General features: G+C 45.5%; 8 protein-coding genes and 1 non-coding gene across 14 annotated transcripts; 4 read left to right on the forward strand and 5 right to left on the reverse strand.

Annotated features, from left to right (window-relative positions):
- Positions 1-634: 634 nt before the first annotated feature.
- Positions 635-44,915, reverse strand: CNIH2 (cornichon family AMPA receptor auxiliary protein 2). Its single transcript, XM_033174573.1, has 6 exons — positions 44,467-44,915; positions 13,533-13,601; positions 7,489-7,536; positions 4,653-4,765; positions 2,758-2,901; positions 635-1,254 (listed from the first exon to the last, which is right to left on the reverse strand). The coding sequence occupies exons 1-6, from the start codon at positions 44,545-44,547 to the stop codon at positions 1,227-1,229; spliced, it is 483 nt and encodes a 160-aa protein (XP_033030464.1). The 5' UTR covers positions 44,548-44,915; the 3' UTR covers positions 635-1,226.
- An 11,270-nt stretch (positions 44,916-56,185) lies between these two features.
- Positions 56,186-70,703, reverse strand: RAB1B (RAB1B, member RAS oncogene family). The gene is made up of 6 exons (XM_033174230.1): positions 70,549-70,703; positions 62,742-62,814; positions 60,101-60,196; positions 59,785-59,880; positions 58,842-58,973; positions 56,186-58,103 (listed from the first exon to the last, which is right to left on the reverse strand). Exons 1-6 carry the CDS (start codon positions 70,560-70,562, stop codon positions 57,909-57,911), a joined length of 606 nt encoding a protein of 201 aa, XP_033030121.1. The 5' UTR covers positions 70,563-70,703; the 3' UTR covers positions 56,186-57,908.
- An 11,542-nt stretch (positions 70,704-82,245) lies between these two features.
- KLC2 (kinesin light chain 2) lies at positions 82,246-100,507 on the reverse strand. 3 transcript variants are annotated; one of them, XM_033174393.1, is made up of 16 exons: positions 100,412-100,507; positions 94,180-94,436; positions 93,207-93,437; positions 91,916-91,988; positions 90,519-90,741; positions 89,607-89,694; positions 88,306-88,407; positions 87,272-87,445; positions 86,492-86,591; positions 85,838-85,887; positions 85,664-85,737; positions 84,800-84,908; positions 84,141-84,290; positions 83,809-83,933; positions 83,335-83,395; positions 82,246-82,411 (listed from the first exon to the last, which is right to left on the reverse strand). In XM_033174393.1, the coding sequence occupies exons 2-16, from the start codon at positions 94,426-94,428 to the stop codon at positions 82,331-82,333; spliced, it is 1,890 nt and encodes a 629-aa protein (XP_033030284.1). In that variant the 5' UTR covers positions 94,429-94,436; positions 100,412-100,507; the 3' UTR covers positions 82,246-82,330. The 3 variants fall into 3 exon arrangements, with proteins under 3 accessions (XP_033030284.1, XP_033030285.1, XP_033030286.1); XM_033174394.1 differs by having other exon boundaries at positions 100,372-100,456; XM_033174395.1 differs by lacking the exon at positions 100,412-100,507 and adding an exon at positions 100,326-100,349.
- A 6,635-nt stretch (positions 100,508-107,142) lies between these two features.
- On the reverse strand, positions 107,143-178,353 carry PACS1 (phosphofurin acidic cluster sorting protein 1). Its single transcript, XM_033174140.1, has 24 exons — positions 177,910-178,353; positions 144,093-144,180; positions 143,419-143,508; positions 140,562-140,687; positions 139,602-139,746; positions 135,407-135,498; positions 133,994-134,074; positions 132,867-132,926; positions 131,904-132,064; positions 128,803-128,896; positions 127,848-127,928; positions 127,621-127,736; positions 125,150-125,288; positions 124,084-124,188; positions 122,656-122,762; positions 119,061-119,215; positions 117,963-118,073; positions 117,163-117,265; positions 116,140-116,182; positions 111,278-111,320; positions 110,297-110,432; positions 109,581-109,807; positions 109,079-109,198; positions 107,143-108,684 (listed from the first exon to the last, which is right to left on the reverse strand). The coding sequence occupies exons 1-24, from the start codon at positions 178,281-178,283 to the stop codon at positions 108,572-108,574; spliced, it is 2,910 nt and encodes a 969-aa protein (XP_033030031.1). The 5' UTR covers positions 178,284-178,353; the 3' UTR covers positions 107,143-108,571.
- A 3,307-nt stretch (positions 178,354-181,660) lies between these two features.
- On the reverse strand, positions 181,661-186,940 carry LOC117061555 (cytochrome b-c1 complex subunit 8-like). The gene is made up of 3 exons (XM_033174429.1): positions 186,784-186,940; positions 185,587-185,754; positions 181,661-181,870 (listed from the first exon to the last, which is right to left on the reverse strand). Exons 2-3 carry the CDS (start codon positions 185,738-185,740, stop codon positions 181,776-181,778), a joined length of 249 nt encoding a protein of 82 aa, XP_033030320.1. The 5' UTR covers positions 185,741-185,754; positions 186,784-186,940; the 3' UTR covers positions 181,661-181,775.
- A 180-nt stretch (positions 186,941-187,120) lies between these two features.
- Positions 187,121-202,524, forward strand: NDUFS2 (NADH:ubiquinone oxidoreductase core subunit S2). The gene is made up of 14 exons (XM_033174428.1): positions 187,121-187,301; positions 190,054-190,157; positions 191,127-191,317; positions 191,531-191,651; positions 192,684-192,796; positions 194,586-194,660; positions 194,884-194,961; positions 195,950-196,035; positions 196,179-196,298; positions 197,690-197,819; positions 197,936-198,031; positions 198,892-198,975; positions 200,900-200,957; positions 202,279-202,524. The coding sequence occupies exons 1-14, from the start codon at positions 187,216-187,218 to the stop codon at positions 202,314-202,316; spliced, it is 1,380 nt and encodes a 459-aa protein (XP_033030319.1). The 5' UTR covers positions 187,121-187,215; the 3' UTR covers positions 202,317-202,524.
- A 6,169-nt stretch (positions 202,525-208,693) lies between these two features.
- On the forward strand, positions 208,694-233,992 carry FCER1G (Fc fragment of IgE receptor Ig). Its single transcript, XM_033136331.1, has 5 exons — positions 208,694-208,775; positions 229,335-229,426; positions 231,241-231,288; positions 232,036-232,056; positions 233,212-233,992. Exons 1-5 carry the CDS (start codon positions 208,721-208,723, stop codon positions 233,311-233,313), a joined length of 318 nt encoding a protein of 105 aa, XP_032992222.1. The 5' UTR covers positions 208,694-208,720; the 3' UTR covers positions 233,314-233,992.
- A 4,170-nt stretch (positions 233,993-238,162) lies between these two features.
- KHDC4 (KH domain containing 4, pre-mRNA splicing factor) lies at positions 238,163-255,960 on the forward strand. 4 transcript variants are annotated; one of them, XR_004428096.1, is made up of 14 exons: positions 238,163-238,299; positions 238,778-239,018; positions 240,816-240,944; positions 241,785-241,864; positions 242,377-242,429; positions 243,358-243,524; positions 244,597-244,808; positions 245,310-245,370; positions 245,945-246,002; positions 246,878-247,128; positions 249,097-249,255; positions 251,581-251,665; positions 253,431-253,516; positions 255,571-255,632. XR_004428096.1 is itself a non-coding variant. In XM_033174401.1 (14 exons), the coding sequence occupies exons 1-14, from the start codon at positions 238,253-238,255 to the stop codon at positions 255,768-255,770; spliced, it is 1,848 nt and encodes a 615-aa protein (XP_033030292.1). In that variant the 5' UTR covers positions 238,163-238,252; the 3' UTR covers positions 255,771-255,960. The 4 variants fall into 4 exon arrangements, 2 of the variants coding, with proteins under 2 accessions (XP_033030292.1, XP_033030291.1); XR_004428097.1 differs by having other exon boundaries at positions 255,580-255,598; XM_033174401.1 differs by having other exon boundaries at positions 251,553-251,665; positions 255,580-255,960.
- LOC117039353 lies at positions 244,046-244,174 on the forward strand. Its single transcript, XR_004425769.1, has one exon.
- Positions 255,961-259,389: the final 3,429 nt, after the last annotated feature.

Raw genomic sequence — 259,389 nt, forward strand, 5'->3', positions numbered from 1 at the left:
TAGCTCAGTATTGTCTACACTGGCTTGCAGAAGCTCAAGAGTTTCAGGCAGGGAGTGATTTCTGGCCATACCAAAAAATAATATAAAACCGTCTCCCATGAAAGGGGACGCCACACTGAGGCCTCTCACTCCCCTCCCAGAAAAGCCAGGAGTTGTACCAAAAAGGAAAAGCGCCAGCGGGAAAGATAGGCCCGCGAGTTGCCATGACAACAGAGTGCCTCCACGACTTCCAGTCACAGCATCCCTTCCCCATCTGACAACATTCAGCAATTCAATTCAGAAGAAAATAAAGGAGAAGAAAAGGGAAACTGCGCTTGCTGAATACCCGCTTCCCATAGCAGACTGATTGCTCTTGTTGGAGAAAGAGGAGGGGGAACAAAAGCAGAAGAATTGGAGAGGGGGGGCTTCCCCTTCCGAACCCCCTCCCCGAAACTCCTCCGCTAGCAAGGGTGACAAAATGGCCGCCCAACTTTGCCACCGTGGTTTTGCTGAGGCTTTCCCTCCCCTCTCCAGCCCTCCTCTTCCTTCCACTGCGGAGAAGTTGTTACCGTCACCAAACCTACCAAAAAAAAATAAGGTGGGGGGGACGCGACATTCAACTGTATCTCGAGGAACACCTCCCCAGGAGCTGGGGCCATGGAAAGAAGTTGGGGAGTGGGGTGCACCACACACACACCTTCTCCCCAGATTTATTTTTTTAAAATATAAATATCCCAAAGCAGTAGAAGAACACACACATACATACACACAAAAGGTTCCCTGTCCAGCAAGAGCTGGAGATAAATGGAGCTGGAGAGACCCCCTAGTTCTGCTTTACACATAGTGCCCTGCACCCCAATACTGTCTGGACCCCTCAACCGAAAACTCCATTCCAGCTGTGGCCCTTCTTGCAACGGGGTTGTCCATCGGCGGAGAGGCCGGCTCCGGCTTCCTTTTCCAAAATATAGAGCCGGCGGTCGTTATTTCTGGGGCTGGGGGGGGTTTGTTGTTGGTGGTGGTACGGCAGGCCCCCCGCCATCCGATATGAGGCAGCAGAGTATCATTGTCCAAGGCAGCCAGGAAAAGGACAGTCTTGCAGCGTTAATTGGCTTTGGACATGGGAGTGGGGTGGGGGGGGCCCTCGGGCCTGTCATGGGTCCGTCCCACCCTGCCACACAGTCTTGGCACGTTAACTTCGTAGTCCAGGTGAGGTGGGCGTCCCCCCCCCACCCTGCAAAGGGTGTCTGTTAGAAACTCACCAGCGTATAAACCATACTGGACAGCAGGAACGTGGAGCGAGAAAGGAAGGAGAGAAAGAGGCCATCACCAAAGTCAGGACTAAGACAGCAAAGATCACAGGTTCCCCACCCCCACCCCCACCCCGTCCTCATAGTAATAGTAGCTAAGAAACAAACTACGCATTAGGATTAATAAGGAGCATGGAGCTACCTCAACCCTTTCACATTTATTAATTAAAGCAGGCCCGGGGAATACTTTTTCATTCCCTCTGTATCTTTCACCCATCCATCCAAGCAAGCAAGAGGCATCATCCAAGCTCAATGGCATATTCCAGCCAGGCAGAAACACCAAAGGAGATTGGAAAGCAGGGAGGGTAGGAGAATGTGGCAGGGCGGCGGCAGGGGGGAGTCCCGAGATGCTTGGAGGGCCACATCTGGCACTCAAGTCAGAGGTTCCCCAACCCACAAATTACAGGACGGAAGTATTATCTCTTCCCTCCCTGGAGCTATCGCAACTAAAATGACTTCTCCACACTTAGAAAAAGAAATTCCATTTCAGTGCAAACTCGCAAACAAAATTTAAAATGCTAATTACCTGTGGAAAGTTTTTTTTTTAAAAAAAGATAGTTTATTTTCCCTGCTCCCGTCCCTGGGCACGACATCAGTTTCTACCAAGGATTAATACCAACCCATGTGGGTGAGCAGGTTAATAACTAGTAACATTTGTTACTTCACCCCCCCCCCCCCCCGGTTGTCTAAGAGGACAGGTGTCAGGGCTGAGATAAGGAGACTGTAGACTACAACTCCCATCATTCCCAACCACTGGTCACTCTGGCTGGGGCTGATGGGAGTTGGCGTCCCACAACATTTGGAGGGTCACGGGTTCCAGACCTCCTTGTGCATGATTTTATTGATTCATCTGTAAACTGCTTTGAGAACCATTTATGGTGAAAAGTGGTCTATAAATACTAGAAATGAATTTTTTAAAAACTGTATTTCTTCTACACTGGGCTATTTTCTTATACACAGCTGAACCAGTAACAACAACAATGCTTACAGTAGCGTAAAAATAATTATAGATTTCTGCCTAAAAATTATTTTTAGTAGATGTGTTGTCCTCTTCAGGTAGTTGCGGACCTTGGAAGCAGCTTATTTCATCCCCAGTGGGGAAATTAAGCTTTTCTGAACTATAAGTTAAAAGCTGGAGTGGAGCTTGTGGAAAAGGCTTTTGAAGCGTCGATTATCTGATGTATCCCTTCAAATGGACAGAGCAGCGACATCCATTTCTAAAATAGCAGCATTGTATAAGAACTCCTTTGGTGCTACCTTCTCATTTTAAGGATTTGCACGGAAACGGAGAGATAGGATCGCCTTTACTAAAGCCCAGTTAAATCTGCAGCCCCGTGGATCTCAAAGATTTTGCCCTAAAGATCCTCTACAGAGCAGATTGTTATTGTGCATAGTGAGTCTGCAGCAGGTTCCCCACAACTTCCCAAAGACAACGCCTCTCTAAAATCAGATCTGACCACGCGAAGCTCACCTGTACAGGTAATAGAAGAATGACACCAGGTAAAAGGCCAGTTTGCACCACGACTCTTTCTGACAGTAGTTTAAGATATCGGCATTCATGATGGAGACAGCGTCGTACATCACTTCTGAGCCATCTGCTGGGCGGTGGAAGTACCTGGAGGCCGGGGGCGGGGAGGAAAAGAGGTGAGTGAAAATGTCCAATCTCTCTCCTAAATTTCCATGTCATGGAGGTGGTAATTGTCTTAAAGCGGATCTACTACGTTTGAGCCAATTAATTGCTTAGATTCATTTACTGAAAACCTCTTGATAAGACATACGCCAAAATAAAAGGTGTCCTTTGATCAGTTAAAAAGGTAAAGGACCCCTGACAGTTAAGTCCAGTCACAGACAACTCTGGGGTTGCGGAGCTCATCTCGCTTTACAGGCCAAGGGAGCTGGCATTTGCCCGCTCCGCAGACAGTTTTTCCGGGTCATGTGGCCAGCATGACATGACTAAGCCGCTTCTGGCGCAATGGAACACCGAAACCAGAGCAGCACACGGAAACGCCATTTACCTTCCCGCCGCAGCGGTACCTATTTGTCTACTTGTACTATGACATGCTTTCGAACTGCTAGGTTGGCAGGAGCCGGGACAGAGCAATGGGAGCTCACCCCGTCACGGGGATTCGAACCGCCAGCCTTCTGATCGGCAAGCCCAAGAGGCTCAGTGGTTTAGACCACAGCGCCACCCGCATCCCAGCCTGATCAGTTAGGCAAGGCATTATTTATTATTACAATTAACCCTGCCTTTCCTCCAAGGCTAGGGGTGAGGAATCTGTCACCTTGCAGGATGTTGTGGAACTACAACTCCCATCATTCTCAACTGTTGGCCATGCTGGCTGGAGCTGCTGGAAGTTGGAATCCAACAACTTGGAGGGCTCCAAAGTACATAATTCTGAGCTAGAGGGATTAATAGTCTGGGTATACAGCAGCTTCCTGTTTTATCAGACCCACAAACATGGCGCAGGTATGGTCTAATGATACAATTTACATATTTCATTTCTGCTGGCAAAGGGTAATCTTCCTTTCTCTCCTGCTTCCTGCATCCCCCCCTGCACAAGTTTCTATAAGCATCAATTTCCTGGGCTGCGACTTCAAACCTACAGAGATGTACAGAAATAGACTATAATCTAACTATCCTTTCAGTTTTGTCCCAGTGCAGGGAATGAGATGATCCCCTAAAGCTATTTATTTATGTTTTGCAAACAGGTCAAGTTTCACAGCTAACACAATTTAAAAACCTGTGTCAGGTTTTATGTGTGTGTGGGGGGGGGGGTGTTTTTGTTTTTAAATTCATCCAAACTTCAGTTCAGCACCCAGCACAATAAGTCCTGGAATCCAGGTGCTATATTTCAAAAAACGAATAAGCCAACTTTCCTTTCTTTTAACGTAAGTTACTTATCGGCTACGTTTTCCTTTTGTAATTAATTCCAATTCATCTTGTGTTGTCTGAAACTGCCAAAACTGTAGCTGTGGTTTGCTTGAAATAAGCCAGCTTCAAATTATGATCTCTGAAGCTGGCTTGTTTCAAACAAATCTAAGTTAAAAACAACCACAGTTTACGGTTTGGATGTAACACTAAACTGTGGTTAATTGAAAGCAGAAGTGAAAGATTTCAGTGTCTTCCTGGCGGCTGTACAAATTGATTCTGGTGTTAAACTACTTCCCAGTGCTTTAAACCAGGGACGACGAACCTCCAGATATTGTTGGCCTCCAATTCCCGTCTCCCCCAGCCAGGATGTCGAACGGTGAGGGCTGGAGGGAGTTGCAGTTCGACAACATGTGGAAGGCTACAAATCTCCCTGTCGTGAACTGCAGCATGGAAGCACTGGGGTGTGTTTGGGCCGTGTTGGTGTTCAGCCTCACCTCCACAAGTGGTAGAAAAGCAGCGGGATATTAAGTCCCAAAGTCACCCATTCAGCTGCACAGAGAAACATCAGGCAGAAAAGGCCATGGATGGAATATTCGGGAACGACGAGCTGCAAGAGAAACCCTCTGGTCAAAAAGTGAGGCTATTTTGGGCACATATTGCACACAGCAGATTATTTTTTTTTAACCTATTAAAAACAACCTCCCCCAAAACCTGGTGTCCCACAAATGTTGTTGGGACTACAACTCCCATCTTCCCAAGCCTGTGGGCCAATTCCCCCCATCCTGCCCGCCAGATTTAGTCCCTAAAGACCTTCAAGCAGAGAAGTCCTTAGAACATAGATCTGGAAAGTAGGGCACTCGGTCACCCTTCTTTTGCTACAGCTCTTCTGTAGTTGTGTAGGAATTGTGTGGAGTGGCTGGATACCTACCACACACTGAAAGGGCATATTCCCCTCAAAGAATCTGGGAGACTCTCGTTTGCTAAGGGTGCTGACCCTTCCTGTTTCTCTCGCAATTCCCAGAGTCCCCTGGAAAGATGGGTGGGTTGTTAAACTACTATGGGAATTGTAGCTCTAAGAAGGGTGTCCTAACAACTCTCAGCAGCCTTAACAAGCAACAGTTCCCAGGGTTCTTTGTGGGGAGGGCATTACTCTTAAAGGAACGTCTCCACCCCATCGTTCTGCCCCGACACTGAGGTCCAGCTCCGAGGTCCTTCTGGCAGTTCCCTCACCGCGAGAAGCCAAGTTACAGGGAACCAGGAAGAGGGCCTTCTCAGTAGTAGCACCCACTCTGTGGAACGCCCTCCCATCAGATGTCAAATAAATAAACAACTATCTGACTTTTAGAAGACATCTGAAGGCAGCCCTGTTTAGGGAAGCTTTTAATACAGTGGTACCTCGGGTTGCGCACTCAATTCGTTCCGGGGTGCCGTTTGCACCCCGAACAGTGTGCAACCCGGGCGGCGCTTTTGCGCATGCACGAACTGCGCAGAACACTTCTGCGCATGCGTGGACTGCGCAGAAGCGTCCGCGCTCCACGTTGCACTTCCAGGTTAGCGGAGTACGCAACCCGAATGTATGCGCAACCCGGGGTATGACTGTATTTGATGAGTATTTTTATATTTTGCTGGAAGCTGCCCAGAGCAGCTGGGGACACCCAGCCAGATGGGCGGGGTATAAATATTATTATTATTATTATTATTATTATTATTATTATTATTATTATTATTATTATTATTATTATTATTATTATGTGGTATCACAGTGCTTTAAATGGCTGTAGGTGTGCCCTTGGTCTTGACAAGTGGGAACTGCATCTAAATGTTGCAGTACAAAGCCCTCCCTGTTCTAGATTCCCTAATCACTACATTCTATTCTCCTTCCATGTTTTCTCTTTTCCACTTCCCCCCATCAGTCAGCATTCTGTACCCACTGAATATACTCAGTCCTCACTGGAAAGTTTTTTGGGGGGCTCACCACCCCTTTACAGTATTCTTCCTAACTTTTTTTTTTTTTTTTTTGGTGGTGGTAATCCTGCAAATCTCCAGGTTCTTCCCCTGTCTGCTGATAACCCCCTTGTGGCATGGGCTGGGGTAGTTTTCACAGAGTCACAGAATTATAGAGTTGGGACCACGGGGGTCATTTACTCCAGCCCCCTGCAATGCAGGAATCTTCTGCCCAGCGTTGGGCTCAAACCCATGACCCTTCGATTAAGAGTCCCGCGCTCTACTGAATGAGCTATCCTGGTTTTGGATACATAAACAACAGCACACATACCCAGAACATCAGAAAGAGGGAGAAGAATGGTAAAGTGGGAGCAATTAGATATTCATCTGATATGGCTCATCAACTGACACCCTTGGGTGCCAGAGTTAAAGGTGCTGCAGAGGATCATCCCAGAGTGTGGCGGGGGGGGGGTAGGGGTAGAAATTTGACTCAGTTTGCATTCAGAGTTGAATTACACTAATTCATACTTCCCAATATTTTGTGGCCCAAAACACCGACTTAGAAATTTGCACCTCTCCAAAGTTTGCCATGAAGTTCTCTTAAACAATGTGTAGAAAAATGCTAACCGTGGGTCCCAAATTGGGCAGTGGTGCCCTCTGGCAGGCGGTGGGATTACTTGGGGGAGGGTGCTCAGAGGCAAGGGGGCAGCAGAGGCACACTGGAGGAGTGAGTGACTACCAGACTTTGAAAAGCTGGTATCACTGAATCCAGCCCATCAGTTTTCTTGAATTAATTAAACTAAAGAGTTTTAATCACATTTTGAATAGCTGTGCAATTAATTGTTATTGTTTTGGATTTTATTGTGTTATTATCTTCCTTAGTGGGTCGTGCAAACTGCTAGTCTGAATAATGCTTTTTATAGGGTAAGGTAAGGGATGCCGAGGGTGTGTGTGTGCGCATGAAAATAACATGCAAAATGCATTATATTTGGGAAAATACAAACATTATGGAAAACATGCTTTGCAAAAACATGTATAGTAGGCAAAAGTGCAAAAAAAATGTGCGTGTAAATGCATATATTGATGAAACTAAAGTAGAAAAATGGGCTGTTTTAGGGAGAACTGCTTGCAAAAGCATAGATATATTGAGCAAAATGGCACAGAAAAATGTGTGTATTAGAAGAAATTTGCACTAAACTGCTGGTGAATTTTCCTGGAATTTGGGGGAGGGGGTGGGAATCACAAACTGATGTGGAAATGTGGAGGACTGACCTCAAGTTCAGAAAGATGAGAAACCGGAATTGACAGATTTGCCCATCAGGGAGATGGGAGAAGGTTAAATGAGGGTGAAAGATACCAGCAAACAAAGAGGCAATAAGCACTCACCTTTCTCAAGAGGCAACAGATGCGTTCGATGTTTTTCAACCTCTCTCTCTACACAGAAGTATAGAAAAAATAATTTAAAAAAATGAAATAAACACTAGTCAAACTGCTAGGGGGAGCAAGTGGGTAAGATGGAGGGAGGGGGGGAAGATATAGGGAGAGTGGATGGAGCCTCAGGAATGTAACCAGAAAACATTAAATATCTCTGTAAGGATTTGTATAGGGGGAGGTTGGGGGGAGGGATTTGAACAGCAACAGAATGTTGCAGCGAAAAGTCCTCCTATTGTGGATGCCAGCTAACCAGGCAGATTGGTCTGTTTCCTGGATACTCCATTCCGTTCCTCTTCCCCTGGACCAGTTTTCCATTCCTACCCCCCAACAGTCAGCATTCCACACCCAGTGAGCCTGCTGATGAGTCCTTATTGGGCCATGGGTCGTTTCCTGTTCCCCATTCCTTTGGTCTTCCCACCACCCTAAATGTTTTTGTGCTTCTGCTAAGATTGCCCTGCAAAAGCCTTCTGATGTGGGGAGTGGCCGCAGTTCAGCAGCAGAGCATCTGCTTTGCATGCAGAAGGCCCCGGGGTTCAATCCATGGCCTCTCCAAGTTGGCGGCTGCCAATCAGTGTCAACAAAACTGAGACCAGTGGTCTGACTCAGTATAACGCAGCTTCCTGGGCGCCTTTTTAAATCAGCCCATCTAGAACCATGAGAAGGGGAATCTTCCTTTATTTTTAGGGGGTGGGCGATAACTCAGCGCCACAGCTTCTGCCTCGCATGCAGAAGGTCGCAGGTTCAGTCCCTGGCATCTCCAGGAGTACTTTCAATATAAGCATTTTGGGTTGGTTTTAATCCTTCCTTTTTATCTATTCTTAATCTTTGTTTTCCACAAGTTGCTTAGAGTTCATTTTTGGGGGAGTAAAAAGCGACTACTGTACAGTGGTACCTCGGTTTACGAACTTAATCCATTCCGGAAGTCCGTTCTTAAACCAAAAACGTTCTTAAAGTGGGAATCTGAACCCTGGTCTCCCAGGTCTTAGTCCGACAGTCTGACCAGAGGGATTATATTTTTCTGCTGCCTTTACTCCCAACTATCCTTTTCCATTTTCTAAATACAAGAAGCCCTTAAAGCAACTAGAGATTGGGGGGCGGGGCGGGGCTGACCAACATGCACACACAAAAAATTTTCAAACCAAAGCAGGCATTTTTAAAATAAAAAAAAAGAAGAAGAGGAGAGTAGGATCCAGCTCTTTATTCCTCGCCACTGCCGGAGCAAAAGATGCAAAGTTCTCCATGCTACATAGGAATCTGACAAGGCTGCTGACCCTCGGAGGCGAATCCTGGCACCAGCACCGCAATCTGAACCGGAAGCGTGAACATAAGCAAGGCAAGCCCATCGGGTTGCTTTTCTCAAAACGCAACACGGCGTGTAATCCTCTGGGTGCGTGGGGAATACATCTGTCAGCGAACGGGGATAATGAACCGTTCAAAAATCGCATTTATCCAGTGCTCTGTCCTTATCTGGTTTGCAGCCCCTTAATCCCAAAATTGTATTTTTTTAACTAATTGGTGGTAATTATTTTGTAAGCCCTGGCAGCAGCCCCTTCAAATCCTGACCCACATCGTTTGGGAGGTCAAGAGCAGCAGCTCCACACAGAGACACCCTTCCGCGCTGACCTGTGAACCCTGCCATTCTCCTTGCGGCCTGAACCCCCTTTTTCCGATCTTGCCAATCAGTTCTGTTCCTGCTGTCTTGCACCTTGAAAGGGGCTCTGCCAAGACTGATAGTTGGGCCTTGCACAGCCCTTTTCAAGAAGCTCTCTTGCGCAAGGTTTTGCAGATGCCACCAACCAGCTCATCGCCAGTACCAGCAAATCCTTAGAAGACTGAGCCATTTTTTTACCTGCCCCACAGCCAACTGCGGGGTGCCTTGCTGAGCCAACTCTCAAACAGTGTCCCTCCCAAACGTCAGGTAATTCACATGTGAGAGTTGTGGGCCCCGTCCCAAAATGGTAGCTGGGCGTCCTCTTGCATGTGGTTCTGCCGAGCCCCGACAATCAGTTGGAGGCACAAAAACTGAACCTGGTGTCATTGTGACGTCAGGAATGATTGGCAGTTGGCCGTCCCCACCCACCTGTCCAAATTAGCCCATGAGGCCATTTTGCCCGCTTGCCAAAATCCCAATATCCCTCCCCTTAGGCCACATGGTGAATCCCAGGAGAGATACGGGATGGGGGACAGGAGATTAGCCTTGGCCTGCGCCCTGAGTTCCTCTTCTGGCGCCTGTGACACGTGGAGAGAAATTGAGGTCAAACAGAACTATTTATACTTGCAGGAGGGGAGGGGGGGCAACCCAGAAGACGTGCCACCTTCCTGGCACTGTGCCAGCGCTCTCTCTCTCGTTTGAGAGTCATCAGGAGCCCAGGAGCTAACCTTATATTTCCTCCCCTTGCTTGAAAACTTCCACTTTTGTTACCAAGCTGTCCTTGATCTTGCACCTCCTTTTCATAGAATTGTACAGTTGGAAGGGACCACGAGGATAATCCAGTCCAACCCCCTGCGATGCAGGAATCTTTTGCCCAATGTGGGACTCGAACCCACAACCCTAAGATGAAGAGTCTCATGCTCTACAGACTATGAAGTGGATAGCTCAGAGGATAGTGGACTTTACTCATATAATGCCGTCTCCTGGCCTGCTAGGAACCACTGTCAGTGCCAACTAAACGAGGGCCAAAAATGGCCTGCAGAACCTTTGCACCAGGGATGGGGAGGGGAGGGGCGGGGGCTGTGGCTGTGGCCTTCCAGGTGCTGTTGGACTACAGCTCCCATCATTCCAGGCCACTGGACAAAGCTGGCTGGGGCCATGGGCATAGCCAGGAATTTTGTGGGGGGGGGCAGAACCGACGTGATTGGTCAGTTAGTTAAGTATTTCTATTGTTTTACTTGATGGGGGGGCAGCTGCCCCCCTGCCCTCCCTTGGCTATGCCCATGGCTGGGGCTGATGGGAGTTGAAGTCTGACAATAGAGAACTCTATTGTCCTCTTTTGTAGGACAATCCCTGCATCGTACTATCCTGTCGCTGCAGAGAGACGCACAGCAGTTTGAAGTGTGCAAAGCTCCCATTCTGAAAATGTTAAGTCAGTCTTGGGGAATGGTTTTCAGCCCCTTCTGGGGGCCACATGCCAATTGTGGGCGGGGCCAGAGGCAAAAAGCAGTTAGGTGAAGCAATGGATATAATTTTTACTTTTGTACAGTAGGCAAGTTTCCCAGAGTTCCCATGGAAGAAGGATTCATTCATTTATTTTCTAAAGGGCTCCCCACCACTGTACCTCCATCGGCACTATACACTTAGAAAAGCATCGCAACACTTTGAACAATCATGGCTTCCCCCCAAAGAATTATGGGAGCTGAAGCATGCTGAGAGTTGTTGGGAGGGCCTAATTCACCCCACAGAGCTACAACTCCCAGAGTTCCCTGGGAAGAGGGCTTCATTTTCACACCAATGTGGAATGTGTAGCTCTGTGAGGGGAACAGGGGACTCCTAACCACACTCTTCGCGAACTACAGTTCCCAGCATCCTCTGGGGGAAAACATGACTTGTAAAGCTGCTGAGAGTAGTTAGGAGATCCCTGTTCCCCTCACACAGAACTATATATTCCACAGTGGTTGGAAAATGAAGCCCTCTTCCCAGGGAACTCTGGGAATAGTAGCTCTGCAAGGGGAGGAAGCGCCTGCTCCTAACAACTCTCAGCACCCTTGACAAACGACACTTCCCAGGATCCTCTGGGGCTGTTTAAAGTGGCGTGACGCTGCTTTAGCTGGAGAGCGCAGAAGGAGCCAGATCTGTTGCTGCCGTGCCAATGTCCCGCTTGTCCGACTCCCATCTGCATCTGGTTTGGGGGACGTGAGATCCTAGACTGGACGGGCCTTTGGTCTGAGAACCTCCTGATATCTTCCCTCTTCTGATATTTATCTCTGAACAAGCAGTGCCGGCACATCCACCAGCCTGTCTGCGGCAGCGAGAGTGGGGGAGGCAGCGCAGCGCTGGGGAGGGGGCAGCGGCTTCCCCCTGCTTCTGCAGGGAGGCTGCTGAGCGACACTTTCAGGGCGGGATTTCAAAGGGTTTCCTATGGCTGAATGTTCCCGACTCCTGCCATTCCTTTGTGCTCTTTCAGCGGCGGATGAAAACCACGCTTTTATCCTCCCAATTGCAGTACAACAGCCCTGCCAGCTTTCAAAAGCAGCTCTTTCCTCACCACCCACCCACCCCATCTTCCCCCTCCGCTACCTCCTTCTCCGGAGGGTCCAATGTCTCTGCTCTGAGAGTTCACCCTACAGAACCAGATTGGAGGGTGGGGGTTATCGAACAAATATAGGTGATTTGCTGGTGCTTTAAACTGCACAGCTGCTATTCTTTGCTTCACGGTGGCCTTTCCTATATTTATTTGAGAGTTCCAGACAGGAGGTCGTAGAATCATAGAATTGTAGGGTTGGGAGGGACCCTAGAGGGCAATCTAGTCCAACCCCCTTCAAGGCAGAAATCTAAACTAAAGCATCCATGGCAGATGGCCGGCCTCCCCTAGCCCTCCTAGGAGATGCCAGGGGCTGAATCCGGGGCCTTTTCCAGGCAATTCAGCTTTTCTGTCCATCCACCAAGACACAGAATCATAGAACTACAAGGTCTGAAAGGACCCAAGGATCAGTTGTCCATTCCTCTGCAATAAATCCCTGGCAGGTGGCCGTCCAACCTCTGCTCAGAAACCTCCAGTCAAGGAGAGTTCACCGTCTCCTGGGGGAGCCCGTTCCACTGCCTTAGAACTCGTACCATCAGAAAGTTCTTGCTAAAGTTTAGTCAGAATCTCCTTTCCTGCAATTTGAATCGTCCCCTCTGGGGCTGCAGAAAAGCACCCTGTGAGGTGGGTTAGGCCCAAGTTTCATGAATGAGAGGGGATTCGAACCACTGTCTCTCCCAATGCTCTAATCCAGGGGTAGGCAACCTAAGGCCCGTGGGCCAGATGAGGCCCAATTGCCTTCTAAATCCAGCCCGCGGACATTCTGGGAATCAGCGTGTTTTTACATGAGTAGAATGTGTCCTTTTATTTAAAATGCATCTCTGGGTTTTTTTGTGGGGCATAGGAATTTGTTCACCCCCCCAAAATATATATATATATATATAGTATGGCCCCTCACATGGTCTGAGGGACGGTGGACTGGCCCACGGCTGAAAAAGGTTGCTGACCCCTGCTCTAATCATTACACAACACTTTCCCCTGTCACTTTCCTAACCACAAAAAGTCTTGGATCCTCTTGGGGACAACCAGACTAGGTGCCACATGGCAATGGCAGGCATAGCCAGAGAGGAAAGTGGGCAGGAAAACACATGTGACTCTCTGTACTCTGCGTGCGCTTATTTCCCTCAGAGGATATTCCAGGCTCCTCCCTCAATCTTCATCTGTCGCTTCAAATGAAAAAAAAAAAAATCCTTCCAGTAGCACATTAGAGACCAACTAAGTTTGTTCTTGGTATGAGCTTTCGTGTGCATGCCCACTTCTTCAGACAGACAGTCTTGTCCTAACCCCACAGTTTAAAACCCCAAATTGCAACCTTTTTCTTCAGTTCCTTAGAACCTGGGTTCGAATCCTCCATTCAGCCACAAAGCTCAAAAGGTGGCTGGGAGGATAACACGGAGAGGGTGAGTTCGCCATCCTGAGGTCCGTGGAGGGAAGGCGGGATATAAAAAGTGAAAATAAATCACAATAAATTTGAAGTAGAGATGCCAACGAGTAAGCCTGGGACCTTCTGAAAGCCGAGCTTTACCACTGAGATGTGGGAAAGGACACTCCTAGAGAGGCACCGCCCCCCCTGCTTCCCCTGCAGATGCTTCCTGCCTGTCACAATGCCTTGCATTTCGCTGGTTTCTGAATGTTAAACTGTGCCTGGGTCTGCACGACAAGGGAAAGAGGGAGACTGCTGAAGGATGGGACTGGAGGCAGGGAAAGACGAACAAATGGGACACAGAGACACCTCTGACACGACATGTATAGACTTACTGCCCTGGCTGGGTTGCCCTGGTCGATGGGGTTCTTGAAGTCCATGTGCAATTCGTCAAAGGCAATTATCTAAATGGAGAGAGAGAGAGAGAGAGATTATTGAGAGGACCTGTCAAGCCATGAGATGCAAACATCAAACTGTAGCATCAGCAAGCGCCAACGCAGGTGTTTATGTAAATCAAGGATATGTTCCTGTCGTTTATTGAATGGCTTTGCTTATATCCAGGGCTCTGCTTTTCTTCTGCTGTTTCCTTGCGCAAGGGAGTTTTTCAATGCGAGGGGAAAGAGGAGATGGAGCGAAGGAGGAAGGACGCAGCTCCTAGCAGTTATACATCTGGAGGCTGGGAACCTGCTCAGTCCTTCTCTTTGGAAAATAAAACAAATGTGGCTTTTTTTTTTTTTACAGCCTTGAAGTTGCACCTGCCAGTGGCTTTATTCTCCAGATGCATTCATCTGCCACAGATTCCACTCTCTTTATTTGTTTTTATTCTTCATCTCTGGCATTTTTGCAGAACCAGCACTGTTCCAGGTGCTTCATAATACTTGTTCTGCATTGATAAGAATTCAACCTTTTATAGCGTGGCAGCACCCAAAACTTCGGAACTCCCTGCCTATTGACAACAGGCAGGCACCTTTGCTGTACTCTATATTCAGTGCTTGCTTAAAACGTTTTTGTTTAGGCACCCCTCTCCAGACTTGTAGAATGCTGACGTTCTTTAAATCTGGATTTTAGCTTATCGTTAACTTTAATTGTTATTTGAATGTCAGACAAATGTTTTTTACTGATGATTTTATTGTTTTATTCTTCTTGTAAACTGCTTTGAGGGTTTTACTGCAACCAAGCGGTAGATAAATCACGTGAAATAAATAATAAATAAATAAATTTTATGAGCTTGTGAACCGCCCATTGCCTCCTGAGCAATACAGAAAGATAGATAATAGAGAGGTGCATTTTGGACGTTGCATTTTAAAAACAACCACAACGGCCACCTGGACATTCAGCTGCAAAAAATGTGCATGAACCTCAACTGCCCATAACATTATATCATTGTTTTAAAAATCAATTTGTTTTTAACATTATTTTTTTATTAACAATTTTAATACGTATGTTACATTCTTTGCTAACTGCTTAGACATTTTGTTTACAGATAAAGCGGGCTGCAATTTTTGTTAAATAAACATATAATTAATAAGGTAACATCAACATCTGTGTCATAGAACAGGGGTGGGGAACCTTGGGCCCAGGGGCCTAAATGTGGCCCTCAAGACCTTTCTTATCAGGCCCTTGGGACTCTCCCCAGGCCACAACCCCTGTCCGGTCTTGCTTTTCACCCTCGGGTGTTTTTTGCCTGGCTGGAATGTGTCCTTGAACTCTGATCATGCCCCTCGCTTGCCTGAATGGAGGACAGAAGGGGATGTGTGTGCATGTGTGCAGAAACTAGCCTCTACAAGAGGTCCTTCCGGAAGGTGGCAAAATGAGAACGGGACCTTTTCTGCAGTGGCTCCCTGCTTGCGGAATGCTCTCCTCAGGGAGGCTCACCTGGTGCCTTCGTTACATATCCTCTTCTCCCAGACCTTTGGCTACTTAAACATTCTATGGGCTTTTATACTGGGGGGGGGGGTGCGGTGTTACTGTTTTTGTTTGTGACTATGTTGTGCATAGAAATGTTATTGTTGTTGATGATACAAAATTAAAAAAAAACCTTCCAGTAGAACCTTAGAGACCAACTAAGTTGGTTATTGGTATGAGCTTTCGTGTGCATGCACACTTCTTCAGATGTTGTTGTTGTTGTCAGCCAAAGGGGAAATTTGCTTCCATTGCTCCACCTGCTTTTTCCTCTGGCTCTTTCCACCACCAGCTTTTGGCCCCAGGAAAGTGGCCCAGAAGGGGGAACCAGTCCCCAGACTGAAGAAGATCAAAGGGAGATTTAGGGGAGCACAACCTGTTCGCCCGCTTGGGGTGCTGAGCCGAGAGGATGCTGCTGCAGCAGTGATGTAGAACGGAAGGCAAGAGGTGTGGGAGCACCAAATTTTGGTATCACGCAGGACGCTACTGAAATTTGAAATCCAAAAGTCCACCAATGCAATTTCCCACCTTCATCAAAGACAGATTAGTTTCTACTCAGTCATTTGCACACATGAATCAGCTCGGGCCAGATCAAAGGGTGGAGGCTTCCGATGTGACTGTGGTAATTTCGCCTCTAAAAAGCACTCTCTTAAAATTTGCGTCCATAATCACACACCGCACACTGTAGTTGTTTTGGAAATTTCTATTTATTACTTCCGTTTTCTGCACAATTGTTCACAACTCTTACTTATAGGGGGTGGGTGGGTGGGGATTCAATAAAAAATAAAAATGTTTAAGAATAGCTCATAGAAATATCAACACTTGAACACGCAACCCACAGGTAGATTGTCACACATTAACCGCACATTCATAATTTTCAAGTTCAGCATGTACCTATAGGGAAAACGTCAAGAGTCAATATGATGGATATGTGATTTGCACATTGTTTTCTACACAGAGAAAATGCAGTAGCTGTGGTCTGTTTTTATCAGCACCATTCTTTTAATTAAAAAATAAATAACATTAAATTGCTTCTCTCAAATTTCCAGTCACCGGTTCCTATCCTGCCCTCTGGGGCGACAGAGAACAATGAGCCCAATCTTCCACACAACAGTTCTTGCTGATATTTGGAGGAAGCTATTGGGTCTCCCCTGAATCTTAACATTGGAATTTATAACTACAAAGTCCATCAAGCTTAGCCTTGTCTACACCAGGTGTGAGGAACCTTTGGCCCTCCAGATGTTGCTGAACCACAACTGCCACCATCCCAGGCCACTAGTTTGATGGGAGCCTGTAGCTCAGCAACATCTGGAAGAATTTGACATTTGATATTTAAAACAAAAACATGCAAGGAGAAAACCAGAACTTGGTTAGACTTCCTTACACTCTGCACTCTTCCCCATTTCCTTGCTTTTTTTTAAAAAAAATTACTTATTCCCACCTAAACTAGGACAGAGATTTTCAACCTTTTTGAGTCCACGGCTCCCTTGACCAACTGCATTCTTTCTGTGGCACCCCTGTGGGGCTCAGGAGCCCAGTTATGTCACCCCTTGCCTGCAGAGCTGGCAGCCTCTCGCCCTTTTTTGAACACCCTCCCCTTGTGGAGAGTTTCCTCAGCCTCCTCTCCTCAGACGTCCTCTGGGCAGCTGCTGCTGCCACCCATGGTCTCTGAGCTGCCGCCCCTGCCCCAAAGAGAGCTGCCTCCTCACACTGCCCCACAGGGGCCTGGGAAGAGGATGCCCCCAGCCATAGTGGTCCAAAGGAGACTGGCTAAAGCAGGCATCCCCAAACTTCGGCCCTCCAGGTGTTTTGGACTACAATTCCCATCATCCCTGACCACTGGTCCCTTCCAACTCTACAGGTCTATGATTCTAATGATATATCTCTACCTAGCTATCAATATTCAATATATGAACAACCCTCAGAGGAGAACAATGTGCCAGGACACACTTGATTCACTGTCCCTCCTTCGTATGAAGCAGACAGGCTTCTTTGAGTCAGCTTATTTGGAATTTTGCAGTCAGAAAATTGAGAAAGGAGTTACAGTGGTACCTCGGGTTACAAACACCTTGGGTTACAGACACTTTGGGTTACAGACTCTGCTAACCCGGAAGTAGCACCTCGGGTTAAGAACTTTACCTCAGGATGAGAACAGAAATCGCGCACTGGCAGCAGCTAATGGAGGCCCCATTAGCTAAAGTGGTACCTCAGGTTAAGAACGGTTTCAGGTTAAGAACGGACCTCCAGAAGGAATTAAGTTTGTAACCAGAGATACCACTGTATTTCAAATTGGGCATGCCTGTAAGTTTCGTGTCGCTTCAGCACAATAAAATGTTGTTTTATGATTTAGCATTGGTTTTATTTTGAATTATATCTGGATGGGGGGGCACCATAGTCTCCTCAGTGCTTAGGACCTCTAAAGGTCTTAATCAAACTCTGAGAAAGGCGGCAGTTTTTCCTTTCTATCCGAAGGCCTCATTCCGATCTGTGCTGCCATAACTCAGGATTCTCTGGTTTCTCGGTTCACCCCTCGCTTCCCACTACGCGTAACTCCCCCCGCCCTTCAAAATCACAAGATCCTTTGCTCCGATGTTTCTTTTCCAGCATCTCGGAGGAAATTTCCAGACGTCATGCCTCTTTCACGGAGCTCAGGGGGTGGATTTAATTACCCAGAAGGTTCCCTTAACGTGCCGACCCCTGGTGTCTCCATTCCTCTCTTCAGCGCCATATGGTCTCCTACCCAAAGCAGCTTCTCAGGAACAAGGAGGCCTACAGGAAGCAGCCAAACCGGGTGAGTCATCCCAGATCTTCAGAGCGACAAAGTCTCTAGAGCGGGGATGGGGAAGTGGAGGGAGGATGTTGGCTCAGAGCCCCCCAGGGCTCGGTTGGCATGTGCCGAAGCCGCCCACGGGGCTAGGTGTCTCCCCCCCCCCCATCATCACTAGCTGAGTGGCAGAGCCTTTTGACTGAGGGTTTCTGCCAACCACAAAAAAGCACCCTGAGAGCTGATGTTCTTATGCAATTGCAACATCTCCTGGGACTCATTGCCACAAGAGGTGAGCTGCTGGTGGCTGCTAGCTTAAGACAGGGTTGCCGTATTTCAAAAAGTAAAAACCAGGACACTCCAAAAGTTGCTGAGCTAAAAAAATGCGGGTTTTAGGGCAAAATGCAGCCTTTCAAACCCGCCCCCCCCCCCGATGTCAATTCCACCTTTGAAATCCCAGTAATGTCCAGGGAAATCTAGATGTATGGCAGCCCTAGCTTTAGAGGGCTTTTAGAAGGGGGGGGGCACAGGTGGCACTGTGGGTTAAACCACAGAGCCTAGGACTTGCCGGTCAGAAGGTCGGCGGTTCAAATCCCCGCGATGGGGTGAGCTCCCGTTGCTCGGTCCCTGCTCCTGCCAACCTAGCAGTTCGAAAGCATGTCAAAGTGCAAGTAGATAAATAGGTACCACTCCGGCGGGAAGGTAAACGGTGTTTCCATGCGCTGCTCCGGTTTCACCAAAAGCGGCTTAGTCATGCTGGCCACATGATCCAGAAGCTGTACGCCGGCTCCCTCGGCCAATAAAGCGAGATGAGCGCCACAACCCCAGAGTCATCCACAACTGGACCTAATGGTCAGAGGTCCCTTTACCTTTACGAGGGAGGGTATACAAAGTCAAGACAGCTATTAACTCATGAGAATCTGAATTTTAAAAAACGCTAGGTAACCTTAAAGAGAGACCTCACCCTGCTTTATCAGTGCTTCCAGAAGGCTTGCTGAACAATGAGTTCCAGTAGTTGGGAAACAGGAACAGGGTCCCAACACCACACATTGCATTAATCCGTCATTTACCACTCTTAAAAATTCATTATTGTTCTTTGAAACATTTGGCACGGCCAACTGCTTAGTCTTCCACTTGAAACTCCGCCAGAGTCCACATAAATAGAAATGCACGTTCTTCCCCTGGTCGCCATCGCCTCTGTTGTCATCAGATTTTTGATTGTAAGCTCCTTGGGAGCAGAGACTTGCCTTCTGATCCTTTGTAAAGGCATTGTGCCCTTTGGAGAGTGGCCCATTAGGGGCCTCAGCCAGCCTCTACCTGCCTGCCTTCTTACTTACTCTAGTGAGTTGGCCCTGCTGGTCAGCTTCCTCCTCCTTAATCTCAGTGTTGAACTGAGAAGTGTGCATGCACACGAAAGCTCATACCAGGAACAAACTCAGTTGGTCTCTAAGGTGCTACTAGAAAGAATTTTCGATTTTGTTTTCAGTGTTGAACTGTTAATTATGACAGTCCCCTTGAGAGTTCTCCTGGCAGTCCGGGCAAAGGAGCCCAAAAAAAGATTTTAGGTTATTTTTAATAACCTAAAGAGGAGGAGGATGGGGACAAAACTAGAGTTAGCTGGCTCTGCCTGTCATTGGCTCTGGCGCCACCTGCTGTTGGGCTCCCTGCATTCTGCCCTACCGGTTCCAATGGTCACCAGCCAACACTGGCGATGGAATCAAACATTTATACATGGAATGAAGGCTACAGGAAAACCTGGGGAGGGGGCTGCCTGTGTGAGCTCTGTCTTCTTGAAGGAGCTGTAGCTCAGCGGGAGAGCACCTCCCCAGTATCTCCAGGTAGGCCCAAGAAAGTAGTACCCTGGAAAAAGTACCCTGGAGAATGCTAAACCATGGTTTATTAAACTGTGATTTATGAAACCATGGCTTATTGTTCTGTGTGAACCCAGGCCACCATCTTAACTAAGGTTTATTAATTATGGTTAAAAACAGCTTGTTAACCGAGGTTTTGCAGTTGGCTTATCAACCATACTTAAGGTTAACCATGGCTTAGCAATACGTGGGAACACAGACCTTGACCTCTTTAACTATGGCTAGGGAGCCATCAATGCCCAAAATCTACAGAGCTGTGAGAAAAGGGAGGCAAAAGTTCAGGCCTCTCTCGAGGCTTGGTTGCTGTTGCTTTTAAACTATTCTGTGACACAAAGAACCAAAGTTTAGGTACCTTTAACCATGGTTTACGTTAACCGTGGTTTAGCATTAGGTGCAAACTGGACAATATTAAGCTACAGTATGGATCGTCCAGCTTGGTATAAAGTCACATCCTATGCTCTTTCCTATAACTAGCAGGGGAATATGGGTTGTATCCAATGTTAGTCCTACCCAGAGTAGACCTATTGAAAGTAATGGAGATGACTAATGTACAGTGCCATATTAAACCCTGTGGAGGCCCCTAGACAGTCGAAATCTCGGGGGGCCCTTTGCAAATTATCTCCTAATACATTTCTGATTTTCTTTCAAGATCAAATCAGTATTATTTTGATCCATTATGGCGGGGCCTCTAAAAGGCGTGAGACCCATAGGCCGGTGCCTACTCTGTCTGTTTGGTAATCTGGCACTGCTAACGTAGGTCCATTAACTTTAATAGGTCTACTCTGGGTAAAACTTTGATGAATACCCCCCACATACACACACAAATTGTACCACATGCAAACAAATGTGGCAGTATAGAGGATGATGATACAGATTTTCCTGCTCACAAACACAAAGGTGCACAAACCAAACCTCTTCCTTATCTGCAGCTGAATCGACATGCTTGCCTCGTGCAGCTCACAACTAAGCGGGGCAGCAGCTGTGGGGCAGAGGGGCATGGGCCCCTCCCGAGAACAAGCCTGGCCTGCCATCTTTCTCTGGAGTGGAGAGGGTTGGGTTTGGGCCAAGAGTGGCTCTCCTGAGCTCCTTTCAAGGCCTCCTTCGCCTCACTGTGAAACTTGTCCTTGCGGCTGTTAAATGGATTCCTCCTGCTGGGTCAGCTAATGCAATTTGCAAGTAAGTGGGGCAGCTGTGGAGTGGTGCTGGTGCCAGGACCCTCCAGAGACCAGGCCCAGTACAAGTGCCTCACCTATACCCTCCTTGATGGCAGCCCTGAGCATCCACAACAGCGCTCAGCCTCCTTTCCCGCCAGCTTTATGCCAGGAAGCTTTAACTAACTCTCATACATAGATACCAATTGCTGCCTCAATTTGCCTTATCCAAACATATAAACCCCTATACACTTTATACGCCCACTCTGAAGAACTAGCCCTGTTACAGGTGCTGCATAATACCCGTTCTGCATTTATAAGAAGCCCATCTTTTATCGTGTGGCGGCACCCAACACTTTGGAACTCCCTGCCTATTGACATTTAGAAAGGCACCTTCATTGTACTGCTTTCGGGCCCTGCCAAAGGCATTTTTTTTTTAGGGAAGCCTACCTAGGCATATAGAAGTGTGCATGCACACGAAAGCTCATACCAAGAACAAACTCAGTTGGTTTCTAAGGTGCTACTGGAAAGAATTTTCTATTTTGTTTAGGCATATAGAATGTTGCATGTGTTTTACCGGTAATCTGGTTCTTAGCTTATTGCTGATTTCCATTATCTTTGGAATGTGCAAATGGCTGTTTTTAACTTTTTAAACAGATGATTTCATTGGTATTATTATCATTCGTTTATTGAATTTATATGTATTTGTTCTGTATCCTTTTTGTAAACTGCTTTGAAGTTTCTTCTCCTCCTTACATTCAAATGCAATATGCAATTTTTGGGATGAAACACACAAATAACTATCTGAGCGCTGGTCCTTTAGGCAGTCAAAATGTTCTGGGAGTGCTGCTGCTGTTGTTTTATCCTGCTTTCCGTTGCACTGCAGCGCAAGAGAGCTCCCTCCAGATGGTAATCATAGAACTGCAGAGTTGGAAGGGACCCCGAGGGTCATCTAGCCCAACCCCCGGCAACGCGGTTAATATTGCGGGAATTACCGCAGAACAACTCCAATGGCAGCATAGTGGATAGAGTGTCAGTCTAGGAGAGACCAAGGTTCAAATCCACAACGATCACCGGGGTGGCCTTGGGCCAGTCACTGCCTCTCAGCCTAACCTACCTCACAGGGTCATTGTGTGGATCAAACAAGGAGGGGGAGAATCACTCACGCCACCTTGAGCTCCTTGGGGAAGGGGAAGTAGTGATATAAACACCATCAATAAAATGGAGCAATATGCAAAAATCCTCCCCTATTGCACTATGAGTGTGCCAATCGCATTGTTGCAAAACACACACACATGCACAAAACCCACCACCAGTCTGAAGGGACCTTCTGAATAGGCCATTCCCCTCTGCAGTGGTTTTCCACAGTCCTGCTGATGTTCTAAGCTCTGGCCAGCAGTGTTCCCTGCACACCTACGGGCCGAGGAGAGAGAACGCCTCCCTGCTTCACGAAGGTCTCCCTCTTCCCTTTTTTCCTTCCTCTGACAGCCACGACTGAACCGGCACTCGTCACCTGTCAAAGGCACACCGTGCGCTACAGGCGCCTGTAGTGGGTTGCCTAGCGACACTTGCACGCTGCGTTCTCCTCTGTTCGGAGCAGGAGAACATTCCACGGCCCTGGGTTCCTTCGCTTCCTACCCCAACCTCCTCTCCCAGCTCCCCAACCACCTCTGCTTCCTCCCTTTCTCCATCACTGGCCTCCAAGTGCCCAAAAACATGGCCGGGGGGGCGGGGCGGGGCAGGGCAGGGAGGGGAGGGTGAGATTCCTGAGGTCGTCAGCCAAGACCTTGAAAGGAAATGATATATAAAAGCAGTATTAAGGAGACCAAATAAGTCAAATGCAGGATCTTGGCCCCCCCCCCATCTTAGGTTCTCCACATTTCCACATCAGTTTGCACTGGGGGGGGGAGGGAGGGGAAAGAGTCCTAATGAAAATTCACCAGCATTTTAGTGTGAATTTTCTCTCAATGTGCACATTTCTGCAACGCTACTTAATGTACACATTTGCACAAGCAATTGTATCTGAAGCATTTATTTATTTATGCTGTGCCTTTCAACATACGGTCTTGTTTTCTATTATGTCACTTTCATCAATGTATGGATTTATACGTGCACGTTAGCCTCAATATGTGTGCTTTCATACGCATTGCATGCCTGGAGGACATACAACTGCAGAATTTGGAGATGTACAAATCCCAAAGGATGGCTGTTCTCCGGTTCATTTATTGTTTCAGAAATTAGGAAGGATCGCCTGCTAAATGCAAGCTGAATCAGATTCCCCCTCACCCCACAATCCCTAAATAAGGGTAAGCAAGAGATTGGGGTGGGTTTATTTTTAAAAAATAATAATAGTGGAAGTTTTTTGCTGTGTAGTTTGGGGGGTGGGATTTAAGAGGATGAGGTGGCCAAAGTCCTGTGGACAGGGCTGCAGTTAAAAAGATGTATTTGGATGGCAAGAAGGCAGAAGAAGGGTTGTAGCTCAGTGGCTGAGCATCTGCCCTGCATGTAGAAGTTCTGGGTTCAATCCCCAGCATCTCTGGGGAGGGTTCGGAGAGTCCCCTGCCTGAAGTCCTGAAGAGCTGCTGCCAGTCAGTGTAGACAACACTGAGATAGGTGGGCCAATGCCCTGAGGCTCTGTATAATAAGGCTATAGCCGTGTCTGAGTAAACATGTTTGTCTAAAAGGCAACAGCAAGAGGAGCGTGTATGCAATGCACACCCCTTGCACTGAGTGCGGAGGAATGTGAGAACCGGGAGGGTAGATTAAATCAGGGAACCTGTGGCCCTCCCAGAGTGTGTGGGACCCCAACTCCCATCATCCACAACCACTGGGTGTGCTGGCTGGGGCTGATGGAAGTCCAACAGCTTCTGAAGGTTCCCCCAAACTTCCCCATCCCTGGACTAAAGAATCCACAAGCCAGAACGGACGTCAATCAGCATAATATTAGATTGCGTGTCAATATGTTCTATGGCGGGAACAACCAATTGTGTTTCTAATCGAACCTTGAATTGCCACGAAACCCAAATAAGTTTATCTAAAGGGTTTAATCCTTGGTGATGCTTTGGAAATGGTTATCCTTCTTATCATTGCTGCTGGGAACAGTAGAGTGACCAGCTTTAGGAGTGGGGGAAATAGTACCAAATTATTTGGGGGTTTTTTTTGGGGGGGGGGTTAATGCAGACTACAGCTACCTAAATTGACATACTATGAAACCAGGTCTGAAGATCAACAGCCAAACAAGTTTAGAGAGCAATGGAGTATTTTTCTGATGTTGTAGAATGATAAATCCCAAGACAATATTCAACCCTATAGTTCTTTTTCCTTATTGTCATTGAAGGAAAAAGAACTTTCGTGTTGTATTCTTGTATTTTTCCTATCCTGGTCCCTTAACGTCTGATGCTTCTTATGTTATTCGTAAGTTATTTTTTTAAAATATCTACCTATCTGTTTATTTATCCGATCTCCCAAAAAGAGCCCAGGGTGGTAAACACACCTAATGATAGGGCAGTGATAAAGAAGAGAATAATATAATAAAATAAAATAAAATTTAAAATAAAATAATTGAAATGTTAAAAACAACAAAACATTTGAAACAAATTGAAAAACAGATGTAACCAAATCACATGTTTGGATAGGCTCCGCTGAAATAGAAACATTTCCCACAGAGGTCTAAATGGGGTTGGGGATGGTGTCAATCAGCAGTGAGTTCCAAAGAACAGGCCACACTTAAGAAAAAGGTCCGTACAAACATGGAATGATCATTGCATGACTCCTGAAGAAGGGCAAAGTCTGCAGATTGAATTGATCACATCAATACATACGGGATGGAATCGTAGAATTGCAGAGCTGGAAGGGGGACCCAAGGGCCATCTAGTCCAACCCCCTGCAATGCAGGGATCAAGTAAAGATGTTTTATGGTTGCTCAAAAGTTCCATAAAAATAAAAAACCTCCGAACGCTAAAAATAAATAAAAGTATAGTTCTAGCCACAGGAGAACAGTGCCAAAAATATATGGTTTATTCCGATTGTTAATAAGATTTCCACTATCATTCATTTTGATATGGGGAATTTAAGAACAATCACATTGCATCTGTAATATTAGAGGCAGTTGGGTTTGTGGGTTTTTTTAAAGGATTTATTCCTAAAAGAAGAATATTTTCCCCAAGACCTTATCAGCTGAAGAATTTCCTTTGGCGCTATTGCCATGCGTTCTTGATCCTATTTTATTTCTTTTTTAAAATATATATATATATATATAGTATACTATTCTTAATGAGATACATTTTCTTAAGCTGCAGAGTTTTGAAGGAGAAATCAATTGGGAGCGACGAGATGCTTAAAGAGGGTGCCTTCACTTCATCGACACCTTCTAATAAGACGACATTTTCGGTGTTGAATTTAATGGAATATTTTTAACAAACAATTTTCAAGGGAGACAGAGAGAGCCCCCTCCCCACAAGCATGCAGGTGTCAAAAAGGAGCAGTTGTGGTGCAGGCAGAGCCTTTAAGCGACTCTCTGCACTCAGGCGAGAAGGAGCAGCGTGGAGCAATGGTCAGAGCGTCGGATTCAGAGTTTCCCGGCACACTCGCCATTTCTGTGATTCACTCTCACCATTTTCTCTCAGACGGCTTCCTCCTCGCCAGCCACAACACTGTCTCCTCACGCTCTTACACAGAATTGTGGAGCTGGAAGGGACCAAGCGGTCTGTTTAGCCCAACCCTACAGCAAGGCAGGAATCTTTTGCCCAAGGTGGGGCTCGAACCCGCGAGTCTCATGCTCTGCCGAATGAGCTACTCCAACTGTTTTTGCGCAAGTGGGCCTGGGAACACCAAAATGGAGGTGCCCTGGCCTCCCATTCTCCTCCTTTTCCTTCACATTTGCACCCCATATAATTTTTATACGCATACACAGCTCTTTCCCTCTTACTCACCCCAACCTGTGTCTGTTCACACACACTGACTTTCCCTGCACTTATCTGAAGAAGTGACAGTAGTGTGTCTCTGAGTGAAAAAAATAACTGTATGCATACATACACACACCGTATTTTTCTGTGTATAACACGCCCCTGTGTATAAGACGCTCCCTCTTTTTGGGACTCCAAATTGAAAAAAATGGGGGGGGGTTGCCCAGACTTGTTGAGCTTTTTTTTTTGGAGGAGGGGTTGCGGAAGATCATTCACCAGCAGGATCGCCACAGCCAATTGCACGACTGATTGCAGCACCAGCCAGTGGACCTTGATGTACCCACCAATGGCCTGCAAAAATGGGCCTGGCAATCTCCTGCTCGCAGCAGCCACCAATTGCCCATCCCAACTCACCACTATCCGTGTATGAGATGACCCCGAATTTTTAGCATATTTTTTTTAAAAATATAACCTTGTCTTATACAGAGAAAAATACGGTGTGTGTATGTATATATATACAGTATGTATGTGTGTGTGTGTGTGAGAGAGAGAGAGAGAGAGAGAGAGAGAGAGAGAGACACGCGTTGCGAGGAAACTTGAATAGGAGGGTGTTGACTGCAAATATGTGAGAGATATAAGAAAACACAGTTATGGATTTGGGTGGGAAAAAGAAGCGTTAGGTGTGAGGAGAGACCAGGCGCATCATAACACACAAACACATTCCTCTCTCACACACACATTTCCCTTTCATTCCTTCTGCCTAAATCCACACTCAGACCTTTGCTTGTGCAACAGAAACCTCCCTTCCTCTCCCCTGCACATTCCCTACCCTCAAGATCTGCTCCAGAGGGGCTGGAGGACCCTTGGTGTGGATCTTTACAGTGTGTGGGGAGAGGAACTCCTGTTGCAGGACGGGGAACCTGGCGCACACTGGATTGGATGCAATCGCTCAGTTCAAATAGGCAGTCACTAAGCTGGTGGCCTTGGGCCAGTTACTATTGCTCAGCCTGGCCTACCTCACAGGGTTGTTGTGGGATAAAAGCAGGGACCACTGCTGTAGAGCAGGGGTCAGCAACCTTTTTTCAGCTGTGGGGCAGTTCACCATCCCTCAGACCATGTGGTGGGCCGGACTATATTTTGGAACGAATTCCTGTGCCCCACAAATAACCCAGAGATGCATTTTAAATAAAAGCACACATTCTACTCATGTAAAAACACCAGGCAGGCCCCACAAATAACCCAGAGATGCATTTTAAATAAAAGGACACATTCTACTCATGTAAAAACACGCTGATTCCCGGACCGTCCGCAGGCCGGATTGAGAAGGCGATTGGGCCGCATCCGGCCCCCGGGCCTTAGGTTGCCTACCACTGGGGTAGAGGAAAAGCAGGATATAATTCTTTATTTCTTGTACCCTGTTAAGGTGTTTACACGGTGAGCCACTCTGAGTCCACCTGGTGCAAAAAGGCAGGAGGTACGCTTTGGAAGAAAAACCAATCAATCCAATTAAAAAAAAAATCTTGCAGGAAAAAAAGAAAGCTACATATTCTAACAGGTTCTCCAGGATCAGACAGTGAGCACAGTTTAGTAGTTTTGAATGCTGGGTTTGGGCACAGAGGGCCGTATCCATTCTAAATCATACTCAAAGTAGACCTACTGAAATTAATAAACAGGGCTCAGTTACGTCCATTAATTTCTATGGGTCTACTCGCAAGTAAGAACTCAGTTGGAGACAACCCAGAGGATGGAACTGTAAATCCCTGCTCAGGAACAAAAGCTCACCAGGGCTTTGGCTGAATTGCTTTCTCTACACTGAAGCCTAACCTCACAGGTTGTTGCCAGGATATTTTGATATGAGCCCCCTTCGCCATCACACACAGAGTCGCCGACATTATTGGAGGAGGGAGAAGACAGAAATGCAGCAAACCAAGAAACTCAGACAGACAAATGATGGTCTGAGACAAGCAGACAGCGGAAGTCAGCAAAGAAATGCTGATCCCACCAAAAGGAATAGCTCTGTTGCATCCAGAAATCACAACAGGAAGCCAAAAGGAAGCTCTCCCCCCCCCCCGCCCAAAGGACCCTGGGGAAAGCAGGGCATCAGTCAACCCCGCACACAAATCATTATGTAGTCATTGGCCCATTTTAACACTGACTACGTGCTAAATAGTTCAAGTTGGTAGAGCACGAGACTCTGAATCTCAGGTTCATGGGTTCGAGCCCCACGCTGGGCAAAAAGATTCCTGCGTTTCAGGGGGTTGGACTAGATGATTGCCCTGAGACCCCGAGGTAAAGGGCGGTATATATATTCAATAAGTAAAAAATAAATAAATAAATAAATAAATAATCCCTCCCGATTCTACAATTCTATGTTGCTATGCTTAGATTAAATGGGTTGCCGATCGGAAGGTCGGCAGTTCGAATCCCCGCGACTGGGTGAGCTCCCGTTGCTCGGTCCCAACTTAGCAGTGAGCTCCTGCCAACTTAGCAGTTCGAAAGCACATCAAAGTGCAAGTAGATAAACAGGTACCACTCCGGCAGGAAGGTAAACAGCGTTTCCATGCACTGCTCTGGTTCGCCAGAAGCGGCTCAGTCATGCTCACCACATGACCCGGAAAAACTGTCTGCGGACAAAAACCAGTTCCCTCGGCCTATAGAGCAAGATAAGCGCGCAACCCCAGAGTCATCCGCGACTGGACCTAACGGTCAGGTGTACCTTTACCTTTATGCAATACAAAATAATAATAATAATAAATTCCTTCCAGTAGCACCTTAGAGACCAACTAAGTTTGTGCTACTGGAAGGAATTTTATTATTATTTATTTATTTTTGACTATGGTAGACCAACATGGCTACCTACCTGTAACCTTTATCCAATGTTAGTCCTACTCAGAGTAGACCCACTGAAATTAATCAAGATGACTGACTTAGGTGCATTACTTCCAAGGGGTCTACTCTAAGTAGAATTTAGCTGTATACCACCCACTGATTTTATGTCGTCTTCTACCTCCATCTGAGGATGAACTAAGAGCAGGAAATCACTTGAGCTCCTGCCGTATCTGTAGATTCAGGACTATGGACAGCTCCCCCATCTGTTACCGAAATGGGAGAATGATCAGAAGCTGCCTTAGGAGATCAGACTACGGCTTCACCTAGCTCAGAATTGTTATCAATAATAAATTTATTGCCTGCCCTTCTCCAGCAGGTCGCAAGGCAGGTTAACAAACAATTTAAGATTCACTATTAAAAACAGCCAAAACAAATGACAGAGGAGGCAACCAAAAGGTCATCATATAAACATTTAATTGGTGACTTATTAGTGGTCGCAAGAATAATATCGACAGCAAGGAACTGGAAAGAGGCAAAGGGTTTAAATGTACAAAAAATGGTATAATGTAATTTGGGCCATAGCACCTCCTGAAAAACTGACGCAAAAACTTTGTGTAGCTAGAGGGCAAAAACCCCTAAGAGACTGTCCATTTATTTAGCACCCACAGAGATGCTACAGGACAAATTGTACCTGCCTCATTCCGTAATATATGGTTATGCTAACATTTTCCTTTGTATCAATATTAACAACTTTTGGACCCTTTGCGTGCCAGTTCCTTCGTAAACTATTGGTATTCCTGTTTAGAACTGAGCAATGTCTTCAGGCTGGCGTGGGTAGTAGGAAAGAGTGGGCTGTTTATGTATTTCGTAAAATTTATACACCCTTTGATTTTGAGGGAGAAACCTCCTCAGCTTGTCATTTCCCCCCTGTTCAATATGCAACAATTATTATTTAATAAAGGTTATTTCAAAAACAAGAACAGTTGGCAGTCGCTGGGTCCTGAGAAAACACATCTCAGGTGTCAAAGGCCAGGGGACAGAGGTCCGTCTTCAGCATTCGCGCAAATTTGTACTGTGAGGGTGCCAGGCGAGGGAACCCCACAGCTTAAGAGGGCTGTTCTCTGTGTCAGCCCCTCCCGGGCCACCCCACCCACCCCAAACCTCAGAGAGCCCTCTCTCTGTCATGTACTATCAGTTCTGACAGAGGGCCCCTCCACACTGGGGTTTTATTGCGGGTATAATTCTGCAACATGTCCTTGACACAACAACAACAACAACAACAACACACTAGTGGTTGATTTATTCCATCTCCTGTTCTGTGGCAGTTCCTCAACACTACCACAACACTGTTGTCTAGAGAGGCTACTACAGCACAACAAAAGTGGGGCAAAGAAACGCAACCTGCAGAACATTTGCGGTGCAGAAAGTTACAGGATAAGACGCTGATTTAAACCAAAGCCTCACGGACACCCAAAACTTCCACAGGGAGAAACATTGTTTTGTGATAGTCTTTATTGACACGGCCTCGGCAATAAAGACAGATAAACCGTCTGGCTCAAAAGAACCTCCTATTCCCCATCCATTCCCTGTGCAGATATGTATCATTCGCACAGAGGTGATTTATTTAACAAATCGCGCGTAAAAATTGAGATCAGTCATTAGGCAATGTCACGTTCATTGTCTCAGTAGATTATTCCGGAGATTTCCGTGAGTTGACGGAGGTGCCCTTGTCCAAGACACAAATACTGTGGAAATGTGGCTTATAACTGCCCTGATACCATCAGAAGCAAAACCATCATGAATGAAAAATAAGAATGGATGCCTGGAAGGGGCCTGGCAGCGCAGAGAAAGGTGGCTGCCATCACCTGCTACCTTATGGGGAAGGGCCCTAGCTCACGGGCAGAGCATCTTTGCATGCAGAAGGTCCCTGGTTCGATCCCTGGCATCTCCAGGAACAGCTGAAAAAGACCCCCTGCCTGAAACCCTGGAAAGCCACTGCCAGTGTGGGAAGATGGAACTAGATGGACCCATGGTCTCACTCTGCAAGGAAACTTCCTATGTTCTACAAATAGCTCGGGGTGCGAAACCTGCTTCCCAGGAGCCAGATATGGTTCGTGGCTTCCCTCCCTGTGCAACAATTAGGCTTATTTCCCCCCCCAAAAAAAAGACCAGAAGGTTCCTTGATGCCCATGAAACTTTTTCACAAGCCTAATAGGCATTCCAGGAGTGGGGTGTGAAAATTTGTTCAAAATTCACCAGGCACATTTTGTAACTTGCTATCAGCCAAGTGAAGATGCCCGGGTGCCAGGATGGCACCTTACTTCTCCACTGTCTGGAGTCTCCTGCCTGGAGATCCTTGGACCTGGACTGTTTTCACACACTACTGTATAGCAACACATCCTGCAGAATTCTGTCAGTTATATTTTATCTGCACAATCGTAATGAATGTCAGGAACCAAAAAGTCGTATTGGAAAATATGACTTTTGAGCCGCCGGGCCCCAAAATAGCAACTAGGCATTCCGTTTTGGCGACTGCAACCCTGGGTTTAAGGTGCCATTTGGCGCCTAGCTTATATATCCAAATTTCTAACACTGGGTGTCAGTGGGAAATCACGTCTGGGTTAATCAACGCAGGGTTAATCAACGCAGCCGCCTTCCTCTCCTGCTTGCTATCTGGTGGTTGATCCCAACATCTGGTAAATCTGGCAAGCTGGAGGGGCAGGATTATATCTCCATCACGCCTCTGAAGGCGAGGAGGGGCTCCATTCTCCTCTAATCACTGCCAAAAGCAGTTGATTCTGCAAAGTTGTTCAAGTCCTTTTTAAAAGGCCATCTCAGGTCGCCGCACTTCACGGAAAACAAACTCCCTAAGCTCATAAAGCATGATTATTTCACATGCTTCAAGAACTTGCATTAAAGGGGGGGGGACACCAAACCCAGACCTTGAAGAGAACGTTCACGAGCCCTCACTCAAACGAAGCCCTGGGCAGAAATTATCTTATTTTTCCTCCCCTTTCCTCTGCAGCTAAGCTAAGCATATTCGCTCAGTTGTGCAGACTAATCAGGATTCCATAACAAACTCTGAAACAACGTCACCAGCCTCCCCACTGTGCAACACCTCCAATATCAGAAGACCAGTTGCTGCAAAGAGAGCGACTGCTGTGCTCAGGAGTCCTGCCTGCAAGCTTCCCGGCGGAGCATCTGGTCGGACTCTGTGAGAGCAGGATGTTGGACAAGATGGGCCTTTGGCCTGATCCAGCTGCCAGACACTTCTGGCTTTCTTAGCCAGCCACCCTACAAAGATGGCTCGTGCCACGTCAGAAAACTGGCTCATCTAGCTCAGTATTGTCAATGTATGCATTTAAAGCACCACTTTGAACAGCAATGGCTTCCCACCCCCAAAGAATCCTGGGCAGGGGGGGGGGGCGGGCGGGCGTTGGGAGACCTCTGTGGTCATCTAGTCCAACCCCCTCACAGAGCTGCAGTTCACAGAGTAGTTTAACAACTGGGAAGAGAATAGGGGGAAGCTGTCAGCACCCTCCAATTCCCAGGATTCTCTGGGAGAAGCCATGGTTGTTTAAAGTGCCATGGTTCTGCTTTAAATGCATAGTGCAGAAAGGGGCCTCAGAGGTGGGGGACATCTTGTCAGGCCGAGACCTGCATTGCCTCCTGTCTCACCCTCCTGGGGCTGCCCGTCGGTGATGGGCAGAGCAACAGGTGCTACGCTTTCCTTTTTTAATAGCAGGATAAGCTGCAGCCAGAGGGAAACCAGTGGTTTCTAAACACTCTCACCCACTGCTCTTCATCCAGGCATGCAGGGTGTTTTATTACAAGTCCAAGGACACAGTCCTCAAAGAGGGTACAAAGCAGGGCTGGAAAGGTGTTGCAGAGGCAAAGTGTGTGTGGGGGGTGGTGCCCTGTGCACACATTTTTTAGGGGGTGCCTCCGCAACAGGCACAGAGCCCTGGCAGCTGAGGCATGGCAGCAGGAGGGTTGGTCTGGTGAGCAGGTGGATGGAGGCAGTGGGCAAGGAGCCTGTTGGAAGTCGGCACTGTTCACCCTCCCTGGCTGCCCAGTCCACTGCAGGGGCACAACACTTGCCCTGCCCCAGATGCCAGCAACCCATGCTACACCACTGAGGTGTTGTGACCTGGGAAAAGTCCAGAGTCATGGACAGAGAGGCTGGGAGGGCAGAATGTGGCCCTCGGCCTTTACGTTCCCCACCCCTGGTCAACACTGGCTGGCAGCTGCTCTCCAAGACTTCAGGCAGGGGTCTATCCCAGTCCTACCTGGAGATTCTGGGGAATGAATGCAGGGCCTTCTGCTATGGCTGTTCCTGACCTTTCAGCCTCTCTGATAGAAATCTGGGGGGTGGGGGGAAAGAGACAACCATGGACACCACCCAGAGCTCTTTTGTGACAGCAAGTTTGTCCAACTAAACATTAGGGGGGGAAACTCCCTGATGGTAAGAGCTGTTTTGATAGTGGAACGGACTCCCTCAGAAGGTGGTGGACTCTTCTTCCTTGGAGATTTATAAAGGAAGAGGTTGGGCAGCAACCTGCCAGGAATCATTTAGCTGCGATTCCTGCATTGCAGGGGATTGGACTAGATGACCACATGGGTGTCTTCTGACTCTACAGTTCCATGAATAGAATTGACGCAAACCACCAATGAATCCATGGTGACCTCAGACTTTCATAAGCAGCTCTACACACGATTCCCCTTTCGCGTACAACGACCCCAGGAGTTTTATGATGAATCTCTGAGCCAGCCATTCCATCTCCTGCCTCTCCGGGCTGCCAAAGTTGCACAACCCAAAACCCCTTTGGCATTTCTTCCTTGGAAAGATGTCCCCCGTCATCTCTGCCGCTGGTTTTTCAGCATCCATGGGGCACGCAATTTGCCTAGATACGTGGCATTCCCCCCCCCCGAACAAGTCCTTGCTCTTTCCCCACGAAGAAACTTCTGTCGTCCCCCTATCACCTTGTCGCTGAGAAATCTGGAGCCAAAGCGAATGAAACCGGGGGCGACGTGTGCCCCACGTATCATTACTTTCAGACTAAGCTGTTCCTCTCTCTGCCCCCCCCCACAGTGAGAACGGATATCAAAGGCCTGGGAGCTTGGTTGCTGTTCTACTTCCATCCGCCCCCGTAGATGCACAGCTCCCCCCTGTTCCCACTGAGACGAGAACCTGCCCCCAATGGGGAAGGAGGGGGGGGAAGATGATGGAGGAGGGGGAGGGGGGAAATAAATACAGCAGAGTCTTTTTCACCTCAACCACACAGACCTGGGAGGTACGGTTGGTTGCCAGGGCAACAACAGCTGCCAATTGAGGGGACCCAGCGAGTTAAAACCATACCCAGCGGGCAAGATTGCCTTGCCGGAGCTCTCCAAGGGCACGTTCACAAGATCATTCCAACATCGATTTGCTACCCATCGCGCGCACACACACAGAGAGGGGGGGCCTCTATTTTAAAACACCCTTTCAACCAAAGGAGACCCTTCTGCCAAGCGAGATGGGGCAACTGCTTACACAGCCTGGCACGAAGGGTTGGCAAAGCAAGAGGCTGGCATGGGCCTGACCCCAGCGGCTGACCCACTGCCCCCCAACCGCCGCAGGAAATTATCCCACATGGGGAAAGCCCCCCAAGTGAGAGCCGACAGAGGGTCGGTCGTTATGCGTTTAGGACGAGGTTTGCACATTTTTGTTTTTAAAGGCTTGTTGGTTTTTCAAAACAACAAATAAACAAATCCCACCAGATTGTTCCCCCCCCCTTCCGTGGAACAGAGATTAATAATACGTTGGGATTTCCAACAGAGAATGTTACTCCCCCCCCAAAAAAAGGGTACCAAGTTTCAAAGAAATTGTCGGAGTCTTGCTTGCCAGCCAGAGCTCTTGTGTGTTTGAGTATACACACTTTGAACACCGTTTGTGCGTTTAGGTCTTGCGGCTGCTGATTTTCTGAAACCCTGCTTTTCAAACTGCTGCTGGTGGTGATAAATATGCAGTATGTTTTTAGTTGCACCTGAGCACAGATGATAATTTATGTTATTAGATAACTTGCGTTTCGCGGGGGCCACGTTGCGGAGTTTATCACCGGGCTGGCACGATGCATGGCTTGGTGCGGCTGCTTATAGATGAATTGCTTGTGGCGAATTGTATTTGCGCAACAATTTTTGTTTTGTTTTTTTAAATGTTGTTTTACGGACATTTATGCCGTGTACATACGTTACGTTGTTTACTATGCCGTAAATGGAATGGTGGGGCTTTGCGGGGTGGGGGTGGGGGTGGAGGGCGGCCAATAAATTTCTGGAATAAATAGGTAGCCTCGTTTTAAAATATGAACAAGAGCTATTCTGGAGCTTCTAGGTACATGTTGCGGGAGGAACGGGGCAAAATGGGTCCAGGACAGTTAAATGCAGAACACCTTCGTGGAAGATGAGAACGCAGGATAAACAGAGCTTCCTGTGTTCCTGAATCAGACCACGGCTCCATCTAGCTCAGCAGTGTCTCCAAGGCTAGCCGTGGTTCTCCAGGGTTTCGTACAAGAGGCTGTCCCATGCCTACCTGGACACGTTGAGTATTAAACCCGGGGCCTTCTGCATGCAAAGCAGATGCTCCGCCCCTGAGCCACGCATAGCCCTTCCACAACAGAACATAGGAAGCCATCTTATACTGACTCAGGCCGTCGGTCCCACCGCAATGGGCACCCCTAGACCTATCTGGAGATGTGGATTCTCCTTCCTTGGAGGTTTTTAAGCAAAGGTTGGATGGCCACCTGCCAGGGATGCTTTAGCTGAGATTCCTGCATTGCAGGGGGTTGGACTGGATGACCCTTGGGGGTCCCTTCCAACTCTACCATTCTGTGACTATATGTTGAAACCGGATACCATGGAACCATGGCAAGCGACTGCAACAAGCAAGAGCCTTGGCTGACTTGTGTATTGTTTCAGGTGTACACGTCTTGCACAAATCAGGGTTTGCCACCAAGGATCTGCTTGTGTTACGTTTTTATTCACCCCACTTTTGCTCCAAGGGTTGGGCACACACAGTTCGCCCTTCCTCTTTTTAAAAATTCTTCCAACCATCCTATGAGGTTGATGATGAGAGTGTTCTAGCCGCAAGGTTACCCAGCATGGTTCACGGCTGAAGATAGATTTGTACTTGGTCTTCCAAGTCCTAGAGAGACACTCCTCATAGTCCACCACACCACGTTCGACATTGTTCCATTACAAGCATACCTGCATACGATAGATGGGCCTGCAAAACTGTACTTACCACATTCACTAATAAATAATTTTGGTGCCTGCTTAAAGCGGTTTTGTTTAAGCCTATCCAGACAGGCAGCTGTTTACCTGTTTTAATCTCCTTTACTTCCCATTATTGTGCACTGCTTTTCATTGTTTTTAACTGTTTCTACTGATAATTTCAATACCGCTTGCCACCCATTCGGAGGTTTTACTACAATCAAGTAATGTATAACGGTTGTTAAATAAAATAAAAACAAACATTTCACTCTTCCTTTCTTTTTTTCTTCTTATACCCAAGAAGAGAAGGTTTTTAAAGAAATCTGCAGAACTGAGACTTAAGAGGGAGAGATACCAGCACGCTCAAGGGAACCTCGAGGGCTGAAGAAATGAAAAGAAATATTTAAACAAAGGGGGGGAAACCCGTCCTCAAAACACCCCAATGAGGAACGAGCACCCTCATCACTCACAGAATTGCGGGGGTAGAAGGCTGAAAACTTGGGAGGTGGGGGGGGGGCACATGTTGGACTAGGACCCGGGAGTCTGGAGTTCCAGTTTCCACACATCCAAACGGCCTTATGCCAACCGCCATCTCTCAGTCTAACCTACCTCACAAGGTCGCTGTAAGGATACTGTAACTAGGAGGGGTGAGAACCATATTCATCACCTAGAGGTCCTTGAGGGAAACGTGAGATACAAATATTGTAATGACAAAAATGTTTGAGCTTATAGCATCCTGCAGGCAGCGGAGGCTGGTTCCTAAGGGCCGGTCCGTTCAGTCTGCCCTGGACCAGCCCCCACCTGCCTGCCCCCTTAGAATCACAGAATTGGAGAGTTGGAAGGGGGCCCCCCCCCTGCAGTGCAGGAATCTTTTGCCCCATTTACATCCCGTCCGGAGGGTGGCACTGCCTGTCACCTTCCACCCCCCCCCCCCGAGTCTCAGTGTTGCCCCTCGAAGAACTCAACAGGGAGGGGGAGGGGGGAAATAGGAGGGACTGCGCCTGTCACTAGCTCTGGCTCCGCCCCCTTTTGGGCTCCCCTGCCCTCTGCCCCACCAGCCCCAATGGGCCCCAGCAGCATTGTTGCTTGGCAGGAACCCTGAGAAGAGGGGCTCTTTCTAGGACCCTCGTGCTTACAGGACCGCCTCTCCTGTTATGTCCCACAGAGGACCCTATGGTCCATGAATAATAGCATCTTAAGGGTCCCTGGCCCTAAAGAAGCCAGATTATCCTCCACCAGGGCCTTTTCGGTGATGGCTCCAACCTGGTGGAATGCTCTGTCCCACGAGACTAGGGCCCTGCAGGACTTGATCTCCTTCCGCAGGGCCTGTAAGACAGAGCTATTCTGCCTGGCCTTCAATTTAGCCTGATCCTCCATTTCTTTTCCCCTTCCCTTTTTCTATGAAGAAACCCTTCTGGGACCCCACATTTAAACTCTTCCCTGGACTCCTTGCTGGCCCTAGCAGGACTAACTTGGCCAGTTAGCCCTGGCGATGCTACATTTATGTTGTATTTTATGCTGTTTTTAAGCTGTTTTTTAAGTCGTCTTTAATCAATGTTTTATATTTGTTGTTTTTAATCAATGTTTTATATTTGTTGTTAGCCACCCTGAGCCCGGAAAGGTGGGGCATAAATAAAAATTTATTATTATTATTATTATTAGATCTTTATTAAGTTTCAAAAAAAGAAAAACACATACATTGCAAAATTAAAATCATTACATACATACAATAAAATAAAATCTGACTTCACATTGCTCTTACACAGACTATCTTTAAATATACAATATTTCTACGCTTCATTTCTTCTTTCCAAATTTAACTCACATACTCTTTTTTTTGCCTTGAGTAATCCATTAAAGCATCTCACCAATTCTGATAATATTCTTCCATTTTCCAAGTAAGCTTCTAAATACCTCCATTCTTCCTTTAATTTCTGCTTGGGTACATTCCTAACTACCCCTGTCATTTTCGCCAAATTTGTAAATTCTACCAGTTTTATGTGCCAATCATTAATCTGGGGTACTCTTTCTCCTTTCCAATTTTGTGCTATGGTTATTCTCGCAGCCGCACAAGCATATAAGAAGATTTTCCTTCCTTCTGGTATTTCTTTAGGAATTATACTCAGCAAGAAGTACTCTGGTTGTTTCCCCCCCCCCCAAATGTTACTTTCAATATCTTTTTCAGCTTTTCATATACCTCATTCCAAAATTTCTGTACCTTCTTACATCTCCACCAACAATGAAGGTAAGTACCAACTTCTTCTTCACACTTCCAGCATTTATTGTTATCATTCTTATATATTTTAGCTAATTTGTCCGGTGTTATAGGAGAAGAGAACACACCTCAAACCCCATTTCCGCAGGCAATGTAAAAAAAAAAAAGGAAATAAAGAAAACAGGGGTTGATGGGGAAAGATGCAGATTAGTGAGCTACCTGCACACCTGCAACAACCCTTAAATATTCCGGCAAATAAGGAAGGTGTTTAAAGCACATCCTCCGCCCACACGAGAACCATAGTTTGCATCCCTCACAGAGCTCCAGTTCCCAGCACCCCCTTAACAAACTCCAGTTCCCAGGGTCCTTTGGGGGAAGGGGAAAGGGCAGGATGTGCTCTAAATGCATGATGTATATTTGAAACGTAAGGATTTCCCCTACCTCCTCCTGAGGACTAGAAGCTCAGGGCGGCAGCCATTACTGCTTCCGTGGCTTAAAAGTTCAACGTGTGAGTGAAGGAAGCAAGTGTTTTTAAAGTGGCAAAGGTATGTACACACGCCCGATGTGGGGGGTACCAATAGGATTGAGGAGGGGGTGTCGTGTCCATAAGCAGATATCTTCTCCCCCCACCCACCCTTTGTTGCCTTACGTATGTGCCCCGCGAAGCAGCCCTCGCTTTCTGTTTTAGAAGCTGAAATCCGGCTTTTCTCGGAGTGAACCGGAGAATGTGAGTCGACTTGCCTGACCCTGCGGCTTGCGGTGAGCCGACTCGCTTGACTCCCCGGGCTCGCAAATCCCGAGAGGCAGCCCAGGCTGACTTTGCAAGGGTGGAGAAGAAAAGGAGAGCCCCCCCCCCCCCCGCAGCCTCATGGCTGGTAAGCAGGACACTTGTTCTCACCACCAAGCCGGCCGAGCACATGGTTTTTCGCTTCTCCCCCTGCAACATCGGCCAAGCCTCCCCCCTTACCGGTGGGTCTAAGGCAAATGTATTGTAAAGAAGCAGGCGGAGGGCTGCGCTGCCCACCACCACCACCGCTGCCGCCGCTTTATAATTCATTCCCAGAGCATGGCACAGATTGCTGCAACTGGCATGTCACCGCGACCCGATGCTCCTCAAAATGAGAAACGGCGGACTTCAAACCCGGCCTCGCACATCGTGTACTCTGAGATGGATTCCCTCCACAGTAATCACAGATGGGTGGAAAGAGATATACGCACACAGGAGAGGCAGACCAGCAGTTCCACTGATCCCAGCGTCCAGAGGTCCTTTTTTCTATTTTTCTTAACGGAGGCGGCAGGTCGTCAGCCCAAAAGCCTCCGCACGCTCAGCTAGCTGTCACACACGAGGCACCAAGCCCCGTTCCTGCTTCAACCGGGGGGGGGGGAGTGGGATAGTCTGGGTTGGGGAACCTGCGGCCATCCAGATGTAGCTGGAGTGGAACCCGCACCAGCCTCAACCAGCACAGCCAATGGTCAGGGATGAGAGCCGGTGCACTGTTAGTGGGTAGAGTGTCGGGTCAGGACCTGGGAGGCCAGGGTTCGAATCCTCCACACGGCCATGAACGAAACTAAACATTAGGGGGTTCGAATCCTCCACACGGCCATTCCATCTAAACATTAGGAAGAACTTCCTGACAGTAAGAGCTGTTGGGCAGTGGAATTTGCTGCCAAGGAGTGTGGTGGAGTCTCCTTCTTTGGAGGTCTTTAAGCAGAGGCTTGACAGCCATCTGTCAGGAATGCTTTGATGGTGTTTCCTGCTTGGCAGGGGGTTGGACTGGATGGCCCTTGTGGTCTCTTCCAACTCTATGATTCTATGATTCTATGAAACTCACGGGGTGACCTTGGAGTCAAGCACTGGCTATCAGCCTAACCTACCTTGCAGGGCCGTTGTGGGGATTAAAGGAGGAGAACCGTGCAAGCCAGCCCTGTGCTCCATGCAGAACTGGGGGAGGGGGGGGCGGATATTAAATGAATAAATGTCCCAGGAATGAATTGGTCAGAAGACTCGCACACACCCAACACACCTGCTTTTGGTTCTGCGAAAACAATTGTTTTGGCTTACACAAATCACACAAGGCATGAAGTTCGAAAAGCCCTTTTAGTCTTATTGGCAAACACAGGATGGAACACGGAGATGTGTCTTATATACAGTACAAGGTTAGATTCTGTGACCTTTCAGCCCCCTGTTGTCTATTAGGTATGAAGCATTAGTATTGCTTTATTGGAAACGCAGGAAGCTGCCTTAAGGCATCAGGCTATTCAGCAGCCTCTGTTACTTCATCTAGTCCAGTACTGCCAACTCTGGCCGGCAGTGGCTCTCTAAGGCAGAGAGAGAGAGGTCTTCTTCGTCATCATTCCACTGGAGAGACCAGTGACTGAATCTGGGATGTTCTGCATGGAGGGCAGTTCTGCTCCCTTAGCAACAGAGGGAGATGCTTTACAATGAGCCAAAACACCAGTAACATCTAGCTCAGTACTGTCTACGCTGACTGGCAGCAGCTCTCCAGGGTTTCAGGCAGGGGGCTCTCCCAGCCCTAGCTGGAGAGGCCGAGGCTTGAACCTGCGACCTGAAAGCAGATGCTCCACTGCTGCACTACGGGCCTTCCCTCGGTGGAAAAAGCAAATGCATTCTGCACATGCTTAATTACCCTTGGAACATCCTGCACGGAAAATATTCTACGGCGCAGTTCTGAGTTAAGCTCCCTCTCCAAACATCTTCAATGGGGGGTGGGGACCAAAGGTGCTCTGCACATGCTTGATTGTACTTTTGCCTTTCAAATTAAGCCTGGCTATGACTTTAAAGCCATGCCAATCATCTGTGCATATTATACCTGAGCGTAGGAGGCAGAGGCAGAGAGAAGGGCGGGCTGGGATGCCATATTGGGGACGGCACACCTGATGCACATGGTGTAATTTCATCTGAGAGAATCCGGTGCTGTCGGGGAAGGCCTTCTCAAATGCAGCCGGGGGGGGGGGGCTGGCTTACCACATTCTGAAGTGCATTAAATAACCCCCCACTTTTTATCTAAGGAGAACCCCAAGCCTCTTACAAGAACTTTTAGTGCAGAATCAGAAATCGCCTAACCACATCACTGCCCGCCCACCACACAATTCCACACACACAAGGACAGAACAAAATCCTGACCACCTATAAGCAGCCCCTAAAACAATGGAAGAGGGGCATAGCCAAGGGAGGCTACTCTGGTAGGGCGAATGGTGGCACAGCCGCACCCCCTGTACGAACATAGGAAGTTGCCTTATTATTTACCATGCCAACCATTGGTCCATATAGCTCAGGACTGCCTACACTGACTGGCAGCAGCTCTCCTGAGTTTCGGGCAGGGACACTCCCATTCGTACCTGGAGAGGCGGGGAATCGAACCTGGATTCTGCATGCAAGACAGGTGTTTTAATGTTTATTAATGCCCCCCAAAAGCAGCTATGGCCCTTTCCTGAGCCTGCTCTCAGCCTACCTTCTTACTTACAGCCAGTCCGGAGGGTGGCTTTGACTGCCAGCTTCCTCCTCCTCCTTCCCCTCCTTAGTCTCAGCGTTGCCCCTTGTATTATTCAGCAGGGAGGAGGAGGGTGGGGGGCAAAACTAGACTCAGCTGTCTCTGCCTGCCACTGGCTCTGGCGCCACCTGCTGGCGGGCTCCCTGCCTGCTGCCCCATCAGGCCCAATGGCAAGCTGACACCCCTGGGGGCTGCCTCCATCCCCAGGCCACTCTGGTAGGGCATAAGATGACTGATGAAGGCTTGAAGCTCCTGACGGAGGTAACCGGACTGTGCTATGTGGTCTTATGCACCAGAGCTGTGGAAGGGTTTGTTCAGGGCGCTGTGTTCTAAACCGCACATTCCTTGTCACAGTTTGTCATTTGTGAGTCTCATTTCTCAAACTGTTCCCTAACCTTTTCAACATATTGTTAATAATAAACAACCCCGCCCACCACCGCCACCCCCGACTTATCGATGCCAACGAAGGTATGTTTGTGTGTGGGTGTGCATGGGTGGGTGGGGGAAGAACGCAGCCAGCAAGCAGAAGGCGGGAGAGGAAGGCACAGGGCTGCAGCAGCCAAGGGGTTAAAAGACAGTAGCATCCGGATTATTAGTAGGGAGCATCATTTTGTAAACATATGTAGTTTCCATGGCAACCAGAGCCAGGTTCCTTGGTTACGGGTGGAGGGTGGGGAGGGGGAGAGAGAGAAGGGAAAGCAAAATTAGGAGGGGATGGATGGAACAGAGGGAGGAAAGTGTGTGTGTGTGTATGTGTGTGTGTGTGTGTGTGTGTGTGTGTGTGTGTGTGTTTCTCTCCCCCCCCCTTTTCTTTTCTGGGATTCCTGGAAGCGTCACCGAAAAGGAAGGAAGGAACAAAAAAAAGGGGGGGGTAGAGAGAGGACAGAGAGTCAGGTCGTCCCAGAAAAAGGCACATGAGGAATACAAACGGATAGATAACCAACTCTCTCTCCTCAGGCAGAGAAAAATGCAATAATAGGGAGAATGTGTGGGGAGGGGGGTGTGGAGAGGATTCTGAGCCCCACAAGAAAAAAAAGTACATATTCCACCACCACTCCAAAAAAATCTTCTACCCTCCTCGCCACTCACTGTCTTTCTTCTTCCTCTTTAACAAAAATAAAACCAGTTTTTAAATAACAATGGAATGGGCAAAATTGAGAGGAAGAGTGTTAAATATCAAGTCAGAGGTGCAGTCCTGTGCGAGGTGCAGTTCTCCCCAGCCACAAACCCCCCCCCCCCACATACCTATAGGGAGAGCAAAGAAGACGAAGGAAGGGGAAAGAAACAGCAGGTAGTCGCTGGATTGAGCGAAAGTAGGATCTGCTGGCTTCTGAAATCCTCTCCCACTGTCCCCCTAAATGAGATTCTTTGCCCGGTAACAGCACCCTCCCCCCAAAAAAGAGAGTATCAATTTCCTCCAATAGGCCCAGAAATAATGCTGGATTTTGTAGCATAGAAACACTGGTTCCTGGTATACAAGATGCCGACTGCCCGACTTCCCAACCCAAACCCATGAAAATCTCTAGTGCCATGTTTACGAACCCCCAAACGCAGGGGGGTCTCTACCTACCACACCTAGTCCCCACCCATCCAAATACCGGTAAATCCCCCCCCCCACTGTTTGGTTTTCTCATCCACATGCTCCCCTCTTTTCAGAAACCCACCTGCTTTTCAGCAGGGAGCAAGAAACCCCACAAACCGTCCCACAAACCAGATTTACAGATAAGACTCGCAGTGCCCCACATTTGGGCGCCTATTTCTTTGGCATTTAACCACATTGCCCAGGACCCCTTGCCGTTGCCCACTTGAACCACCTACCCCCCCCTTGCTTTGTGACCCCAGCACCTGCTATTTGAGATCAAGCAATGCCGCCACCCCCATCCCAAAACCCTAATGCCCTCTACCACTGGGCAAACAGCCTTATGGACCTTAAGCCCCCCTCCCCCTCTACTTCCTTCCAGACGGCAGAACCCAGCTGGCTCTGGGTTCAAGGGACTGGGTGAAAAGACATGCAGCCAAGCAGGAATTGGGTGAAAACATCACTGCCCCGCCACCAAACCTTTCGGAGATGAGCTCTCCCAACTTCCCCATCACCAAACCTCCCTGTGGGGTTTCCTCCAGCCCCATCTTCACCTTCTCCAATCTCCCCCCACTGCCATCTATCCCACACACACACACACACACTGCCTGCCTGTGCTCCCCCATTCCATTCCCTAGCCCCCCCCCCCGCTTATCCCTTTTAACTGCCCTAGCTTGACCCCTCTCTCACCCCAATTGCCTCCCTACTCCCCCACCCCACTGCCTGCCCCATTGGAAAACTCTGCAGTCTCATATCACACCCCCACCCCAACATACTTTGGCAGCTGCCTCCTCCTGCTTTGAGTCCCATTGAAGAGTCCCCTGCCCCCACCTCCCTAATCCCATTTGCTCCCTCAATGCCCCCCAGTTTCCTGATCTCTCCACCCCTATTTCCCCCATTTTTACAGCATCCCAACGAACCGCTCATTCCGCACTTGCAGCCCCTCTGCCTCTTGCCCTCCCCAGAGACCCTGCTCTCTTTCTCCCCACACCCTGGGTACCCCCAGATGTTCCCCTCCATGAGGGCTCCCCAGCGAACCCCCAGCCCGTTACAGAGCCTCCCCCTGCTTGGATCTGCCTCAACCCCCCAGGTGCATTTAAATGCACCCCTTGCTGCCCCCACTTGTAACCTCCCACCCCAGTCCTGTTGCCTACAAATGCCCACCCACCCACCCCATCCTGCCACGCTTGGAAGGTCCCCCCACCCCACAGCCCTCCCCCCACACCCAGTCCAGCTCTTCACCCCCACCCCACATTCCCCCCCTTCCCGGGTTGGGGGGAAGACGACGACTCACATGCCAGATGACGAAGAAGATGAGCGAAGCGCAGAGGACCAGGGTGAGCATGTAGCAGAAGGCGGCAAAGGTGAAGGCCATGGCGGGGCAGGGGGGGCGGAGGTGGCGCGCCGTCGGTGGTCGTCCTAGTAGCGGCGGTGCTGTCGAGGGAGGGGGCGGCACGCGACCTCCCCCCACTTTGGCAACCTCCTCCCCTCCCTTCCTCCCTCCCCCACCCCCCGCCCCGAAGGCAGCAAAGGCGGGCGCGCAGCTACTCCGCCATGGGGCAGAGCGGCAGGCGAGGAAGGTGCGAGGAGGCGGCTGGAGCAGCTGCTGCGAGGTCCGCGACGACGCCCCCTTCCTCCTGCTCCTTCGCCGCCGTCTGCCGGGAGAGGGAGAGCGAGGCGCCCTCGCCGACGACGAGAAGGAGGAGGAGCTGCAAGCGGCGGCGGGAAGAGAGCGGGGCGGCGCCAGCGAGGAGAGTTTCCTTGGCGGGGCTCCTTCTACCTGGAGGAGCTGCTGCTGCTGCTGTTGGAGGAGGAGGGTGTCTTTACCCCCTCGCCGCCGCCCCAAATAGGGTGCGCGCACCGCTCTCCCCCCCCCCCCCCCGTAAGAGGGAGAGTCCTCCCCTGCTCGGCTCCCAGGGAAGGAGGAGCACGTGGCGGGGCTGCGCTGGTGGGGGAAGGCGCCCGGAGAGGAGGAGGAGCGAGGGAGCCTCGTGGGGCTACAGTCGGAATAAGGCAGTGGTGGTGCAGTGGTTAGAGCATAGGAGCCAACTCCTAGGGGCCGGGGTCTCTTCGCCCCTCCCCAATAAAATAGTTGAGCATTGCCATTCAGGTGGTGCGTGCGTGCGTGTGTCGTGTGATTGATGGTGCGGGAGAGGGCTTACTTGCCCCACCAGATTTTCTTGGCACTAGTCCTGGGGCTAGAGCATTGCGGGAGGACCGCGGAGAGAACAGGGTTGGGGTCCCCGCCCTCAGCCACGAAGCTTCCATCTTGCGCCCTGCCCTCCCCCGCCTCTCTTTCAGTTTAACCTACCTCACAGGGTTGTTGTGGAGATTAAATGAGATGGGGGGGGGCGGAATGGGAGAAGAACCACGTGCCAGGCCAGCCATGAGCACCTTGGAGGAATGGCGTGGGGGTGGGGAAAGGTAGGTAGGATATGAATGCAAGCAAGCAATCATTCAATCAATCAATCAATCAAGATCTGTAATATGGGATCTACAGTGCAATTCTAGCGGTGTCTACTCGGAAGTACGCCCCTGTGGAGCTTACTCCCAGGTATTAACTGCTTACATTTACCTTTCCCATGGTTCTCTGAATTTGTTAGTCCTCCCAACAACCCTGCGAGGTAGGCTAGGCTGAGGGACAAGCGCCTGAGAATTTCATGGCTTAGAGCAGTGGAGCGGGGATTTGAACCCTGGTCTCCGGCGTCCCAGCCCAGCTCCTTAACCACTACACCTTTACACTTTGGGTAAAGGATTTCATACAGTAGCGTGAAGGTATTAAAGGGGTCTCTTTCCCCTGCCCTTCGACACTGCATATAGAGAGATATATGGGGCCCACTTTTCAAAGTTCTTTTAATGTTGTGTTTTATATCGTAACCCGCCCTGGGACCTTGGGTAATAATAATAAACGATGCGTAAAAAGAGATGTGGCTGCGGGCCTGCGTTCAAAGGGGGCGAGCCTGCAGAGTGCGCGCGCGCGCGCGCGCGCGCGAAAAGGGGGCGTGGCTGCCAGCGATCGTTCGTGGGCGTCAAATCTGAGTCGGAGGAGGCGTGGCTGCGGCTGTGAATGTCTGAAAGGGGGCGTGGTTTAGCGTGCGCTGCGTACAGGTGCGTGTGAAATCATCGAAGGGAATGTGGTTGCGCGCCAGTGTGTGGAGGCGAGTGTGAAAGAGGTCGTGGTTGTGCATATGGGGGGTGGGCATGCATGATACCATATACATTGAGCAGTAGCCCATCATGTTACGTCTACTTAAGTGTAGGCACTTTGGAATAAAAGCACACTGCTAGTTTAGGCCCATTCATTTCAGTGGCTCTGCTCGTGAGTAGAACTTAGTTGGAATCCGCAGTTCCCCAATTATTGCTCGGAGCCCCGGAAAGTTTTATGTAATGGCGTGGTGGCTAACAAATCTGGATAATAAATACAAAAATGAGAGCGGGGAGGAAGGAAATTGGGGAGGTGTGACTGTGTGGATGCATGAGGGGCCTGTGCGTGCAGAGAGGAGAGCGAGGCTACACGCCATACGTTTAAAGCACATGGCTCCCCACCACCAAATAAACTGGGAATCGTTCGCTAAGGGTGCTGGGAATTGTAGTTCTGTGAGGAATAAACTGCTGTTCCGCGGATTCTGTCTATGTTTTAAATGTACTGCAGAGCTGTGTGTGAGAGAGAGAGAGACAGACGGGAGAATGGGGCACATATCCTGTCAGGAAAGAGTGAATGGGAAAGGAGTGTGGATTATGAGGGGAAAACATGAAAGGGAAATGTGAGGAAGGAGTGTGTTTGTGCTATGATGTACCAGGCTCTTCCTCACACCTCACTCTTCTCTTTTTCCCGCCCAAATCCATTCCTATGTCTCCTCCTGCCTCTCACCCGTATTTTCAGTCAGCTCCCTCATGTTCGCGGTTTCCTCGCAACGTCTCTCGCTTTTGGTGTTTCTTTCGTCTGGTGTAATGCAGTTCTTTCTTTCACTTGCAAGCTCTCTCTCTCTCTCTCTCTCTCTCTCACACACACACACACACACTCAGTGCCATCACCACACACGTGTGAACAGACAAGGGTCGGACAAGAGAGGGGTGTGTTTGTGTGTGTAAGAATCGCACGGGGGAGGGGGTGGTCTCCGTGTGAAGGAAAAGGAAACAGAATGGGAGGCCAGGGCAGCTCCATTTTGGTGTGCATGGGCACACTTGTGTAAAAACATGAGGGAGACAGTGTTGTGGCTGGCAAGGATGGAGGGAGGGAGGGAAATTGGTGCGACTGATTGACAGAAACGCAGTGTGTGAGAGGAATGTGTGGTGTGTTAAGACCCAAAAGATGTTATGAAAACCCCCTTTTTAAGTCAACAAATATGTACGCGTAAGATAGGTACACGGCGTGTTCCCCCCCCCCCAATAATTCCTACATAGAAGTGTCTTCTGTTAAGGTACAAGGGCAGCCAACATGGTGCTGACTGGATGCTGTTGGACTATAACTCCCACCAGCCCCAGCCAGCACAACCAGTGGGAATGGTAGCTTATTTAGGGGTAAACTACAGTTCCCGGGATTGTCAGGAGGAAATAATGTGTGTTCAGTATATGGAGTGTCCGCAGCCCTGGTCCCTGTGTCTGTCTCTTGGTGTGTCCTTCCCCCCTCAACTCTTAAAAAAGACAGACGGCTCTTAACACACACATTCAGAGCTTCTTTCCTCACACGCTGGTGAAATCTGACAAAATGTTCTATTCTGTCAGAAGCATCGATCAGTTGTCAACGGGAGCTGCCAAAGCAAGCTGTTGGATCCCTTTTTGGGGATTCGGTTTTTTAAAATGGGGTGGTAGTGTCTGAGTGTTTGTGCACCCCCCTCCTTCAACAGAACTTCAATAATACATGTTATTCTGATTAAGATTATTGCTCCAATGAATCAATCGGTAGTTACACACCATAATGAATATTTTATTCATTTAAGTTGTTTTTGGAGTGTGTCTCTCTCTCCCCTCAAGGATATTCCAGGCTCCTTCCTGAACATTCATATTCCATTCTAAACAAAAGTCTTGTCCTACTGCAGAGTCCATTCACTCTACTTCAGCCTAACTTACCTCACATAGGGTTGATGTGAGGATAACATGGGGAAGGGGGAGCCATGTACACCAGCTTGAGCTCCTTGAATGAAAAGTGGGGTTATAAATGTTATAATAACTGAGGGCTCCTTCAAGATGCAATTATTATTTATTTCATTTATACCCCAGCTTTCATCCAAAGAGCTCGAGGTTGTTCTTCTCTCCATCCCCACATCTTTTACCCTTCAATCCTCCCAACAGTCTTGTGAGGTAGGTTAGGCAGAGAGTTGGTGCCTGGCCTGGGATCACCCAATGAGCTTCGTGGCTGAGTGGGGATTTGAACCCAGGTCTCCCTAATCCCAGTTTGACCATTCCAACCACCTGCCTCAGAACCAGGGTGATGCTATCGCCACATTTTAATTAATGGGGATGAAGCTTATTTCAGGGAGGCCATTTTGGTTCTGGTGTGTTACAGTCGAAAAGAATGGGAAAAGGCAATGCAAGAGGACTATCCCCTACAGTAATGTGCAGCAGCTTCTGCAGTTCACTTGTACCTTCTCACACTTCTTCCCAGTACTAGGTTTCTAGAGAAACTTTGGACGAGACCCCATGGCCTCTCTCCTTTAGTGAGTCGCTCCTTTACAGCAAGCCTTGCTCGGACTTCTGCCTTTGCAACTGGAACCTCAGCGTTCCTGACGACTAGAAACCTGCCTTGAAAAACATAATGCCCAGCCATGCCAACCATTGATGCCAGCCTTGCAGCCCTCAATTACGGTATATAAAAAAGCTACCTATACAGCTTGGGACCAGCCAGGATACCTGAAAGATTATATACCCAATCGATCACTGTGTGCAGCAGGAGAGGGCCTCTGGCAGATATCATCTTTTGATATAGGAATTGGGCCTGTGTTGTGTGGTAGATACCCCTTTGGATCTCCCCCCCCCCATTAATTATGGTCTCTCTTGCCATTCCAGCACCTGCTGAAGACCTTTTAACAAGCCTTTAAAGATGAGATCTTTCCCAGTCTGCATCTGTACTGGGATTGTTTCAAAGGTGTTTGTGTGTTTGCTGCCCTGGACTCCTTCAGGAGGAAGGACCAGATGTAAATTTAAATAATAACCACAACAATAGAATCTCCCCCTTTTAAAGGCTTAGAAACGGATTCAGATTTTCTGCATGTGTGGATTCAGATATTGCAAATGTTTCATCACAATAACAACACGTGCATTTAGCTTTATTAACTGATTGATCAGCTGCAAGTGATCCAAATTAAGTCAGTCAAAAAAATGCCCTAATCAGTTGACAGGCCAGGGAGGTGGGGTAGGGCACACGCAAGAAGATGCGGTTTTTGGCACATAACATACTTTACAAAAACATTGACTCTAAACCCCATGCAAATCCATGGAATCTGGGCTTTGTACTCTGGAGGCTTTGTCTACTTGTTGTTGTTGTTGTTCAATTTGCCAGAAACACGTTGTGGCTCCCCCCCACCTTCCTCCAAATCCCTCAGTATTGTTAATTCAATTTTGAGCCGTTCTTTCACGCAGGTTTTAAATGAACTAATCCCATCTCTTGGATTACACGATGCAAGAACCACATCGAGATCCACCCACCAGCCCCTTCCTCCCTGCCCAAGTGAGGTAAGAACCTTAGGGAAACAGCAGTCGCTGTGTGATCCTGGCTTTAAGACCATGTCACTAACCGAATAGTGATGGGGTTGGGGGAGAGGAGGCTCGGTTTAGGTTGCCCAGGCAACTGAAATCCTCGACTTTGCAACCTTTATAATCTCACAGGCTGTGTTCATGCAGCCAGGTTCGTGCGGATGCATCCGATGTAAACAATGGTGGCTGGTGTGCCATGGGGACTTGTGGGGCAGAAGGCAGGGCGCCCCAAAGCAGGTGGAGCCCGAGCCAAGGACAGGCAGAGCCAGCTAGCTCTAGCTTTGCTCACATCCTCTTCGCTGAGCAATGCAAGGGGCAACACTAAGACTGAGGAGGAGGAGGAAGCCAGCAGACAGGTCCCACCATCTTAGGGACTCCAGTTTCTGTAGGCCCAGAGGTTTTCAACCTTTTTGAATCCATGGCTCCCTTGACCAACTACGTTCTTCCTGCGGCACCCCTGTGGGGCTCAGGAGCCCAGTTATGTCACCCCCTGCCTGCAGAGCTGGCAGCCTCTCATACTTTTTTGAACAGCCTTCCCTTGTGGAGTTTCCTCAGTCTCCTCTCCTCTCCCCTCTTATTGGGAGTCCTCCAGGCTGCTGCCCCTGGTCACTGATCTTCCCCCACCCCAAAGAGACTGTTATGTGTTCAGTGGTCTGTGTTTGCCTGAGCTTGAGTCTGGACTAAGGATTCTGAGCTCCTGTGTTCTGATTTGATACATGATGTCCAATCACAGAACATTTCAGGATTTGGGCCTCTTCCATTGGCCCTTGAACTCTGAGTCATGATTTGCAGCTTGGAAGTTTAGACAGCCAATCACATTGTGAGTGGGAGTGACCCAGTCTTTCAGAAATGTATGTAAGCGGTTGTTTTGCCCGTTTCCCAGTTATGTAGTTCAATAAAGGTTCTTGCCGTTATCACCGTGTCTTGCCTTGTGGTAACCCACCCACACTTCACGTACCTCACACTGTCCATTCCCAACAGCAAGGGCTGGAGGACTGGTTGGCTGGGTTCCCTTGCTTGTTTGCTTGCTTACTCCGAGGCTGCCTCACCTTCTGGCAGCCAGAACCCCCTGCCCAGCCCCAAAGGCACTATTCACTTGTGGAGCTTCTAGCCAGGGCCACTGCAACAAACAGCTGTGCAAGCATTGGGGAGGCAGAGATAAGAGAGGGCATCAGAAGAGGGGGGGGAAAGGGACGGAGGCCGGTGTTGCCCATGGCACCCCTGACCATTATTCAAGGCACCCCAGGGTGCCACGGCACACTGGTTGAAAACAACCGCCTTAGCCTTTTCTTCTCCCAAAGATATCTCGCAAGGGAGTGGAGGTTTAGGGTCAGAGTTTTCCTTTTCCTAGATGGGCTACCTTCCCAGCCCCATCTGCCCCCCACTTCCCTCTACCACAGTGGCAGGCAACCTAAGGCCTGTGGGCCAGATGTGGCCCATTCGCCTTCTAAACCCGGCTCGCGGATGGTCTGGGAATCAGCGTGTTTTTACATGAGTAGAATGTGTCCTTTTATTTAAAATGCATCTCTGGGTTATTTGTGGGGCATAGGAATTCCTTCATTATTTTTTTTCAAAATATAGTCTGGCCCACCACATGGTCTGAGGGACGGTGGACCGGCCCACGGCTGAAAAAGGTTGCTGACCCCTGCTCTGCCATATTTGGCACTACATTGGCTACGCTTGCTATAAAGAATATCATGCTTCCCATCTGTATCATCCTCTCAAGTGTTCAAAGCACTTCTCATGCCCAGGAGATGTTGTGCAGCCACACTTGCAGAGCCAAAGGTTCCCCAGCCCTGATAAGCACTGTGTCTGTTTACAACAGCAGTAGTTGTGTTGCTTTCAATCTTTCTAGCTTTGTTGCTGCCATTAACATCCATAGCAGCTTCACTTATTTCATGGGAAATCTGCTGGGACTCTTGTAGCACCTTTACTTTTTCTTTTTTTACAACCAGTGCTCTGGAACACTATGCAGAGCACTCAAGAGAACTGCTTATTAGCATGTATTACAGTATTCATTAGGGAACAACTAAAGTAGCAGTTGCTGGGGCAGATGGGAGTTGTAGTTCACCAACATCTGGAGGCCCAAAGGCTCCCTGCACCTGAACAAAAAGGTCACAGTGAAACAAACAAGCATTAATTTATAAAAAAATAAAATAACACCTTGAACACAAAAGCTAGCTTTCTCCTTTCTGCTATTTTAGCTGGTCTTAATAGAAAGTATTAGCAGTGGTGTAATGAGGAGGCAGAACACAGCTCTGGGACTTCTCCCCACCCTAGAGCAAGAGCAAATGATGTTACCTGCTGGTTGGAGCACTGGCAGTGTTAAATAACTTTCCTTGTTCTGGCAAGTGAGTAAAGTGTTACCGAAGCTTTCAAATTTGTAACAGATTAGAATGAGGGAAACATGAGGCTAGACACTTCTTTCCTTTCCTTTGATGAGGTTCCAGCTTCATGCCAGCAGTTTAGATAATAACGCTATTTGCATTTCTAATTAAAAGCTATAGGTTGCATTTCAGTGAGATGAAGACCTTTAAAAGATCCCTGCTTCATAAGCTGAACCCATTTAGTCAGAACTAACCAGCACTCCTAAGAAGTTATTCATAGGATTGCAGTTGTTCTCATCCTAATGACGACTATATGGGCTACCAAAATAAGCACCTGCAATTCAAAATTTACCACTATTCCCTCCATCACTGCCTGATTGCTCAAGGTAAAGGCAGCAGCTACATAATATTCTTTCTAACAAATGTCCAGCTACTTGTTTAGAATTAGCTGGCATAGTTATATTCTGTAACAGAGGATTTTCATACTATGCTACAGTCAAACTTTCCATACGGTAGTTTTTCTGGTTTGGTATTTTAATTGTTATATTGCAATGTCATTAGACCATCATGAAAGTTGTTCTAAATGTTGTTTTTAATGCTGTAACCTGCTCTGGGACCTTAGGGTGAAGGGCAGGTAACATTTATATACCTGCTAAACGAGGATAACCCTTTTTGCATCTGACAAACTGCTACATAAGCTTTTGCCATCATAAGCATTTGTTATTTTTTAAGCTGCTACAAAACTTTTAATTTGTTTTGCTGTTAATTCTAGAAAGTTTTGTCTTGGGGGGGTATGGTGTGTTTTGAGGGTACAGAAAATATAGTGTGGGCATCACTGGGACATGTAGACTTTCCCCCTGTGCAGAAATGCTTTGCTGAGTCTGCTCCCATTGCCTTGAACTGACCTTAATACTTGCCGGCTGAGGGCTTAAAATAGAGACTTGGGGAGAAACAGGACAATAGCATATAGATCATTCACACTACCAATGGCAGCAGAAACAGCCTGTTCTGCGGCGGCCCAGAGTCCCTCGCCGGCTGTTCTGAGCCACCCTGGCACAGGTCGGGCAGGTTGGAGGTTGCTGGTTGCTGAGCAAAGCAAATTCTTATTCTCTCCCATATTCAGCTTTGTTTCCTACCCGAGAGCAAATTGGGTTCACAATGGGGCAATTAAGATTTGGTTGGAAAACGTTGCTGGTGGGTCAGCACCCTCTAGTGGCTCCTTTGGGGACAGCTTAAGAAAACTAAGGTTGTGTACACACTATACCTTTAAAGCACATTCCCGCCCCCCTCAAAGAATTCTGGGCACTGTAGTTTATTAAGGATTGCTAGGAATTGTAACTCTGGGAGGAGAAAATTACGGTGCCCAGAAATCTATGAGGGAAAGTCTGTTTCAAATGTGCTTTTAACACCAGTGTGTACAGAGCCTATATAGATACAGTACTGTTACAAAGGTTGCACACCACCCCAATCGCTGCCGAGCGGTAGCAAATTCCCAGGGGGTTCCAGGCGCTTACCTAGGGTCCTGTTTCCGTTAGGAATTCAGGCATGTAAGAGACTGTAGCATTTGAAGATATATGGTTTGTTTTACACCTCTATACACCTGGATCTATGTAGAGGAAGAGAGTTCACAGCATCTGGGGGGGGGGGCCTTGTTCCCCACAACAGCACAGCATTGGAGCTCATGGCATCCTGCACACCATTTCCATGCCTTTTTTCCAGCCTGCCAATATGGTTCTGCCCCACCTGGCCTCTGCCTGGATCTCTGGCACCTCCTTCCCAAGAACACTTGCTAAGCAGCAGCCTCTCCGTTTAAAAGGGGCACAAGGGAAGGATAGCTTTTTGCATTGCCAATGGCCCTTAATAACCCAGTACCTGACTCTTGTTTCTCAACGAGACTGCATTTAGCTAGCCCAGCAAGGCTCATTTGCGTAAACTAACCCAGAAACTTCTGTGTGTGGCCCAGTTCAGAACTGTTGCAGCCTGTATTTTCCCTTCAGTATCCCAAATAGTATCTAAATTCTACAATTTACTAATTTCTGATATTCACTAACTCTTAGCAGTTATGAGTGCCCTTGCATCCATAAACTGTTACCCCTAACTCTGTAATACAGTAATGCATTAAGAGCTTTGTGGAATGCTAAAGGCTTTGGTCGCCTCCACACCATATATTTAAAGCCCATGGCTTCCCCCAAAGAATTCTGGGAACTTTACCTCCCACAGAGCTAAGTTCCTAGCACCTGTAACAAACTAGAGTTCCCTCTAACTGAAGGCATGTGCAATAAACTATTTTGGATTTAAGGGTAGTTCCAACAGCACGCCGATGAAGGTTGATATAGTGCAATTGTTGCCTCGTCTAAGGATGTCCAACATCGTCCCTGAAGAAATCTAAGCCCAAGGTGATCCAATTGGTCAGAAACCCTGAAGGCATCGCCATGTCGTCCTCTCAGTTCTAAGCACGGCCAATTTCTTCCATCACCCTGGCTGCTTCCGTGAGATTCTCCTCAGCTACTTGGATGGCACAGAGCATTGTGGCTCCTGGTTTGAGGACACCAAAGTCTGACTCAGCTGCAAGGAGGAGCTGGAGGTTTCCCATGTCACCTATGATGAGCTACATGGAGACCTGGAGGACTGTGTGGCATGACTGAGTGCCTGCCTAGATTCCACCTGGAGGCACTGCAGATTCGTGAAGCAAGAGCCCGTTCATGAGGAAAGGCATTGCTGGAGTCTGGATGAACCACTTCTCCTGCCCACTGCAGGCTGAGCTCTTCAACAAGAAGCACCAGCAGGTAACAGGAGACCACTGCCTAAATTTCATTGACGGCTGCATTATCAAGGAGCTTGACAAGTGGCTGGGGGTTCCCAGTGTGTTCCAATAGCCACATCATGCACAACAAGCTTTGCCAGAAGAGCAAAGGGCTTTGAAAACCCCTTTTTCCCATGCCTGATGACAGGTAAGTCTACTTCATCCTTTCCTAGGCTGGTATGCTCCAGATGTTTTGGACTGTGGATCTCATCAGCCCTAGCCAGCATAACCATTGGTGTCAATAAGAGTTGTGGTCCAGGGCTTCTGGATGGCACCGTGTGGAGGGAGCCTACCATTTTTCTCTCGTTCACACACACAGGTTTGACATAGCTTTGAAGTCTTCCCTGCCCCTAAGTCCATTATACCACATTGGCTACAGCAATTCTAGGGTGCGACCTGGAGAATGGGCAGTGAGAATCTGAGCTCTCTGAATGCAGCTTCATGAAAGGCCAGGAGCAAGCACAGTCAGCCTGAGCCACAGTTAAAATGATAGCAGTGTTTTGTTAGTGAAAGCCACAAATCTACAGATAACCTGGAAGTGTTTGCCTAATCCATCTTGCACAATCAGGCTTCCTGCGTTCTGCTTTTTGGCAGTTCTGTGGAATCATGAAAGAAAGAGTACCCGAGCCCCACCCTGGAGTATCAACTCTGCCTTGCACAATAAGGTCACAGATGGAGGCTGATTTTACCAGCCAGGATGAGGCACAAAAGCAGACATGGCACTGGCTACACCAAGCTAAAAATGAACATTAAAAACTAGTGGCCCTCAGCTGGAAGGTAAATCTTGCCATCGGGAGCCCAACAGGATGCAGAGACACGTTCCCAGCTGCAGTTTACCTCCCTCAAGAAGATGTTGAAAGAACCTGATTTTTCCTGATTGAACCAAGAAAGGGACACAAGACTCTTGTCTGGCACGCTCTTTCAGCTGACACTTATTTCCCTGCAGCCAGAAACGGGATGGCGACATTTTTGCAAATTTAGTTGATGGCTTTTCATCAGGGCAGGGAATGGAAAGAAGAGGAGATGCCTGGGGTTACCAGCATAGCTGTGGGAGTTAAGACCATTAACATCCTCCACTCTCTGGGTGCAACATTTCAGGAGTGCAACACACCACCACCCCAACAATCCACAAGCACAGCTCAACCCTTTTGCATCCCTTGCAGGAAGGAAGATAAGGACTACACAGCCAAGCCTGAAAATCCCTCATTTTGCAGAGGCTGGTTATGTTTTATTGGATTTTTTTCTCTTTTCCTCTCATTTGTGTTTTTTAAATTTCACTTGTGGAAAAAGAAGAAGCTGACGAACAAAACCACCTTCCACCCACTTCCTGGCCCAGCGGGGTCCCTGACGTTCCTTAAATAAAGTGGGGGAAGGGGGAAAGACAATGGGATGAATGTAGTAGTGAAGCAATATGGAAAATGCAGCTTCCTGGTGCTAAAAAAAAAAGACAATACAGCATTCTTGGGAGCCAGAGCCCAAAATTGGGGGTAGTGGGGGTGACAGGGTGGGACGGATGGGCCTTGGTTTGGTCATGATCCAGGGAAGGAAGGTGTGTGGGTGGAAAAGAATAGGGTTTGGCTACATGGACCTGCAAATATCAACAAGGGAATCAATGGGTGGCATGGGAGGAAGATCAGGGCCAAAGCATGCCCAGATGGCCACAGGTGAGCGGGGCCCTGCTCTGACCACACCTGAAGCAGACTCACAGAGTTTGCCCAGCTGTCCAAAAGATACATTCATCAACTGTGGAATGCAGGAGCTGGGAAGCCCCCTGTGACCCACCTTCCTTCCTCCCAGTTCAGGCTTGAGGAAGGATTAAATTAGATCAATAAACCACCCGCCACTTGGGCGAGGGGAAGCAGCAGCAGCAGCAGCGCTAGTGATGGAGGGAGGCCATATTACACATTTCTCCTCCCGCTAGAGGCCAGCAGGTTGTCTGTTCCTAGAGCAGGCTGGGAAAAACAGGGCACAGGAGAGAGGAGACAGCTAGGAAAGAGAGGAGCTGTGGGACAGGGTGCCCTGAGAGGAAAGGTTTTAGGAGTGGCTGGAGTGGAAAGGATGTGGTGGTAGAAAAAATAGCAAGGAAGCAAGGGACACCAAACCCCCGCCCCAGGCAGAAAAAGAAAGCAGTTGCCACATGCAGGGGAATGAGTGCAGTGGGCCACACAGCATCTTGCCCAAATGGGGCCTGGAGACAGGGGGAGACGCACAAACACTTCAGCCCTTTGCCAGCTAAACCCTGTCTGCTGACAAACCAGTCAAATGCCAGTAAGAAGGACAGGACACAGGAACTCAGGCTTGCCCTAGCAAAGTCCAAAGACTCATGGGGGCAGGAAGCAAAGAGAGACTGAAGCAAAAGATAACCAACGCTCTGCCCCAGATTAGAAACACAGTTTTGGAGGTGGGGGAAGAGAAGAGATGGAAGGGAGGGCAGCATAACGAAACCAGCAAAGAGAACCATTGCCCAGGCCTTGCCTACCTTGGGGGATGCAGAGGGGGAAGGAGGGCCCCAAGGCAGACGAGCATGTCATCACCCCCCACTTCCCCATGTTGTGGGGAAGCTTGCAACCTGTACAAAGCCCACCCTCAGCCCAACCCACTGCCTCCCGCAACCCCAGTACCCCTCCCACACAAAATCCCCTACAGAGTTAAGTGACAAAAAAAACAAAACCCCAAAACCAAAATAAACAGGCCGAGGATACTCAACAGCACTTGGAGCAGCTGAGCTGGAAGGGGAGGGAGGTCCCGTCCCCCTCCGGCGAGGTATCATCCGGGAAAGCCACCTTCGGAGAAGAAAAAGAAGCAGGAGGTGGGGCTGGACCAGAAGGGGAGGGGCAGGCCCGCTCTCCCCACAGCCTGCCCCCCAGGCTGCCCCCCGCCCCCCCCCCCACACTATCCTCATGTCCCTCCTCCTCAGCAGCAGCCGCCGCCTCCTTGTTTGACCGGAGTGCTGTCAATTTTCAGGTTGGGTCTGTCACCACCAGCCGTGGCACCCGGGCCCATGCGTTTCTTGATCTCAGCTGCCATAGTCATGAACGACTGCTCCACATTGGTGGCATTCTTGGCGCTGGTCTCCAGGAAGGGGATCCCAAGCGAGTCTGCGAATTCCTGCCCAAAGAAAAGAGAAAGGGAAGGTTAGGAAGGAGCCAAGAGTCCCAGGTTTTATTATATAGGTCAGAGTCTACTTGCAGGACCTCAACTGCAAGGCCAGCAGCTGAACCATCTCCTATAATCAATCCACGTGTACACTGAGATTGTTGCCTGAGGCCTTTCTTCACATTCTCCTTCAATTTTTTGCTTTAATTTGCTGTTCCTCAGGCCTGGAATCAAATGTGCCTCTCCAGGCCATCTACCTGGACCACTGAATTCTCCCTAGGCGACACTCCTCCCACATCTTCCTGGAGTGCTTTTGCCTGGCTGGAATTGTGTCAAACTCTGATCACACTTGTTTGGATTGAGGATAAAGGAGGGAGAGTGTATGAACATGTGCAGAACAGAACTTGCCAAATGAAAAATTACATTTGCTGCTCCACCCACTTTTGCCTCTGGTCCCGCCCACCATCGGTATATGGCCTCCAGAAGGTTGACGGGAAGGGAATGTTGCCCCACTTCCTGCCTTGAGGATGAGAGGGGAAAGGTTGCTGATTTGCAGGGTTTGCTTGTGCCTGCCTGAAGAGCATAAGAAGAGCATGGCTGCTAGATCAGGTCAGTGGTTCATTTAGTCCAGTGTCCTTTTCTAACAGTGACCAACCAGGTGTCTGTGGGAAGCCCTAAAGCACAAGAGCAACTCCTCCAACTTGCTATTCTTCCCAGCCACTGGCATCTGCCTTGCCTTCAGCGGCTCACCTTGGCAGTTGTGTAGTCCACCACTTTCTTCGTGGTCAAGTCGCACTTGTTGCCCACGAGGAGCTTGTTGACATTTTCACTGGCGTAGCGCTCGATTTCCTGCAGCCACTGCTTCACGTTGTTGTAGGATTCCTGAAAGGTGGGAGCCCACAAGAGGGAAGACGATGAGAGGCAGCAGAGCGCAGGATTCCAAGCCTGGCCATCAACCTGGTTATCCCTTGGCATTGGAAAGGGCTGCAGGCAGACTAGACTAGACAGCTTCATCACTGGAAAGAATCTCACAGAATACTTAGTGCAAAACTGAGACCCCCAAGAACTTCAGCCTTAAGGAGAACTTAGGAAATTCTGAGTTCTCCGACATTATGGCCCTAGGGTTGTAGGCAACTTTAGTCCTGTTCAGAGAACACCCACTGAAATTGATGAGCATGACAAACTTAGGTCCATTCATTTCAATGGGTCTACTCCAAGTAGGACATCATTGGATCCAACCCATGCATCAATCCGCAAAATGCATCAAGAAGAGAGGTAAAAATGTGCCGGAATGGAGCTTTGCTCACTCACTCCAGTTAACTGCTCTGCTTTCATCATTTTGGGTGTTTTGACATTACAATTTGAACTGCACCTGTTAATCGGGGATAGAGAGAGAATTGCTTCTCATGGTCTCTAGTTAGACAGAGCTGCCTTTTGATTCAAGATACCGCTACCAACATAACCTCTGGAAATGGGAGCATTTGATCCACCCTTCTGAACAGATGTCAGCCATAGACCATCTTCTGTAGTAATGAGGTGGGTGATTGCCTTTTACACTCATGGTCCCTCTTTCCCACTGTTCCTCCTCATCCCCAGAGCTGGATACCCTAAACAGACACACACAGATTTTTATCATCTTCCCCTGCCATCTCCCACCCCTGCTCTAACCACCACAATGCAGCCATTAGTCTACCTGATCCGTTACATCGTACACCACAATTATTCCATGTGCCCCTCGGTAGTAACTGGAGGTGATGGTTCGAAACCGTTCCTGCCCGGCCGTGTCCCACTGGAGAGGGAAGAGACAATCACAGTTGTGGCTCAGCACCATTAGTTTACAACCCATGGATGAAACTGTGGACCTTGCAAAACCTTTAGACAGAGCTATAGGAATGTGATTCATCTTCTCCACAGAGGAATCAATGAACAACCCAGAATTCTGGGATTAGTTCCCACATCCAAAAACTCCTCTAAAGACACTTTTGAAACCAAGAGATTTACAGACTCACAATTTGCAGCTTGATAGTTTTGCCATCCAACTCGATGGTGCGGATTTTGAAGTCCACCCCAATGGTGCTAATGTAGCTTTCTGTGTAGGTGTCATCCTATGAAAGAGAGTGTTTCTCATCAACAGCAAGAAGCTGCAGACAGAAGTCGTCATTCCTGTTCTCTTTTTTTCGGGTGGGGGAAAGGTGTATCAAAATGCAACCAACAATTCTAACATTCAAGATTCCCAAACACATATGAAACAAAAGCAGTGTACATTTTAGGAAACGGCATTCACATCCAACCAACCTCAGCCAGCACATCCATGCTGGATGGGGTTATTGGGAGTTGTTGTAATCCAAAACATCTGAAGGGCACAGGGTTGGGGAAGGCTGGCATATGCCTAGAATGCCAACTGGCAAGGAAGAACTGTAGTGTGAGACCACTGTATAAACCACGCATTACATAGTAGGAGGGAGGGGGAGGAATCCACCAAAACCTACTTTTCCCTTGTCTTCCTGCGCAATTAAGACCAATGATTCCTCACCCCCAGGACTGTTCTAAGTTCCGAGGTTCTCCAAGATCCCATTAGGGTTTCTCATTGGGAATGTTCAGCAGTAAGAACATCACAGTTAATAAAGGTTTTCTTGTGGCTTTCGACAATCAGTGTCTGAGTCTGAAGGTTGGGGAGGACTGAGGGCAGCTAGTAATGAAACGGCCACCCAACTCCAGTGCAATGGCTATTCATCCTGGCTTTCTCCAGTTTGATTCTCCTCCTCCTCTTGTTTTGTTTCTACCTTTTGACTGTACCTTTTGACTGTTTGACGTTTGCCACCCTATGCTTCTTTGGCAGGAAGGGTGGGATGGAAATTTAATAAATAATACTCAGAATTTTTAGGCTCATTATGACTACTCTGTTTCTTAATCTGTGCTCAGTTCACGCGAGCAATGCATTTAGCAAAACTCTCTACATTGCAAACTAGGGTTCCTTCGCAGACATGTTGGTATGGAAGAGGGATTTCCCAAAGACCAGAAAAGTTTAAAAACTGTATCTCTATAGCTGCTCATCCTGAGGGACAAATAGAGAAAACAAAGCTTCCTCACAATGAATGTTGTATTTTTGTGTGTGTTAAGGAGGGGGTGAGATAAGAGATTCCAAGGGGATTAGTCACAGGTCTTGTGCCTCTTCCGTTGGCTCAAATCCCCTGAAAAGCTTTAAGAAAACTCATCACCAAGAGGCAGCTCCGATCAGTTGCTTTCTCTAAGGCTCACTAATGATAGGCTAGGACAAGGGTTGGGGAAACCCTTTCACCCTGAGGACTGCATTCTATTCTGGGCAAGCTTCTGAGGGCAACATGCCAGTGATGGGTGGGGAGAAAGGCAAAAGTGAGCAGAGTAGCCTCCATCCAGAAAAGAAAGAGGGACGAGCAGAGTCAGGGGTGGCCCATCCCATTTCACCACCTGAGGTGAAACAGGAAAGCGTCCTCAACTCCTACTACTGCTCCTCTGAAGCCTCACTTATCGGGGTACAAACTCAGATATATACGCCAAATGGCTCCTTATATCAGGGTTACAGTCCACAAAAGTGGAATGTCTAGTTGCCATTTTGAGGCCAGATGGCTTGAAAGTCATATTACTCAATACTAATTTTTGGTTCCTGAAATTTGTTCTGCTTGTGTAGATAAAGTATAATGGATAAAATTCTACATGATGCGTGTGAAAACAGGCAAGATCCAAGGATCCCCAGGCGTGCATGTTCAGATGGTGGAGATGTCAGGCGCCATCCTGGTGCCTGGGCATCTTCACTTGGTCGCAAGTGGCTGGTAAAGGTAAAGGGACCACTGACCGATAGGTCCAGTCGTAGACAACTCTGGGGTTGCGGCACTCATCTCGCTTTACTGGCCAAGGGAGCCAGCGTACAGCTTCCAGGTCATGTGGCCAGCATGACTAAGCAACTTCTGGTGAACCAGAGCAGCGCACAGAAACGCCATTTACCTTCCTGCCAGAGCGGTACCTATTTATCTACTTGCACTTCGTGCTTTTGAACTGCTAGGTTGGCAGGAGCAGGGACCGAGCAACGGGAGCTCACCCCGTCGTGGGGTTTCAAACCGAGATCCTGCAGGGCTCTTGCGAGATCTTGTTGGAAGCTATGGTAGTTGGCGCAACTCTTCTCCCATGGTGGGGCACCACCACTGGAGAAACAAGGAGAAGCAGCAGTGGCTTCTGGCAAGATCTTGTGGACCTCGCAAAATGCAGCATTTGAAATTTGCCACACACCAGGTGCATTTTGAGAGGTCCACAAGATCTTGCCAGAACCCATAAGCACTGCCATTTCTCCTTGTTTTTCCAGTGATGGTGCCCTACCATGGGAGAAGAGTTGCGCTGACTACCACAGCTTCCAACAAGATCTCGCAGGAGCCCTTCAAGATCTCACCAGAAGCTGCAGCTTCTCCACCAGCAGTAGGCAAGGCACCCATGTGGCACCCATAGTGCCACTACATGGATTCCGCCACTTGAGGCAACTGCCTCCAGGAGGATGTGGTCTGGAGGAGGTGGTGTGGCCTGAGGAGCATGCCAAAGACCAGACAGGGAGCCCTACAGGGTTGCATTTGCTCCCCAGGCTAGGAAGAAAGGTTGCCACTTAGGGCAAAAGTAAATACTTACAGCAAACCGCAATAAGAGGCATGACTTCCCCACACCGGAGTCACCAATCAGAAGCAGTTTGAACAGGTAGTCACTGGAAAATAGAAAGAGGAGAACAGATAAGTTTTGTATGGATAGAAAAAGTAACACTCATCATCATCATCTGGACTAATTTGTTTCCTCTCCAGACACTGTACCTGACTCGGCAGATTGAGGACATTCTTACACTAAGCTTGAGTATTCTGAATATTAAAGTAATATAGCACAGGATCTGACTGCCCCAGAAATCCAAGTTATCTTGTGAAATTGCTCAAGGGAGGTACAAAAACATATTGATTGTTATATCTACTGAAGAAATCAGAAGCCAGAGCAGGCCAAAGCAGAAACCATTAGGTCCCAAGTGGTGCTGCCTGCCGCCCCCCCCCCCAATTAATCAGCCTCCTCACTGTTCAAGCTCATGTCCCTGCTCACCCAACAGGAAATTGAAATCTATCTTATACCAAGTCACGCCACTGGTCCACATGGCTCAGTAGCATCTACACTGCCTGGAGGCAGGTCTCCAAAGTTTCAGGCAAGGGAATGTTCTCAGCACTACCTAGAGATATCAGGATTAGACCAGGGACTTTCTGCATAAGAAGCAGATGCTCTAGCACTGAGATATGGCTAAACCCCAGATTATCTGTGGCCGGCAGATATTCTGTAAAGGAGCACCTCTACACAAAGCAAAACATGTATTTGACACGCAGCAAATTGCATTAAATACCCCACCACATTTGTTACTTTGACAAGGTTATCATTTAGATGAGTTTGCTGTGTATGCACAAGCCTTGAGCAATGTTTGAATCTTCTGTTTGATTGTTCAGGTCTGACTTCACTATCCAAATAAATCATCTTTGTAGGAACTGTCACAATGCACTACTCATCGAAAGCAGATACTTCCTTGGAAAGTCATAGGGTAGGGCTCTGTGTATACGCCATGATTGTGTACTCTGCTGGGTTTTAGAAATGTTGCTTGGCCTCGGCACTCACCCAAGGTGTGGGCTAAGGTCTCCACTCCAATTTCCAAGTGAGCATTGGAGGACCTGGGAAGGAGGGGGGACTTATAATGTTAGCTTCAGAAGTGCTCAGAACAGGGCAGGGAGCCTGTGTACTCCAACCCCCATCAGCCCCAGCCAGCCTATACAGTGGTCAGGGATGATGGGAGTTGTAGGCCACAACATCTGCTTTGCCAAGGATGGGTTACAATGGAGGCACTAAAAAAGCAGTAAGAAGTTTCACTGCTTTCTGAGAACCTGAACTTCAAGGTGAGCACGTCCTTCCCTTTTCCAAATTCGACAAGAGGGATAGAGCCCCTTGCCCAATTAAAAGATGCAGTTGCCAGTGACAAATGCAGCAGCAGACTTCTGGCACTATGTCTAATAATTCCTATGAATCAGGGACAGTAAGGCCCAGTAGAAACAAAATTCTCTCAATCTCTTACTCATGGTTAAGCAACAGGGAGTGAGTCAGTGATTCATTCACTCTCCTCCCCACACACCCTAGTGAAAATTTATCCCTGCCTTGCTTCACTTTTGTCAGAGCTAACCTACAGCGACATCAACTCTAACCATAGTTAGCTTTAACCAGTGTTTGCAAACTGTTTCAAACACAGGCTCAATTTTAAATCATGGCTACCTTCTGCCACCTGGAGCAGCCTCCTTTAACCTGGTGCCCTCCAGAAATGTTGGACTACAATGTGCTGGCTGGGGCTGATGGGAGTTGTGGTCCAAAATGTCTAGAGGGCACCAGGTTAGAAGAGGCTGGCCTACAGGTTTTACAACACAACTTCCACCACCTTTTCTTTATCCTTTCTAAAAAAATACTGTTAAGCCTCCATAACAATTAAGAATGGGAGCTTAATGGAAGGTGCTCACACTAGTGTTTAAAGCACCTTGGGCCCCAAATATATGAAAGATTGCCTCCTTCCATACAGACCTTCTCAGGTGTGAAGATCAGCAGAAGGGGTATTGGGTATTAAGAGTAGATCCTCTGCCCTCAGAAGCTCAGGATAGGGATGACCTGGGAGAGTGCATTCTCTATGGCAGCTCCTAAGCTGTGGAGAATCGATGCTTTTGAATTATGGTGCTGGAGGAGACTCTTGAGAGTCCCATGGCCTGCAAAAAGATCAAACTTATCCATCCTTAAAGAAATCAGCCCCGAGTGCTCACTGGGAGGGCAGATCCTGAAGTTGAGGCTCCAGTACTTTGGCCACCTCATGAGAAGAGAAGACTCCCTGGAAAAGGCCCTGATGTTGGGAAAGATGGAGGGCAGAAGGAGAAGGGGACGACAGAGGATGAGATGGCTGGACAGTGTTCTCGAAGCGACTGGCATGAGTTTGGCCAAACTCTGGGAGGCAGTGAAAGATAGGCGTGCCTGGCGTGCTCTGGTCCATGGGGTCACGAAGAGCCGGACATGACTGAATGACTGAACAACAACAACAAGCTGTGGAACTCCCTCCACACAGAGACACATCTAGCACCATCACTATATAGCTTTCAGTTGTATGCTGAAGATGCCTGGCCTTTTTGCACTTGAGATATAGATATTTTAGGACTCACACCTGTTGTGCTTGTAAATTGTTTTAAACTGTTTTCAATGTTGTATTTTACATTGTGGTGACCTGCCCACGGGAGTCGTTTAACCGCCCCACGAGCCACCCTCGAACTGAGCCGCCCATTCAGTGAGTCCCCACGCACTGCGCTAAACTGGCGCAGGGATTTGCTTCCGCAGCGCCGAAAATCATGTCTGCGCAGACGCTGAAAATTGCAGGCACACATGCAATCTGGCCAACGGAAGGATCTCCGCTGGAGTGAACCGGCCCAGGCGAGGTAAACCTTGCCGACCCCTGATCTAGTCCAATCCCCTGCAATGCAAGAATCTCAATTAAAGCATCCATGACAGATGGCCATGCAACCTCTACTTAAAAACCTCCAATGAAAGAGAGTCCACAGAGAGAGACGGTTCCACTGTCTTACTCAGGTCCTTGTTCTGAAAAGCCCCAGAATCACTTCCCATTATCCCCCAATTCATCTGAAGCTGCAGCTCAGGGGACTACCACAGAAACCTTCTGGAATCTGTTTCACAACACCACCCCTTTGCCACACCACCAGCACTGCTGCCAAGGATCCCACCACCCCAAAAGCACAACAGGGCACTTGACTATCAGGCTGTTCTCTCCCATGTACCAAACTGCAAGTATAGCCAACAGTCAGAAGGAAGGAAGTTTCTTAATTGGAGTGTTTGACTAGTGTGCAGGAGAGGTGACAGGAAGCAGGCGAGTCACGAGATGGTGTGCTGGCACTTTTCCTGATTAAGCACAGAGGGAAGGGACTATCCCTAATCTTGGGGGGCGGGGGAGGCATTGCCATTCACAAAGCAAATGCATGCCAATAAAATCTAAAGTCCCAAGCCTCAGTCATGGACTCAGGTGACCTTAGGAATGCCACCAATTCCCAGCTGTTCCTCACACGGCAGGTTTGAGAAAGGAAGGGCAAGATATATACAAGCCCTGGGCCCAAAGGGACAAACAACTGCAAAACAGACTCCAAAAGGTTTTAGCCTGAGCTAGAGGTAGCTAGCCCCAATTCTGTTGAACCTAAATTCAGAGTAAAGGCATCTGACCCAGATCACATGCTTCTGATCTATTTGCCAGATTGCACCACAACCTAGAACGCATCTGTTTCTCCCCAGCCAACTCACAGCTACCAGGGTAGAGGAGCCAGCAGCTGCTAAAGGGGCAGTCAACAAACTTGAACTGTGAAGACCAAGGTGTCCTAGAAAGTTGAGGGCAGCAAGAAAGCAAATCCATTCTCCCAGGAAAGGATGGCACATAATCTTCAGGTCATTTCTTTGAACACTTCCCGTGAAAGACGACCCTTGAACAAAAAGAGACCTCAAGATTGTTTTTCATAGTAGTTATGACAATCCAACCATCTTGTTGACACTTTATATACACTTATCTCCCCCTGCAAGACCAAGACCAAAGACAATTTCCCCTTTCTCCTTATTTTAAAACAACACCCCTTTGCTTCAGATCGCTATAGGACGTAACTTACTAGGCTAGAAACCTCTACCTATTTAAGAAACAGGTCTGTACAAAGCCAAAATCACCACTGTAGTTCTTAAGGTGCTATCCATAGTAAATGTTTACAGACCCAAGGGTCAAGCAACCCAAGATTTCTGCTAGTACAGCATCATGTTCCACCTTCACCCCTGAAAACAGGAGGTTCCTGTTGTAATGCTGATTTACTAGCAGAATTGATGCTTTCTGGATTTGTGCAGCCAAGCACTTAATGTGATGATTAGCATGTAGCAAAGTGCTACACGGACATCTTATCAGTAATGTATACATTAGTCCTGTAAGGTAGATCAATATTATGATTCCCCACATTGCAGCTAGAAGGCTGAGAGTGTCTTAGCTTGCCCTTAATGAGTTAACAGAAGAGGCAAGATTTGAATTGGGAACTTCTTGTTTCCACAGCTCAGTTTCTTAGCCATTATGCTATGTTAGCTCTCCACCACAGTAAACTATATAGCCTGGGCTCAGTGCTGAGAAAAGATACTGCTGTCCTTGGCGCCAATGAAACAAAGTCTGGCCACTAAGTCTGCAGTCACTTTGTTGTAACTTTGCTAACACATCACCTCAATGGTAGCGGCATTCATGACCAGCTAAGTAAGAGCTGACAGAGAAGAAACTCCTGTTTTTTAAACCAAGGGTACCTAAGCTGCCCCAACAATCTCCAGTAGCCTCTGCAGAGGCTATGGCAACCACAGTCAACCCTGGATAATGAGGATGAATGTTTCTGGGGATGGCTCAGAGTAGCCCAGGCTTCCTCAACCTCGGTCCTCCAGATGTTTTGAAAATATAATCCCCACCATCCCTGACCACTGGTCCTGCTAGCTAGGGATCATGGTAGTTGTAGGCCAAAAACATCTGGAGGGCCAAGGTTGAGGAAGCCTGGAGTAGCCATTCCCAAAAGGTGCAGCAGACCATCCTGATGGGTGGCTGTTAATCCTTTGCAAACAAAGTCCACAGAAGAAACTGGCCCAAAGAGTGGGGTTCTAGCCTGCTTGCCCACACTGGAAAACCAAGAGCTTAGAATAAAACATATGTGGGGAACCTGTGGCACTCCAGACGTTGCTGAGGTACAATTCTTTTCAACCCTAACCATTGGTTGGGGCTGATAGGCCACAGGCTCCCCAGGAATGAATGTAAAATCAATGATCTCCTGGTTGATTTCATGAAAGCATTACTTATTCTCTACAGAACATCAGGCAAGTAATTTTTTTACAAGCCAGAACTAGCCAGAGATGCAGCAGAAAGAACCAAAGGTCCCAAAACTTATTTTGGCCTCAGGCCCACTATTGCCAGGCCCCAAGATTTCATGAGCCCATTTTGAGATTCATGAGTCTCCCATGCTACATACAATGGCCAGAACTCTGTATCTCCAAGAAAGTGTGCCTTTGAGCACCTGCATAGTGCTTTCCCTTCACACTCAGTGACTAAAAGCCCAACTACTTGACATTTGGGAATTAAACAACAGCATATTCTGCTCAGAGTCTTAAAAGGATGTAGCTCAATGGTTAAGTACATGCTTTGCATGCAAAAGGTCCTAGACTGCCTAGGAAAGACTTTGGTCTGAAGAGCAGCTGCTAGTCAGTGTGGACAAAATTGAGCTGGGTGGATAAATGATCTGAGCTAGCTTTTAAGGCAGCTTCTTATGTTCTATGGACGTTCTTGTGTCCAAGCTACTCAGAGTCAACCCAATGTTGGTCGTATACAGTAATGCCATTGGGTCTACTCTATGTAGGACTAGCTAAAATAGACAGATGGGTTTGAAATGTGATTGTGCTAGCCCATAACAGAATAGCTTTCAAGCCAGTGCCTCTGCACACACAAAGTAGTGTGTTAAGGGGATCTCCCATTCTGAGCAGATGGGAATACAGATGCTGCCAAATACCCATGCTTACTTGGTACACAGTTTGAAATTACTGTTTTTACAAACTACTTCAGTTTGTAACAAAACTTGTTTCAAGTTCTCAACAGTTTGAAAGAAGCAGGAGTTTGAGTTAATGCCCGAATCTCTGCTTGCTTGCTTTATCATGAACTTTACTTATAAAAGCCCCCTACTTTTTTCTACCACAGCTATAGGACTATTTACACAGCAGGAAAAGTTACCAGAAACAACTCTGGGATAACCTCGCAAGGCCTCAATGAATGTGGTCAGATGAACTGGGTCAACTACAGAAGCTCGGCCAGGCCACCTAAATAGCTTCTACAGAAGACAAACTCCAGCAAACACAAAGCATCTTGGAGCACCTTAAAGACCTTAATTGTTCACTGTGGCATGAGACTTCCTAGGTCAGAAACCACATGATGTGGCAAGTGGTCACTTAAGTGGGCAGGTATACAATATAGGAGGATCTAACAGCAGATTTGTAAACAACTACTCACCTGATTGGGTGGGTACCTTCCTGTACAAAGTAAAAAACACACAAAAATATAGTGGGAGCACATGACGGAGTTGGAAGATGTTTATATGAACTAGAAGACTATTCCACTGAACAGAAAGTGAGATAGACACAGGAATTTACATTCTGATTCTATGCATCTTTACTTGGAAGCAAGTGTCACTGAGTAAAACAGTCAACTTTCAAGTGAGGGTGAATAGGATTACAGATTTTTTTTTTCTTTGCAGGGGTGTATAAGAACAGACTCTTCTTAGTTAATGAGGACATACATAGAAGCTTAATTTTATATGGGGTAGGGATCCTACAGCCCTCCAGATGTTGTTAAGACTCCAACTCCCAGCAGCCTGCATGGTCAATGGCCAGGGATGATGGGAGTTGTAGTCCAGCAAAATCTAGAGGGCCAGAGATTCCCCATCCCTGCTTTACACACACACACACACACACGTACACCTGTATAAAACATTTATGTATGCCTCACTTAATCAGTGAATCGACCTTTCATCTTCCTCTTCCACCATCTGTTTGTCTATCATACATCTTATGGAAACACTATCTGCTTTCAAACACCCTGTGAAGACTCAGTCCTTAAAAACAGGCTAAATATCTCTCTTTTCTTAATTGCACACATTGTTTTAGATGTGGTATGCAGAGTGGTATGCAGATGTGTAAAAAATAAATGGAAAGGGGGGGAAATAATGAACACCGCGGGGGGGTGGAATAATAGCACAATAGGCTAGTAGTGCAAGGGGAGGGCGGAGGCAGAGGAGTGGTTGCGGGAAAACACAGCAGAAAGTTAGGGAAAGACAGACAAGGCAAGTGGGTAATTTGGGGGCAGGAGGAAGAATGGCACAAGACCAATGTGGGGTGAAGAAGAGTAGTAGGAGACACATAGTGGGAAGTTGGGGACAGACATAAAAAGCCACCAAGGACAGGAGGCACCATAGCGCAACGGGGCTAAACAGTTCATGGGAGAGGAAGGGGCTGGCACAAGAGTCGAGTTTCAGTCGTTCCCTCCAACCAGTTATATGTATACTACTCCCCACACCTATAAGGAATGGGATAAGGTGTATGTGCATGTGCATGCGCATGTGTGTGTATATATGTGTATATATTATATGTATATATATTCAGCCTCTTCTCCCCCACTCGACACCGACTGTCACCGGCGCCCTTAGGAGAACCGGGGGAGGGAGTCTATCTAGGCCTCATATGGGGGGGGGGGAGAGAAGAGAGCCCGGAACTTCAGCCCCTCCCCTTCCCCAAAGTAGAAGCCAGTCCGCCCCCTCCCTCCAGCCAGGCCCAGCAGAGAAACACTCACTACTCGGGGTTCATGGCGGCTCCTCCGCGGTGGTGGGTCGGCGGCTGACTAGCTGCTTCCCTCCCTCCTTCCTTCCGTCCTGGCTAAGCTGGTCCGGTCTCTCCCTCACGCAAGATGGCGGCCGCTCCCTCCTCCCCTCTTTCCCTCAGGTGCGACTTATCACCGCGCAGGCGCCCGCGCCTAGAGCACGCCGGGAGATGTAGTCTTTTCACCCCCCTCCCGCTCTCGAGAGCAGTTTTCGAGGCGCTTTTGCTCCCGCAGCCCCACCCATCGCCCTCCTGGCCCCGCGAGGCATTGTGGGAAAGGGAGTTCTAGGCCGTTCGCATCCTACGTCAGCCTCCCTCTCGCGCACGCCCCGCCTCGAGTCTGCTTTCACACCGCGTGACCTGGGCTCGCCCCTGCCTGCCCAAAGGTCTCTGGGAGATGTAGTTCGCGTTGCAACGCTCAACTGAGCAAAAGTGCAGCAGACTCTCTTTCTGGGAGCGGCGAGTTGAAATTATTTATTATTAGTACTACAAACGCAGTGCAGTACTAAGAATGTCTACTCATACATTTCTGACTTGAGGCCAGCACAAAACTGGAAAATACAACAAATATAGCCATATAGTTATCAAAATTAAAAAATGGGGGTGTTGGTAGACAAACAATCTCTGCTCTCCAGTTTTGTAAGATAATTCAGACATTGAGTTGCACTGCCCTTTGGATTTTTTGCAACAATTGCTGTTGTCTAGTTACATGCTGTATATTGACTGCTGCATCTGCAGTCTACTTTCCTTGTTATAACAGTTAATTTTTATCCACTAGAACCCTTTAGGTTGGGAGGGATCATCTGTGACTCCTCTAGCTTGTGCATTGGGGTAGAATTAGTTTAATTATCCTTAAATATCACTGATAGATGGGTATCAAGCTCTGCTTTGAATCTCTGCAGAGTTGCTATCCAGAAGTGCCCTTGGCAATTTGTCCCACTGCCTGGCATCAAATATTTTTGTCACGTTCAATTTTTTTTTATATTTGTGATATGAAGGACTCCAGTCTTGTAGGCTTGTTTATAACTTAGCAAATAATATCCTTTCCTTGATTTAGGGCAGCGGATCACTTCCAAATTGCAGAGCCCAACTGATTTCATTTGGGTCTAGCCTATGCATAGGTGTCTACAGAATAATGTTTTAATGATATACAATGAGAACGAGTAATTCAGAAACTGGATTTTCTGTGCCCAACTGGCTAGATGAGATGGGTGCTCTTTTAGTTTTAACATTGTTCCTAAGTAGGTTGTTTGAGAAACATATAGCTACCACCACCACCTCAGCTTTGATGGTATGGACATGTTCTGGAAGCAGCTATGCAATTCCAAATGAAACAAACGAGAATTCTGGAAGAGCATGTAAGCACATACAGAGAGGGGTAGCTAATGCTGCTGAAGACAGAATCAGGATTCAAGATGACCTTATCAGATTGGAGAACTGGGCCCAAGCTATCAAAATGCATTTCAATGGGGACAAATGTAAGGTTCTACACTTAGGCAAGAATAACCAGCTGCACAGATATGCAGTAAGATAGTAGACACCTGGCTTCCATGTGAAAAAGATGTTATATTGTATGTTAAAGCAGTGTTTTTCAACCACTGTTCCGCGGCACACTAGTGTGCCGCGAGATGTTGCCTGGTGTGCCGTGGGAAAAATTGAAAAATTCAATAGAATTACTTTATATATAGTCAATATAGGCACAGAGTTAATTTTTTTAACATTTTCTAATGGTGGTGTGCCTCGTGATTTTTTTCATGAAACAAGTGTGCCTTTGCCCAAAAAAGGTTGAAAAACACTGTGTTAAAGAAATGAATGAACCATTGTGTCTTGTGTGAAAGGTTGCTGGCTCTCAAGTTAAAAGACTAAATAGGAATCTAAATAGGAAGCTGGCCTTATATCATAACAAACCACTATTATCCAGGGGTGTATGAAGGGGGGGCGGTGGGGGCAGTCGGCCCCGGGTGCCATATCCCGGGGTGTGTGTGGAAAAAAACCCGCCGGGCAGATCACGCCACCGCTCCGCGATCAAAACCCCCCCCCCCACGAGGATCGCACCGCTTTGCTGCGATCAGCCCCCCACAGGGAGGATTGTGCCACTGCGCCATGATCAGACCCCCCCCCCCGGAGAATCACACCAATTGCCCCCTGGATGGATCGCCCTGCCCCACTGCTCTGGCTGCTATTATCTACCCCACTATTATCAACACTGGTGTCAGCAGCAGTTCTGCAGGGTTTCAGACAGAGAAGATTCCCATTCCTACCTAGAGATGCTGGGGATTTAACCTGGGACCTCCTGCTTGTAAAGCAGATTTCCTAATGCTGTGTTATCAACATCCCTAAACCTGGAAGGTGTGCGTTTCATATTTTAAATACAATATGGGGTGATTGGGGTGGTTCTCCTAGAAATCAGGATATCTGAAATGGAGATATGAATATGAATAGAGAAGTTTCAACAAGTTGTTTCAGACACACTGTCATGTGCCTCAAAGTTCTGAAGCAGCATAAAGACTGAGGAGCAGTGCCCGCCCAGGTAGGTGGGTGGGTTGTCAAGGTAACAGTGACCTGCCTTCCTTTGTGACATCTCTCTGAATTCTGGCTTAAAAGTCACAAACCAGAGGTGTCAGTGCAGGAGTCAGGAGTGGTAGGAGCAGTGTGAGAGTGTCTCTGTGGTTGTGTGAGGGAGGATAAGTGGATTTATATTTTGTTTTGCAGCGCAGCGGCTCTCCCAACCGCGGCTACCAAGAAAGGGCTCCTTTCTCGCCGCTCGTCCCTCCGCCACTCGCAAGCAAAGCGAGAGCCCGGCTCAGCCCCGGAGAGCCTATCGCTTTTGCCCCCATCCCAGCTCTATCCACCCTAGAAACTGCCCACCCTGAAACTTTCCCAGAATATGCCCCCTTGCCCCTGATGCCCTCCCTAAATATGCCCACCCACCCCTGAAACCTTCCCAGAATCTGCCCCCTTCCCCCCTTAATCCCTCCCTGAATATGCCCCCTCCATCCTGAAACCTTCCCACAATATTCCCCCTTGCCCCCTGACCCCTCCCTGTAAGAGACTCTTTCTTTCCAAGCCTTCTCTCTTAACCCCTGCCCCCATCCCAGCTCTGCCCACCCTACAAACTGCCCACCCTGAAACTTTCCCAGAATATGCCCCTTTGCCCCTGATGCCCTCCCTAAATATGCGCAGTGGGGGGGGGAGGCAGACACCAGTTTGAAGAAGGCACGGAGGAGAAAGCAATGGAGTGTGAAAAGTCACGCAGGAGGCAGACGCTCCCCAGACAGTACTTGAAGGAGCACCCCCTCCAAAAAAGTGACCCCCAACCCTTCCTCATATATTTTTTCTTGTTTTCCACCTCTAAAAACTAGGTGTGTCTTATGGTCAGGTGTGTCTTATGTTGTGAAAAAATACGGTACCTATCCCTTTATTCTAAGAGTGTATTATCCCCAAGTAGGTTTATATAAAAATGAAAGAATAAATGAGCAGCTTAAAAAGGTGGAAGCCAAAACATTTTGCTATAGAATTTAAAAAATATGTTTTGTTAGTCACCATGTAAAATAAGTACCCTGCTATAATCCTAAAATATCCTTATAAAGGATAATGGGTTGCTTGCAAAATCTATTTTAGCAACAACAAAACACCTCCCTTCATAGTCTTATTAAATTTTAATTAAGTTATCATACGTATTGATTTCACTTGTAAGAAACAGGGGTGAAATAACGTCCAAGAGTTAAGACTCCTTGCTTTGAAATTGTGAATAATGAAAATAATATTTAGTATTTGTATTTTTTGTTTACGTGTATAAGACTTTTCACATACCGCTTCAGTAATCATTGCACTGTAACCAGCTGCTTTGGTTGTTGCATGGCATGCCTGAGCAGCAGCGACAGCTCTACAGATATTTTGTTATAACTAGGGGCTGTGCCCCCACTCACTCTACTCATCCCCGCATTCACACACACCCCAACAATCGCATAGCGCTGCCCCTTCCTTACCCCCATGCAACTATTAAGCTCCCTTTTCAGTTCCCCAACCCCATATCAGAAGCCGCTTCTTCAGCTCCACTAGGGCCCATTTTCACCTTCGCCTCCCAAGTCCATACCTCCTGGCTCTCCCTTTCTGTGCAATCCTCCCTTGGCACACACACACCACCCCCGTGGTAACCTCCTGCATCTTCCTCCTCCCATACCTTGCAACCACACAGCACCCTTTTCACCCTCTCTCCAATGATGAAACCATCACCCCCTTATGCAGCCCCCTTTACAGCCCCACTTTCTTATTTACCCCCACTGCTGTGCCCCCTTCTCCTTCTCTGCTCTCTCTTGCACACAGGTCACCCCCCCAAAAAAAACCCAATGCATCTTTCTCTCTCCTGTTCCACAGCCTCCTCTGCACACACAGCCCATAAGGAGATATATCAATGATGTAAACAAAATTTTCTCCTTTTCCCTTATGGGGTATCCAGTAATGCCAAAAGTGGGTTCCCTATCCCAGAGTCCTTAAGTGGGTTCCCTATCGGTAGGAGAAAATAACAGAGGGCAACCAAAGAATATTGAGAAGCAAAGCAGTTAGTAAGCCTGATCTTTATTAAACCGTTGCAACAGAGTCCTCACTCACCACATGCAGGAGGGAGGAGGAACCCAGAACCCAGAACAAAGGTGTGCAAGCCCTTATATAGACTTTTGAAAGTGCCCACCCTGTAGCTCAAGACCACCCCCAAAAACATGCATACATCACAGAATAAGGCGGTCTACAACAGAAATCCTGTCTGCCAGGATACCTGACAATGGCCAGTGATTGCTTACTTGGGCAACCTGGCCGTTCTTTTGTGATGATGGTGTTGTTGTTGTTGTTGTTGTTGTTCAGTCGTTCAGTCGTGTCTGACTCTTCGTGACCCCATGGACCAGAGCACGCCGAGCACGCCTGTCTTTCACTGCCTCCCGCAGTTTGGCCAAAGTCATGCCAGTCGCTTCCAGAACACTGTCCAAACCATCTTGTCCTCTGTCATCCCCTTCTCCTTGTGCCCTCCATCTTTCCCAACATCAGGGTCTTTTCTAGGAAGGATGGATAAGTTTGATCTTTTTGCAGTCCATGGGACTCTCAAGAGTCTCCTCCAGCACCATAATTCAAAAGCATCAATTCTTCGGCGATCAGCCTTCTTGATGGTCCAGCTCTCACTTCCATACATTACTACTGGGAAAACCATAGCTTTAACTATATGGACCTTTGTCGGCAAGGTGATGTGATGTCTCTGCTTTTTAAGATGCTGTCTTGGTTTGTCAATGCTTTGTGCTGGTAAATACTTTAATTCCTGAATCCAGGTGCGACGAACCTCCACTTCAGATTCTCCCCTTGATACTAAGTGAATTTTTAATCAGATGTTCTGGGTCAAATTACCATGCACCCCACCTGTCCCTCTGAGGTCCGTCTGTTATTTCACTTCCCTTTGATTAATAATCTGGGAATTTCTTAGTAACGGGAGTTTTCCTGTCCAGCGGCCGTGGCCGGTTATATCCTCTGCTCTGGGCTTCAGGGGTTAACCTCTCCTTTGCCTACAGTTCGGGGCCTCTCTTTATTAGATCCCCTCACTATATCAGTTAGCTAAGCCCTCTTAGCAACTCTGTGGCAATACCAGGGTTTCCGCCTGCTAGCCCCTCCTGAGGGAACTCCAAGACACAAACTATCACCCTCAGTTTAGTTTTGTCCTTTCCCTGAGTTCCCCTCCTCAAGAGCCTATATAACTCGCTGGACCAAATGAACGACGATATTTTCTTAGCTCAATAATAAGAGGTCTTTATTTCTTACATAGCATAACGGTTTCAGTGATGGTTCATAAGCTTAGTTTCATAACAGTGTAAACTCTTTCTTTCAGCAACATATACACATCTTCAACGATCCTAACCTAACCTAACCTAAACCTAACCTGGCCCCACACCCTCCTTCTTCCAGTCACCACTCTCCACACTAATGGCTCTTCCCTCCTTTTTAAAGAGTGGAATGTCCCGCCTCCCAAGGGGTATCTGCCACTCAAACTGGGGTGCCCATTAACTCCTAAAACACCGTGGGTTTCTGAATATCCCTTAACTTAGATCTGATTCATTACACCAGGTCACAGGCTCACCCTATTCATACAGAAAGATGATCTAAAGACAGGTAAGCAAAAGACAATGGCGAGGCTTTCCCATTTCCTTCCTCCTTGCAGAGAAACATTTGAAGTCAATTTGGGAGAGTCAAAATGGTTTCAGGATTGTTCTCCTGTAATATTTCAGACACGTGGTTTACATACTTATGTGTGTGTTTGCCTTGTAAATTTATGAACATTTAATTTATATGTTTGAGACCTTAAATTCTTATAACGTCAGTGTATCTTTAAGATGAATGGAATATTAAGAGGAAGCCTGTCAGTTAATCTTCTCTAACTGAACAGGCTAAGTGCAGCTGGTGGATGCAAACATATACGGGTGTTTACTTGTTAAGATATCCGTTTAAAATTACTACTTTGAATCTGGGACTTCATGTTGAAAGTAACACGTGGTAAAAGGTAAAGGTAAAGGGACCCCTGACAATTAAGTCCAGTTGTGGCGCTCATCTTGCTTTAAGATTGTTGGCTTAGTAAAGGCATACTGTGTACATAGGAGAATACTTATTTTTACATTGGGGTGTTAGAGGTGCTTGACAACAGTTTCTATAGACTCCACTGTTGCCTCTAAGTGGCATTTACCTCAGGCCAAATCCCCTAAACCTCCACCCAGCCAGTAACTCTCACAGACCGTTACCAGCCAAGCATTAACAATACACTGAGCACTAATTTATTAATTTTCAATTATTAATACATCCCCACCCCCCTGAGCTGTTCTCTGGTCATATTCGCTCACATTTCCCTCCTCAACCACTTTATTCCCACCGACTCATCAACTGTCAAAATCCCAACGGTCTCTCTCAGTTAAAGCCCAACTGACTGGAGGCTTCAGCCTATCAAAGAGTCCGTTGACACCCAGACCGAATTTACCTGATTCAGACCCTGCCTAATAAATTATTTGAAGTCCCTTTGGGTTATTCTTTGAGAAAAGCGACTAAAAACTTAATTACAGGTAGGTGAACGAATGAATGAATAGTCTTTATTACGGTCAGAGACCAGAAAATCAATAAAACAATTCATTTCATAAATAGCATCTATATACTAAAATCACATTTAAATTTTATAATCAGCACATTTAGACTTTAAAAATTGGTGAGATATCTCACCAATCTGTCACTTTAAAATCATTCCTAAAGGGATTAAGTGGACTCTTTATCTCTGATATTTGCTGAAGTCACCGCATGTCTCAATCTTGACGCGATGTAACAGAATTTAGCTACACTCCTAGTGATCTCTGGATTAGAGTCCGCTAGTAAGTATCTGAGGTAGCCGTGTTGGTCTGCTGTAGTTGAAACAAAATAAAAAATAAAAAAATCCTTCCAGTAGCACCTTAGAGCAGTGTTTTTCAACCACTGTTCCGCGGCACACTAGTGTGCCGCGAGATGTTGCCTGGTGTGCCGTGGGGAAAATTGAAAAATTCAAGAGAATTACTTTATATATAGTCAATATAGGCACAGAGTTAATTTTTTTAACATTTTCTAATGGTGGTGTGCCTCGTGATTTTTTTTCATGAAACAAGTGTGCCTTTGCCCAAAAAAGGTTGAAAAACACTGCCTTAGAGACCAACTAAGTTTGTTATTAGTATGAGCTTTTGTGTGCATGCACACTTCTTCAGACACGAAAGCTCATACCAATAACAAACTTAGTTGGTCTCTAAGGTGCTACTGGAAGGATTTTTTTTATTTTTTTATTTTGTTTTAAAAACTTAATAATAGTGCAATAGTCTCTCTCTCTCCCGTCAGAATTAGTCACCAAGAACTACTGCCACATAGGCTTGCAATGTTGTAAGAGTACAAGGCCTCAAACTCGGTCATGGAACATTTCCCCCCTTATGAGCACAAGAATAAGAAGAGATTGTGTGTGTGTGTGTGTGTACATATACGTACATACAGGTGACTCTCAATTTATGCAGGATAGCGCATACAGCCAAAATTGCATATAGTCAAAACATATTGGGTGCAACAGCAGGTGGGATTACCAGTCCCGCACCCGCCCAATCCCGGATGCCACCTTTTATTTTTTAATTGCCAAGCACGTAAAGCTGGATGTGCACAAGTTAAATGTGCGTAAGTTGAGAGTTCCCTGTGTACACACACCCACACACCCAAAGGGTGCAATTATATAAATAATTCCATATAGTTCACCTGGGATTAAGCCTCAGTAATTGTAATAGGACTTAAAAATGGTTCCTTCTACAAAAGCTTTGGAGACACCAGATAAGACCCATACGTCATCCCACTTTTCTACAGGACTTTTAACACCCAATTTAACACCCAAAGTAAAATAAGTTGTATAGTCCTTGCCAATCAATATAATCCATGGCTTGCTTTTCTCTAGAATCATTCAGTTTATCTCTCCCCCCCACTCCTTTGTCAGCTTCTTTGCTGTAAGCTGCTCAGAGGCACACAATTGCCTCCAACTAAGTCTTCCTCAGGGCAGCTGATCCTTGTTGGCAGTTGTTCCTTGTTGGCATCCACCTGTCATGGGAAGCAATGGAAGAGAGTGCCTTCAAGTGTGAAACCAAACTGTCGTGAGTTACAGTGCCTGCTGTGGCTTTAGAGATCAAATACATGACATGTTTTGTTGCAGGTTAGGAAGATGAAGGCATCCAGTTGTTCTTCTTATGCGGGTGCAATATGGCGTTTCTCTCTCTGCACTCCTCCCAGTGGTCATTCCTCCTCTGGTCACTGCTATGGATGCACAACCTGTCTGTCTCCAGGCACTGCGGTCAACTGCAAGGGATTCCCACACGGCAGGGCAAACGTTGCCAGCCTTCATGTCACGTTTGCAGACATCTTTGGAAGCAGTTGGGTCTGCCAACGGGCCTGGTGGCTGAAGCCAGCTCCCCACAGAGCATGTCCCTGGGGATCCTGCCACCTTCCATTTTGTGGACATGACCGAGTCAGCATAGACTGAGACAGGAGTGCGAACATGCTGGGAATGTGAAACAGTGATGGCTTTTACAATTGCAATAAAGGTCACACCCACGCATAATTTATAGCACTCATATCATGGCTTCCCCCCAAAGATTCCTGGGAGCAGTCATTTGTAAAGGTTTTTGACCTTAAAGAGCTACTGTACTCAGCACCCTTAAACTACAGTTCCAAGGATTCTCCATGACACTTAAAAGTGGAATAATATTGCTTTAACTGTATGGTGTGGATGTGACCTTAAAGAATGGGGGCAAAGTTGACTACCAGAGAAGCAGGAAAGAGAAAACCAGGTACGGTAAGGAGCTTTCATTTTTTTATTATTATGTTTTCTACAGCAACATCATTAAATACAGAGCAAAATTTGCCCCATCCCATTTATTCCCTTCATCTCAGCCCATCCCACCCCAGAGCAGCTATCAGGTTATCCACCCCCACCCCTCACTCAATGTCAAGTCGCTCTGGGCCCTGCCCATTTGTATGTACTTTCCTGAAAGAGAGGGATACAGTCAGGTGAGAGGGCCTGGTTGTATTATTGTCTTTTTTTGTTGGTTTAAATAACATTTTCTTGCTAAAATACTGAGCTAAGAGAACAACTAATGAAGAGGCGAAGGAAAGTCGCCAGCTTCAAGCTGCAAGGATCCCCCACCCATGCTTTTTAATAGCTGTGCAGGAAGGAGCAGTGCCAGCTGAGTTTGCCTCCCAACCAAGGCAGAATGGAGAATTTGCAACCATTGAAATGCTCTCCTCTTAAAACAGCTACTAAAAGGCACACAGATCCTGGCCTAGAAACTCTAGGATAGCAGCAGACTCACAAGGAGAAAGCTCTCCTGGAGGGGTGGGTCAATTTAGAACAGAAGTGGCGCTCTCTCTCCAAGTACTGCTGGACTCCCATTTCCCCATCAGCAAGTCCAATGGTTGGGGACGGTTGGGGTTGAAGTCCAACGTCACATGGAGGGGGCCAGCTTGGCTGCCACTGAGAGAATGGCTCAAATTCCTTACTCTTCCGCCACGCATGCCAGGTTGCAGCTGCAGCTTAAAACCTTCACCAGGAAATAAGGCAGCTCCATTTATAGTGCTTACAGGTCTAACGTGATTTTTAATAAGGTCACATGATAGAGTGAGGGGGTTGGGCTAAGATTTTCCAGCACTGATTTATGGGGATTATTACAAGGAAGAACTTTAATTTCCATCCATCACCCATACCTTCATGCTCCCAACGCCATACTCCTCCCAGCAGACGGAAAATGCCTGGAATCCAAAGTCCCCTACACTGCACTCCTGTGCATCGGTCTGATAGAAACAGAGACAAACATTCCAGGGAAATTTGTTGTCCAGTGTAGAATGACCCAGAAAGTGCAACGTCCAGCGCTGAAGGCCAGCCATTCCTGCTTCACAATGCCTTGCTCAGTCCAGAAGGAAGGGGAAACGGCAAATGCCATGTAGTCAAGTTTTGTTGATAGAAGTGAATGGGTGGTAGTTTTGCTTGCATGACAGCACCAGCATCCATGACACAGGAAACTGTGGAGATACGACTCCACAGTTCCCTTCTTCACCTGGCCCTAAACTATTTTAGGGGGGTTGGAGAGGGAAAGGGCAAAACTGGCAACAGCTGTTCTGTACACACACAGCCCCAGACCTGGCAAAACAACTATGGAAGGTCAAAGAATTCTTAAGAGGCTGCTGTACATAGGCAGAGTGGAGACTGGGGAGGTTGGGTGGGAAAGAAGAGAAGAGAAGAGAAGAGAAGAGAAGGGAAACAAATAGGGGAGAAGAAGTGCATAAGTGGGGGTTGGGACTTTGAGAAGGAACAGCGATTCCCTGAGGCCAAAACAAGAATGCAAAGCAAAGAGACGGGGAGAAGACCACAGCGGGAAAAGAAAAAGAGACATTTCACATGGCAAAGGGTAACTGTAGGTGCCCTGGGAAGTGCAGTTCAGGAGCCCTGGGAACTGCAATTCTTCCTCTTCTGGGGACAAACAAATCAAACTGAATTGTTGGGTAATTCAGCCCAGGAACAGTTCTCTCAGAGGTTTGCAATGCAATAGTAGGGTTTAGCATTGCTTATTTAGGAGCACTGTAAGAAGCCTCTCTCTGCCCATTCCTTTTTTTTGGGGGGAGGGGGGTTCTGAAAGACAGATTACTCCTCCCCGCCAAAAGAGATACATTCTTAGCATTCACAGGAAGGGGGCAGTTGAAAAACATATAGTGCATACAGTATATGCATGAGGAGTGCAGCCTAGGGGTTCCTTGGAGCAGGTGGGATCACCTTATCCTTTACAAGAAGCGAAACTGCTGGCAGAGGAGATGGACAGATGGCAGAGTTAAGAGCCACACTCGCCCTAGCAAACTACAGTTTCTTTTCCAGGAGCAAAGTACAATGACAAGGGTGACAGCAGCATGCTGCAGTGGAGAGGAAGACATAGGCTGTGTGTGTGTGTGTGTGTGTGTGTGTGTGTGTGTGTATGCACACATGTGAGAAAGTGTGTGAGAAAGTGCACACTGCTCCACACAGGGCAAATTGTGACGGGACATCCCTATAACAAGGGGGTGGGCGATTCTTCTTCTGCTGGACACGGGGGCAAGTGGTCACAGGCAGAGCAGCACAGAGAGAGAGAGAGAGAGAGAAGGCAGAAGGTCGGACATGGCCCAGGTCTTCAACAATGCAACGCAGGTGCAGGCCAAGCTGATCCTCACGCCAGCAGAGAGTTCCGCCGAGAGAGGTCTACGTTGCTGGCGCTAAGGCCACGGCTGTCAGATAGACTACTGGATGCCTGGAAAAGGGAAAGGGAGACAATGGTCAACATGTCAGAGCAGGGGTGGAGGACCTTTTTCAGCCAGAGGGCTGCACTGCCTTGTGGGCAACCATTCATGGGGACAACACATGCCAGTGGTGGGGAGGGCCAGGGCCAAAAGTGGGTGGAGCTATGGGTGCAAGGCATACTTTTGTAGAATAGGCCAGCCACTCAAAATCCAGGGCTTTATAAACATCATCCCTGACCCTTGGCTATGTTGACTGAGGCTGATGGGAGTTGCATTCCCACATCTGGAGAACACCACATTGGCTACCTCTGCCTTGAAGGCTCCTAAAGATTTAGGGGTCAGCAAACCTTTTCAGCAGGGGGCCAGTCCATTGTACCTCAGACCATGTAGGGGACCGGACTATATTTTGAAGGGGGGGGATGAGCAAATTCCTATGCCCCACAAATAACCCAGAGATGCATTTTAAATAAAAGCACACATTCTACTCATGTAAAATCATACTGATTCCTGGACCATCTGCAGGGTGGATTTAGAAGGTAATCTGCCGGATCTGGCCCCTGGGCCTTAGTTTGCCTACCCATGATCTAAAGCACCCAGTCTTGGGTGGATGAGTCTGCTTGCTGTGCCTCTGCATGATCTTTGGATCTGAATGTGCCTTCTCCCAATCAGCCTCTGCTGGGGGGTGGACAATTCTGTGGCGCATCAGCACTGGGTTTCACAGAGATGCAACATAAATTACTATCCCTTGTATATGAGGTTGCCTGGTGTGCTTCTGGATGGGTCCCTGCTCTGCCCTTTCAACCAGGGCTTTGGAAGTGGTTGGGAAAGAACATCCTGTGATTTCTCAGCAACCACACTTCCTTCCCCTACCCAACAGAGAAACAACTCAGAAGGGAGAGAGAGGCAGGCTGGGTTTTGCAGTCTGTGTGTATACCTGGCTTGCCTCCTCTTCCACGCTCTTGTTGAGGAAGTTGAGAGAACTGGCCCGCTTCATCCTGCAGGGAGACAAAAAATAAGTGCCAAAGGAGTTAGGCCTTTTGGTCACCGATCTACGGCCTTCTCTAGGGTTTCTGGCATGTGATATTCCCAGGGCTGCCCGAAGATGCCAGGGACTGAATCTGGGGATCTTCTGCATGCAAGGCAGATGAGACACAGCCCCTTTTGATATTCACTAAGGGTGTTGCCTTCACACCCTGGTTGTGGGCTTCCCCAGAGACATGCAGCTAGCTATATACTACTGAAATTAATAATAATAATAATAATAATAATAATAATAATAATAATAATAATAATAATAAATGGGTTGGCTAGACCTTGGGTCTGGTCTTCTCTTAAAAGCATAAGCCAGTCTGCAGCAGATCCTGCCCACCCCAGGTCCCAAAGCAGAGCCACCAGACGGAAGACTTACCCTGGGTTCCGGGGCTCCTGCGGGCTGCTCCCCTGCAGCTTCTTCACCAGCATCTCGCTGCTTCGTCGGAAGGCGTCACGCAGCTTCCCAAAGGAGCCACTGCGTCGCAAGGCTCCAGAGCCCACCTGGGAAGGTGGGGAGAAAAGCAGAAAATGGATCAGCACCAAATGTCTAAATCAGCATCCTGTTCCCACAGAGGCCAACCACATTCCTTGAAGGGAAGCCTAAACACAGGGCCCATGGGCCAAAGACATCCCACACCTTGTTGGATAGGATTACACTGAAGTGTCCTCCATTTTAGGATTAATTTGTAAAGTTTTGCTGCTTCTTACCCCGGACCACTCAACTGCTCTGTCTTCTGGGTCAATCCCGTTTTCACACTTGTTGGATCTGAGGACCCCCTCGCAGTTTGATCGGTGCTCGGAGCGGTTCCCATCCTTCAGTAGTTCTACAACCTTGCTCTGGTTAATAGCGTCCATGCCCTAGTCGGAAGACAGAGATTATCTACAGAGGCATCCAAGGGCCAGACTGCCTATTTAAGCCAGCAGTGGGGAGCAGAATTTTTTTTATACCCCCCAGCACACATACCACACATTTCCGTCCCACTGCTGGAACAACACTGCCTGTCCTAAGGGGCAGTGGGTGTGAAACGATAAGTGCTGTTTTGCCTTGCTTCTGCTGCCACCGCCTAATGTCACCACTGTATACCCTGCCACATCAAAGTAGCACCACCATCAGCGCTGATTTTGGGTGAGATCTCGCCCAAAATCACTCGAGATCTTGCGGAGCGCACAACATCTCGAATAAGTTTGGGTGAGATCTCATTCCAAATGGCTGCGATCTTGCCCCAAATCAGTACTGATGGCGGCAGGGCACCCATGAGCGTTCCACCTGGGGGTTTTCTTCTGTCTGAAGCAGCGGCCTCACCCTGCCTAACTGCTGGGCGGGCTGCCTATCCTTCTACCGCCAACCACCATGATGCAGCACTTGCCTGCTTGCGGGTTTTCTGGGCACACTCCTCCAGCGTCTCTGCAGCCTCCAATTTTCCCTGGCGCCGGTAGAGAGCACCCAAGCTTTTCAGAGTCGTGTTGACTGTGGGGCTGTGGGTGGAAAGGAGAATGCAAAGACAGATAGGTCAAGAGCGTTCTTTGTACCCCTTGCACTTTTGCTGTCCTCTTAAGGAACTTTTCACAAAATAAAGTTTCCATTAAATGGTCAAATTCGTGTCTCTTTAAAAAAAAAAATCAATCGTCATTTATGCATCTTATGACTATTCTAATATAATTACAGTTAAAGCTGCTGTGTTAAGACAGACACACTGGGCTAAAATAATGGTCTCCATTTAAACCACTGGATTGCTTTGCCCAGCAATAGGTCACCTATGCTGTTCCTACACTTTGCTCCAGCATTTTCTCTGCATTACTGTTGCCAGTACTGTTGTACTTGCGTTGGTTCTTTTACGCAGAAACTATCTTAAATGGTAAGTTGTAAGAGTCACCTGTTAGATCACACAGTTAAGTACCAGTTGCTGGAAAGCACGAACAGCAAGGGCTCTTATGCTCGGATCCTGCTTACGGGTTTTCCCATGGGTATTTCATTGCCCACTGTGAGAACAGAATACTAGACTAGATGGGCCACTGACCTAATCCATCACTCATCTTATGAAGACCGTCAATGAATCCTAACCATTGTGAAATAAGGAAACTGTCTGCCTTAACTTGCAGCAGCAGCAATTTCACTCTTCTCCTTCTTAAGCATCTGGCTTCTCTTTCATTTCAAGCTCCTAGCCCCAACTCAAAGCCAGGAGCAACCCTTTTAAAACCTTTAAAAAAGGAAAAGAGGGGCTACCCCTTACCTGTCCACCTTGCAGGCTTTGTACCAGCTGCCATACTCCCCATAGGGGGCGCTGTCTTTCTCCTTGCGCTTCTCCTAAGGGGGAGGCAAGGTTAAAGGTTAAAGGGCAGGGTGTGTGTCAGACAGCTTGGATCCTCCCACAAGGCTTCCCTTCTCCCTCCCATTGCAGAGGTACCTTGCTTTCCTCTCGCTCTTCTGCATGCATCCAGATCGGCTTATTCTCTCCTACAAAGAATGGTGGTTGGGGGAGAACAGAAAAGAACTTACAGGAGTGAAGAACCTCCCTGGAAACAGGGCAGACCATCAGTCCACCTTGTGGGACTCCTCAGGACATGAAAAATATTTCTTGTACATTTGCATAATTGTAAATAAAAGTGTGACATAAATTTGTTATAAATAAAACACGATCAGGGGGGTTGGGTGAAATATCCACATTTCAACGCGCCAACCAATTTGCCAGTCACGCTCTCTCAGCCTAACCCACCTCACAGGGTCGCTGTGAGGAAAAAAGGGGAGAAAGGGGAGAACTGTGTATGCCATCTTGAGCTCCTTAGAGGAAAGGTGGGATAGAAATGTAATAACAAAAAAAAATCATTAAAACCATGTGGGCAAAGGCACAGTGCTTTGCCAGCCCTGCCAATCAGCTGATGGTCAGTGCTGGCAAAGGGTATGCTTTTAGAGGTGCCCCCGATCAGCTGATTGACAGCAGCCACAACCCCAGTTTTGTCCCAGCTGTGTCTTTTCCTGCCCCACACCTGATATGCATAAAATAAAAGGAAGCAGCCCTCCTCTGTACACATGAGGCCCCACCACCTGTTCCTGCACTCACCATTGACTGAGCCGAACTCTCTCTCGTGTGCTCGGGTCAGGATCTCCTTGTAGAGGGCCTCAGCGTCCTTGTATTTGCCCTGTTTGAGGTAGCAGGAGGCCTGTGGGGGCAATATTCTGAGGTCAGAGGAACAGGCTGTGGCAACAGGGATCAGGAAGCACTGATGCCTAGTAAAGGCTGGATGCTACATACATCGGAATTCTCTACTAGCAGCATAACTTCATAAAGTGCTGTCCTTTCTCTTGCAGAGAGAAGAGGCAGACTGCACAGACCAGTATTCAACCCAGCTGGTCAGTCAGGGGATTAACCTGCTTTCCAGCGGCCTGGCCAATGATGAAACTGATGAGCACTATGCAAATCAGGGGCTATAGAAGCTGCCGTTGTCTAGGAGACATTGAACTAAAACTCCCATCACCCCCTGCTGGCTGGGATTGATAGGAGTTGTAGTCCAACAACATCTGAGTGCTGCAGTGCCCCGGGCCCCACAGTAAACACCACACTGTGAAATGTCACAAAGTTAATACGAACTTTAAAGCATTTAATACAAACTTTGAAGCATGCTATCAGTGTTCTTCAGCCTTGGGTCCCCTGTTGTTGGGACTAAAGCTCCCATCATCCCTAAACATTGGCCAAGGTGTCTAGGGATGATGGGAGTTGTAGTCCAACCAAAATCTGGCACGGAAGAAAGCTGCTTAGCATAGATTCCACCCCCACCCCCCTTAAACCATCCCCACACCCCCAAAGGTTTCTCTTGAGACTTTTCCAATCAGCCCCTCTCACCAGGTTGTTTTTAGTTTTGGCGACATTGGGGTCGTCTGGCCCGAGGCGAGACTCGTAGATCTCCAGGGCGCGGCGGTAGTAGTACTGAACCTCCTCGTACTTGCCCTGGTTCTGGCAAAGGAGAGCCAAGTTGTTGAGCTGCTTGGCCACATCTGGGTGGTACTTCCCCAGCACCTGGGAGGTTGGGAAGAGGAGACACTGATCACTTAAAAAAAGAAAGCAAAGTTTGTCCATGTTATTGCCAAATCCCAGTTCCCAGTGCTGATCGCCCAAACCATCAATTTCACATAGCAAATTACTTTAAACCAGATCAGGCTATTCATCCCATCTGACTGGCAGCAGGGGTTATTCCTTGAAAATGCCACCGAGGATTGAACCTGGGATCTTCTGCATGCAAAGCAGATGCTCTGCCACTGAGATACGGCCACTCTCCCAAATAAGATTCTAGTCCTCAATGTTCTGAATAAAGGAGGATAGCAGACAATGAAGAGCGGGGTGGGGGGAAACAGACAGCCTGGAAGAGACGGGGTTGTTGAATAGAAGCAGTGCATATATTGCAATTTTTGTCAAGGTAATGTGACTTTGTGCAAAAGGGATGAAGATCCCTGACAACAGGACAGCAACCAAGGTGTGTGGAGTGGGGAGGGTGACTCCATAGCCCACAGGCAATGGCTCTCCAGGCCACTGACTTATCAGATCTTCCAGCATTTTGTTTTGTTTAATAGTTTTGTTTTGTTTCATATTTTGTTTATATCCTGGACATTTTTCCCATGCAGATCAGGGTAACTTGCATCAGAAAATTTTCAGTTTGCAATTAGAAAGTGATCCAATTTACCATGTTCTTTTTACTTTAATTTAGTACAAGCTAAAAACTTGATAACTGAGAAGCTTGCCTCATATTGTGTTCATAGTTAGCATCCATGCATTGTTACTGATGAACTTTGGAAACTGCAAATTTTCTGTAGAAAAAGAAAGCCTGCCGGGGGGGGGGTATGCCCCAAGTATTGCTTCCTGTATTGCCCTTCTTTAAGTACCTTCTCTCGGATCTCCAGAGCCCTCTTGCACAGCGGTTCTGCCTCCTTATACTTGCCCCGCTTACCGTACAGCACGGCCAGATTGTTGAGGGTAGCAGCCACCTAAGGATGAAAAACTACATTGTGAAGCTCAAAACTCTAGGATATGATTGCTGTGTGAACCTCAGAAGTCTACTTCCAAACAGGATTATCACAGCAGGCTAGCAGATTCAGAATCAAACGTGATCCATTAAAGGAAAAGGAGGTGAAGAGAAGATCTAAGGTGCTAGTCCTCATGGTTATCGAGGGGGAAGGGGGAACCTCAAGCATCCAGATGCTTTCTGCTAGAGGCTATGAAATGATTTATTTATCTAATAAATTTTATACACCACTTGATTGTTTTAAAAAAAAGACCTCAAAGTGGTTTGCAAAAAAATCAGGGCTCCTCTGCACTTCCGCTTATCCCGTGCATAGAAAGCATGGGTCCAAGCAGTTTTCCGTTTGCCCAGTCACTTTCCCCGAGGAAACCTGCTCTCTACTGCTGAATCAGAGCAAACGTCAATCCATGGAAAACCCAACTGACATTTGCTCAAATTCAGCGGCAACGAGAATATTTCTCCAGGGGAGGGGAGGAGCCCTTGGAAAGGAAATCTGGGCGCGTTCACTCAAGTGAACGGAACTCCCACTCAGCAAATTTGCCTGCAACCCCACCTCCCCACTCATGATCTCCTTCTGTATGGCCCTCCGCCAAAACGTTAAACCACTTAATAAGGCCCTGCTTCAAGTTCAGTCTTCCATAGGAGCTAGCTTGGCTTTCATAAGAAGCAGGGCCTTCTCAGTGGTTGCCCCAGAATCCCTTTCCACGGGAGCTCTCTTATGGGACTCCTGAAACAGGTTTGGAATATCTTACTCTGCTGTGTTTTGGGAGAATTAACCCTTAGCAGCAGTATTTTATTGTTGCATTGTTGCCTGAGTTATGGATTTGGTTACTTCAGTTCTTAGGTTATTTTAATAACCTAAAATGCTTTTATATACACTGCTCCGAGTGTGTCTAATAAAGCAGTGTACAAGTTTAAAACAACAACAACAGGGAACACGTTTAGGACTCAGTCCACTGCATGTGTGGCCCTTGCCCTGACATTGCTAGCGCCCAAAATATTCCAACACTCTTGAGAGGGAGAGAGCATCTGTGGAACTGCAAACATAATGAACAGATGAGATATAAACTTATCCCATTTGCTTCCGGGGCATCATTTCTTCCACCTGCAGAACCTGAAAATGCTTCTGAGTGCAGAGAACCAAGATTCAATGTGGGTGCTTACAGCAGGGTGGTCCTTTCCCAAGGTCTTCTCCCGGATGGCCAAGGCATCATTGAGAAGATGAGCAGCCTCCTTGTATTTATTTTGGTCCCTAGCAGGAAGAAAAATAAGTTATCATTTTGACCAGAGAATTCCAAAGCAAGGAGTGCCTATTACCAGTTTAGGCTGGTGCACCAACTATGCCCTTTCCTGGACAGAGGTAGCTTAGCCACTGTGATTCAATGAGCCGGGAACCTCATGACTGGACTACTATAATGAGCTCTATGTGGGGCTTCCCATGCGATTGGTCCGGAAGCTGCAGTTGGTGCAGAATGCTGTGGCCAGGGAGCTGAGTGGCTTTCCCTGACCCGTAAGACTGGGCCCTGTTTTATGTAACTGAATGCTCTGATTTTTTGTTTCATTTGTTTTTAATACAGTATGCTTCTACAAATCTTTAAGCTGCTGTTTTATCGGTTTCAGGTTGTACTTTTGTTCTGATTATATTTTTCATTTTTATACTGTATAGATTAAAAAAATATATATGAAGCTGTTTATAAATTGTATTAAGAACATAAAATAAATGATAAAAGCCCACATCTGAATGTACAGTACAGAAAAGGCATGGGGTACAGTCCTTTCTGTACTCCACAATGTCAGGCTAGGGGGTGGCTTCTGATTGTGTCTGAATACTGTTCTCCAAGGAACTTGGAAAGGTAGTCATCTTCCTGACATGCTAACTTCCCAAATGCAGGGAGCTTTTCTGAGTTTCTTTTCTTTCAGCATAAGAGAGCCTGCAAATAAGCAATTCAGTAACGGCAGCCTAAAGTGATACCGTCTCAGCAGGGCAGCTCCACACGCTTTCTCTGAATGTCCAAGTTAGATCTAAGGTCAAGAAGCAGTCCCCTGCCCTCAGCCCAAGTCAGCCAAGCCTCACACCTGTAAACCAGCGCAAGAATATTCAGCATGGTAGCCACATCGGGGTGGTCATGTCCTGAGGTCTTCTCAAGATCCTCCAGTGCTTGCTTGCAGAGAGGTACAGCCACTTCGTAGCGCCCCTGGGAAGCATATTGGATCACCAGGTTGTGGAGTGTCCGCAGCCGTGCCGGAATCTCATAACCACCATGTTGCGCTGCTGCATCACCACTACCATGTGTCTGCCCTGCAGAAATACATTGGCATCATCAAAGGGGGTGATATCTGCTGCCCACACCCACCACAAAGCAGTTCTTCAGTATGCTATACATACACACTCAAAGCAGGTGTATATACACCTGCAAACACACCATCCTGAAACACAAACACCTACACACTTAAAATGAATAGGCAGCAGGCTCAGGACAGAGAGCTAGCGGAATTCTCCACATAATGCACCATTATCCTATGGAATTTATATGATCACAGTGTTTCATGGCTGGAATTAAGAGCTATGTGAGGGAAGAGAAGTCAGCCTAGGAAGTTGGTAAATGCATGGGACAAGGGGCCTGAGTTTGTGTATTGTCCCCTCCCCTCCCCCTTTTCATTTTGTGTTGGGTCTTTTAACGTTGTACACATGAGGAGCAGGGATTGTCTTGTTTGCTACTGATATGTAAACTGCTCTAGCAGCCTTTTCAGATGAAGAGCAGGGCAAAACGGCTTTCAAATAAATTTTTAACCAACTTATTTGTGGTTGAGATATTGGAAAGTATTTATGTTTGCTAGACATGTGGCAATGCCCAACTAAGTTTTACTCAGAGTAGACCCACTGGAATTAACAGGCCTGTTAGTCATGTCTATTAACTTCAATGGGTCTACCCCAAGCAAGACTAGCACTGCCTACAACCATGAACATTTTTAGTTTCCTCAGATTTTGGTGGAATTCCAACAACTTTAGGGTTTGCCCATGTCTTTTACTTTTTATTCCAGTACCTGTGATCATCTAACTTGAGGGTGGGGGAACTCCTGACCTTCTAGATGTTCCCTCCCTCCCATCACCATGCTGGAAAGGGCTGATGGAAGCCAGGAGTGCAGCAACATCTAGAAGGCCACAGGTTCCCCATCACTAATCTATTTTCCTGGTGATCTCCTTAGCTGGCAAATCCAGTCATTATTATACAAGTATTTATTTTTGGTCTACTGACGTTAACAAAGATGATGACTCTGATACAGAACACTCCTAAACAGAACACTCCTTGCCATTCTAGCTTTAAAGAGCAAGCTTCTAGTCCTCATGTAGTTATTGGCAGCCTGGACAGAAATGCTGCAATCTGAAGGCCACTACCTCTAGTATTCTGGGTCCTTGTCATAAGAACTGACTTGCTGGATCAGAATGGTCTACTTAACCCAAGGTAACTCACCTTGTCCCTGGTCATCATCATTCGGGAACAGATCATCTAAGGAGTCTTTGCCTGTCTCCCCATTCTTCTCATCCTGGGCAGAAAGAAAAAAGACAATCAGGACTTGAAACTCCCCTACCATTTCAAAGGCAAAAGTAAACGGTAAGAATGCCCAGCACCATCCTAATCACCGAAGCTCAAGCCTCTGATTCAGTCCTTGGGGACTGCCAAACCTGCTGTGTTCCACTCCCAATTTGTATACTCCCAATTCATGTATAGCAAGGATGGGGGAACCTTTGGTCCTCCAGATATTACCGGACTACAACTCCCATAATCCTTAATCATTGGCAATGCTGGCTGGGGCTGATGGGAGTCTGACAACATCCAGACAACCACAGGTTCCTTGACCCCTGATTTAAGGTAGACGCTACTGTTGAGAGGGCTGGAGTGGGACTTCTCTTTACCCATTTTCTCCACTCCATGCCTAATTTTATATACCTCTACTATGTCTTCTCCTACTTGCCTTTTCTCTAAACTTAAAAAGCCCCAAACGTTGTAGCCTTTTCTCACAGAGGAGTTGCTCCAACCTGTTGATCATTTCCACTGCCATTTTCTGAACCTTTTCCAGCTCTACAATATTCTTGGTGATGTGAGCAGAACTGTACACAGATACCGGCCTCCCTTGGGTACAAGGACAGTGGACTTTTATTTTATTTTATTAATTACATTTTTATACCACCCTTCACCCAAGGATCACAGGGTGGTTTTCAATATAAAAAACACAACAATACAGAACAAAGTAAACAAAAGCAGTACTCCCCACGCACAGGGAAGGAATGGTTTTGCCTGGTTTAGGCTAGTAGCTAACGATAACCTTATCGTTCACAAATCTGTCTGCCTGTGTTTGTTTCTGCATCCAATTCAAGGTGCTCACATTAATGCTTACAGGCCCCAAATACCTGTAATGCCGCTTCCTTGCCTACAGATCTCTCTCAGCTGCTGAGAATGGGCCACCTTGGCAATTCCTCTGCCCTCAGAGGTTTAGGGGCCTTTGACACTTGAGTTCTGTGCTTTTAAGACATGCCTTATTTGTATAATGTTAAGTTGTTTAAAATTGCTCTTGTGTTCTAATGCTGTAATCTGCCTTGGGACCTTCAGGCAAAGGGCAGGAAACAAGCAATCAATCACCCGCTTTTAAAGCCATCTAGGTTGGTGGACATCATAAGCGCAGTTCATTCTCTAAATATGGAGGGTCACGAGTAGGAGAGCGTAGGGTTGAGAAAAATCAGAAGAAGAAAAAGGGAAGGCTCACCGATGGCGAAACATCATCATCAAATTTCTTAATCTGGTTCATGAACTCCAGGTGCTTCTTCTCCTCCTCCAGCTGGGCCACAGACTGCTCGCTCCGCTGCAACTTCTGCTGGGTCCCAGCCAGCTCATCACGCAGCCACTGGTTCTCCTGCACCAGGCGCCGCACCTGAGCCCGCAGCTTCTGCTTCTCCGACTCCACCGCACTGAGGTGACTGGAGAGGGCAATGATCACCTGTAACCGGAGACTTAGTGTGAACACAGGCCTGTGAAATTCCAACTAGGAAAGGGGACACAGGTGTCAAAGCCCCAGGAACCCTGGCCCTCCAGATACTGCTGGGACTCCAACTCCCATCAACCCCAGTCAGCTCAGCAGGCACCGAGTGATCCAGTCAGTAAGTCACTCAGTTGAAAGTTGGCGTTAACTCTTTATTAGTAAAAACATGATCTTCGCAGACTTGGCTGAGTGCCAGGCCTAATGAGCGCAGCCATTCATTCCCTCCAGGCTTTACTCCATGAAAGTAAAGGTCTCTGCCTCCCCACAGCCATCTAGATCTCCTCCTCTTCAGGGCTTTTTCCAAACAATCGGAGACTGCGCCTGCATGCAGCCAACCTCTCCTCCATGCTTTTCATGACCCTTCTTGTTCTGGGAGACAAGGGGGGAAGGGAGCTTGTCACAGCAGGTGGGAGAGAGACCTGTGACTCTTCACCAGCCTGACTTATCTCTGCCTCTTGGCCTCCCTCATCCCATTCTCCTGCTTTAGCTTCTGCCTCTGATTCTGAGCTTCTCTCTGCCACAGACTCTCCCAGCTCACTAAGCCCTGTTACCACTTCAGCTCCTCTTCCCAGTCTTCTCCCTCTGACCACTCATCGTTATGCCGCCACCACTTCCCAGGCTGGTCCCTCCCACCATTTCTCTGCATCCAAACATCCAAAGGGCCCACAGGGTTCCTAATCCCTGAACTAGTGGCTGTTACCTGAGCCTCCCCAAGGCCCAGCTCGATGGCTTCCAGAGATTTGCGCAAGAGGCTGGCTTTCTCCTGGGCAGCGCTTGTTTCATGCTGCTGCTCCAGACGGTTGACGGTGTCGAGCAGGGCGGCCAGCAGCGAGTGGTGCTCAGTGCGCAGTGTCTCCAGGCCTTGCACCACTGCCTTGGTGCCCAACACAATCTCGTCCTGGCTCATCTTCTCCAGCTTCTCCTCGCGGGGGTACAACATGGTTGCCATCACTGAGCCTTCAGAGAGAGAGAGAGAGAAGAATATGGTGGAGAGAGTTGGAATAGGTCCACCAAACCAGGCTTGTTTTAGTAATGATGGCTCTATCACACTCTTCCTCAAAGTAGGTCAAGGTAGCACATAAGGCCCCTCCTGACAACAATCTGTTAGACTGAAAAACGAAGCGCAGAAGCATCGCACAAGTTGGTTTTCTTGTCTTACAGGAAATACATTACTTTTGCGGGTATACCAGTGCATGTGAACAAGCGAATTTTTATGGATTAATTAATTATTACCGGTAATTAAATTTACATCCCACCCTTCCACCCCAAGGAGCCCAGGGTGGCAAACAGACAAGTGATAAAACAATGAGAACCTCTTAAAAACAGGATCTCTATTTAAAAGGCTTGTTGGAAGGTCATCCCTAGCTAGCAGGATGAGTGGTCAGTGGTGATGATGATGGGAGTTGTAGTCCAAAAACAGCCACGTTTGGTAAACCCTGCCCCAAAGCCTAGGCACATGAGAAAGAACATTACTACCTGCTATCCCCACATGGTGGAGCCACCCTTAGGCAGCAATCCTAAAACATACTTACAAGGGAGCAACCCGACCATCAAACAACCACAGTGGGATGTGACTTCTGGAGCGCAGAGGACTGTGCTCTAAGTGACCCAGATGACACCTGAGCTTTGCATACCTGCGGTGAGGATGTGACACAGGGTGGGGTTTAATTTGAGGCCAGGCTGAGCACCAGAACCTGTTAGGTATGCTCGAGTTCAACTTTGGAATGGTTGTAGTTACAACACGGGGGCGATGAGTCACAGCCCCATCAAGAATGAGGAAAAAGGTCTGGCAGAAGGTGCAGCTGGGACCCCCCCCCCCCGCAATTCAGGAATCAAAGAACATCAGAGCCTGTTGGATCAGGACAATGGCCCATCTAGTCCAGCATCCTGTTCTCACAGTGTCTGCCCAGATGCCTATGGGAAACCTGCAAGCAGGACCTGAGAACAAGAGCACTCTCTCCTGCAACTGGTATTCAGAAGAATCACTGCCTTTCAGGGATCAGCAAACTTTTTCAGCAGGGGGCCGGTCCACTGTCCCTCAGACCTTGTGGGGGGGTCGGACTATATTTTGAAGGGGGGAGGAAATGAACGAATTCCTGTGCCCCATAACTCAGAGATGCCTTTTAAATAAAAGCACACATTCTACTCATGTAAAAACACCAGCCAGGCCCCACAACTAACCCAGAGATACATTTGAACTAAAAGGACACATTCTACTCATATAAAAACATGCTGATTCCCGGACATCCGTGGGCTGGATTTAGAAGACGATTGTGCCGGATCCGGCCCCGGGCCTTAATTTGCCTACCCATACTCTAGAGGCAGAACATAGCCTCCATGGCTAGCAGCCACTGATAGCCCTCTCCTCCATTAAGTTATCCAATCTTCTTTCAAAGCGACCCAAGTTGGTTGCCATGACTGCCTCCTGGGGGAGTGAGTACCATAGTTCAACTATGCGCTGCGTGAAGGACTTTCTTTTCCCACAACTGAACATTCAGCTTCATTGGGTGTCCTTGAGTTTTTGTGTTGTGAGAGAGGGAGGAAAACTTTTCTCCGTCCACTTTCTCCACGCCAGGCATGATTTTTCTAAACTTCTATTGTGCCACCTCTTCCTCAGCCTTTTTTCTCCGAGCTCAAAACGTCCCAAATGCTGCATCTTTCCTCATGGGGGAGTCACTTCACCCCCTTGATCTTCTCGGTTGGCCTTTTCCGAACCTTTTGTAAATCTACCATTTTTGAAATGAGGGAAAGGAAAAGCGGGAGGGGCGGGGAGAGAAGAGGGGCAGAGACCCCCCCCCTTTCTTTCCTCCTGTCCGGCTGTCATTGCATTTCCCATCTCCCCCAGTAGGTGGCTGGCTCAGGCCCCAGCAATAGAGACGCAATGCGGCGTGGAGTCCCGTGCCCAGCAAACCAAACTGAAGCTGCAGCGCAATAGAGATCACTTTAACCTCTCGCACGCACGCACGCACACACACACACACAAACAAATAAACACAGGATAGAATCAGACACACTTCTTTTCCCTTTAAGTTACCAGACTGCCATTTCTAATAACTCACTTTGACCCTCTCTACTTGATCTGAGAAAGCGCTGAAACTCAGAAGTCCTTGTATCCAAATGATGAGAACCGCACTGAGCCCTACCCAAATATGAATGAAGTGTGCTCTGTCCCCGTCCCCCTGCCATATTTGTTTATAAAAGGATTTCTCCCTCTTAGCCTACCCTTTTATTTTCAATCTCCTTTCCACTGCCCTTTTAACAGTGTCTTTATCAAGAGGAGAGGGGAAAGGATGAATGATGGACTGGTGCAACATAACACCCCCCTTCCCTTGAAATAAGGAAGGAAATGCTTTTGGTCAGAGGTTTCAGAATCTTTCAAGAAACTTTGGGCAGTATCTCCCATTTTATAGGATCTGCTATTTACCTAGGGCAGAAGGGGGCAGAGGGGGGATGACACAAGAAATATCCACCCATCCACTCCACATTACAAAGGGCAAAGCTCTCTCTCACACACCTGCCCACCCCAGTTGTAAAGTATTCTGCAGAATTGATTTTCTACTCTGGGGGTTTTTTAAGGACAAAAGTAGAAATCTCTGTACTCTTTTCATCTCTGATTTTGTTTAAAGGAAATCCCTCTTTACCATCCAAAAAGCATGTCTGTCATTTCGAGAAACTGGATAGTCAGAATTTCTGATGAAGACCACAACAAAGAAAAAAGGAAGAAACAAGACCTGAACTTCTGAACAGATGGCCCTTCCTTGCTGTACGATCACACAGGCTCAAGGTGTGAATACACACACATACACACACATGCATACACACATTAGGCCCACACAACTGTAGAGAAGCACCTCCAAAATCAAGTGTAAGATGCAAGGGAGATATAGCCAAGCCCTCAAGAGCATCCTATGTGCCTTTTCCAGAATTCTTGGCCTATAAAAACACCTCTTGTTCAGAAACCCTTCCTTTTAGCCTTCGATTATTTCTGAAAATTGGGGGACATGGGACTACTTTGTCGTTCCACTCCCTCAAATTTCCCCCCTTCTACTTGAGTTCTTTCCAGAGCATTGAAATGGTACTGACTCTGAGGCCTTCACAGATTTTTTTTTAAGTGTTGGGGTTCCACTCCCCCTAACCCAGCTTGTTTCTGTCCTCTGATGTTCAAGGGGTGATCCTAATTCATTCAATATTATCTGCTTCACCTTCTCCTCATCTCCAATTGGACTGGGTTGTCTCCCTAGCCTGATCTTCAGGCTGCCAGTCTTCATGAATTATGGGTTGTTACCAATTCACCCCTTTCTCCTATTTTAGGTAAAGGTAAAGGGACCCCTGACCATCAGGTCCAGTCGTGTCCGACTCTGGGGTTGCGGCGCTCATCTCGCTCTATAGGCCGAGGGAGCCGGCGTTTGTCCGCAGACAGCTTCCGGGTCATGTGGCCAGCATGACAAAGCTGCTTCTGGCGAACCAGGGCAGCGCACGGAAACGCCGTTTACCTTCCCGCTGGAGCGGTCCCTATTTATCTACTTGCACTTTGACATGCTTTCGAACTGCTAGGTGGGCAGGAGCTGGGACCGAGCAACAGGAGCTCACCCCGTGGCAGGGATTCGAACTGCCGACCTTCTGATCAGCAAGCCCTAGGCTCAGTGGTTTAACCCACAGCGCCACCTGGGTCCCTTCTCCTATTTTAGCCACCCCCTAAACCTTTAGGAGGATAATCTCATTGGTTGAGTTACCTCATCTATGCCTTTGGGGCATTGCAGAATCCCTCTAATTTATTTGGGGGGGGTGTTTCAATCTTCCTGCTTTTCACTCTTTCTTTTCCCAACTTCTTAACCAACCCACCATGCCTCCTTTTCTCTCTGCAGTCTGTGCCCAACCAGTTAGCACCTTCTTCCTCCTCTGCAGGCCTTGACTGTGCTCCTTCAAGGTACATCAAGTCTCTCCTCTCTTTGATCATACTGAAGGTAGGGTACTACCTTAACCTCTATTTTAACTTTGTGGAGATCTTAATGATGCCTCCCACTCTTTTATGGTAAGGCAGGAAGGAAGGTGATTCCCTTCTCCTTCATCACCTCCCTAGACACCTGTCTCACTTTTTGAAAGGGAACTCCTTGCTCTTTTATTTTTATTTAGGAGTATTTACACCTGCCTACTAACCAAAGTTCCCAAGGTGGTTTATATTATATATTAAAAAAAAGATGGCAATACAAGAGTCACTACAGCAGAGTAATGATGCATACAAGTCTCCATTCCACTTCTCTGGTGGCCCAGCAATCCCTTTCTGCAGGTGGATCTCCTGCTCTTCAAATATCTTCTCACCTTCACACATCACCTATATAACACTCCCCCTATCCTGGGGGCCTCCATCTCTTCTTTCTGGGGTAAAGGTTTATGAATCTCCACCATCTTAAAGGGGATTCTCTACTTCAACTCCCAGAGGCATTTTCATCCATGATTACTTTGTGGCTGGGGGGGGGGGAGGGAGGGAGAGAGTGCCACACTTTACGTCCTTCACCCTTTCCTGGAAGGTGGGTTGTCTCAAATCAACCCACAAGGTACCCTCACTTTTTTCCCCTGGGAAGATACACACAATACATTAGGTCCCATATTTTGGACACAGCCCCACTTGCTACAGTAGTGCCCCTCCACTCTCTTTTTATCGAGAGAACTCTAATAACTTCTATCTCCCTCTACTCTATTCCTGCTAGCTGAAGATTTGCAAAAGCCTCTTCTGACATTTCAGTGTTTATGAGGTACTTAGGGGGGTCCCCTCTTCCACCTACCCAACTACCTTCCTTCTGGGGAATAATTCTCTCCTTTTCTCTAGTACCTCTTGTCTTGAGAGGACTCACCTCTTGACCAACTCCTCATCCAGCTGGTGGAAGAAACCCCTTTTGGTTTAGAGAGGCCCCTCATCCTTTTAAGAGTGTCTAATTAGCTCCCCCCACAACTTCTGAATACCCAACCCTGTCTCTCTTTTTTGCTGTGTGGGGGAATCCCTAACAAGGCTCCCCTCTAACCACATTCCTCATTCTCCGGGCTTGGGAAAACTCACCCCTCCATTTAAGGAGGTTTTGCCCTTGCCCACTCCATCCCACCACCCATCTTTTTGGAAATGCAAAGGAACATCTATCTTAGGTCCCTCTCTTTCATTTGGGATAACTCATCCCCCCCACCCCGCTAACCCCCCCTCACAATGTGTGTTTCTGGAGGCACCTTTATGAAATTGGTGGGGGTCTCCTCTGCCTGCCCCATCGGCTTCTTCTTGAGAAGCCCTTTTAACAAGCTGAAGGAACTGGTCCTCCACCTGACCACCGTTGGAGGAAGCTTTGAGAAGGAGGACAATTTACTTATGGGGGGGGGGCGTTAGCAACACCATACATTCCTCTGCTGAGGGAATTCGCTCACCCCCCTGGCCACCCCCTCACCTCCATCTTCTGCAAGGGGCAGTTTTTGCTCAAGTGACCTTACCCCACCAGCCAACCCGCATTTCAGGGGGGGGGGGACCCGGGGGAGCTGTCTGACAAGCCACCTATCACATTTGCTGGGCAGCCACCCTCCCTCCTTTTTCACCCTAAGCGGGGGGGGGTCCTCTCTGCATGACCCCCCACCCCTTGTTTTCACCCTATCGGCGTGGGGGGGGGGGTTTACATGGCAGAAGGGAGACTCCCTACCCAACCAACCAGCCACTCGGGTAGCTTTTTGCTTGGGGGGGGGCAGGAAGACTCGACGAACTACCACCCACCCCTCCCTCATTTTCATCCTATAGGGGGATTTTACTTGGGGGGAGGACGACTCCTTACCAGACCCCCCCTCCCCTCACTTACTCGCGGCGCGACCACCCACCCCCTCGTTTCCGCCATATATGGGTGGCCCACCGCCCACCACCCACCGGCTCAGCACCACCGCCGACACGACACACAACAACGCACCTGCCCGCGCCTCCCTCGCCGCCGCCGCCGCCGCTTCTGCTCTTTCTCCAGCCACCGGCGGCGGCCTCACATCCTTCCCGGCAGGCACTGCGACACCGGCACCCGCGCGGCCCCGCCCCAAAACAACCGCCTTAAAGGGGAGGGGGAAACCTTGCCGGCTGCTGGCGGGGGGGGGGGGGGACGGAACCCGGGAAAATAGTGCCGGAGGAGAAATAAGCGCCGCCGGTCCTTCGTTTCCGCGTAAAGGGGATGGGAAGGATATTCCTTGGGTTCTCTTTCCGAAGTTGTTAGTGCTTTTCCTTTTGTATCTTTAATAAGTAAGCACTTGCACCTTGTTTTTATATGTCACGGCCGGGTGGGGTAACGGGTCCCTACTAGCTACTACTAGCTGGGGGGGGGGGTTATTATCTCTTTCCACCCCACCCCCCGCACACACCTTGTTAAATGGGCGGGAAACTGGCTGCGTGTTTACGAAGAAAAGTCCCGCTGTGTTTGAAGGGGCGGGGGTCTCTCGTTTTATTTATTCGCTACATTTTATCGTTATCGTCGCCTCATATCAGGAGTTCTCTGGAACATCATCATCATCAACAACAACAACAACAAAATACAAACAGAACACAAATCGCAAATTAATTCTTAAAACGGCGAGCCACCCGGCCGCAGGGCGAGCCTATCCTAGGCAAGTTAGCTCCGAAACGAATCTTCGCGTGCGATGTGGTTTAGCGCCCTGCTAACGGGGCATAGATCGCCTCCTCCTTGGCGTGCGAAAGGTCTCCTACCATGAAGTCCCCTCTTTTAGGGGGAAGGGAGCCTTTTCTTCCCTTCGGCTCCGTTGCGGTGAGTCCTCTTACTTACTCTGGCGTCCGGTTCAACCTCCCGCTTAGGAATTTGTTTCTTAGAAGAAGCGGGGAGGGGAATTGCATGATCCTATAGCAGAGAGACCGATTCCGTAGGTCGGCTGATTTAGGTAATTGATTTTGGTTAAGTTTTCCCTATGAAGATCAAGTGATTGTTAAGCCACTCTGAAAAGTGTCGTTCTGGGAGGGGAATAGGGGTCTCCTAACAACTTTCAGCACCCTTAAACTACAGCTCCCAGAAATGCTTGAGGGAACCCATGGCTGCTTAAAGTGGCATCATAGTGCTTTACATGTATAGTGTGAATGTGGCCACGTATGCCGAGAGAAGTGGCTGGCCCAAGGTCACACAATTAATTTCATGAAGGGTTAGTGGGGATTTAAACCTGGGCACACCCTGGTCCTAGCCCAGTGTTTTAACCACGACACCACACGAGCTTCCATGTACCAGCTTTCCCGTCTTCACTCCCTCAATGTATAGCTGAATGAGTATACAACCATCCAACACATACTTAAACTGGGAGTAAGTTCCACTGAGCAGAGCCGGGTTTATTTAAAAAAAATTTTTTTTAATTAAATATATTCTCGGTTCACAAAAAATGTGCATTGTCTTTTTCTTTTCCCAAATCGTAAAGTCTTTTTTACGTTTGATGTGAGACATTATACAGAATAAGGTGGGGGAAGGAGTAGGGGAGAGAGAAGGGGGAGAGAGGATTGTGGTGGCAATATTTAGTATGTTTGCAGGTGAGCCTGCATAGGTTTGGCCCACACTTAAAGTAGGTAAGAACTTACTGCTCCTCCTTCATTTCTTCTAGCTGCCTACCACCATTTTATTTGCTCGGTGGGAGCCCTCCAGGATGGGATTTCTCCTTTTAGAGATAATAAAGACAATAATCCAAACACACTAAGGAGAGAATCAGTTTCGTTGAACTCTGGGAGGTTTGCTGCTTGCGTAAACGTTTGTGGGATTATACTGCAAGTTCCTCTCCTATGCTTACTATGTGGGAAGTTTAAAGAAATTTTCTCTTCAAAGGAATCTCCTAATACCTGCACAGCAGAACCAGTTTGTTACTCGATTAGAAAACTTTCTTATACAGTAATCTGAAAAGGTATTTTAGTAGACAGGTGTTTTAAGTCTTTGTACTGAAATAATTATTCCAGAAACCCCACAGGGCACCTGTGATTTTAAAAAAGGCAATCCCATTCTTTAGCAGGTGTGAGGAGGAGTGCCAGGATGTTGCTAAAGGAATTATCTAGCACTGTACTCTTTCTTACAGTAGTTTTGTGTGCCTTGTTAGCTAACCCAACGTTGAGTTTTAGAACATGCATTACTGCTGCTTCTAAGTTTATATCCTAACACTTCTTCCAAAGGAGCCCAGAATAGCAAACAAACCAGTGATAAAAATATATATAAAATTCATTTAGATAATGGACCTAGCAACGTGGTTTAATATTGCATATCTTTTATTTATCTATCTAGATTGCTTTATGGCTATGTTTATGGCTTTCTGACCATATTAAAGATAAGGATAGTTTTTTACTGATGTGTCATGAAAAGTAGTTGAGAAGCAGCTGAAGGAACATTTGTGTCCTGTGGAAGCATACAACCATGAGCTCTGCTGATCTGGGCTGCGGTTCTACAACTAAGGGGGACCTTCCCTCCTGTGTGGGTTCCCAATTCTTTCTAGACTGGCACCAGTGCAGGCAATACCTGTTGTATAAAGCAGTGGTTTTCAACCAGAGTGCCCTAGGGTGCCTTGAATGATGCTCAGGGGTGCCATGGGCAACACTGGCCTCTGTCTCTTTTTCCTTCCCTCCCTCCCTCTGATGCCCTCTTGCATCTCTGCCTCCCAAAGGCTTGCACAGCTGTTTGGTGCTGCAGCCCTGGCTACAAGTTCCGCAGGCAAATGGTGCCTCTGGGACTGGCCAGGGGGTGCTTCCCAGACCCTTATGGGACAGTGGGAGGAAGCACCTCTCTTTGGGGTGGGGGGGCAGAGGGTGAGAGACTGCCAACTCTGCAGTTGGCAGAGAGAGACTGCCAACTCTGCAGGCAAGGGTGACTTAATTGGGCTCCTAAGCCCCACAGGGGTGTCACAGAAAAATGTAGTTTGTCAAGGGAGCAGTGGACTCAGAAAGGTTGGAAACCTCTGGTATAAGGTATAGGAGAGCTTCAAATTTCACACTGCTGTTACCCGTGGCCCAAGTGTCAGAATATTTTTGCTTCTGTGATTTATAGGCTTTTGTTTTCCCCCAGAGGACTGTTGTGCCAGTTGCAAAGTATTGTGCATTTGTGCATTTCCTTAAAGCAAAACTTAGCAAGTTGAAATGCAGTTTCTCCATTCCAACTACAAGGCCTCCCGCCCCAGTTCTCTGCTTTTAGATTTTGGAAAAGTGAAGTCTTAGTGGCTAGTTCTCTTGTATTGCCCCTTTGCTTTTCTCATGTGGACTGTATCCAAGGAGCTTTATGGAGGAACTAAAGCATAAAGTGATCAAACTTGAGATTTTAAAGTATTATTTTAAAAAACACAATTTATTTAATGAAAAACTCCAAAAATAGTGAGTGGGAGTGGGGAGACAACAGACCCCACCCGCCAAGGATAGAATGCATCAAATACCAACAAGGCTCCAAAATTTAACCAAGCAGAGATTCTTAATGGGGATCGTTTGGAGCCTGCAGTACAAACCAAGAGAATCAACACACTTACAAAAAGAAAGCAGAATAAAATGAGATTATATACAAAACTCATATTTATGTACAGTGGCTGGGATACATAACAGACACAAAAATCCAGATAATCTGAATTTATAGACAAAAGTTCCAGAATGTGCAAAATCCACACAGCAAAAACAGGAAACACAATGGTCCTCAGATGGACACACTTACTGTAACAGTCGAGACATGAGAAATTAGGCCTGAGGCAAGGCTGTATGGAAGCAATGAACAGAGACCTTGGAGAGCTCCCTGGAGCAGAGTGCCTCCCCACCGTGGCTCTTTCCTGGGAGTGCCATTCCCTGGGGAAGAGTGTACTCTTTGGTAGGCTCTTTCGTGGGGCTGGCTCAGAAGTGGTAGGTGGGTATTTGGGGTAAGGAGGAACCAAGTGAAATGATGCTCAGGGAATGAATATGATGTGTGTGGTTCTTGGAGTTGCTAGCCCTGAGGCAGGGTGATTTTCCTTCCATGCTAGGATTCTGTGACTTTTACCTTTCGCTAGGCACAAAGGACAAAGTGCTTAATGTGGGAGTGACTCCTGCCCATCCATCCTCGGAGGCACATCCATTCAGCTTAGCCTCCTGAACCTGCATTCCTCAGGGAAGAGAAAGGACCACCCACTTAAGAAGCGCAGATGGTAAGCCAAGGGATTGGACAATGTGTCACGATCCTTCCTACAGTGCCAACAGTTTGCAGTGGGAGGATGCTGCATGCGCACCCATTCCAAAGCAAGCAGCTGCAGGACTTGGTTTCCAGAGCTATCTGGACAGCTGCTTTTTGGAATGAACCTCTGTTCCACTCCCTTGTGCATTATGGGTGCAGAAATGTTCAAGACTGGAGACCCTAAAGGGAAAAAGGGGGGGGGGGGAACCAAGCCAGCTGTCTGCCCCTAGTCCTGCAAGTGGTTTCACAAATTCTAACAAGCCCTCTCTGTCCCAGACCACAGCTGTGAGAGCAAGAGTGTGTGTGCGCAAAGCATTAATCTGAACAGCCAGGCCACAAAGAAAAATGCAACATGTGTGAGGCAGGACTGGTTTGACTGACAGATGGGCACATATGGTGTCAACGCTGCACCAATCTGACTTGTGGAGTGGGCAGGGGCACTAGTGTGCACTTCTACAGAAGCCCAGGATGCAGCTACAGACACAGACTTCTGTCACTACTTGCCCTTCTCCCACATCCATTTCCGATTGGCCAAAGGCAACCAAGAGGAGGTCATAAAAATTAAACCATGGTGAAGGCAGAGTTGATTGGCTGCTGAATGGATCCCATCCACTCATAAGTTCCACCCTGTTCTTGAGATGCACAGCTTGTGACCCTGGCCCACCACCACCACTGACCGTAGCCTGCCAGGTGCTCAACAATCTCTCCATTTTTAAAGTTTTGAACAGCAACAGCAAGCATACTGAGCTCCTGGTGGGCTACCATGTGCTGCTGGTGGACCCTACTCAGTTTAGGGAAGGTTGTAAGTTTCACAGGCCGAACCTTTAAAAAGGATCTTAAAATAGAAGCCCATTAGGGTGGATGTTTCCGTGTCAAAGAATCCTGGAGGTTGGCTACTTGGAACCAAACTGCTCCCTTGCTTCTCCCAGCTTGGAAATGGGTTGCCTTTTGCAGGCTTTCTCAGACCCTCGACCTGAAGCAATTGGACTGGAAGTGACATTTGCTTATGGAGGAAGGCAAATGAATATGAAAATGAGACAGGAAGCATTTCTACACAGCAAGCAGGAAGAAAATGTTCAGAGTTGTGCTTATTTAAATACCCCGTGTTCTGGGTGGCACCCCGCTCCCTTTCATGCAGTGGAAGAAGCACCTGCCCCCAAAGCCCATGGGGTAAGTGACATATTGGTATGAACCTCCTTTCCCACATTTGAGCCAAGGAGTTTATTCAGTATTCAATGAGTGGGGAGGACACAAAGAGAGCCAAGATATCTGTGACATCTCCTCCTTGAGGCAGGGGGCTGCAGTGTTCAGGACAGACGCACAAGATCAAGTTCACTTTGTGGCCCTTGGGAGCATTGCTTGGGGCAGAGTAGTACAAAAGCCACATTTGTAACATAGCCACAGCAGAAGGAGCCAAGAGAAGGAAACGGGGGGAAAAGTGTGCAGTTTTTTTAAATCTGCCACCGAGACTCCACAATGAGGGAGATGCAATCCGATCCAGGGGCCCACTGCCAGTTAAGCCTTGGAGGGACACCCTACCCAGGGGCATGAGGTGAACGAAGCTGCTGGTACTTGTAGTCATTCTTCTTGGGATCTCTCTCTCAAGAAACAGCTGCAGTGGCTCAAGGACAAGCCTAAAAGAACTGGCCTTGGGGAGAAACTTCTTGAAGGCAAGGAGCTGCCTGGGTCCTCCTCTTTCAATCTGGGAAGCAGAGCAGATTGCTCAAGAGTTATTTATAAAGCCAGCTCTCTCCCTGCCACCTCCACATTTCCCCTTCCACTGTAATAGCCTAGAAACCAGAATCCCCACTTCCAGCTAGACAAAATTTCACTCTGCTTACACACACAGTTACTTTAAGCTGGATTTCGGGGCCTCTGAAAATATATGTGGATTCAAAAATCTAAAAACCATCTAAAAGACTGAATGTGGATTGTATGCTCTACTGTTTGACAGAGCCACACTGTATGCTACGAGCAGTTAAGTGCTTAAGCATTATGATGGCCCCAAAGCCGTTTCAAACAGCCAATAAAGTGGGCTGATGATTTGCTGCCAACCCCCACAGTAGGGGTGGTTTGATTTATTGCTGGTCAGGAACAGATAAAAAGCAGCACAGCTCCCTGGAAGCACCTCAGAGCTGCTGACAAAGCGCTCTAGGAGAGGAGGCAAGGTGGCTCCCATATATTTGTCGCCTGCAATACCAGTCTCAGGGGCCCCTGTTTGTTTTCATGATTTACTACCTTAGCAAAAAACAAACAAAAACAAAACAGGAGTAGCAATGCTTGGAGAGGGAAGGTCTTTGAGGGACAGAAGTGCATATCAAGCACACAAAAACTGCCCTCTGAAGTGCAGGCTTACTACATAAAAGTAGCCTTTTCTCCAGCCTTCCTTAAGCATCGCTATGTTGCAGTTGGTAAAGCCATTTTGCATCGCTGTCAAGGAACCTCTGGTCTCAGCCATGCAACCCCTGTAGCTATTTAACTTGCTCCCTTCAAGTCTCAAGGCAAAGGCTGATCTCTTGCCTGTCAAGGCGAGTGCTTAGAAGAGGAATGCTTGGCAAGGTCTTCTACTTCTGGTATGGCACATATGAGTTCCCAGAGGCTCTGTAACATGGGGCTACTTCAAATCAAAACCCCAAAACTGAAATGCCAAAAGGGAAGGAATGCTGCTGGGATCCCAACCATGCCTTATAAATGGCTGTGACAAGTAGACTGCACAGATGGCTAAGCAGCCCCCCCCCAAGTATCTCTTTGTGCTGAGATGCACCACACCACAAGGCAGGCTCAGGAGCCAGAAAGAGGGCAGAGGGACAAGGTGTAGCTTCTCCTCTTGACTGTGGCATGTGGCTGGGAGTACACCCCTCTCAGAACTGTTGCCAAACACAGATGAACAGGGTGAGTTTCAGGACAGGCTGTCTAATGAAGTTATCCAACTCTTCAGTATGGTGGACAACCTTCCCCACCCCTCACTGCACTGTGATGCCACACTAGCAAGTGGAGTCTTACAAAGAAATGGAAATGTATCTTAGGTAAACAGTGACCTAAGTTCTTTAAAAAAAAACACTTTGAAGGTGAGATGAGGAGGGGAAGTGTAAGAAAAGAGCAGTACAAACATGAAAGAGGGAAGGGACACAGCCACAGGAGCGCAGTGGGTGTGCCTGTTGAAGAAAAGTGTCTGCTTCTAGCTCCCTACAGCTGACCTTTCTGCTCCTCATCTTTGCAAGGAGTGGCAACCGCGCAAGAATGCGGAGGCTCCTTCCACCAACCTGGCATGTTTGACCTAGCAACGTGACACAGGATGGGTTGGAGGCAGGAGAAAGGGCCTTGCCTGCTAATGGCAAGAACCAGATGGGGTTGAGTTTGGTTGCTAACACAACAGCCAATGTGGGCTTTGCAAGCTTTGTGCTTTTGGAAAGGCTGAGGTTGAAAAGGAGAACTTTGAGAGCGGGTGCTCAGTAAAGCTCTCGGTTGGCTCAGCAAAAGCTAAAATGTAAAAAAGAACAATATTGTTAAAGGCGAAGTTTTGTGGACCACAAGTTCTCAAACACATTCTTCAGGAAGACACAGGCATGCCAGCTCAGAGAAGGAGTGTGCGCCAGGAGTGATGGGAAACCAGTAGAATCCAAATATTTTGGGATTCATTCCCAAAATGCAATGCACTCAGCACAGATGGAGGCTGGACACCCACGACACGATGTGGCAGAAAAATATGAGAAAGCAATTGGCGGGTGGCTCCTTGGCTGGAGACAAAAATGTAGCATCTCTCTTGGCACCAGAGGCTGGTCCCTCCCTGGCGAGACCAGATCAACACACAGTAATGCAACATGGGTGAAGTTACCACAGGACAGCTCTGATTTGGCAGATGGTTTGGACAGAGGTGATGCCGCATTGCAGCAGAGTGATGAGGACACAGGAGGGACCACCGTGTTGTCATCATCAGGCCGGTTTCGAGCCAAAGAGTCCGACAGGGAAGTGCTTCACATGGGTTGGCCACTGGGCAGCTAGCTGGAAAAACTTGATGTCACTCCACTCCACACCATCAATGGAAACTAGAGAGTAGAGAGAAGATTCCTATGAACATAGGAAGAGGTCTTATACCAAGTATTCTTCATTGGTACATTGAACTCAGGATAAACTGTTAGAGGCAGGGACCTTTCCCATCCCCTACTGCTTGGTTCCAGTTATTGAATCTGGGACCTCTTAAATCCACTGAACACTGTTCTGTTCCCCAACAGAACAGCTGTGCTGAGAAATGAAGAGTTGGTCACTTCTGGATCTGGCTCTCTGGTTGGATTCAATTCCCTACCTACCCCACTATAAATTATTATAAAGAAAAAATATAATGAAATCCCTTCTGGTTTATCAGGTCCCTCACCATTTTGAAATCCTTCCCAGTCATCTTCAATACCATCAGGCATCCCTGATTCCAGGGGCAAGCATTACCTTTCAGCATAGTTTGCTGCTGTTTTGCAGAGCAGATCAGCCGGCTGATTCCATCAATCATTTGGCTCTTGGAATCTACTTCTCTCTCTTTGGGTTTCTTGCTCAGAAAAATTGTGGGAACTAGAAAGCACAAGGACCCTCAATTAGTGAAAATGAGTCTCTCTCTTAAAACACAAAGTAGAAGAGTTGGCACGCTTATGGCAAGACTTGCAGGGTCAGTGGCAGAGCTTCATGCTCCGGCACTGGGGGGTGGAGGGCAGGCGGGGGCGGGGCTGGCGCGCCACCTGCATGGGCGTGACGCGTGATGGCACCCCACCAGGATTGCGCTGCTGGGGGCGGTGCGCTCCCCCCGCACTCCTCTTCCTCCGCCAGTGTGCAGGTTAAGTCTTCAGCAGTGCTAGATGGTCCAAGGGGCAGACTATCATGCAAAGGCCTGCTGGCAATTTGCCCTCCAGGAAGGAGCACCCCCAGTAAAGAGGAAGTGCCACTCTCCATAACTCACCTTTCTTATTCTTCTCTTTGGTGACAACAGTCATGGCCATGGTCCCAGACAACTGGGTTTCCCCACTGTTTGGAAGCCGTGACACCTGCACCGAGCGGAAGACACTCTTGAGTGTATTTTTGGAGCTGGCGTCCTTTTTCTCCCCTTCCTTCTTTTTTTCCGTGGCCTGAACTAGCCAATAATCCACCTGCAACCCAATGACATCGCCATAAGGGCTATTGGGGGACCTGTGATCAAGTGACAGGAAAAAGTGGAAAAAAAACATGAGCAAGTTTTGCATTGTTGAAAACGCTATTGCTAACTGACATATTTGCATTGACAACACAGATATTTGAAAAGGGGACTTTAGGAGTTTGGGGGGGGGGAAACATGACAGACTGAATGTCTTTTGTTGGAAGGCTGCTGATGGAGATAATTATGTGGTGACTGATGATAGCCAGGCATAAATCTTGGCTATTGAATTCACTCTGGAGATAAGAGTGAACAGGGGATTAAGCTCTGATGCCCCGATACTTCAGGAGACTGACTAGAATAGTATTTTAATATATGATCACAGTAAAGAGACAGTGGTATGTACACAGTGTATGGCATTTACTTTGCTCTTAGGATCTTTCATAATTTATTTTCCCAGCAAATGTGTCCAGGGTTCCCAACCTGATAAGGAGAAATAGCACAACCACCACCCACACAAAGTGTCTTCATACCCAGAGACTTACCCCATGACAGCCAGTCCACTAGTCATAGAGGGAGATGATGGAGGGGTGGCAGTGACGTCCCTGGAAAGCCCAGAGGAAGAAGGGGGAGAAGTGGAGGGAACTGTGAGGCTGATGATGGGAGAATCATCTCCCTCTCCTGCAAAGGAAGGAAATCGTGAGATGGAGAAGGAAGACACATCTTGCTTACCTGCTAAATAGAAGCAATGTTAATTCTCAGGTTCTCTTGCTGAGCCTTTCATTTTAATTACAAGGCATTTATCCTAAGTTAAATAAAGTTTCTCTAGCACTAATACTTATGCCAGCATTTCCCAAGCGTCTGATAGTTGGGGGCATGGCATTTACTTTTCTTACACTAGAAACACACCACACTTTTGCTTTTACAAAGATATGCAGTATTCTAATCAGCTTCTGGAACAATGGGTAGGGATTCTCCTTACAACTATAGGATAAATCTCTTTGTCTCCTAAACTCTCTTATTTACTCAGTCAATTCAGGTCTCAGGAATGGGATTGGGGGTTTCTGAGCAATAGATATGCACCTGGGATTTATTTCACACTTGTCAGCTGAATAGCAGGCTGCATCCCAGGACATCTTTATCCCCACCCCCTATTAAGATACCCTTGCTTGGTGGCTGGCAGAGAGAGGTGGGATCAATGCTGCATGAGGACTTCCCCACTCTAGGCATAGAGTGGATGGATCCATCCTGGTAGCTTAACTTTTTACAGGCACATTTCAGACCCTTTGTAACACTCCCGCTGGTGAAATCACTGTACAGCTGGCTGATACTGTACAGCTATAGCATACTATAAAAAGCATAGGTTTTTCATGCTTTGTCAAGCTGGGTCAGCTATTTCCTAGTCAATATTACTGAAGCAGATCACCCAATTTCATGCTTGTATTCACTTAACGGAGGAAGTGGAGTAACTAGGATAACCAGTCTTTGCTCTGAGCAGCACAGGGATCTTGGTGGGTGTGTCATACCTGTAGCCGCAGGCGAGTCTTCAATGAGGCCCACTTTAACCACCTGCAGGGGGCAGGGAGTGAGAAGGAGAGAGCAAACAATGAAGGCAAATCACTTCAAAAACAAAGCCTGACAAATAATTTAGCTACAGGTGGAAAAGAAACATATTTGACCTTCCTGAGGAAAGTCACTTTATCTCAAAGTTATAGGAGAGAAGCACAAGACAGTTAACCCTTCCAGAACTATAATGAAAACATGGCATCCATAGTATACGCCTAGGTTTGTTTTTCTTCCCTTATCTGTCCCCAGCTCAGTATTTACTGTCAGCTGTTTGAGGCCTGAAACTGGGACCTAGCTCAGGAAGCTGCTGGAGACTCAAGAATGAAAATCTCTCTCTCCCTCTTTCTTATTCTAAATAGTAGAAGTGTGTCCCTCTGCTCTTGGCCTGATCTATTGTTGGCATCCTCTGCCTCAGGAGACAAATGGAAGTGTGTGCCTTCAGAGATAAAGTCAAACTGTTGGAGAGCTACAGTGCCTACTATGGCTGTAGAGACTGATACAGGAGAGACATGTTTTATTGATGGTGGGGCAGATGAAGATGTCCAGTTTTGCTGATACAGGTGCTCTATGGCATATCTTCTCTCTGTGCTCCTCCTAGTGGTCATTCCTCCTCTGGTCACTGCTGTGGATACAAAACCTGACTGTCTCCAGATACTGCAATTGTCTGCAGTGGAAGGGTTAATGTTGCCAACCTTCATGACATGTTTGCAAACATCTTTGCAATGCATAGTTGGTCTGCCAACAGGCCTACTGCCTGAAGCTGGCTCCCACAGAGCAAGCCCTTGAGGATCCTGTCATCTTCCATTTTGTGTACATGACCAAACCAGCTTAGATGATGCTGAAACAGAAGTGAGAACATGCTAGGAATGTGGGTCTAGGTCAAGCTGAAGGCATAGGAGAGCAACAGGGAGAAGAACAAGCTGAGGAGAGTTGGAGTGGGAACACAGGCCTTTTTCATCCCACTCTTATCAAGAAAGTGTCTGAGGATGAACTGCCATACTGTATGGTGCTGTGCATGTTCTCATGGAAGGACATGCTCATCTTATGGAGCTTAGGTGGGCATCCTATCTTGTTGAGCAGTGTGGACAGTCCTTTTGGGCTGACAAGGTCAAAGGCCTCTGTCAGGTCTATGAAGGCAATATACAAGAGTCGTTTCTGCTCTCAGCATTTCTCCTGCAGCTGGCGCAGTGAGACAATAATATTGATTGTTTGACATGAGCTCTGAAGCATTGTGACTCAGGATAGACCCTGTTAGTGAGTAACACAGTACTAAGCAGGAGGATTCCACAGTAGTTGTTACAATCATGGTGGCACTTTTGCTCTTATAGAAGGTCACAATGCTGGGGTCACACATCTCTTGTGGCACAGATCCTTTTTCCCAACACTGCAAGAGAAGACCATGGAGGTGCATAATGAGGGAGGAACTGAGACCTGCTTTCAGCACTTCTGTTGGGATTCTGCCCTGTCCTGGGGCTTTACCACATGCCTGAGAGTTGACGGCATTCTTCAGCTTGTTGAGGGAGGGAGAGACATCTAGCACTTCCAAGACAGGAAGAGTCTGGATGCTGTCAATTGCTGTGTCGGAGACCATGTTTTTCCATGAGTGCAGTTCTTGATAGTGCTCTGCTCATTGCTTCATCTGGTTGCTGCAGTTTGTGATGATCTCTCCAGACAAGGTATTCAGTAGTGCAGTTTTCCTGATTGTTGCTCCACACTCCAAAGGCTGTCTTCATGCATTTGTACATTTTTAAAGTGTTGCCACTGTCAGCAGTGGTCACTGGCACATCATCTGGCAATCTGCTTGGCACCACTCCTTGTCTTTCTCAGTGCAGCAAGCGTCTTGTCACAGGCCGCATGCTTGCAGTTCACAAGAGCCTCGCTCTCTGCAGCAATAACAGGCTCCATGTCCTTAATGCTGGCCTCAAACCAGTTGGAGATCTGCTGCTCTCTTTTGCCAAAAGAGATCATAGCTCTGTTGTAGGTTGCGTCTTTGGTGTAGGTTCCACCTCGTTTCGACCCTGTCTCTGCTGCAGTTCCTTAGAGCTTTTTCGATGGAATGAGAGAAGTGTTCACAAAGTTCAGGTATGGTTGTTCTGGCAGTGTTGATTCAAGGCCACACTTTCTGCTTTGTGCCATGGGTCCTCTTTGGCTGGAGAAGGATTTTGCTTGCCACCAGGTGCCCTGCAACTAGGAGGTCTGCCTGATATACTTGCCAACATTTCTAAAAAGGCTAAGAGCCTGAAATTTGAAACTCTCAAGCTCCCCACACTGTTCCATCAAATAATGCACACATTTTTATTTTCCTCCTGTAAATAGCATGGGGGCTTGAGAGCATTCTAAAAACTAATGCATCTGAGGTTTCGCCTTAATTGGTTGTCATCACATCAGCAGTTCCAGTACACACTTGTGGGTCACAGTCTGCTGAGTCACTCCCTCCACCCCTGCCTGGTTCAGATTGACTCATATTTCCTCTGTGCTTTAAAAAGGAGAGCAAATAAGCTTTTTGCAGGGGGGAGGGGTTGTGGGGAGCATGGCCTTTCTTGCACACCAGTTCCTTTGCAGGGAAAGAGTTGTCCCCAGTGGCCAGCATCCCTCATGTCTACCTAATGGTCACACTAGCAAACACAATGAGCTTTCTTTAACCTTTACGATCCTCTTCTGTGTCAAAGCAGAATTAGTTTGTCAAACACAGCCCAATATGTTTGGGTGAGGGTGGGAAGATAAAAGGGAGAGCAATTTTGTTAGCAGAGACTTTGAATGCCAGGCAGGAGCTTATGCACAAGAGAGGAAAGATAACTTTTTGCTTTGCAAGTGCCCTCCCTTGGGAGATCTGTGCTTTGAAACAGATTTAATTATTGAGGATGCAGCAGAAGCCTGCAAGTAACAAATCTCCAAAAGATTTATAACACCACAATTGCAAAAACCGAGATAGAGTGCCTTGGCAGGAGAAAAGGTTTCTTCCAAATAATTATTTGTGACCATCTACCCCCCCCCCCCAATCATGAGCAATAAAAGAGTCAAGTTAATCCTAGACCAGCGGTGATGTAGGTGAGGCAACAGTTTCCCCTCTAACCATTAAAATATAGTCCAGTACATCCCTCTTGGCCTTCCTCAGTCACTATCAAATTAAGCTCAAAGATCACAGACAGACAATTGCTGCAAAAGCCCCCACTTTATGCTTCATTAATTGTAAAAGGATGTATTTTCATGCAACATTTCAATTTAAAGTGAGCTGCCTTGTATATTGCAAGGGCACAAAGTGGCCTATGGAAACAAAAGGTGGGGTAATATACAGGGCATTGATGATCTTAAATGTGCAAGCTTATTTATTTTATTTGAAATGTTTACATTCTGACTGACTTTCTGACTGACAACAGGCACTTTATAATAAAAACAGAAATGCAAACACAGTAAATGTTAAGAGCCTTTTTAAAAAGGCAGTGGTGACAAAAATGCTACAAGCACTGCTCATCAAAGGTTGCACAGTGGCCACAAGGGAATAAAGCCATCTTTTCCCAACATGACTTCATCCTTGCTTGGGGCTAGAGCATCTCCTCATAGGCAGCTGCATAGTTTTTGACCTCTGGCATTTTCTTGGCAGCAGTAACCAGTGAAGTGTTGAAGGGATGGTGATGCTAACCAATATCTAGCAGATTGCAAGTGGATTGCAACAGTGCTGCTGTCATCATTTCCTTATTTTGCTTCTGACCGTAAGGGATGAAGTGAAGTCGGGTGTTAAAAAAAAGAAGAAGCTACATTCACTTTACAGCTATCTGCAAACTTAATGCTTTGCCCTCTGGTTTGGTTAATCACAAACCAGGAGTTGAAACCACAGCTGGAATGTACGCAAATCAACTATGGGATTCATTATCCATGGTTAAGCATTAGATTTGCACTAAGGAAACCATGCTTCAGGTATGTTGTTGTTGTTCAGTCGTTCAGTCGTGTCCGACTCTTCGTGACCCCATGGACCAGAGCACGCCAGGCAAGCCTATCCTTCACTGCCTCCTGCAGTTTGGCCAAACTCATGTTAGTAGCTTCGAGAACACTGTCCAACCATCTCATCCTCTGTCGTCCCCTTCTCCTTGTGCCCTCCATCTTTCCCAACATCAGGGTCTTTTCCAGGGAGTCTTCTCTTCTCATGAGGTGGCCAAAGTACTGGAGCCTCAACTTCAGGATCTGTCCTTCTAGTGAGCACTCAGGGCCGATTTCCTTGAGAATGGATAGGTTTGATCTTCTTGCAGTCCATGGGACTCTCAAGTCTCCTCCAGCACCATAATTATGGTGCTTCAGGTATGCAACCTCTCTATTTGCAAGGTGACAAACTGGTCAACCACCCCCAACATTCTGTTAGCTGCCTGAATTTAGGAACAGTGAAACTGGTATTTAAAAACCAAACAAACAAGTCTAATTTTATGAGATCTTCAACATGGGAAGCCTGCTTTCACTTGTTTATGACTTCACCACTCATCAGATGGGATCCAGTCAGGCTTACTGCCAAGTCCTCAACTCAGAAAGATAAATTTAGCCCAAGCTAAATTACACAATGTCATTTGATTAAATACCACCACATCTGAATTTTAACCACAACTTCCGTTCAGCATCAGCAGGTGAAAATGAACACAGTAGGTGAAAATGATAGTTCTGCAAGTGAGGTGGCTGCCAAAGTTAAACTACGGCTACAGAAATGCACACACATCTGTTTTAGAAAAGTAGGCTTTATCTAAGTTACCAGAGCTATAAAAGAGTTCAGGTAAACTGGCCCTGAATAAAATAAGTTCATATTCAGAGATGAAAAATCCAAGAAATGTAAAACTCTTACCCCAATGAAAGGGATGAACTTCTGGTAAGAATCTTCATCTTGGCTGTGGGTAAAAAAACAGCCATTAAAAATCCAAATGACAGGAAAAGAGAGAACAAGCAATGCTGAAAGGAAATGGCTTTCTCCACCTTCTTGTCTATTTTACATATCTGACAAATGAAACTGGAACATAAACTTAGGGCTTCAAGACACAGCATTCTGCAGGCACACGACCAGACAAAAAGAACATGAAGACTGGAAGGTCAGTCCCATCACATTACAGCCTCAGTGTGAAGGATGCTTCCATTTGGCAATGGGTTTCACATTGGGACTCTTGACTCTTGAAAGAAGGATACTACATGGGTCCAATAATTCCATATGTAAGGGATTCCAAAATAATTAATAGCTCTGATTGTTTCACAGCAGCTTCATATGGGGAGGGGCACACAGTTAACTTTCTCCCTAGCTAACCCCCCTCCCCAGCCACACACAATTAGGCTTGAAAGAAGCCTTCTACTGGCTCCAATAGAAGTTTTTTTCCAAGCTTAATTGCTGTGTGTAAGGAAGTGACCTTCCTGGAAACTGCAGCTGGGGAAGGAAGAGTGACTTGTGCCTCCCTAGCAATACTCTCCAGGAAGATAATCTCTTGCTGCATTAGGCTTGAGGGTTGGGAGAGAAAGCCAACACACTTTTTTCAAACCTAATTGCTGTCAGGGAGGAAGTGAGTACGCATGTGTGATTGCAATGTGCCCACAACACTTTCACCAGTACATCGTAATGCACAGACTAGCCTTCCTTGAGAACCACAAGCAAGGCACCTTCCACTTTTTTACAGTGGTTTGTCTCAGTGTTGCTTTGCAGACAAACAAAATGAAGACTGAGAAAGGGCATGCTAAAGGGGATTCTGAATGAACTTTCAATAAATACAGACACTGCAAACATTATAGTTCACATTTAGGTTTCTTCTAGCTATGTGGGTGAGGCAATTTGAGCCCACTCACCCTCCAAAGCCCATGACAGAGGGATGGGTGGGGAAGGACTTACAATTTGTGTTTGCAGGTCAGCATGGCCTCGGCCACAGGCAGCTGGTGGGTCACATTTGCTCCACTGACATACTGCATGATCCGGCCAACCACATCAAAAGGCTCTGAGGAAGAAGATAACACAAGGAGAGTGTCAAGCAGGAAAGGCACACAGAGTATTCAGCAATACCCAAGCCAGCAAGTGGGAGAAACTTCAAGATGCTGGCTTTAAGATACACATGAGTTGGTATCTGCACCGAGGCACAAAGAGTGACAAGCCAGAGAAGTGGCTGATGGGGAGAGGCAGGCAGGCAGAACTCAGATTAACAAAAAAATGCACAAGCATTAAGTATGGACCCCATCCTGGTGTGCTAAACATCAGTGCTAAATGCCATTATCTCGCCCTACCCAGCCCCAACCCTAGCTGCCCAAATTTGCCACCTAGTCCACAATCCTGCTGATCAATGTGTAGTTCACTGTTGTCCTCAAACTTGCATGGGTCCTGGGAAAGGTGACTTTGCATCTTGGCTGGAATTGCTCGTTCTATCAAAAGACATTATGGCCTACCTTTGACTGTCAATGACAACACTGTCTTATTAAACACTAGGTGGACACAGGGAGGGGTCCACATCTACCAAGCACTGGTTTGGTGTAATACCAAAAGGCCCATACGAATCATTTGGATTCTCATCTTAATTTGATTCTAACTTACATAAAAGCAGCACATATACAGAAGAGTCCTCAGTCTGGCAGGACAGACTAAAGACCTTTCTGAAAGATGTTACTTCTATCACACACTGTGAACTGAAAACTTGCTCTTACCTGTCATAGGTGGCTCAGATTTGCTGAAGAGTTCTCGCCAGGTGGCATCCAGAAACATGCCACTGTATCTGCTATCCACAGAGCCCATGTACTTGGCTACTGGGTGAGAACCTGGTGGAGAAATGAGTGGAAGGCCTATTTATTTATTTATTTATTTATTTATTTCTGTATACTGCCCTACACCTGGAGGTCTCAGGGCAGTTCATAACATAAAATCACAATATAAAAACAAAAACAACCCAATACTCCCACCTCTCCCTTTGTGTTGCTATGATTTTCCTTGGCAAGCTACACATATCTAGCACCGACAGATGGCTGCTGAGGCAACAGACCCTTTGGCATCAAAAAGCCAAAAAATAGAAACTGCAACTGTCTTTACCACAACACTCCTTTTGTAGAATGATTCTTATTATTCACAGACAAAAATGGGTAATCTCTTTCTAGCCCAAGAAAACTACCCCCAATGATTGGGAAACTCACTCTCCTTTAAGTAAACCATCACATATTTCACTGCAAAAAATTGAGGCTGTTCAGCAATTATTATTTTTGTGATTGATTACCAGCTTTAGCTTAAACCTAAGCATTTTCTTATTCCCAAATACTCAATAAAACTGGCTTTAGAAAATACTTAGGTATGAGATAACAAAATATGTCACTTATTATTAAAAGGAAACACCCTCCTCAACATTTTGCCTTTCATTCCCTACTTCAGTACCACATCATAATAAAAACACAGCCTCAAAAACTGAGCAAGTATGTTTTTAAAGCTCAGACCCACCAATTAAATTTTGCCCTCAACAACTGAAACTGAGTCCACTGGTTCTGAGGAAGGGTATCATGGGCTGTAAAAAAACAACAACAACCAGACAAAGAATGTTGCATTGAGTGAGCTTTTGGCAAGTATTGGTGGCTTCGTTTTTTTGACTGAGTGGAGGAAGGTAGGCCAGTTCAGCTCATTCATTCTGTTTGTAAGAAGAGAGCTACTACACCTGGTGGCTTTTGGGTCACTGAAATGTAGAACTACAGGTATTGGGTTTCAGATGTGTAACTCAATAGCCACCTACCAGGCGAGCAAGCCACAGGCACAGGCGGTATTACCTAGTGGGATGATGAGAAACTTCATATAGCTCAGCCAGTCTGATGTCTTGTTTGCCAATTGCTTCACAAAAAACCTCAAGATGGAGCTGAGATAACTCTGGCCCCCGATAGACACCACCTTCACAGGACGTGGCATGGAGGAATTACAGTTGCAGCTGTTGGGTGGAAAGAAAGAAGAGGGCAGTTAAGATAGTTGTACACCAGGCTCTGCATTTATAGTAGTATCTACCTGTAGAAGGCAAAAAACAAATGGTGGAACTGGGAATTCTATCTTAGTGTTGAAAAGAAAACCATGCATATGATCTACCTACACCCCACCCAAGTAGGGAGTTGCAAGGAACTGTTTCCTTAAAATAAGAGGTGCCACAGCAATACAACTCTGGCTTCTTCAGACTAAGGACTACATAATCACAGACCTTAATACATGCCAAGGCTTAATGAAAGCACAGCCAGATCTCTCAAAGGGACCTTTATTTCATATCTCCAACTTTTCCTTGTAGATAGCCCTAAAGGACTTGCAAAGTTCTCTCATTCAGGCACTGATCAGGACCACAGTCACTTACTTCCCAACACTCCTATGGCTCCTAGGTCATTAATTTAAATGCACTGTAATTTACTAGCTTGTAAACACTCGCACTCAGTTAGAAGGCTGCTTCATAAAATAGGAGCTCTCATTTAGCCACCACATGTTCCCATGATGTCCACTAATGTGCATAGGCCAGGTATGTGTGATATCAGATATGGTAAAAATATTACACTGCCCAAGAACATGTAAGGAGATATAAATATCTCCACTTCACACATTACAAGCCACACAGTGGTGAAATGGAAGCTGCACTTTTTTTTTACAATGTGCCGACAACCTTCTGCAGACCATATCCCAGCTCTTACATGCTACATACATCTGAAGGAGCAATTTAAATGTATTTTAAAATGTATTTTATGAGGGTGGGAGGGATTCACTTTTTGTGAACTCTAAGCTCCTTCACACTGAACAAGTTAGCACTTCTTCAAAGCTTCAAGTATCCGTCTTAATATGTAAATCAGCAGCATGACCAAGGGCCACTAGAGGGCACTGAAGAGCTGGAGAAAAATGCATTTAAACCCCTCAATGATGCCTACAGCTTTGCTGCTTCCAGACACAACACTGAGAACACGTAACACAGTATTTTTGTTTTAAGCAGGACCAGGAAATCTTGCAAACTCTAAGAACCTGAACATTTACTTTTACCCTCAGTGTAGAGTCTATGAGGAGCAGGAACTTCAGGGAGATATGATGCAAAAGCCAAACCTAATCCTTGACCTCCAATCCCACAAGCACAGAAATCTCTCCTACCTTGAATTCCAGTAAGGTGTAGTCTCATGCAGAGGAAAAGTACATAGGCATCTTTACTTCATAATGCAGAAATTTGAAATTAGCAACAGCCAAATTTCTGCGTGTAGTGCTTAATTTCTGAGAGGTGCTGGGGCTCAATCCTGCATGGCATCTGCTTTTAAAGATCTGTTTCATGTTTGGTGTCTGACAGCGGGTACTCAAGCACATGCTCAAAAGGCACTCATTACTATTTTGTATGTATTGAGGCCTGTGCCCTGGCATTAGACAGCCTCCAGAGCTAAGCGAGGACTCCAGTTAACCTGACAAAACACTATAGTGTGAATCATGTCCTGGGAGACTTGCACTTTGCCCTCTCCAACCACTGTCATCTTGCAGTGACAAAGAATACAGTGAAGAAAGGTCCTTCTAATTATATGGGTATTGACTTCCCATCATGGCTGTGAGAGAGGAAGATGCTGCAATTTGAGGGCAGAGCCTCTTTTGTAGGCAGCCAATCCAGTCTATGCTGGCAAAGCAGGCCTGCATTTCAGCAGCTTCCAGGATGACTCTGGCATGAAAATGGCAAAGAAGCCCAGGGGAGCCAGGAGCACACAACTAAATCTTATTTCTTGGATTATGGTGCTGGATGGAAATAACTATTGAAGGCTTGTCCTTATGTTACTGAAACAACATAGTTGCTGTTCTTCTGGTGACTCAAGCCCATGTAACAATAGAATGTGCTAGAGAAAGGTTACATCTGCATTTAAGCTTAAATGCATCTACCCCTGCATTAAGAACTCCAAGGCCCTTTCCTGAGCACTCTAATTTTCTAAAGTCAGGCAGATGGCAACTATGAAGCAATGGCATAGGAAGGGGGTGGTGGGCCGCACCAGGTTCCATCCCTGAGGGGTTGACATCACCGTGGGTGGCACCCCCATTGGGACGCTCTCGCACGGGCAGCTGCCACCCCCACTGGGACACTCACGTGCGGTTGGCGTACCACGCCCCCCCCCCCCCGCTCTGGGTGCCAAAGCCCTAGCTCCGCCACTGCTGTGAAGGGTGCATTTTTGGGTGTAGAACCCACCCCTGGAGGCTGACCTGACTCTCATCCTCACTGTCATGCTGAGTTAAAGCCTTTTGTTTTCCCAAGCCTTTCAAAGCAACTTTCAAAAGCAACTGTGTATCTGAAGAAGTGTGCATACACACAAAAGCTTATACCCAGTACAAATTTAGTTGGTCTCTAAGGTGCTACTGGACAATTTTTTATTTTATTTTATTTAATTTCAAAAGCAATTTAATTATTCTAGTTAGCCCCACCAATGATGCTGTGTTTGATTCTGTGGTTTTTAATAGATGGTTGCTTTTTGTTAAAATATTTTCCAATAAGTTCCACAGTGGCTGTCCTTGCTTTTACTGAAGGTGCAAGTACTAATGATTAAACAAATAAAATATTTTTAGGAATGAGGGAGAACACTAGGGGGAGGCTGATGTATGTGTCTACTCCAGCTGCAGCAACGCCCTCAAGCTGCTTTGCTTCTCATGATACTAGAGCAATGTGCAGTGGAGCCCCCAGAGATCTGTGACAATGCCAATCCTGTATGGTAGGAACTGCGTTGTCATCAATGAACTGTTGTTTGGCAAGCCATCTTCTTTGATTGACCTGCAATGTGTCCTCTTTGAGTTGTGGTCATAAGAACCGTAACTTCAGAACACATATTCCCAATACTGAGTGTCCTGCAAGAGGCACTGGGAAGAATTTGAGGCTTTTAAAATGTGGAGAAGAGGCACAGATGCTCCTCATCTGCTATGTATAGGTTACTGACGACAAGGCATCAAACCCAGATGGGAGATTTGCGCACTTACACTGAATTCTTCCTCCCTCCCCCTTCTTATTTTGCATACAGGCAGCTTTTACTACAAGATTGTGCTCCCTTCCTATGGCTGAAGTCAAAGCATGCCTTGTACAGAACCCTTATCTTCTCTCTGTGTGCCTGCCTTAGGAAGGAGGCAGGCACCTTTGTAAACACATTTGAGTACTGAAACCTTGTAGATATAAAGATCATCCTTCCCCCATCCTTCCTGCCAAAGAAGGGTCTTTAGTTCTAAGGATTAAGTGATGTTTCAGTTATTCAAGTGCAGACAAGGATGAACAGCCCTAATCAAAGTGGATTGGGGCATCCTTTTCAAGCAATTTGGAATCTGGTTTTCTTTCCCATTTTCTCAGGGCAAATTCCATAGTATAAAAATGGGGACACCACAGATATAGCTTTGTGCACTCACTATCGCTGGATCCTCGTGAGGATTGCAGAGAGGACAGCTTGCACTTCAATTGTGGAGCATGTGCAAACAACTGGCTTCTTCTGGTCCTGAAGGAGATCAGCTACATACTGGAAGTAAAACAAGTAGTAAGCAAGCAAGCAGTGGAGGGATTTGGTGCTCTGTTTACACAACTGCCACACAACACCCCTTCTTCCCTGATTAGCAATCACTGGCCACATGACCTCAGACAAAAGGTTTGGTAACAGAGCACCATTCAGCACCCTGGATACAAGCTTAACATGACACAGTTACGACTCAGGTGATGGAAATCTGAAACTCATCTTATTGCTGCCCTAGTAGGTAAGAGTGGGGGAAAGCAATCAAGGTGCAGTGGGACAACAATGGGTATGAAATATTGTGTGACAGATCCATTTGTTTTAAGATGATTCCCTCCTTTTTGAGGATCTTGTTCCAGTCACTTAATGTCCTGGCTTATATGAAGGGAGGGTTCAACAGGACAAAGCAGAATCCCAAGATAATCAACCCAGACACGGCCTCTCACTAGCACCAATATACCCTCCCCTTTTCCCATTGACAGAAACATTCAGTTACTGCATGACATTCAGTGAAGAATCTGGGTTAGCTGTCAAATTCTGAATATGCTAACTTTCATTTGATATAAGACACCTGGCTTCTAACCAAATGGCCTCAATGATATAGTTAAGATAAATACATTTTCTCTACATATTGACATGAAACAGGGCTTGGGATGAATTTTAATGGCCATTTGAAGGGGCAAAATTTATTTACAGCTCTTCATTCCTAGTCTGTATCCTCCTGCCAATATTGCACAATCCCCTTGGTTAATTTTCCATGTAGCTTAGCTTCAATTACACAGATTAAGCACAACTACTTCTGATTGCCAAGAATGCTAAATTGAGTTTACCTAATAAATCAAACAACATTGAAAAAATGCGCTAAAAGTGAGTAACTTATTCTGCTGGGACTGAATTGGTTCTGTTGGTTGGGGAAATTACCTTTATTAAGCAGACATCCACACCCATTATCTTAGTACTGTTAAACATTTGTATTGGAAGCTTCATGAGCTATGGACCTACCTATTTTCCCCCTGTAAATTGTTACATTTACCAATAGTGCATAAGAGTATTACTATTGTTTTTATTATTATTATTATTATTATTATTATTATTATTATTATTATTATTATTATTAAAAAATAATAATGACTATACTTTGCATTCCTTAATATTTGGGGAGCAAGTCTAGGCTTCTACAGGCAAAGCTACATTCTGCACTCAGAAAATGGAACCAGTTAGGGACAACAGCACACATTCTTTTTTCCAATTTACTTAATTCTGTTGACCAGAGACTGGGGTGGTGCAAAGAACAGGACACACACACACACACACACAGCAACAACCTCCTTACCTGGCCTTGCCAGTCAATAGTATTCACTAGGATGATGTTTTCTGGCAGGGCTGAGTCTGACACTAAGATTTGATTCAGCTGATCATAAACAATCTTGCGAGGAATCTGCTGGGGGAAGTTGCATGGCTTTTTAAGCATGGTTCATTGACATAACTCCTAACTCAAATATAAAGTAAAATAATCTTAACTCCAACATGGAGCAGGAATGCATATGTCATGAGAGGGGATGGGGAGAGAAAGAGAAGAATTTCTCTTATTCTTGATGTCTGACAATACTTCTAGGAGCACCTTTTAATATGATGGGAAATTACATTCTCCCCCACAACTTATTTACTCCTCAGCAGGTCACTATAATTTGAGAAATGCACATTCCTCATGCCTACATTTATTGGGCAGGTGAAGGGGAAAATACTTGTAGCTCTTGTGGCTGTAAAAAAAAAATGGTTCAACATAAGTGGTAGGTATCTGGAGAAAACTCAGAAAATCAAAAGGGGACTTTGGACAAGCTTCCAATTCTGAGGGATAGTGGGGGGAAATGTTTTGTCTCTCTCATAGCAAATTCTCCTTACCCTTTACTAATCATACAGCTCCAATCTCCTTCCCTTCTTGAATTTAAGTTTAGAAGCAAAAATTCCAGGGTGGTGATTAGAATGCTAGATTAGGACCTGGGAGACCAGGGTTCAAATTGCAAATCAGTCATGAAGCTCACTAACGTGACCTTGGACTAGTCACTGTCTCTCAACTTAACCTATCTCACATGGTTTTTGTGAGGATAGCATGCATGGGGGAGAACCATGTATGCCACCTTGAAGCTCCTAGGAGGAAAAATGGGATGTAAATGCAACAAACAAAAAACTTGCCTGCTTGATTCAGGATATCTTTAGAGCGGACTACATACAACTGGAAAGATACTGCAGTACTTCAAATAAGCTTACAGCAACTAGCTACCCCAACAACAGTTGGCTTTGATCAAATCTGTATTTAAGGAAAGCCACCTCCACTCCTCCTCCAAAATTAGGGAAAGAGTGTTTAAGCCCCACAGCTGCAATCTCTGAATGCTGGTTACCTGTGTACTATGACCCAGATCTGGTGACCTTTCACTGTCCGAACTGTTGGTTCTTTCACTGAGGGGTTTTGAAAGCTGACGCTCTTTGAGTGGGGTGCTGCGTTTCTGCCGGGGCGTGTGTGCAGCACTGTCCATTTTGCTGTGACCGGTAGAGGAAAAATGATATTAATGTCTCATCTTCTCCAAACTTACTGAACATGGAAAGAAGAATGCAAACCATGTTCTTACATTTACCGGTAATACTTGCGAGGAAGCAAGCCAGCCAGCCAACAGAGCCTTGGATTTTTTTCTAGTTCCACTAAGTTGAGACAATAAATTATTTGCAAGAGTGTGTTTGTGCCTGCAGGCTTACTACCATAGTGTGACATCCAATACTTAACATCTTACAACCCCCAGAAACAACACACACTGACAAGTTTCTAGCCCTCATTACTGCAAAGAAAAATGAACACCCTTAGGGCTATATCAGCTACGTAAAGTGAATGTTAAGAAACATAAGGAACCTGGTGGCAATGGGGGAGAAAGAAGAATGCACACAACCTTGGGTATCAATTACTGCAAGTTCATGATATGGAGAAAAAGAGCAACTCTCAAGAGGAATCACAATGTAAGCAGGTAGAAAAACAGCTGTAGATTCAGTCTTGAACTGGATGCTACAAGGAAACTCCCCTCTATCCAGTGACATTTCCCAGAATGGTAATGAGCTTGAGGGAGCCCGAAGGCACATCCAACCTTCTGCTGCCATCTGAGGCATTCAGCAAAAGGTGCAAACTGAAGGACAAAACCATGTGCCTCATTCTGAGAATTTGCTGCCCTCTGTAAATAAGTGGATCATAGAGCTGCCGCCACCGCTGAACAAGGAAAAAAGGAAACAAAGAGAGGAGGAGCTGAGCAAACAAACATATAGTGCTGCTGAGCATGTCTGCTGCTAAGCACCTGCTTAGCAATGGGAGAAGCAGGAGGGCCTCCAGGAATGTATCACTTTTGCATTTAAGCAGTAGTCATTTGCTTCCTCCCCAAGCACCACAGAGAAAGGCAGATGTGGCACATTTCAGGTAACAACCAAACAGCAAAGACTTCTAACAGAACAGAGCACTTTGGGGTCAAATTCTTACCCAGGTGCCTGAGTCACAATAATTTAGCTGAAGCTGCAGCATTTGCTATCAGAAGCTGAGTGCTGAACTCTTGTGATTGAAGAGTCACTACTAGTCGCAAGAAAACTGAACAATTCAACTGAGAAAGACACAAGGATCAACGGGTGGTGAAGGCCCAGTTCTATTGCATCTAGCCCATGGTTTCCGTTCCTTGGCTGCACTCCCATGGTGCAACATTTAGGTTTAGCACAAATGAGACCTTCTTTCTAAAGCATAACTGCCATGCTGGGAGGAAGGAGGTGGGAGAAGAGGAATGGAATAGGGACACCCACCCACCACCATTGCTCAGTAGCAAGCATTCACTGGAGAACACAGAATGAATCAATCTTGGGAGAGGCAGTCTGAGTCTTGGGGTGGGAGGTGTTGAACACGTAAGACAGAAATGCATAGATCCAGTAGTTCATTTCCAGAGAGATGCCAGGGGTAAAACCTGTCCAAAAGCCACACCTTCTGACCTGGACCACCCTGCTCAATAATGCCATAAGGCAGGTATGGTTACTCAGTGTTGATGGAAAGCATTCTGAAAATAAACTCTGCCCTTATGCCTTGTTGTACCTCCCCCCACCTACGACCTGCCCTGGGCTGAGAGTTTCCTCCTCATTTATACAACTCACCCCTTTCTTCCTTTTAAGCCTTGACAAGACTACGTAAGCCATGCCTTTTTCCTCTTCTTTCAAACCCCTCCTCAAAATCCACCTTTTCCGGGCAGCCTTTGGCTTACACTGCCCAGGTCCTCAGATCCTATTGAAATGAAACCTAAATATGTGTATCTGCGGTTTGCTCATATTTCATTCAGTGCATCTTCCATTGTCCCTGGCTGTTGTGACTTAAAAGATCATTGAGGTAAGGACACCCCCCCTTTGTGTTACTCAAACTAATGTGGGGCAGTGTATGTATGCAATCTAGGTAAATTACTCATGAACAATTTAGTAAAATCTCCTATTTTCAAGATAGCTAAAGAATTTGATGCTAATCTCCCAAGAAAAGATGGCAGATGCTGTTCAATTGTAGGGAGGAGGAAATTGCCTTTTTTATCCTCATCTTTATCCCTTTGGCGAAAATACAAGCTACTAGTTGCCCTGCCACAGGAATTTCAGAAATACTGTTGCTAAAGGAAGAGGAATCTGTGGCCCTACAGATGTTGTTGGACTACAAACTCCCATTATCCCTGACCACAGCCCATGCTGGCTGGAGTTTATGGGAGTCCAGCAACATCTGGAGAGCCACAGGTTCCCCACCCCTGCTGTAGCTGACAGAGTGTTCTGACCAATTTTCAGAATAGCAATATGTAAACAAGCAAAACCTGATGCATACTACCTAGGTGATGCCATGCTCTGAAGATCTCCTTTGCTGGTCTTCATAGGTGTCTTGACTTTTTCTGGGATGACCAAGGTGGTGGTTGAGTCTCCAAATGTATCCTGACCGTTTCCTTCCTAGAGAAAGCAAGAGGAGGAGCATTCAGAAATAATATTAGTCATAGAAGTAGGTGTTTATACTATTGGTGAGGACATTTGCTAATAGCAGTAAAGGACAAATGTACCTACCAGTGTGTCTCCTTCGTTGAAACTGTCATCTGCATTTTTATTCCGGGCAGGTTTCAGTTTGTCCCCCATGGATGCGTCCATCTGGATAAATAACAGCATTGGAGAGAAATAGGAAAAAATGGAAAAAGCAAGCTGTTATTCAGAAGGATCATATTTACAGTCACTGGGTGATTTGTTGTTTATGCAGTTTATAAAACTAGGACCTTTTTACTTCTTAGCATTGGAAATGACAACAATTGGTCCTTAGCATTGAAGGTAAATCACCCTTCAAATCCCTGAGAAACCCAGTTTCCAAACACAAGTTTCTAGTCTTTCAGGAAGGAAACTTGTGTTGGAGTCAGAAGGAGAGTAAAGGCAAAGAGTTTTGAGGTGTCATGTGGCCCTGCAGTAGTTGTTGAACTACAACACCCATCACCACTGATCACAAGCCATGCTCTAGAGGGGAGTTTTCTATGTGAAGAGCCTTCAGTGCTGGGGCAAGTTTTCCCATTTTCTTTGTTACTAAGCTTTAATTGCAGGACTAAAAGCACCTAAAAGAACTGCTTCCAAATTGGCCTGCTGTCCCATCCCCTTTTAAATATTAAAAACAATAAATATGAATATAAGTCACAGGAACGTTACACCCAGCCAATTTGATCCCTTCTACACACTCTACCCTTCATTGGAATACAGGTACACAGCTAGAGGCAGATTGGGTTTCATCTTAGCTTTGCAAGAAGCATGTAGACAGAAGACAGACCAATCTCATTCATTTGAGACAGGGACACAGAAATCAGTTCACAACAGTGGTTCTGAAAAACATTGTTTCCACATGGACACAACTAGTAGAATATGGTAATACTTATTGTAAAAGGCTGAGACTGGTTTCCTTCTGCATTAATTACAATTCACCATAATCATAAGGTTGGTAGAGTAAACAAAAACAATCAATGGCTCCCCCATCCTTGTTACTTACTGGGCTGGTGGCATCCTTGTTGAGGCTCCCTTTGCTGTTAAGGCTTCCAATTTCAGTCTGGGAGCTTGACTGTGACATTCCCTCAAAGAAAGGCCTAGTATAGAACAAAGCAGTGAAATCAAGAGGGGAGTGGGGAGAGACATTCTTACAGGGGGGCAGGGTAAAAAGGCTGACTGACATTCTTTAAAAAAATGTAGTTAGATCACAGCAGCTATTCTCTTCCATTGAGAACTTCCACCTGCATTAATGGCAGAACAAACCATGGCTTTCTTTTATAGATGATCTACAACAGGGATGGGAAACCCTTTTTATACACACCTCTCTCTGGTCTCCATTCATGAAAGCAAGAAGCATTATCACAGTTCAAGAGCAAATTCCAGCCAGGCAAACATGTATGAAGAGGGTGTGGAGCAGGGACAGTGAGAGATGTGGCACAGACAGAGCCCCAAGTGACAGAGAGGCCTGGAGGGTTGCACTCAACCCTCGGGCTTGAGGTTCCCCACTTCTGATCTACAATATTCTTTACTCCCCCTGAAGGGCTGAAATTTGACTTCTCAATTAGTGCAGTGGGGGAAATACTATTGCAGGAAGCCTCTGCCAAATTTTAACTCTTCACCACATTGTTTTATTTCTTTATGTGAGCCAGTGTGGTGTGTGAGCCAGTGTGGTGTAGTGGTTAAGAGCGGTAGACTCGTAATCTGGTGAACTGGGTTCGCGTCTCTGCTCCTCCACATGCAGCTGCTGGGTGACCTTGGGCTAGTCACACTTCTTTGAGGTCTCTCAGCCCCACTCACCTCACAGAGTGTTTGTTGTTGGGGAGGAAGGGAAAGAAGAATGTTAGCCGCTTTGAGACTCCTTCGGGTAAGTGATAAAGCAGGATATCAAATCCAAACTCTTCTTCTTATAGCTGATGACAACTCCAAACTCTTGGTTCAGAGTTCCGATTCTCTCATGGTGGCAAATAAACATAAAAGGGGGGGGGGCAAACTACAGCTCTGAAGCCTTAATACAGGCATAGGAACCTTCAGGTAAATCAGGTCCACACTGCGCATGGCAACTTTCACCTTGATCCTTCCCTGTTGGGTTGCTTGTTTGTTTTAATCTAACTCAGGAAGACTCATCTACCAGGAACTAAGATTTCTGAAGAACAGGAGGGGGTTTCCTAAGGGAAAAAACCTGGAGATGAAGGGACTTTCACCACACAACCCATGAAAAAGTTGTTTTGGCTATTGCTGCTTTCTACTGTGACCAGGTGCAAGACAAACAACAACAACAACAACAACCCAAACCTGCCCCAATCTACTTTTGAGTCTCAAGCTTCATTTTCCTGTCTCCAATAGAAAGGAACTCGGCCAGCTAAACAAGGAACTGTAACTGTACTTCTGTTGGTGCTGTTCCAGACTTCCTCTATAGTAACTTGCATGCATTTTAACCTCTCCATTGGGAGCTCCTGTTCTACTGTATTGAAATTTGATGGGGTGTTCATGGTAGGGGTTACCAAGGACCTTCTAAAGAGTGGCATGGATGGTTTAGAAATGCCATAACCTTTCAGATTCATTTTTTGCTATCCTATTCCACAAGACATTTGGGACTTTATTAGTTTGTAGGAATCAACTTTCCTGATCAAGTTTTATCTTTCTGCTAGGTGTTTTTTTTTAGTTTACTGTTGTTTAATTAAAAAATTAATTAATCATCTATCTGTATTACATTTTTGTCACATCATTATGTATTTTGCTTTTATTGCGCTTGCTGCCTAGTAAACGAAATCTGCTTTCTAATATAACAAACCATCCTTGGCTGAAAAGGGGCAAGACACAAATAGCTAATACAAGTGTGCAGTAGAGATGGTTGCGTTTCTTTCCACTTTTTGTTTTCTGCCTGGTCCACTAGCTACAATTAAATAGTGGCAATGTGGCCTTTAGACCCAAATGGCATGCCTTCCCAGCTAAATTTTTTATTTTATTTAGTTGACTTCTTAAGCATTCAGCTCAAGTGGATAGGGGGTAGAGACATAGGGAGAAGGTTTTGACTGGCTTCAATTATCAGGGTAGGAGAAACAGGAAATCAGGATGGCTCACCGGCAAGCCACACATGCTGAAGTTGGGATCAATTGCTTTTGACAGAACTGTAACATAATCCAACCACAAAGATTAAGCTTCAGTTAAAAAGATAAACACTAATATGATTCTGTAAAAGGAAAAGAAATGGGAGAAGTACAAATCCCAAAATCAGGGAGGGGTGCAAGGTCCACCCTTCATGATTTCCACACACAGAGAAAGAGAGAGAGAGAGAGAGAGAGAGAGAGAGAGAGAGAGAGAGAGAGAGAGATGGAACAGAATGACTGCACAGGGAGCTGAGTAGGTTGGCAGCTACAGTGGAAGAATCCTGTTGGAAGAGAATGTGTTTCCTTAGAATGGAAGCCAGAGGAAGAACTCTCCCCCTCCCTGCCTCAATTATGCACAAACTTCACTTTTCTTTTTCCTATTGCATGCTTAGAACTACAGGACAAGGTTCTGCACATTCCATGCAGCCATCCAAATAATGCAGGGAATGGAATTTAAGAGAGACTCAGGAGTGCTTGAAAATAATCCACCCCTAAAAGTGGACAAGTCCGAATATATGTCATGCATGTCAACAAGCATATCACACAGCATGCACATATATTTTCCACATAATTCAGCTTTATGAAAATCTTGGGGCTTTGTATTTTAAAGTTGCTGGGTCTCAAGGTGGCAGAGGGAAGCTTTAACAACAGTGGGCATTATCCACAAAAGGTTCCAGAATCAAACCATAGAAGTCAGACAACACTTTCCCAAGGACTGATACCTGGTTAAAGAGCCCTAAAATTTTAACAGCTGACACCAACCCTGTATCATCTTTCTGCATAGTGATGCATTCTGTCGCCTCATTCAGTTAAAAATAGAAATCTTTTTGATGTTAAAAGAAGACAAAACTTAAGCACAGTCACTCAGGCCTCAGAGTTTTGTGGAGGAACAGCGAATCAGCAGTTTTACATCTCGCACAGGAATCTTGGTTCCCAACTCTGACACTGACACTGACACACACACACACAGGTGTCCAACTTATCCAGTTACACTTACTTGAGTTTTGGCTTTGGTGTGCTGAGGATGCTCTCTGTATCTTCCATCTCAGGGCCACTGTCACTGGGGTTGTACATCTCCAAGCTATCATAGAGCTCATCCAGATCCTCTTCTACCTCCCGGATCTGTTCCCTGGAGACATGTTCCAGTCCAAAGCCGACCTGTTAAAACGGGCATAGTTACCAGGGTGCTCAAAGCTCCCAGGTTCCAAATACACTACTTTCTATTCTTTAAGACAGGCCCAGAATTATTTGCTTCTCAGAGGGGCAACTTTCTGTTAAGTTGTATGCTGTATCTTCTTTCTGCATAGTGATGCAAATGTGTGGTATTTGAAACAGGGGCATTTGCCAAGCAGGCATCAGTCAGTCAAACAATTTCACCTGAAAACTATTAGCAAATGTTGTGTCTTCCTTCAGATCACACAAACAAAACTATATTACTTTATATTCTTAAATAGATAAGCGACAGACACATCTTATAATGAAAATACAAGACAAAAACAGCAAGGCAAATCATCTTCTGATTGTACCCACAAATGCAGACACCTGAACCTAACTTCCAGAGGTAAAAGGAGCTCCTGCTACTGTAATGTAAGCAGGGTTTCTCCAGTTTTCTCCAGGCCATACCAATAATCCCAAAACTACCGTCATAAAACTACTTAGGAACTTTGGAAGCTGCCTTATACTTCCAAAGTAATCCATCTAGCCAGTGTTGTCTACACTGACTGGCTTCAGGGGTCTTTTCTCAGCCCTACCAGATGCCAAGGATTGAAACTGGGATCGTTTCCATGCAAAGCATGTGCTCTACCAATGAACTTCAGCCCTTCTCTTTAGACCAAACATTGCCAGCTACATTTCATGTGGAAATTGTCATCATGGGATATCCACTTATTACCATGGTTTTTGTAAAATAACCAGGAACCACACTTACAGGAATCTAGACCATAAATGTTGCCATACCTACCTCATCCGATACCTTGAACCGCTTCAGTAAAGCCACAAACTTCTGCTTAATATTTGGCTGCTGTGAAAAAGAGGTACCATTTACTTATTAGAAAGGCCACCTATCAATTGACTAGGACAGGCACAAGCAGAGTTCTTGAGACACAGTGCATGATGAGTGCTGAGGCTGGGAGGGTGAAACACACACTGAAAATCCTAAGACAATTCTTCCCACAATTTAGTATCCCAGCCACAGAACATGATGGTAGCAGATTTGTCAGAACACTACACCATATATAGCTGAACCCAAGCACCACAGTGTGTTCAACAAGTCCATAAACCTACACCAAATGTGAGGGGTAAACAGTAGCTCTGCAGCACAATGTCAGGGAAAAAAAACATCTCTGCAGAACCTCTGCATTACTCAAACTCTCCTTCCAGTAACTGGTCCAGAGCAACACTGCTTAGCTTGCAAACCTGGTAAGAATGCAGCTCTCAACAGTTCAGCTTTAAAGCATACATATTTCATGAAGGTAGTTCAGAAAGTTAGTTCTCAAAGACTCATCTTCAAAGCTAAGCATTAAGGAGCAATGCATCCAAAGGGGGGGGGGAGGGAAGATCTTATAAGTGCTTAATTTATTAAAAAGCAGGTCAAGACTGCCTGGAAACTCTACTGCTACCCCCAGAGGTGTGGGAATGTGGTGGTCAACTAATGGTTGTTCTCATTAAGCTCTGCTTGGAAAAAGCTCGCAGATTCTTTTTGGTAGAGTATCAAAACTCAACATCAAAGGTCAACTACTCATTCTGTATCTTGGTACCAAAACAAATCTGCTAACAGTCAATTAAGCAGGTATGGCTGAGTACCAGCATGGGAGACTCCTTTTTAATACAGCTTCTAATCACACACAAACTAACAGAAGTTTAATATTTGGCACATTGTGGCCACACAATACAGGAGGTAAACATTTGCTCTTGAGACTGTGAAGCATCTTCACCTCAAGTGTGTTACAGGCACATAATGGGTCCCACCTATGCCTGGTCTCTTGGGATTACCAAGCAGACAGATGCAGGATGGACTGGAAGATGGGGGGAAAGAAGAGGCAGGCCCCAAACTCTTCACCTGACAAGTCTACTTGCAGTGCTACTCACCCGAGTAATTGCAGAAGCTGAGGTCAGTTTCCTCCTAGTCTTTTTCACCTTCCTAAGGTCATCCTCTTCATAAAACAAATCCTGGGGGTGGGGGGAGAAACCACTTCAGAACACAAACAACACCCAGCCACACAGTTATGAACAGGGTCCTCCAAAGCAGGACAAAATCTCTTTCTTTGACCATGAAATGTTAGGGATACCAGACTTGGCATTTTGATCTGGCTTCAAATGACCTGTGTAGTTCTACCTCATGGGTTTCATTCATGAACACAGCCAGATGTGAAGATTCCAAGATGGAAACACTGACCAAAGCTACTTAGGAAGCCTATGTATCTCATTCTCAGCCATTCCTATTCATGATATTAACTGGTAACAGGTTTGCCTCTTTTGTCTTTTAGTTACCGGTAACCTCCTATGATCTATGACACTTTGAGTCGGCCTTCAGTATTAGAAATTCCATGGTCTTGTCCTAAGGCACTTTTGGGTTGATGTAGTAACAGAAAAAGAAAGTGTAACAAGCTGTTTTTTATCAGTGGATCCATTAATCCCTCCTGCTGGGTTATGTTAAAGATTCAACTTTAACAAACAACAAGAGATGGTTCTTCATTTGCTGAATGCTGCTCATATAACATTTGCTTATAATTTGAAGAATTCCTGGCCTCCAATATTGGTTAGTTAAATAAAGCATGGGGCATAGTTTGTATGGTCAACCAAACCATCAAGAGAGAAGGCAGACAGCATTATGATAAATTGGTTGAAAAATTAATCACTTTTGTTATCTATTAAGTGAATAAGGTTCAGGAATATATAATCTGATACTCATTGTTGGGAGTGCATTAAAGCCACATTGAATTTTTTAAAATTGTAAACAACGCCAAAGGAATCAAGTAACATATAGTTTTGTATTCTTTGTATACTGCATAAGTTAAACTATTTTGTTAAAGATTTGTAGTGCATGATACAGCAGTGGTTAACTGCTTGTTGTTGGCATTTTAATGATTTGTGTTATTATGCTAATCTGGTTTATGTGTTCAGACAGTATTTGTATAATTTTGGTTGGAAGACTCTCTTTCATTTTTTTAAGTGCCATACAGCCAACTTCCATGAACTCTTTTCTGCTACACTTTGTTCTTTCTAATCAGCTTACATCAGGATTTGGTGAGCAACTATTTTTAGAGGGCTCACCTGGCTCCTCCTCAGGTTTCCAACTCAGCTTTAATAAACAACTAGAAAAGGTTAAAATGAATCTAATGCAATAAGGGATATTGGAGAGGGAAGTAGTACACAGGAACTATGATGTAATTGTCTATGAACAGGTGTCAGAGTTCCCAAGTTCCTTTAGGAGTCTGCTCAGCGATCCATTCTCAACATGCCCTCACAGAAGGGACTGACTAGGTGAAAGGAGAAGCTTACCTGTCCATGTAGGGGGTCATCACTCCCCTCCTGTTCAGAAGAGAAGCTCTCCTCTTCCTCCTCTGAATAGTTGTCAATGTCAGGAGAGCGATCTGGAGGATAGTTTGAGAGTTATGAAATGCCAACTTGCCAAACTTGCAACTAAACTGAATACATTTTCATACGCAAACTGGAGTCAAGGCTGCCCCAGTGTGAAGGTTCAAGGGACAAAGGTAATGCAAATTCAGCAGAATGTAAAGCAAGAAGGCAGCTGGTTGTTGAGTGGCCAGCATGTTGTGCTCGCCCTACTTTTCATTGGTCGTCTTGTCTTACTGATTATACATGTCATGAAAGTCTCATGGTGGGTCGGTAAAGTGTTTCCTGCATACAGCACAATGAAGTGGTAGAGTCCCGAGCTCTACCACTTCATGGTGCTGGTGAGATACAGTGCATATTCCTTTTTAAAAATTCTTCTCTTATATATAAAAAAATCCAAGTACTTAAAAAGTTTATTTCAATATGTGCATGCTGCTTTTCTGTGCAAAGTCCTCCCAAGGGAGAAAGCATAAAACAAATAGAAAACTAGCAAAACAGGGAGTGAGCTGGATGAATCTCTCTCTGATGCTAGTTTTGTTTTTCCAGTTGCAGAGAGGAGGGCACTGTTTGTTATCAACTCAGACAGCAGATGAGAGACCCCCCCTTTATGCTCTCCAAATTAAGCAAACAATCTACCCTTGTTACTTCAGGATCCTATCACCTCACTTGACTGCTTGTGCAGATTAGATTAGATCTTAATTTTTGAACTGGCAGGAATGCCAACAATTTTAACATTCACAGAGTCCCAGAAACACAACAAACACATTAGGTGAGCCAGTAATAAATAAAATGGCCCCATTAGTACTTGACAGTAAGCCATAGTTAGGAACACCACAAACAAGCAGCTTCAACTCATGGTTTGTTTAGAGAAAATATGAACGATGAGCACTGGGCCACATGTAACACTAAACCAGCTGCTCTATCATTTGTTTTTCAGCTCCAGGCGGGGCAGAGAAAAATGGGGATAACTGAGGAGTTTCCACTAGCATGCTGCTTGTTGGCAGTAAGCCTTAGCTTGTTTCCTACTATGGCTTACTGTGTCCTTCAAATCAGGCCAATATGAGCCTTTTGGATCATAAGTGAAGAACACGATATTTCTGTATCATATCAGGGAAATGAAGCAACCGGAGGGATCTGCATTTAAATATTCATCCAAAGGGTCAATTCAAGTCTGACCAGACAGCATAAATAGCTATGAAAATCATTGCATCTGCATAACCCCCATGGGTGCCCTCAAACTTGATATTTCTGATTCAGACTGACAGCTAATCATTCATTCTTGAGGATGGGGCTTACCAGCAAAACAGCACAATTCAAGCTTCACAACTGCCCTCTGCAATCAGCCAAATGCTCCATCAAGCCTAATACATAGTCACCAACAGCAAACATTTCCCAGATATTTAGGGGAAGTAATTAAAGAGAATATAAACATAGGCTAGAGCCATTATTTAGGCAGACATTTCACAAACGAAACCTGCTTTTATGGTTAGCCTGACAAAAGCAGATCCCCCTCTTTTTTCAGTGTGTCCATGTGCCATACAAGTGACTTCAGCTATCTGAATGAGCTTTACAATTTGAACTTGCTCGTCTCCTACATGCAGTAGGGATTAGGAAATGGAAGTATGTTATGCTGGCCTTAGTGGGATACCATCTAACACAGGGGCTTAAACCAGGACTTTGTATCTGCTTGATTGCTGCCCCTTCAACTCAGACCTAATTCACCAAAGTCTATCCCCAAGTCTGGCAGCAGGTGCTGCTTTTAACTAGGCTTGAATCCTGATTAGTGAACAGTATTTGAATGGCAGGCTTTAAGTCTCACAAATGCAGACTAAAAGGACAATTGTGCCCAAAGCCAACCCCACCAGCCTCATTCTCACTAAAGATAGCCTACATGGAATAGAAAGACTACTGTAGAGATCTGGGTTCAAATCCTTACTCAGCCAAGTAGCCCACTGGGGAAACCTTGGACCAATCACTCACTCATTCTCCACTTAGCCTAACTCACAAACTGGTTGCAAGGGTAAATATCATAATACCATATTGGCCCAAATATAAGCCACACCTTTAAAATTGGAGGTGGGAAAAGAAAAAATACCCAAATATAAGCCGCTCCATTTCTTGCTGCTTCTGACTGCATGCTGGGGGGGGGGCTGCATTACCAGCAGTCTTTCCTCTTCCTCGCTCTCTCCCTTCCCAGCCTTGGGGGAGAGGACTGGGGACTACTGGGGCAGGCACCACTGCTTCACCATGCTGCTGGCTGCATGCCGTAAAGTCGCAAATACAAGCCGCACTTTAACTTCTCACAATCGGAATTTGGGGGGAAAGTGTGGCTTATATTCAGGCCAATACGGTACCTCACCACCACCAAATATACACAGGCATGCCACCCTCAAGAACAATACACTAATGTAATTTTAAAAAAGCTGTCCCCATTTATTATATCTATTTACCGGTAACAGTGGATATTAGTTTACTGTATCTTGCATCTTTCTCCACTATGAAGAGTATAAGATCATTTTTAGATTAAAACTCTGACACTATGCAACTAAGTGAACCCATTTCCATTATTCTTAGATAAACGCACTAATAACACTGGAGCCTAGTGTAATGACTTCATCTCAGTTCCCAGCTTTCCCTCACATCCGGTCACTCACAACATTGCTGGTAATAAACCCAAATATCAGAATAAATCCAGCACAGAGTCTACATCTCCATCAGTTTCCTTAGCAACCAGATTTACTGCCTAGGCAGCCATCCAGGAGGGAGTAGCATAAAGCAGAAAAATCCAAGACAGAAGGCTAAATATAGCAGTGTTTGAAGGAATTAGGTTGGATTGTCAAAACAAGACACAGCAAGAGTGGACATTACAGTACTGTACTAGATCCAAAAAGCATTAGGATTGCTCTCCTGAAAAACTGCACACTTTAAGTCTAACAACTGAGCACACCACAGGCTGCCAAGCACCAGCTGTAAGCCTGCTGCTACAAGCACTCCTTTGCTTTCACTGTGCCTCAAGCATCCATATTATTGGCACTAGGACAATTTCAACCACAGCAGGGAATCCAACACAATCCATCTCCTCTGCTTTGTATGGACTTTGCATGGATACATGTATGCACTGGAGAACATACAAAGTTGACTTATAACCAAGTCAGCCCAGTGCTGCTCACTCTGATTGGCAGCCCACTGACTGGCAGCAAATCACTAAGATCTCAGCCAGAGGCCTTTCCTAGTCCTGCTACCAGATGTCTTTTCAACTGGAGATGCCATAGATTCAATCTAAGATTTTCTGCATGCAAAGCCAGCCCTCAGCCACTGAGCTATGGCTTAGCCAATCAACACATGACAAGAGGGGAAAACCAACAGAGCAGAATGCAGCTTTGACTGGCATAGCAGCTATATAACACTGCACATGGGCAGAATAAGCCAACTGTATTTTGGAAAGTGACAGATTTAGAATTTCATTTGGGCCACATTTATCACTCCCAACCTAAAGTAGTTTAATAGGCATGGTCTCCCTCCCCACCACAAGGAACTGTGGGAACTGCAGCTGTTAGAGAATACTGTGAGTCCTCTCTGTAATAACAGATACTTTATGTGTACCATCCCCTTCTCCCGCTCCACCACAAAAGACACCCTAAACATATGGGTGCTGTAGAAACCAAAGATGCATACTCAGATGCAGCATACAACAAATTTCTTGTGGAAAAATGATGAATCAGATTTCAGTCCAAATACTGCAGATATGTTTTGGTTTGCTTCTGTTGAGAAAAGGTTGTTGAGATGGCCATGGAAAAATGGTTGCTCACTCTTGGTTCAATACAAATATCCAAGGGAAGCAGAGCAACTGCACCAGGAAATCAGAAGCAGAAAGCAAGATACAGGGGTAGAAGTCTACCTGGAGTTTCCCATGGTGTTTTTATATTGTAAACTGCTCCATGATCCTCGGATGAAGGGTGGTATAGAAATTAAATTATAGAGAATGGTAGTATACAAATTAAAAGTGAAAGAAATGAAATGAAAATTTGACAACTGTTTGAGGATTGTGTCCTGCATTAGTACATGTCAACTACTGGGATTGCTCAACATCCAGAAATTAAAGTCTTACAAACATTCTTACCGGATAATTTTGATTTTAGTCCTTCATGGTCTATTGGTTGGCTGGACAGGGAATAGATTTTAATTTCAGCAACAGGGACAGAAACATCTTTCACATTACTGTGGAGTCCCAGCACCAGGGCTCCTTCACTTGGATGCTGCATAACCTGGAGAAGAAAAACAATACAATTTCAGGAATGCAGCAAGAAAGCTTAAATAAGAGAAAACAGCAATACCAAAGTGGCTAGATGATCTGATTACATTTCCTGAAAATTGCAAAACTAAAACGCACAACAGGCAATTATGTAAGTCAATCTACTAAAGAAAAGAGATTGTTACAGCAAGGAACGTGAAGCACACACCAATGTGAGTCTAAGACAAAAAACTCAATCAACTGGGAAAGCTCACTCTTGTTAAAGGGGGTTAAACATACAAAATAGTGAAGATGGAAGGGAGTGCTATGGATGCAAATCCCTCCAAACTACATTTGGCACAGCACTGCCAGCGACTGAACTTAATTTGCTGAAACCTTTTGCATTCCTACCCAAACACCATGAAACAAATTTACCTCTCTTTGCTTCTACAAATATCTGTTTATACTGCCACAACTTTTGTGGAGGGAAATACCTATAAGAATATAGGAAGCTGCCTTACACCAAGTCAGGCTACTTGGTCAGTTTAGCTCAGTACCTACACTAACGAATAGTGACACTTCAGCATTTCAGACAGGAGTCCTTCCCAGCCCTACCTAGAGATACTGAGGATTGAACATGGGACCTTCCTGCATGCAGAACTTCCCTGTCCAAGCTTGCATTTCCCCAAATCAATTCTCAGACTGTAGTGTTGGTGGGGAGATACTCACTTTTTAAGTCCCCTTCAAAAAATGTAATGCTTCACAATGTAGTATGCTTTCCTTAGAAACATTATCCAACTAGGAGGTATAATCAACATCTGTTATTTTTCTCAAGAAAACCTCCCTTACCTCAGCCATGTTAATAAGGCCAACAGCTAGAGTTTTGTAGCCCAAAATGGTCCTGTTTTTGTACCGTTTCCTTCGCTGCAACATGATCTGCAGCTTGTTGGCATCTCGCTTCAGGAAGTGGGGATACTGCAAGAGGAACCCAAAGGAAATGGTATGTAAATATGTTGCAGACTAAACTTGTACAGTAGTACCAGTAAGTCCCAATAGAAGGAGATCAGGCTGAGTGTTATGTTTTCTTGAACCAACTTTAGTACAAGAATTGCATGTCTTCAGGTTATAGATCGCTCAATACTAATCAGTAGCTATTGACAGCATATCAAGATGGTCAACACAGTAAGCTTCAAAGCAGTACTATCAACAGCTGGTCCCACGTATCTCTCCCAAAACTCAATCTTTATTACCTAAATTCTTTCCAGGTGATTAGGAAACAGTTTCAAATGGCCCAATCAATATATTCCATTAAATTCATGCCTTCAAAGGATTTTAAAGTGTGAGGAAATGTCCCATTGTATAGTTGCTTGCCATTTCTTAGAGTCAGGAATGAAGTTCCAAAAATGGTTGCCACTTCAGTGTAAAGGACATGGTCTAAAAATGGATCCAACAACTGTGCAATTCAAAAGCTTACTTCCCCATGCAAGACAGCTGGTTCAGGAAGAGGTAATGTCTGAACTATTCTGGAAGAAAACTCGTTAAAACAAATTGCACATCACCATCCCCCAAACACTCAGATTCATCACCTCCTGGCTTTGTGCTTGCACTGGATTTTATTAGCAAGGAGAAGAGAACAACTTATAAATCCTCTCTGTCCCATCTTAGATAAACATTTCAGATGCTGTAAGAGTATAATTCACCCCCTAACAGCAGTGAAGCTGAACAGTTTAATACAGATTGCATACACTTTACAGTTCTCTACAGGTCCAATGCTTTTTAACTCCATGTGCTGAGAAATGGCTACTTATGTAGCATGAAAGGGAGAAAAAAGTTGAGCATTTTCCCTGAAGAAAAGGAGCAGAGATGAGAAATCCACTGGAAAGCTATCTTTGACACATTACGTAAGTCTCACATTCTCAATCTGAAAAGCTATCATGCTAAGCACACAGCAGGAAAAGTGTGGCATTGCTTCCTAGGATTATGGAAGTGTGGGTGTAACGAGATTTGAAATTTCACAGCAATCTCTCTTCAAATATCCCCAAACCACTTTACAGTTATTAAGCTTCTTGTTTAGAAAATCTGAAGCACACTAACACGATGCTATTTCCAAAGGAGTAGCCATGTTAAGCCTATTACATTAAAAACAACAGAAGTTTTGTGGCACCTTAAAGCCTAAGGATTAGATGCTAAGGTATGTTTAAAAATGTGTTTTTAATAAAGATTTTATTGGTTTACAAAAGTACATGCCTTGTCTCTTTTTTCAGGTTGTACAATCTTTCTTACAATTCTGTTACATTTCTTGTGAAACATTAGTGTTGAGTACAGTATAAGGTTGGGGAAGAAGAGTGAGGGGAGGAGGGGTGGGATGGTGAGGCTTATATTCCTTTATATAGTATACATGTGGCGTTTGGTGTCGGCGTCAACTGGGTAGGTTCTTTCTATTCATTTATTTCATTTCCTTGATAGTGAGAGGGATTGGGGGCAGGGTGTGGTTGGTTTGCTGCAATGTTTGTTTACAACGGGGGGGGGGGGGCTTGTTTGGTCAGGTAAGCCAGATTGCTGTCGGTGGATTCTTGTTGTTGTCTTGCAAGTGATAAAGGGGAGCTATACTGGAGTGAAGGCATCCTCTTCTATTTGTCCCTGTGTCAGTTTATTGGTCAGTTTTTCTAGTAAGGCTGTTTCTCATAATATTTGATACCACTGATCTATGGTTACTCCTGACAGGTCTCTCCCGTGTCTGGCTATGATGCTTCTGGCTGCTGAGAGTAGGTGAGTTATGAGCTCTGTATAATGTGAGTGGTCATTATGATCTTGGAATATGTTCAGTAAGGCCAGTTCTGGGGTGAGTTCTAATACCTGTTTAGTTATTTTGCATATATCTTTTAGGACTGTTGTCCAGAAAGGTTGGATTTGGGGGCATTCCCACCACATGTGGAGGTATGTGCCTATGGAGGTGCAACCTCTCCAACATCTTGGTGAGGTTCCTGGGCGTATCAGTGCCAGTTTCTGTGGTGTTACGGTAAGTACCACCTGTAGATGAGTGTCAGAGTGAGCTCCCTTCTTTCGGCTGAGATGGATTTAAAGGGAGGTTTAGACCACATTCTAGTCCTTTGGGTGGGGTTGATTTCATAGCCTATGTCATGCTCCCATTGTTGTTTGATTGTGTCAAGGGGGGTTGTGGGATTTTGGAGCAATATTTTGTATACTGTGGATACCATCCCTTTGTCATGTCCCTCTGCTGTCAGGAGAAGGTTTTTGAAGGTGGTCTTCAAAAGCAGCCTAATGGCTGCTGATATTACTACTGGATTGTTTAAGGTGGCATGTAGTTGATGGTGTGTTAGCCAAGGTATTTGGGTGTCCCCTAGTTTGTCTTGTACTTCTTGTGTTGGTATTCTTTTTGTATAAGTCTTTTAAGACAGTGTAAGCCTTTGGCTTGCCAGGTTTCTATCTGGAGGTTTTGTGCTGTGGGTTGGAATAGTGGGGGATAGGCCAGGGGGGTTAGTGGGGATGGGGATAGTTTGCCTACTTTTCCCTTCCATGCATGGACTGTGTTGACCTCATCAGTGGGGATTTTCCTTAGTTTGTTTTGGAGAAAGATCCTAAGGTATGTTGATGAAGTTTATGGAGAAAGGGTCTTCTATCCCCTCCTACCCCCAGCACCCCTCCCCTCTATGCACCCCCATTAATTTAGTTAAACTGAATTTACCTGCAAGGAGAAAGTCAACTGAAGCTCTGTTTCCACAAGTCCACTGACAGGTAAGACAATCTCGTTGGACCTCAGAATCCTCTTTGAGCCCTGCAACTCGCACACAACAAGAGGCATGCATCATTGTTTTTAGTCTTCAACATGGGGGTACAGTACTTGAGCCCCAAACAGCATACTGAAGAAACCGGTACAAGAACACTAATATGTACTAAATTTTAAATCAATCCAGGGAACTGGCCCATTTTCAGAGCCATTTTCAGGCATTTCTCAGGGTGGGTGCTACTACCAAGGAGGCCCTCTGCTTGGTTCCCTGTGACTCCACTTCTTGCAGTGAGGGACCCACCAGAAGGCCCTCAGAGCTAGATCTCAGTGTCTGAGCTGAATGATGGGGCTGGAGACGCTCATTCAGGTATACAGGGCTAGGATGCTAGGCTAGGCACAGTAGGTTAAATTTGAACATGAAGTTCCACATAATGAATTAGAGTCCAGTGCTCCAAGCCAGACATTTTGACCCTTTCACAGGAAAATGGAAAAGTTTAACACTACCACCACTCCAACCCCAAGAGCACGAGAAAGGGGACTGGGTCTCTACAGAGCTATACACAGTTGGCAAGCCTTGCAATTGCTATGGCCAATATAGAGCTTGAAAAATTCTTTGCTCTTATTACACGTACCTGCAGTTTCACTGCAATCACCACAGAATTTAGATCTTTGTCCATCTCTTTCAGCATGATTAGCTTTTTCAAGGTCAAGCTGAACAATCTGCCAAGTAAAATGACATAAAAAACATAGATTATAGGTCAGAAACACCTGAAACAAAAACTTTAACATAAATACATTTGCCCATTGTGAAAGGACACAAGGTTTACCCTTTCTTGAACTATAAAGCAGCTGGAACAGTCTCTCCTCTCCACTCCCAGCTCCCCAAACAAGGCTGTTGAAATCAGTATTTTACTGTATATTTCTACCAAGAAAATGATCAAGAACAGCACTCTTCCAGCCTTCCAGAACACAAGACAGCTTAGGAGGCAGGGCAATGCTACCATCTTTGTCCTTTACCTACCATGAATTCTCCATGTGTAGGCAATCTGAATCCATTTGGCTCAGATTGAAACTTGAGTAAGACAGGCTGTTAGCTTCAAGTATGCCAAGAGTAACAGAAAACAGATTTCCTTTTTATTTCATTTTTTAAACACATACCTGTACATGCACATCTCTTTCTATGTGTACTAGAAAGCTTTCCATTTTGTCAAGATTATAAAGTTAATATCATAATGTAAGCAGAAGCTGGAAATGTTATATAAAGGATAAGCTCTTGTTGTGCTATTGACATTTCTACAATAAGAAGCCTTTTATCTGTTTAGAACTTTCTAGCTTGCTTAACCCTAGAGGTTCTGAAATGGTAATAATAGGTTTAAAATATGGTACAACATTTTGTTTTGATGTATTGGGCGTAAAGTATTGATAATTAATCAAGTTATTTGTGTGTGGCTACTTCAGGACCCAGATGATTATAGGGAAAGCGGAGGTCAAATTTCAACGTCTAAAATGCTACCTCACACAACACAGAAGGAGAGTACTCACATGCACAGGAAGGAAACTGGGCGCTGAACTTGAACAGAAATGTCATCACAACATTTCAAAACTTCATGAGATTTAATTGCTCACCAGCAGGAAGCCTGTTTTCACAGGTTTATTTCCTGGATAAATTCATGTTTAAGTCATTTGGATATTGTGCAAAGGAACATTATTTATTTATTCAATTTCTATTCTGCCCTTCCTCCTAAGGGAACCCAGAATCTCTGACCTCAAGACTAGAGGGGAAGTTTCCTATGTCTGGATGCTAAAGTTATGGTTGCTCTTGTTTTCATTATTTTAATGCAGTCATTACTAAATCTGCAGGCATATACTCTCTCTTGGTGTTCTGAATTTGCCCCATTCTGCCTTGTCAAGAAGCAGTCCTTGTCAACAGTACTGACAATGGTGCAGGAGAGTTTTCAGAACATAAAAACAAGTCTGTGGAAAAGATGCTATTAACAGGAATAGCTGTACAAATTTTGGTTGGAAATAGGTCATAATTCCTCCAGCTGCCAACCTAATTCTTCCTGGGTCCTGAACTCTTGATACTGTTTTGGGATTGAATTGTCTTGACAAATCTTGGCTTTGAAAAACCTGGATCCTTGAAATATAGTCTGAGTGGAAGGATATTTTCCTCATAGATGAACCACCACTGGAGCCAACAGATCAACACCTCCACCTTTGCAAAACTACCCTTTGGAACCTCAACACCACAGCACAGGTTTTTGCAGCCCTTTTATTACACTGCCCATTCATTGCTTGGGACAAAGTTCACAGTTCCCAATGGTATTGAATGGTCTTGCTTCAATGTTACATAGCTCAAGTCAATTCTTCCACACTTCTGGGGTGGGCTCATTGTGACCAAGGTTAAAAACTTATAGTCCAACATAAAAGCCCAGACATTTTTGCAATAATTGGAAAGAAAGAATGCAGCTATTTGTCAGAAAATTCAAATATGTCTAGCTCAAATTGGTAAGATCCAGACAAGTGCCAGCAGGATTTGAATACAGGGCGGAAACTCTGTACAGGGTGGCTCCAACTCCACCTAGAAATTACTACTGTACTTTGGTCCCCAAAGCTTTCATCTAAATTAAGAGCAAGGTCAAGTGAAGGTTAGCCAACAACTAGCCTTTCCCCTTGAGAAGATGCAGTTAATTACTGTAAGGCATCTTTTAGGAATGTACACTTTAATCTACTGATTAATCAACCGAAGCATTGATAACCAATTAAAAAATCCAGTGGTAATAAGAGCAAAGCAGAAATTCAGGGCTACAAGATTCATGCAGGCCACACAGATGAGCCATTTTTCTCCTCCCTACACCAAATTTTATGCAAAAGGGAACTAAAGTATGACTTCTTTCCAGTCTGTATCCAAAGTGAGTTCAAAAGTGATGTTCCTATGGCTTCTCTTCTAAAAATAAGACCAGATAGCTAAAATCCATATTCATCTTAAAACCTCAAGTCTCCCATCACATTGAAGGGCCTTTAATTTGCTTATTTGTTAAGTCAATATTAACAGTGTTATTTTCTTTTAGCAGGATATGCAATATATTCTGTTGTTAATCTATAAATAAGTTCTCACACTTAAAGAGGAAACACAGTTTCTTTCAGAATCCCCCAACAGGTATTTTTCATTAAGGTTTTTTGATGCATTTAAAATTAATAAAATTAGTTTAAAAGCCAAAGGGCTACAGAATAGTGTGTGTTACTGAACAGCAAAAGCTAACAAAAACAGAACTGAGTGGGAAGTGCTGCAAGTGACTGAGTTTCAAACTATCCTGTTTTACTTTTAGCATTTTTAATTTCACCATTTTATAAACAATATATTCAAAGTAGTATACAGCGGGACCTTGGTTCTTGAATGCCTTGGTACTCTAACATTTCGGCTCCTGAACACCGAAAACCCAGAATTAAGTGTTCTGGTTTTCAATCACTTTTTGGAAACTGAACATCCGATGTGACTGTTGGCTAATGTTTCCAGGGCGCCTGCACCAATCAGAAACTGCACCTTGGTTTCCGAACATTTCAGAAGTCGAATGGACTTCTGGAATGGATTTTGTATAAGAATAACACAATGTATCAAAAATCAATTTTAAAACCACCACAGAAAACAAATCAGCCTGCAACAGACACTAGCAGTAAAACCTCTGCATTAAAACAGTATAGCAGATAATGCCTCCCAGAAAACATATATTAGTCATTTTTAAAAGGTTAGAGGCAATGAGGCCAGGCAGGACATTCCACTGTCTCTGTGCCACCAAATAATAGGCCATTCTCTCATATTTATCCACCATTCTTCCACTGACTGGGAGAGCTCTTAGCAAAATCTCACTAGATCTCAAGGGTTAGATAGATTCATATGGATGGAGGTGACTTCTGATGGTCCATTAGGACTTGGAAAGCTTAACACTTTATACACTGACCAACACACACTTCCTTTAGGAAAGAGGTTTTTGGATAGATGGCAAGTTGACAATAGCTGGCTTAAGCCTAAGTCTAATGTGTGGACCACAGGAAGGCCTTGAGGAGGAAGGGAATTTTTTGTTGTTGTTAAGGGTTCTGTCATCCATCTTTGTCAGTGAAGAGGAAAAGGGGTGGGTAAGCTGAAAAGGCAAAGTTTACTGACTGCACCATTTATGTACCAAGATCATACCTAAGCCTTCCATGGCCCATCTCTCATCTGCTCATATTGATGAACCTATAACAGCAGCAAATTCTAAAGGGCAGACAGGGAAAGAGACTGATGAACACCAAGAAGCAGGGAGGCATGAAGCTGCATAGTGAGATTGAACTGCAGAACAGATGCTCTGCTAACCTACAGCAAACATAAGTCAGAAGCTGACTGCAGGAGCAGAACACTGCCTTCACTGCCCACTGTAGCTTGTCAAGTTGTGGATCATGTACCACAAGATTCAGGATTATGTTTTCAGGTCAACCACAATTATCTACATATGCATTTCCTACATATACATTTTCTAAGGTATTTGTGCCTCATGTATGATTATTGTTTTATTTCTTTTTTTTAACCACTTAGAGGTTTTCTCACATTCAAGAGGTGCATAAATTTCAGGAAGCAGGCCTTCTCTGGAGTGGCCTGTACCCTAGAGAATTATCTGTCCTTTGTAGTGTAAGAGCCACCAAGCTACTTCCTGGGTTATATTTTGCTGTCAGAAATGTTTGTTTAATTTGTTTTCCACTGAGACAACAAAGTTAATGCAATTTTCTTGTTTTTATTATGTGATTTAGAATGCTATTGTTTTTATTTTTAAAATTTTGATTGTTGTTTAACTATGATACCTGGGTTTTATTTTCAAAGTTGTTATGTTTGATACAAAAGGAACTCATGAAATGTCATATAAGTGAAAGTACCAACACCATCACAGGTTGATATAATAGACAAAGATTGGGATCCACCCAGCACACCCCGCCCAGCACTTTAGAAATTGAGAGGCATCACAAAATAGTTTGCCACATGGCCTTTGGGCTGGAGGTGCGCGCGCACACACACACACACACACACACACAGAGCTTTAATCTGTGACAATTGGACTGGGTGTGTCCCAAGTAGCTTTTTGGATCCTTGCCAAATCACTCAAAGAAACCACAAGCTAGTTCTGTGAAAGTTAAAGGTTTTTATCAGAATCACATAAATACTCAGCCTGTAGTTCACAAAAATACTCAGCCTGACATCTTGAAGCAACTCTATATATGAATCTTTTATTGTAACCCACCCTGATTGTTTCTGTTGAAGAGCAGTATAATTTTTATTAAATAAATAAATAAAAACAGGGTAAGAAACCTACTATTGGAAGGTTGGGGAATACAACCCAGAGTTATTCAAAATCAAGAAAACAGCATTAGAAACACCTGATCTGATTGAACTGCTTAAGGGAAAGATGTCTTAACATCCACCTTTGTTATCCAATCTAATAATATTGGAACAATGCTTTTCTATCACTTTGAGGGCATTTTCAATAAGAGAGCACCACAGACTTACTTAACAGATGGGAAAACAGGACCATTCTGCGACATTGGGCTTACAGCTGTCCCAGCAGTCATAATTCCCTAAGGGCTGATCTTAAATATAGAAAGTGAATGCCTCTCTACTTGGAGCACAGCTTCCTCCGGTGTTCTTCAAACTTGGGGCTTCAGATATTGTTGGACTGCAACTCCCATCAGCCCCATGCAGCTTAGCCAATGGTCATGGATGATAGGAGTTGTAGTCCAACCACATCTGGGGACCCCAGATTGAAAAACATTGCTGGTGGTGCCCTAATTGACTTAGTACATGCTACAGATTCCCTAAATCATGTTGTCTCAGGTCCTGGGTCTAGGACGACACAACACACCAAACCATGACAGCCTTCCAAGCATAAACACAAAGCCATAGTTAAGAGCTGCTTATCTGCTTTCATTTTTTACCAGGTCCACTCTCCTGATTCTGTGGTGCAATTGCATCCATGGGAAGAGCAAAAAGATACTAACTATAGTTTCTCCATTCAAACATCACGCCAAACCATATGTAACCCTCCTTAACCACGTTTTGTTGTGGTATCCAAAATTGAGCCAGCATGAGTCTCATCAGCCAAAAAAAACCACAAAACCCTGTTGTTACTGTAGTTACTATATTTCTTTTTATTGGATTGAAAGAGGGGTTTTATGGAAAAACTCAGAACCCCCGTTCTAGAGCAAGCTGAGCATTGGACCCAGGCTTCATCCATATCGAAATCTAGTAGTCCAATATGTCTGCCTCTCTCAAGAGGACCTTGTCTGTGCCAGTTGCTGGTTGATCAAAAACAGCAAAATCCAGACCTTACCAATCAAACTCTTTGCTCACAAGGCTACGTTTATCCTTTCTTCCATTAAAGATGGAATGTAGAGCTTTCGGGGTGGGGGTGGGGGAATTAACCAATGCTCTCTTCACACTTCATTAAACCTCAGGCTTGAGAGAATGGCCATTCTGGCAATTTTTCATTTTAAAAGGGGAAACTGGCTAAGTGGATTTTGAAGAGCTGGCATTCAGCCATCTATGTTTAAGGGCAAGTGAAAGTTAAATATAAAAGAAAGAAGGACTTGGGAAACAGCAGCACTTAAAAACAACACCATGCTAAATGCTAAAAAGAATAACCCACGGGCAGTGTCTGGGACAAAGATTTCATAGGGCAAATATCCCGACAAAGTGCATCCTCATCACATGCAGCACACAGGCAGATTTGCATTAAGCACTGGCTGAGAGGGACTTTGTACTAGTAGGCTATGTGTGAAGTGGTGGCTGACTGCCCAAGTCTACTATCTTGTATACATAAAGGCTTTAGGGAGATTTAAAAACGTTTCCCCCCTCCCAGTCAGTTCAAAATTAATCACTTATGATAGCTCCCCCACTTCTAGCTCAAACCTCATGTTTTGTGACTTGTGTTTTCCCTGCATAGACCCCAGCCTTAGGAAAATATAGCTGAAGTTGTTAAATCATAGTACAGGCTTGAAAAGGTTGTTCACCTGGTTCCCTGTGGTAAGCAAGAACTGCCTTCATGCAATCAGACAGAGAATCTTTAAAGTGACTTAGGATGTTTTAGGCCACAAAATGGCTAGCACCTTTGTGGGCAGGTAGGCTAGTACACTTTTTATATATATATATATAAAAAAATCCACTGCAACACTCATATGCTAGCAATAAATTTGAACTGCAATGAATTTGTTCAAATGGCCCTGTGCACAAACATTTTCAGAGGCAGGTAGTTAACATTATATTATAATCTGAAGTGAGGACCATCCTCAGCATAACCAGAGCTCTCTAGATCAACATTCTGTCTTGTGACCTGCTTTTAAAAAAATGTGAGAAGATAAACTATGCGCAAATTGTTGCCTGTCCTGGGTGGTCTTCACTGAGCCTCTTTAAACAACGTAATATGGTTGCCTGTTATGGATTATTCTTGTTACTTCATCTTACTCCCAACCTGATTCATTATTCACTTCAATCTGACAACTGTAGCCACAGATGGTAACAAATATCTCTTGTAGGTGGAGAAAATTCATTATCTGTATACATACTTCGCATGTAAGTGGCTTAAGCAGCAGAGAAGGATTAAAGTCAAGTGCTTGTCTTCTGTTTGCTGAACTATTTGCCAGCAAATGTTTAAGTAAATTTGACATTGTCCAAGTTGCATGTTACGACTCCCAAATGTAGCAATTTGTGTCTGTATGTTGGTATATCCATTGGTCATCTACTTCAGATCAAAAGTGGACAGACTTGGCATAGCTTACAGTATACTATATTAGGGTTGCCATATTTCAAAAAGTTGTTGGGCCTTTTCAGTTTTGTATACTTGCAGCTGCAGTATTCTGAATATGTCTGGGAAATTCCGAATGTATGGTGACCCTAACCATATATCTTCTGCTCTGGCTCCAGGATAGTAATCGCATAACAATGTCCCCCAGCTGAGAACCCTCATTTAAATGTACAAGTGCATGTTTTACTCCACTCAAAAAACAGTAGGAGTTTTGTCAATAAGATGCGACAACAATGCATTTGTTGCCATTTTTTTACCGCCCTACTCCACATTTTGCATAGAAATATGAAGCTGTATTGTACAATCAAAACATGAAACCATCTAGCCCATGGATTGGGAACAGCTTGCTGGCAGGTCTAATTAGGTCAGGGTGTGCCCCCCTGGGCTCATGACACATTTTCCCCCAAACCACACTCATCTGTGATATCAGGGGCATGGCAGGTAAGACATGGTTTGAGCAACTGGGTTCTTAAACTGAGTGCCTAAATGTTGATCTGCAAGTGGCACTTGCAGACAGTGCTAACAACAAGCCCCAAAGGAAAACTTCCTAGTGCAACTGAGGAGGCACAGCACCTTGCAACTGCTGACCATCATGGCATAGGGTTTTCCAAGGCCTGACAATCAGCTGATCGCTAAAACTTGCAACTACCACCATGTGCATTTATCCACATCAGCTTTTATTTCAAACCATGCAGGAAAGGAAAACTTTCCCACTTGTAAAAGTTTACCTGTTGCTGGGGGTAGAGTATAGGAAATAAGGATTTGACCAACCACTGGCCAGATCCAGTTCCCCACCCCACTTTAAGATCATGCATTTTTTAGTAACACACTAAAAAATAAACAATGTATATATTCAAATACTTATCAGGAATAACAGGAAAAATAAAAACAGTAATTCTACTACCTTGAGGAAGCACAACCAGATTTTTCCAAATACATCAACTTAATTCTGCCTATACATGGTCCTGTCATTTACCACACATCAACAACTGTTCCATTTTTGCACAACTAGCTTTCAGAAGCTGGTTCTACCCACATTGTAGATTATGATTCCATTAGTTTGAGATGTGATCTAGAATCAGAGCTCATAACATCAGTTTAGAAGCTAGCATTAAGCTTAGGCAAGTCAAATTTGCTAGTTCCACCAAAAAATAATGAAAGAAGTGAAAGCAGAAGAAGGGGTATGTGGTGTAATAGGAAGGCAGCTGTGTATCCTTCCAGGGTCAAAGAAAATTCAAGGAGAATGGAAAAGTGTCATTTAAAAGGAGGAGAAATTCTTTAAAACAAAACCAAAATAGACTGAAGAAAATAAATACCTTCCCTCCTTTGCAACATTCCAGCTGCGATAGACATGCAGAGTTTTTGTCTTGTGCTAAGCATGCATTTGATTATAAGGAGAGCATAACAATTGGGGAAACTGTTGATTGGAATGCCTACAATTTTTTCAGACACTTACAGTCTACCAGTAATTATCCTGTAAACTTCAAAATGCTTTTCATTTGAGTGTAGCAGTAGAAATGGGTTCCTGAAATGGAAGCTATTTTAATAGCTGCATTAACTTTAGAACTGGGGGGAAGGAGGTCTAAAAGCATAATTTCTCTTGAAATCTTATTTATTTATTTATTTGGTGCTTATAGCCTCCCCCTCCCAGGATGGGCTACAAAAATAACCCAATTAAAACTGCATTTACATTAATCAATAAAAATTACAAAAAAGTAACCAAAGACAAAATAAAGTAAACACCCACACAGACCAGTAACACAGAAACATCCACTCAACTGAAGGCCTTGGTGCACCTTGACCAATCATCAAAAAGCCATACAATGATGGTGCAAGGTGCACCTCTAACTCGCCCCTACCCCTTAAAATACAAAAGGTGGTAGTGCTGCTGTCAGGGCCTCACCTACTTATCTTAACACCCAGGCATGTCTATGTGGGAGGAGGCGCCTCTTCAAATGGTTGGGCTCCAAATCATTTAGGGTCTGTGTCAGTATTCATCTTGTTAATGGACTGGAAACCAGTACATAATTTTTCAGACTGGCATAATGTCTGCAGCCATAGATACTCACTAGGTGTTAATTCTGCACTAGCTGCTGCTTCTGAATAGTCTTCATTGGCAGTCCCACATGGAATGCATAGCAATAGTATAGTCTGGAAGTTAGAAGACCATGGATCACAGTAGCCAAGCTATTCTTGTGCAGAACAGCTAAAGCTGGTGAATCAGCTGGAAAAGGCACTCCTAGCCACCAAGGCTTCCTGGGCCTCAAATGACATAGATGGGTCAAATAGTGTCTCTAAGCTATGTGCCTGTTTCTTCCACGGGAATGCAATCCCTTCCAGAACCACCCATATCCCTTCTTCCCAGATTCAAGAACCTGCAACACACAGTACCTTCATGTTACCTGGATTGTTTCAATTTCCTGGTCCACATACAGCCCATTACTGACTGCACATAATGGTCCAGCCCTGAACTGCCTCTCCTGATTCAGGTGGAATAGAAAGCTACAGCTAGATGTCATTGGCATACTGATGGCACCTCACTCCAAAGCCCTTGGCGATATATCCCAATGGCTTCATATAGATGTTAGAGCAAGAGGAACAAGATTGACATGGGAACTCAAGGAACTAAGCAAGAGTCTCCCACTGCTACTTTCTGAAATAGGTGTTGGAGGTAGGAATGAAATCTCTGAAACACAGTGCCCCTAACTCCCAACCTTCAAAGCCCCTAGAGGAGGGTATCATGGTCAATGGTATCAAAAGTTCCTGCGGGATCAAGCAAAACAAACAAGGTTGCACTTCCCCATCCATCTCCTGACAAACATAATGAATCAGGACGACCAAGGCAATTTTGGTGCCCTATCCAGGCCTAAAGCAAGATTGAAATGAGTCCAGAGCTTCCTCCAAACATGTCTGCTGTTGAACCATCACTATCCTCTTGAACACCTTGCAAAAAAGGGGGGTACTGGTTATTAGGTGATAACTGTTCCATCACCTGTGAGTCCAGGAAGATCCTCTTGAAAAGGGGATGCACCACTGCTTCCTTAAGGGCCAATGGTACCTCCCACTACCCATAGCAAGGCATTCACCGCTCCCAGGACTTGCCTAGTCACATTCCTTCAGCTAGTTTTTATTAGTTATGATAAGCAAGGTAGGAGGTTGAAGGGCATGCTGTTGTCCAAATTCATTCAAGTAGCTTGTCCACATGCTCATCAACAGCTGGAACTGATCCAAAATAACCTCATCGCCTTTTTCTATCCAGGTGTTACAAACCCACTGATCACTCAAAAAGACACTGTTGAACAGATACTAGAAGTTGCAATGGTAGCAGAAAATTACATCTTCACTGCTGCCGCTGCCACAAATAATGTGCTGTCATCTGTGTCCAGGCTGATTCACATCAGGATTTATGCCACTTGTACTCCAGTTGTCCTGTTTGTGTATTTTACTCTTCTCTTTTCACCATTCTAAAGAGAAACCAGAGCCTCAACCAAGTGTCAGTCATGTCAACTGGAAAATCTCCCAGAGCATTCAGAAAGCCTTTGTATTCCATTATGTCTAGGCAGACCAAGTCAATGGGTCCCTCAGCTGTTACAGTGTGCCACTGTCAGTCCAAGTCTTATCAGAGAATGATCCATCCATGACAATTAGCTTACTAGAAGCCCCCCTCCCCCAATCCATCAATGGATTCACACCAGCCTGTTCCATGGCAAAATCTAGGTCAAGAGTATGTCCATTTGCATGTGTTGGGGCCATATTACTTCTTCTGAGCTTTCAAACATGAAAGGTCTCTCCCATAATTAAAAACCATAGGGTATTTTGGGGCAATTTTAAACATACACACATTACAAGCATTTAAAAGCCATTACAGTATACTCAAGTTTGTCATCTAGCTGTATGTATACATGCTATTTACACATCTAAGCATTATTGATTTCTACAACTAATATTTGTAGAGTAATGCAACCAATTATGCAATAACTGTAACTACCGGTACTTCCTCCAGACATCTTGCTTGCAGCTATGTTTCTAAGCCACTTTATGATAACCAGAATACTCCTCTATCTTTCACAGAGCATTTCAAACAAAGCTAAAACTTATGGAAGGCTGCCAATAATTTAATGCTGAGTTGAGATTTTTTTCTAATAGTACAAAATTATTAATTTATCTAGTGTCAACACTGTAAAAAGGTCTTTAAGAAAATTTAAGCAAAATACAATTCCCCATCCCAAGGAGTTTACAATTTACATTAATTATAACAGAAGGGGAAAGAAAAAAAGGCTGCAAACTCCTAGTTCTCCTAACATAGCTAAGAGATTGTGAACATGGTGCCTGCAACAGGCCTGTGTAGCTAAATTAAAGCACTTTCAAAGTCCTTTTTATGTAAATCAAAAGCAGAGAGAGTTGTGCATGTGCTTAACTCCACTACTAAAATCAATTTCATAATTTGCATTCCCATACAGAGAAATACCCTGAGTGCCATTAGCAATGCCAGTGCTAAAAGAAGACAACAAAATCACTTTCTTCATAAAAACAAGTATCAAGTTCAATGGGGAGAGTTCTTCCTTGAATAATTACTTGGGAGTAAGTTCAACAGGACATGGCTTGAGGGATAAAAGTGACAAATTTTATGTTAAATAATATAAAATTATTCAAGCCATGCCCATTGCCCCTAACTGTAAACAAAAGACACATCATCAACACACCATCTTGACCTCTAATGTATTCACTTGCCATGCCATGAAAAAGGAGCTGTGCTATGAATATACCGGTACATCCCAGTTAACTACATTGCTCTCTCTCAAACCATAAGGAGAGCAAACTGAATTCCATCTCCTTAAAGTATTGTATTTTGAGTAGCAGTGTACTCAATATCTTTTCTCTAATGAAGCTCTTGAGAATGTTATCCTCAAATTCAAAGAAGTTTGTTTGCAGGACGTACATCAAGCACTGCAATATTAAATTCAGGATCTTTACTTACTTTTTGATTCCTATCCTTTAGCAAAAATTTTGCACCATCTTTCCACTAGGTGTTCCAAATATTGCTCACCCTGACCAAGGATTACTCTATAGAGCAGAACACAGGCATCAGTAAATTAGGACACAATACTGGAAAGCAATGAGATACTAAGCATCAAACATAAGTTCCACTTTTCATCTGTGCTCAGGGATAAGACAAATTTGAAAAACCACCATCACAAAACAAACTCTGAAATGAAAGGCTTCCACCCTGTCCCTAACAACATGAAGAGTTGTAACACACAGCTGGGCATTCATTTGTCCTTTTGAAATAGTTGAATTTAATTCTTACAAGAAGGTGATGCCTAACACAGCAGGCTCAAATAAACAAGTCTGAGGCCACTGGACAGCCTTTCTTCAAAAGCTTTGCTTTGTATGGCCTATACAGTGCATTCACCATGATGCATTCAGCTTCTCTCCCAGCTCCCCTCTGCTCCAATATTAAGATCAAAATCTGGTAAATTTATGTATGGTATTTTCTTTGTGTTGTCTTTGTCTTTGAGGGTCCCATGGACTGCAAGAAGATCAAACCTATCCATTCTCAAAGAAATCAGCCCTGAGTGCTCACTAGAAGGACAGATCCTGAAGTTGAGGCTCCAGTACTTTGGCCACCTCATGAGAAGAGAAGACTCCCTGGAAAAGACCCTGATGTTGGGAAAGATGGAGGGCACAAGGAGAAGGGGACGACAAAGGATGAGATGGTTGGACAGTGTTCTCAAAGCTACTAACATGAGTTTGGCCAAACTGCGAGAGGCAGTGAAGGATAGGCGTGCCTGGCGTGCTCTGGTCCATGGGGTCACGAAGAGTCGGACATGACTGAACGACTGAACAACAACAACAACAATTTTCTATGTGATTTTTGCTACCTCCTTCAAAAAGAGTTACTTTGCTATTTTAAATATTCAACTATCATACAAAATTAGTAAGTAATGTTGCTCTGTTTTCTCCTCCTGGTTCCTCCCCACTCCATTAGTACTACTCTGTCACAATAGCCATGACAATTTAATTCCCAGTTCACACTGAGGCAACAGACGACTTACTTTCTCATGTAACCAACATTTGCAAAGTCAAACACAACTTCCACATTAAACAGCTGCCAACAAGGTCATTTCAAGGACTTCTCTTCCCTTGCATTCCAAGCTATGACAAAGCCAATTAGCCACACTAAGCCAAGCCAAAACATGTCCTGAGTCGGCAACAGGGCAATTCACAGATCAGGATACTGAACAGAAGGTCTGTTCAGACTTGCATGTTCCTGCATCAGAAGAAAATCCTGTGTCTCAATATCTTTTGACTGCTGACAACCATGGAAAATACAGCAGGCAGAGGAGAAGTTCAGAATACAGTACTGTACTCTGCTTTTCTGAAAGTGCAGATTTCCCACCACCACCCCATATACAAATAGTCAGTAGTGGTGACTGGTTTGATAACCTAACCTAACCTAACAAGCTTAATATTTTCAAAAGTCATGCTGTATATAAGAAGGCAAAGAAGTACTGTACAGCTTTTAAAGAAACTCTCACTCTTTGTACTACACATATGAAAGATCCTGAAGTCATCTCCATGGATTCTTAGATCTATTAATGGGGGTGTAGAAAACACCAACAGGAGTTAAACTGCCACAAATTAAAGGTTAATAGTGACTATTATTTAAGTTAATTTAAATATGAGAATTGTAAACTATCTCAGTGCCTCACAAACGTTCCCCCTTGTAGTACCGAAAAAACAATTTTAACATTGTGTACTGGCTTAAGTCACAAGCTGTTAGACTTAAGTTGCCATCAACCTGTCTCTTAATAAAATATTGTTCCAGATCCACATGAAGTATCTATAACAGACCTCAAGATTTAGCTCATCTTTGCCCCAAAGTAGGAAACTTCCAAAACCACACATTAGCCACTCTGCTCCGAAGAATGAACCCTTAAACTGCAATGTACCAAAAGGAGAGAACACAGGTGTCCCAGATATGTCTCTCAACCTCAAGAATTATACTAGATGGGCAGCTGGTTTCTTCATCACATGCTGTGTAGGGGAAGCCACATACAGACTGTGGCTCTGTAGATGAGAGCACAGTTTGCAGAGCTACCGTATTTGTTCATGTATTAGATGAGGTTTTTTGACTCAAAAATCATGTCAGAAAATGGGGTAGTCCAATACACGGGCGGGGGGGGGGGGGAGCTGGTTGACAGCCAGCTGGTTGGCAGGCATACAACTCCCCCCATGCCGCTGCAGGAGGAGAGCGTTTCCCGCAGCGGTGTGGGAGGGAAGCTGTGTGCCCGCCAGCCAGCTGGTTTGCGGTGGCGCAACTCTCCCCAGAAGGCGCACACTCTAGGGAGTGTTTCCCACAGCGGCTTGGGGGGAGCTGCACGCCTGCCTGCCAGCCAGATGGTGCCCACAGTGGCTGGGGGGAGCGGCTGCCCACTCTGCCAACCCCCAGCAATGGCCCTGCTGGGGTGATGGCACACATGCAATTCCCCCTAAAAAACCTCAACAACTTTGGGGCATCTCCCCTCATAGGGAGCGTCATATACATGGAAAAATACGGTATATGCTGCTAGATCAAGTCCTGCTTTGGCTCTCCTAACAGCATGCATAGTGATCAATGCACTAGAAACTAGGTTCAAATTTGTGCTCAACCACTACTGGGTCCTTTACCTTTACCTTTTTACTACTAAGCTCACAGGGTGATCTTGGGCCAGTCACACACATACAGCCTGACCTGCAAAGATAAATTAGGATCGTCACAAAAATATACACACAACTGGAGCCAAGGCAGTCTCTCAGATGTGGCATTACATCGATGCAGGGGAGTTTAAGCAACTGAATTTAAGCTACCACCTGTTTCTTGTTTACATAAACTCTTCATTATTCTCCCTCTGCACAGGATCTGCACAGAGTCAAGTAACCTGCTCTTAATAATTAGAACTGATACAAGTCAGCAGGCTTCCATTAGCATCGAAATAGCATGTGGCCATTTTAGAAAACAAATCACATTTCACTCAGCCAACAACAGTAGCTCTTTTTAAGTGTTGAGGGTAAATGGAAGAAAGCCAGAATCAAATAAACACTAGCACAAAAAATTATGACAATTGAAACCAATGTCTGAACAATGAACACAGAACCCTTTTCATACTAGTTCTTATTTGAAGAAATTCTATTTTCTGAAACATTAAGTGTGGGTATGTATCAAAGGTGGGAAGAGAACTGCATCATTTTAGAAGGGAAGTCAAGAGTCTTGGTCTCAGCAGCTGCATACAGAAGTTAAAACAACCGTGTTGTAACAGCTTGAATGACAGTGACTTAGTAGTCTGGCACGTATACCTCACCAGCTTTGACACCTAAAAGGCAGAGAGCCTGGTCACTCCTTTTTGTACCCAGTATAGAGAACAATACTCTTCACACGCACACCTGCCCTGCTCTAACCTCCATTTCAGGTAAAAATTCATGCTCTTTTCCAGTGTTTTTCAACCACTGTTCCGCGGCACACTAGTGTGCCGCGAGATGTTGCCTGGTGTTCCGTGGGAAAAATTCGAAAGATTTTTTTTTTTAATGTCAAATTTCCGCGGCGAGCGGGTTCCGTCGGGGCGCCATTTAGCCTCTCTGGGGCATCGCCCTCCTCCGGCCAGCAGCACGTCCGTCCGTCCAGAGGGCCGAATGGCTTCTCTCTGCCTTGCCGGCCAGCGCGCCCGCCCGCCGGGGGACTCTTTCTTCTTCACCCCCCTCCCCGCTTCGGACTGCGCAGGGACACAGTGTGAAGACACACAAAAGGGAGGAGGGGGCTGCAGCTGCGGCCAGGGTCCGGCAGGACAGGCGAGGGGGAGGAGGCGGGGGCGCGAGGGGCTCCCCGGTCCTACTTTCGGTGCCTCTTCATTGGCCTTTGGCTGGACCCGGGCGGCGGGGGGAGCCAGCCCTCAGTCCCCTCCCCCGCGCAGGCACCTGAGGTCAGCCTCGCCAAGCGCCCGCCTGAGAGGAGGAGCCGGCGCGGGGTGAGGAGGCTGCCGGCGGGTTCTCCCGGGGGATCCCCTCGCTGCCTCTACACCGGCGCGGCTGTGGGGAGGACGGGGGCCCGGTGGGAACAGGCAGCGCTCCTTGATGCGCGCCCTCCTGAACGGGCTTCTCGCCCCGAGGATTCTGTGCAGCGCTGCCCGGCCCGACAGGGCTGCATAGAAGAGCTTCCAGTGCCAGGAGCAGCTGGGCGGAGGGGCTTCCCGCCGGCCATGACGAAGCGCCTCGCAGCCCGTGCAATAAGGGAACAAGATCCCCCAAGAGCCAGCGGCCTGTTGCAACCTGAGCGCAGGGAGAAGGCCTGTCTCTCCCAGGGCTGCGGACCCCCCGGCCCCCAACATCTCGCTCGCTGCGCTGCTCCTGCCCGAAGTAGACCGTCAAATGCGGGGGGGGGGGTTGCTGAGGGACCCCAAGGAGAGCTTCGTGGGGGCTGCCGGGGTCCCAGAGTAGAAGAAAGGCGGCAGATAAAGGGCAAAACATGCCCCTCCAAGCACTATTAACCCGTTGTTGCCTTCCTATTTGTTGTCTATTAAAATGATGGCTTGGGGCAGAGCAATATGTATTTGAAGAGCCTGCCAAACTCAGCTTTCTTTTCTACTTATCTATTTATGGCTGTCCTCCTAGCTCTGATTTTGATGAATTGCTGCTATAACTGGAGACCTTCTTGAAGCTATGCAAGGTATGACACACAGCACTTAGGGCTGATAAAGATCTCTCAGCATCAGTGCTGTGTGTCTGCCCCCCTCCTGCATCCTTTTCTCACAGTAGCCCAATGGGAATAAGCTTGAAAGCAGGGCATGTGCTCCCAACATGCTGCCTCCTATGTGAGGTAGATTTGTGTTTATTTGATTCCTATTCAAGAGAATTACTTTATATATAGTCAATATAGGCACAGAGTTAATTTTTTTAACATTTTCTAATGGTGGTGTGCCTCGTGATTTTTTTCATGAAACAAGTGTGCCTTTGCCCAAAAAAGGTTGAAAAACACTGCTCTTTTCTATCCCGTTATTTATTTCTGTAGATAGCTGTATAAAAATTACTTTTTACCCAGCGAGAGGCGTGGACACACCAGAACAAAAGCCTTTCTTCATCTCTCACTAGAGGTTTAGAAAGTGACATTCAACCAAGTCCAAACCACACAGAGAAAGTTTACCCATTGTAGAAATGCAGACACTTCATCTGGGACACGGAAGCTCCCATTTCCAGCTGTTCAAGCCATATTCCCAAGGTCCCCATTTGCTTGATTAAGTTTCAGACCTGCCAATCAACCATCCTCTTGTGAAGCTCTTGAGGAAAATGCTGCTTTGACTCTTTTGTACACCACTTCACACACCAATAGCAAAAGGCCAATGATAAAATGCATGATTAAGCATTAGCAGTTTCTGCATGATTACTACACACCTCATATGCTGACTACCAGGAAGCAACTGAATGGCCTATGACTTCAGCAACCTCAAGAATTCATTCCTTCACTATAGCTGCACAAAATATATACTGTAAGCTAACCAAGAATAGTGAAGCACTCTGTACTATGTTCAGTGGGAAGGGCCAGAAGGACATTTAATAAGCAAATCCTTCCACTTCAGGAAAAATGAGCTATCTAATACATGTCACCTGTGTCAAATCTTTATACTGTGGTCACCACAGTGAGAATTAATCTCATGTTAGCGATAGTTTGGGGTGTACTTCCAGGTAAGCCTTAGTGTGGCAGAGAAAGTTTATGCAGAATTATTTTTGTACTAATTTTGTTTCCTGTAGTTAAGCAGCTGTTTTCAGTTACACAACATATCTTAAGGAATCTCTTGAGCACAGTCAATGCCTCACCACTGAATCCTGAACCAACACATTACTGCCTAGGTTCAGCCTAACAATCTCCACTGGTCCCTATGATTTCCCAGACCAGTTTAATATTTTAATCTGAAGGAAACCAATGCATTTCAATCCTGTGTGTTCCTGTCTATACTCCAGTTCTAGCTCTAATCTATGCCACCATCCCTTGCCTAGGGGATCTCCTACTCTAGGCAGGAACTTCAATCATACCATTACTGTATAACAAAAAATACTTGCCCACACATGCTTATGCTTTTTATTTGTGGCATAAAGGAAAGAGCTAACCTTTGAAAAATGTTTGCTTGCGTGGTTAACTGCAGAAGATTCCTATTTGTCATTGGGGGACTAAGGGATTTTTTTTTTTTACAAACCTACCACATTCTCACAGAAAGTAAAATATATGCTTTATTTCAATACCCTCACAGCTTTGAGGCCATGTTCCATAGCACTCCCAAGAACAGATGCTGCATGATCACTTCTTTTTGAAATTCTTATCTCATGACCCTACTGGGGAAACACACACAAAGTAGTAATCATTGCATTGTTGGATAAACTTTTTTGACCATATACGTGCAACTCAAGCAGCAAATGATCAATCACACAACACCATTTCACCCATCAGCCTATTGTGTTTGTGGATTTACAGAATCAACACAGCATATTGTGTTGACTCAGCTTATGATGCACAGAAAGACAGCAAAGCTCTGTAAGTAAACTCAGGTAGTATTGTTCATGCTGTTTCTTGTAAAGTAGACTACCTCAAAAATAGCTAATGGTTCCTTAGAATTTCATCATCCAGGGTAAGTTGAGGCATGTTTTTAGGATCATTGGCAAACAGCAAGGATAAAAAAAAATAACCACCAGGAAAAAATTAATTTAGAGCAGTGCTCACCAAACCACAGATCATTTTTTAAAAGACGAAATAAAACAATTTTGAAAGCTAGGGTTTTTTCACATGCCTAAAATCTCAGGAGCCCATTTCTGCAGAGTCATTCTTGCCATCTAGTAATAAACTTCATAAAATGTTTTAGTAATTGCAGTTTCATAAGTAGTACATTAAGGTTGGCTGGAGAGCTGCTGCATCATTTATTCATTGCCAGATAGTTCTTCAATAGTGCATGGCCTCACCATTATACAAACAAGAAAATTTGCAAGGTGGAATCATGAAATATGACAGCCAAGAAATTGTAACAGGAAATGTTAGGTAGAACAGCACTCAGGAGGTTCTGCTTGGCCAAGAAGTGGATGAGCTGAATACTGTTTTCATGCCTGCCAGGATAGCAAGTTGGAAACTGTTCCTTGTTCTAATTTGGTTGTTTCTCACCACACTTCTAGCCTCACCATTATTGCTACGTGGCTCTTTTGGTTTCCATTGTTTAGGTCAAATATCTGAAGTGGGAAGCCTGCTTCAAGCTCCGCATGATCAAGGTTCCAAACTATTTGGGGAGCTGTACACAAATACAGCTGACTTCCCACTACATATACTTGCCCTGGGAAGTCAGAAGAAGCTGCATGTAAAAATGGATTCAGGGCAAAAGGCATGGCCCTACAGCCCTTTTGTACACACCTAGATCCTTTTCACATGTACTTTTAAAGAGCACTCATCCAATTTAGCCAGTTTAGTACAGAAAATACAGTTTCTCAATTACTCATTTTTATTGTACTTCATTAAAAACTTATCCTGTAGACACCTATGCATGGACTAGAGACCCAAATGAACTTAGTTGGACTCTGCAATTTCGAAGAGGCTTGTGATCCACTGCCCTAAATTTAAAAAGGGCATTATCTGATAGGTTATAAACAAGCTTGCATGACTGGAGTCCTTTATCTGAAATACCACAATAATAAAAACATCTCGAACGTGACAAAAATATTTGATGCCAGGCAGTGGGACAAATTGCCAAGGGCACTTCCAGAAAACAACTCTGCAGAGATCCAAAGCAGAGCGCTCTCTCTCGACACCCATCTATCAGTGATATTTAAGGATAATTAAATCAATTCTGCCCCAATGCACAAAGCTAGATGAGTCACAAATGATCCCTCCCAACCCGAAGGGTTCTAGTGGATGAAAATAAGCTGTTATAACAAGCACAGTGGACTGCAGATGCAGCAGAGTCAATATACCAGCTTGTAACTAAACAGCAGCAATTGTTGCAAAAAATCCAATAGACAGTGCAACCCAGTGTCTAAATTATTGTACATGTACTTGAGCAGAGGTTGTTTGTCTACCAGCACCCTCATTTTAAATTTTAATAACTGCATAGCTGTATTTAAGCGTGGTATTTTCCTGTTTTATCTTGGTCTCATGGCAGAAATGTATGTTTTCAAGCAGCTTCCTTACCTTTAAAAATAAGGAAAGGACTCTACATGCAAAATTATATACGCAAAGCCCTGCAGGAATTCTGTGCTTTCCCAATAAGGAAAGAAGTACAGTGTTTTAAAATTATAACAGTCACTTCTGCTTTAGTGTCTCTTCAAGCAATATGTGAATGCTGTAACAGATTAAATTGTGCTTAATGTCATTAAGCTTTTAATGTTTAATAGATTATTGCATTTTAACATTCTCTTGGAAGCTGCCCATAGTGGCTGGGGAAACCCAGCCAGATGGGCGGGGTATAAATTATTATTATTATTATTATTATTATTCAATCTAGTTCTATAACACTGGTTAACTAAGAGCAAAATCCCAAACTCCACTGGAATGCTTTACAAAAAATCTACAATTCAGTCCCCCTGGTTTGAAAGGTAAGTTTAATCAAAAGGGTATGAAATTATCATCTCCATTGCACTTAGAGCAACTGCACACGTCTTGCCTCCACATCAGGGGTCAGCAACGCAGCACCTGAAGCTGCATTTGTGTTTATAGATGCCTTCAATAGTATCCACAGGATTATCTCTTCTGCCCCTCCCCCCACTGAAATTAGTACATTGAAAGCAGCATTCTGTTGAACCCAACGCAATAGATTGCGATGTGAGGTTGGTTACAGTACATGTGTGGTGTACATCAAAGTTTCTCCAGTTTGCAAATGTGCCCATGGACCAAAAGGGGTAGTAAACCCTGCCATATATGATTAAAACATAGCTAAAAATGGCAAAAATCAAGTGCATCCCACTTACTTATATTAACTCCATGTGATATGTCTGCTTCTGGGAGCAACAAGTGGATACAAATGCACTTTCAATGATGAAAGCCAATACCACACCAAACAGATGCAAACTAACTTGCAGCACTGTCATAACTTTCATGTTGAAACTACCCACAGGAAGGATTAACGGTGAACTCTTGCTCTGTATGAAGGCAAAAAGTTCAGATTCAAAGATATAATTACAAAACAAAATCAACTAAGCCACCAACATCAGAACAACAAAACAGCAACACAGAACAGTAGCCTAGTGCATGGCAATAAACAGCAATATCTGCTACTCTCAATATATTAGCTAAACATTGTACTGTACATACTTACCGGTATTTCAATTAAGATTTTTTGTAATGTCTTGGAATTGGAACCATTTGATGAAGGGTGGACTATAAATACAAATAATAAAATAAATAGCTGTAAAGCTCTTTGTGCTATGGTAATGAATAGAATCAGCTGAAATCTAGCAACAATTTCCCCTAGAAATGCACATACAGTAGCGGGTATACTCCTAAAGAATCTCAATACTATACTGTATATGCAGTATTTGCCTCTTCAAAAATGGAATGGGGGAAGTCTGGCAAGCTAGGGTTACAATTTAAATAACCCTATTACAGCAATCTATTTTCACTCTACATCACATCCAAAGAGGGATTTTGGAAATGCAAACCTTCAAATCAACTGCTGTTAATTATCGTTTTCCTTCCACAACATCCATTTCATTATTATGTTTTTTGCGATGTCACTAGGCTAAGCAGTTCTGACCAGGTATTTCTGCCAGAGAAGCTTAAAGTATTTTGGGAGTATTTTGCCAGCCAAAACAAATCTCTGTCGTTTTTGGCCCTATCGATGCTATGCCAACATGATGTTATTTGAGTCTTCTTTTGTTCACATTAACAGAAAATGTCAGAATAAGCATAATGTGATCCTAATCACAACATTTGCTAATATTCCAGAAACTACACATGGTAACTGAAGTATAGCCAACCAAAAAGTCTAAACTGGTGATGTCCAGAAAGCCAGTTCTTTTGAGAAGATGACTTATCTTAATATACCAGAGTATTCAGACATAACGGGTCTGGTGAACTCATGCTGCCTTATTCTCCAATATCTTTAAATTCTTTCCTTTCACATTTTTGGAGAGCCTTAAACACCTGTAGTTACTTGAGCTTGTTATCTTATTTAACTGTGGAACACTAATATTTGTTTTTAACTTCTGGGTGAAAATAATTATTCTTTGACCTTGAGCCACCTTTACTTTATTCCTACATTGCTATTTCCTAATATAAGCTTTCAGGGAAACAACAAGAAGCACTTGAGTGAACTATAGAAATGTGAACTATTGTTCTAGCTCTAAAAAGCTTGCATTATGTTTTTAAATACACAAACCATTTTTATATTGTAATCTATGCACACCTAAAAAATAATAATAATAATAATAACATGAGAGCCAGTGTGGTGTAGTGGTTAAGAGCTGTAGACTCGTAATCTGGGGAACCAGGTTCGCGTCTCCACTCCTCCACATGCAGCTACTGGGTGACCTTGGGCTAGTCACACTTCTCTGAAGTCTCTCAGCCCCACTCACCTCACAGAGTGTTTGTTGTGGGGGAGGAAGGGAAAGGAGAATGTTAGCCGCTTTGAAACTCCTTCGGGTAATGATAAAGCAGGGTATCAAATCCAAACTCTTCTTCATTTAAGACTGTGCACCTTAATCCTCACTGACAAATCACCTTAGATTCAGAAAGAGCAGTATTTTAAAAAATGTTTAGGCTGTAGTTCTAGTTTAAATAGATATTCAAATTATACTGGATCAAATCTATTCAAATTCATTACCAACTACCATTCATCTTCACACTTTCATTAATCCTGCATTGCATTTTTAAATACCTAGGCTAAACTGTAAGTTCAACTTGCTTTGAGAAATGTATAATTTAGCAAACCCCCCCCCATAAGACCTGTTAACATAGAAAGCATTGATTTTTTCAGTGGTTGCATGCAATGCTAGTCCATGTGTGAGTGGAACAAATTTGCACCCATGCAACGGAAGTTCGCCTTGCTCTCTTCCCTTCAAGTTCTCCATGTGCCCTCAAAAAATGCTCTAGATGGTTGATGAATGCACTGGGGCCAATTTGCAGGGCTTGCAAGGGAGAATATGAAGTCCTGCTTGATTCCTCCCCAGAAATTTAAATCTCAAGGTTTAGAAATTTTAACTCACAATGTCTATCCGTGTTTGACAGACAAGGTATCTTTATCAATATCCAAATTCTTTTATAACAAATACTTAATACTGCTGGAAAAAACTTACCCCCTTCCTTGCCCAAATATTTGTTTTGCTCAACACATATCACATAATTACTTTTTGTGATAAAACAGGAACTATTTCAGTTCATGTATTTTATTTGCACTCAATACTAGCTATGAATGTGAAGCTACAAAGTGAAGAAACCTCTCTAGAAGTCTTTCCAACTTATCAGAAAAAGGATACACAATGGCTCTTATTACCTGTGCATTAATTTTGCCTTCCACAATTTATAATGGAGATGAATAACTGTCTAGTGATCACTCTCCCAAAGACAATTTTTTATTGGCAATGGTACTAAATTAAACAAAGGGATTCCAAAAGTTGTAAGAGAAAGAGAAAGATCAGTAAAGTGACTGTTTCTTCAGTTTTTGTAGGGAAAGACAATGGGCATGAAATAGAGATGGGGAGTCATTTACCTAAAGGGAGGTAAAGCTTTTTGGGAGGTCCTCCATTTTATCCTCACAAGCACTGACCCAAGGTCACCAAGCCTGCAGTGCTAAAAGAAGCAGAAGTGGTGACAAGGGGTGCCATTTTACATCCCACAATGCTGCATTGTAACAGCACAGCAGAGGCGGATTTAGGGTAGTATGACTGGTTCAGTCGCACAGTGTGCGTGGAGCCTCAGGGACAGCACAGGGATTGCCACAACTATGATAAAAAATGGAAGGTGAGGGGCAGGGGTGCTGAATTCTGGTGTCACACAGGGCACTGCTGAAATTTGAGACCTCAAGGTCTGCCTCTGGTAATAGTGTCATTGTATTTTACATTATAGTTCTGTGATATGACTGTGCTACCATTTTGTGAGTGGTTCTGCCTCTGTGCCACCATTTTCTGTGGTGGGGGGTAGATCTTTTGAGAAACCCTGTTATATCCACGTAACTCAGCAATTCTTACTGCTAGATGGCTCCACCTTAGAACTTGATCTTCCATGCGGGATTAAAACATGCACGGCAATAAACACTTCTGGGCCTAAGCAGGCATGTCCAACAGGGTGATCGCGGGGTACTCCTGGTCGATCTCTGGGCCCTTAGTGATATTCACCCCCCAAAAAGCTCAACAGCTCTAGCTTCTTTAAAAAAAGCTCAACAACAACTCTGGTCCATCCTCCAATGACAATAGGTAGATCACTGCCTTTTTTATATACTGTGAGTAGATCGCTATCTCTTGGGAGTTGGACATGCCTGTTCTAGAGCATTTTGATATTTAACATGAAGGTTTTGCTTTGAGTCTACTAATGCTACTGCAATGCAAATGTTCCTGTAAACATAGCCTAGTATTAGTTGGTGGAGAGAGCATCAATTAATGAATTTTCCAACAAAAAGCCATTGCTTTCCCAATATGTCTGTTGTTGTTGTTGTTCAGTCGTGTCTGACTCTTCGTGACCCCATGGACCAGAGCACACCAGGCATGCCTGTCTTTCACTGCCACCCACAGTTTGGTTAGACTCATGTTGGTAGCTTTGAGATGTCTGTACAGTGGTTAGGTTAATTACGCGTAGGCCAAAAACTGCTCAGAGTTTGAGAGTGGCACAAGAGCTCTTTTATTTTCATCTCAAATGAAAACAATTAATAGATCCCATTTACAATGTCAGGCGTATCCATGCCTATGTTTAACTTCAAACACTAATGTTCCCTGAACAGAGGTCAAATAAAAACTGAGTCACCAGAAAGCATTGTTGAGGATTAATTGTTCATTTTGAAGATTAGATACAATATCAGAAAAGCCACTGGCCTCAGTTGAATTAATTGTTACCCAGCAAAGTCTATCCACAGCAAAGAATTCAGAAGAGATCCAAGGCAAATGAGACACAAAACAATAGGATGAAAATAGGATTCAAGGGATATAAAAAAATAGTAACAATAGCTTCTAAAGTCACATAAACACAGAATTTTGACAACAGTTGTATGTATATTTAATGGTATATTTATTGCTGGATCAGGGGTTGATAACCTGCATTACACTCACTTTTAGTTACCACTAGAGTAAGATCTTAATTCACAAATCTTGTGAACTCTGAAGGGCCCAACTCAAAACAATTAATATTCATATATTTCCATTTACCTCAGAGGGACCACGCCAATGTAAATTGCCAGTCATTACCCTAAGCCTGAAGGCCTACATAATAAGATTAACTGAACCCAATAGGCCTTATTTTTATTTTTTAAATAATTTTTATTTATGTGCATTGTCTCTTTTTTCAACTTGTTTTTTCTACAGATCTGTTTCATTTTTGGGGAGACATTAGTGTTTAGGCTTGCCATACATCAGGAAAATTCCTGACATGTTCTGGCTTTGGGGTATAAAAATGGGGGGGGGGTTGCACGAGGAGGAAACTTGGATGTATGCCAATGCGAAGGAAACAGCAGCAGAAAAATTCCAAAAGCTGAAAATTACTGTTTTAAGGGGAGGTTTCCCCCCCAAAAAATGCTCAACAATTTTGGTGGGTTTCTTTGAAATATGGCAACCCTATTAGTGTTCATGCAATATAAGGTTGGGAAGGAAAGCGGGGAGAAGAGGAGAAGGGTGGAGATGGTGCATGGGGTGGGGTGGGTGGCAATGCTTCAATTCTTTTACTTAGTGTATGTGCGGGGTTTCGTGTCAGGATCACTTGTGTGGGTTCTCTTTTTATTTGCTTGCTATATTTCTTTGGTGGCAATAGGCCTTAATCTGAGTAAACATATGCAGGATTGAGGTGCCAAGAATAGGCCTTGTTTTTCCTTGATTCAAAACACTTCCAGAACAGATTAATTGGCTCAACAATAAAGTTCCTATCACTAAGCTAACAACAGACAAGGTCATTCAGGAGAGCAATAAGTTACTACAATAATATTGAAACACACTGTAGAAAAGAGTTACTGTTAGGAACTGAACATGTGAGAAAATTAAACTAATGGAACCAAACTTCTAAGCCAATTTGCTTATTTCTTAATGCAGCTTTGAACTTTCACAACTCCTGCCAGAAAACACTTATGAAATAGGACTGCAAGCTTTAAAAATCAGCAGATCTTATACTTTAACTGATAATCAACAGGGTTAATTTTAATCAGAAAAAGAACAATTTAATTTTATTAATAAAAGTAATTGATGAAACCAAAATATAAGGGCAATTTTGTTTATTTTTTGAAGCTATTTTAAGCCTTGTGTGTTTTTGTTAGGGGAATCAAAATATTCAACGGAGTAGCTTCCATTTACTAAATTCTCATGTACTTAACTATCAAAGAAAAAAAGTAAAGTTTCTCTTAAATTTAAAATTGGTCAAAATGTAGGTGATTAATCAACTAAAAATTAACTAGGCACCCATCTTACTATAAAATATTTCTAATAATCACAAAATCAGCAACTGAAATATCACCTGGCAAAAGATCTGACCTGCCATATTTCTTATCCAACCCACTGATAACTTACAACTTATAGATGAAGTGTGCATGCACACAAAAGCTCATACCAAGAACAAACTTAGTTGGTCTCTAAGGTGCTACTGGAATGAATTTTTTATTTTATTTTGTTTTAACTCATAGATGATTGGTTAGATCATAGACAGCTAACATATGCTCCTCCAGGTGTTATTGGACTCCAGCTCCCATTAGCTCCATCCAGCATGGCCAAAGGTCAGGAATGCTGAGAATTGGAGTCCAACAACATCTAGAGGGCCATAGCTTCCTCATCCTGGGGTAAATGGCCATACGTTATATGGCAAATACATGTAATGCTTAACATGCCATGAAGTGCACTGGCCTTACTAAGAGTTTTCTTCATTCAGTGTGACAAAAATCAAACCAACAAAATGTGTCACCTTCTTAACAAGAAAAATTGTTATGGAAGTAAAGTATTATAGCAATACCTTTGGGGTGTTAGGAAAACCTCACTCTGGTGGAAGTAAAAGCAACATTTAGTATCAGTATTAAATGCTATTTGTTCCACAAAGCACACTAAGGTTCTGAGGGAACAACCCTAAATTCATCTATTACAAAATGTGCCTTTTATATATGCCAAAAGGTCTTGAAGAAAAATAATTAAATTCCAGGTGGTCCCAAGTCATGCCTCACTTTCCACCCCAACAGTAAAGTTGGTTAAGTAATTACAAATCATGATCACTGAGGGAAGCCACCCAGCCACATACATAATGGACCAAATAACCATCAATACTGCACATCATATCTGACATCCATTGTAGACAACATTTAATTAGCACAATGAGAAAACAGTGATTCCCACAGAATGGTGGTCTGCCACATTTTGCTACCATAATTGCAACATGTCAAGAAGGAGAGAAGCTCCCCATATTATATGCAACAAACCAGGCATTTTTTCCAGGGAGAAAAACCAAATTGCAACCTGAAATGTCCTGATGTTAAATCAGTATCAAGCATAACTAAAGACTGCAATGATGTTTGGTTAAAGCAACTAAGCTAAGTATCTACTAAGTATCTAAATTAAAAGGGCCTGATCAAATCTATATTCCTTGCTTTAGAAACCATCAAGCACTTTGTTACAACTTTCTGGAGTAGTGGGGAAAAATGGATTGCTAGGATGTTGTTTGTCAAAGACTTCATAATAATGTAGACTATACTAATACTAGACAGTGAAACCTTTCAAGAATCATAAAAGGTTTCAAATTTTAAAAGGAGATTTAGATAATAGTGTGCTTCAAATGCATGCACACTCTGAAGAAATGTTATCTCCACAGGTGGTTTCTAATATTACTCTAATGCTCTCTCATGTAAAAGAAGAGTCACAAAAACATGTAACTTGGATACATTTATAGACTCTGAGTTGCATTATCTACAGTACTATAAAAAGATGTTGAAGTTCTATTTACAAGTTAGTAAACTCAATGGAAACATTTAAGAAGTTACTTTTTGCTGAAAGGGAGAAATGTAGCAGTGGCAGAACTTGCCTTTCCACCTGCCACAGTTACTTTTCCACTAAGGAAATCAATGGAGCCCTTCAGCTGGGAGGAAAACATGAGCACAGCAAATACGTATTTTATACCAAACAGTGTAATATGGAGAAGAAACAAAAACAAAAAAGGAAGTGTTGTCAAATTCTATTATCCTGGAACTACACAGAGAAGGGATTGATATATTGAGCTCATGTTCCAAATGACTTACACTGCAATTATCTACCCTTACCTGGGTGTACATCTAATGTAACTCAATGAGAGTTATTTCTGAGTAGGCATGCACAAGATTTTACTAGGCCTATTATGCTCAGTAAGACTTACTCCCAGGTGAGCATACAGTATAATAATGACATGAGGTGTCAGACAAGTGGTTGGATTAATAACAACACAAATATATGTATTTGCCCTAGGCAAAGGATTTATTTCAGGCCATCTCAATGGTGTCAGATACTGCATGTCCAAATTCTTTTAACATGATGTTAAAATATCCCTATAAAAATGGCAAAGTGTAAGAGTCAATCACTACTGACACCTCTGGAATGGGAAAGACAGTAACTTCCTCTGTGGCAGGAACTAAATTCCTGTATTAGTAAAGCATGCAACATGCTTTCCGGTGTCATGTAATAGACCTCAAGAGCCATGTGAAATAGGTGGAGCTTATCAACTACTTTTGGCTGTTGTACATCAACCAGAAGCAATACAGAACACAGGAGGACCAATTTCTAGTACAACTGAGACATGGACAGTGATCACCCAAGAAAAAGAAAACAGCTCACACCTCTCCAGTATCCCTCAGTCTCAGAGCTACTGCTTTAAGACAGAGAATTGTGTTTTATTCAAAAAATAAACATGGCAAAATATTGCACTGGAATGACTGTTATGACCCCTTGTGGCTTTAAACCAATTACTTATTCAGAGCAGAAGCCTTTTTTTTTTTTTTTTACAAGAATACCATCTTACAGTAAGTGTACTTTTGATTACTGTAATCACAGGCAGATTCTTGATTCATAACAAACACAGCTTTCTCAGAAACAGGGTGAGGGAACTAAGCTGCATATGCAAAATAAGCCCAAATCATTAGTTAGTCCACCCCTTCATTATAAACAGACACTAGACATGGATCACAAAGCCCATCTGGGGTACATTCAGTACTCTGGACACTAATCAATCATTTTGAATACAACATTATAAATCAGGGTACTGGAAGGTTTAAAATAACCCAAATTTCAGCAAAACAAATGATTCAGTTATATGACTACAACTGGTATGGTTTGTTGTTGTTTTTTAATATGGAGAGAAATAATTGTTAAAATATTGGACCTTTTCTTTTTGCATGCTGGATGAAAGGGGTTTGCTCTTTGCTGTATTTCAGTTCAAGTCCGGCTAGGAGTCTAGGACTATTCCTTTCAGCTTTCAAAAAGCTATTTGAACTGTGTACTGTATTTAAAAGGCCCTCCCCCAAATGGTGGCTGAGCAGAGAAACAAAACCATGAATTCAAACCAAGGGGATTTAAAAAAACAACAACAACAACAACTATAGCAAATGAACATTCAGCTTTTGAAGCAAATTATGCATCTATTGAGACAAATCCTTCAATTAAGCTTTGTCTAAAGATTAGCAATAGACCCATTATTGTTTGATTCTTGTTTAAGAGGTGGGTAGGAAAAATACTGCCCTTGAGACAAATCTCAGCTGTCACAAAATGCCACAACACAGCATCATAGATGTTAGAAACATGCTGATATTATGCTTGTTAGCAGAAAAAATATTGGCCAAGTCTCATGTAGGTTCTGAACAAGGGATTAGCATAATAATTCCTGTAACAAGCATGATGTCTGTTTGAGAGAAGAATAATCAGCCACCTGGGTTCTTCAAGATCAAACAGGTATAGGCAGACTAAAAATAAACAGTAATCAATCAGTTTGAGATAGTGGCTCATCTCCCAGTAGACAAAAACTGCTGTTTCCCACTTATGCCAATTTTTTTGCCACCCAGACAGAACAGAGTGGCCAGCCTGCCTATCTTGGCTTTCCTCAGAACAGCAGCAGCTCAACACAAATAATAAAGATCATTTAATGAAGTGAGAAAGGAGCGGAGTATGTCTTTGCTTTAAGCACAAGGAGGAAAGTTGATCTTATAGCTTAGCCAGTTTCACTTCATGCAACTAAAAGGGGACTTATAGACAAAGTCATTACAAGGACATTAAACTACAGTGCTACCTCGGGTTAAGAACTTAATTCGTTCTGGAGGTCCGTTCTTAACCTGAAACTGTTCTTAACCTGAGATACCACTGTTTAGGGAAATTTTTAATCTGTGATATTTTAATGTATTTTAATATTTGTTGGAAGCCGCCCAGAGTGGCTGGGGAGACCCAGCCAGATGGGCAGGGTACAAATTATTACTATTATTATTATTATTATAATTATAGCTAATGGGGGCCTCCCACCGCCACAGCGCGATTTCTGTTCTCATCCTGAAGCAAAGTTCTTAACCCAAGGTACTATTTCTGGGTTAGCAGAGTCTGTGACCTGAAGCGTCTGTAACCTGAAGCATCTGTAGCCCGAGGTACCACTGTATACAGGTCACTTCGGATAGAAGAAACTCATTTAGTGGAACAATTGCTCATCAACACAGGTGAGGGAGACTTTCAGTAAGAACTTAAAATTTGTAATTCCAGAAGGCATTTCATAGTTTTTTAGTTCATCAGGTTTTATCTTTTAAATTCTGCGCACTACCCATAGTATAACCAGGTGAAGAAAATCGAGCTACAAATGCTTTAATAAAAGGCAGCCATACTCATGCAAAATGTTCCATTTGGGGTTATGTTGAACCTGTAACCTGCAGACAGCAAGCTCTCACTCACGGTATAGCAAGGTCCATAACCAACCTAAGTAAACAATTCACTGCTGAAGTGCTGTGTACAAGGGTTGATAGATACAAATGACAAGAATAAGGGAATGTCCATAATGACAGCTATGTTGGACAGCAAAGTTCTTAAGGTTCCCTTATATTATGGAACTTTATAAAATAATTATAAGGAGTATAAGACAACTCCACATATGGTAAGCTCTTACACAGTTGCACATTAAAAGATCTGTTGTAGGACAGTAGCATTTTTTGGCTATTGAAAGTGGTTTGATTTCTGGATGAAAATACAAGACTGCACAAAGATGTGCCTTGGGGAGGGGGACTGAAAGGTCTTAACACAAAGACAGCATTGGGTCATTTCACCTCTTCTACACTCCATAAATGGAAAGATCCAGGAAAGCCACTTTTACTAATCCGCCTGTCAATGAGGCAGTAAAGTGGCATGTGGAATGGTTTCTAGAGGAGCTACTGTTACATATATATTTCAGTCGAGAGAAGCTCAATGGAGTCAGAAAGGCTTGTTTTAATGTCTTAGATGGTTCTTTTCATATTCACCCAAGAAGCATTTATCAAGCAAAGAGTATATGGAGAGCTACCACTGTATCAATAAAGCATCTTTATCAGTGGTTGTTTTAGGAAACTCACTGGAAAGTAGCTGCCTTTATAAAATTTGACAGATTTCATCTGAGGGTTTCTAAAAGAACAATCATCATAGGGAAAGGGCAAGAGAAGTCCCAATCTTCCCTAAGGGAAAGTTTAAGTGGTAAGCATTCTTACTAACACCTAATGGAAAACCCTCACAGGAAGAACAGAGCTCTGTTTCACTTCAAAAGGCCAAGGTCACTTATTTCGAATAAATGATGGCAAAGATGGGGTGGTGCAGCTTGCTTTCATAATAAGGAAATGATTTTGCTCATGCCTTGAAGCAGGATGTGCATATGCAAATCAGAATATAATATCTACATGAGTGAAGACCTTACTTTCACCTGGGAAATCACGTCAACTTTACCAAGTGAGTGGGCTGTGGATAATTTCCTTTTACAGTATTAGGCAGAACATCTTCCTACTGAGTCAAATTATGTTCTGGAAAAGGGAGAGGTCCCCTTCTTTCCTAACAAAGAGGGGTGGGGTTTTAATTCTCCTTTTGATGGGGGAAAATCTAAACCTTGAAAAGTAAAAGGCAAGTTCTCCATTATGTGAGGAAGGTTGACTTGTCCTCTATTATATGTTGTCAGGGGCACATATGTTTAAAAATGAGCTACTTCTTATGTGTATGGATGACTGTTGAAGGAGAAACAACTCCTCAATCTTGAAATTCCAACACCCACCCTCATAATATATATTTCTCTTAAATATCATTTAAATAACCGCTCCACTTTGAAAAACCTACATCCCCAGCACACAGAGGGGCAAGCCCCTCCCACATAAGCATATTGACTTATAAAGGAGAACATCCCTCATCCTTTACATTTGCTGGGGGAGGGTTCTGGTTAACAGAACCTCGTTCACCTTTACATGGGTGGGGACAGATGTAGGTGTTTCAAGATGAAGGGGCTGGTTCTGTTTTATGTCTACACATGGGGGTTAATTTATTCTGTTTTAGCCTTTTCCAGCTTTTCTACCTAAATATGCACTCAAACCAGGATACAAATGTTAAAAGTAATATCTACAGCCACACACAGGATGACACCCCCTTCTTTATGCACGAGGAATATGGTAGCTAAAATATAACTCATTCTCTTTAAAGGCATGCAGGCATAGATGGAAGGGGGTATTAGTTCTCCGTAAAGGTAGAGGACCCCAACACACATGTAAGAAAACTTTTAGATGCAACTGCCCCCCATTGAGAGGAACAAGTGTCCTCTATGTATAGCCCCCCTCAATTTCCCACTCCTGCTTAAACATCAACCCACAGCCCCACATAAAGGAAAACCACTCTTTAACATTCAAGTGTGTATGATTAAAAGACAATTTGCTATCATCCCCCCCACACAAACCTACACACTTTGTAAATATGGGGAACAGATAAATGATGGCTAAGGGTTAGGTTTCATCCTTTATTCCCCAAGGAGGAGGGATGTAAATACTTAAAATAGGGAGGCGCCTTTTCTCTATGTGTGTTTTTTCCCTTTTCCCTTTTTGGCAGGCGATAGAGCAAGGAGGTCTTGGAGTGGGTGGGGTCGGGCTTGACTTCCACACCTGCGAAGGTAAATGGAGGGAGATAACGGGGTGAGACACGGTGGGGGGGGGACATGGATGAGAAGATACTAGGTCGGAAGGAAAGAAACCCTGCAACCCAACAAAAGCAGATAAACGTGCTAAGTCTCCAGCTTGCCCACAAAGACGAATCCTCTTCCTCCTCTTTTTTTTTTTGTGTGTGTATGTGTGTGTTGCTGCTGCGACACGGCTACTACTTACCCCTCAGGGAATCGGTTTATTAAATGCACGTTTCTATGCCACTGAATACATAATATCTATACGGTGACGGTACCAAAGAATGTTAAAGGAAGGAAAGAGTCTCTCTCTCTCTCCTCCCCCCCCCACCCCCACCCCCACTTCCTCACCTGGGCACGCAGCTGGGCGAGCTCCGGTCCACCTCCCAGGTGGCGTAAAGGTTCATCTGGACCGGGCGCCCCCCTGCCGTCGCCGCCGCCGCCGTGCCTGACCCGGGAGCCCCCGAGCCGCCTCCCCCCGGGGCCAGAGAGCCTCCTCCGGGGCCGAGAGCGGCCGGCTGAGACAACGAAGGCGCCGCCGCCGCCGGAGGAGCAGGAGGAGGCGCCAGCTGCTGCTGCTGTAGCACCGCCGTCGGCGGCGGAGGCTGCCCCGAAACGCTCTGTGCAGCCGGGGACGCCGAAGAGGCTGAGGCGCTGGATGCCGGCTGGTGCAGCGAAGGAGTGAGCGAGCCCCGCTGGCCGCCGAGCGCCCCTCTCTCCGCCATGGCTGAGCAGGACGACGACGACGAGAGTCTCCCTCAATCCCCGCTAGCGCCGCCGCCGCGCCTCAGCCGCCGCCTTCTTTCCCCTTCAGCCGCGCGGCTGGGTTTGACTCCTGTTGCCCCTGCAGGCGCGCTCCCGAATAGGAGGAGGAGCGAGCGCGAAGCCGCTGGCGGAGGAGGAGCGCGTGCGCGAGAGGCAGCGAATTTGAGGAACGGTTGCTTGGGAAAAGGGCGGGGAGATTGGGGGGAGGGCGGCGGCGGCGGCAGTTGCGGGCTCAAACCCAAATTAAAGGGGGCGCTCGCGCGCGCGGGAGGACGACGATTGGGCGCCTTGACGGCTCTGCGCGCGCTGATTGGGTGGAGCGATCTATCGCTCGCGCTCGCGCTTTTACAGTGTGTATTTCTCTCGCGCGCACGCCTTCCCCCCGCCCTCTTCTCTCTTTCTCTCGCTTAAATTCTTTTCTCCTCCAATCGACCCTCACTTCCTTCCCTTCACTCTTAACAAGGCGAGCTCGACGCTCTCCTTAGGGAAAGCTCACGCAACACGTCCCCGTATACACGTTAAATTAGAAACGGGTGGGGGTGGAGGGAATCCGTATTGTGAAGGGAGATAGGGTATATACTGTACTGTATTTTTTTTTAAATGTATTTATTTACAATGCATTTATATACCGCTTAGCAGTACAAAAAATACCTTAAAGCAGCGTACAGTATAACAACAACCCTGAACCAAAACACAGCCCAAAACCAGTAAAATAGTACAATAACAAAATAATAAAACAAATTCAGAAGATTCAAGGAGGTAAAACAGGGTCCAGCCTAGCAGGTCAGGGAAAGCGGGGCAGAGAGAGAGAGAAGTCTTCACAATATATCTGAAGCAACGATCATTGCTGCTTCACCCATGGCAGAGAGGGAATTATTACTGTATTATTAATGTATTTATATGCTGCCCATCTGACTGGGTCCCCCAGCCACTCTGGGGGGCTCCCAACAAAAAACAGGGAACAGCTGTATATTTCCCATTTTTTGGCCTTCAAAGCCAAATTATGACATTTATAAAGTACATAGACTGTGGCCGCACAAGAAGAAAATGGGACACAGAAGAGCCAAGTATATTTCTAGGTGGACAAGTTGTGTCCCACGTGTTAAGATCTCTGAGAGAAAAATAACAGTCTCTGTTGAGGTAGGAGCACCAAGCCCACCACTTCCTAGTTGGGAAGATTGCTTGCCCTCTCTCCTCTCCTATGCTACCACAAGGAAAAGGGGCAACTTAAATGTAAATGCATCATTAGACATAAACACAGCATATATTTGACACAGGAAGGGGGACCAATATTGTACTATTTTCCCCCCTCAGTCCAGTTAGTACTGTACCTGTCCTCAAGAGCGGGAAACAGTTAAAAACATAAACACACATTGCTATTATGCAGTGCCTATAGGACCAAGGAGGTTTCCAGCATCTTAAAGCCTCACATATTTCTTATGGTATAAGCCAGGGGTGGCGGACCTCAATGCCAAATGTGGCCCTCTGAGCTTCTCTGCTTGGCCCTCTATACTCTCCCAAGGTAACTCTGCCACAGCCCTGCTCTACACACATTTGCATCACTGGGTGCAGGAGGAGAGATAAATATGTGTGGCGAGTGTAGAAATTTATGGCTTTTGTGTGTCTGGGAGTATACCATACTGTAAAAAGGGCAAAAGTCACACATGTTGCTGCATCTACTTTTGCCACTTGCCCCAACCCACCCTTGGCATATGGTCCCCAAAAGGGCCATATGTGTCAAGAGCCTGTCCACCGAGGATTCTGATTGGCCCAGGATCCCTCTTGCATGGTAGAACTATATATGCATGATGTATTGCACAGCTGGCACCAATGTGGCTGCCAGGTGTCACCTCACCCCAACCTAGTTATCTACATGCTGCCAAGTATAGTCATAAGGAGTTTTGCAGTGTATTGTCATCAGTCTACCACTGGTACACATAACACTATTTTTCAATTTCCTCCCCTGCAGGTGAGGTGATAGATGTATTCATTGATCATGTGCCTAGTCACAGTGATGGACTAAACAAGGACCAGTCAATTGAGGCCCAATCCAAACAAGATGCTGTTAATAGGTGGTTCCTCTGGTCAGATGAGTGGTGTACAGCCCTACCAGGTTCAACTGGTGGTCCAATTGCTCCTCTATCTGGACAGTAATCTGTGCTCTAGTAACCTCCAGATTAGATTACCGAGATGCATTATACATAGGGCTGCCTTTGTTGAAGAATGCAGCAGCAAGATTGCTGACAAAAATGAGGCTGTATTGAGCACATAATGCTTGTTCTGGCACAGCTGCAATGGCTGCCTATACATTCCCAAACCCAATTGAAAGTGTTGGTTTTAACCTACGCAGTCCTGGAACGCTCAGGAAATCAGTCTAAATTCAAAGCACCAGTGATTTACCTTTGAAGTCCTATATATGGTTTGTGGCCAAGATCTGTAAAGAACCACATGATCTTGCCTACCCAATTAGGCCACCAACAGAAGCCTCACAGCTGAAAAAAGTGTGGTTATTTGGAACACAAGCATTTTTTTTTTGCCTCCTTACTTGGAAAGACCCATAGGGCCCCCTCCTTTCATCAGCGTTCAGTGCAGAACATTCCAGCTTTGATACCTTTTCAGTTTGTTATTAAGTTGTATTCAGGGCAGAAAGGAGGGAGATAAATATGCACCCATGAATAAAATAATAAAAATTGCCCTTTTTAGACTTCATTTACCAAAAGCAGAACAGAGATGAGGAATCTATAGCCCAGGGGCAAGGAGCCTTTTTCAGCCTACATATTCCATTATGGGAGTCAGATACCAGTGGCAGGAGGGGCCGGACATAAAAATGGGTGGAGCAACTGATTTGATTTGATATATTTCTATTCCGCTTTTCCAACAACAAAGCTCAAAGCTTCAAACATGGATTTACCTTGGCACATTAGGTTAGATTCTACACACATTTAGCAGTATACACCCTCCTCTATACTCCATCCAGGCATGCATTCCAGCAAGGTAAAAATACCCAAGGAGGGTGCCTAGTGAGTTACAGGACCTGGGAAGTGGGTGTGGCCTGGGGACCAAGGACCAGCTGGAATTGCCTAGAGGGCCACATTTGGCCTCCAGGGCTGAGGTTCCTCATCCCTGCTGTAGCCCTCCAGATGGTGCAGGACTGTAATTTCCATCAGCCCTGACCACTGGCCATGCTGGCTGGGGCTGATGGGAGGTAGAATACAACATCTGGAAAGCTCCACATGTCCTCCATCCCTGAAACAGCTGAATACTAGACAGTAGCAAAAACAGCCCCATGCCTTCATATTCAGCTTTTGGTAAAGCTTAAAGAATCACACTCACAAGCAGAACAGGAAGAGAGGTTTATTGAACCAGTGTTATTTTAAATATTTGCATATTCATGTCAACAAGCTGAGGCCAAGAATAAATGCTGGCAACTGTTTTCTTTGTTATCTGTCAGATTATTCATCATTCTCATAGTCAGCTGGGTTCTTCCTTTTAAGACGTTCAAATTCTTCGGTTCCCCAGGAATAGATGACATAGGCCACAACAAAGGCTTAGGAGGTTAAAAAAGAAACACAGTTAGCTTTACAACTACAATAACCCTCATAACCCTTATCAAAACCACTTATTTATCACCCTATTGGCACAGCCCTTAAGTTCCCATACTCTACTGTAACAAAGGCTAAATACATGTTACTAAAATAACATTCTTCTGGTATGAAGTATCATTCCAGCAAATAATCGGGAATGCAGTACCATCTTTTATAAAAGGGATGGAGAACCCGTGGCTCTCCAGATGTTGGACACCAACTCCCATATACCCTGGACAGCATGGCCAGCGGTCAGGAATTATGGAAACTGTAGTCCAGCAAGATCTGGAGCGCAAGAGACTCCCCTACTCCTGCTTAATAACATGTACAAGTAGGAGTTTTATAATCATGACAGCCCAGGATATGGCAAGTGCTCTGACATTCCTCATTTCCTTAAAGATGCACTGCTAGTTCTACATATATTTGTGTGGCCTAACCCCATCTGTCTTTTTATTTCTATCCCCCTCTTTGACTAAAGAAAAAGCCATTTCCAAACATTTTTTTAAAAGAAAGAATACTGTTTTTTAAGATTCCAGTTTGTTGCCATTTTCTTCTACATTGATGAGTTTTTTCCAAGAAAAGTATTGCAATGGAAGCAAATAAATTTATGCATTAACCCACGATTAGCCAATGTGGTGCCCCCCAAATGTAGTTGGATTACAGCTCTTCACCCCTTACACTAAACCCTAAAAAGTTACTAACCTGCAATATATATCTATATCTATATCTATGTGTGTGTGTGTGTGTGTGTGTGTGTGTGTGTGCTGGGGGTTGGCAGAGAGTTTTTTCACTCTGCAAGAGCATGGTACATTTCTTTTTTTAAAGTGTTTTATTGATTTTCAGTTACAAATGAGTTAGATATAAAAAACGAGAAAAGAAAAAAGAGAAACAACAACAAGTTGGAGGAGCCTAGTAAATTTTTATGCTACAAAGAGGAGGTTTCTCTTTTATGGCAGCCCACTTGGTTTCAATTCTGGGCACAGAGAAGGAATAGAATCTGTCCCCACTCTGCAAGCCCACTCACTCGCCTGTACAGAATTACTTGTTGCCTATGGCTACCAGGCTAATACATAAACACAGGGGTGTGGAATCTTTTTCAACTGAATTCCCTTCTGGGGGGCCACACACCAGTGGTGGGTGGAATCAGAGGCAAAAGTGGATGGAGCAATGAATGTAAACGTTTGCATCTGTATACTAGTTTCTAAACATGCACACACAAACACCCTCTCTGTCCTCCATCCTGAATGCAAGAACTGTTGTCAGAATTCAAGGACACAATCCAAGCCAAGGAGAACCAGTCAAGGAGGGTACAAAGCAGAGCCAGGAGGAGAGCCGTCTGGAGAGTCCCAAAGGCCAGAGAGCGCCAGAAAGGCTGCATTTGGCTCTCAGCTCCAAGCTTTCCCACCCCTGCATAAACTACCAAGGCTGGATCCATCTTTTCACTGAATTGTTTGCTATAACCTGTAATCCAAAATACTGTACTTTTAATACAAGTCCACCATCATCGCCTCCTTCCATTGGTCCCTGTCAAACTGGCCTTCCCATAAAAGTAACTGCTGACAAGTGATATTTTGGTATCAATATTTTTTAGGGGAACGTTGAAGACTTTATTATTTTTTCTTTGTAGGTTTCAGTGGCCTGTGTAAATTGGGCTGAAGTGATGATGTTCTAAGCTGCCAACAGAATGCTGAGCTTGTGCCGTACTAGTTCATTTTTTGTGTGCTGATTATTTAAGATCACCACAAAATGTGGTTTTATCCAACTCACTTATAGTAGCCAAGTTCATTGATTTGTGTGGGCCTACTACTCCAAGTATGTGTTAGTTGGATGCAACCCAGTGTTTTAAAAATATTATGGAGTGTGGTTGTATCATATTTAATTCTTTTAAATGGTATTCAGACTGGTTGTCTCTGCTGTTGCATTCCACTTTGTGAATATATATATATATATATATATATAGAGAGAGAGAGAGAGAGAGAGAGAGTAGTTTTTCTCTCTGTAGCATTTTTAGTGGTTGGTCATCATGCTGCGATGACAGTCCGAGCCACTAGAAGATTTAAAAGATACACAGGTGGAGCAGGGGCTTGGAAGCTGGCCCTTACAGGGACCCACCTCAGAGCCTGAATAGGTCATCTCAGGGTTGAGGAGAGTACAGCAGGAGAAGGAAGGAAACACTATGCAAGAGGCTGCTAGCACTAATATAAAACCTGAAGACCTCAGGACTTCACAAACTGCTGTCAATTGCTGCAACAGCATATGAATTCGTTGAACTATTGAAATGCACTATTTAAATGCTAACTATCCTCGTCATTGATGCTAAAGATGACTAATTGCTAACGAGATTTTGTAATTACAGTAAGGAGATTATAATTCCGGAACACGTGGGAGAGTAGACTGTTATTGCCACTGTGTACTGACTAAAGGAGATTGTCACCTTGCTCTGCTCTCTTGCTCCATCTAGTGCTTCCAATGTAGAGCAAAGAGAACTGTCTTTTATAAATTGGCACAGGCTGCCCACTAGCTACCAGGCTAAGTTCAAGGTGTTGGCACAAAACCCTGTATGGCTCGGAACCAGGATACATAAAAGGAGTGGTTCATCCCCTATATACCCAGCCAGTCACTATGTTCTACAGGAGAGGGCCTTCTGAAGATAACCATCTCATCAGCAGGTCTGTCCTGCGCAATGCCAGAACTGGGAACTCCCCCCACCTACATGTAAGACAAGCATCATCTCTATTGTTTTTTCAGTGCCTGCTGAAAGCTTCTCTATTTCAAGAAGCCTTATAAGTGGAATTTTTTACCCCAGTTGTTATCTGCATTGGATCTGAAATTCTGGGTTTTTTAAAAAAATAAATAAATCTGGGTTTTTAATTTTATTAATTACCTGCTCTTCAACCCAAGATCCCAGGATGTGTTACAACAATTAAAACAATTTATAATCCGGCTGGATACTATGCTGGATTGAACAACTGACTATTTTGAAGAACTCTAATATATATAACCGACAGATGGATAGTTGGAAGTCCTTTTAACCTATTTCTTTACTTCCTTTATTAGTATCTTATTCCTTTAATATTCTTATCTCTTTGTTATCCTTTCTTTTTCTTTTCTACTTTCTTTTTGTTTCTACTTTGCTCTGTTCTTTTGTGGTCCTCTACTCAGGGTTAAGAAGGGGTTAGCATGCAGATAAAAGTGATGGATGGTGGATGAAAAACCCTGTTTGGGAGGCAGGGAAGGGAAGATCTCTCATGGCAGGAGGCTGGGGAGAAGAAAATACCACTGCTTTGAAACGGGGCTATGTGAGATCTAAACAGTACTCCATCTGATAATCTGGCTGCTGCATTCTGGACCAACTTAAGTTTCCAAAGTAACTTCAAGTTAATTCATAGGAAGCTATTCATAAATGAAATAAATAATAACAATAATGAAGTTCATCTAATCTGCTCCATGCCGTCTTTGCACTATGATGGCAATGAAGAAACTGCTTCCACCCCCCTCCCCCAATGCCATATGTTGCTCCAGAGATTGCCTTCTTCTGAAACCAACATCCTGAGTACTTCCTTTGATCTTCACTTTGAACATTAATGCACTAATCCTGGAGAAAGAACCAGCCCTCAAGGGTAACACTGAGCACACAAGCAAGAAGCAGAAGGAGCAGCCTAAATAATTTTTAACTTACGAGGCACCACCCGCAAGACCTGTGAACTGAACCGCCTCCAGACATTAAGAATTCCTTTGGAGAAGTAGTTTGGGAAAGCTCTTTGTTCAAATGGAGACAAGCTGTAGGTGATCACATGCTTTACTCTCTCCAAGTTTCCAAAGTGAATACCCATTTTGGTAGGCTGTTCTGCAAAAGGAAACAGGAATGACAGAAAAGTACAGGATTAGCAAAGCATTGCTGAAGTGGTGTGCATTCTCCGAACATTTTAACTTTGCATAGGGGGTTGTTTAAGGAAGTTTTCCAGTAACTCACTTACGATATAGGGTGAAGCAAGACCAAGTATCAACCTCTGACTATATCTGCATGACAAAAAGAGGTTAGCATGTCTCAGAACCACATGGACCAGGAGTGGGGAATCTCTTGCCCTCCAAATGTGGTTGTGCTACAACTCCCACCAGTGCCACCCAGCAAGGCTAAGGGTCAAGGACAATAGGAGTTGCAGTTTTTATTATTATTCCTGCAATTTATTACCCATTCTTCACCCTAAGGTCCCAGGGCAGGTTACAACACTTAAAACACATTAGTAACATTAAAAACACAACATTACATAACATTAAAAACAACTTTAAAATTCCAGAAATATACACATCAAGTGTCAAAAGCCAGGGTAAAGAGGTGCATTTTTACCAGCATTCACCAGAAGCTATATAATGAAGGTGTAGGATGCACGTTGGTGAGGGAAGTTGCCTTGCATGTAGTCCAGTAACATCTGTGTAGAACAGCCTTTCCCAATCTTGGGCCCCAAGGTGATGTTGGACTACAACTCCCAGTAGCCCCAATGGTCAGGGATAATGGGAATTGTAGTCTAACAACGTGCGGGGACCAAAAATTGGGGAAGGTTGGGGAAACAAGACTGAGCTAGACGGACTCATGGTTCCAGGGAGCTTCTAGTGCAGGCATAGGCAAACTCCGGCCTTCCAGATGTTTGGGACTACAGTTCCCACCATCCCTAGCTAACAGGACCAGTGGTCAGGGATGATGGGAATTGTAGTCCCAAACATCTTGAGGGCCGGAGTTTGCCTATGCCTGTTCTAGTGGGTGCTGTTTACACCGGAGTAAAGAGAGACCGAGGACCCTTAGGGGACTCCTGAATCCTGAGAGTATAAAGGCCGGCGTGACAGAACCCTTTCCAACCACATTCTCCCTTCTACGCACCCGCTCAGCTCCTTGCAGGAAAGGTCACCGCTTCTCACTCCAGCATCAGCAATGGCAACAGGTCCTCCTTTCCCTTTTCCGGTCCCAGCAAGGTCACTTCCGGTTTAAACGACTCTATAGAATCGCTATCAGGCCAGCCTGCCCGCGACGTACTGCTGAGCATGCTCACTGGCAACCGCTGAAGTCGACTCCCGGCCCTCACATGGCTGACGCGCAGAACGTCGGTTTACGGGAGCTTCCTAGTGCGCTTTCTACGCACGCGCAGCTCGCTCCGCGGCCGCTGTGAAGTCGGCTGCCCTTCTCTCTCCTTGGGAGGAGAGGGGGAGCATTTCCCCCTTTGCCCATACCTACAATGGCGGCTCCGAAGCTCTGCAGTAAAGGGGAGCATGCGCGGGTTTGACGTCTGTGGGATGCCGCAGCCCCGCAAGGAAGATGGCGGCGCTCAGAGCTTTGTGGAGATTGCGGGCACCTTCAGGGTCATGGAGACAGGGGATTGCGCTGGGGGCGGCGCCCAGCAGGTAATACCCCCCACCCTTTTCACGCCATCCTGGAAATAGCTTTCCCTCTTTTTGTTTTAATGTCTGAGGGTCTACCGTTACGGCTACGCGGCTCCCTTCCCACCCCGGTGAATTTCAAGAGAAATGTCAAGGTCCTAGTCCTCATGGAAGCCGTGCTGCGACCTGAGAGCTCTGCCCTCCGATCGCCTGTGCAGGAGGACGCTTGTGAGGAAAGGCGCCCTTTGCATATGCCCAGACGCAGCGTCTCTGTACGTCGCATCGTGCGTTTCTGTTCAGAGGCCAAAGACTGAAACAGGTTTGGGGGAGAAAAGAGATGAACCTCAGTTCAAATGACGTTCTGTGTTACATGTAGGGCAACCCCTTTTGTAGCTGGGAGGTGGGGAACCATATGTTGAACCATAGTTCCTAACACACACCCACACCCACACCCGTGCTGACCGAGGCTGATGAGAGTTGGAGTCCAGCAGCATCAGTCCCCAGGCCTGGATTCACTTTCTATATGCTCTTGCATGGTAAGGTAAATGTATAAAGGTAAAGGTGGTTAAGTCTAGCCAAAGGTGACTGTGGGGTTGCGGCGCTCATCTCGCTTTCAGGCCGAGGGAGCCTGTGTTTGTGGCCAGCCTGACTAAACCGCTTCTGGTGCAACGGAACACTGTGATGGAAACCAGAGCGCACGGAAAAGCCGTTTACCTTCCCGCCACAATGGTACCTAACGCTGTTTCCCTTCCCGCTTCTACCCACCCACTCAGCTCCTTGCAGGGACAAAGGGGGACCAATTCTCTCCCCATTTCCCAGCTTCCTCTCTAAGATCAAATTCCAAAACAAAAAGTCCTTTCCCTCCAAAGGAAGGTAATATTTTAGCTTTATCAGTACTTTGTCAAGGCCAATTCACTATGCTCAGTAGAGAAAGCCAGTACTTCCAGCCTCTTCTCTACCCCCTTCCACCTTACTCACAAAAGCAGATTTTAACAGTTATATGTTCCCATCTTTACATCCATTCACATCAAAATGATTTTTGATTACCAATATAAGTAAAACTATAATATTAATGTTATTTTAAAGTCTGATTTAGTCCAGTATTAACAATGAATAGTATAGTCCTCTTTTTTAATCTTGATTTTTAACCAGCTAATACATTTTAATAAAATAAGTCCACAATTATAATTCCATTAGGTTAGATGTCTTCAACACTCTGAAAGATCAAAAAATTCTTTCCCAAAAGTAGCGTAGATTCAGAGAGTCAGTCCAATCTTTCTTCCAGAGAGGAAATTTGTAGTATTCTTCCATTAAATAACATTGCAATCCTTCTCCACTTTGTCCTCCATTTTAAGTCAAGTTCAATCACAGCATAGGAGAGATTCAAGTTCAAATTGAGTTCAAGTCAAGTTCGATGTTTTAAAAAATCTTGAGATTAGTATAAACGAAAGCTATGTGTAATCTTTTAATCTTTGTTGTTCATTAGTTAACTTATCTCCCAAGGTAAACTTCATCAACACTTCACTTGTACAGTGGTACCTCGCAAGACGAATGCCTCGCTAGACGAAAAACTCGCGAGACAGAAGGCATTCGCTAACGAAAGGGTGACTTGCAAGACGAATTTTCATATGGCCGCGACTTGCAAAACGAAAACGTTTTGCGATTTTTCCCCGTAAAACCGCACTTCCTCCGACCATGCTTCGTAAGACGAAATTTCCGCTATACGACAACACTCGCGGAACGAATTAATTTCGTCTTGCGAGGCACCACTGTATGTATTTCGTGCTCATAGCACCAGGAACGGGAGCGGACTTCCTTTTAACACTCCCGTTCCCCTTCCACCCTGCCGAAACAATCAAACAGTCCTCACCTTTGCAATCAGCTTCAATATACTGGAATGGCTGGATCAGAGGCTTTGCTTCACAGAGCTGCAATGGTGCCTAGTTCACCGGCACTTTCACTCAGCTTCACCCCCACTCTCTGCACCTCTTGGGATGGAGAGCAGAGACCGGCAATGCCGAGGTACCGTCTGTGAACAGCAGGACCCCAAGGCACCCCAATGCTCCTCTTGGGTTTTTTTTGGGGGGGAACCACATCGCCCTTGCACTCTTCCCTGGAAGCTCTGTGAGGCCGAATCTGACAGAGCTGTCAGATCCACGGTCCGCCCGCCATGTTGCAGGAACCCGGAAGTGATTATTTTTCATTCTTTTGCATAGTGCAGGCTTCCTCAACCTCGGCCCTCCAAATGTTCTGAGACTACAATTCCCATCATCCCTGACTACTGGTCCTGCTAGCTAGGGATCATGGGAGTTGTAGGCCAAAAACATCAGGAGGGCCAAGGTTGAGGAAGCCAGGCATAGTGTATGTGCACCTTGTGGGTAGGTTCTCTATTTGTTTGTCTTTGTTGGCAGTGCAAGAGGTTGGAATCTATGTTTTAAATTTTGTGTATAGTGCGCTTTTATTTCCCCTCCCTGTATGCCACTTTGAGACATGGTGAAAAGTGTGGTATAAATCCCTTAAATATAAAAATAAACTTGTGTTGAGCTGCCAGTAAAATAAATAAATAAAAATACAGCGTTGGGCTGGTCTTACAGACAACTGACTCAAAGCCAGGAAAACAAATAGGAGCCAGATCTGATGGATGTCTCCCAAGGTCAGCATCTATCCTAGTGTCAAGGCTCGCCCTACAACACAAGCTAGTCAGCATCCTATTTTCAGGTTCATACTGAGTGTTGCTGCCTGAGCAGATCTTCACATTTCTTCTTCCCTTCCTTAGAGGAAAGCAGTGGCAGCCTGATGTGGAGTATGTCCAGCAGTATGGAGGCGCCGTCATGTATCCCACGAAAGAGACAGAAAAATGGGTCCCTCCTCCCTGGAACGGTGAGTTTCCTCCATAGAACTGAATGGAGTCTCCCTCTCATGTGGAGTTTCTCAATGGGATGAAATATAGTATTGTTCTGCTGTATTTATTGATGTAGAAGTGTTTCTCATGCTTGGGTCCCCAGCTGTTTTTGGACTACAGCTCCCATCATCTCTGACCACTGGTCCTGCTTGCTAGGGATGATGGGAGTTGTAGTCCAAAAACAGCTGGGGACCCAAGTTTGAGAAATACTGATAGGCTCCACACAGCTAACTTCTACTCAGAACAGACCCATTGTAAATAAATGGCAGCGACTAGCTTAAGTCAATTGATTTCATGGGGTCTGCTTTTGAGTAGGTTGGCTTCCATGCCGGATCAATTTCAGAACATCCACACGTAATCAAAATAAAACAAATCTCATTAAAAAACAAACACAGTGTGTGAAGAAACTAGCTTTAGAATGGTAAAATTCTCATTTGTTGCTATGCCTACTTTTGCCTCTGGCCTTGCTCACTACTGGGCAACCCAATCAGATGGGTAGCATAAATTATTAGCCACCTGGAAGGTTCCCCATTCTTTGCCCTTACCTTTGTACAGTAGGCTACCTTCAGACACACAAAACCCAGAGGTTTCTATAACCACCCCGCCACACTTCTCTGTCTCCTGGTCAGCAAGGGTTCATCACAGTTCAATGACACATTCCAGCCAGAAAAAAACGCTTGCAAAGAGACACAGCAGGGCTGGTAAGCAGTGTGGCTTGGAAGGGTGTGTGGCTTGCAGAGAGCCCTGAGGCCCTGAAGCCTGAGTTTCCCCATCCCTGGATAAAGGTAATATCCTTTGCTCCTCCCACTTTTGCTTCTTGCCCCACCCACAGATGTGTTTCCCCAGTTGCTGGCCTACGAGTAAGTGCAGCCGTTAGGTTGAGGAAGGACTCCCTTCTCCTGCCTTACCAGCAAGATGTCTCACATGTGCTCTTCTGACCCGAACAGACAAGGACCCGCCCTTCGAGAAAAACGTTTCCAATCTGACCATCAACTTTGGGCCTCAGCACCCTGCGGCTCACGGGGTCTTGCGTTTGGTCATGGAGCTGAGCGGGGAGTCTGTGAAGAAATGTGACCCCCACATCGGCTTGCTTCACCGGGGCACCGAGAAGCTGATAGAGTACAAGACCTATCTCCAGGTAATCTGGCTCGCAAATCGCACGTGGCAGGAGCTGCTCTTAGCACTCGGGTCCTGCTTGCGGGCTTCCCATCGCAGGCCTCCAGTTGGCCACTGTGAGAACAGGACATTGGACGAGAGGGGCCACTGGCCCGATCCAGTAAAACTCTTAATATGTTCTGAAGATCCTTGAGCAAGTCTCTAGCTGCTTTCCAACTGTCCTTTTCTGGCTCAGGCTCTGCCATACTTTGACCGGCTTGACTACGTCTCTATGATGTGCAACGAGCAGGCCTACTCCTTGGCGGTGGAGAAGCTGCTCAACATCCGTCCACCCTTGAGGGCTCAGTGGATCCGAGGTTGGTAAGCAAAGCAGGTGGCTTACAAGGGTGTGGTTGCAGCTAGCAAATCAAGCAATGCCACTGAACTGCAGCCCATGTTTCCTCCTTGGTTTGTGTACCTTTAAACAAGCCAACATCAGGGAAGGGGAACCTGTGTCCCTCCAGATGTTGTTGGACTCTGACTCCCATCACCCCTGCCTGTTGGTTGTGCTGTCTGGGTGTCAGGGCGGGTGTTGGGGTCAGGTCAGCAATAACTCATGTGTCAGTGAAGTTAACTCTTTATTCAAAGGAACAAACACAGCTCAGGCCAGTGAGCATAACTCTTCCCAGCAGAACTAGTCCCAATGGGGCAGTTGTGAGGGTTGATGCTCCCTACCTTCCCACCACTCCTTAAGCCCCTCCCAGTTCTTTTCCTTGCAATCTGAGGCTCCTTCATCTTGTCTCTCTTTCCTCCACCCTCTTCATGTCTTGGCAAAGTTCTGGGACATCGGGGTGGGGGGTAAGGAGCTGCCCTTTGCCCTGGCTTCTTCAGAAGCCTTACTGATCTCTGCCTCCTGGCCCCCCTCCTCTTCAGCCTCCGCTTCTGCCTCTGATTCTTGACTGCTCTCTGACATAGACTCTTCCTGCTCCCTAAACCCTGTCACCTCTTCAGCTTCCAACACCCCCTGCTCCCAGTCCTCCCTTCTTCTCCCTCTGATCACATATCATCATCCCACCACCAGTCTCTTGGCTCTGGGTCTTGTTCCCTTGGGGGGTTCCCCAGCTAGTGCCTCCCACCACTCCTTTGCATCCAGCCATCGGGAAGGATGCAAGTTGGAGTCTGACAGTGCCTAGAGGCTCACGGGTACCTCACTCCTGCACTGTGTCCTAGGCCTCAGTCCTAAACACTCTCACTAAGGAGTGAACCCCTTTGAGTTCCATGTGGCTGAGTAAACATGCTTAGGATCGTAGTGTTTAATATGTGCCCTATCCTCCCTTCCCATCCATTTCCTTACATACCCCTGGTTCTGCATTCACAGTAGCTAACCTGAGTCTCTTCCTCCTTTCCAGTTCTCTTTGGCGAAATCACGCGTCTCCTGAACCACATCATGGCCATCACAACCCATGCCCTGGACATTGGGGCCATGACTCCTTTCTTCTGGATGTTTGAGGAGAGGGAAAAGGCAAGTACTCTTGGATCCAGCACTGTCATCAGAGACGCGAGTGGCCTTGGTGGCATGGAGTGCCATCTGCCAGCTTCATCACCAGCTGCCCATTTGTTCCCAGACAAGTTTCAGAGTTCTAGTTTTGAACTTTTAAATCCTCATGTATCAAACTGCCTAGGTAATCATTAGGCAAGCCGGGCCATTCCGTGAAAAATGAGCCTGATAAGAATGCTAGATGAGCACTGGACTTTGGTGAGGAAGATTCCAAATGTGCAGTCTAACCATTTTTTTAAAAGCTAAAGACAAAAGAAGTTTATTTTATGGACCTTCTTTTCAAAAGTCCACCCACGTAGTCTTCACAGAAGTGTTCAAATTAAAAGTTTTCTGATGATTGTCCCACCCATGACAGCATTTTTTCCTTAATTTTGTATCATTAAATTTCTTAAACTTAATTCCTGATTGCATAGTTGTAACCAACAAACATTGATTTAAACAGATATGCTGAGTTTATCATTGAGTCACCTCCCAACTCACAGAGTTTTTCCATAAATCAAACTTATCTCAAGCTCCATGTCCTTTTTTTGTCCCACCCGTGACAACACTTTTAACATTTAATAAAATTGTCCAAAATATCCATAAAAATAATAAAACATTAGTAAAATGTTCAGTATCTTATTAAGAACATAGTTTAAATTTTGGTTGTTAATTTTTATGTATATTTACATTGTTACACATGTGTGAATACCAAAAAACATGGTCAAAGTGTCCCACCCGTGACAATGGAATGGCCCAGCCCTCCACCTCACCATCTCCAGTAGAGCCATAAGACTACTGGCGTACCTCCCTAGATCGTTGTTAAGCTGACATATAAGAGGGGACTGCCTGCCTCTGCTCAGTGTTGTGTGTATTTCTGATTCCACACACATCCCAAAAAAAGGTGCCAGGTTCATTGTCCTGAGCATATTAACCTTTGTTTTAAAAAGTAATTGACAAGGTTTCCAGTCCTGATGATTGTGGAAGCCCACCTTAGAACTCTGCACACAAAGTCAGAAACCAAAAGCAGTTCTTGGGGGTGGCGGGATGAGGCACAAATGCCCTACTGCACCTTGCGTCTCCTGCCAGTTTCTAAATTATGCAAAGGAAACAAGCCTGTGCAGATTGCATAAATCCCACAGCTCTTTCTGGTCCCTGTGGCACAGCGTACACGGAGAGTTAGAATCCTAGAATCGTAGAGTTGGAAGGGACCACAAGGGTCATCTAGTCAAACCCCCTGCAATGCAAGAATCTTTTGCCCAATGTGGGGCTCAAACCCACAACCTTGATGTTAAGAGTCTCCTCTACTTACTGAGCTATCCACAGGGCTCTTGCTCAGTGGTGTAGGCATGTTGTTCTCTCTTATCCCAGTACTGCCTGCCGTGATGTGCGGCAACATCCTGACACCTCAAGCACGAAGTTCGTAGCTCTGCGAACTTGAGGTGTTTGGGATGAAACCAAGAAACCTACAGCCTTCGCCAGTCTGGTGCCTTATAGGTGTTTGGGACTGCACTTCCTATCAGCCCCAGCCACACCTAGTCAAAAAGATTGAGCTTTGCATAGCATCATAGAATTGTAGGGTCCTTGGAAGGCACGCCAAGGGTCATCTAGTCCAACCCCACTCTTGTCAGCCCCAGCCAGCCTTAGTCCAAAAGAAGGCACCAGGTGGGGAAGCCACTGTCCCATGGCAGAATGGGAGAGGCCAGTTGGGAGTTGTTCACAGGATTGCACCTGTAAAATGTCCCCCTTCCCTCCCTCTTTGTCTGCCTTCCAGATGTTTGAGTTCTACGAACGGGTGTCTGGAGCCCGGATGCACGCTGCTTACGTCCGACCAGGAGGGGTCCACCAGGTGAGAAGGCTACTTTGTGACCAGACAGGTGGGCAGCCATGTTGGATTGGGCAGGTCTGAAGACTTGTTTTTCACAGAGACGGGAAGACCACTAGTTCTCCAGGACTCCCCGACTCTCTCTCTGTGGGTTGTATCCACTGTCGGTTCTAGTCTTAGTTGAACACAATCCCAGGATGTCTTTTCAGCATCTGCTCCTCTCTTCTTCTCCATCCCAATCACTCAGGACATGCCTCTCGGGCTGATGGATGACATCTATGAGTTTGTGAAGAATTTCTCCATCCGGATAGACGAGGTGGAAGAGGTGAGGCATTGTTGACAAACAAGGGGGGGGGCAGCCCTTGCCACAAGGTTTCTCTGTGACCACCCAAGCTACTGTGGCAGGCTCCTGCTGTTTGGGATTTTAAAAACTCCTGTTGAGGGTGCCAGTCAAACAAATCTGCTTTCTTTCAACCATCCTATGCTCCTCCCCTAGTTTCCCCTCCAACAGGTAGTCAGTATTTCATGCCTACTGAGCACATTCATTCTTCATGGGGGTTGTGGGGGGGCACTCCTTGGTTTTGTTTGTGTTTTCCTAAAGATCTTTCATACTTGTAAAAAATGTATCTTTTCACTCAGATTCTCCCTCAGCCAAAAGATCAGACCCTGTTTTCATCTGTATGAATTCCTGATTTTGTTTCAAGGGTATTAATGTTGTATTTTTGTTTCAACAGTGCTGTTTTTATGTTGTACACCACCTAGAGGTTTCCTTTTTTTAAATAAGTGGCTTTAACTGCTTTAAATAAAATAAATACCTATGCAAAACCAGAGTTAAAATTAACCACAGTTTCAGGCTGTAGCAACTGTGCTAAAGAAGGAGCAGGGGGAGAAGAGTCCTAGGTTTGTGCTAGTCGCAGTAAACCATAGTTTATTGTGTTTAAGCTATGGTTTATCATGCTTAAACTATGGTTTGTTGTGACATCCACACACTCTGTTCTTCTCCATGGTTCCCCCCCCCTTCTTCCTCTTAAAACAAGGTTGGAGAGTCTGTGACCCTCTAGATCTTGTTGGTCTCCAGCTGCCTGCAGCCAGGATAGCCTAATAGTTGGGGATGATGGGAGGTATAGTTCAGTAACACCAACCCTATCCTAAGAGAAATATAAAACAGAACCTGATAATTGTGCCATGAGCACAACTGACTAGTTGGAAATCAGTGATCTGAAGGGGGAAGAGCTGGTTGGGGTTTCCCACTCCCCCAATATAGACTCCACAGCTCAGTTATTTGTATCTTTTCTTTCCCTCCATCTCTCCAGATGCTGACAAACAACCGAATCTGGAAAAACCGGACAATTGATATTGGAGTGGTGACGTCGGAGGAAGCTCTCAATTATGGTTTTAGGTAACGGAGCAGTGAAATCACGTGGTAAAGCTGGTGTCCATCAGGATTAGGGCGCCCTGCATTGTGTGGGTGCTCACTTTAACCTTGGGCACAAAAGCTGCGTTTTTCCTCCTGCATCTCTCCTCTTCGTCTTTCCCCGTCAGTGGAGTGATGCTTCGTGGCTCAGGGATCCAGTGGGACCTTCGCAAAACCCAGCCGTACGACGTCTACGACCAGGTGGAGTTCGATGTCCCGATTGGGTCACGAGGCGACTGCTACGATAGGTGTGGTTCCAATTTCTGGAGGGAGATTTATCTGCACTTGGTGGTCTGCACGCCCCCAAGAGCTTCTCCAGCAACTTCTCAGTAATAGTATGCAATTCTTCAAAATGCACAGTGTCTCTCTCATCATAAGAGCAGTCAGAATGGTTCATCCGATGTCTTCCTCTGCTGCGATGGGTCATGGATTCCTTCCAAAGCCTCCCACTTTTGAAATATTATCTCACCTGCCTACAGATTTTGACTTGACTTTCTAGCCAAGTCCATTATGAGCTGTCACTGCCAGCCCCTCCTTCCCCCAATTCTTGTGGCAGTTGCAGAGAGCATGGATTTAAAAGAGCCATGCTTGTGTTGGCTTGGTTCGATGCAGGATCCCTGGGAGAAGGAGGCCCTGCCGGTTGAACATTGCAGGACCACGGAGAACTCCAAATGAGCCACTTGGCTCCTTGGAAGGTTGGGAGCAGAATGAGCCTTTTTAAGCTCCTGCTCTCAGGCTCCACCTCCATGTGATGAGTTCTAGGTTCTTAAAGGGCCCACCCTCTGGCCTGAAGGTGGGCAGTCTGTTCCTTAGCCCCCTTCCTGGTGTGCTCTGTTAATGGGACCTTCCTGGGATTTCTCTCTGTCTGGTTCTTCACTATCTAGCTCCCTGGCTTGTTGTTAATTTTAATATTAGCATTGGGTGGTACCCAGCCAAGTTCTGTATAGTATTTGATTATATCCAATGTTAGTCTAGTCAAAATAGACCCATTGAAATTAAACAGCATGCATAACTTAGGCCCAGTGGGTCTGCTCTGAGTAGAATTTAGTTGGCCAAAACCGATTAGCCCTAAGTTATTCATGTTGATTTATTTAAGCAGGTCTATTCTAAGTAGGGCTAACATTGGGTTCAAATCAATAAATTTATATCCCACCTTTCCTTCAAGGAGCTCAAAGCGGCATGTGTGGTTCTCCCCTTTTTCATTTCAAGCTTCTTCCCCAGCCCCCCTCTTCATTCTCACAAAACAGCCCTGCGAGTTAGGTTACACTGAGAGACAGGCACCGGCCCGGTGAATTTGATGGCCAGGTTTGAATTTGAATCCTGGTCTCCCAGATGCTAGTCAAACACTCTAACCACTATGCCACACTAGCTGCTCAGGGCTAGTTGGGTCTACACTGTTGTGTTTTTTTTACTAGAACGCCCAACATTTTATTTATTGCATTTGTGTCCCACCTTGCTGCCAAGGAACTGAATGTGGTATTTGCCCTTCTCCTCCAATTCTGTTTCATCTTCACAACAACCCTGTGAGGTAGGATGGGCTGAGAGACCATGACCACTGCCCCCCCGCCCCGGCGAGCTTCATGACTGAGTTAGGGATTTGAATTGTCACCTTTAACCATTACCCCGCACTCCCTAACAGGTACCTGTGCCGAGTGGAGGAGATGCGCCAATCCCTCCGTATCATCTTGCAGGCCCTCAACAAGATGCCCGAGGGGGAGATCAAAGTGGACGATGCCAAAATCTCCCCTCCAAAGCGGGCAGAGATGAAGGTAACAAAACCACCCCTGAGCTGAGGTGGCACCTCCTAGTGGTGAAATGGGGAAGCTCTCTCCTTTGTCTGGGTTTTACAATGTGTGTGTGTGTGTCTTTTATTCCCCCTCGCCAGACTTCCATGGAGGCCCTCATCCACCACTTCAAGCTGTACACAGAGGGCTACCAAGTGCCCCCTGGAGCTACGTACACAGCTATAGAGGCACCCAAGGTACAGTCCTTTGCTCTGAGCAGTGCATAAATTGGAGGGAATAGCGGATTGGCAACAAAATGGAGTACTCCCGTTCTGGGCAGACATGCCCTTTCCCTGGTTATTCCGCCACTCTGATCTCCCTCTTTCTGCTTGCTTCTTCCTGCTGCAGCAAACCGATATTCAGCATTCTGTAGCTACTGAGCAGAGCATGCTCAGTCCATGCTGGGCTGTGGTTGGGTTTCCTTGGTGCATTTTTAAGATATTCCCCACCACCACCACCAAAAAAAGATTTGTCCCCTTACTTCTGGAAGCCCCAGGATGCTTGCAAGTATGCTGATTCCTCTTTCATCATTGTAGGCCCCATTTTTACTTCAGTCTGGTCAGCGCCTGAGTTTGCTGTCAGCAGGGTTCGCCAGCCAAATCTTGCCCTCCGTTATACCTCCTCCTTACCATGAGAGCATCTGTGGGGCTTAATTCTCAGCCTGGACTCAACAGTTCCCAGGGTTCCCTGGGAAGAGAGAATGATTGTTAAACTACTCTGATAATTGCAGCTCTTTGAGGGGCGTCCTAACAACCCTCAGCAGCCTCAACAAACTGTAGTTCCCAGGATTCTTTGCGAGGAAACCGTGACTCTTTAAAGCAGTACGATACAGCTTTAAATGCCTAGTGTGGACGTGTCCTTTTGTATGTCGCCTGCCCCTTCTCATTGGAGCCCCAGAATCCTTTGCAGCTCTCTCACTGAGGAAGTTCTAAAGCCATGCTCCGCTTCACGCTCTCTCCCCGCCCTCTCACACCCCAGGTACCGTGGTAACCCGGCTTCCCAATTTGGGTCATCTAATTCTCCTCCCCTCTGCTCCTCTGCCTTCTCATCCTTGCAGGGGGAGTTTGGTGTGTACCTGGTCTCTGACGGCAGCAGCCGGCCCTACCGCTGCAAGATAAAGGCTCCGGGATTCGCCCACCTGGTAAGCGGGACAAGGACTGGCGGGGTGGGAGGCAGGCAGCCCAACAGTAGGTGGCGCCAGAGCCAACGAAGGGCAGAGCCAGCTAGCCCTATGTTCTGCAAGGGCAACACTGAGATTGAGAAGGAGGAGGAAGCTGATAGGCAGGGCCACCGTCTGGGCTGGATGTAAGAAAGAAGGTAGGCAGAGGGGCTGTGGGGGGCTGGCTGAGGGTTGAGTGAGGCTGGGGCAGTGCACCCTTTGTCTGTCCCAAAGGAGGCACCTGTAGGAAACCCAACAAAGGAAGCTTCTTGGTATCAGTGAGCTGGGGTGGGGAGGGTCATGGCAAGCCCTGCCCCTCCTTCCTTGCCTTGGGAAAAGCATATGGCAATACGTCATGACCCTCGGATTTGCTTAGGTGTCCTTGCTGCATGTTTTAATAGAACGGCACTGGAAATATTTGCTCAGGGGGCTGGCGGGGGGAATTTCCCGGCTCTTCCTTGAACTATTTCTGGTAGTCATTCTTCCTTACAGGCTAGGAGAGTTCAGCTTTGCAATAAAAAAGGGACTCTATCCTTCTGCTCATCTGTTTGACTGGCATTTGTTTGTTTGTTTGTTTGTGTGTGTGTGTGTGTAGGGGATGTTTCCTTCCTCTATTGTGTTCCTCTTCTCGTTACCTAGAGTTGGGAAAACTCTGTGTTTCGGTTGTGGTTTCGGGTGCACATGCAGGGAGGGTGGTGTGAGTTCTGCAAACTCATTCTGTTTCCAGAAAAATGCTGACTCCTCTGAATCTTGTCTCCAAGTTAAGCAAATTCCCATGTTTCTTTTTACATGATTCTGTTTCAGTTGAACTTGCAAGAGAGGCAAATTGATCTCTCCAGATCACTGGGCCTCTCGACCACGGAAAGCCTAATTCACAGCACAAACTTACATGTTACATGTTTCTTCAGAAGTTGGTCCTGTTGAGTTCAACGGGGCTAGGCCCTGAAAAGTAGGTGCAAGTTTGGAGTCTTAGAACAGTCCTAGAATAATAGAATTGTAGAGTTGGAAAGGGACCGTGAGGATCATCTAGTCCAACCCCCTGCAATGCAGGAATATGCAGCTGTCCCATATGGGAATCAAACCTGCAACCTTGGCATTTCAGCACCATGCTCTAACCAACTGAGCTATCCAGGCTGGCTTCATATGACTTCAGCAGGAATTGTTTGCTTGGTGCATTTTTTTTAAAGCCCTCAAGTTTCTAGACCTTGTGAAATGCTTTTTAAAATCAAGGCTGTGATTCCTCAGCAAGTTAAATTTGGTTTCCAGTTCTGCTTTTTCCCTCCTGTCACATTTGTGGTGAGAGGCTGTATAGGAGAACATTTTGAGCCACGTGTGGTGAACCTTTGGCTCTCCCAGATGTTGCTGGACTACAATCCCCATCACCCCCAACCATTGGCTGGTGGGAATGGTCATTCAGCAACCTCTGGAGGGGCAGCGGTTCCCCACATCCGGTGTAAGCCACCTGTGTGCTGTATTTTTAGCCCTGGCTTGGTGGCAGCAAAGCACTTGAGACCATTCCACTTCCTGACAGTTCTAAACCTTAAATTAGGGATGGGGAATGCATGACCCTCCATGCACACGCCCCTCTCCATCCAGGCAAGGAAAATGAATGATCTGTTTAGGCAAAAACACTGAAGGAAAGTACAAAGCAGGGCCCTTGGTGGGGTGGGTCCTGGGGTGGGGGTGCAGTGAGAGTCCTGAGGGCCAGATATAGACTTTGGGGGCCACAGTTGACCCCTGGGCCTGAGATTCCTCACCCCTGTACTGCAGGGAGGATGGTCTGACCAGCTCTTTGCTCCTCCTGGTCTTTTTCTCTCCTTGCCCCATCCATCTAACATTTAATTCTATTGAAAACAAGCAAACAAACACATTCTTAAATGTTCGCCTCCCTTATCCATTTCTGCAGGCTGGGCTGGATAAGATGTCGCAAGGTCACATGCTTGCGGATGTGGTGGCCATCATCGGTAGGTCTGACTTCCATTCTTTTCGTTTGACTTTTTGGCTGGTGGAGGGGGAGGGGAGCTGGCAGGCAGGCAGGTGGGAAGCAGGTAGCTGTAGCTCTGTGAGGCGCACCTACCTGGAGATTTCTGGGACTGAACCTGGGACCGTCTGCATGCCAAGCAGGTGCTGATAATCCATGCAGACAGAATGACGCCCCTTCGGCAGAAGAGATAGCAGCTTGCCAGTAGTAAGATGGAGGATTCCGGTGGCGGAATTCCCAGGGACTCGGTCTGCAGTGCTCACTGTGCCCACTCAGAAGCAAGCCCCATTAAATTCAATGGGACATACGTTCAGGAAAGTGGGGTTAGGACTGCAGCCTCAGTCTCTCAGCTGCTGTACGAAGGTTAGGAAACCTGCGACGCTCTCCAAATGTTTCTGGACTTCAGCTCCCGTTATCCCTGACCATTGGCTGAGCTGGCTGGGGTTGCTGGGAGCTGGAGTCCAATAACAACTGGAGGGACATAGCTTTCCCCATCTTTCCATGCCTCCTCTCCGGGGCTAATTTAAGCCACGGTTGAGCCATCAGGTCTGGGTCTGCCTCCTCCGTGGAGGATCTGATTGTCAGACAAGACCAGGGGTCAGCAAACTTTTTCAGCAGGGGGCCGGTCCACTGTCCCTCATACCTTGTGGGGGGCTGGACTATATTTTGGAAAAAAATTAATGAACGAATTCCTATGCCCCACAAATAACCCAGAGACGCATTTTAAATAAAAGAACACATTCTACTCATGTAAAAACATTCTGATTCCTGAACTGTCCGTGGGCTGGATTTAGAAGGTGATTGGGCCAGATCCGGCCCCTGGGCCTTACATTGCCTACCCATGGACAAGACAATGTTTCCCCCTGAGCACATTCGGAAAGTGTTTCTCTCATCGTGGAATGAGCAGAGGGAGTTGACTCGTACCAAGTGTCAGAGCAGGTGTGGGGAACCTCTGGACCGCCAGATGTTGCCAATGGCAAGGGATGATGGGAGCTGTAATTCAGGAACATCTGGAGAGCCCACACTTGGGAGACTTTCCATAATGGAGTTTGTGGGGTGGGCAAAGTCGTCTGCTAACATTTGATGATGGGCATCCCGTTTTCCTAAAAAGTGAAGCACTGGGTTGCAGCAGAGCAGCCTGCTTCCTAGGCATGCTTCTTCCAAGAAAGCAATTCCCATCAGATTGTGAAGTTTGGCTAGGACTGCAACCCTTCAATGCCTTCCGCTTTCAAATGTCTAACATGAATGCTGTAGGTACCATTCCTGGCAGCTTTCACGTCTCTCCTCCTCCTCCTCTTCCTCAGGCACCCAGGACATCGTCTTTGGAGAAGTGGATAGATAAGCATTGAGCCCCCTGGAGCGAACCACAGCATCTCCTCGTAGAGGGGGATTCCCTCCAGAATTGGCACCTCCCAGCAAGGACTGTTGATGCACCGTCCTTCCTCTGTTTTTTCGGTGTCTCTCTCTCTCTGTGTACAGTCTGGTGTGGCCCTCCTTGCACTGCAGGCAGGGCTTAGCTATAATTAAACAAAATGCTCTCGGCAAACTCAGGGTGTGTCTCTCTGTGTGTGTTTGTGATGAGGAATATGCCAGCGGGGCCTCACCTCCGCCTCCCTCAGCTTCCTCTTCCTTTGCTTAAGGCTGAAGCTCTCAGAGTTCTCTTTTTCCCATTCTCTCTCTCTCTGTCAGTGCTGGGCCTTTAAAAGAAAAAAGAAAAAAGCAAACGCATACACATACACATACACAGACATCATTTTGCTTTGCAGACGGAACAAGCTGCGTTCAACCCTTGGCAGCTCCAGAGAGAACGAACAGTGGTTGGGAGCCAGCCTGCAGCAGCTGGGCCTCATTTGGCCCAGCATGAGTCCTCAACTGGCCATGTTTATTTCTTCATTGTTTCCATTTATTTCTATACAACTTACTGTCTGGAAAATTCACATCCAGTGGTACCTTGGTTTACAAACTTAATCCATTCCAGAAGTCCGTTCTTAAACCAAAGGCGCGCTTTCCCATAGAAAGTAATGCACAATGGATTAATCCGTTCCAGACTTTTAAAAAACAACCTGTAAAACAGCAATTTAACATGAATTTTACTATCTAACGAGACCACTGATCCGTAAAAGGAAAGCAATAATCAATGTACTGTACTATAAAATAAATAAAACAGCATTGTAGATGATAAAAATTAAAATTAAAAAAAAAAATTCTTACCTGCACTGATGATAGTCGTTGTTTGGATGGCGGGGGGCTTTTATCCATTTCCGCAGTCAATCAATCAATCAATAAGTAGCTGAACTGGGATCCACACGGATCCCCCCCATGCTCCTGCAGCGGCATTGGGGGGGGGGGTTGCGCTCCTGCAAACCTGCTGGCGGGCACTCCGCTTCCTTCCCACAGAGCTTCAGGAGACGCCCCCCTTCTCCGCTGCTAGACAACAGAAGTGTGGCACTCAAAATGGAAGTGCACCCCCAAACGGAGTACATTCGGATTCCAAAAAAAGCTGGCTAACCGGAACACCTTCTTCTGGTTTTGAAGTGTTCCAAATACTTCGTGAACTAGACTGTTCGTAGATCAAGTTACCACTGTATTTCTATCCCTCCTTTTTCTCAAGGTTGCATGCATGGTTCTTCCCTTCCCCATTTAATCCCCCACAACAACCTTGCATTGTAGGCTTGGCTGAGTTCCTTGGCTCAAGGTCACCCGGTGAGTTTCATGGCAGAGTAAAGACTCGAAGCCTGGTCACGCAGCTCCTAGTCCAACACTATAACCGCTATGTCATACCGCCTTGAAACATCTTGAAGCAGTTTACAGTAGGCAAATACGCAAAATCAATATGGTAAGTTCAGTAAAATCGTGTCAAATGGTTCGCATAGCAAAATACATAAATAAACATAAAACCAGAGAGCACGACAAGGTAGTATAATATAAAATTTCAATAATTTATCCAATCTCACCATCCATTTCCTGCAACCTCTATGACCATTCATTACTTGAAGTCATGAGTCAAGCATTCATACATAAACTGCTCACACTCGACAGTCTTGCAACCCACATGCAAAGGGTCACTCACACGCATACACATTTAGGGTACAATCCTGACTCCTGAAGCAGTAATGGACTTGTGGTTTGCAACTCAGTTTCAAAACGTTGGAGAGCCTCATTTCACAGCCTCTCAGAAATCATCCCCCTGCCAAAGATAGCATAGATTCAGACAATCCTATGACGATAATTATGTCTGAATGCAAAACGTAAAAGAAGAAGAAGAAGAAGAGTTTGGATTTGATATCCCGCTTTTCACTACCCGAAGGAGTCTCAAAGCGGCTAACATTCTCCTTTCCCTTCCTCCCCCACAACAAACACTCTGTGAGGTGAGTGGGGCTGAGAGACTTCAGAGAAGTGTGACTAGCCCAAGGTCACCCAGCAGCTGCATGTGGAGGAGTGTAGACACGAACCCGGTTCCCCAGATTACAAGTCTGCCGCTCTTAACCACTACACCAAAAGAGTATTTATGTTCATTCTACAGCCTTTTACTCTCTGCCCCACCCCACTGCCCATTTTTTGCCAAGTTCCGAATTTCATTTATGTTGCAAAACTTAACATAATGCTTGATTGCAACGAAACTCCCAGAAACAAACAAAAATAGTATCAATAAAAGACAGTTAAAAGCAAGTACTTAAGAACGCTGAAAACACAATTCAAATCAACAGTAAGATAAAGTGGAACAAAACACATGGCAGCTGTCTAACATCTCTGGATAGTCTTGCCTATACAACGGTGTTTTAAGCAGGCGCCGGAAAGAGTACAGCAGAGGCCCCTGCCTGACATCAAGAGGCAGGGAGTTCCAAAGTATACTCAGAGCCACACTAAAAGGTCACTGGGTTGTTTTTTTTTAAGAAGTGTGAAAAGAGCATTATTTGGCACCTGATACAGGACCAGCACTAGGCATCAAGAAACCTTTCCCACCTTTAGTCTGCGGCACATCTTCCAAAAAGAATAAAAGTGTTTTGCTTTGGTTGGCTGAAGCGTGTGCCTATATTGGAGGATTTGTGGCTTCTGTGGTTTACTGTGCAGCAAGTCTCTGAGCGTTCACACTGTGGGTCTAATTTGAAGGCAGGGAGGCAAGTGTCCAAAGGAAAGCAAGAGTAAATTGTTTTTTTTTTTTTCCTCTGGAGGAAACAGAGCTCCTCTGCTGCGTGCCTTGGATGGAAACACTCAAGAGTAGGCGATTTAAACATTTCCAGATGCTGAATGCGATAAATCAGATGCCAATATCTGATTTCACACACACCCCCAACACACATTGAGGCTGTTTTTGTAGGGGAATGGGAAGCCCAGCAAGCAAGAGAGAAGCACTTTTGCAACTGGTTTTTTTCCACTCTATCTTTCTGGGTTTAAAGCATCAATTTACTGGCGCCGCCTGTTGTATCTAACCAGATCCTTTTTTAAAAAAATGTAGGAAACTCTCAAGTAAATGAATTGCTCAGTTGAGACGTGAGCTGTTGCCATCTTCTTTGAACAGTCTGGAAAACGCATTAAAGCTATTAATTTTTTTATGCGAACAAAGACAGTGAATAGACACAACGGAGCCTGTCCTCAAGAGTGTACTTTATTTGTTTTATACCCTCCATATATGTTGGACTACAGCCAGCAGTGCTGATGGGGACTCGAGGGAGCTGCAGTCCAAAACATCTTGAGGGCACCAGGTTCGGGAGAAGCTGGCATATAGAGCCTTCAGAGTAATGGATCTCTACCCTGAGGAGCCTGAAGGCCTAAAATGCAGTTAACTGTCTATTAAATGTTTCGGTACAGTACTCAAAATATGGTCGCATGCCCTGGAGGAGGGGGAATGCTCTCAGGTGCTAAGGCCTCAGTTCAAGGAGGCTAAAGCCTTTTACAAAAACACTTTCCCGAAATCAGAGTTCAAGGTGCAGTGGAGTCTCAACAGGTACTGAGACCTGTATTTTCAGCAATGGGAAAGCTCAAGAGGTGAAACCTTATACACTCTGGCCTCCTTATGCGCAATGGCTGGCAGTGAAAGAGTGTCAGGGACTGCTTCCTCAGAAGTAGGCCAAAAAATGCTGGGTCTTGTTATAAGAATTTACAATTCTTTTATATATATATATTATAATTGTTATTAATTTTCCAAGCAAACAGGCCACATGTCTGAGGCAGACAGGTCTCACACCATTTTGACTCTCAAAATGACCAAATGTTTACCAAATGGGTCTCTGCAAGGAAGGAGAGGTGAGGGATTTAATTGTTCCAGGAATTAAAGAAGATTACCATCTCAAAGGAATGGCTAGGCTACTGAGAAGAGACATCAGATAGCGCCTTTTTGTGTGGTGTAGGTGTGATGCAGATCCTGAAGTTGAGGCTCCAGTACTTTGGCCACCTCATGAGAAGAGAAGACTCCCTAGAAAAGACCCTGATGTTGGGAAAGATGGAGGGCACAAGGAGAAGGGGACGACAGAGGATGAGATGGTTGGACAGTGTTCTCGAAGCTACTAACATGAGTTTGGCCAAACTGCGGGAGGCAATGAAGGATAGGCGTGCCTGGCGTGCTCTGGTCCATGGGGTCACGAAGAGTCGGACACGACTGAACGACTGAACAACAACAACAAGGTGTGATGCATCTGGGTGATGAGCTTGGGTTACACCTCTTCCATGATTGATGTTTCTGGGGGTGGGCTAGACTCCAGGAGGGATTTTGAAATGTCTTTATAAGAGCATGCTTGCTTTGTTCTGGGTTTTCCCCCTGAAAACACCGTTGTTGCAACAGCTTCAATAAAGATCAAGCTTACTAGCTGCTTTGCTTCTCAGTTTTCTCTGGTTGGCCTCTGTCATTTACTCCTACCAATGGAGAACCTGCAGAGGACTTTGCAAGGGCTCTTGTGTACCCCATAAGGGAATAAGGGCAGATTTTCTCTTACAACAGTGTAGAATTCACAGATTGGCTTAACATTCAATCCCTCTGCCCACGAAACTCTGGGGAATTGGCTCTGTGAGAGAAATAGGGGTCCCCCTAGCAACTTTCAGCACATTTACCAATATCAGCTCCCATGTTCCTTTGTGGGAGATCCATGACTGTTTAAAGTGGTGTCATGTTGTTTTAAATGCAGGCCTTCCAAGTGTTCCTATTTTCCAGGGAATTACAGAAGCCGTCCCGGTTTCTGATTGGATCCCTGAATGTCCTGCTTTTCCTTATGGCGTCCCTATTTTCACCAGAGAAATGTTGCAGGGTTGGAGTTATGCAACCCGCTAGCCGAGGGGATAAGTAACTATACAACCTTTAGAAGACATCTGAAGGCAGCCCTGTATAAGGAAGTTATTTGATGTTTAATGCTTTATTCTGTTTTTATATGGGACGCAGGTGGTGCTGTGGTGTAAACCACTGAGCCTTGGGCTTGCTGATCAGAAGGCCGGCGGTTTGAATCCCCGTGACGGGGTGAGCTCCCGTTGTTCGGTCCCAGCTCCTGCCAACCTAGCAGTTTGAAAGCACGTCAAAGTGCAAGTAGATAAACAGATGCCGCTCCGGTGGGAAGGTAAACGGCATTTCCATGCGCTGCTCTGGTTTCTACAGAAGCGGCTTAGTCGTGCTGGCCACATGACCCGGAAAAACTGCGGACAAACATCAGCTGCCTTGGCCAGTAAAGCGAGATGGGTGCCGCAACCCCAGAGTCGTTCACGACTGGACTTAACTCTCAGGGGTCCTTTACCTTTTTTAATGTTTTTATATAGGTTGGAAGCAGCTGGGACAACCCAGTCAAATGGACACGATATATTATTATTAAATAGGATCTTGCACCAGAGTGACAGGCCAAAAAATGGGACATTCCGGGATCCAATCAGAAGCAGGAATGGTTCCTGTAATTCTGGGATGTCCTGCTTAAAACAGGATGGTTGAGCCATTTGCAATTCCTGTGGTGTATTGATTCAAGGGTTATAATATATGTATTACTACTGTCTGTATTCACATTAGGGCAAAGTAACTGCCTTCCTGTTCCAGAAGGAACAGCTACTATTGGTTCATTCAAGTTGCTGCATTTGGATCCTCAGGCTTATTGGTTTCCACCAAAAGGCAGCTTTGTGGTTGCTTGAGATTGTTCCCTCCAAAAGGTATCCTTTCTAGCCAGTCTTTCTGTCCCTATAAATGTAGCACCCCTCTCCTCAGTTCCCCAGTCTGGTTTGTCTGAATAAAGAGTGTTACGTGAAGAAGCTGTCTCCTGCCTGCTCTGTCAGAGAGCTGAAATCACTTGCTGAATCACGATCCCCATGTTACAACAATTCCGATATCAATATGGGTACATTCAGGCTTAGACGATTTTCCTTAGATACTCGGGGAGTGGCAATTATGTTGTGAACCATCCTGAGCTCTACAGATGATGGGCAGTATAATAATAATAATCCCTTCTTCTTCTCCTCCCTGAACTGCATGCTTCTCAGTTCCTGATCTGGAGAAAGGGGAACTTCAGGCTGAGTCCAATGATCGGCTATCATGAAGTGAGAAGTTTACAGCCTTCAAAAGCAGGAAAGCATGTGTTCTGTGGTTGGTGGGCAGTCCTGCTGAAGACTTGAGTGCTGCAGAGCAGAAGTTCAGCTCAGACGCTGGACACTCCTGTCTTGGGAGGAAGGCGTAGGCAAGCCGGATTTAGCCAGCCGCTCTCGCCTTGCGTCTCCCTTGACCTTGCCCGTTGGGGAGAGAAGCTCCGCTGTTCGACTGGACCTGGTTCCTCTCCCGTCTCCAGGATGAAGGTGTATATTTTGACAGCCCTCCTGGTTCTCCTGGCAGCGGAGGAAGCAGGTAAAGCGGGTGGGCTGGGAGAAACGGCCTTTCGCTCGTCTGCCGCCTTTCTGCACGTACGCGTGAAAAGAGAAGCGAACGGAGATTGTAGGTTTGAGAAATCAGCGCCTTCCCTCGGTCCTATCGACACCAGAGGCGTGGGAGACGGTGGCAGGAGGGAGAGCCTTTTCTGTGGCTGCTCCCGTATTGTGGAATTCCCTCCCAAGAGAGGTCAGGCCGGATCCCTCCTTGTTATCCTTCAGCCAGCAGGTTCAGAGCGCCCTGTTTGGACAGGCTTTTGAAAACGACGGAGCAGACAGTGCTGATTGCTGGGTCTCTTTGTCAGGGCAAACTGGACTTCAATTGCCGGACCTCTACAATACATCAGAATTGTGTTCTGATGTATTTTAATTATTGCTTTTAACTCATTTGTTTTTATTGTTTTGTATTCTACTTACGGTATATGTTTTTAAATGTTTACATATTTCTCCAGCTTAGGAGAAAGGAGGGATATAAGTACATTAATTTGATTAATAATAATAATAATAATAATAATAATAATAAAATTGCAACAACAATAGCAGCCACTAAGTTTGCCTCACTTTAAACCCACTGTGTGTTTACAACAACTTGTATTTCATTACATTCCCCTCCTCAGAAGTTCAGTGTGGCAGAAAGAATGGCCCTCCTCTGTTCTGTTCTCACAACAACCCAGTGAGGTAGTTTAGGCTGAGAGAAAAAGTGGCTGATGGGGGTGGGGTGGGGTGTTTGAATCTCTCCCCCCCCCAAAAAAAACTGCTAGGCTGCCACTATAACCAGCACCACCCCCTCCCGCTAAAAATACTGATTCTGCTTTACAGCTGGTTTGCAAGCTTGACTTGGTGGATTAATCAACTAAAGTTTCAGTTGATCAAGCGATAAGGTCAGTTTTATGTGGTGGGAATGTAAGACCACAATTGGTTGTTGTTGCCCCTCACATCCCACCCACCCCTGGGTCAGGGAATGGGGGGGGGAATCCCTTAAATATGGCCTTTCTAAGTCGAAGTGCTAAATTTGTACCTTAAACGGTATGTGAAAAGGCATTTGTATTGAATTTTTAGTAACATGCAACTGTTTATATTTTGACCAATTAAAAAATGGGATACAAATCCACTTAAGAATTCTTTAATCTGTGAGGCTGCAATCCTGCGTATCCACTTACATGAGTGTAAACCAGACCCTCCAAGTGTCCCTATTTTCCAGGGACATCCCTGATTTGGAGAAGCCATCCCAGTTTCTGATTTGATCCCAGGATGTCCTACTTTTCCTTAGGATGTCCCTATTTTCACTGGAAAAAATGTTGGAGTGTATGGAGTTAGCTGAGCCCCCAAGCCGTCTGAAGGCAATCCTGTATAGGGAAGTTTTTAAAATGTTTAATGCCTTATTAAGTTGTTTTATATATGTTGGAAGCTGCACAGAATGGCTGGGGCAAGCAACCCAATAAGATGCGGGGAGCGTAAATAGTAAAATGATCATTATGGAATGGGACATCCCTATTTTCATCGGAGAAATGTTGGAGGGCATGGTAAACGCAGCTGAACTCAGTTGCACACACTTCTGAGTAACATTAAATATATCCAACTCAGTTCTACCCAGATTGGGCACATGGAAATTAATGAACCTAAATTAGCCATGTCACTTAATTTCCATGGGTCTAATCTGAGTAGCTAGCATGTTCACTAACACTACAAGTTTGGCCCTGTTTAACGAAAACTAATGTTGTGCCAACCTGTTTCATCCTTTTGAGGTATATCTAGTCAATTGCTAGATTGCATCGTTGCGCTAAGATAAAGGATCTGTTTCTGCCATCCACAAAAAGAGGGAGGGTTTTTTTGGGGGGGGGACCTCTGAAAGGCTAACAGTTTTACAGTAAACCTTCTTGTATGAGAGGCCAGTTGATCTAGTGTGCAAAACTTCCTGTCACACAGCTCAGGTTCTGTGCAGGTTTGATTCCTGGCATCTCCAGGTTAGGCCTGGAAAACACTTTGTGCCTGAAACCCTGAAGGGAGGCTGCCAGTCAGTGTAGGCAATCCTGAAGTAGATGGACCAGTGGCCTGACTCACTGGAAAGCAGCTTCCTGTGTTTCTTACGATAATTCTCTTTGCCATGATGTTAGTAGCATGACTGGCAGTCTGCAATCTACGGATTTTCTGTTTCTAACCCGTGTGTGTTCACCTTATTAGCCCACAGGGCTTTTGCAAAATAGCTTTCTGGGGGGAAAGGAAATGGCCATGCGGTAAAATTTTAAAATGACTAAGGAAAAGCTACCAAACCAACCAGACTCCTGCACTCTTGTAGCCTTTCTGAAGATGCCACAGTCTTCCCTCGCCACTACTTAAAAGCTAGGAGAGTTGGTGACATTTCCTGGGCACAGCCAGGGTCCTCCGTCCTCCAGTCCTGAGAGGCTGCATCTGTCAGTGCAAGGCATCAAGTTTTATTATTTTGTCACCAAGGGTGACAAATCAGAGCTCGTATCCACACACACACACACACACACACACGTGCAAATACTTTTCAAATTTCATTTTATTCAGTACTGTGCATGAGACAAAAAGAGCAACTAGAATGACAGGTGAAAATTTAAAGGTGAAAAGCAAAACTATAAAACAGGCATGGAGAAGACGTACAATGTCGGGGTTTGGGTGCTGGAGCTCCTCGTGCACAAACTTGAACTGCTCATGCACGAGGTACCAGTAGCGGGGAAAGTGGCCAGCGTTCCGCGTGCTTTTGGGCACGGGCGCCGGCCAAGTCTCACAATCCGAAGGAACCTGAGTAAGCCGGGAGATGACTCCGAAGGTGCATGAGTTCGTAATTGCCTTCTAGCTAAAGTATTGCCTCGTGAAATAAAGGACACCCTGAATCCGAGTAGGTAGATCAATTCAAGGAAATTAAATTTTTTACTTTAAGCCTTTTACTCCCCTTAAATACCTCAAAGAAAGACAGACACCGGTTATATCTTTAGTGGCTTTGGCAGAACCCGCGTAGGCTCGTCCCCTAAGCTAAGTTCTCCTAGGCTCAAAGTCCCTGCGCGCCCGATCTTCCGCGAGGCTAACTAAATAATACTAAAACCGAAATATCTTCCGCAAGTCTAGCCCTATTCTAAAAAACTAAAAGAAGCCTAACTAAAGCTAAACCGAATGATCTTCCGCGATCTAACTCTAACTAAAAGGAAAAACCCATCCAACCCGTCCAGCCCGCTCCCAATACCCTTAAACTAAACTTGACTTCAACTAAAACCCAACTAAAGCAAAACGTCGTCTAACCCAAAAGAACGTGCCTAAAAGAACGTGCCTAAGCGGGGAGCCTCAGCCTTTTATTAAGGAACAAACGTGACATCATGACCAATGTCTCAGCCAATAAAATCACTGTTGCTGCCCTCCAAAAAGGCGGGAAGCAAGTTTAACGCCCATTAATAACTTTGAACATGACCGGCACTATAAAATAAAGGCGGATTAATCTCATAAGTGAACCAAACTATCCATTCTTACTTTCGCTTTCGCTTTTGCGCGTAATAATACCAAAAGTAGTTCCCGAAAACCTCATTAAACAATTAAATAAATGTGGATCCTATGGCGGATCCGTGCAACGTATTCCGACAGTACAACAGCCTCTAAACTTGAAATAATAATAATAATAATAATAATAATAATAATAATAATAATAATAATAATAATAATACTTTTATTATTTATACCCCGCCCATCTGGCTGGGTTTCCCCAGCCACTCTGGGTCTCTGGGTGGCTTCCAACAGAATATTAAAATGCAATAGTCTATTAAACATTAAAAGCTTCCCTAAATAGGGCTGCCTTCAGATGTCTTCTAAAAGCCTGGTAGTTGTTTTTCTCTTTGACATCTGGTGGGAGGGCGTTCCACAGGGCGGGTGCCACTACTGAGAAGGCCCTCTGCCTGGTTCCCTGTAAAAGGAGAACGTGGGTCTCTTCTGGGAAAGCAAAACTGATTCCCTTAACAAGGGTCACCATCTGGCACAACCATGGCCTGCTCAAACCAGATGACAGGCAGAAGTTTAGATTCTTAAAAGGGGCATCCCACCCCTTGTTTGTTTCTGCCTCTCTGCGGCTTTCAAGTTTTGTTCCACTGTGCTCACGGCAGGATCACACGGATGTGGCCAAGTAGTATAATATTTGTGTTGCGGGTGGAAGGCCCCAAATTTAATCTCCAACATCTCCAGGTAGGATAGGAGGAAACCCCTGTCTGGAAGACCTCAAGAGCTGCTGCCAGTCAGTTTAAACAATACTGAGTTAGGTGGGTCAATGGTCTGGCTTGGTAGAAGATAGCTCCCTGTGCAGCACCAGGCTAAGGCACAGTCTGTAATATTGTAGCTCAGCGATAGACCATGTGCTTTGTGTACAAAAGGGCCCGGGATCAATCCCTGGCATTGTCTCCAGGTAGGAATAGGAAAGGCAGGACCCCGGAGAACAGCTGCCAAACAGCACAGTTAGACAATGCTCAGCAAGAGCTCAGCAATAGCATAGAGCAGCTTCCACAACAGGGATGGGCAATTGGTATGTCAATTTAGGTTTCGCTCAGTTTCTCCTTTTCCCAGTTCAGTTCTCCATCAGCTTGTGAATATATATATATATTATATATATATATATATATATATATATATATATATATATATATATATATATATTGAATATATATATATTGAATATATATATATATAGTGCATTGCCCTCATGTATGTATTTTTGTGTGCCGTTTTGCCTACATACATGTTTTTGCAAAGCTACTTTCCCATATGCAATGCATTTTTGTAAGTTGCTTTTTGTACCACATAGAATCATAGAATCATAGAAGAGTTGGAAGAGACCCCAAGGGCCATCCAGTCCAACCCCCTGCCAAGCAGGAAGCCTCCGCTTAAAGACCTCCAAAGAAGGAGACTCCACCACACTCCTTGGCAGCAAATTCCACTGCCGAACAGAGTTCTTCCTAATGTTTAGGTGGAATCTTCTTTCTTGTAGTTTGAATCCATTGCTCCATCATGCATTTTACACATGCATTTTAGACTCACAATTTACCCTAGTAATAGAAACATAGAATTGTAGAGCTGGAAGGGACCTCGAGGGCCATCTAGTCCTACCCCCTGCCATGCAGGAATCTCAACGCACGGACACCCCCCCCCCATCTGTGCATTTTTGTACACATCACTTGGATGGAGAACTGCATTTCAAAAATTTGATCAAGTGCAAATTTCACATGGTGGCTGTGTTTCGGCTCGTGTATTGTTTCAGAAGGAGCAGATCTGGTAAGTCTGAAATGCAAATTGAAGTCAATTCCCCACCACCCCTTGTCCGGAGTAATGCCATTATTTATTTATTTTTAAATGTACATTTTATCAGTTTTTTATGTAACAAATAAGAACCGAGAACAGAATGCACATAAACAGAACAGAAAATACAAGTATGGAATACAAAGTAGCCCAAAGATTTCCAAAGAATGTACATAACACAAGGCAAAAACTGTGAGAGCCAAATACTGAAATTATCATCTATCCAGAGCTGGCCATGTGCGTGAAGTTGTTTCCTTGCTTTTATCAGAACTATAAATATATTGAATAAAAGTATAGAATGTCCTGGGAGATTGAAGTTTTCTCCTACTGGTTTCTCTGTCTTGTGATTCCTGATATCAGGATTGAATAAAAGGTAAGCAGTTAGTAAGGAAAGGATCCTTGTCAGACCTTCCCTGAACAGTTTTAGTCACATCAGTTCATTTTTATAACAATGAAATTGTCCAAATTCTGCTGTACCCATAATTCAATGAGATACCTTTCAGCTTTCACCATTTATAGGCTTAATACAGTGTTGCAAAAGCAGATTAAGCAAGTGCTTTGGGCACCAGCAAGCAGGGGCATGCAAACAATTAGATTTAAAAAAAAACACAAATAATTAGACATTTGATTAAAGGGGGGAGGGGTAAAGTGCTGAATTTTGCAATCAGAAAATCTAGATTCCCACCACCCTTCTGAGTAATACCCCTCCCCACTCCCGCACTATATTTAAGGGTCTGGTGACTTCCGTTTCAGTGTATCTGAAGAAGTGTGCATGCACACGAAAGCTCATACCAAGAACAAACTTAGTTGGTCTCTAAGGTGCTACTGGAAGGAATTTTTTTATTTTATTTTGTTTAGAAAATCTAGAAACAATCTATTTTATTTTCAGCATACATGTAAGTAAAGTATCATTTCAAAAAGTAAAATCAGTTTCCGTATTGTTTTTATTTTGAATTACGTATGGGCGGCCCATCATAATATTTTCAGTGCTTTGGGTCTCTAACGGCCTTAATCTAGCGTTGTCTTAATACAGTTATTTCTGAAGCTTCTAAAAATCACCATCTTCTGTGCTGTCCAAAACCTGTGCCGGAAAAGACAGAGCGGCTTGCCCACATCTCTAGCAGAGGCATCCAAAATAGATGTACCGTGCATACAAATTGCCCTGAAAAGTGTTGGTGGTCTCAGATCACAGGAGCTGCTTAGCCTCTCTGCTCTCCCCCTGCCCCGCCCTTCACACTTTACATTTGTGTCCTATCAGTGGTATGAGATCTGCTGCTACTGCTACCTGTGGTTTAGCAAAGTGTTTGCTAATCTGATGCTTTTTTATCACCACAAAAAGGCAATAGCAGCTAATTTATGTGCTCTCAGCTCTTTATCCCTTCTTTTGGTCGCTGGAACGAATACTTACAGAAACAGGCTTGTCATTAGCATGCACACACACATTATACTAATAGACTTTAAAAATTTGGTCCTGTGTACAAGTAAAGTGGCACCTTGGTTCTCAAACTTAATCTGTTCTGGAAGTCCGTTCCAAAACCAAAGCGTTCCAAAACCAAGGCACGCTTTCCCATAGCAAATAATGCAAAATGGGTTAATCCGTTCCAGGCTTTTAAAAACAACCCGTAAAACAGCAATTTAGCATGAATTTTTCTATCTAACGAGACCATTGATCCATAAAATGAAAGCAATAAACAATGTACTGCAGTCACACTATCAATCAATCAATCAGTAGCTGAACTGGGTTCCACACAGTCACAAAAACAAAACAAAAAAGCCGCAAAAACAAAAATGCAAAATAAATAGCAAAAGCAGACAGACCTCAGTGTAACACTCAAAACAGAAGTGTGGCACTCAAATCAGAAGCGTAACACTCAAAACAGAGCACATTCGGCTTCCGAAAAAAAGTTTGCAAACCGGAACACTTACTTCCAGGTTTGCAGTGTTTAGGTTCCAAGTTGTTTGAGTACCAAGGCGTTTGAGAACCAAGGTACCACTGTACTCACCTAGTCAAAAAACAGCGTTTTGAATGCCTTATAAACATGCAACACCAGAATTATGTGCAATTTTCCATAGCTTTTTCTTTTATTTTGTTATAACGATTTAATCTCTGACTTATTTATAGCGTATCCCCCCATGCGTGTAGATCCAGCCCAAGTCACACAGACCACGTCATGAAAGAAAAAAGTTAGGGGGGGAAATGCTGCCAACATGTATAGTTCCAGATTTACCAGGCTTGTGTCAATATGGTTTTGTCAGGGCTTTTCCCCCCAGCTTGAACTCACTGGAACTCAGTTCTGGCACCTCTCAGTATAAGCCATTGCCATGATAAGAGAACAAGGGAGGCACTAGTGGTGAGTTCCAGTATCTCCTTTTCTAGAAAAATAGCACTGGTTGTCCTGAAAATAAAGGCTCTGTAGTATAATGTAATAAAGGAATGCCAAATCATATAAAAAGCGCCTGGAGGTTCTAGCCCTTGTTGAAATCTCAAATTAAATTTTCTCCATTATAGCTATATTTCAGAGTGAGGGGTACCAAGTGTCCAGTGTAAGATTTGGGGCTGTTTTCCCATGAGTTTCACCCAGGGGCGTAGCAAGGTAAATTGGTATCCGGGGGCAAAAAAATTTTTGTCCCCCCCCGCCAGGCATGGGAAGGTCAGGTGGTACCCGGTGCGAACAATTTATTGTAAAGCCCCCCATTGATTCCCCCCCCCTTGTCGGGGTATGGTTGCTGGAGCTCCTCGTGCACGGCCTTGGATTGGTTATGCACGAGGTACCAGTTGCGGGGAAAGTGGCCAGCGTTCCGCGTGCTTTTGAGCACGGTCGCCGGCCAAGCCTCACAGTCTGAAGGATGATGAGTAAGCCAATTGAAGACTCTGATGGTGTGTGAGTTCCTAGTTGCCTTCTTTAAAGAAACGTTGCCTCGTGAAATAAAATTTGTACCCTGACTCTGAATAGGCGGACCGATTTACAGAAAATTAAAATTTTACTTTACTCCCCCGTTAACCCCAAAGGAAGACAGACACCGGTAGTATCTTTAGTGGCTTCGGCAGAACCCGCGTAGGCTCGTCCCCTAAGCTAAGTTCTCCTAAACTTAAAGACCCTGCGCGCCCAATCTTCCGCGAGGCTAACTAAATAAACTAAAACCGAAATATCTTCCGCGGGCCTAACCCTAGGCTAACCTAAAGAAAACCTAACTAAGGCTAAACCGAATGATCTTCCGCGATCTAACTCTAACTAAAGAAAAACCCATCCAACCCGTCCAGCCCGCTCCTAGCCCCTTAAACTAAACTTGACTTCAACTAAAACCCAACTAAAAAGAACATAAGAAGAACGTGCGATCTCGTGCTACTCTCTCTCTCTCTAAGCGGGGTGCCTCTGCCTTTTATTAGGGAACAAACGTGACATCATCATAAGTACTTTAACCAATAAAATCACTGTTGCTGCCCTCCAAAAAGGCGGGAAGCAAGTTTAACGCTCATTAACAACTTTGAACATGACCGGATCTACAAAATAAAGGCGGATTAATCTTGTAAGTGAATCACACTATTCATTCATGCTTTCACTTTCACTTTTGCGCGCAATTATACCAAAAGTAGACCTTAAAAAACCCATAAAATAACCAATAAATTATGAATCCATGGCGGATCCGTGAAACGTATTCCGACATATCATCTTTCTTTTTTTGTTTTAAATTAAATTATTTTTGATTTAGTTATATAAAAAAAAGAAGGTTAGAGATATCATAAGCATTTATCTAACACAAACATTACCATTTGTTTTGATATAAACCTCGACATGAAAAGGCAGAGCGTCAACAGTGCCAACAGCGTCCACATCAAAACTGTGATATAAACACTGGCAACACTATCAACATCCATCCCCCTCATAAGAGGAAATACTTGTACAATAATGTAACAATAAAGTCGTGAAAATAACAAACCACTAGCCAAACATAAAAAGTGATCGATCCGATACACTGTAAACCTTTTTAGGTATAAATACTTCAATATGTAGTGTAACACAACAAATCATCTTATAAGCATATATACTTTCGCGTGCAGCATAAAACAACAAATTACTCCCCAAACACAAGAGAGGACCTGATGCAGGTCCAAAATTAAAAATAACGGATAACGACTGCCCAAACATAAGAGAGGTCCCGATCCGGGACCCAAAATTAAAGTATAACTAGAGCTGGGGCTACATGGCCTACCCAGACCCCTCCCCCATTTTTTTTAATTTTTTATTTGGAAAACTTAAGTAAAATGGATAAGGCAACATAAAGGGTGTGTGGCACTGAGGCTACAGAATCGAGGGAACTTTCAGGAAGACAGATTCTGGACTTACCACAGCGACCACAGGTAACGGGGAACTAGGGTCCGATTCCAGAAAGGGGATTTAAGGCACCTACGTACAAGTGGTTTGCGCCACAAGAGGGGATTTAAGCTACCTACATAAAGGTGTCCCAGCCAGGATGAGGATTTAAACCATCTACACAAGGGTTTCCAGCGAAACGATATTAGATTTAAACCAGCTACATAAGGGTCTCCCATTAACAGCAGGAAACAGAGTGAAGGGAAAAGCTGGGAACCTGGTTTACTGCCAAAGGTAGCATATAGAGGGGGAATCTTTAAAATAAATAGGGGTACCAAAAGGGTAGGACGCCACCAGACTTGACATATATATCTTGAACAAATCCGAAAATGACCAATTCTTTGACCAAAGGAAATATAAATATTACCACATTTTGAACTACAACTTTTGCAAGCACAACGTGGAGATTTAGGATTATTGAAATAAAACATATATATAAATATATCTATGACTAGAACTGCACAAAGATGATGCTTTGACCTTACATAAACATTTCCATATCATCAAAATTGTGACGCTCTAAATGGAAACCATTTCAGAAAAGCTTTGCATATATAAACATCCATATCATTAATTATCAAGCTATAAGGAAAACACATGTAACATGCGAGGCGGATATTTCAAGAAGCATACAAAGGCAAATATGCAATTTTTACAAGTACAATATAAAGTACAAGACAGGTTTAGAACTGCAAAATGGTATTGGAGAGGAGGATGAAGACGATGAATGAGTTGCCGGTCGTCTTCTTCTCCGACTACACATGACCATGTAGAAGAAATAGTCCTGGAACTCAGGAAAAGTTCATGGAGCTCAGGAAAGTACTGAAACATCGAGCTCTGAAGAAACAACGATACCTGTAGAAGAAAGGAGGTTAAGCAAGCAAATCAAGGTGATCTGCTAGTGAGTGCAGGTATGGGAATAACTGGAACAAATCTAGGCAGCCAGGAACCAAGGGGCTGCCCAGAGGCAAACAAAAGGCCTAGGCAGTAGGAGGGTAAGGCAAACTGCCCAGAACTCAACTGGTGCTGTTAGTTGAGCACTTTTGAAGAATTGCTGCATTTGACACTGGAAACTAGTGCAGCCAAACAACGAGGTGGATATTCTCAACTTGGTTCCTTTGCTCTCCAAGGGCGCACACATCTGGCAGGCACCCAGACAGCCTTTTCTTCAAGGGCAACGGCAGCATACCCACGACCCCAAGTGATGAGTGGAACTGGTCCTCGCCATTCAATGTCAGGCAAGAGGCGATAAGAGACCAAAGGTCGAGGAAGCTGTTCTTCTTTCTTGAAGTGGAGATCCACTGGGGAATGAGGCTTGTTATGTGGAAAGAGAAGAAAGTTTAAGGTGAACAGCACCTTTGCAACTGCCAAAGGGATCTCCGAGGCTGGAAGGTGACGTCCTGCAGTCTGTTTGTGGAGCAGAGTTTTGAAAGTGAGGTGTGTCCTTTCAATGAGAGCTTGGCCTGTTGAATTAAACGGAATCCCGTGGGATAGGGAAATATTCCATTGCACACAAAAGTCACTAAAGGCTTGAGAAGCATAAGCCGGGCCATTATCTGTTTTAATGGCTTGAGGCTTTCCCATAACTGAAAAGGTTCTCATGCAGTGCTGTATGACGTGCCTCGCAGTTTCTCCTTTCAGGGCTGTAGCCCAAATGAAACCTGAGAAGGTGTCCACTGTGACATGCAACTTAGACATTGGAGCAAGAGCTGGGACATGTGTCACATCCATCTGCCACAGCTGATTCGCCTCCGTGCCTCGAGGATTTACAGCGTCAAATGGCAAGCAGATAGGAGACTTGGAGCACGAAGGGCAGCATGAAATAATGTCCCTTGCTTGTGACATTGGAATGTTGAAGGTCTTGTGTAGAACCTTTGCTGATTGGTGGAAAGTTTCATGGCTTGTCACAGGATTATCGAACAAGGAGAAAGCTAGAGTCCTGAGGGCAGCGTCCGCTACTGCATTTCCTTCCACCAGGAATCCTGGAAGGTTAGAATGAGAGCGCAAGTGTGCAGCAAAAAAGGGAAATGAACGTCTCTGTAATAGTTCTTGAAGCTGCGCGAACAAATTAAAGAGATTTTCGTCCATGGACGGAGACAGATAAGCAACTGGAAGCGATGATAACAGTCTATATACATACTGAGAATCTACAACGAGGTTGAATGCTTCTGTAGCGAAAGTTTGAAAAGCGAGAATCACTGCTGCCAATTCTGATCTTTGTGCTGAAAGTTGTTTCTCCGTAAACACAGTTTTCCATTGCCCATCCTCCTTCCATGCAAGGACACCATAGGAAGAGGAGCCATCTGTGAACAGAGTTTTTGCAGTGGGAATAGGCTGAAGCACCAACATGGATGAAAGGTGATAATTTACTTGTTGCAACAAAGTGAATCTTTTATCCTTAGGAGGATTATACAAGAATGAACCGACAAAATCTGCAATAGCAATTTGGAAACTATCTGAAAACTGAATCAAAGTTAGTACTTGTTCTTGAGAGAAAGGAAGGTAGATGGAAAGCAGATCATTTCCACTCAGGCGAATTGCACGGCCTCTGCACTTAACAAGGAGATCAGCAACAGCGTCCATACTGGGGTACACATTCCTTTGAGGCGTGTGTGAGAGATGAATCCACTCCACGATTGCCACCTTTGAGGAAGTATCCGGAACATATAAAGCTGCTGTAGGCAATCTTGGTGTAGTGAAGATAGCACATGAAAGAGCTCAGTTAGCTGTTGGCACACGATCTACAGCTATTTGGTGCAGTTTTGTGTTTACCCCTTGTAAAGCAAGACGCATCTCAGAAGTGCATGGAATAACATCTGAAGGAGATGTATGTCCCTTAAGAGCAGAAAACAATGGCGAGAGTTCAGATGTTGGAACTGCTAGAGACTTTCGAGCCCAGTTTATCTGTCCTAAGAGATGCTGCAGTTGTGTCAAGGTGAAGGATTCTGGAATGACTATGCTTGGCATCTCTGGCAGGGCTGTATCTTGAAGCAGTCTGTGACCCAAGTAATGAAATGGAGCAGTGCGCTGTACCTTTTCTGGGGCAATACAAAGCCCAAAAGAGTTCAAGATGCGTGTAAGATGCTCAACATGATGCTCTGAGACCTTCTCTCCATGGATCAAGATGTCATCCATGTAATGACAAACTTCTAAGGCTGGATATTGTGCTCTGAAAGGCTGTAATGCTTTATCTACAAAGTTCTGGCAGAGAGTCGGCGAATTCACCATTCCTTGAGGGAGTACCTTCCAAGAGTATCTGGAAGCTGGTCTGGTATTATTGAACACAGGTAGAGTGAAAGCGAACTTTTCTTGATCTGCAGGTGCCAGTGGAATGGTAAAGAAACAGTCTTTAAGATCGATGATTGCAAGCTGATGGTTTCTAGGAATGAGGTTAGGGTTAGGAAGTCCACATTGAAGGGGACCCATTGGAACAATTCTTTCGTTGATTTTTCTCAGGTCTTGAAGCAAACGCCATTTTCCACTTTTCTTCTTGATGACGAAGATTGGAGTGTTCCAAGGGCTATTAGAGGGTTGCACACGATCCTGGTGTAGTAGCTCTTTGATTAGGGCCTCTGCTGCAGCGAGCTTTTCTGACGTCAGCGCCCATTGGTCGACCCATACAGGGGGTCCTTCCTTCCAGGTGAGTGGAAGAGCATGTACTGGCGCTGATGCAAAGGCCCACATCAAAAATGTGTATGGACAACAGTTCTTGCCTTAGACAATAAGTCTCTACCCCAGAGGGTGATAGGCACATCCATGACAAGTGGACGGAGCTGCACCATGGAGCCTAAGTCTGACTGGAAGGTAATCGGATGCACGCTCTGGTGGGCGGGTTCGAAACCTCCGACTCCAAAGACTTCCTGGGTGACAGTCGTTGCCCACTGGTCAGGCCAATCCTTTCTGGCGATCACTGTGACATCTGCGCCTGTATCAAGAAGACCCTTGATCTTTCGTCCACCCATTTCTAAGACGAGATGAGGGCGTTCTTCTGTAATCTTGATTAGCGCCATTGCTGCCTGAGGAGGCAAAGAGTCTACAGGAGCTGTAGGTGTAGAAGTAAGCAAATAGAGTCTGGCAATTTCCAAACCTTTTGTTAGGACACAAGGAACAGTTGAAAATCCTGGAATCAGCAACTGCGATGAATCTGTGATTCGAACTAGGCCTGCAGTCAGTGTGACTGTGGCAGGGAGGCGATCCATCCTAGGCAGAATAAGGCAAATTGAGGTGTCTGGGAATGGACCACGAATGGATGTTGGCAATTGCTGAGCAAACCATGGATTTGAAAGGTAACAGTCCTCTGTTAAGAAGAGTGGTATACCTGGGACAGAAGATTCTTCTTGTTCTTCATTGGCAGTGTCTGAAGACATCTTTTTGGCTTCGGGTTTTTTGCACTGCTGAAGTTGGCAACTCTGAAGCTGCTTGGCGTTGAGTTGGCAAACTTGAGGTTCTTCCGTTGGTAAGAGTTGCTGATGCTGTTGAACCTGTTGACATTCAGGCAGTTGTGCATCAAACTGGCAGGATGGAACTTCCTCTTTGACGCGAGGCAGTGATTGTGGCGGGCTGAGCTTAAAAGCTGGAGGTGACACAAAGGTGTGGACATTGTTAACTGGAGTGATGTTTAAGCTTCCACAAGAGGGAGCTGGCTCACTCACTTGTATTCTTTGGCCACATGGAAAGTGATCATCAGCTGGGCTGCAACTTGAACACTGCTGTTTCACCAAGGGCAAATGTCCTTCGATGACAGATTGACCTTGACTCAATGGTGAGTAAAGCTCAGGTGCTGCGAGGTTGACCTCAGTAGGATGTTTTCTCAATGTAGAGGGCAATTCTGCGATCAGAGACTTGACTGTGATTGCTTGCTGTGAAGCAGGATCAACATCAGCAGGAACTGAAGGGCAGTCAGCAGAAGGTGAACTGAATGCTGTGTTCTCTACTGGAACCCTTTGAATAGGTAAGGCAGATGATGAAACCTCTGGAACCTGAATGCTTGATGAGGTCACATCTTTTCTCTGGACATCTGAAGAGTAGATATCTCTCTGGATCACTCTTTTTTCCTGATGACCTGGATAAGGAGTAGCATTGTTCACCTTTCTGGGATGGTTGACCTTCATGATGTTCTTGAACTTGCACCCTATTGTTTTACCGGGGCCGGGGCGCGGCCCGCAGAACCGTTTCCCTGAACTGGAGATGAGGTAGGTGATGTGTTTTGTGGATTCAAGCGACAATCATTTGCCCAATGAAATCCTTTCTGACAGATGGGACATCTCTCTGGCGGCTTGGCAGAAGGCCTTGGCGTTGTTGTGCACTGCGACCGGAAATGCCCATCGCCTCCACACCCATAGCACTTCTTGACTGGCGTAGAGCTGTCTTGACGTGGCATCTGTACCGCAGCTGCCAAGAGCTGTGCTTTGTAGGAGTGGGTACCGACATTCTGGCAGACGCGTAGCATCTCAGTCAATGTGGCATCTGGACGAGCTGCAACTGCTGTTAGGGCATTCTTGCAGTCATCATTGGCATTCTCAAAGGCAAGTTGTTTCGTCAGCATGTTTCTGGCATGACGATCTTCTATCTGGCGTTCCACTGCAACAATCAGGCGATCCACGAAGTCCCCATAAGGTTCTTTTGGACCTTGCCTAACTGCAGCGAATCCTGATACTGAGCTAGCATCTGTGCGATTGGGTAGTCTGCGCCAAGCTTTGACTACAATGTCTGCTATGGTGACAAGTGCAGCATCAGGTATGGCTAGCTGTTGATTGAGATTGGAGTAATGTCCTGATCCTGTGAGCATATCTTCTGTGGCAAGTGGCGTTGCACGTCTGGCTGCTACTTCTTTCCACTCTTGCAGGCACAGAAGAGCATCTGTAGGCGACAGGAAGGTGCGAAGAATCAACTTCCAATCAGATGGCAGAAGTCTACTAGTGGACAGTCCTTCAAGTAAACTTCTAGTATAAGGAGCTTGAAGTCCATTTTCGCGTATGGCTTTTCGCAGTTCACGTAGTGTTTCAAAAGGAATGGCTTGATATCTTGCAGGTTGTCCTCCATTGGCACAAATCACTGGAAAGATGTGCATTGGATCAGCACTAAAATCTATTTGTCCCAAAGCTGCTTCTAAAGCTTGAGTTCTGCAGATGGGTTGCATTGCTGTTGGATCTGTAGGTGGCATCAGTGAGTTTAAATCTTCTTGATGCTTTCCAAATGATGGGCCACTAGATGGCGCTAAAGAGTCTTTGACATCTGGATGCCTTGAAGATGGCTGACTATGAAGACAAGATGGCTGACTTGAAGTTGGACGAAGACAAGATGGCTGACTTGAAGTTGGATGAAGACAAGATGGCTGACTTGAAGTTGGAGCATAAGGTTGTTGGCTCTGTACTGCAAGTCCTGGCATCTGGATCATCATTGTTTGGCTTTGCTCTTGTCTTGGAATCTGCATTGGCATTGGAGGTGCTGAAGGGTTGGTAAATTGCTGTTGTGCTGCTTGCATTGAAGCTTGGATTGCTGTTGATTGGAAATCAGCTTGCTGCAAAACTGGAGCTGCTGGCTTGAGCGCGGCCTGCAGGGCAGCAGGGTTTGCTGGCAAAAAGGCTGCTTGCTGCTGCTGCTGCTGGATCGCTGGCAAAAGCGCGGCTTGCGATGGAGGAAGCGGGACCGTTGCTTGGAGCGAGGTCCGCGGCTGCTGCTGACTTGAAATCGCTGGCTGGTAAAAGGCCTGCGATGACTGCTGAGCGACTGGCGGTGGGGCAGTTCGCGGCGGGGCTTGAAAGGCCGACGGCGTCTGCTGCACCGGCACAGGCGGCAATGAATCTGGCAATGACAAATTGGACAAGGGCGAGTGCGTGTACGACAACGGGGCCTGAACTGGCTGCTGCGAGGGGGCCGAAAATGGCACAACCGCAAGCGGCAGCACAGGGGCACTATTAAAAGCAGTATTTCCTAAATTCACTGTTCCATTAAGCAAAACATTTCTTGGAGCGATTTGTTGAAAGCAGTTTCTTACTTTGCTCCATACTAATTGTACAGGAATTCCGATTTTCGGGTTGGCCATAAATTCTAACCCGATCCTTTCCCATGAGGCTAAATCTTTCGTTCCCTCCTTAGGGACCCAGGGACAAATTTCCCCAATGGTTTTAACTAAAAGCTCTACTTCTGATTCAGAGACAGGGTGACCATTTCTTTTCAAAAGGTACAATAAGTCTTCACAAAATTTTACTTGAGCAGTTGAGAGTGAGGAGCCCATTTTTTAAACACTTTTCCAAAACTTTTCCTCCCCCACCCGTAGGCTTCTACTAGGGGACACCGGTTCTACCCGTAGGCTTAAACCGAAAAACCTGGCACCCGTAGGCTTTAGCCAGAAAACCTCCGCCCCCACCCGTGGGCTTCTACTAGGGGCTACCGGCCCTACCCGTAGGCTTTGACCGAAAAACCTGGCACCCGTAGGCTTTAGCCAGAAAACCTTTCCCTCCCACCCGTAGGCTTTTTCGGGAGACACCGGCCCTACCCGTAGGCTTTGACCGAAAACCCTGGCACCCGTAGGCTTTTGCCAGAAAACCTTTCCCTCCCACCCGTAGGCTTTTTCGGGAGACACCGGCCCTACCCGTAGGCTTTGACCGAAAACCCTGGCACCCGTAGGCTTTTGCCAGAAAACCTTTCCCTCCCACCCGTAGGCTTTTTCGGGAGACACCGGCCCTACCCGTAGGCTTTGACCGAAAACCCTGGCACCCGTAGGCTTTTGCCAGACCCTTCCCACCCGTAGGCTTTAGGGAAGACCTTACTCTGCCCGTAGGCTTACACTAAACTCCTTGCCGCTCTACCCGGGGACCCCTTGGGGCAAAATTACACGCGCGCGACTTCTATTTACACTACTTTGGGCAAGCGGTGGATTCGCGCTACTGCAGCGAAATCCTAGATAAACCGGGCCGTTATACCTCACCTCTCAATGTCTGTTTCCGAGCCACTTCCGATATGTTGCCTTTAACCGGAGTCTTCGTGGAAGCGATTTTTGACTACGCTTTGCCTCAGAGAGGGGCACCACTTGTCGGGGTATGGTTGCTGGAGCTCCTCGTGCACGGCCTTGGATTGGTTATGCACGAGGTACCAGTTGCGGGGAAAGTGGCCAGCGTTCCGCATGCTTTTGAGCACGGTCGCCGGCCAAGCCTCACAGTCTGAAGGATGATGAGTAAGCCAATTGAAGACTCTGATGGTGTGTGAGTTCCTAGTTGCCTTCTTTAAAGAAACGTTGCCTCGTGAAATAAAATTTGTACCCTGACTCTGAATAGGCGGACCGATTTACAGAAAATTAAAATTTTACTTTACTCCCCCGTTAACCCCAAAGGAAGACAGACACCGGTAGTATCTTTAGTGGCTTCGGCAGAACCCGCGTAGGCTCGTCCCCTAAGCTAAGTTCTCCTAAACTTAAAGACCCTGCGCGCCCAATCTTCCGCGAGGCTAACTAAATAAACTAAAACCGAAATATCTTCCGCGGGCCTAACCCTAGGCTAACCTAAAGAAAACCTAACTAAGGCTAAACCGAATGATCTTCCGCGATCTAACTCTAACTAAAGAAAAACCCATCCAACCCGTCCAGCCCGCTCCTAGCCCCTTAAACTAAACTTGACTTCAACTAAAACCCAACTAAAAAGAACATAAGAAGAACGTGCGATCTCGTGCTACTCTCTCTCTCTCTAAGCGGGGTGCCTCTGCCTTTTATTAGGGAACAAACGTGACATCATCATAAGTACTTTAACCAATAAAATCACTGTTGCTGCCCTCCAAAAAGGCGGGAAGCAAGTTTAACGCTCATTAACAACTTTGAACATGACCGGATCTACAAAATAAAGGCGGATTAATCTTGTAAGTGAATCACACTATTCATTCATGCTTTCACTTTCACTTTTGCGCGCAATTATACCAAAAGTAGACCTTAAAAAACCCATAAAATAACCAATAAATTATGAATCCATGGCGGATCCGTGAAACGTATTCCGACACCCCCGCAAAAATGGTTTTACGTTATTTCATATTTTCTTAGAAAGGAATAATAACAAGTAATAATAATAAAAAACTTTTATTTATATCCCACCCTCCCCGGCCAAAGTCGGGCTCAGGGTGGCTAACATCAGATACATAACATTGGTATAAAATCAAACAATAATTAAATTACCTCCTAAAAACATCTCAAAATCAAATTAAAGTCTAATTAGATGGCTTTCCACAGGGTTAGGGTTGGGAACAGTAAGTGTTCTCTGAACTGAAATTTCAGCCAAGTGAACAGCTATTTTGGTGGAGGAGGGTCGAGGTATTAACCGATATGCATGACATTTCATATATAGCTATATAATCCCTAGTATAGTAAGATAAGACCTTCGGAGCAGGCATTAAAAAAAATAATAATTTCCCCCCCCCCAAAAAAATGTTCCTTGATAATTTGTCACCCCCTCCATTATGGAACTCGGGGCGGACCACCCCCGCCCCCCTTGCTACGCCCCTGCTTTCACCAAGGGTGGCAGTTAGCTCAGTTGGTTGAAGCATGGTGCTGGTTACACAAAGCTTGTGGGTTTGATCCCCTGATGGTGCCACCTGCGTGTTCCTCTATTGCAAGGTTGACCCTCAAGATCCTTTCCAACTTATGATTCTACTATTAATGCTACCAAATAAATGTTGTTAAAGGTAAAGGTAAAGGGACCCCTGACCATCAGGTCTAGTCGTGTCCGACTCTGGGGTTGCGGCGCTCATCTCGCTCTATAGGCCAAGGGAGCCGGCATTTGTCCGCAGACAGCTTCCGGGTCATGTGGCCAGCATGACAAAGCCGCTTTCTGGCGAACCAGAGCAGCGCACGGAAACGCCGTTTACCTTCCCGCTGGAGCGGTACCTATTTATCTACTTGCACTTTGACGTGCTTTCGAACTGCTAGGTGGGCAGGAGCTGGGACCGAGCAATGGGAGCTCACCCCATGGCAGGGATTCGAACCGCCGACCTAGGACATCCCTATTTTCATCAGAGAAACTTTGGAGGGTATGGAATAGGGCACCCCTATTTTTTCAGAGAAATGTTGGAGGGTATGATTGCTGTGAGGGGAATAGGGGCTTCCTACTATTGTTGTTATCAGTGCTTATTTTCTGGGGGGACGCAGGGGTACACATACCCCTAAACATTTTGTGAATCTAAGTTTGGCCTCATTGAGGGGCAGTATTTCAATATGAGTAGGAAAATGAGAGTACCCCTAAACATTGTTTTAAGAAAAAAGCAATAATAATAATAATAATAATATTGTTTATACCTCACTCATCTGGCTGAGTTGCCCCAGCCACTCTGGGCGGCTTCCAACACACACAAAATTAATAATAATAAAACATCAAACATTAATAGTAACAATCAGATCCTATATAAAAAGTTACAATAACTGTAAGATAAACAACTTATACCAAATAAAGCAACATGCAATAATGCATTAGAATCCAATAGTAAACACTAAAATTAAACATAATTAGACAGTTTACACTTATTACAATAAAGAATTACTCATCTATAATCAATAAAACTAGCAGCAAATCACAATACATAAAATACCACAAATCATACAAAACGATGTAGTGTAAAAGGATTAAATTAAGAAACAAATACTCACAAATTATAAAATTGTATAAACAAAACAACTCTCAGCACCCTCAACAAACCATAGCTCCCAGAATCCTTTGAGGAAAACCATGACTTTTTAAAGGGGTATGATTCTGCTTTAAACGTATGGTGTGAATGGGCCTTTGGCCTGATCCAGAAGGGAGCTGTCCTGATGTTCCAACATTAAGAACAAATCCAGTATGCGCAGGCTGGTGGCACAGTTTTGAATAAGTCACGAAATGCGCCTTGTTTCCTTGCAGAGGCGCTGAGGGAACCTCAGTTGTGCTACGTCTTGGATGGGATCCTGTTTGTCTATGGTATAATCCTCACGTTCCTGTACTGCCGGCTGAAGGTTAGTATTTTTTTTTTAATGGCTCTCTGAGATGCATATGTCTTGATACTAATGCAAGGGACGGGTGACCTAAAAATTAAATGACATACACATCAGTTAACTGAAGGAAATTTGTCACAGAAGTGGAGTTTTTTCCTCCCCAGGGAGAAGTTCATTTATGTATTTCTTCACAAACAGATGTATGAATGTGCCACAAAAGATCATCTCCTGTGCATTGCTGAAAAAGAAGGCAGCGATTTCCCTTCAATTTGTATAATATGCTAACTTATTGGCATAATGCGATTAAAAATAATAATACGGTAATTTAAATAGATGGGAAAGGACACCATACCATTGGGAGTTGTGCTTTGTGGCTGCTTAGTCCGCTATCCAATTGCTGACTTGTTGCTGGGCATCTTCAAGGCCTCATCCTGCTCTCCCCTCCTGTTATACATTTAAAATAGTGCCATACCACTTTAATCGGAGTGGTTTAAAATGGTATGATAGTACTTTAAATGTACTGTGCAGCCTCGGTCTCTTCCCACTGGCCAAAAAAAAATTGGATTGTAAGCTCCTGGAGGGCAGGGACCTTGATGTGCAGAATATCTAAGTAAATGAATACTGCTTCATGAATAGGTAATTTAAAGAGTTGCTGCCATTTAAATGTTGCCTAACTGGCTGTATTTATTTACCTTAATAATAATTTTAATTTTAATAATTTTTAAAAATCCCACCCTTCCTTGTTGGAGCTAGAGCAGCCTACATTGTTTTTCCTTCCTTCTTGTTTTATCCTCACTAGAACCCTGTGAGATATGCCAGACTGTGGCCACATCTGCACCAGATATTGAAAGAAGCCCTTTAAACTGTCATGGCTTCTTCCAAAGAATCCTGGGGAAATGTTGTTTGCTAAGGGTGCTTATAGTTGTTACAATACACACACACACACACACACACCGCATTCCCCCACAGAGCTACAATTCCCAGAGTTCCCTGTGAGGAGGTATTGATTGCTAAACCACTTTGGGAATTATAGCTGTGAGTGGAATAGAGGTTCTCCTAACAACCCTTGACAGCCTTAATAAACTATAGTTCCCAGGATTCTCTGGGGGAAGCCATGACTGTTTAAAGTGATCGGATACTGATTTTAAATGAACAGTGCAGATGAGGCATGCGTGCACATGTGTGTGTGAGAATGAGTGAATGAGAATGAGTCCAAGGTCACTCTCAAACTTCATGGCTTGAGTGGGGATTTGAACCTGCGTATCTGCAGATTAAATCTGCCACTCTAAGCACTGCAATTGACACAAGGTAATATCACCAAGGCAACTATTTGTAAACAAACAATAAACGTCCCTAAAAAGGGACATCCCTAAAAATGGCAAGAGTAGGTTTTATATCAAACAATTAGGTTTTATCTCAAACAATTGCAAACACAGTAAATAAAGATCCCACCTGTGATATATCAGTGGTTCAGTGCTCAGCTGTCATTCCGGTAATCAGACGTTTTGTCGTGAAAGAGCTTAGTCATCGAGCTTTGTAATAAATAATATACAAGAGAAGACAGTATGCAAACGACTCAAAGCAGGGATATATCTGTCCCCATTTGCATGTTTCCATCGGGAGGAGCATAGAAAGAGGACAATGTCCTTTAGTTTGTTAAACTGTAGGCTGTCTCTCAACAAGTTGCTCCATAGTCAGTGAATGGCCTTTCCGTGACACTCAGAGGGATTAAAAAGAAACGAGAGAGACGTTTGCTGTGTGGAGTTAATGTCTGTCGTTACTTTAAGTTTATAAATGATTTATTTGGCTCTGATTATATTTTTTTAATTCCTTAGATCCAATACCGAAGGAAATCGAAGCTTCCCCCTACTTCTGAGTATGAGGTGCCTCCTTGCTCCTTTCACTTAAATAATATTTGGCATTTATATGGCATTTGCAGCGTGTCGGACTAAGGGTGGACTGATAGGCTGGAAGCAGACAAGACTTGGTCTCCCAACCAAGCACCCGTACCAAACTCCAGTTCCTGGCATTTATTAAAGAGGGCCTAAGACCTGATAATGAATCTGTAGGCAGAAATTCAACTGGGGATGTTTTTCTTAGCACAGGAATGGAGCAATGGGGACAACAGCACCTGTTGAGTCACTCCCTGCTAAACACATAAGAGTCATTCCTGTGCACCATAGAAAAATGAGGGGGGTAGACAAAGAAGACTGTGGTTTGTTTAAAGAAACTTTTGCACCCTCTCTGCTTCGAACAGAGATTTAACGCATTCGTGCCTTGGACCTTGCTTTTGTCTTGTCTTCCACTTTTATCTCATCCCTTCTGAAAGAAAGAGCAGGGTTGGTGGGTGGGCATTCTTCCTTTAAAGCACATTCGAGGCATATTTCCCCCCCTCAAAGAATTCTGGGCACTGTAGTGTGCTAGGAGTTTCTGGGAATTGTAACTCTGTGAGGGGTAAACTACAGCACCCAGAATTCCTTGAGGGAAAGAATGAGCTTTAGAGGCTTGGTGTTTTCACAGCCTGGTGAAGATGCAGAGTAGGGAAAGGGAAAGGGAAGGGGGTGCATTATATGGTTTTGCTTTCTGTTCCTCAGAAATCTCATGCCATTCTCTCTCTTCCTCTTTTGCAGAAAGTGGAAGGAATCTATACCGTAAGTGTCAGCCAACGATTTTCTGAGGGCAGGGCTGGGATAGGAACACAAGAAGCTGCCTTCAATCTTAGCCAGACCTCGGCTCCATCTAGCTCATTATTGCCAACACTGACTGGCAGAGGCTGTCCAGGGTTTCAGGCATAAGAACAAAGCAAGAGCCTGGCTGCGGGATCAGGCCAATGGCCCATCTAGTGCAATGCCCTGTTCTCACAGTGGCCGACCAGATGCCTGAGGGAACCCCCATACCCAGCAAGTGCCCCGGAAAAACCGGAACATCCCATTTTTCCCAGGCAAGGGCATGGTGGCTATTTTGAGATCTCACCCTGAAAAAAGAGCTTTTGGGGTGGGCCACGATCTTGCATGGTGCTGTTGTGTGATGAGAGCACAGTTCCCCCAAAAGCACATATTTTCGGCTGCGTAATCTTGCGCGGATCATGTGACTCGTGCGGTAAGACAGCCGGCAAGACGCACATCCCAGTTTTGGGACTCAGCATGTTGGAGGGTATGGGATCCCGAGCTCAACACCAACTCTCACCCCTTGTGATTCCTAGAAACTGGTATTCAGAGGCTAATCCTGCAAAGACAAGCAGAACCTGCTGGATCAGGCCAAAGCCCCTCTAGTCCAGCATCCTGTTCTCACAGGCCCAGTTGGCTATCCCTGTGTTGTTTAAAGTAGTGAACAAGCTTCAAAAGCAGATAAAATCAAGTATAAATGGCAGCTGGTTATAAATATAGCCGTGTTTTTTCACTACCGAAGATGTGTGATCTATTTATCAGGCTATCAATCTTGTTGCCAACCTGGTGTGGGTGTTTTAAATCAGTTAATAAGTCTGTTTTACTGAACAACAGAATGACCACAGGAAAGAAGCAATATGCTTTTTGTACTGTGGATAAAGTTTTCAGTTCAGATCCGCCTTGACAGGGCGGTGGGGCCTTTGAATGACAAAAGTTAGGGGGTGGCATAATTGTGCCTCTCTAAAAGTCGGGGTGCTGGTGGTGGGAAGGCCGGCTCCGCTCAGGCGGTAGCCACACCGTACATTTAAAGCACCGCAATAGCCCATCCTCGAGAAATTTCATATGCAGTTTAGTGTGAATTTCGCCTAACTTAGGAATGTTTGCTTTCCCTGACCCGTCTCTTTTTCTCTTTATTTACAGGGCCTTGGCGCTCATGAGTCCGAAACTTATCAAACTCTTGAGCTCCCCAAAATCGACCCAAAGGAGCAGCCCCCTGCAGAAGCAGTGTCCTTGGTGGGATAGGAATGCTCTCTTGTGGAGACCCCTCCTCAACACCTGAAATTGCACAACTATATTTTGACGCCAGAAGAAGGAATGTCTCTACACCCTTTGCTGTACCTGCGCGGAATATGCCACCTTGCGGGCCTAAAGTGATTTTGATGGCGCAGTAGACCAAGAAGGGCCCTGCAGATGTTGCTGGACTACAACTCCCATCATCCCTGATCATTGGCCATGCAGGCTGGCCTGGGCTGATGGGAGGTGGAGTCCTACAGCTCATGGCAGACCACAGACTCCCCAGCCTACCACAGATCTTGCCTGTTGTATCAGCAACCCTTGTGTTTGCCGATCTCATTTGACGTCTTCCACAGCGGGACAGCTTGAAGGGTGGGCAAGAAAGAAGTGCCAGCTTTTATTAATCTGTATTTAAAAATAATAATACTCATGGCTCTGTTCTCCTGCTGTTTTTAAATAACATGTCCATAGCTTGTTTGGAAAATCATGTCGATAGCATAGCAATGTGGGTGCAATCCAGATTCGTGGCTGGGAGTTAGGGATGGACAAATTTGTCAGTTTTGGTTCTCCAAGTTCCTCATCTTCCCAGTCTTCATTTTGCCACATTTCCACAACAGTGGGGAAGAGCCATGAATACCTCCTGTATTAAATCCTGAACAGCTGTGGCCAATCAGCGTGGACAATACTGGGCTAGATGGACCAATGGTCTGACTTGGTATATTTCCTTTGTTCCTAATTTGCAGATTATTATTTTTTTAATCATCAACCATCTGAGTACAGAATTCTCCTAACATATGTTTGTATGAAGCTTTGACTAATATAGATATTTTTGCAACAATTTTTCCCTAACATTATGCATTTTTGTATGTTATTTTCACTATATACATTTTTTTAAACAAATACTTTGCCCTAGTGTATGCCTTTTTGGCAGAAAGGGTGAAAAGACTTTTCAGTGCGTAAAACGCTCTCATTTCACCCTGACTGGGCAACTCCTGGACTCTTCTGGGACCCTGCTGCAGATATAGTAACAGGGTCTTCAACCCCCTGTGACCCCGGGCCACTACACCCCTGGTTTGCAGAAAGGCAATATGACAAAGTGCACTCTTCCTGGTTTGCTTGTGTTTACTTATCTTCCCATTAGCCATTTGTTCACCACACACTTCTAAATGTACTTTCCGATCACTTTCCATGTCACAAAGAGTCTGTCTCCGTGGGTGGTTTTTTTTTTTTTAAAGTAGTTTATTTGCACTTCAATTAAACCTACCTACCTGTCCAGTTTGTGCCTGAATCCTCACAAAATACTGAAAGTCTGCAGACGACCTAAGGATCAGTACAACCAAGAAAATCCTCCTCCTAAGCCTGTTTTAAAAGTTGCTGGTTTGATTTTGTTGAAGACTACTCTGCGCTCATCTGTTTCACTAGATTGCTCTGTATATATATATATGATTTTATTATTTGCTGCAAGCAGCCCTGGAAATGCTAAATAAATAAATGTAATAAAAACTAAATGTGTTCACTGCCGCTCTCTGTTACTTTATTCCACAGCTGTCCAACACCCCTTGTCCCAACACAAAATATTGAAGGAATAGTAAGCTGCTGGAACTAGTGTTCTTCAACTCTGGGTCCCTAGAAAGCGTGGAATTACAACTCTCATCATCTCCAGACTTGCTTAGCCAACGTTAGGGATGATCGGAGTTGTAGCTGAAGGTTGGCGAACACTGTTAACTAAATGATAATTTGCTAGCAGCCGTGTGTCGAAGGGCCTCCGCCGAGCAATAATTTCTATGACCCAACGGCTGCTATGCTTGTGGTTCATTTCCTGCAGGTTGCATTTGTCAAGTTTCACAGAAACTGACCACAGGCACTGGTAGTCTGCAGGTAGTGGTTTGCTTTCAAAAGCCCCAAGGCAACAGTAAATAATATAGAGGTAATGCTAGCTCTTTAAAAGGGTCGGAATTGGTAGCTTGCTGAATGCTGCCGTTTCCTTTTTGTTGAATTTTCCATCTGTAGGAGACCCCAACGCGCATTGAGACCCAGTGTGGTGTAGTTGTTAAGACAGCTGGAGTAGGTCCTGGGAGGCAAGAGTTCAAATCCCCACGAAGCTCATTTGGTGGCCTTGGGCCAGTCACACACGCTCCTGGCCTTAACCTGCTCAGCAGGATTATTGTGAGGATAAGATGGAGAGGGTAGGGAAGGTGGGGTATATATGCAGTAATAAATGGTAAAACATGTCCTTATCTCCTGACAATAACTAGTACAAGCAGTCGTCTCAGATGCCAGAGAGGAAGAAGGAAAAAGCCGTCCCAGTTTCTGATTTGATCCCACAATGCCCCTATTTTCACCAGAGAAATGTTGGAGTGTATGGATTTATGCAACCCCCCCAGAGCCAAGGAAATAAGTAACTCTGCAACCTTTAGAAGGCAGCCCCGTATGGGGAAGTTTTTTAAATGTTTAATGTTCTATTATGTTTTAATATATGTCGGAAGCAGCCCAGGGTGGCTGGGGGGCAACCCATAACGTATGGTGGAGAGGGGGCCCTGTCAGGCAGAGGCATGAAGGGAGATTGAAAAAGGCGAGGTTCATTTCAAATTGAATTTATCAGACAAAAAGTTCCGCGCAATCTGCGGCTTATACACACGCTCCCTGGCCTGGTCATGATAAAGAACATGGGCAGGAAGAGCAGAAGCGACGGGGTTGTGTGTCTGTGAGGAGATGTGACTGAGTCATTTCCTTGGCTTCATTCTAGCTCAAGTTTATTTTAGTGTTGCTTCCTAACCGACAAGAAAACAAGCGACAACCTCCAGCCTGCTCCTATGGCTTCAGGATTGCATGCAGAAGTTACAGACAGGCAAGCTGGCATTTTAAAAGAGATTTGGAAATTAATACAGAAGCATCCCTTCCCACGGTGGACACATTTATTTATTTATTATAATTTTTTGCCCATCCTTCTTTCGACATTGAACAAACAACTTTTGTGGGCCCGCATGCAGGAGTAAATATTATAATATCTCAGATATCTTCAAAGGAGCTGTCACACATGGTTCTGCCTCTCCCCATTTTTATCCATATGACAACCCTGTGAGCAGTGTTAGAAACAGATATGAAAGCTAGGAGCTAAATGGCACCTTAAATCTAGGCTATGGGTGCAGCAACGGTGTGCTTTTTAAAAAAAATAACAATACAAAGCTGAAAATGAATGAACTGCAGCTAAAATATTATGTTCATTTTTCACATGGTCTAGTCCTTCCCCTGCCCACCCCAGTAATATTCTTAAGAGGGTCTCTTCTTCTCCAGTCTTCAGGGAGTAGCTGGAAGTGAGGGAGGCAGAAAAAGGTCCTCCTTTCCTTCCTCTCTGCAGTTTTAATCTGAAATCTTAGGCGCAGTACTGTGCCCAGAGCTCAGAAACTGCTTGCGCTAATGAAATTCCCCGTCGCAAAATGCGCCTAGAACAATGGGAGTTTTGAATGCTGGCTGTGAGGTAGGTTTAGGCTGAAAGAAGACTGGGTCAATGTCAAACAGTGAGCTTCATGTGGGTAAATGGAGATGGTTGTTTCAAGAAAAAAAATGGGGTATGTAAAAGGAGAATTTCCTCAGATGACAAGCGGTTGGAAACTGTTTGTGAGATCTGGTGGAATGGCTTCTGCTAGGTGACCGTGAAGGAAGATCAGCTGGAATTGCCCTGCAATATTGCCCACTGTATACTGTTACTGGAAGTGGTTTACAACAGCCCAGCAAAGTAGGCCAGTGCCAATATTGTAGGTTAAATCAGGCCTCCTGATTTAACCTACAATTGTCACCTAGGGGCAGCCAGACTGCCTCTGTGGAGGAGATGGGAAGCAGGGCTCACCCCATCAACTCTGCTGAAAAAGCAACTCCATTCAGGCACTTCCTAGCCTTCAAATGTGTCAGCTGATCATTATAAGAACAGCTGTTTAAAAATTGGTGCCTATCTTTGATTTTTCCCTCTTCCCTCCCTGTCCCTTTCTGCTTGTGTGTCTTCTTCTTCTTTTTCTTCTTCTTCTTCGCCTGTAGGCAGGGATTATCTTGTTTTGATTGATTGTACATATGCTACTTTCTCATCCTTTTTCACTGAAGTAAAAAACACTGGTCTTTGTGGTCCCAATCCAGCACTCAGTTACATGCGGAAGCCTTATGCTCTATTGGCTGGCATGCAGACACATACGTTGAATGTTTGCAAACACCCACCCACTCACCCCAAAATCATAGTGAGCAATAAAACACTCTATTGTAATTAGAAACAGCATAAACCCTGAATAATGACTGGCAATAATTAGCTGCCTCATATCTCTTGGACCTCACGGTACGTAAGGAAAGGTCAAAAGGAGACATTTCCAACGGAATTCCTTTCTTACAAATTGACTTCTAAAGACAAGTTCCCACTTCCATACAGGGGAAGGAGGGAGCAGGGGACCATATATATAACTGCGTTTTCGTTTCAATGGATTTTGGGATTTTTTTATTGTGTATCGATTGTTTAGAGTTTTATTTTATTTTAAATATATATCATCGTTTAGAAATGCCTGTAAATAAATAAAATGATAGATACAAAAACAGCATCATAAAATAGTAAGCAAATAAATGAAACAATAAATATTAAACAAGCAAAAAAAATAACAGAGTAAGCAAATAAATGAAATAATAAAATAGCAAGAATATAATCAAAATATTAAATCAATAAGCAGTACAAGTATAAAGCCGGAACCTGAGCACACGTGCGTCCCTCTAACTTTTTTTAATATCGCTATGGTGCCAGGCATTCTCTTTCCCGAACAACCTTTCACCGTCGCTACGACAACGAGCGGAAGTGACGTTTACGCCTTCCGCGGCGGCAGCGGAGCGGAAGTGACGCGAGGGAGGGGAAGTTTCTCAGCAGAGCGGAGAAGGCGGCGGCAGCGGCGGCGGCGGCCTGGAGAGGGTCGTTTGAGCCATGTCAACGGGGAGCGCGGGGCAGCGAGAGCATGGGGCCTCGGGAGGGTGAGGAGGCCGCGGCTGCGAGGCCGGGCGAGAGGGGAGGCCGGGAAGGGAAAGTTGTGGCGGAGGGAGAGGGGGAGGGAGAGGCCTGGCGGCGGCGGCGGAGGAGGGGCCCATTTATGGGTTTCTCCCGTGCTGGGGTCCCCCTGAGGCCCTCCAGACGTCGCTGGACTACCAACTCCCGCCAGCCCCCAGCCAGCATGGTCGGGGGGATGGGAGTTGTGGTCCAGCAACACCTTGTGAGCCGCAGGTCCCCCACCCCAGGCTTATGAGATCAGGGAGGCTGTAAATCTACCTTAAACAAATATTGTCTTATCCTCTAAGGCTGCTGTTGCCGGGATTATTGAGAAGGCACATGCGGCTGTGTTTTTGAGCCATCGACATGTGTTAAAAGTGCTAAGCCTTATGGAGTGAGGAGATCAAGGAACAGGCAGCAGCCCCGGAGGGAATTTGAAGGTTTAATTTGATTTTTTTTTCCCAGGCGACGCAGCAAATGGGACCAGCCTGGCCCGTCTCCGGCTCTCTTCCTCCTTCCTGCAACCACTCCTGTGGCTGGCCGGCCTGTCCAGGGCAGTGGAGATAGTGTATCTGGGATGTCAGGGTCTGAGGGCTCAGCGGCCCCACTGGGAGCTCTGGATGCAGCCGCTGCCGTGGCAGCCAAAATCAATGCCATGTTAATGGCCAAAGGGAAGCTGAAACCAACTGCGAATTCAACGGACAAGGTCAGTGGCTGGCAGGTTGAAGGCATCAGATTTCGAAAGAAAGAAGCCTTTTAACTTTCATGATGGTTGAGAAAAGAAAGCCCCCCCCCCCCACGAATCCTGGGAATTGTAGGTTGTTATGGGTGCTGTGCTTTGGCCAAATGTGTATTGGGGCATATCAAACCCATTGAAATTAATTGCAGTGGGTCAACATGGTTGAGTATAACCCCTTGTGTTGGCTATCAGTGGGTTTTAATGAAGGTTTGTTCTGCAGTCACCGTGCCCTTTTTTCATTTGTCCGTTTATCCTTTCATACGTATTGTGTTCAAAGTGGTTTGCCTTAAGAACAAAAAAATAGCAATTGTGAGATAGGCAGATCTGTAGCAACATATCACAAGCCACAAACAATGATATGAAAACAGTTCAAAATGAGCCCATAACATCCAGCAGTACTGAAAGTAGACAGTGTTGACATGAAACTGATCAAAAATTAATTCACCAAGCCCAGCATTGCCATTGGATTTGTCCAGGCACCTACCAGGTTCCACATTCCCTAAGAAGTCCCCAACATATCCCTTAGGCCATATTAACATAAGTACTTCTAAAAACTTTATTTTACTGGTGCTGCAGCTGTGGTCTTGAATTTGCCCCCCAAAACTCCAGAATTCCAGTCATTCTGGACTCTGTACTGTATATGTTGCAGTGGGAGGTGCCTGCTGCCACAAACATAAAAAGGTAAAGGGACCCCTGACCATTAGGTCCAGTTGTGTCTGACTCTGGGGTTGCGGTGCTCATCTTGCATTACTGGCTGAGGGAGCCTGCGTACAGCTTCCGGGTCATGTGGCCAGCATGACAAAGCCGCTTCTGGCAAACCAGAGCAGCGCACAAACATATAACATGGGCTATATTCTATCACACCCCCACACACCCCCATGACTCAACACCTGAGGCTATAGGCGGTCAACCCAAGATAGCTAAGCTCTGGGGAAAGTTATAAAGGATTAAATTAAAAGGGGGTGTCTGGGATAAGATGGCACTTTGCTGTGAGTCTCCTTGAGCCTAGATTTAGCTCTGCAAATGGACAACAAATATACACAATGTATGAACTGCACTGCAAAATTAAGACTATAAAGGGTGAAGGAGCTAGTCATGTTTGTTTTAACTCAGCCATCCTTCCAAATAAAAGAATTTCTTGTCAGCAGTGAACTTTTTGGAGCAATCTGGATTGGTTGAATGAAATCCGTCCCTTGGTTCAGCCCCATCTGCTTTCAAAACAAGTTGGCGAGGGTGGGGGAGGGATTTTAACATACCAGTGACTTCCCCTTTTCTCTTTGGATGCTGGAAAATCTGGCTTAATAAGCGAGACTCTACTTTCTTAGCCTGTGACAGGGTTGGGGAACCTCAGGCCCAGGGGTCAAATTCAACCCTTCAGTTGCAGCCATGAAACATCTCTAGTTATTTCCTATCATAACAAGACTTCCCAGCCGATCTGGGAATAGATGCTTATCATTGTATAAGATTGTATTAGTGAAAGAAATGAATGTCTGTAACTGAAAATGCAAAAAGAAAAGAAAAACAAACAAATGCAACCCTTCAGACCTCTCTGTAGGCCCTTGTGGTTCTCCCCAGGCCACACCCCCTCTCCCCAGGCCGCACCTCTTGCCAGCCGTGCTTCACACCCTCATTGAGTGTTTCTGCCTGGCTTGAATGTACCCTTGAACTCTGATCATGCCTCCTCGCCCGGATGGAGAGGGGCGGGTGAGTGTGCAAAGGATGGGGCTTATGTGTCTTGATGCCCATTGTCTGATCTGTTAACAGCTTCAGGCTCCTGGAAAAGGACCGGCTGCGAGCAAAAGCAAAGATGATCTTGTCGTTGCAGAAGTGGAGATAAACGACGTGCCACTCACGTGCCGCAACCTCCTGACAAGAGGACAGACGCAGGATGAGGTCTGTGCTGCTTGTGGCTGATTGGTCCTCTGGGTTTCCAGGTGGCTCTGGGCGATTTTCCAGCTGATGTGCCTGGTGCTCCTGTTGAAACCCTGTCCGACCTCTGGAACATCTGGGTGTCAATAGCTGTTATGCAAGTTTTGGGGGAGGGAACATTAGTCCAGCTATTGGTCCATCTAGCTCAGCATTGTCAAGGCTGACTTGCAGCGGTTCTTCAGGGTTTCAGATGGGAGTTCTTTTCCAGCCTTATTTGATGCCAGGGGCTGAACCTGGGACCTTCTGCGTGCAAACAGATGCCTTGCCACTTTGCTTTGGTTCATTAAATATTGGCAATCTTAGCTAAATGGAAGCTCCAGAATCAGTGTATGTCTGAGGTCCTCGTTGCACCATACATTTAAAGCAGTCATGATTCTCTCCCCTCCCTCCTCTAAATTATCGGAACTGTAGTTCGTTAAAGATGGTGAGAGCTATTGGGAGACAAAGCTACAGTTCCCAAAGTAGTTTAGCATTTGGTTCCTCTTTCCAGGGAACTCTAGGATTTGTTGCTCTGTACTGGAAATAGGAGTTCTTCTGACAGCTCTCAGTATCCTTATGTCATGAAACATAACACAGTATCTTTATGTTGTGCAGATGGGGCCTGCTTAACAGTTGCGGAGGACAAATAGGTGGTGTATGAATGGGTGAAGGAAGGTTATTGCCTACAGGCCCAACTTGTGAGCTCCCCCTTGAGTCTTTCCAAGGGCTGCTGTAGGAAATTGGGGCTGCTAGACTACAGGAGCCTTTCTCCTGATTCAGCAGGGATTTTACTGCATTTCCTAATCTGACCCTTTGTATCTGCAGATAAGTAGGCTGAGTGGAGCCGCAGTCTCAACTCGGGGGAGGTACATGACTGCAGAAGAGAAAGCAAAAGTTGGACCTGGGTTTGTATCTTCTTCAGTTTCCTCCTCTGGTTTAATCCAGGATTAAAAAGTCTGTAGAAGAACGAGTGTTTATGGATTAGATATTGGACCTGAACGAGGAGACCAGCTACGTATGTGCATTTTTGTAATTTTATAAGCTATGTGACTTGGCTGCTCGGTTGATGTGCAAGGTTAAAACTGCAAGTCAAATGTCATTGGGTGAAGGAAGCAGCAAGCAATCCTCTGCTCTTCCACAATTACCATTCTTCAGTTTGCAAAACCAGGAGGACTCCCCACCACCACCAAACGGCTACCTTTCTGCAAATCCCTTTTAATGGGAGCAAACACACACACTGCCCAATGTCAAGGTCAGAGAGCCCTCACCATAAGAGTGCCCCCAAGTGTGGCATTTTATCCCCTATGGGGCTGACTACAGTTTATTCCCAGAGTCCCAGTGACATTGACTGCCTCCGGTGGAGACCTTTGTTTCGGTTTAAAATATATAAAAAAATATTAAAACTTGTGTTTTGCAGAGATCGTCCATTATACTTGCACGTCCAGGGGCAAACGCGAGAACTGGTGGATAGTAAGTAAGCTCAGATTCAACACCCTGGGTAGAGTATGGCTGTGTCTGCGTTGTATCTCTAAAGCACATTATTTCCCTCAAAAGAATTCTGGGCACTGTAAGCTTGTTAAGGGTTGCTGTGAATTGCAAGATAAACAACAGATAAACTCTTTAAGGGGAAGAATGTGTTTAAAATGCGCTTTTAAGGTGTAGTGCATACACAGCCGAGTTTAGTTAGTTCACTAAGGCACAGTTACCCTAACAAGCGCAGAGTTGTTATAAAATATGAAGTTGTGTTGTTGCTTCATTTTTTCACTGGGCAGTCATCTGTTAGGGGTTGCTGTGGTTGCTTCCAACATTATAAACCTTGCATTAAGCAAGGGTTTGACTATATGACCATCAAGGTCTTTTCCAGCTCTATAACTGCATGATAGGAGTATAGGCAGCTGCCTTATGCTTGGGTCAGACCACTAGCCCATGCAGCTCAGTATTGTCTACCCTGACTGGCAGCAGCTCTCCAAGCATTAAGACAAGGGAGTCTCTCCCAGCCCTGTCTGGAGATGCTGGTGGATTGAACCTTGGACCTTCTGCTTGCAAAATTGATGCTCTGCCACCAGGCTGCAGACCTTCCCCTCAAAGAGCATGTCCTTGGGAACATAAGTAGTTGTTTTATGCTGGGTCAGGCCCACTGGTCCATGTAGCTGATTACCGTCTACACTGTCTGGCAGCAGCTCTCCAGGGCTTCATGCAAAGTGTCCTTCACACAATCTTATAAAGCAGCAACAGCACCTACATGAAAACAATTCAGATCCCACACAGATAACAGTTCTATATCCTTAATGAATAATGATTGTGAAATTACCCTAAATGTTTTCTTCTTCTTCTGTAGTAACCACAATGTCCCTTCTTTTCGTAGGACTAAAGTCGTTTATTTCTTTTTGCCTTACAGGAGCGGTAAACCGAATCAAGGAAATCATTACAAACGGCGTTGTGAAAGCTGCCACTGGATCCAGTCCAACTTTCAACGGAGCTACAGTTACCGTCTACCACCAACCTGCCCCCATCACTCAGCTGCCTCCGGCTGTTGGCCAGAAGCCCTCCTTCCAGTCAGGAGGAGTATGTATTGGCCAAGTCCTTGTGTCTTTACCCTTGCATCCGTGTTAGAAACTGAGATATGAAAGCTAGGAGCTGAATGGCACCTTAAACCTAGGTTATGGGTGCAACAGCGGAATGTCTAGGCATGCTTTTTTAACAACAGGAATATAAAGCTGAAAATGAATGAACTGCAGCTAAAATCTTACGTTCATTTTTTCACACTGTCTATTCCTCATATGAAGACTGCAAAAAACTAAAGACATGCTTCCCCTGCCCGTCCCCCTAAGAGGGTCTCTTCTCCAGTTTTCAGAGAGTGGCTGGAAGTGGGAAGGAAGAAAAGGGTCCTCCTTTCCTTCACTGTGCAGTTTTAATCTGAAATCTTAGGCTCAGTACTGCACCCAGAGCTCAGAAACTGCTCACGTTAATGAAATTCTGTCACAAAACACACCTAGAACAATTGGAGTTTTCAACACTGCCTTGCATTTTGCTTTACACCTGTTTGCTTGCTAAACTGTCCATGTCTGCTTAGTTTGATTCCCTTACCTAGAGGATTAAGAAGGCAGATCCTGTACAGCTGGGCTCTGTCGATACCATCCTCTTAGAGAAACACGATGGAGAGAGGGGTTCAGCTTGCAGAAAGAGTGGAGACCTCACTGTGCCATCGGACAAACAGATGTAGCCAGTGTGGTGCCTGCCAGGTGATGTTGGACTACAGTTCCCATCGGCCTCAGGAAGGTCAAGGATGATGGGAGTTGTAGTCCAGCAACATTTTGACACCTTATACCGAGTCAGGCCACTCGTCCATCTAGCTCTATGTTGTTTACCCTGATTGGGAATGGTTCTCTAGGGTGTCAGAAAAGGTTCTCTCTCCCAGCTCTATGCGGAGATGGCAGGGATTGAACCCGGGGCCTTCTGCATGCAAAGCAAATGTTCTGCCGCTGAGCTATGGCCTTCCACCAAAACAAGAACTGCCTGGGATTGCAGCCGTAGCAGGTCATTTGGGGAGAGGTGACCTCTAACCCATTCCCACCCTTTCCTGATTCTAGTGTCAAATGCAACACCTAAGGGTGTCTCTCTCTGTGTGTGTGTACAGATGCACTATGTCCAGGACAAATTGTTTGTTGGCTTGGAACACGCTGTACCTACCTTCAACGTAAAGGAGAAAGTCGAAGGCCCAGGCTGCTCCTACTTGCAACATATCCAGATTGAGACCGGCGCCAAGGTGTTCCTCCGGGGGAAGGGCTCTGGGTGCATCGAACCTGCCTCTGGCCGAGAAGCCTTTGAGCCGATGTACATTTACATCAGGTAGGGAGCTGGGAGCCCATGGGCTTTGTCACCGGGAAGGAATGGGCTTTTTGTGTGCCATCCCAAGTGTAAAGTTGCAATGTCAAGTTTGGTGAGCTGGCTTAGTTCAGTTACGAAGCCTTTCTGATCAGCTGAATGCAGGGGTGGGTGGCAGGCAGGTTGGGATTTACTCTGGGTGATTTGAAGCAGGTGAGCAAGGACTTATGACTCGTAACATTGGAATAGCAGGGTCAGAAGTGAGCCCCAGGGGACATCTAGTCCACTGTTTCCCAAACTTGGATCTCCAGCTGTTTTTGAACTACAATTCCAATCATCCCTGACCACGGATCCTGGTAGCTAGGGATGATGGGAGAGGTAGTCCAAAAACAGCTGGAGACCCAAGTTTGGGAAATGCTGATCTAGTCCCACCCCCTGCTCTGTAGGAACCTTTTGCCCGTCTTTGTGGATGTCGAGTCTTGACAGGAATGTGTGTGTCTGTGTGTTGTATTTCCTCTCCTCCAGCCATCCAAAACCGGAAGGCCTTGCAGCTGCCAAAAAGCTTTGTGAGAACCTGTTACAAACAGTAAGTAAGCCCTTCTTTTTACCATTGCACTCTCTCACCAAAGTCACGTGAAGTGCCCATCTCTTTCTGCACTTTATATACAGCTTTCCTGGGAGTGGTGGAGGGGGCCTGATGGGAATCTGAGTCCAGCATCCTTTGGTTGTGGCAGCCCCTGATGTCCCAGCAGCGTGTTGCCCCTCCTAGTGAAAAGGAGTGTTCTTGTTGGAACAAAGCAGCATGTCTTCCATTTTCTACTGCCGAATGCCACAAGTGGGAGTCTGACTGGGGGGCAGGGAAGGAGCTTCTTCAGTATCAGGGATGGGGAACCTGTGGTTCTCCAGATGCTGCTGTAGTATTACAACTCCCACCAACCCCTAGCAAGCATGGCCAATGGGCAGGGGATGATGGGAGTGGCAGTCCAAAATGTTTGGAGGGCACCAGGTTGGGGGAGACTGCATTAAAACAGCATACAACTGTTTGCATACAACTAGGCTCACCTAACCAGGGCTATACGGTCTCCCACTAGAGCAGTCGGTTTGCATGAGTATCCTTTATTGAAACCGAAGCAGCCTGATCCCACTTTATCTCTTCCAAGGTTCATGCTGAATACTCACGATTTGTGAACCAGATAACCACGGCAGTCCCCATAACAGGTGTGTATTGACAGCGTGCAACACTTAGTTCGGTGGTGGAGTGAGGATGAAAGATGGAAACCAGAGACTTTGGGGTTAAATTTGCCAATCCCCGTTGTGCTTGCAAGGACAGGGTGGGGAACCTCAGGCTGGGGCAGGGGATCATAGGCCTGGAGATAGCTAGGCCTGGAGGGCCACATCTGTTCCTCTTGTGTTACCCAATCCACATGCCCTCTGCCCAGGCCACACCTCTGCACGGGCCTTGCTTCATATAGCCCTTGAGTGATTTTGCCTGGCTGGAATGTGTCCTTGAAGTCTGATAATGCCTCGTTTGCCCGAATGGAGGAGTGAAAGGTCTCTGTGTAGAAAGTAACCTGTTGTTGTTGTTGTTGTTGTTGAACAACCCTCCCTTCACTCTAAGGTCTCGGAGCAGGTTACAAGAATTAAAATACAATATTAAAGAAAATTTGAAGAGTTCACTGTATAAAATTTGGGATTCATTGCTCCACCTACTTTTCTTTCTGTCCCCGCCCACATGCCCACCAGCATGTTAATTTGGAACGCCTTCCTATTACGTATCCAGACAGTCGCCATCACTTTTCAGCATCCGTTGAAGGCTTTCCTTTTTCAGCAGGCCTTCTAAGAGATCTTTTTATTTGTACCCCGATCACACTCTGTATTGGGTTTCAAACTTTTCATATGTGTGTGTGTGTGTGTTTATGTAAGGGTTTTAGCTCTTTATATATAAGCAGTGGTTTTCCGTATTTTTACTGTTCTGTGAAATTGCTTTGACATGCTTCAATGGGAAGTAATCCATGTATAAAATAAATTATTATTATTATTATTATTATTATTATTATTATTATTACTTCCTTCCTCTCTCCCCCACCCCACAGGGTTTGCGCAGCCCGCAGCTTTAACGACTGTCCCTCCTCAGCCACCGTATTACCCCCCAAGCGGCTTTCAGGCAGGCTACCCTGTGGTTCCGCCCCCTCAGCAGCCGGTACAGCCTCCTTATGGGGTGCCAGGCATTGTGCCTCCTGCTGTTCCGTTGGCGCCGGGAGTGTTGGCACTACCCACCGGAGTCCCACCTGTGCCCACCCAGTACCCAATTACGCAAGTGCAGTCTCCCGCTAGCACTGGCCAGGTAAGGCAGGAAATGTTGCCTGATGACAGGTGGGGGGGCACCCGGTAGTGTCTAGGGCAGTGTCCTTGGATCCCCAGATATTGTTGGACTGCTACTCCCATCATCTCTGACCATTGGTGAAGCCGGCTGGGGATGATGGCATTTGTAGTCCAGCAACATCTTGCGACGCAGGGTTGAAAACACTGCTGTAGGGGGTGGCTGTTGTTATTTTTTAGACCGTTTCATAAACTCTTTAAATTGTTTTCCAGAAGTTTTTAAACTTTTTTTTAAAAAAAATGTTTTAATTGTAGTCTGCTTTATGGCTGAGTTTGCCACCTTCTCCCCCTTTAGGAGGTGAATTCTAAGCAGTTTACGAATGGCAAATTTAAATTTATTTTTTACCAAAACCACACGTAAATGAAACATGCAATAAAACAACTTCATCGGAATGTGAAAATAAACATTGGGAATTAAAATGCACAATGAAACAACCCCATTAAAGCAGCACAGTGATTAAAATGGCAATTAAAGTGGGACATTCAAACCTGGAGATCAAAGGAATGCAGGTGTGCCTTCAGGAGGTGGCAGAATCCTAACACAGCTTAGTGGTGGTGAGGGGGCGGCTCTTGTATTTTAGCAGGGGAGGGGAGATTTGATAACATTAACATGTGGAGTATATATCCTGGGGTCTGAATGAGAAGTTATATAAGATTTCACATCTTTTTCTCTTTTTTTTTCTTTTTAAAAATCAAGGTCATGCCGAGACTCTTAATCTCAGGGTCATAGGTTTGAGCTCCACATTAGGCAGGGGGTTGGACTAGATGGCCCTTGTGGTCCCTTCCAAATCTACAGTTCTGTGATGTGTTGCAGGCGTGATGCATTACTCCATTCTGGGGTGGGGGTGAGGATTCACCTGCTGTGGGTAGGGCAAGCTGTCCATTCGCTAGCCAGTAAATCTGGGTTCTTGTTTATGTGAGAAGTGCATGCAGCATCAGGGAGAGCATTCGGTTTTGCAGGGTGTGAGCCTTCCATTGCTCCAATTACGGGGGGAAAGATAGTGAGGAGACTCGTAAGGAATTCAAACGTTCTCATTGTTCTCTAAAAACATGAGCTAGGGGCCCAGCACAAAAATCCCTGCCCTTCTAATTTGAGCACTGATTGGTGGAGAGAGAGAAGTAGGCATGTAGTGACAAGAGACCCTGGCTTGGGAGCCTTAGCAAGGGCAGATCTGACCAAATAAAGCAGTGCAGAGCTGAGGCCCGACTTGCCTTTCACAGCCACAAATGTAGCCCCATGGAAGCAGATTTCGGCAGCAGTTGGTTGTGGGAAGGGGGCTCTGAATATGGGCTGAATTGTGACCCCCTGTAAACAGTAGCTAAAGGTGCCCCATCACAATTGGATTTGACATCGTTTTCATACATTGCATTGTTTTACCTTTTTATTTGTTGGTTTGGAGTTTACTGGATATGGAAAGAACAGCAAAACACAGACAATACAAATATAATAAATACATGTTACTGTTTCAATTGTTGGTACTTAAGAAACTGCTTTTCTAAGGGGCGGTTTTATTGTCTCAAATTGCTCCCACGTTTTGCAATAAGTGATTTCTAAATGGAATGAGATGGTGTGCATGTTTCCAAGATACATTTTCGTTTTGTCGGTACTTGTATTTTTTAACCACTCTGGTGTTCGTCCACAAAGGGTAGCAAAGGTGGGCTACAAATGTGATCAGTATCAAAATACAGTGGTATCCCGTGTTACGTACGCAATCCGTTCCGGGTTGCGCCAGGCATACGTAACGCGAACAAAAAAAAGGAAAAACCCGGAAGTTTTTGCCCATGTGCGAAGTGCGCAGAATGCGCGCTCCATGGAGGACTTCCGGGTCGCGGAGGTCCGTAACTCGAACGTACGCAACACGGAGCGTACGCAGCACGAGGTATGACTGTAACAGCAATAACACCTCTCTTCTTTTGCCTGTGTGGTTTGTAGACGCCGCTGAGCGCCCCTTTCCTCCCGGCCGCCCCTGTGAAGACGACCTTGCCTGCCACCACGCAGCCGCCAGGTCAGCCCCAACCCCAGCCGGGCCAGAAAAGGCGTTTCACCGAAGAGCTGCCGGATGAGCGGGAATCTGGGCTGCTGGGATACCAGGTGGAGTGACTCCCTGCCATTTTACTGCCTCCCCTGCCCCTCTTCCCTTTGGTCACAGAGCTGGTTCCACACTTGGATTTTTGGGTTTTCCCCACAAGCCTATGGGTCAGATACAGTAGAAGCTAGTGTTCCTCAAGTACCCTGCCGGGTCAGGGCCTACAGGCTGCCAGTTGCTGGAAGCCGCAAGGTGGGAGAGATGCTCTTTTGCTCCGCTCCTGGTTGTGCATTCCCCACTGCAACATCTGAGAACAGGGTGCTGAACTAAGATGGGCCACTTGGCCTGATTCATCAGGTTCTTCTTATGTTCCCCATCACCTTGGCCAAAGAAGGTGCTGCGTTCCTTGGGATAGGCAATAATCCCTAGCCAGGCTTTGCGCTACCAAGCGAGGTGCCCTGCAGATGTTGCTGGACTACAACTCCCATCATCACTGGCTGTTGGCCATGCTGGCTGAGGCTGATGGGAGCTGTAGTCGAACATCACATGGACCCTTTTTCAGGAATCCCAGGCAATTGCTGGTGAGGTGGTGTGCCAGCCAAGAGGTGGGACCCTGATTTCTCATGGTTGTTACAAAAAGGAAACTTGTGACACTTTAAAGCGGTGGTGAGATAACATACAGATTCCTGATATTGTTGGACTCCCAGAAGCCACAGCTTAGTAGTCAGGACTGATGAGAGTTGAAGTCCAGCACTATCTAGAATGCCACAGGTCCCCCACCCTGCAGGAGAAGCAGAGAGAGTATTCATCTGAGCTCTGACCAGGAAGCTCGGAAGACGTACCACATGAATTCCTTAGCAATTTGACTCCCTGTTGTTTACATTTTTTTGCAACACCTTGTCCCCTATCCCAGTGACCTTGGAAATATCTTTTGCCTTGCTGCCTGCACCATTGAGGGACCTCACTAGCTGTCCCAGTTTGCATCTTACTCTCTGCTGGGATTTGAGGCTTTGTGGTGGTGATCGAGGACAGAGTGTTTTTTTCCTTCCAATTTCAGACTTTATAATAGATGCCACTATTTCCTCTTTGTTTGTGTTCCATCTCTAAACTAGGCTTGTAAATAAGTCAACACAAGTGACTAGCCTGTCTGCCCACATGTGGGAGAGGCCATAATTGAAATAGAAAGGCACATTCATTTGAATTGAGAAGGTCCCAGGTTAATAATAATAAAAAAATATATATTTTATTATTTATACGTCGCACATCTGACTGGGTTGCCCCAGCCCCTCTGTGGCATCTCCAGTTTAAAAAAATGTCACGTTAGGAGTTGATGGGAGAATAACTTTCTCTGACTGAGATCATGGAAATCTGCCAGTCAGAATGGACTGTGCTGGCTAGATGGTTTGCGCCTGGTCTAAGGAACCTTCCTTTGTTCTCATAATAAAAGGCAGTGGCTAAGATATAAAGAGCCACTGAAAATTTACAGTGAGCAAAAATGCTAAGCAAAGAGGAATGTTCATAGAAGATCTAGATTTAAACTAAAGTGAATGGCTGGTTAACAGAAACATACACATGCTACATTTCATTTCAAGAGTTGGAACGGAAGGGCCTGTTGGTTTTAGCAGGCACCTTCCTCTGTTCTGACCTGGTGTAAGGCAACTTCCTCGTTCCATACTTAGGTGAGTCATTTGTGACATTTGGACAGCTCGAAAGGAGAAGAAGAAAAGGGAACCAGCTCTATTTTCTTAACTTCCCTGGCAGCTGTTCTTACTTGGCCATAGGTGGCACTGGCTGCTACAGTCTCAGTTATGAGGCTGGTCTGAAAAAGCTGTCGAGTCTTAACAGCCCTTTAAAACAAAAACTGATCCCCGTTACCCTTTCCTTTGGAAGAGAAGTAAATATTCCACACACCTGAGTTCAAATCCTGGAGTGGCACAGTGGCAAAGAGTCTGAGCTATGTGTTGAGAAATCCCCCTGTTCAAACCTCAGCTGGGCTATGAACGGCATCAGCCTCCTTAGCGATTTGCTCAGCCTCAGTCTTCCCGTCTGCAATATGGAAACAACGAAGCCTGGCCTACCTTTCAAGGGCTCTTGAAAGGATTGCACAGAGTATCTTAAAGCCATGATACGCCATGCTCATACTCCCAGGTGGTCTGGGCATTGTTGTGCAGCAAGCTTTCCAGTTTCCCATGTGCAAAATGCACAGCGTTTTAAGAGGCCCAGAAAAAAAGAAAGGAAGCGTGGCCTGTAATGGTGTGTAGAGAGCAAAGAGACTGGGCCTGCTGCAAGTTTTCATTAAGGAGCTGATAGCTTGTGTCATAGTTTTAGATTTGCTAATGCCGCTGTGTTTTTCTGCTCATAGCATGGACCCATTCATATGACTAATTTAGGTACAGGCTTCTCCAGTCAGACCGAGATGGATGGAACGGGTTCGAAGCCAGCAAGTTCCTCAGGAAAGGAGAGAGAGAGGGACAGGTAGGTTGTGGCCGTGGCGCCCAGCTTTGCTCTGGTACAGTTTTGAGTGGGAAGTGCAATGAAATATGTTTCAGTGTGGAAGTGCTTCTCAGGCCCTATCATTAGGGAACGTGAAACTGCTGGGTTTTTGGGTATTGTGAAAAGACATTTTTTTAAAAAAAAAATTTAGACAATGTTGTTAAGTTTATTCCCCGCCCTTCAACAGCAGCTTACAACAAAATTTGAAAACAGGACATATTGTGCATGTCCGTACTAAGCTAGATGGGATCAGTGGGCCAACTTGTTATAAGGCAGCTTCCTACAGGTTTTATCCAGCTAAGAGTAGACCCATTGAAATGAATGGACCCAGGTTAGTCACGGCCCTTCATTTCAGCAGGCCTCCTCTGAGCCTAACTATGCGAGAAGATGGTCTTTTAAGCAACCTGGCCCCAAGCCAGTGAGTCCCAAGTGGGAAGTTTTTTTCTTGCGCTCAGGACCTGCATGCAGGCTTCCCAGAGCCTTCAGGTTGGCTGCTGTGAGAACAGGATGCTGGACTAGATGGGCCTTTGGTCTGATCCAGCATCCAGGCTCTTCTTAAGTTCTTAAACTATTTACAGTATGTATTTATTCCACAGGATTTATATATTGCTTAATCCTCAAAACCTCTTAGCAGTTAGCAAACAAATACACATTAAGAATACAGTTGTGCCTTGGTAGTCGAACGCCTTAGTTGTCGAACAAATTGGCTCCTGAATGTCATAAACTCAGAAGTGAGTGTTCCGGTTTGCGAACGTTTTTTGGAAGCCGAATGTCCAACGCAGCTTACGCAGCTTCTGATTGAGTGTAGGAAGCTCCTGCAGCCAATCGGTAGCAGCACCTTGGTTTTTGAACTGTTTTGGGACTCCCAGAACAGATTAAATTCGAGAACCAGGGTACGACTGTACTAATAAAATAGTATTAAAAACAAATTGACCCACAGAATTTCAAAATATAAATTTAATCTGCAGTCTTAATACACTTTAGTTTTGGAAATAGGCATTTGGACATCTCTTAAGATACCATGAACAAATTTTGCATGATGATGGAGGAGCAGGTTTCTGTCAACGTTTGTAGACAGCTAGACACCATTTGGAAGCAAGATGGCGGGCTGAATCTTTCAAAACTACTGATTCTAATCATTGATTTAAGAACTGTACTGATACTTGGCTTCCTTAGAATTCCTGAGCAGGGCCAGGTGCAATGCTGCTGGGTATAAAATAGAAACTCCATATTAAAATGTGGCTAAGTTTGCCTAGGGTGGTGCTGTGGTGTAAACCACTGAGCCTTGGGCTTGCCAATTGGAAGGTCGGCGGTTCGAATCCCTGTGATGGGGTGAGCTCCCATTGCTCGGTCCCAGTTCCTGCCAACCTAGCAGTTCGAAAGCACATAAAAGTGCAAGTAGATAATGCTCCGGCGGGAAGGTAAATGGCGTTTCCATGCGCTGCTCTGGTTTCGCCAGAAGCAGCTTAGTCATGCTGGCCACATGACCCAGAAAAACTGTCTACGGACAAACGATGGCTCCCTCGGCCAGTAAAGCGAGATGAGCACCGCAACCCCAGAGTCATTTGCGACTGGACTTAACTGTCAGGGGTCCTTTACCTTTTTAAGTTTGCCTGTGCAAATTAGTTTTCAGCAGGGGCCAAAAATAATATAGGGAAGGCACCTGCCTAATATAAATATTTTGGGCTTTAAAACCAGGATTTTAAATGGGTTGAATAAACTTGAAATGCTCTTTGTTTCCAAACAGGCAGCTGATGCCTCCACCGTCTTTACCAGTGACCGGGATGAAGATGGAGCCTGACGACCGGAACGGGTCCTTAGTGGGCGGCAATGGTGAGCGTGGGCGGCCGGGAACCATGGCTTGTACTTGCATTCCATCAGCCGGCCTAGCTAACTTTAGTCTGTTCTTCCCAGTGTCACCTCCAGGTGCTAAAACTCTTGTGTGCACAACTTACTTTCAGTTCCCTGTCTTCTGAGTTCTGTTAGCAGCTAGGAAAACTAAAGCTAAGGGTAAATCAAACCTTTATTCTTAGACGAACTCCAAAGAGTAAAATTACAAAGTGGTAAAGCTAAGGGTACAATTTGTCTCTGAAAATACACACACCTTTAAAGACCTGGAGTCCCCAGGAGCTCTGAGTGCAAATGTCCTTCCTGTTCCCCCAATGCACAGCTCTGCAGGGAGAAGCCAGTTTTGCCAGGGGGTCGAATTCTGCCTCTTGCCTTCAGTTCCCCACTGCTCTCTGGGCCTTTGCTGCTCAGGTTTCCAAATACCACCAGTCTCTCTCCCATGGGTGCCATGTGGAGGCCATTGGTATGAACACCACCACATACAAAAGAGCGAGCATTTAAAACATGGCACCCAGGCTTGTGTAAACCGCAAAGGTGCCTGGGCCGGAGGGCAGAAAAGGGGTCACGGCTGTTGTACTGGGGTGAGAGTGGGCAAAAGATTAGAATCAAGGAAGGTCTGGACCTTTGTTTGCATGCACAAAGGCCCCTGGTTCAGTCTCCAGCATCTCCAGGTTAGACTGGGAAAAAGACTCCCTGTCTGAAATCCTGGAGAGGCTCTGCCAGGGTTGATAATACTGAGCCAAATGGACCATTGTTCTGACTCAAGGGAGCTTCTTCTGCTCTTGTTTAAATCGGCCCTTTGTTTTGAACCGGGAGGACTGGAATCTTACTTTATTTTTAGGGGAGGGGCTGCGGTTCAGTGATAGAGCATCTGCTTTGCATGCAGAAGGTCCCAGGTTCAGTCCAAATAGGCATCCTCAGGTAGGGCTGGGTGATGTCCCTTGCCTATTTTCTGTGTTCCTAAGAAGGATGAGGAAGCTGTAAGTCATCCCTCACCAACCTAGTTCCCTCCAAAAAATTTTGGATGAAAGCTCCCATCAGCCTCAGCCAGCCAGATGTGAGTTTTACATCTGGAGGCACCAGATTGGTGACAGATGATGCAAGCCATCCATTTCCCATTCTGATCAGGAGAGTGGGCAGAGTAGTAGAATTTTTTCCCTTCTGCACTTGGATCTGCTGTTTTTTGAGCTAATGTTTTTCTTTGCTCAGACACCACAGGGAAGAGAACAGTGTCTCCTTTTCAGGGCTCAGGGTTGTTGCTTTGGTCTGATTTGTGAACCCAGCATCCTGGCCCCCCTTCCCAGTTATTGCTGCTGTCCCTCTTTCTCTCTCTCTTCCTTTTATCCTCCTCCACCAAGCAATCCATCACACTCCTTCCTCCTCAATACCCAGAAAAGCAGAATTCTGCATTTCAAGCAGGGAACCTTAGCTTTTCCAATGATGCCAAGTGAAATTGACATCATATAGTCAGTCGATTTCCGCTCCTGTGCTTAGGTGCTCAGCGTGGCTTTTCTGCTGGTAGGATATCCAGCTTGAATTGGACACTTCTAACTGGGAGGACAGAACATAACACTTCTCCCCCGCTTTTAAAGTTTCCAATTTTAAAAAAACTGTAGTTGGACACTTTCAACCCCTTCCTGTTTTTGTTTTTTTTAACATGTTGTTCTTTAACGGTGAACTTGCAAACCCTGTTGCCTCATTTTTGCTAACTTGACTTTTCTTTGTCTTTTTGTGTTTTTCTTTTTTTCTCTCTCTCTCTTCTGTGTTCTCTTACATGGCTCTGACGGATCACACTTGTGCTGTTTGCCGGTCCTGTATCGCCTGACCTCCCACCCCGGGGTGACCGTTGTTGGCTCTGTGACCTCAAAATGGTGTCCGACTAACTTTTTTTTTTTTGGAATATATATATCTATATATATTAATGCTTCTCATTTGAATTAACATGTTTTTTGGGGAATATTTTTTACCTTTCTCTTTTATTTTTTCCTGGGGCGGGATGTCTCTTTTTCTCTCTCTCTCTCTCTGTTCATCATCATTAGATCACCCAGCTAAGAAGATGAAAACCGGAGAAAAGGGATTTGGCCTGGTGGCTTACGCTGGCGACTCCTCGGATGAAGAAGAAGACCACGGGGTTCACAAAACCGCAAGTAGCTACTCGCAGACATGGAGCTTAGGATACCAGTACCCCTCGCCGCAGCAACGGGCAAAGCAACAGATGCCATTCTGGATGGCACCTTAGCTGCTGCAGCTGCAGTTGCCTCCGCCACCTTCCACCTGATGTCTCTCTCTCAAGCAATAACACGTGTATATTATCAAAGAATCTCTGCAAAATGTACATCGGCCCTGACCTCTTTGCACAAGCTTCTGAGATGCAGTATGGCCCTTTCTGTGCCAGGGGCTCCGTTTTTGTGTTTTCATTTTATTTCTTTTAAAAACAAAAACAACAAAAAAGAACTTGCAATTATATCTGCAGTGGACTCCTCCATCGAAGGCAATTTCAAAAGCCGCAGGCTTAATGGAATACAATTGCAGATAAAACAGTTTCAGCATTATACTCGCAGGGAATGTCTCCATTATCTCTCCCTTTCTCTCTTTTAATGCCCCCCCCCTAGCTTCTAATGCACCTGTTCTTGGCTTTGGAAAAGAAGCCAGCCAACCAACGAAGCTCAATAACTTAAGCCTGCTGCTGTTCTGCTTGTATTTCTGTTTTATAACTGGATTTTACTTTTGTGTGTGTGTGTGTGTGTGTGTGTGTGTGTGTGTGTGTGTGTGTAATGCTTGGTCTTCTAAATAGGATTGGGGTGGGTGGGGGAAACCTTGGCCTGAAAAACCTGTTTCCTGAAAATCACCTTCTTTAAAATCTCTTTCTGTTGGTCTCTTTAAAAAAAAAAAATCCGTAATGCATTTTTCCAAAAACAACTTCAGAATTGTTTTGGCAAGCAGATGGTTTGTTTTCTTCTTTGTCTCTCTAATTTCATTTGGCCAAGTCACATTTGTCTTGGAAGAGAATGTATTACTTTTTCTCCCCTTGCTGTGGGGGTGGGGTGGGGTGGGGGTGGATTTAGCAGTAGGTGTTAAAATCTTGAACTGGTCCTCCTTCTTCACCCCGTTATGCTTGGATCTTCGACCGGCCAGCGTGTCGTTACTTCTGCAGCAATTGCATCATTGCAACTTGGTTCCGTTCCGAAAGTCCACCTCCAACCAGACTTCTTTGCTTTGTGGCTGCCTTGCTGATAAGAGATGCATTGAGCTTGGGACATCTTCGGGTGCTGGTGACACACAGCTTCGGCCGAAGAGGAAAACTTGTGGGATTGTTTTATAGCCACTCAAAACTGTAGTGGGCTCTTTCCTGCTATCAACCAAAACACTTGCAGTCAAGGGCAGAGACAGAGGGGGCACCATTGGACCTGAAATTTTGCTGTCTTGTGTTCAAAGGGCAAGTAAAAGTTTGAAGTATTGGAATAAGTGTTGGAGGTGTTTCCCCACCCCACAGAAAATGATCCGGTGGAGCTTGCTTTCACTTTAAAAAAAAAAAACACCACACTATTCTCTGATTTTTTTTCTATATGTTGTAAATAAATTCAAACCATAATTTCATTATAAATGTACAAATAATTCTACTTGCTTCTCCAGACTCTTGTTTTTGTTTTGAAAGTCAGCCTTGGGTGTATGCGAGCAAAAAGCCAGACCACACAATCAGCCCTGAAAAGTTATTTGTGGCTTAAGAAAGGACCATTTCTTTTTCATGGAGCATAAAGCCTTCAGTGGCTGCTGACCAGGCTCCTCCGCTGTTGGAGGCAGTATGTCTCTTAATACCAGGTGATGGGAATGGCAGGTAGGGACATCCCTGCTTGGGGGCTTCACATTTAGGCATCTTGTTGGCCACTTGAGAGCACAGGATGTTGGTCTAGATGGGCCTTTGGCCTGAACTACCTGGGCCCTTATGTGCATTGTTTTGTAACAGTTTTCAGTTTTGGCCCTTATAAGAGACTGTTACTGACCTGCTGGCAACTGGGCTAATGCCTTTTATGCAAACCACCTTTCAAATGATTGAAGAGAGGTGATTTGGCAGTTAGTGTCAAAATGCAGAAGCCCTTGCTATGAAGACCTTCAATCACAGATGGGGATCTAGGTGTCCCAACTGCCCATCAGCTCCAACCGACTGACTGGGTTGGCTGAGGCTGGTGGGAGTTGGGAGTCCAGTGACATCTAGAGGACTGCAGGTTTCTCCACCCCCACCCCCTTTTCTGGAATATCTCTTAAGCCTTTACTTGCCCCTGCGTGGTTTTCAAGTTACAATCACTAAATATGGGTTAGGGTCCTTGTGTCACCTATTAAGCAGGCATTGAAAGGGTGAAGTTGGGAGCGTGGAGGTGAAAAACGTTTAAATTTAGCAAAACCTGTTAAATGATCGTGAAAAGGCACCGCTATACTGTAAAAAGGACAACCATTCTCCTTGAGTGAAGGACTCCATGAAACACATTGTCTCAGGGGGCGGGGAGCGTTTGTTCCACCACCCTGTACAATTTTCCATCAGTGATAATTGTGTATTGATTTATACCTTGCCTTTATGAACGCTCTCCCTTGCTCATTCAAATATTAGTTCATTGCACTGGCGGCATAAAACGCAGTTAAAGTCTCAAATTGAGGTACTGTCAAATGGCTTCAATCTAGTGTCTCTAGAACGTTGTCATGGTTCTTATTTACCGCTGCGACAACAGCATCCTGTCTGTAAATCCAAGGCCGTTTTATTCCAAGTAAATATGAGAGGTTTGCAGACACGGGACACGCAGAAGAACCTTATAAATGTCTACCCGGAAGCAAGCCCTAAAGGCTAGCTTAGCTTTTGTTCCTCAGGGAGGTTTTGCATATCTTGCGTTTGCATCAGGAAGGACGCGTTGGTAATACAGGGATGTGGAGAACCGAAGAATGCAAATCCGCAGAGACAAACTTTTCCCTTCGCAATGCTGCGTCTTGAACGGCCAGCTCGACTTTCAGCAGCTGCTGCGCCTGCGCAGAAGAAACGCCGAGTACTAAGTTCGCACAGCTCTCCCGGCCAGAGCTCTATCTAGTGCATAGAGTCACGCACAGCCGAAACTTCCGGGATCCAATCGAAATCGGTCACTGATCGTGATTCATTATCTATGGATGTGGAATGACCTCGTCTAATTAGGATGTTTTCCATTGTCTTCTGCTGTGTTCACCGCTTTGGGAATGTTTTGTTGTTGAAAGGCTTTATGTGCATGGTTGCCTCTTAAGTTCAGTTGAACTCAATAGACGGACTTCCCTCTGAATTGACACATTCAGGATTTCACTGTGTACATAATTATATCGTCTCCATTTAGTATTGCGTTTATACCCCACCTTTCCTCCAAGGAGCTCAAAGTTCTGCAACTGGTTCTCCCACCCACCTACCCGTTGTCCTCACAACAACCCTGTGGGGTAGGTGAGGCTGACTGGCCCAAAGTCACACAGAGAACTTCGTAGCTGAGTGGGGATTTGAACCCTGGTCTCTTCCGGGCCCTAGCCCAGAGCTGGATTTAGGTTTGATGAGGCCCTAAAATACTGAAGGTAATGGGGCCCTTTATATGTCCAGCTGTCCTTTGTCAACAACAAATAGTCACTGTTTTTTTGTGTTGAATCTATATGGTAATTTACGGTATGGACCTAATAGGTATCTAAAGTCATCTGCACATAACAAAAAAATATGTATTTTATCAAAGGTCGGAGATTCGAATATAAATTGAACTGGAGAAATGATCAAACAAATGTGATCTCCCTCAACCTTTGTGTTCGCCTAATCTTATGTTGAACTACAACTCCCACAATCCTTGACCGTTGGCCGTGCCTCCTGGGTC

This window comes from Lacerta agilis, chromosome 17 (genome assembly GCF_009819535.1).
Source record: "Lacerta agilis isolate rLacAgi1 chromosome 17, rLacAgi1.pri, whole genome shotgun sequence".
Lineage (NCBI taxonomy): Eukaryota > Metazoa > Chordata > Lepidosauria > Squamata > Lacertidae > Lacerta > Lacerta agilis.

Coding starts and splice junctions, on each gene's coding strand:
- CNIH2 (XM_033174573.1), bottom strand. CDS start 44,547: ATGGCCTTCACCTTTGCCGCCTTCTGCTACATGCTCACCCTGGTCCTC. Junction 7,537..13,532: donor AGGGCAACCCAGCCAGGGCA/GTAAGTCTATAC, acceptor ACTTCTGTGTAG/AGAGAGAGGTTGAAAAACAT. Junction 2,902..4,652: donor CTTTTCTACCACTTGTGGAG/GTGAGGCTGAAC, acceptor CCCGGCCTCCAG/GTACTTCCACCGCCCAGCAG.
- RAB1B (XM_033174230.1), bottom strand. Junction 59,881..60,100: donor AAACTATCAAGCTGCAAATT/GTGAGTCTGTAA, acceptor TTCCCTCTCCAG/TGGGACACGGCCGGGCAGGA. Junction 58,104..58,841: donor TGGACTACACAACTGCCAAG/GTGAGCCGCTGA, acceptor TTCTTTGGGCAG/GAATTCGCAGACTCGCTTGG.
- KLC2 (XM_033174393.1), bottom strand. CDS start 94,428: ATGGCAACCATGTTGTACCCCCGCGAGGAGAAGCTGGAGAAGATGAGC. Junction 88,408..89,606: donor TGGGAAAGGACCACCCTGCT/GTAAGCACCCAC, acceptor TTTCATCCTTAG/GTGGCTGCTACCCTCAACAA. Junction 83,934..84,140: donor GAGCAGTTGAGTGGTCCGGG/GTAAGAAGCAGC, acceptor CCACCTTCCCAG/GTGGGCTCTGGAGCCTTGCG.
- PACS1 (XM_033174140.1), bottom strand. CDS start 178,283: ATGGCGGAGAGAGGGGCGCTCGGCGGCCAGCGGGGCTCGCTCACTCCT. Junction 139,747..140,561: donor GCCTTATTAACATGGCTGAG/GTAAGGGAGGTT, acceptor TTTCTTCTCCAG/GTTATGCAGCATCCAAGTGA. Junction 118,074..119,060: donor GTTTCTCATCATCCCACTAG/GTAATACCGCCT, acceptor TTTCTCCACCAG/GTTCTCACCCAGTAGCCAAG.
- LOC117061555 (XM_033174429.1), bottom strand. CDS start 185,740: ATGGGTATTCACTTTGGAAACTTGGAGAGAGTAAAGCATGTGATCACC. Junction 181,871..185,586: donor GGTCTTGCGGGTGGTGCCTC/GTAAGTTAAAAA, acceptor TAACCTCCTAAG/CCTTTGTTGTGGCCTATGTC.
- NDUFS2 (XM_033174428.1), top strand. CDS start 187,216: ATGGCGGCGCTCAGAGCTTTGTGGAGATTGCGGGCACCTTCAGGGTCA. Junction 191,652..192,683: donor GAGGGCTCAGTGGATCCGAG/GTTGGTAAGCAA, acceptor CCTCCTTTCCAG/TTCTCTTTGGCGAAATCACG. Junction 192,797..194,585: donor TGTTTGAGGAGAGGGAAAAG/GCAAGTACTCTT, acceptor TCTGCCTTCCAG/ATGTTTGAGTTCTACGAACG.
- FCER1G (XM_033136331.1), top strand. CDS start 208,721: ATGAAGGTGTATATTTTGACAGCCCTCCTGGTTCTCCTGGCAGCGGAG. Junction 208,776..229,334: donor CCTGGCAGCGGAGGAAGCAG/GTAAAGCGGGTG, acceptor GTTTCCTTGCAG/AGGCGCTGAGGGAACCTCAG. Junction 231,289..232,035: donor CCCCTACTTCTGAGTATGAG/GTGCCTCCTTGC, acceptor CCTCTTTTGCAG/AAAGTGGAAGGAATCTATAC.
- KHDC4 (XM_033174400.1), top strand. CDS start 238,253: ATGTCAACGGGGAGCGCGGGGCAGCGAGAGCATGGGGCCTCGGGAGG. Junction 243,525..244,596: donor CCTCCTTCCAGTCAGGAGGA/GTATGTATTGGC, acceptor GTGTGTGTACAG/ATGCACTATGTCCAGGACAA. Junction 251,666..253,430: donor AAGGAGAGAGAGAGGGACAG/GTAGGTTGTGGC, acceptor GTTTCCAAACAG/GCAGCTGATGCCTCCACCGT.